This window comes from Aulonocara sp. 'chitande type north' Nkhata Bay, linkage group LG16 (genome assembly GCF_057382095.1).
Source record: "Aulonocara sp. 'chitande type north' Nkhata Bay isolate Kocher_YH1m ecotype deep benthic linkage group LG16, A_spYH_male_GT1.1, whole genome shotgun sequence".
Taxonomy (NCBI): Eukaryota; Metazoa; Chordata; class Actinopteri; order Cichliformes; family Cichlidae; genus Aulonocara; species Aulonocara sp. 'chitande type north' Nkhata Bay.
In genome coordinates, this window is record NC_141359.1 from 21126177 (window position 1) to 21358612 (window position 232436).

At 39.8% G+C, this 232436-nt stretch overlaps 14 protein-coding genes across 22 annotated transcripts; 5 read left to right on the plus strand and 9 right to left on the minus strand.

Annotated features, from left to right (window-relative positions):
• Window positions 1–30724: 30724 nt before the first annotated feature.
• Window positions 30725–55036, minus strand: cckbrb (cholecystokinin B receptor b). Its single transcript, XM_086266762.1, has 5 exons — window positions 54539–55036; window positions 43386–43637; window positions 39597–39858; window positions 34819–34946; window positions 30725–31655 (listed from the first exon to the last, which is right to left on the minus strand). Exons 1-5 carry the CDS (start codon window positions 54699–54701, stop codon window positions 31117–31119), a joined length of 1344 nt encoding a protein of 447 aa, XP_086122888.1. The 5' UTR covers window positions 54702–55036; the 3' UTR covers window positions 30725–31116.
• Window positions 55037–62914: 7878 nt separating this feature from the next.
• Window positions 62915–67830, plus strand: pdzk1 (PDZ domain containing 1). Its single transcript, XM_086266050.1, has 8 exons — window positions 62915–63041; window positions 63934–64143; window positions 64240–64453; window positions 65226–65558; window positions 65643–65839; window positions 65920–66144; window positions 66227–66553; window positions 67261–67830. The coding sequence occupies exons 2-8, from the start codon at window positions 63937–63939 to the stop codon at window positions 67312–67314; spliced, it is 1557 nt and encodes a 518-aa protein (XP_086122176.1). The 5' UTR covers window positions 62915–63041; window positions 63934–63936; the 3' UTR covers window positions 67315–67830.
• A 1600-nt stretch (window positions 67831–69430) lies between these two features.
• gphra (golgi pH regulator A) lies at window positions 69431–76597 on the minus strand. The gene is made up of 14 exons (XM_086266051.1): window positions 76342–76597; window positions 74993–75052; window positions 74772–74875; window positions 74582–74688; window positions 74396–74497; window positions 74076–74196; window positions 72811–72891; window positions 72608–72717; window positions 72332–72420; window positions 71204–71296; window positions 70961–71056; window positions 70430–70519; window positions 70273–70338; window positions 69431–69879 (listed from the first exon to the last, which is right to left on the minus strand). Exons 1-14 carry the CDS (start codon window positions 76381–76383, stop codon window positions 69673–69675), a joined length of 1368 nt encoding a protein of 455 aa, XP_086122177.1. The 5' UTR covers window positions 76384–76597; the 3' UTR covers window positions 69431–69672.
• Window positions 76598–77012: 415 nt separating this feature from the next.
• Window positions 77013–90202, plus strand: LOC147311418 (OX-2 membrane glycoprotein). Of its 2 annotated transcripts, XM_086267303.1 has the most exons (8): window positions 77013–77069; window positions 77539–77631; window positions 78199–78270; window positions 78366–78689; window positions 79869–80198; window positions 83859–84143; window positions 85995–86096; window positions 88590–90202. In XM_086267303.1, the coding sequence occupies exons 3-8, from the start codon at window positions 78207–78209 to the stop codon at window positions 88595–88597; spliced, it is 1113 nt and encodes a 370-aa protein (XP_086123429.1). In that variant the 5' UTR covers window positions 77013–77069; window positions 77539–77631; window positions 78199–78206; the 3' UTR covers window positions 88598–90202. The 2 variants fall into 2 exon arrangements, with proteins under 2 accessions (XP_086123429.1, XP_086123427.1); XM_086267301.1 differs by lacking the exon at window positions 77013–77069 and having other exon boundaries at window positions 77456–77631.
• A 7458-nt stretch (window positions 90203–97660) lies between these two features.
• LOC147311419 (B- and T-lymphocyte attenuator-like) lies at window positions 97661–100105 on the minus strand. Its single transcript, XM_086267857.1, has 5 exons — window positions 100014–100105; window positions 98655–98984; window positions 98509–98556; window positions 98292–98420; window positions 97661–98194 (listed from the first exon to the last, which is right to left on the minus strand). The coding sequence occupies exons 1-5, from the start codon at window positions 100093–100095 to the stop codon at window positions 97851–97853; spliced, it is 933 nt and encodes a 310-aa protein (XP_086123983.1). The 5' UTR covers window positions 100096–100105; the 3' UTR covers window positions 97661–97850.
• Window positions 100106–102526: 2421 nt separating this feature from the next.
• Window positions 102527–108794, minus strand: LOC147311420 (uncharacterized). Its single transcript, XM_086266469.1, has 6 exons — window positions 108711–108794; window positions 106922–107251; window positions 106776–106823; window positions 106565–106687; window positions 106439–106470; window positions 102527–105934 (listed from the first exon to the last, which is right to left on the minus strand). The coding sequence occupies exons 1-6, from the start codon at window positions 108790–108792 to the stop codon at window positions 105458–105460; spliced, it is 1092 nt and encodes a 363-aa protein (XP_086122595.1). The 5' UTR covers window positions 108793–108794; the 3' UTR covers window positions 102527–105457.
• Window positions 108795–113632: 4838 nt separating this feature from the next.
• On the plus strand, window positions 113633–118167 carry LOC147311421 (uncharacterized). Its single transcript, XM_086266299.1, has 5 exons — window positions 113633–113772; window positions 115303–115411; window positions 116102–116118; window positions 116250–116287; window positions 116574–118167. Exons 2-5 carry the CDS (start codon window positions 115392–115394, stop codon window positions 116775–116777), a joined length of 279 nt encoding a protein of 92 aa, XP_086122425.1. The 5' UTR covers window positions 113633–113772; window positions 115303–115391; the 3' UTR covers window positions 116778–118167.
• On the minus strand, window positions 114499–126981 carry LOC147311422 (cell surface glycoprotein CD200 receptor 1). 4 transcript variants are annotated; one of them, XM_086266298.1, is made up of 9 exons: window positions 126886–126945; window positions 126762–126790; window positions 124541–124594; window positions 122306–122353; window positions 121438–121746; window positions 120322–120588; window positions 120148–120235; window positions 120010–120052; window positions 114499–119887 (listed from the first exon to the last, which is right to left on the minus strand). In XM_086266298.1, the coding sequence occupies exons 5-9, from the start codon at window positions 121685–121687 to the stop codon at window positions 119819–119821; spliced, it is 717 nt and encodes a 238-aa protein (XP_086122424.1). In that variant the 5' UTR covers window positions 121688–121746; window positions 122306–122353; window positions 124541–124594; window positions 126762–126790; window positions 126886–126945; the 3' UTR covers window positions 114499–119818. The 4 variants fall into 4 exon arrangements, with proteins under 4 accessions (XP_086122424.1, XP_086122423.1, XP_086122421.1 ...); XM_086266297.1 differs by having other exon boundaries at window positions 126762–126981; XM_086266295.1 differs by lacking the exons at window positions 124541–124594; window positions 126762–126790; window positions 126886–126945 and adding an exon at window positions 123384–123720.
• On the plus strand, window positions 126966–137355 carry cfap91 (cilia and flagella associated protein 91). The gene is made up of 17 exons (XM_086266294.1): window positions 126966–127170; window positions 127280–127356; window positions 127629–127777; window positions 127946–128026; window positions 128165–128221; window positions 128309–128478; window positions 133998–134175; window positions 134391–134548; window positions 134648–134809; window positions 134923–135056; window positions 135523–135636; window positions 135718–135789; window positions 135881–136027; window positions 136110–136331; window positions 136564–136712; window positions 136796–136887; window positions 137057–137355. Exons 1-17 carry the CDS (start codon window positions 127083–127085, stop codon window positions 137260–137262), a joined length of 2256 nt encoding a protein of 751 aa, XP_086122420.1. The 5' UTR covers window positions 126966–127082; the 3' UTR covers window positions 137263–137355.
• Window positions 137356–138235: 880 nt separating this feature from the next.
• On the plus strand, window positions 138236–150472 carry nr1i2 (nuclear receptor subfamily 1, group I, member 2). Of its 2 annotated transcripts, none has more exons than XM_086267163.1 (9): window positions 138236–138378; window positions 139203–139437; window positions 142352–142482; window positions 142727–142896; window positions 144128–144453; window positions 144531–144676; window positions 147475–147591; window positions 147787–147892; window positions 147982–150472. In XM_086267163.1, exons 2-9 carry the CDS (start codon window positions 139256–139258, stop codon window positions 148136–148138), a joined length of 1335 nt encoding a protein of 444 aa, XP_086123289.1. In that variant the 5' UTR covers window positions 138236–138378; window positions 139203–139255; the 3' UTR covers window positions 148139–150472. The 2 variants fall into 2 exon arrangements, with proteins under 2 accessions (XP_086123289.1, XP_086123288.1); XM_086267162.1 differs by having other exon boundaries at window positions 139208–139437.
• A 1027-nt stretch (window positions 150473–151499) lies between these two features.
• gsk3ba (glycogen synthase kinase 3 beta, genome duplicate a) lies at window positions 151500–186896 on the minus strand. 4 transcript variants are annotated; one of them, XM_086266146.1, is made up of 11 exons: window positions 185987–186896; window positions 178774–178967; window positions 170522–170605; window positions 163197–163307; window positions 161495–161625; window positions 159976–160082; window positions 159667–159764; window positions 159467–159562; window positions 156060–156246; window positions 155557–155655; window positions 151500–154760 (listed from the first exon to the last, which is right to left on the minus strand). In XM_086266146.1, exons 1-11 carry the CDS (start codon window positions 186072–186074, stop codon window positions 154690–154692), a joined length of 1266 nt encoding a protein of 421 aa, XP_086122272.1. In that variant the 5' UTR covers window positions 186075–186896; the 3' UTR covers window positions 151500–154689. The 4 variants fall into 4 exon arrangements, with proteins under 4 accessions (XP_086122272.1, XP_086122271.1, XP_086122273.1 ...); XM_086266145.1 differs by having other exon boundaries at window positions 159455–159562; XM_086266147.1 differs by having other exon boundaries at window positions 151500–154795; window positions 159455–159562.
• A 2348-nt stretch (window positions 186897–189244) lies between these two features.
• gpr156 (G protein-coupled receptor 156) lies at window positions 189245–205226 on the minus strand. Its single transcript, XM_086267238.1, has 10 exons — window positions 205041–205226; window positions 201007–201159; window positions 197541–197668; window positions 197339–197459; window positions 197146–197256; window positions 195620–195745; window positions 195266–195361; window positions 194617–194853; window positions 193785–193943; window positions 189245–192338 (listed from the first exon to the last, which is right to left on the minus strand). The coding sequence occupies exons 2-10, from the start codon at window positions 201145–201147 to the stop codon at window positions 191013–191015; spliced, it is 2445 nt and encodes an 814-aa protein (XP_086123364.1). The 5' UTR covers window positions 201148–201159; window positions 205041–205226; the 3' UTR covers window positions 189245–191012.
• LOC147311427 (E3 ubiquitin-protein ligase TRIM21-like) lies at window positions 197691–200975 on the minus strand. The gene is made up of 2 exons (XM_086267239.1): window positions 199993–200975; window positions 197691–199570 (listed from the first exon to the last, which is right to left on the minus strand). Exon 2 carries the CDS (start codon window positions 199566–199568, stop codon window positions 197889–197891), a length of 1680 nt encoding a protein of 559 aa, XP_086123365.1. The 5' UTR covers window positions 199569–199570; window positions 199993–200975; the 3' UTR covers window positions 197691–197888.
• A 5886-nt stretch (window positions 205227–211112) lies between the features above and the next one.
• On the minus strand, window positions 211113–222118 carry lrrc58b (leucine rich repeat containing 58b). The gene is made up of 4 exons (XM_086266836.1): window positions 221423–222118; window positions 215424–215552; window positions 214943–215220; window positions 211113–213563 (listed from the first exon to the last, which is right to left on the minus strand). Exons 1-4 carry the CDS (start codon window positions 221878–221880, stop codon window positions 213370–213372), a joined length of 1059 nt encoding a protein of 352 aa, XP_086122962.1. The 5' UTR covers window positions 221881–222118; the 3' UTR covers window positions 211113–213369.
• Window positions 222119–232436: the final 10318 nt, after the last annotated feature.

Below are 232436 nucleotides of genomic sequence, written 5' to 3' on the forward strand. Positions count from 1 at the left end.
CTATCAACCCTCTGAAAACTCCACGTAGCCGTGTTTCAGGAATTAGCACTCCAAAGAAGTAGCAGCAAATATTTTTCACCTCTAATTAGTGATTAGTAAGATTTCACGTCCTCTATTCCTGCCAAAGGTACCATAGCCACAGGAGGGCACTGTCACGAAACATAACTACGTACAGTATGGGTCATAATCACTTTTGTGCACAAATGAGAATTAACCAGAGCCGACCAGCTCTAGTTTTGATTTAACATCACTGTATGTATCCTTTATGTAGGTGTGAGAGCCCTCTGATAAATGCAGACCTTGCGTGTGCGTGTTTCACAATATTAAAGCTTATAAAGCGCTTATGTAATCGTCGCTCGTAACAGTTTTAAGCCAAGTCTTGGCACATCCTGCTGTGTTTTTTTTTGTTTTTTTTTACTTATTTTTAGAACACAGTTTGTGTACTGTCTGAATTCAGGTATTAAAAAAGAGGGGATGGGAAGGGAAGCAACATTAGGAATACGAGGATTTAAGAGACATGATCTGCCTGAGAGGAAATTGTAGCAGCTCATTCATATCCGTGCTGACATATGGAAAAGTGAAGCTCTTTATGTTTCTCCACTGATCTGCAACAATTCACTGTTTTGAGGGTTGAGTAAATAGTTAAACTAACTATTAAGTGTCACTTAAGCAGACCAGCCCTGTGTTATAAATACTGCTTATCTGTGAGTAACATTTTGTTAAGTGTCAGTCAAAAAAATCTCCTCTGTTTCTCTTGAGGTGCTTCCAACCTCAAGGCCTGTTTGGCTTTTAGTTCCCCTGGTCAGGGACCCCTGGACAACAACTGGTCACCAGTGAAAATGTGTATTCTGTGACCAGTTGGGGAATGCCTGCAAGTTCCATGCTTGATATTGGTTGCAACAACCTATTGCGTGTTGCAGTGAAACACCTCCTTGCAATTGCTATGGTCTACAGTCACCAGTAGTTAGCATGGAATACACTGACATGTCTGCAAATATCTGCTAAAACTAGCACAGCGGTAGTTACACTGAGAAAATTAGCCTGCAACCGCTTGCTAACTGTGCATGCAGGGTGTATATTTTTTCCCCCGGGCCTGTGTGACTGAGGCATTACTCAGGAAGTCTTGATGTGTGCTCAATCATCCAGGTAAGGAAATCCCAAAAAGTTTATTCTGTTCACCACAAAACTAACAGCTAAGAGTATTAGCATTATAGAGTTAGTCTAATGGATTGCCAGCATCTTTTCTGCTGTTAAAACAGGCCACATGAGCACAGACAGGAGAGCACGGGAAAGACATTCAGCAAATAGCCTGGGGTGGAACCCAGCCCTGCATTAGCCTTATGGTATAGAGGTTAACTATTCAACCCAGTGAGCTGCTGGCACCCTGACTTATTGCAATCTTGAGAAACCAGTCCGCTGATTCTCACAAGGCTCCTCAATAATGTGAAAGGACAGTTACAGTATGGACATTTTGAAGCATAGCCATCATGGGCTCTGTTTTACAGTTTTCTATGGCCCCTGACTTTCAAGAGGTAATATACTGAAGAAGATATAGACATGTCTGTGTGAAGCCACAGCAACATCCCACAGTATTATGCAATCCTAACCCAACATCTTTAATCCCCAGTGGAACGGCTGTGCAGAAATTACAAGCAGCGATTTGGTGTAGTCTCAGGACAACTAAGAAGAGGGGGGGGAAACATATTTATACAATTGGAATTAAAGTCAAATGCACAGTCCAGAGCTTTCAAAATCAGTGGACTTGTGCTTTTTTTTTTTTGCTTTGATTTCATTAAAACGTTTTTTTTTTTTTTTTTAAAAAAAGACAAATTTTCCAGTTTTTATATAACTGAGCAGTGACATATGTTAAAACTCAGTCTTTTCAGTTTTTCTTGTCTGGACTGTGGACATGTTTATTTCTGATATAAGGGTAAGGCAGTTCAAGGGAATTAACCTATTTCACAGCCTGTCTAAAATTTGAAGAACGGCGTGTTTGTGTTCATTTTTCAGCCTTGTTGGCTTCTGGCAAAATAAGATGTAAATTGAATAAAACACAGTTATGTCATCACATAGTTTTATATTTTTGGCAAAGTCACACAAAATGAAGAGGCTAAAACTAGCATTAAGTAAAACTGTATAAAAAATATAGACATAGTCCATATGTCACCTTCTTAGAGGTTTGAAACAGACTGTGAGGATGTTTATATGGTAGCCCCACCTAAAAGTTAACCCTGCTACTGTAATGGGATCATAATTTACAAAATAAAGACAACTTGTGTTCAGTGATGTGTGAAACTAACAATTACGACCATAAACTCACCCAAAAAGTCTTTAGTGAAGCCAAAGATCAAGTGGGCAGAAGGGTCAGATTGTACAGACTTGGATAAAATTAAATGTCTTTTTGTAGCAGTAGTTGTCCCCTGGTGACTGTTTAATAACAGTGTGGGTTTAAGGTATCTGAACATGTCATACACACACACACACACACACACACACACACACACACACACACACACACACACACACACACACACACACACACACACACACACAGCACAGTCTGGAAACAATTTCTCATCCCCATCATCGTCACCATGGTAGCACTTCAAAGAGCTTGTCTAAAGCTCTAATGTGCAATAAGAGGTTCTTAGAGATGCACCTTGAAAATGGGTCAAACAAACACTTCCTTTCCATTTATGATTCTTTCTCATTTTTGCCACTTCTTGTTCATCAAAATCAGATAAGAGACTGTGGACCATACCAACGTCATACTGAAAGGATATCTTTATATGTCAAAGCTACTGTGATATGAAGGAGATGCAAAAGAAAGGAGCCAACAAACAAAGTGCAACACTGGACTAGTAATACTGTATGCATTTCAGCTAAACACAGATACATCCGGAAGTTGAGAACTTCAGTGCATCACACAATTACCACTGTGAATCCTTTCTGCTTTACTCAGTGATGTTGATGTCCTTACAAAAGTTTGTTTGAAAGTCCTCAAATTCTTCTCCCCCAATAAGACTGTGCCTCTGTTGAGAGCTAAAAGTTTTCAAAGCCTGGATACAAAAGTTCTATCCAAAGATGACGCACGCTATGAGACACACTTCCCAATTCAGACTCTAAGAGTGGACACTGGGGTTATGTGGAACAAGCTGTACCCATCTGGCCACCAAGGTGCTTTAGTGAATGAGATACTTTGACAGTGAAGTCTAGCTGCAGTTAATTTTGTGATTAGTGCCACGGCTAAGCAGCAAGATGAGTGACTGGGCACACTACATCCCACTCACTTAAAAGGTCACAGGCCACACAGATGGGATGGACAGAAGATTTACAAGTTAATGGGTAATGGGGTAAAAAGTACTTTCATCTGTTTAGCTATCGGCTTTGGGATGGCTACTTTTAGAACCAGCTAATCCTCAAAACAACACACACACATATACACACAAATATGTATATGCAATGCACATGACTCACATTGCCAGTGTAGTTCTTAGTTGTCTTAATAGAAAACTATCATGCACTGTCTCACTCACGCACGTGTGTGTGGATACAATTACACATGTACACAAGTACACAGGCCACATAGAGCATCAGTGATTAGACCCAAATGGAGCTGAACCCTGACTGATAGCATTTGCTTCTAAAGCCATCTGTGCAGACATCAGCCACTGAGTGATGATGGACGTATAGTGTCTAAACTAAAAAGAGAGCGCGCTCAGATTCAGATTTCCGTCTCATTATTTCTGCAGTGCAGAAAAAATTAAATGCATGTTTGCTTTGCTTTTCTTTAGATGAAGAATAAATTTGATTTATAAATCATGTAAGACTCCAAGATATAAGATGTCAAAATAGAAGTATATCATATAGATCACTATAGTGAGAGCCCTGAATAAGATGGTGGATGTTTGTGCCTGGAAACTGTTGTGTGAGTGAAGTTTGAAGTCAGGCATCTTACTGTGTTACTGTTTGGGCTCGATTCATTTAATAACAAAGAGCACTTTTTTCACTGTTAATTAAACATCCAGAGAAAAGCTTTAAGAGCAGAAGCTAACAGTTTTCTTTGGTTTCTTTCTGTCTTTCTTTTAAAAAATTAAAAATTGTCAAAATGCTGAAGATCTACACATCTTGCACTGCATCTAATAAAGAAGCCTCTGCTCTGAGACACACAACAGCTGTTCTCAACTAGTTTCCTTCTACAATAGCAACATTGTGACTCACACCTTATTTAGAGCTTCTGTGACAAAATCTCTTGCGTAAAGCAACGTAGATAGTGACATGTTTTCCCTTTAGAGCCTCAAACTCAGATAATGACTGAAAAAAAAGGAATGAAAATATGATTTCGTAAAATGTGTTACGTGTGTTATTTCCTAACAGCGGAGGGCGTAATCACATGCCTGATTTTCATTATACAAGCCACAGCTTTCATACACCATAGACTACACTCTGTCTGCCCAGCAACACACCGGAGATATGGCTACCTCCAAATTAATCTGCACCTGTGCCCTCAGAGGGACTGGTTTTAACAAGGAATCACATACTCTAAATAATACCAGACCAAGACCTTCGTAATAGGAAATGAAATAGTCAGTCATGGATCCTATGCTTCCTCATCCATGAACGTTTGTGATTATCTTTCATCTATCACAACCCTAACACTGACACGTTTGTATTTTACAGACCTGTAGACTTTACACAGCTGCTAAACAGGGTGTTAATCTAATTGTAGTGGTGGCATGACTGATCTTGATTGACTCATTGGTAGGGTATGAACCTTCCCCTTAACCTTAATCTTGAACAGTGTACAGAAAATAGACAGGAAGATGGAGAATATAGCACAATGTGGACGGCAAAATGTTCCCCGAAATGCACACTTAAATCTCCACATATTTCCAAAGAGCCGCACAACACTTAGAAAAGCTGTTATCCAATAACATATTACATGTTTAAGCAATATGGCAGGTCTACAGTCTGATGTCTTTTTTATTGTTTGTTACCATTGTTGGCTGTAATGCATTCCAAAATAAGTCATTACTGTTATCACGTTAGGTTTTTCAGTAATGGAACACATTACTGTATTAAACTCAGTAATCACATTAGAGCTGCAATTATGTTGTTACATTGTTACAAAGGTTCATCAGTTATTTGCATGCCAGACAGACAAAAAAAAAAAAATCAAATGTGTCTTTTTCATTCTCTGCACTTGCACTACAATCATCTGGACTTTGCATTTATTTTTATGTTTATATTCTTATTTGTTATTTTTTATTGTTAAAATATCTATTTTTCTAGAATAAGAAAATTATGAAAATGATGGTGAAGTGCAATTATGCCAAGAGCAGGAACAACTGCATTAAAAATACCACCACTGTCTCTTTGTAAACATCTGCACAGACTGCACGCTCACATAAACCCAGCCAAGAGCCCAGAATGATTGCATGCCAACCCCCAACACAGCAGCCAGAGCCTGATCTTCCACAGGTAACAAAAAGCAGTGATGAGCAGTCAGGATTGTATGGCATTGTAGCTTCCATTTCCTCATGTGCACGTTTGTAACTTTTATACAAATTACTTTCTGCAGTGATTAATTAAGTAATGTACTGTAATTACTTTTTTGACTAATGACCTGAACACTGTTTATAACACGATATTGCCATGTGTCTCCAGCCTGCATTACTTCTATATGCTTCAGGTTAAAAAAAAGTAATAATAATTATTATTATTAGTTCTAAGGTTATAATGTTTATAATGTTAATAAGAATTTGAATTAATACAATTTTAATAATAATAATAATATTATCATCAATAACAATAATGAGGAGGGGGAGGAGAAGCAAACCATCAGTTGAGCATGTAATCAACCCATTAATTTAAACAAACAGATAAACCACCCAAACATTCGTCATGAAGAATCCTGAAAAGAACATGAAAGAAATGTTGATTATTCCTGTAACTATATGGACAAGAGTTAGACTACATGGAATATGATGGATGCTAAATGACCAAAATGATTTGATCCCATAAGGAACCACAGCCTAGTGTGCTGACTGGAGATGGCTACCTGGATTTACAGCCACATTAAATATTGTACTAGTTACACTCTAGCCGTTGCTGTCATAGCAATATATTTTAAAGAGCGAGCGTGCTCAGATTCAGACTTCGTGACATTATTTCTGCAGTGCTGAAAAAAATAAATGCATGTTTGCTTTGTTTTTCTTTAGATGATGATGATATAAATTTGGTATATAAATCATGTTAGACACCAAGTTATAAGATGCCAAAAAAGAAGTATATCATATACATCACTAAAGTGAAAGCCCTGAATAAAATGGCGGATGTTTTTGCCTGGAAACTGTTGTATAAGTGAAGTTTGAAGTCATGCATCTTACTGTGTTACTGTTTGGGCTTGATTTAAGCCCACTGTTCCACCTGCTTTTAGATATTAGTCCTGGATTAAGAAAGATGCTGAAGATGCCAGTCCATTGTTATAGCGCTATCATAGCGATACATATTTTTAATTGTGCTGCCATAAATAGCAGCTGATGATCTTAAAGTAGCGTTCATGTCAGCATCCAAATTTTAAATACGACCTGTATCTGAAACATTATAATAAAGGTATCCAAAAACAATTACTCATATTAGACTTCACAAAAGTCTGCTCAAGGTTAGGTTACCAAATGACTTGAATGAATGATCCTGAAATCTGCTTCCAACCATCTTTCATCCCTCCTATGACATAAACAAAGCACAATTTTTATGAACAAATGGATGCGAGAGGAATTTTTTTTGTATAACAAATAAAAGTGACATTTAGAGACTAAATGAAATATGCTGTCTCATTTTTTTCTTATCATAAATTTGAAAGAGCTTCAGGATCTAACAATGTAGGTTAAGTGCTATAAAGTCTGGGTGTGCAAACTGAGTTATATTGCTTGACTTGTGTCCTGAAAGCCAAGTGGAATGGTTTGAAACATTAGTGTTTTCTTAATGCAAACAAAATCTAATATGGAGAAAGCAGAAGATCTTTGAATTCTAGAGCACAAATAAAGTTTGGTTCAATCAGCTTGATTGTGTTTTTTGTTGCCCGTACATCACCTTGGCAGGCAGCGATGGCTGATATTTTTTCTGATCTGTTTTCATGTTATAGGAATCATCTAAGTGCCACCACATTGAAAATCACAGTAATATTATTTGATTTGACCACAAATGGTCTTATCGAGATTAGTTTACCAATATATTTGTTCTAATTTCCAAATTGTGTTCTATCAGTGTATCAGCGTTTGGTCCCGTCTTGGATGATTAGCCATGGCTCTAAAATATTCCCCACAGTGTGTCCATGTATAACTCAGGCAAACAAGGCAAGACTTGTTTTTTCATTTTACTTTCTGTACAAGAAAGCAGCTCTGTCCACAGGTGTGGTATAAAATATTGTAAATGTTAAGTCCCAGTGGAGTCAGCAAGACAAGAATCTATGTGTATGAAGACAGATTCTTGAAATACAGTTCAAAGCACAGCACCGAAGGTTGCATCCTGTTTTCCCTGAATGAATTATCAGTTCTGTGGGGATTGGATAAACATCTCTGTGATCTTCTCATAGGAAAACTGAAATCTGATTTTATGAAATACTCATAGGATGTTTAGTAAATGAAAGTAGCAACTATAGTTGCTACTTTTGTGTTCTATCAGTGTAGAACACAAAAGAGAAGCAGCACGACTCAAAGGAAACATACTATAGTATGTTTCCTTTGAGTCGTGCTGCTTCTCTTTTTGCTGTTCGCAGACAAACATTCCTTTGAACATAGCTTAATGTTCAGATCATTACTACAACGCTACATTTATATTTACCAAATTATTCAAAAGTAGAAGAGTATAATTTGCTTTCTGGCTAAAGTGATGATGGTATTTATTTAAGGAACAGCCCAAAAAGCCTGTGTTTCCTTAGTAACAATGTGATCCAAATAAAAGTGATCCCACTAGAGGTGTTCGGTGATAATTAAGGGTCAGCAACAGGAACAGATCTTCAAGGGAGGAATAATGAGTGAGAAAGTCATTTATACAGGATGACACGTGTTTAAACTGTGCAACTAAGGCAGCATTTCATCTGATTTTGTATTAAATGTCTGTGCAAGGGAAAAGGCATATTGTTTTAATAATGTATCCTAAAAAGTATGGCAGTATCTTGTGTTGGAGTCTTTCTGTAGCTCTTACACTGCGTTTAGGATCCTTATGGAGCAACACCATCACTTAAAATAGGAACCATTAGGTGAAGAGACCATCACGAGTCTACCATTGCTATAGTACGAGATTGCCCTCATCAGTCTCACCAGGCTCCTGATTGATGTCGTTGATAACTGCGGGGGGATTTGATGTGATGGTCCAATGTTGTGACAATCACTCGCAAATAGAAGGATCTGAAATTTTACCTCCATACAGTAAAGATTGAGAGCAGAAATAGCATGCCTTTCAGACAATCAAAGAGGAGAAACTATGCAGGTTTCTTGCTCAAGGAATCTTTGTTACAGGCAGAGGAGTCTCAAAATAGGAGAAGAGATTTATTTATAAACCCTGGCACATAAACCCACAAATCAGCTAATGTTAGACAATTCTGAGAGCAATTTTTTGTAACTCTCAGACATACTTAAGATTGAATGACAAAAAAAAAGGAACAGTATGACTGATGCTTATGTTCAAACTGGGGACTGCATATCAATTCCTGTGAGGTTGTGACATAGGACATTATTAAAATTAATTGTAAAAAAAAATAAATAGCAGGTGCAGATCGGAATTTTGTCAATGTAGCAGTGAAACAAGACCTTTGCGAGCTACTTAATCTTTTGAAGCATAAATCGTCATCCACTCCACCCTAGATTTTGGAGAAAAAGTACTTTATTGGACAGAATCAACATAGATTTTAATGCCTGTCGGTTAGATTTTTTTTCCATGAATGCCAAGATTTGAGAAAACTTTTTTAAAGAACTAAAATAACAAATTAAGATAGCATAGAGTTGGGGTTATAGTTAGGGTCATAACTGATTATAGCTTAGACCTCAGAGGGGTAAAAGCGAGACTATGCTCACTTCATATTCAAAATCTCAAGTCTGTCTGTCCTTTCAAATATAAAAGGCAGAGAACAATAACAGGTTTTTTAAGTCAGATTATCGATCCACAATCAAGAAGTAATATAGGAGGGTAACAAGCATTCTGCTGACCTCAATGTGAGGAACCAGCAGTATCTGTCTCCACAGCAACCTTCTTAAACTATCTTTAGCTCCAATCCAGTAGCAAACATGATTTTCAGCATCACCTCCATGGACACGTGTCTAGTCTTGCTCAAGCAGTCCAAGATAGTAGAGCCATGATCATGCCCAGAATACAGTATGTATGTATCTGCATTTCACTGTACCCAGTCCTGTTCATTGAATAGAAGGGGGAAGCGCCTGCGTGAGGCAAAAACTAACAGAAATAATGATATTCTGTCAATGGATGAATGTAGCTGTTGTCGCATTCATACAGCACAATACTGTTTTGATTTATTATACATGTGTACAAAACTGTTTGCCTGCATGTTATCTGGTGAAACAGATGTGAAGCTCAGTGCAGGACCCACAGCAGTTTCAGATGAAGGTCCACCTTTTTGGAGCTTGATGTGCCAAACCTCTGCAGTCCTATGGTAAAGTACCGTGAGAGCTTGCTTACGAATTGAAGCCTCACGACATCCCCTTCAGTGTTTTAACATAGGAAAGATCCATTTATGCATTGACTCGGGCAGACTCAGTTTTCTTAACTGCTGGAAGGATCAGCGAGAGCCAAAGTGGGATATGTGCTTATTGTTCGTGTTTATAGAACTACACTGCCATATATATTACATTTTGGTGAACCATCAATTTAAAGGGTATGCTATACAAATCTTTTTCAATATTAATAACATGTTGTCTCTCTCTCTCTCCTCTTCTCTTTATCATTGTCTCCTTCTCTATTATTCCTTTTTTTGTAAAACCCCTGTTTCCTGTTTTTCTGTTTCAGACTGATTTTTCTTTTAGTTTGGTGACTTTCCACTTCAGTGTATGTGGGCGTTAGCACTCACACTTGTATATGCACTGTATGATGTGTGTGAGCGTAATGTGGAGGGCATGGTGGGTAAAGCCTGCTGGACATGTTCCTGTTTTTTACTTGCTATATTGAGTCACCAGTTAAGCCTTGCCAGACCAGTGTGTCAACAGGGGATTCCAGACAGTTAAGCTGCTGTGGGTGGATGCCTACCTGCCTAGGCTGAGCTTTGTTGGTAACACGCACCTTTCCATCCAGAATTGAAAACTCAATCTCTTATCCCGTCCTTATCAAAGTCTGCAGTATTACAATCTGTATTTTCCATCAAAAAGGCTGATGAGAGCCCCCAAGGCCAAGCTGTTGTTATGTGTTGGGAAGCAAACAGAAGGCATAGACCATAATGTGCTAAATCTCCATGGCAGGTGTCTGGATTACCTGGGGTGGCACCAACATTTATGCACATTTATATTCTTCTCAAAGTCATACGAAGTAGATTTTGTGGATATTTTAGATTTAAAATTATTCAAAAGTTCTGCAAGTGCTTCAATTTATTAAAGCCTCGTTGGTTTTAATATCAATAGTTTCTAAATTAACTTAGAAGCATTTTTATTTCCTGACTTTTCCGGTTGCCTATCTCACCCCTAGGTATATATATGCCAGCACTCCTGTTTGTACCATATTTCAAGGTCATCTCCTGGCACCATATGTGTTATTTCTCCCACTAGAGCAGGTGATGAATAACCTGCTATGTGCATTAGCAATGTTTAGACAGTATTGCAAACTTTTACATTTGCAAACATTTTCGTTACCGCACCATTGTCCAACTAGTGCAAGCATCTGTCTAACGATCACAGCAATAAATGGTGTGCCTACAAAAAACAAAACAAAACAAACAATAAACCTTGCGCATATTTATCAAAATAATGTGCTGAATTTCAAACTAGCATCAGACTGGGAACGAAAGGGCATGGTTGTTGATGACAGGCAGGCTGGTCCGAATGTTTCAGAAACCGCTGTTCTACCGGGAATTTCCCTCACAGCCATCTCTAGGGTTTACAGAGAATGGCACAAAAATGTAAAAAATATCCAGTGAATGAAAGTTCTCCCAGTGAAAATGCTTTGTTGTAGACAATAAGTTCAGTGCGCTCAAATAGCAGTCAACAAATTTCAATCTAACAGCTTTGGGATATGTTGGAACAGGAGATATGTTTCTGGAGCAACAGTGTGATGTCAATATAGACCAAAATCTGGGAGCAATGTTTCCAACACCAAGAATCCACACCAGTGTCTTTAGGTCTATGGAAGATCTCCACTGCCTTGCAGTCCACACTATTCAATCTTGAGCAGCATGTAAGGATGCTCTTTGAAGATTTCAGTTTTGTTTTTAATACCATCCAGACAGACTGGACACCAAATATAGCGTCTTAGGACTTCACAACCTGTTTGTTACTGGACTTTGTGACTACCTGCACGTTGATTGTTAGATTAGGCCCCAATCTTTCTTTCACCCTAGCAGTGCACAAAGGCCTCTTTAATGTGCTCTCTACACCCACAACTCTGTCCCTTCCATACTACCAAGACTCTCGTTAAGTCATTAAGTACGCGTACGATGGAACTGTGATTGGACTTGTTTCAGGAGACAGCCTATAGGAGTTAAGTCTATGACTTACAGCATGGTACACTTGAAATCATTTTTCCCTGAACTCCACCAAAACAAACAAACAAAAACAAATGCATAATAGAGTTCCAAAAACACAAGAAACTCAATACACACCAATGGAAACTTCACGTTTCAGGGTGTACATGTTACGGAAAATCTCTCCCTGTCTACAAAAATTGCAGTGCCACAGCAGAGACTTCTCTTCGTGAGGGTTCTCCGAAAAAATATAACATGCAGAAGAAGCTGCTGGTGTTATTTTTGTTTTTACCCATGCTCTAGTGTCTAGTGCTGTCATACTACATCTCTACGTGGTATGCCAGCAGCTTAGCTGGCAGACAGGAAAGCCCCTCAGAGGATCATAAACTCTACACAGAGAATCATCGGCTGCACACTCTTTCTAGCTCTTGCTGAGCAGCCGACATCATGAAAGACCCCTCCCACCTTGGACATTACCTGTTTAATTTACTGCCATCTGGCAGATGATTCAAGTCCATCACAAAGAACCAGATTTAACAGCCTCTATCCCAGAAGCACACGAGAGCTGAACTCTGCCAAACACTTACCTCAAATGAGAAAGCACCACAACAATAGTCAGCCTTGCATTACAAAGCACAGGCTCTAATGTCCAATATACCCAAGTGCAATAACTAAGCTGCTCTATTGAATTGTATTTATTGTATTATATTGTATTGTTGTAAATTAATTATGTCTATTATATGTGAAGGCACCTCTGGGATTGCTACAAATTGTGTTGTACTCTGTGCAATGACAATAGAAAGGATTGTAATCTAATCTTTACATCCAACAACTATTTCCTCCACAGACAGACAAAATTCTTCTTCCATTTCAGTCTTTAAAAAATCATTTTTAAGCAATCTTCTGATCAGTAGTAAAAGCTTTACTTCCCACTTATTATTTCTTGAAGAGAGCCAGATTTATCTACATCAGGCTTAAGATTGAATGTGAGATATTACAGACTTTTGAACCGTTTTATTTAAAATAGTTCAATAAGTTAGAGTTGTTGTTTTTTTTTTGTTTTTTTACCCTTTCATTCGAGGGACTGTTTAAAAAGCATGAAGTAGGTTAAGAAAAACAAGTGGAAATCAAACAAAAGCCGGAAATGTGGTCAAACAGGTTAGAAATGGAAAACGATAAAACTGAATGGTACAAAGGAAAGCACAAAGATGACAAACCTCCTTTGATTCATGCTGACATCATCCTTGCTGCTTTTACTCAGCATTGATTCTACCCCTAATGAGAGACACTGAGAGGAAGCCAGGAATCAGTAGTGATATATTTGATTACCTGGGTTGTAAACCTGTAGTGTAACTGCGAAAACAGCCTCCAGTCAGCCATACCTCTAAGCACAAGAGAAATAGGAACAGAAGAGATGAAGAAGTTAATTGAAGGTTCATGAGCTCTTTCATGCCTAATACAGAAAGGGCATTAGTGTTTAATAAAATAAGAAAATTGCCAAAGGAGTCTTTAAGCCTATAACTTTAGTGGCACGTATTTGCTTTACTAGTGACTGAATTCACTTATTAGTCTATGGCTTGTTCATGGGAAATAAAGGTGGTTTTGGACTGAGATACACTACTGGACTTGAAACTACAAAAGGTTTTCTGTTGAGACAGAGTTCGGATACAAGCAAGTCTAAATGTTTTATCAAATGTTCTCTGAGTGTGCCAGTTTGAAAAATAAACCTGAGGATGTTTTGCTCCATCCCAATGTTAACTATGATTTCCGTTTTGTAAAGAAGAAAAATATCACTCTTTGATTGGTGTCTTGGAATTCAGCTCTGTCAGTGCAATTTATTCTATGTTCCACAGGCAGACAGAGAAGATATCTGGCACAGCACTGGACTATTCTTAACCCTTTCTTTGCTTTTCTTCCTGCCTTTAAAACCACATTAGTGATTATTACTGGGGAATGAATCAAAACTGATATCAGTAATTACCCTTAAATGTTCTGATGAGTTTAATTCCATCCTTAAATGTATAATTTCACTGTGTAATTATTTTTGATATGTGTATGTTGGCACGCGTGCATGTGTTTCTGGACAGTAATTAATTAAATGTCTCTTGAGCTGTCTAGTATTCCCTTCATATAATTTAATAATCTAGATGAAGAATCCATTTTTCACTTGTCATTTTTCATTATTAAACTTTAGAGTTTTACTTCATGAGTGTCCAAGAGGCCTCTAATGGAGAATGGGCTCAGCTATTCCAATTAAGGAGATGAGACTGTGCAGCCTCCTTATAAATAAAGGCATGCAATACCAGGTTACAACAGGCTTTGTTGCATCTGGATATATACTTATATGGAACAGCGTTCTTTGGAGAGATAAGACAAGGTATCACACCAAAATCTTATCCCAGCTATGAAGCATGGAGGAGGAAAACTGTGGCAGATTGCCCACCATACAAGCCATGTATTTGCATATCAAGCATAAATGTACTCTTACTAAAAAAGGTCAGAAACAGAAAGCGTGTGGAAATGTTGCCAAAAAATATTTCTCGGTGTATAATGCTACTATAAATAAATGATAATGACATTAAGAAATGCATTCAGCCTACATGCTGAGGCATAAAAACAAGCAAAGTAAATTCTGAGAAGAACTTGCAACACTGAATATCCTGGTAACCTTGTGATGATGTGACATCCGGCATCCCCATCCATTGACTTATTGACATCGAAGTGACCTAAGATTATTGTCCCAATTATCACAACATCACGTCTGAAATAGTGGCAGCTGTGACTCTAAGGCACTTTACTCTTCATTCTCTGAAGATATCCTGTTAACACGATGAAACAACCTAAAGGTCACATGTCTGTCTTATTGGCATATTTGCTTAAAGCCTTGCTATTCCTGAACCTTCGTCCAACCAACCCCTTCTTTAATTAGACAACTGAAAGGCTAAAAATAAGCAATAATGACTCATGGAATATGTTTCACAGTGAGACTAACACTGTTTCATTTTCCATTTGACCAGAAAATATGGCATATAAATGATTCCATAAATATGTGCTTTGGTCTAGTTGTAAGCAACTGTAATAAGATCTACAATGTGGCCCCGAGTCACAGCAAGCAACCAATCTTCTGCTAGTGATTTGTATGTTCAGTACTATATGTTCCCAGCAGTGGCAATTTCTCTCCCGCATCAGTAAAAAATAGTACTTCTGTGTGGTGCTATTACCTTCTTAATAGCTCTGCTAGAATGAGTGTATTGAGAGACAAATTGTTGGAGTATCTGGCATTATATTCAGACTGAAGGCTTGCTACTGAAATTTGGAACACGTCTAGGCCATTGCAGCAAATATATAACAATATTAAACTCAAAACCTACAAGTCCAGTGTGGCTGAGGTGTCAAATTCTATAATATGACAAGGGAGTACAAGCAAATGAATGTGTCCAAACTTTCTAAGCCAGTTAATTGTTTTTTGTTTGTTTTTTGGTGTGTGGGTGTGTGAGAATTGTTTAACTATAGCACCACTAAACAACTTTCTTTTGCTAACATGGAGAAGTAAATACAGTTGAATTTGGTTCTATTATCTAATCTCCCGGGTCTCCGTTTCATTCAGATCCAATAAGTTCTGGTAATCATCTTATCTTGGTAAGCTTTTTTCTTTTTTTCTTCTTCTTCTTCTTTTTTGGGGAGTTTCCAAAAAAGTGATTTAGGAGATTGACACCTAAAAGCTTAATTTAAGAAAAAGTCATTGTGTCACTGGTTTTGTACTATGCTGTTGAGTCACTTTGTATTTGTCCCAGCACTGTTCATTTTGGAAAAGAAGTTGTCAAATTCTTTCATTTCACAAATTAAAGTAGCTGGAACACATCTATAGTCTAGATGCAACATGCAAAGGCTCCTTAATGGATTTTAAAGTAGAGGTTAGGAAAATAAGCCCTTTCTCTCCTGCGGCTCACTTTTAGCTATGTGGTAATACTATCTACACTGAGTTCCATCATGTCGATGGAATTGCTGTACTCTACATTAAACCTCACTCTTGTCTCTATCTCCGTGGCTCTCAGTGCTCTGTCAATTTTTCCATCCTCCCTTTAATGTTGCAGAGATGGGAGTCCCTAGCCAACAGCATGAATCTTTCTTCCTTCTAACAGGGGTCCTCTCTCTTAAATCCTGAAGATTCCAGAGACAGTGATGTAATTTACATGCAATTTTAAGATTGTAATATCCATTACATTTTTTTTTTCCTTATTTTTTTAAGGGACAACTGAGTTTTCTTTAATTCACCAGCAGCATATCAAGTAAATCAGATGGAGATAATATGGAGAAACAAACCTGCTAGAACTAAGGCAACGAAGATTGTAGACAATTTTCAGTAAAACATCCACAGAAACACTGCACAACAGTCTTTCTGTTTATACTGTCTGTTCAGTAGGGTCATCTAATCTTAATGCACTCAAAGTGGTCAGATAAAAGTCTCAAAAACACTTTTTTTGCCTAAAATTATGGATGTAATTTCCACATCCATAAGCACACTAGGGTCTAAGTAGAGGTCTGTTCAGTTGTCCATGTTTCTGTTGGCTTCATATGATGCTAGTCATCTCATCTCCAAAAAATATCCTGAAAAACATTTAGAGAGATCCTGTGTGAAGGAGTCCTTTTCTACCTGCATCTACCATTTGCCTTTCAATAAATATAAGGATCAAAGCAAAACTTCTCTTTCTAGACACAATCTATTACAGCTGATCATCAAGTGGAATCCAAGTGTGCGAGAACAGATAGAATCATGGTGTCATTGCATGTCTGTGGAGGATAGCCAAAACAATATAGATATAAACAAAACAAACGAACTTCAAAATTTTTTTTATATTAATATAGATTATTTTATTGTTATTTTATCTATCTATCTATCTATCTATCTATCTATCTATCTATCTATCTATCTATCTATCTATCTATCTATCTATCTATCTATCTATCTATCTATCTATCTATCTATCTATCTGTCTGTCTGTCTGTCTGTCTGTCTGTCTGTCTGTCTGTCTGTCTAAAGCATAGTGTGTGTGCAATTGTTGGTTAGGGTTATTGGTTGGTTAAAAAGTAATATTGTGCAGTGTACAATCCCTTTGATATGACTGGCAGACATAATACACATTCGCTATTATTTGTCCAAGCTGCCAAATCATTTTCCATGTCTGGCAGGATGCTTGCATCCCACCACAGTGACATAAACAAAGGATGTCATTTCCACTTTTTATCACAGAGTTTGTTGCTATGTTACTGAAATAAACTAATGAAATGTTACATTGAAAGAAAGTCTACTGAAAGAAAGACTCCCGCAAATGCTATGTGTTTCTCTTTCTTTTATGTTTTTCTCTGGGGTGAGGTGTCAGGGTCTTGTTTTTGTGTTTTTTTTGGTGGGGGGGTTGTACATCTGTAAACTGCAGGCTGCACTGCAAGTGATGCAAGTCACATTTCTATATATTTATTGCCTGCCTGTATCCATCAGTCTATGATTTTTAGATTTCTGTCAGTTTGTCAAACCACATGGTAGTTTTTCTGTTTGTACCTCAAACAGTAACAACATATAAACTGCAGTGTATACACTAACCTTTTCAATTTGGATAGACAAAAACACATTCAATGGGGTCAGCATGAGCAGTGTGTGAGAAACATTACTTCATCTGCTCCTTCATAAGAAGCTTTTGTTGTATTTTTTCATAGATACAAATCTAGTTTTTGAGTGGTTAACAAACTGAGACATGCAAAATTTGTAGATAAAGTCTTATTATTATTTTTATTTCTTCTTATTATTTGCAAAATAAATTTGATGATTAACTGTTTGAAAAGTAAGTCTGGTAGTAGACTTAATAACTAATGAGTGGCCCGAAATGGATTTTTGTACTGTCAGCCAACAAAGCAAATACTCTGCCCAGAACAGTTAGTCCCAACAAGTGGTCAAAACACTTTTCAAAGGATCCCAACTGATTTTTTCTGCTAAAATGTCACATCACAGCAAGATAAGCAAACCTGCCACATTTTCATCCTCTGCTTATAAATGTATTTCCTTTTTGAAAGATCATGTTTTATAACTTTCTGAATTGGTTTCACCGGCCAGTTTTGTTCTGCACTTACATGACTGCTAATGAAAATGCCCAAATCATTAGGATTCATTGTAATTGTAAAACACGAGTATCTGTACACAGTTTAGTTGAAATTCATCTAGTATTTGAGCAGATGGGTAGGTGCAGTCGGTCAGTCTTCTTTTTGGTTCGTGAAGACATTCCACCTTTCATCCAAGAGGTTTCTTCAGTTTGATCTCTTCAAATATGCTAAGATCCCCCCCCCCCCCCAATTGCTCAAGACTAATATTTATACGTACTCAGAAGTGATAGACCTGAAGGTACAAGTGGGAATGACAGAAGCTCCACTCTGGTGTGGATGAATAAATAAATAAATAAAATTAAAAGCTTTTCCAGCTTGTTAGCCAGAACCATTACTGTGCTACATGAGTGGTATTTAAATGAATGGGGAGGACTGTATTTTCTCGTCTGTCTGTCTATGATTATGTAAGCATAAAGTCACCTAATGATGTCATTGGTGGTCAGTGGAGGTCTTTAACCACATTTTGGTGATTTTCTTCACATGGAGCTGTGCATGCAAGTGTTTTTGTTGAAACATTGCAAGGTTTTATCCACTGAAATCACCAATATTAAAAGAAAATATCATTTGTAGTACCTAATGCATATTTTGAGTCTTTACACTCTCACTTCTTAAAATCTTTTTTTAAATATCATGTAATCTGGACTTAAATCAAACGAAGCAATGTTCTGTAGCACTACGAAACACTCTAAACATCATCCTGTAGCATTATGAGTCCTCTGGGAAGAGGGAGGGAGTTTCTATATAGTTGATTAGAATTTTTGATTTGAGCAAATAAGCACTAATGTATCATTATGACATTTGGACCAGTGTGGAGAGAACAAACAGGCAGTCCAGTTGTTTGCATGATTAGATTATTCTGTGTCCAAAGCATTAAAAACCGTATCCATTTGATCATACCTTATTTGGCTGCACGTCTTTGAATTCAGTTCTCAACTACACAGAAAGCCGCTAAACACAGCGTCCGCATTATGGATCTGTCCGTGTTTTACTTACAGTAGTAACAGACGGCACTACTGGGAGATCATTTATGCATGAAACACAAAGCTGTGTTATCGCTTTGTTTTGACGTCTTATTTTGGCACTGTGTTGTGTTACAACAGGTCAGACATCATTTATACAATATGTGATGCTGTGATGAAACAATTCAATACTGATAAATGTCCTCATTCTCAAGCAGTCTGCAGGCACAATGACCTTAGAGTGATATTTTTGATATGATTTTTTGGTAATATTGTGAGATATTGATGGGTAGAACTGAGCTAAACCAGTGTTATACAGATGTAGAAAAAAGGTTTTTCTTCAATATGTTGTTGTGTATGTGTGCACATATATGTTTGTATCTAAAAGCACCTGACTGTATATGTATACCATAGGCACATTATATCACAAGGGACAACAAGATAATCTAATATTGTAGAGGAATAAAAAAGTAAGAAAAAAAGTGAATAAAGACAAAACATCACCCAAATGTACAAATGTGCCCGAACACATGGGATTATGCCAGTCTCATGGCTCCAAGTACTCAAGACATATACAGGCCCAGTAGTCACACTACTTGTGGTTAAATTGGGAGGTGTTGTTTCAGCTTTAAAGCTGCCCTAAGGGATGAGGCTGACCTTTTAGAGTAAGCATCTGATGACTCCCTATGGACAAGCCCATACTCGTTTAGATGGAGTCTTTACATTTTATTTAGTTAGTTATTCATGCAAGCCACCTTGGGGGAGTCAGGCAGTCTGTGACAAATGCGACCTTTTATACCTGAACTGCATTAAGGTGATGACTGGAGGAAGAAGAAGGCTGTCTGTTGTTGAAACCATGTCCCTGTAATGTAGTTGCTTAAAGCCACTAAATGATCTTCCATCATTTTGAAAATAGGATTAGTTCATTATCCAAGGACACATTTGTGTATTTATTTGTCTTTTACATAAATAAGCCAACTACTGCTCAGGAACCCTTAAATCCCAATTAAAAAAAAGACATGTCTTTCAGTTTTTGTATCTTTTTCTTATCCCACTAGAATAATATTTGTACAAAAACTCTCACACAGTCTGCAGCACATGAGAAAACACTGGATGGCTGAAATCTCTCCAAATGATTTGTGGCCTAAATGCTTATTCATTTCTAAATTAGCCAGAGGTGCTTATTCTTGTCAGGGCACCAATATCCCTAACAAGCACTTGCTTAATAAATAGGCATCCAGGGCACTAAACTTTAGGATGACACTATTTTGGAGTGAGTACCTCTTCATGTACTCAGTTATTTAAAATGCTGTCAAGAGGCTGCAGATCATCACTGAGAGTGCTGTCTATTAAAGGTGCTAAATGAGGACGTCTCTGCTTGGCTTTCATGTACAGAGTCTATTTTTATACAGATGTGATAGAAGGTTTTTGTAACACCATTTTTTTTTTAAATAGGAGTGGATTTCAACCATTCTGTACCCAAGGCACCTCCAAAAGTCATGCAACAATTTTAAGGCATACCTCCATGCCATCTGACACATCATCAGTTGTTCTTTTCAACCGTATATTGTCACAGAAAGGCAGCATCTGGATGAAGCACTAATGACACATAAGAAAACAACCTTTATTATCATTTTCTCTTAATCAGATGAGTACGTTTAAATGTCATTCTTGAATGCAGTTGCAGTAATAATGTATGGTTGACATCAAATACCCAGCCACACCAGTGTGCCTCACCCGTTGGCCTCACCACACCATTTGGGAACCACTGTTTTTTAGTGCATGAAGATTTATTTATATCCCATGTGCTGGCTGTGTTGTGAGAGAGGCTATACAGGTAGGTAAAAGAGCCACCATTAAGCTTTCCATTAAGACCACTCTGATCAGAACTACCAAGGAGGCAAATAATTGAGGTGGGCAAACGTCTGTGCACTTTACCTTCTCAAATTTCAGTGCGACTTCAGACCTAAAAGTTAAAACCAACCAAACCTGCACAGTGAGGCCTAGAATGACTCAGATGAAGCCTTCCTCTTATGCTCCTTTAAAATGTCTGCTAATGTGTATAAACTATCACTTGCAATTGTCATATAACACCAAATTCATTCAAGAATGAACAAGACGATATTATTTGACATATAACCTTTATTTGGATTAGTAGACATTGCACATAAAAATCTAAAGCAATTTACAACCATTAAACATGACCAAATTGTACATGCATATTTAACACTGTGTGTACATTAGAAATACAGGGAGTGCAGAATTATTAGGCAAATGAGTATTTTGTCCACATCATCCTCTTCATGCATGTTGTCTTACTCCAAGCTGTATAGGCTCGAAAGCCTACTACCAATTAAGCATATTAGGTGATGTGCATCTCTGTAATGAGAAGGGGTGTGGTCTAATGACATCAACACCCTATATCAGGTGTGCATAATTATTAGGCAACGTCCTTTCCTTTGGCAAAATGGGTCAAAAGAAGGACTTGGCAGGCTCAGAAAAGTCAAAAATAGTGAGATATCTTGCAGAGGGATGCAGCAGTCTCAAAATTGCAAAGCTTCTGAAGCGTGATCATCGAACAATCAAGCGTTTCATTCAAAATAGTCAACAGGGTCGCAAGAAGCGTGTGGAAAAATCAAGGTGCAAAATAACTGCCCATGAACTGAGAAAAGTCAAGCGTGCAGCTGCCAAGATGCCACCAGTTTGGCCATATTTCAGAGCTGCAACATCACTGGAGTGCCCAAAAGCACAAGGTGTGCAATACTCAGAGACATGGCCAAGGTAAGAAAGGCTGAAAGACGACCACCACTGAACAAGACACACAAGCTGAAATGTCAAGACTGGGCCAAGAAATATCTCAAGACTGGTTTTTCTAAGGTTTTATGGACCGATGAAATGAGAGGGAGTCTTGATGGGCCAGATGGATGGGCCCGTGGCTGGATTGGTAAAGGGCAGAGAGCTCCAGTCCGACTCAGACGCCAGCAAGGTGGAGGTGGAGTACTGGTTTGGGCTGGTATCATCAAAGATGAGCTTGTGGGGCCTTTTCGGGTTGAGGATGGAGTCAAGCTCAACTCCCAGTCCTACTGCCAGTTTCTGGAAGACACCTTCTTCAAGCAGTGGTACAGGAAGAAGTCTGCATCCTTCAAGAAAAACATGATTTTCATGCAGGACAATGCTCCATCACACGCGTCCAAGTACTCCACAGCGTGGCTGGCAAGAAAGGGTATAAAAGAAGAAAAACTAATGACATGGCCACCTTGTTCACCTGATCTGAACCCCATTGAGAACCTGTGGTCCATCATCAAATGTGAGATTTACAAGGAGGGAAAACAGTACACCTCTCTGAACAGTGTCTGGGAGGCTGTGGTTGCTGCTGCACGCAATGTTGATGGTGAACAGATCAAAACACTGACAGAATCCATGGATGGCAGGCTTTTGAGTGTCCTTGCAAAGAAAGGTGGCTATATTGGTCGCTGATTTGTTTTTGTTTTGTTTTGAATGTCAGAAATGTATATTTGTGAATGTGGAGATGTTATATTGGTTTCACTGGTAAAAATAAATAATTGAAATGGGTATATATTTGTTTTTTGTTAAGTTGCCTAATAATTATGCACAGTAATAGTCACCTGCACACACAGATATCCCCCTAAAATAGCTAAAACTAAAAACAAACTAAAAACTACTTCCAAAAACATTCAGCTTTGATATTAATGAGTTTTTTTGGGTTCATTGAGAACATGGTTGTTGTTCAATAATAAAATTATTCCTCAAAAATACAACTTGCCTAATAATTCTGCACTCCCTGTAGAGACAAACCAGGAGAGATAAAACCCCTTTCAAACATGCACTCCTTTTTACCTGCCAGGATCTAAGTGTGAATGAGAATCCCAACTACTTTTTCCATTAAGTTAGGGCAACAATATCAGAGCTAGGGACAGAGCAAAGTACAATACATCCATCCATTCGCTTCCGCTTATCCTTTTCAGGGTTGCGGGGGACGCTGGAGCCTATCCCAGCTGTCATATGTTATGTTTGAATTGGAGGAATGATGGCATGCCCTCACCTTAGCAGATTAATGAAGGCAGTAATATTACATGTCTGAAAAGGGCTGTAATTTGGATCTGCCAGACATGAGGATCACAAGTTTACTGAGCCGCTGCAGCAGCCTGAAAACATATTCAACATATTTAAAATATACTAATGCCGATCAGATGATCCTCATGCCGAGAGAGAACATCTGTTGTGTCTGACAAGTCAAAAACAATGAACCGCAGCTGCAATGACAATCAGAGACTCTGCACTGTCATAAGGGAGGTACCAAGGGAACCTCCTCCATCTAGAGCAAAAGCACGAACGAAAAAATTACGCATTTGCAAACTGCAGTGTCACAGCAGCACATATTTGTTAAGACAGCATCACAAACAGTAGCCAAGAAACCCAAATTAAATATTCGTCATAACTGTTTCCACAAAGTTGTCACTGATGCAACAAAGAGTCACAAAAAGTTATCTTTCATCACCATTTACCACAAACAGAAAAGGATTTCTAGCCAACACCTACATTTCTCCGTATAAACAACATTCACCATTATCCATATTATTTTCCAACACTGCCAAATGCTTTCATCTTCAGCTCTCATCTTGCCTCAAACAATAGTGACTCACATGTACACACAGCAAATGTATGAATTACTCATTCGCATACACACACACGCACGCACGCGCGCACACACACACCTACTGTATTCTCCAAATGCTCTTAAGGCAATGGTGGCCTGGCAACTGTGACTATTCAAGTAAATCTAAATGCATCTTCGTATGCATCTCTAACCCTTCATCTCTGTTCACCCCATAGACGCCTACAGCCTGAACGAGTTGCTGAGAAGCATGGGACACGACTATTTATCACCAAGAGACACGGTCAGCAGTTTCCCTTACAAAAACATCACAAAACAAAGAACAGTTCATTGTTATATGTAAACACTTGACAACATAGAATAGTGTACAAGCTAACTCTGCTAATTGCGCTTGTATTTGCGTGACGCTAAAAGGGTTTTTTTTATGCCTTCACGTGTTGCCGCTGACATTCACGTCAAAATAGCTGCACTAATTCAAAATCTGCCCCCAAGACAGTAAACATCAACACTAATGAAACTATTCCCAGAATACTTAACTTTCAGACAGCACAACCTTTAATCATATTGTACAGCTTGATTTCTGTGCTCCACATAAATCATACTGATAGCAAAAATCACTAATACATATTTAATACACTGTAACAGTGAAGACTATATTAAAACATAACTCATTTTGCAGCTTGCTGTGCACGTGATGACTGTCTGTTCATGTTGATGTTTTCCACAACAAAGATGCTTGTGACAGCTTTAAAAAGGGCAGCAGTGTGTTTTTCTGTGGTTATTTTTGTTTCACCTTTTTTCCTTTAAAGATCTTAAACTGTTTGTTATGTCATAAATGAGCTCCTTGCTTTATAAGATAATGCAATTAAAATGGCAAATCTGGTTTTGCAGTCTGGCAAAGATGATAATGTTTCCTGGCGCTCCAGACCTTCTGAGGCACCAAACGGCCCCAAATTTACAGTATAAATTCTGTAATTCAACTGATTATGATTTACAATCAAATATAACTAGTCAGGGAATGTCCTTCATAATTAGGGCGACAACATTAGTTTGCTGTTTTTATTTCTTATTTTTCTCGGGCAAAATTGAATGTATAAATAATCTTTACACACAAACACACAAATGAAGTAAATTTCAAACCCTCATTATAATTTCAAAGAAATCCTTTGAAGAATGATTTTCTCTGGCTTGTTGTTAAAACATTTATTTGAATGAATGATTAAAATCTCATTTAACACTAGTAGTTCAATTGTACCTCTATTTCCTCACAATGACTTTAACCTTGCTAAACTTTGTAAAGACAATGCACAAGACACTTAAGAAAGGGTTAGGGGACAGATGCTTGTCTGGTTTCATGATGAAAATATAGTTCATTTATAGTTACTTCAGACAAAACATGCTTAGATACATGTATGCAAAATATCAGTATTTCGCTATCCTTAAATCTCACAGCTCTGCTGTCATTCTACACCTCATCCTGCCAAGATAGAGTTTCTTGTCCAAGTCCCCACCTGCTTCATCTTTGCTACCACCACCAGCGCCAAGACTGAAGGAGTTCTACCTCCTCCCATCATCCATCATCAGACGCAGCTTTGCTATGTAACTTCACCTGAGTCTAATTGCCAAATAATTTATAACTGAAACTTTGTATTTCAATAATTCCAATTTTCAATTCATCCAAATATTCATTTATCACTGACTATGGCTGCTGCTGCTGGTCATTTATATGTATTGAGCTATTTAAAATAGAAACAAAAACTATGTTAAAATGCCTTATTGTGTCATTATTATTATTATTTTTTAAATAATTAGTTATCTTAATGCTGAATGTGATATTAATCATAGGAAAGCCAAGATTTACATATCAGTTGGGAATCTGGACAGACGTTTATTTAACATTCAGATAACCGAGATTGAATTTTGACATTTATTTTCTTATCAGCATTTTACGGCTGGAGAGCAGATTTTCCATGAATGCCCCTGCCTCCGCTGCCCACTCAGGCAAATTTACTTCTCAGGCAGCTTTGCTTGCACTAAACAATTACAGCACTGTTCAAACTGTCAACCACGTGCACCAGAGAGTCCCTGTGCAACACCTGTGGACAGTATTCTTATCATTCTTCAGCAGCATTTCCCCTGAGCACAACTGCACCATGCGTCAGCTACACTAGTGTCAATACCCCAACATTTATTGTAACAAATGGCTACACCTTTATATAAGGGAACCACTCTAAAATGCAAGTAGCAGCTAGAGTTCATTGGAGAATTACCCAATGTCATGTATTGCAGAGACATGTAGTGAGTAAGGCTGAAGAAAAAGCTATTGTCATGCATGGAGCAGGGTATGTGCCATCGTCATGCATGTTAATAAGAAGCTGAAGCAAGAGGAGTCGAGGATGGTAGAGAAGTCAATCAATGCAACCACTTACAGGTTTGTATAGCCTTTATGGAGAAGAGGGGGATGTGTAGCTGGCATGATAATTAAAGAATGTGTCACATTATAAAGGCCAACCCATTGACTGAACATGATTGATTACTCAATCTAATACAAGTCTGTGGTAGTGCATAAAACAAGAACAACATTTCTACTGTATGAACAGTGCTGAGGCTGGATGAACAGGCCATAAAAAACACATTGTTCACACTTACTCTTCTTCACACTGACATTTAGACTGTGTGTAAGTGAAATTTACTAATGAGCGGTCCAAGCACAAACTATTCGTTATCACAGTTATTTTTAGAATGAGATTCATTTTCATGGCCAGTTTTAATTGCTGTGAAGGGAGAAAGCAGTATTTATTGGCATCTGTCCGTAATTGGTTGCGAGCAAATTCATAATTGAGCTGGAGTGTGTGTTTGTAGCTGATGGATGAGATGCAGTGGGCTGGGGAGTGAGGCATAACAACCTCTTTGACACTGCAGGGAAATAAGTCTGTTATAATTCTCCAGAACAAAAGTGCTCCTCTAATGTGGGAAACACCACCAGCAGATGCATAAATATCTCCCGTCTGCTGCTCAGTGCAGCGGCAGATCTGTGTTCACAAGGGAGGAATGTCTGCTTTACAAAGATTTAACAATGAGTTTGTCAGATCAGACTGAAAAACATAATTCCTTTTTCCGTGACATCACTTTCATGTGCATACTTTAGATCAGAGATATACATACAAAAGCTAAATGTCCCTGTGGAAATCAGTAAAGCTCAAACACTGTCAGAGGGGTAGATGAATGTCTGCCTCTTGAATTTCAATGATGATGGGGCCTGAGCGTGCACAGTGACACATGGAGGATCTCTGTAATGTTCTGTTTGTCAGTTTGTCCATGTGAGATCAGAGTTGTCTCAGTAAAATTTACTAGGCTAGTCTGGGTGTGTCAACAATATTGTCATTTGCTATATTTTCCATTATACATGCTGAGATTTCAGCTGATAAAATTATGTGCCCTAAAGTAGCTCTCCCACTGTAGGACATACATAAAAGGAAGTGTGCTGTTGCTCTCTCTCTCGCTCTCCTTGTATCTCTCGATAGATAGATAGATAGATAGATAGATAGATAGATAGATAGATAGATAGATAGATAGATAGATAGATAGATAGATAGATAGATAGATAGATAGATAGATAGATAGATAGATAGATAGATAGATAGATAGATAGATAGATAATGAGGGTTCTGGGAAGTGCCTGTACCTTGCACTTAACAGACTGGTTTACAAATGCAGTTCAGCAATAGGAGCAATATCTGGTGCTATAGCTACAATGTCATTTTAAGCATTAGTTGCAATGATATTGATAAACCATATTTACATCAAGCAGCAAACTCCAGGGCTAAAAAATTAAGCCATTGCAGACGTTCCAAAAAGTCCAGTCCCTTCAATAGCCACTGACACCATCTCTAAAAGAAACATCTTTTATGTGCTTGGGCTTACATAATTTTTTTTCGTTTGATTTTTTTTTTTATGTCATGACATGAATATCACATAACAACCCACACATTTATCAGCTGCCATGTAGCAATTTATAACATCTGGTGAATATTTGCAGCTTAAGAGCATTCCAGCACTTTTAAACTACACTTCTAACTTCAATAGTCAGAGGAAAAATAATATTTGGTAAATATAATATTTAGTTTTCAGTGGTGATAGTCTTTGTTGTCTTCATCCCACCTGGTGCTAATGCCATCATTATCAAACAGCAGCGCATCCATTCAGTCACCCGCATGTGGGCAACTTTAACCACTGGTGTCTTAAAACAGTACTCCCCAACTTCTATCAGCATGTGACATTTGCAACATTTGCTGCTAGAAGTAGTCAAAGTCAGGAATGAAGACGATCACAGCCCGAAGAGGCTCAATCACAGCTACAGGACTGCTTTGATCACACAACCTGGGATTTATTCAACCAAGCTGGAGGAATGCTTTTTTATATCACAAACTGTGGATGACAAGCAATGTCCAAACACTCTTCAAAAACCACAACACTTTCTTCAGAACATGTGACAAAGCCTGTTACAGCAGAGCAAGAGCCAATCTAAAAGAGTGGAATAAAGATGATGAAAAGGGCCTTCAAGAGCAGGACTGAGGACCACCTGATACATAACGGCTCCTGGAGGGTTTGGCAAGGGTTACAGCATAAAATCACCGTGAATGTGAATCAATGTGAATCACTGTGGAGGAGCTAAATGGTTTCTTCATCCAGTTTGAGGCCACAACAGACTCACTGCAGGAACAGGATGTGGGATATTTGCTAAGGTCAGACATGTGCTAAGGAGAGTACTCCAAGCATGTGCTAACCAGCTCACTGGGGTATTAGAAAAAGTCAAGTCAGGCACTATAATTCCTTTTCCCAAAAAGCCAGTCTCTGTGGACTTGAATGATTATACAGTGGGGCAAAAAAGTATTTAGTCAGCCACCGATTGTGCAAGTTCCCCCACCTAAAATGATGACAGAGGTCAGTAATTTGCACCAGAGGTACACTTCAACTGTGAGAGACAGAATGTGAAAAAAAAAATCCATGAATCCACATGGTAGGATTTGTAAAGAATTTATTCGTAAATCAGGGTGGAAAATAAGTATTTGGTCACCTCAAACAAGGAAAATCTCTGGCTCTCACAGACCTGTAACGTCTTCTGTAAGAAGCTTTTCTGTCCCCCACTCGTTACCTGTATGAATGGCACCTGTTTGAACTCATCATCTGTATAAAAGACACCTGTCCACAGCCTCAAACAGTCAGACTCCAAACTCCGCCATGGCCAAGACCAAAGAGCTTTCGAAGGACACCAGGAAAAGTATTGTAGACCTGCACCAGACTGGGAAGAGTGAATCTACAATAGGCAAGCAGCTTGGTGTGAAAAAATCAACTGTGGGAGCAATCATCAGAAAATGGAAGACATACAAGACCACTGATAATCTCCCTCGATCTGGGGCTCCACGCAAGATCTCATCCCGTGGGGTCAAAATGATCATGAGAACGGTGAGCAAAGATCCCAGAACCACACGGGGGGACCTGGTGAATGACCTGCAGAGAGCTGGGACCAAAGTAACAAAGGTCACCATCAGTAACACACTACAACGGCAGGGAATCAAATCCTGCAGTGCCAGACGTGTTCCGCTGCTGAAGCCAGTGCATGTCCAGGCCCGTCTGAAGTTTGCCAGAGAGCACATGGATGATACAGCAGAGGATTGGGAGAATGTCATGTGGTCAGATGAAACCAAAGTAGAACTTTTTGGTATAAACTCAACTCGTCGTGTTTGGAGGAAGAAGAATACTGAGTTGCATCCCAAGAACACCATACCTACTGTGAAGCATGGGGGTGGAAACATCATGCTATGGGGCTGTTTTTCTGCCAAGGGGACAGGACGACTGATCCGTGTTAAGGACAGAATGAATGGGGCCATGTATCGTGAGATTTTGAGCCAAAACCTCCTTCCATCAGTGAGAACTTTGAAGATGAAACGAGGCTGGGTCTTCCAACATGACAATGATCCAAAACACACCGCCCGGGCAACAAAGGAGTGGCTCCGTAAGAAGCATTTGAAAGTCCTGGAGTGGCCTAGCCAGTCTCCAGACCTCAACCCCATAGAAAATCTGTGGCGGGAGTTGAAAGTCCGTGTTGCTCGGCGACAGCCCCAAAACATCACTGCTCTCGAGAAGATCTGCATGGAGGAATGGGCCAAAATACCAGCTACTGTGTGTGCAAACCTGGTAAAGACCTATAGTAAACGTTTGACCTCTGTTATTGCCAACAAAGGTTATGTTACAAAGTATTGAGTTGTATTTTTGTTGTTGACCAAATACTTATTTTCCACCCTGATTTACGAATAAATTCTCTACAAATCCTACCATGTGGATTCATGGATTTTTTTTTCACATTCTGTCTCTCACAGTTGAAGTGTACCTCTGGTGCAAATTACTGACCTCTGTCATCATTTTAGGTGGGGTACTTGCACAATCGGTGGCTGACTAAATACTTTTTTGCCCCACTGTAGATCCATTGCACTTACTGTATGGCTGTGATTATGAAATGCTTCAAGAAGCTTGCCAAGCATCACATTAAAAGCCGCCCCTCTCCCACACCTGATCCACATGCTTACAAAGCTAAGAGATCCTCAGAAGAGGCAATTGCCATAGCAATCCACACAGCAATAAACCACCCAGAACACCGAGGGAGCTATGTGACTATAGCTCTGCATTTGATATCATAATTAGAGACATTCTAGTCAGCAAACTATAAAACTCTCTTCATGTGGAAAGGGCACAAACATTCAAGTTTCTGGAGGTCTTCATATCTGAGGACCGTAAAATGTAAGGACAGGATGCTGATGGTGGCCTACTGGGCAACAAATGAGAGGCTGGTAACATACTGCATGTCGGCGTGGTATGCAGGCTGCAGATATGAAAGTACTCCAGAGAAAATCACTGGGTGCCCCCTCTCCCGTCTGGAGGACATTGCCCATTCATGCTACCTGAGCAGAGTTGCCAACATCATCAAGGACTTCACTCACGCAGGCTTTTAGCTCAGTTTCTTCTCTCATGCAATAAAAATCAAATGAGAAAAAATAATAAAAGTGTGCCACCCATCTGGCTCCTCTGCACCCGCACTTCATTTATTAATGTACATACAGATTTGTATATTTTATACAGGTTTTTAGACCTTTATTTATCCTAGATTTTATTGTACGTCTTAGTTATAATCCTGTATTTTAGGGGTTTTTTTTACGTTGCACCACAGAGTAACATCTCAGTTTCCTTGTATATATTTACAATGACAATGAAGGCCATTCAGTTTAGAAGCAGGCACTTTGTCCACAAGGCAAATGTATTATCAGCATTAACACAGACAACCAGCAACTGACTGCAAAACATCAAACACAGTTTTAAAGTTACATAGCAAATCATGGGTTTGTTGTTATAGCTACATAATTACTATTTAGTTATAAAGACTGTCTCACATATCATGTAGCCAACCATGGAGGTATTCACACTTAAGACTGGGTTTCTTAAGATAATCGATATATAATTTTATTCACAGTCATAAATGAAGCTTCTATGCTGCTACATCACATGGCATATTTTTTCACTTCACATGAATGTCCCTATGAGCACATGTTAAAAACAAAAAGCTGGGGGGATGTTGGGTCTCGTGTTGCCTCTGTAGCTGTCTTTTTTGAATTGTTGTGAATCCATTTCCCTCAACAGGTTCCCATAGTGCTGACAGTAGTGTAACTAAACTTGGACATGGACGCACCTGTTGCCATAGCGTCCTCCTCATTGTCCCGAAGCCCACGATGACGACGCCGATGGCAAGGCGCGATGCAACATGAGAACGTGGCGAGCAGAGCTTTGCGGAAGCGTGTGTTCATGAAGCAGTAAATAATCGGGTTGACGCAGGCGGAGGTGTAGCACAACAAATGGATAAAAGCGATGGGGGCCCCTGAGAGCGTCTGTGTGGCAGAGCTTTCATCAAAAGCCCGCCAGGTGTTGACACAGTACAGTGGCATCCAACAGACAAAGAACAGGACAACAATCACCACCAACATGCGAATGACTCGTTTTTTGGCCTCTAGCTTGGCTTCTGATGTGTTGCTGCGTGGCCTCTCTGCCTTGATCGCCCTGCCTGATGCAGCCATTGCAGACATCTCCATCGTGTGCGGCCGCTGGACTGCAGTCACATAGCAACCGTCTCCATCATCGCTGCCAGCAGACACAGTAGAGGTCAGGCCATTTACGTCTGAAATGACAAACAGGGTGAAAGAGAGAGTATTTTGGTGTTAATTAAATGCAATAAAAACAAATTCTCAGCCAAGTTCTTTAAAACCTCATCCTCTAATGTTTGAGCGGTGCTCCTGCTTTGTGATACTTTATGCCTTTTGTGCCCTTTGGGGATGGGTCTGGATTATATCAGAGGCAAATTAAAATTCAAAACACAAAGACATAAAGGACAGACACTACTTGAAGGTTTAAGTGAACTGATGCCAAACCACTGGAACAAAACAAAAATACAGAACATAATTAAAACAATAAAAATACTGGATATAGGTATTATTCCAAATGATTGCACACTCAGTAGCAATGAAAATATAGACATAAAACTGTGTATTACTTTAAGAATCCATCTGTCTGTACTTCATGTCGGGGCCTTCTTCTGGCATGCTTTAAATCATTTAACGACACCTCTGCACCTTATAATGTTTTATCCTATGAAACTAAATTGCCACGTCGTTGGAAGGAAATTACATCAACATAATGAAAAAAGCAATAAAGTCACAAACATCCTATAATGGAGTGCTGTATCCACTTGTGATGCCTTCGGCATTATTAAACTTTCAGACATTTACAGCACTTGATTAATGTTAGGGAAAGATGTTGTTTCCATTTAGAGAAGAACGAGTTTGCAAATACCTGAAATAAAAAGTGCTTGTTTACATTTTTTTTAAAATCATTTAATAACCTCAACCAAACAGTTTTTTTCTGAATACAAACCCATGGCTTTGTGTGTCCAAATGATTCCAATCACCGACTGCATTAAAACTAAAATTTGAAAATCAATTTAATTGTGAAGGAATACATTTTCTACAAGTCAGCGTTGTTAAACATAAAGGGTCTTGATATCAGAGTGATTCTGCCATCGCATTAAGAATAGTTTATTCTGGGAAATCATCTTTTATCCTGCAGCCAGCTGACTGACTCCTGTGTAAGGTTATTTTGGAGTCATTTAAAGAGCAACTTCTTGCCTTCATAGATGGAATATTAGCAAGTAATTCTTACTAGCCTATGGGGGTATTACAATTCAATAAAGCAATTTGAAAACCTTGCTTTTCCTCTATAAAGAAATAATAAAAGAGGATTCAGAATTAAAAGCCTCAAGGTACCACATACAAACAAGATCTGGTATTGTAAAGCACCTGCTGGATTATTAAACACATTTCATAGAGGCAGTTTTGCCGTCTGTGAGGTAAGATGCAATTTTTCAATCTCTTCTCCTCCCCTGTTTGTTTTTAATCCATATTGTTTTCCTCCAAAAACTCTTTTTATATTTGTACAATCTCTTTCTCTCTGAGAGCAAACAGATGGTAATGTCCATGCCTGCAGCTGCCAGCCAATCCATCCTCTAATGGAGCATCAGCAAGGACAGTCGGTGCTGCTATCACCCCAGACACGAGTTTGTATTCCGATAAAAGGTTATGTTTCACTTAGCCTGCGCACACTATATCAATTGTAGCACTAATGAAATTCTTGTAAAAATCCTCATAATTCACACAAACCCTGTAGAAAAAAAATGTAAGGTTCGAACTTGTTTGGTATGAGCTGATAAGAATTGTGGCATTCAGTAACAGAGAGTTTCATTCAACAGTGAAATCAAAACAAGAGTAAAGTCAATTAGAGAGCACTGACTGATCTGACTCATCAAGCCTTCAACTAATCCAAAATGCTGCAGCAAGAGTCCTGACAGGGACTAGAAAGAGAGAGCATATTTCTCCTGTTTTGGCTTCCCTTCACTGGCTTCCTGTTAAATCCAGAATTGAATTCAAAATCCTGCTCCTCACATACAAGGTCTTAAATAATCAGGCCCCATCTTATCTTAATGACCTTGTAGTACCATATCACCCTATTAGAGCACTTCGCTCTCGCTCTGCTGGCCTACTTGTTGTTCCTAGAGTATTTAAAAGTAGAATGGGAGGGAGAGCCTTCAGTTTTCAGGCCCCTCTTCTGTGGAACCAGCTTCCAGTTTGGATTCGGGAGACAGACACTATCTCTACTTTTAAGATTAGGCTTAAAACTTTCCTTTTTGCTAAAGCATATAGTTAGGGCTGGACCAGGTGATCCTGAATCCTCCCTTAGTTATGCTGCAATAGACTTAGGCTGCCGGGGGATTCCCATGATGCATTGAGTTTTTCCTTTCCAGTCACCTTTCTCACTCACTATGTATTAATAGACCTCTCTGCATTGAATCATATCTGTTATTAACCTCTGTCTCTCTTCCACAGCATGTCTTTTATCCTGTCTTCCTTCTCTCACCCCAACCGGTCGCAGCAGATGGCCGCCCCTCCCTGAGCCTGGTTCTGCCGGAGATTTCTTCCTGTTAAAAGGGAGTTTTTCCTTCCCACTGTCGCCAAAGTGCTTGCTCATAGGGGGTCATATGATTGTTGGGTTTTTCTCTGTATCTATGAAGCGCCTTGAGGCGACTTTTGTTGTGATTTGGCGCTATATAAATAAAATTGAATTGAATTTATATCATATAAAAAACTCAATTGAATTACTCATAAAATGTCAATGTACTAAAAAAAACATCTACTTTGTGTTTGTTTTCGGAGTCCATCGTCTATTCGACTATTTTGTGCTTTTAACTGTTTAGTGAAAATACTAAGTATACTCTCTGTATACTGGAGCTACACACACAGATGAACTGAAATACAGGACCAACAAAAGTTCTATATAAACATTTAATATGAAGACGTTTTTTACTTCCTTTAACAAATCATTTCGATGAATATTTTTGCGATTCAGTTTAAAAGTGTAAAAAGTATGAATACAAGTAAAATTATTGTTATGGCACATTGATTCACCTGTCCATGTATTGAATTACTGCTCTTTTTCTCCAAAACATAAGTGTTAATATGCGTGTCCTTTTTATATTTATGTATTTACATTTATACACATTTGCCTCATTTTATATGATAGCTATGCCGTATGTCGTGTGCATGCTGTTATGACAACTGAGATTAATAAACCTTCTCTGTTTCTGATTCCGATTTAAATGTTGTAGTTTTCTCTGTTTTTTATTGTTGTTTTCTTGGAACCACATGGCTTTCTGGAACATTAATTCAAACTTACTATTTTCTTTATGTTTTCTTTTATGTTTTCTATAAGTACTGTAGTGTAAATGGCCTCACCTGAAGAATCTTTTTTATGGCCCATTTCAAACTGGATGCCTCGATAAAGTTCTCTCGAGATCAAACCGTAGGCCACGATCATCATCACGCCTGGAATGGCGAACAGTACAAGCAACAGCAGAATGTACCTAAAAGAGAGACGAGAAGTTTAAAAATCCAACCACAGTGGACAAAAAAAAACAATAACACGTGAACTCCGTGTACTGAGTTGCAGTCTGTATATATCTTATGAGTAACGCATTCATCACGTGCTTTGTATGTTTGCCTGTTGGTTTGTTGGGTCACAGCAAAGCATTGCATTTGAGCATTTTAACATCCAACAAGCTTGTTGCCTGGACCAGAAATAAAAACACAACTTGGATAAAAATGGAAACAAGTAAAGACAGTAGTTCTGGAACAAAATTCATAGCAGTTGTACATATACAGCATTATTACATGAGCGGTGTCTGCTAATGGGTCGCGCCACACTCAGGTTGAAGGCGGCTCTCAATTACACACCTGCAAATGTTACAGTGAGTGAATTTAACAAAACAGGGATGTTTTCCTGTTGGCAAAATCTGAACACTGATGGAAAAAAATCCTTCTTTCCAAGGATTTTTTTAAGTGGTCTCTTGAGGATTAGTTCTCCAGGCTTTCTGAAGGTCTTTCAGAGTTTGTCTTTGGTACTTAATGAATCTCTTTCTTTCTTCTCTTCTTTCTTTTTGTTAAGCCAGCAAATACCTACCTATGAAAAGGAATGTAACTCAAAGAATGAACGAATGTTGTGGCTACACATAACAGACCATGAGCAAAAAAAACCCCATTTTAAATTATATCTTTAGGCCTTTGTTACAAGCAGCCGTGTTGCAAAAGCATATAATTTGTTCCCATTTATTTGGTTGAATGTATGAAAAATGCCAACGTTAGCACAGTTTGACAGGCATAAATTAGAAGTTTGGCACCAACAAGGTGATTGCCAAAGATATTAGTTGAAAACTTGCGCAGTTTTGGAATGTCCCTCACAAAGCCTGGAGACTGAAGACTACTTATAGAAATGAAAAGAAAGTAAAATGTTTGTTTCTAAGCTCATTAGAATTGTGCAAACTCTGTTTTTTCCTTATGTGCTGTATTCCCATGTATGTTTGGTCATGTTTCAATCAATCACTGCAGCTATTTCTCATTTCCCCAGCAAAATATAAAGAAATCAGGCTTGAGACACACAGTATTGTGTGTCTAAATAAAATAATAATAATAATAATAAAAGTCTTGCAGGGAGACTGATGAGATAATGTCTCAAGTGGAGATTAGACCAATGACCTTTCCATTTTTAACAATTCCCAAGGTACTCATCTAATCAGCCATTTCATGAAGAAACACATACCGCCGAGGGACGACTGCACATTAATATACCAGAGGTTTATACAAATACGTTCACCATTGTAGACAACACAGTGAGACAGGATTATAGTTTTCATTGAGACACACAGAAAAGACATAGATACGCTTTAAAATGTATAATCTTTTTATGTGGACTGGATGTTTTGAGGCCATTTGCTACATAAATTGAAAATCAAATGAAATGGGATCTAGCGCTCAGTGAAAGATTCACAAGGTGAAAACAATACCAGCTCTGCTGCTGCAGCTGCTTCGCTCTGTGGGTCAAATGTTATGATAATACATCAGAGACAGTGGGAGCAGAATTTATACCCAGAAGAGAAAATGAAATACAAACGTGACAAATCAGACACAAATACAAAAACAAAAATAATGAGCACACAAAGATAATCACATGGTCGCCTGAAATTACATCCAAAGCCTGTTTTATCATAATTCATAACAAAAACACACTGAAGCACGCTCTGTTGTCTTCACCTGTCCTAATGGTTCCACATAAACATTGAACAGACATAGTTAAAACAGGCTCCAGGTCCAAACATGGAAGTGAATGAGATATTTCAACACAGAGTGGCTTACTGAAAGGACACAGAGACACACACACCACTCATAAACACACACAGTTCATCTAAAGTTTATTACATTAAAAATCACTTTGTGATTGCAAGTGTTGTGAAAGTAAAGAAGGAAGGATGGTCCGACAGCGGGCTTGATGATGAAGTAAAAATATAGCTGGAAATGTGTGTTTATAATACGAGTAAAATGTTCAAACATATTTCCTATGAAGAAATAGGAACTTTTAATCTTCAGTCTTATAGTTGCCAAAAATATTGTTGCATGGAGTTAATTTAATGCCTGACTAAATTAAGGCTATGTAGCATGACTGAAATTTCATGGTATATTAGACCATCCTGAGTTAAAACAACTTCCACTGTGTGACTGCGTACCATATCCACTCATGGTGTCTATGTTCGTTAATCCAGGAGACATCCTTCTCTAAATTTCAGAGCATTAATGACTTTTCAGATATGTTTTGTTGTTGTTTTTCTTATATTTTTTATCAAATATGCATACAATAAATATATTACCTCACCATAATGTTAAAGAAATGAAAAGTATAACAAATAAAATGGTCTACATAAGAGACACTGATTTTGATCTCTTTGTAGTCTCTTCTTATTTTTCTCCCACACTAGCTCATTAGGTAAGAATTAGAATTTGTTATAAATACAACTTAAAACAAATGTCATAGTAGTAAAAGAAGACATCAACTTCTACAATTACCCTAGCCATAGCAAATAAAATCTTGTATTAATCAGTAAATCAGAACTTTTCATAAAACACTGCAATGATGGGTCTTGGTGCTGCAGGTGTACTTGGTGTGGTATGTAATTCACTTATTACAAGGTGTTGCTTCACATAATTGATTTGGCAGAGTTTTATGTCCCTCCTGTCACAATCCCAAAGGGGATTTGTATCTCCAGCTGGAATCAAACTTGGCAAGAGAATGTGTGGATACTACGGGCACTTGATACATAGCTCATATACACACATATATACACATGGATACAAAGGCTTTATTGTTATGAGGAAAAATAAATAAGTCGCCAGCAGAAAAAAAATGTTGCAAACTGACAAAACAGAACATTTGCCAGTTTGCTGTTCTGGAGCATTCAGACGTGTGCTAACACAATGCCACAATGGACTTCCCAGCAAACCACCACCCCTAAGGTTAGACTGTAGAACAGGGGCCCCAACTCCAGGCCTCGAGGGCCGGTGTCCTGCAGGTTTTGGATCTCACCCTGGGTCTATACACCTGAATCAAATGATTAATTCATTACCAGACCTCTGGAGAACTGCAAGACATGTTGAGGAGGTAATTTAGCCATTTGAATGAGCTGTGTTGGATCAAGGACACATCTAAATACTGCAGGACACCGGCCCTCGAGGCCTGGAGTTGGGGACCCGTGCTGTAGAACAATCAAGAATATTGTGGCATGGACTTCCGGAGCAATGCCCTTTGCACAGACAAGACTAACGTGAAGATTTTTGCTACATTTGGCAAAAACCAAACGCAACATATCAGCACAAACATCTCAGTGTCATGCTGCACAGCCACGGGAACTGGGTATCTTGCGGTCATTGAATTGACCATGAACTGCTCTGAATACTAAAGTATTCTAGAATCAAATGTGAGGCCATCTGTCTGACAGCTAAAGCTTGGTTGAAATTGGGTCATGCAACATGACCGTGATCCCAAGCTCACCAGCAAATCTATAACAGCCTGTCTGGGGGGGAGAGAAGCTTTTTACGTCACATTACAGAGTTATCCGAAAGTAATATAAGTGCAGAAACGAAGTTTTTGATATTAAAACTCGTTTTTCAAGGTGTGTGCTAAGTTTTTCATAGAACTGAAGATTTGTGTGAAAAACTTTCTTTACTGAGTTTACCAAGTTGATAAGGGTTGAGGGTAAGGGGTAAGCTGCATCCACAGTGGAAGCGATTCATTCGTCATGTTTCACTTTGAAGCTTAAAGGTGGTTGCTTCCAGGTTCCTGTTGCCTAGGTAACCCCTCTAATGTATTTACGATCAGGTCATATGTCAATCAGATCTTATTCTCTCATTTGCTTACCTGGAAGTTCAGAGCACTTTATCTCAGATCTCATTCACTTTGCACTGGCATTGCATGTTACAGATTACGGGCCATTAAAGGAAATTTCTGCCAATTTTTTTTCTCATAATTTTAGAATAAGAAAACAAATTATTCCGAGAACTGTTTATTTTTTGTAATGTATCTAATAATCTGTTTTTAATTCATTGTAACTTCATTTAGTTTGAAAATGTTTAGTTGTAGTTTAGTTTTTAATAGTGCCAGTGCTAGTTTTAGTCTTTTTAATTATATTTTAGCTATTTTGTATTGCATAGTGTACATGCCTCTGTGTTAAGATTTGCAAAAATTAGTACAGGTATTTTAATAAATACAGACTCACAGTGTTGTAACACATCAATCAATGCCTAACCAGGCAAGTTGCAACGCAAACTATAATAACCCTGGTCATCGGCGTAACTTTGTGCTGAACATTGGGGGGGGGGGGGGTGTCATGATCTCTGTCTAAATAAATAAATAAATCTGGGTAAATTCCCAGATGAGTAAACATGCAACTATTTTGCTGGTGATACCTGAAACGAGTAAAGAAAATCAACAGCCTATTTATGCAAGATTATTCATAATTTTATTGAGGGGGTTATATTGGTTGGGTCTGACTATTGGGGGGGGGGGGGGGGGGGTCATAAGCCCCTAATGCCCCTGGAAATTACACCCTTGACCCTGGTGATGGGTGAAGAGTATTATTTTGAACATAGCACTCATGATTTATGTTACCAAAGTGAACCAAGACACGCACCAGGTCTGCTCCGCAGTTGCGACAGGCCACTTGTGGCGACACCGGTGTGCTGTAGTGTTGTCACGGCGCGGAAACGACTCCAGGTGACTGATGATCGGATAGGGGATCATAATGATCAAGGCCAGCACCCACGTGGCAGCAATCACCCGATAGGCGTGCGAACGGGTCTGCCATACCCGTGACTTCAGGGGGTTACAGATGGCGCTATAGCGCTCAATTGCTATGGCAACCAGGCTAAAAGTGGAGATGCTCACGGATATGCCTGTTGGAAAACAAACAAAAAAGTAAGCAGGTAAAATACTGTGTTCTTGCTATCTTGTATCTAATGACATCTTTTATTGTACTGTATAAACCTTTATTACTGCTCAGTGCCAAAAAAGAGTTTGGACCCATAATAAAAAATAACACAAAGCAAGTAGGCTATTATCTGCAATCATAACAAAAAGCTGCAGTCGGTGGAGACGTGTTTGCAAATGAATATAGTGTGAGGTGGAGACAGTTATCTGAATCATGTGGTGGAGGAAATCATGCTGGCCTGAGCCACAGATTTGATCTGCCATCCCTGTAGTGACAGGGCAAGACGGGAAATTACTCTTCACCTCTCTTATCCAGGTCTTCAGCAAGAATACACAATACAGACTGAGTGTGTGTGTGTGTGTGTGTGTGTGTGTGTGTGTGTGTGTGTGTGTGTGTGTGTGTGTGTGTGTGTGTGTGTGTGTGTGTGTGTGTGTGTGTCAGAGAGAGGGAGCAAGAGACCCTTAGGTGCACTATGGTTATATACGAAGGAAGCTTTAGAGCATCCCCCAAGGAAGCAGGAGACAATCCACCAATAGTCTCCCCTTAGGGTCCTTTTCTTCAGTGCACCTTAATGATGGCTGCCTTCATAAGCTTTACATGAGCCTTCTTTTCTCTTCAGTTCTCAAATAATTCTGGGCACAAAAGCCCTCCTGTTCTTGTTTGCTTTATTTTTTTTGACATATTTGAATATCAATAATTGCATTGGAATTTCTTATGTTGTTAACATAAAAATGTTATGTCCTCTCCTTTTCCAGGTATCTGCGTTACAGTACATTAATTAACTACTTAAATGAAATAAGCAACCATATTACACACTGAATTAAAGACTAAAGCTTACCTCCATCTCATTCCCCCTTCAAATTATTTTAAGAGGCCATTCTGTAGAAAATATATACTTAAACATTATGCTTAACTCTTTCCACTCCGTGGACAAATATGTTTCTGCTATTTGTGCAAACGCAATTTTTCAATGGTTGCCAAGGGCGGCACATTCACTCATTAAATTGTGCTTCATTTACTCTATGTAGCAACCAATTTGGTGGAGACACAGTTGAGAATTCAGGGTCAGTAGCCCCAGTCTAATCTTGATATTTCATCATCACATTTTATCTTTAAAGATGTAAAATTGCGCGTTTGTGCTCCAGGTTTTTGTTTTTTTTTCAGTCTGGGTTTATGAAGACTTGTTTTTTGAATTTTTAAAGAAGCTCTCAAGTGTCTCTTGTCTGTAGAAAGCTCTAGCCTCACAGCTGTTGAGCTGTTTATGAAGTGAGGGATGGTGCATAGGTGGGAATGTCAAAAAAAGGCTTCAGACTGAGCGGGTTAGGGGCACGTCATCCTTGTTACAAACAAGTGAGAATACGTGCCACTTGTATAAGCTGAAGGTCAAAAGGTGAGAGATCCTAACCCTCTGTCTGCTATTGCTCCCCATTGTTTTCACAGATTTTATTAAGGTTAAGTGAAGTACAGGATTAGAAAGCAACAGGAACACTATAGTCAGTGCATCTGAATGGTGTCTTCATTTAGTATGAAACCACCAGCTGCCACTGATGATTGTTTCATTTTCTAATATCCATCCATCCATTCGCTTCCGCTTATCCTTTTCAGGGTCGCGGGGGGCGCTGGAGCCTATCCCAGCTGTCATAGGGCGAGAGGCGGGGTACACCCTGGACAGGTCGCCAGTCTGTCGCAGGGCCAACACACAGGGACAGACAACCATTCGCACTCACATTCACACCATTCACACAATGGCAATTTGGATTTTCCAATTAACCTATCCCCTCAAGCTGCATGTCTTTGGACGGTGGGAGGAAGCCGGAGTACCCGGAGGGAACCCATGCAAACACGGGGAGAACATGCAAACTCCACACAGAAAGACCCCGGCCTGATGTTGGAATTGAACTCAGGACCTTCTTGCTGTGCGGCAACAGTGCTAACCACCGTGCCACCATTTTCTAATAAGCCAAGTTAATTGTTTTCCAGGTAAAATTGACTTAGCTTTGCAGTCAAACTCGAAATGTAATTGCTTAGATTTAAAATAGCAAATGATGCCAAATCAGCTTGCATCAGACAAAAAGATTTTTGCTTTTGAAAAATGATACATAATCAATGATTACATGATACATGATTATAGATTTTCTTTTGTTTAAGCCATTATTTTTGCCTTTGCGTTAAACTTTTTAAATACAGTTAATTTGTTTGTTTTTGTTTTTTCTATTTCTGGTTGCAAAGTATTCCAAATCTGTGGGCCCTTAACTGTAAATGATGACTGACCCAATATCCTTTACAGATAACTCGATCACCATTAACAACTCCCCTCAGAGCCCAACTAATTTACCAAAAGCCAGAAAAGTAATTCCGTAGTGAACTGAAAAATGTATCTCTTTATAATCTGCAGACAAATGTCTGATGAGGAAAGAATTAAGAAAAGTGTCCAGGCAAGCATGAATGTTGCCTATAGTAAATGCCATAATTGGAGAAAATGATGTTCTTTTATTCATCCTCATCCTTTAGCCGCCCCTCCTTGAGCCTGGTTCTGCTCCAGTATTCTTCCTGTTAAAAGGGAGTTTTTCCTTCCCACTGTCATCATTCTTGGGGGTTTTCCTTTTCATTTTTCATTATTATAAGGTCTTTACCTTACATTATTAAATGCCTTGAGGTGACTGTATTGTGATTTGGTGCCATAAACATAGATTTGAATTGAACTAAAATGTAATATTTACACACTGCTTGCTAACAAATGACAGCATCTTTAGCTTTGTAATTATCTGTAACCTACTGTCGCTGATTTAGATTTCATACATTATTAATATATATATTGTGTATTCATTTATATAATTCATATATCATTAATACTGATTTTAAATGTTGTTCTTGTAAATATGAGATGGAAAGTGACTCCCATTAGTCTGGAGTGAACTCTAAATTTGCAGATATTTGCAGAAATTTGGAGCAAAGTTACTGAAAGTTGCTTCACATTCTTTAGTTTCATGGCATTAAAATGGCTTTTGATAATTTGCTATCCTCACCACAAGCTTGAACTTTAACACTGTTCACAGAAAAGCCCATACAGGCGCCCTGAAGAAATTCCCATTGGTAGAGATACTTTTAACCTCCATCAGAAGGTGTCTGACCTCTCATCTTATTGCAAACCACCGATGTGCGACTGTGCTGCTTAAAATTCAACTGAATCAGATTTATACAGCACTTCATAGCAGTTCTTCTGTATCAGCTAAAAAGATTATCACCAACATTGTACCAAGGACATTTGTACGTACATTATCGTTCTGTAAAACACAGCTATATTTACAATGTATGTCTATATATGTCTTTACCATAGGGAAACCTAAAATTTATGGTACAGATAGATTAAAATGAAATAAATTGTATCTCTCCAATAAGCTTAGCTAAGAAAATTTAAGAAACTAAAATGTTCCTAAAATGTAAAAAGGTAGCTTCCAAATATCTGAAATCACTACACCCCCTTTCTCTCACCCATGAGGTAGGTGACTATCTTGCACATGGCAGCTCCAAAGATAAAGTCCTTAAGGATGCTGGGGATGAGGTTGAAGGGCATGCAGAAGATGGCCATCATCAGGTCACTGACGGCAAGAGACAGCAAGAAGGTGTTGGTCACGGTGCGCATGCGCTTGTTGACCGTTAGAACAACAATGATCAGCAGGTTTCCGAATACACTCAGGAAGAAGATCAGCGAATAGAGCAGGATCCGAAGTGTGTGGTCTTCATCTGGTAACAAAAAGAAGAAGAACACAGGGAATATTAGCGTGCTAAAGTGTTAGTCTGTTTTCATTCAGTGGTGTACTCTTCACTTTTTAGCTTCATAAAGCTGTCTAATTCTCGCTGTGTTTATTAAGTTGTAAAAGTCAATGAGTGAGCAGGGTCTTATCTGCTAGGATTTGTCTCTTAAAGGTGGAACGTCTGATTGTGCAGCCAACAGCAGTACAATTGGGAGTTGTTACTGTTAAAATATTATTATTATATTGTAATGCTTTGCACAGTTTTTATTACCTTTAAACTGCGCTGGTTTGTTTGTAAAATGTTAGATGCTATTAAGTGACAATATGCCATGGCCACAATGAAGGACATTACAGTGTCGGTGACTGTGTCCAAACTGTTATGGTGTGAAAAGTGTCCTGACAGTTCAATTTATCCCCAGCTGAAAATTTGCAGAGTGGCACTGCTCTGTTTCCTGTCTATAAACACTGTGTTGGCCAAAAATTGTTGTGGTCCAAGAGCATCAGCAACAACAGAGGGGACCTTGTTTTTACATCCAGTAGTGGTCTCTTAAAAATCGTAAAATATTGATCATATCATTGATCACAAAATATAAGAGACACTATTCGTCAGCATCTCTTGTATTTTGTTTTGAGATTTACTTTGTGTCTGTTTATTGCCTTGGTTATGTTCTTCTGTTTTCTGTTCCCCTCTTGTTCACATTTTCCCAATTTGCCCTCAGCGTATAGCTCCTGTTCTACCTTTGTCAGTGTGCCTGATTGGCCTCATTTGTGTGCTTCCTGTTGTTCCTAGAGTTTGTGAATTTTGCTCATTTTGTTTTGTGGACTGTGGACTCTGACCTAATCAAAGGTTAGGTTTTGTTTAGCTTGTCTTCCCTAGTTTCTTTTGGCCCACTTTTGGCATAACCGTAAAAATTATTGCAATGAAACAAAAAGTTACATGGATTTAACCTTAAGTTTTAATCAATAGAAGACAATTGTGTATCTACAGAGTGATGGTGATGATAATACAGAAGAGGATTAGGGCCACTGGGGGAAAAAAAAGTGGGTACGTCTTTTTTTTTTTTCTTTTTCTGAATTCTGAGAAAAAGTCAGAATGGTGCAACTGCATAAAAATTATAGAAAGTTATGCTAGGAAAAAGGACTAGAGTTGGATGCACCTTCTTATTAGTTTAAATATTTAAACTTTGCTGTAAAAATTCACTTCATGCTGCCTCATGAAAAATCCTGTGAGCTGGATCCTCCCATAAGGTAGTGGACTCTCTCCTGATACCACTGGCAAGATAAATGACCCTTTTTAAGTCGAGAGGAGCTGACTGTGTTAACCTTGGCTTTTAGAGAGACAGAGAAAAAGGGAAGAGCTTAGAAAAGAGAAAGTGAAATCATAAGCTCTGAAGATGCTATTGTAATTTGATTACAGCTGCCGGTTGTCCTGACGGCTGTATGGGGCAAATATCTGTGGAGTCAGAGGTGTAACACAACTTTTATATTGGAACCTCTTTTTTTTTAATCCACGATTTTGATGATGATATTGTGGCGGGGTGTGGTTAGCGGTGCCACTGCAGAAGAGGAGTGGCGCAGTGGGTTCAAGGCGTGGTGGTAGGGGAGGCTGGAATCCTAACAAGGAACTTAAACCATGTTTTAAATCTCGATTGTGTTTATTTGAATGGGACTTGATTTGTATTCCCAAAAGAGGGATTTAGATCCCACGAAATGACAGGTCCCTACAAAATAAATAATGCAAATACAAAAAACTACAAAGAGTCATAACAGATAACACACACTAGGTTTTTCCAGGTCTCTCACCTACTATAGGCAGGTTTAAACATTCCCAAAGTGGATTTTTAAAATACGTTCACTGATTCATTACTTCCTGTAACAGCTGCATCCCAAATAGCCAACAAATCTCTTCCCCTCTTTATCTGGAGAACATCTGGATAGCACTAAAACCCATGTTATAAAACCCATGATACGAGGCAAGTTCATACACCTTAAAATGATGTCATCCTTTTAAATGATAAACCCTGACAGGCAGATAGTTACATTTTTTTTTCAAGTTAGCAGGTAAAAGTCAGTATGAAATAATACTTACAGGATTACAACGACACTAAAACTATCGAGCGCATCCTTTCAAATGATTTTTGTAAATTGAATAGCAGTCTCCAGGCTGCAGGAGCTCAGCAACAACCTCTGAAAAATATTCAATTTATGTGTGAAACAGTTAATATCATTTGCTTTTCATTCCTTCAGTGCCATTTCAACCAAGTTCCTCTAACAAATTTAGAAGGTTTTTTTATTTTCCTATCCTAAAGTTACAGTCTCAATCTTGCATAAAAATACTGTTAAATGTAAAAGATTACCTAAAGCCTCTCTGTGCCCTCAGCCATTGGCAGCTTCACTGGATCATATCCTGTAAAGTCCATGTTAACGGCATTCTCTCTTATCTTCACCTCGCCTCCCTTCTTAGACACAACACTCTTTTAAACAGGTTAGCTACTGTGTCTGTATCCTGGGGATTGGAGGTACCCATGTGTGCTGAATCTTGAGGACACAAATCACATCGCACACATAAGCCCGGACTTCACTGACACAGTTGTGGAGGCATGTGCAGTCAAACACACTCAAGCCTTTAATCCCCTGAAAATATACCACCGCAGTTCCTCAAAGGCACCGGTAAATTAGATTAACTAAAGTCTGCAAATATATATCAAGAGTGTCTGTGTCCTTGAAATCACCAAATTTATTGATATCCCTTTCTGTCTTCTTCTTTTTTTGTGTTTTAATTTGTTTTTAATTATTCTTTTTTTCACTCATTGCAGTGCCCTTTTTTAGTGAGGCTATGGTCATTGTGTTTTTAATTTAAATCTACTTGACTTTTAAATGTTTCAGTTTCAGAAGTCTTTTGCTGCTTTAATACTCCATTGATTCTTTCCCCCTCTGCTCTCAGTTAAAGTAGAAAGCTTTTACTGTTTAAAAAAATGTAAAAAATTAAAAAATCAGCATCCAGACACACGACAATGTGGCTCCCACCTAATTTGCCAAAGTGCATGAGAAAAAAAAGGTAGCCTAGTGCTTGTGTTTTGAGCACTGAGTGTTTTATTTAAGAATCAGGAGCTAATGCCAGCATCGATTAACATTTCCGTTGCTTTAAGGACATTCCTTAAGGATCACATCAGTGACTTCCAATATAAAAAGTAGGATTAACAACACAACATAAAAAAAACACCCAGAACCACATTTATTTGAAGTAATCCCAAACCTAACTCTTATTGACTTTTAGTAATCCACCTGGGATGTAAACATGTGTATTGTGCACAGCTGGCTGGGATAATCCGAGCTCCACTTATCTGCCTGCTTAACAGAAGGCGACGTAATGTTCAGGTTGTGCTGCAAAATCTGAACATGGATACCCAAGAGCGGACATGAAGTTAAAGAGGTACATTATTGGAATTGCTTCGGTGCTCCTAATGCATATGAGCATATTTATAGTTCATGGATAAAAATAGAATCATGTTTTACCAAATTGATTTGGTGCTCTTGAAACCACCCATTCACTCAAATGTTCTTGTATCACTTAGCTTGGTCAGCAAAAAGACAGTATGCCAGTGAGTCATATGGTCTCTCTCTCTCTGTCTCTCCCTTTCACACACACACACACACACACACACACACACACACACACACACACACACACACACACGCACACACACACACACACACATCTAATGACATGTGCCTCCACCATCTGTCTCACAAACTCCTCCTATGCAAATAAAAAGCATTAAGCTCTAATATGGTTGGTGTGCTAATAACAGACATGCAAACTGCAGCCACTGAAATTGTTACATTTGCATTGAGGGCGCAAAAGCAGAATGGAAATACGGAGACACATGATTGGCAAGAAAGAGGAAGCAACACTCTTCTTCATTACTGTCTATCTCTCTTTCACCCTCTCTTGCTTAATGAAATATGTTACACTGGCTTCTGCCTAATCAAAGCCAATTAGCTTTCCTGTGAGCTCGCTGATAACTCCCTGAGCACATTTACCAGTTCCTTCAGGACAGTCTTCGCAATAGCTGCTACTTGGCTCATCAGTGTAGAATGGAGGCATTCTTAATATTTTACCTTTCTCTCACACGGGCCGAAACATGTCTGCAAAGGGAGCACCCTAATACTGCAGTCTTCTGTTTCACAGCGTCGCTGGGCTGATTAGTGCCGCAAAATGAAAATGCGGTACTCAATGAGTCTGTTTAAATGCTAAAATTAATATTATTGTTACTTGAACTTCTGATAATAACTTATTTTTAAGGTTGTGAACATATTGCAAAACAGACTCATATATAGCCCAAAGGGTTGACTCTGTTCATCTGGTCGTAGCGTTTTCAGTGGGAGAAACGTTTCGTCACTCATCCAAGTGACTTCTTCAGTCTCAGCTGACTGCAGGTTTCCTCAATTTTATAAACAGTGCATTTGCACAATGACTGAAACTAGCACCACTGAAGGAACGATGGGCTGGGAGGTCAGTTCCTGATCTCACATCAACTGATGATGATCAATTCTGTGACCATCATCATTAATGATCAGGGAACTGACCTCCCAGCCCATCGTTCCTTCAGTGGTGCTATGTTATGCTGAACCAAAGCTACTTATTTGCCATTTATTTATTTGGCAATGATTACTATGTAAGGGAAAGTAAATGACAAAAAAATATAAGCATTGTTGAGCTTTTGTAAAACAAAAGAAAAATCACATAATGAACTCCTCAAGTCAGTAAACCTTCCCTGTAGAGGTGCTATAGGTATATTATACTTGGCCAGATGTGATTTATGACTGTAAAAAAAAGGGGGGGGGGGGGGGGGGTGGAACGATGATTCAGAATTTGATGACTAGTGCTTACTTCAACAACAGGCTGTACGGTCTGTGCATTTTTCATACAGTGAAATCTTCGCTTGTGAAAATGGGCCCACATCTTGATTTAACACATCTACTCTATAGGGTTATTGATGTTGGTAAAATATCTTAAATAAGGGTAAGAAACAAAATAGTAGTTGATAAGATAAGGTGAAACTGTTTTTGCACAGACTTTTGAAAAACAATTTTTTAACCTACTGTATTGTAGTTGAGAGGGAGCAGGGTAACCCCCAAAGCACATTTTATTCATTCTTTTCCTTCTGGTTACTTTTGCCTTCTTTCTCATCGCTGTTTCTTTCAGAAAACAGATCCAAAATGAAACTAACATCTTAATGTAATTTTATACTAGAATTAGTAATTACTACAAATTAGTAATTTCTAAAGAATTGGTGCTTAAGAAAGATTAAAGCACTAAAGCTTTAATGTTGCAATTTACATCTACACTTATGTGTCCACTGTCTTTTCGGATACACAGTGCTTCCTCATTCATTACTTTATTGCACTTATCACTTATTTGTCAATCAAATTTTGACTTTAGACAAGAATTTAAAAGTGCATTGTTTAAATGATGATTTACCCAGAACTGTTTGGCCCTGTGTGAAAAAGTAATTGCCTTCTAAACTTGATAACTTGTGCCACTCTTGGGAGAAAGTGCAATAACTGGCACTGAGTCTTTCACGACAATGTGGAGGAATTTTTGCTCATTTTATTTCCCCCGAATTGTTTTAATTCAGTCACACGAGATTTTCTGGTAGAGAGTAAAATTCCTGGTTACATCAATCATGGCAAGCTTTCCTGTTGTTCTGGGTTCTTTTGTGATCTCCTGGATGAGTCATCAATATAGTTTTGGAGTAGTTTGTTAGAAAACTCCTGGGAAGGTTCACTACTGTTCCATGTTTTCTCCATTTGTGGACAATGTCTCTCACTGTGTTTGACTGGAGTTTCAAAGCCTTAGAAATGGCCCTGTAATCCTTTCCACACAGATAGATGTCAACAGTTTTTTTTCTTAGCTGTTCTTGAGTTTCTCGTGATCATGGAATAATATGCTGCTTTTTATTGGTCGCTTTTTTTTTTTTAGTTTAGATACACTAGCTGCTCCATAACATTAAGTTAGCAATCATGACCAAGACATCTGCTATACCCTTAAAAATAAAGCAGGAATTTCTAGTTTACTTCATACCCGCCAGGTAAGTATGAACAGCTTTTTCCCGTAATACATGAAATCATGCATTAAAAACTGCATTTGTTTGACCATCTAAATCTAAGTGTGAAAAATATGCAAACAAAAAAGAGAAAGAAATCAGGAAGGGGCAAATACTTCTTCACACTATAAAATGTCATCACTTCACCACTGTATACTGAGCTTTGAGCCAAGCTAACATTACCATGCCATTACGCTATATTGTAGAGAAAGGCAAAATATAGGGTGATTGGGGGTGGAATTTTTTTTTCTTAGAATGATTGTTTTCTTTTTTCCCTTGGGAGATTTGAGAAAACAATTTTATAAAATGAGAAATGACAACTTAGACCTCAGGAAGTTACATATTAGTCTGAATGTTTGTAATTATCAGCATATTTGAATTCTGGCCTGAAAATCTGGCCTGAAAATTTGCGTCTGGTTTTCTTGTTATACAGCAGAATGGGCCAGATAGGGGACAAAAAAATCAAATCAGACACATACGGACAGACACAAACATAACACAGAGGCCAGAGCTGCCAGTGAGGCAGAGAAATATCATGTAATGGTTAATGTTGCAGGAAATTACTCTATAGATAGGACGTTATTACTGAAACCAACACTGACCATTTGGCAAGGCTTTGTTTGTACCCAGCTAAACCAAAAGTCTTTTCAGTTTAAAGAGCCAAATGACAGAAGGGAAGCCTGTAGCACATCCACGTCTGGCCACTGACGCTGACACACAGTCTGCTCTCTGTTTACAGACTGCAGGAAAAATCACTTTGTTTTAACTGCTGGGGGTTTTCTACTTGCAATTATCCGAAAGAGGCCAGATATGGTGCTTTAGATCATGTGTCATTTATTTCTTGTTCGGCTCCATTGCCAGCACATGTTGTTTCACTATGTAATAGAGAGATACGTCTCTGAATTTGGGCAGATCACACAGAGATGCAAGATGTGGGTCGTATTGGACACCATTGATTGTTACGCTTTTTTTTCATGCAGAACAAATTTGCAAATAATGTGCGACAGCATATCTAACATGTCATTAATAACAACTTACCAGCCATTAAAGTGCTGTTTAAACACTGCAGAGCAGATGCTAACAAATCATCTGTAACAATTCAACTGACAAGTAAAGTAAGCCTGTTATTTAATATGTTCAATTATGAACAAAAGTATAAGAGTTTGTATTTCATTAATGAATATTAAAGGTTTCGTATGTTTCTTGCAACCAGTAGCTACACAGGATATTATAGATAATTTACTAACCCTGCATTTCACCAGTCTCTTAAACATATGCAACACCCATCGTTTTAAATCCCAGTATACCCTCGTGTCGCTGCGCCTGTGAGAGGAAAGCTGGCTCGTCTCCTGTTAGACCTAGGTATTGGTAAATGTCACAGCTAGTGGCTAATCCAGCAGGGTAAATGCCACCTAAGCCTTGTCACTAAGTCAACACCCCCCCAACCCACCCCCACCCCCCAACCGAACAGTTGATCGCGGCAACGAGCAAACCCATTTACTGCTGACTGACAGACTACAGCATGCAATCCACAGAGTCTCCCATCACAGCGGTCAGCATGCAGAACATTAGGTTTGCTGCTTGTCGCACAGCGCAGGCATGTATTAAACACCTCAGCTCTCACAGGCAGAGTGAGAAGCGAGGGTGTGAGCGACAGTAGATGGAGCGCTGAGAGAAGTGGTGGGAGAAAAAGAAGAAATGAAAGGGAAAATGGTTACATTTTTGTACATTTTACTTTGGGGTTTTTTTGTTTACTAGACACCTTTTGTTTTGCATAAACTGCTTTCTGAAAACAGATTTGAAATGGTGGTTTGCTCCTGGCACTGACAACAGACCCCTCTTTCATTATTTTTCATCATCCCCTCCAGAAATTGCCTCCTGCTGCTCGAGTGACAAATTATGCGCCAGATTTCCAGTATCCTAGATAAAGTATAAGGATTTTTATTGATTCTATTAATGAAAACCAAGCAACGTGTGACAAGCTTCCTGTGAAGCCACAGTAACTGAAGTCTACAGCGATGATGTAAATCCATGTGCCTTGAAGCCCTTAGAGAATACGTAGGTGTCTTTTTTTTTTTTTACCTTTTTTTTCTCGCTTTTTGTTTTGTTCTTTTTCTTTTTCAAACCTGAAACAACACCTGCACTGTGTTGAGTGTGAAACCATTTTGAAAGGTGTCTGCAGTCGAGCAACATGTTTCCACCTGGAGCTTGCAGAGGTTTGGCCTTACTTTGACATGCACTCGCTCCCACTTTGTGCCTCGCTCAGGGGTGAATGCCAGTATCCATGGTGAAATGCTCACAAAGCAGCGGATGTACATAGACATTTTGCAGAGCAACCCTTTTTTTGTTACCAGGTTATTCCAACAATTTTGTGTCATATTTCTGTCTTCAGAAAATGTGCATTAAATTCTCAAATTTAATACTTACAGCACTTTCCCTTTGTGTTTTCCATTTTTATGGCAACTTTCATTCACAACTTACTGTAAATCATGCAGTATCATAGCTTGGCTTTTAGTGTACCCTCTCCTCTTATACACATATCAAATGATTTATACAAAAAAACACTCTTTGGCAAACAGGCGGAGCCTGGACTGGAGATATCTCACTGATCAAAATAAATGTCATCCATTGAGGAAGGATAAATTTACTAAATCCCTGCAGACTACATGTGGTCCACGGCACGCTCCTTGAGGTCACCAATCTGCATAAAACATACGTAACTCTTTCAAAGTCTGACAGTGATGCAACTCAATCTGCCTGATAAACACAGAAGGGCAGAAAGAGGAGATGAGAAGAATGATTGACAGAGGTGGAGAAGCAATCAATTTGGGAGTGATGGAGTGAGAAATGACGGTGACAGCAGCTGCACTGGGTCCGACACTTTAATTTGATCTATTTATATGATCATCTGAGATCAGTATGAAGTGCAGTTATGAGATACAGTGAGAATATTAACCAGAGAGAAAGAACGGCCTGATTTGAAGGAGTGATTGACATGTTGTGGGGGAAAGAAAATATCTTAGTTTGCTGCATATAATATATGAAACACATCTGCTGCCAGGCTCGGGAGACACAAGCCACCTTACATTGATCTGTACTTGTTAGATGTGCCCTCAGTGGGCTTGTAATTTGAAGTGTTCTAATTCAGCCTCAGTTTGAAATTACTTACCACTGGGAGGTGTAAAAGATCGTGTGTAATTATGGGAATGATTGAGGGAGAGGCAAATCAATCATCATCGCCTACAATGCACTACAGTTTTAAGTCTTATAAAAGGGGTACAGGTATCTGTCATTTATATAAAGGTATACTGACACTATGCTGCTCACAAACACACACACAAACACACACACACACAAGCGTAGGCACATGTGGCAAAACCACCTCATCCAAACACAGAAACACTGACAAATTCTGAGGAGTGAAGATTGATAATGTCTGTGAAGGTTCTCAGTCATCCAGGTCATCGTAGTCTAAGGAGCTTGGAAAGAAAAGCGTCTGGACTTCTTTGAGTTGCTTGAAGACGTTTCACCTCTCATCCGAGAAGCTTCTTCAGTTCTAAGGTCAAATGGCGGAGAGTCCCAGATTTAAACCAAGTGGGAGTTTCCCCCCAAAGAGGGACAAAGGATGATCCTCTACCTAATCACATGAGCCAAAGTGTGAAAGCGGGTGTGGGTCCCAATCAGCCAGAGTTTCGGGTGAGCTCATTGTGAAACCTGGCTCCACCCTATCATGTGATTTCCTGAGGTCAAATGGCCCAGGATGTGAGTGATTAACAAATTATCACAGACAGAAGCAGAGCAAATCAGGATGAAAGTGTCAGCCACCCTCTCCAGTTCCAAAGTCCCTCCATCTAATCTCACATTACAAGAAAAGAAGGCCGTCGCTTCCCTGAGCAAAGACCACAACATCACTATATTACCAGCTGATAAGGGAAGGTGCACTGTCCTAAACACAACGGATTACCACACAAAGATCACTACTCTCCTCAGTGACAACAATACCTACGAAGACCCCACAATGTAATGTAGCAGCTGGAAACAGGACACAGGAAATTGCAAGTGTACAGTGATGATGCACTCAAATGTCCTTTTTTTCCCTCCAAAATTTATAGATTTACATGGGGGGTGGGGGAAGTCTATGCATAACAGGTGCTCTGTTCTCATCACAATTTGGATAAAGTGCATTAAAATGCTTTAGGACTGGGATGACCGTGAGGAACAGCCCTGATGTGACTTTTTTTTTTTTATGAATAGATCCCCTGTGTGGCCAGGGTTAGATGTGCCTCTCTGTCTGTGTGCATCCTCTTTGATCTGTAATTCACTGCTACTCTGTACACTTTTTTGCTTAAAATAAATAGAACCTAAAAAACCAGCCTTACTGTAAAAAAAAGAGCATTAACGCACCTCCATATACTTCCAATAAACTGCTAAGTCCTAAAGACTGAAATGGTATCAGACAGAAAGTTTGTCACCTCCAGGTAAAATGTTAAGCACAGAATGCTTTTACCTTAAGTTGTTAAAAGCACAGATTGTATCTGTTGTAGTTTTAAGGACTTGAAAAACAAAAACAATCCGTTTTAGTTTCTCTGAAATCAGAGCTCATCAGTCCCATCACATCCCAATGAAGTCAATACTACAAATTAAACTTAAGTTGGACATTGCATACAGTCTGCGGACGTATGCAATGCTTCAGTGCAGATAATAGCGCGTTAAAATTAAATAAAGAGACATTATGGTGGCACATTTCATTAAAAGATGAGCTATGTGTGTGCGCGCTCACCTCTCTGCCTCGCACGCTCAGGTATGAGGAGTGTGGACGCGTTGCCGCAGGCGATGTTTGTTGCCTCCAAGCTCCCGTTACCCGCTCCGTTCTTCAGCGCGTCGACCTGCGCTAAAACGCACTCTGGGTTGATGGATGTCTCATTTCTCACGTAGTCAGCCATGATTCTGATTTAATTTTCGCAGCGTAAGTTGATGCCGTATAATATTAGGAAAAAATTCAAAGGAATTCGAACCTTTAAAGTGTCAGATAACACTACTCTGCATCCACTGTCCATCACACTGACTGAATGAGGTATAAGTTGTCTTTTTCCCAATTTGCAAAAGAAAATAAAAACGTAAAAACAAAAAAACTAGATTAATGTCCTTTCTTTTATTTATTTTTTACTCCTTCTCGGTTACTGTAGATGTGTCTCAGTGAGCGTCGCGCGTTAATCGAGGGCTGGTGCGCACCAGGAGAGGTGAGCGCGGTGCGCTCCTGCGCTTTTGCCAAATGAACTGCCAGAGTCGCGGACTGCTGTCATAAAGGGCGTGTGGTTTGTGTGCGTCTGTGTGTGAGCAGTGGGAATAAGAAACGCCTGGTTCGTTTTTTACGTGTGTAACTCATACACGAACATATTTATAATAGCTTCACAGCTTCTCAAGAGGCAGCATTGTTTGTCTCGATTAAAAGAAAAAAAAAAAGTCGGGGTGAGCCATAAAATGAAAACCATTCATCATTTTTTGCAGCACCACGAGCCTGAAGCAATGAGTACTGAAACATTGTGTTGGGGAAAAGCACTCAGTTCTCTTTCAATATCTAAATAGTGACAGTCCTAAAACGCTTAAGACCTCTTGAACTTTGCAAAATAGTCAAGGATTTAATATGGAAGCAGCAGGGGAGATTCAAATGAATGAGACCTTGGTGATTACAGAGAAGAGAAGAAAGAAACACATTGTGTTCAGGTTTTTGATTATTATTACTTTACTGCCGTCACTTCCACTTATATTTGGCTATTTGTTCCATAGTGTGAAGGTGCTTGCTGGTAATTCAATTAAGAGCGAGGACGTTTTCACCTTATTTAAGTGTTGACGGACTGTAGGCGGTTTTGTGGTTTTTACATGCACGCCACCGCCCCCATGTGGCAGGTCTGAGCGGATTTTCGGTCATCTTGTTGCAAATCTCTCTTGACTAACAAAGGTTTGAGCTGCAGAATATATCAGTGCAGTTTCTAAACGCTTGTGTGATAGACTTCCTCCGTATAATATCTGGTGCATGATTATCAAAATCCTCATCATTACATCTTTAACCTCTTCACTTGAACTGACTAATCTTACGTTATTAAGAAATGCTTAATAGGTTTTCTGCATACTTATTTTGCACTTTTTGCCATGCCGCCTGCCCTCTGGCTGTGTGTGTTGTAATATTTTCATCTGCACTCATTTGATTACTCACTTAATTGCTCCTCATCAGCATTTATGGTTGATGTAGAACTCTCTCTGTGTGTGACTTGATTTATTTGCTACCAGCAGTTTCTTTTAACCATTTCAGCTTCAAGCCTTCCCCCAGCAGAAGCAGTTTTATTCGTCTGACTTGAACATTTGAGAAACACTCGAGATCTATTCTGTTAACAGTCATCTGTGGAAAGAAGTGACAAAACACCCACACTGGTTATTCTGGCAGAACTGATAGTACAGTTGAAATCTCAGCAAAGGCTTTTGTTTGGTCCTGATCCTGGTTATTCTGTTGAATTTGCTGTGCCATTATTTTTTTTAACCATTTTCCCCACCATCTCTGTCACTGTCGGTTTCTTGTTTCAGTATTGGGTGATCGTGTTCTGGTTCCTGCTTGTGTTATTCCACCCATATTTGTTTCATTGTCTGTTGATGCTTCCTGTGCTCTCTTAAGAACTCCTTTTTGTTATGAATGTGCATTTCTTTTGGAAGTTTTTTGCCACCAAGAATCGCCATCACTTAGATTCTTTCTCTGGCTGAGTTTAATCCTCTGAAAGTAAAACTGAATGGCACCTGTGAGTGGTTATTTTTCCATGTGTTGAGATGTTATGTAACAAATAACCACTTTTATGAAAGAATGAACATGTGGGAGGAAACTAGATTACCTGGGGAGAACTCATGCAGACACAGGAAGAACATACAGTCTCCACACAGAAAGGCATTGGCCCGGAACCCACAATCTTCTTGCTGTGAGGCAACAGTGCTGACCGCCATAACACTCTGCCGCCGTTAGAGGATTCTGGAAAAACTAAATGCCTTAAATGTCTTGGCCTTTACCTCTTTTATTGCCTGTACACTCATCCTACCCACACTGGAAGCTGCCTAACGCTTCAGGAGAATGGTTTTGGCAGACCGACCTAATGTCACACCTAAAACTGAACTTTGGGCTCATGAATTCACTGTCACATGGCGGTCTTGCCCTCTTTTTTTTTTTTTTTTGATGAGGTACTTGTAGCTCCCGTGGCTTGAAAATGCTTGTGCCCATTACTACTGTATACCTAGCTGTACTTCTGCAGTAACATCGTGTATCGAGTGCTCTTCATCATTTCTGAAAAGAACAAACTGGAGAGTGGGAGAGTGCGTGGTTTTCATTCTTATTTTTACCATCTTTTGATTCTACTTTGGTCTCTTTTTGGCTCTCTTCTTTTATTCTTTTGTATGCAGATTCATACCTTTGCTTAAAAAAAAAATCTAAAGCGCATGTGTCTTTAAATAACAATATTGTTAAATGACAGAATGTTTTTGGTGCTAGCAAATCCTTTATAGTCTGCATTAAAGCTCTGATTAAGGGAACTCTTTCTTGTCATTTTATTGGGGTCTCATACATCATAGATGCTATTTTTAAGTCAAGTTCTTCGCTTTCATCATTATATTTTCCTGAACTAAGGATGAAATATGGATATACAGTAGTATCTGCCTTGAATCTGGACACATTACATGTCTACTTTTTTCCCTAAAAGGTAACAGACACTGTGTCTTCAGTGCCACTTGCACATTTGTTAAGTTAAAATGTCACTGTTCTCTGAAGGGTGTTGTTACTGGGAAGCCACTGTTTGCGCCCTGAACACTCAAATGATTTCCAGAAAAAATGGAGGGGGATATTATTACAAGCATCTCATTTCCAATCTTTCTTCTGGTCTAATTAGCTGGCTCGGGCAGGTCATGTGCACAGCCACTTAGCCCAGATAAACAAGCCATGTGAGGATGCCAATCAGAATGAAGACAGAGAATAGTGCTCCCCGTTGGGCATCGTAATCGCATGACATGTTGATTACCGACGCGTCCCTGCTGATTAGGACAGGTTGGAGACAACCACTTCTTGGGTGGCACTTTGAGGCTGATATCTATGACTTTTGTTTAAATAATAAATGCATATTTTGTATATTCTTGTATAGCTATATTTTAAATGCCATTATGTTCCATATTCAATAATAACAGCTTCTTTGGAAAATCCAATCATCACAAAAAGACAAAGTTTGTGTGTTTTTTGTTTTTTTTTTCTGGCAAATTCAAGGTGATGACAAGAGCTAATGGATTATGAACGCATCAGCACTAAGCCAAGCTGAAATGGATTTCAGTCTCTTTCCACTCATCTCCCCTCAGGTTGTGGCTCCTAAACCCTTGAGATCGATTGTTCAAATATGACTCCAAACTGGTAGTGTGTGTGTGTGTGTGTGTGTGTGTGTGTGTGTGTGTGTGTGTGTGTGTGTGTGTGTGTGTGTGTGTGTGTGTGTGTGTGTGTGTGAGTGAGAGAGAGAGAGAGTTATAATCGGTGCCAACCCATCAGCAGTAATAAGTGCCTGGTCAGGAGGTACGTACACCCCTACTGGGTATCTGAGTGTTCAGGTGCACAGGCAGAAAGATTGAAGTCTCCAGCACAAATTCTGCCATTTCCTGTTGTCGGTCGCACCAGGTTGTCACAAACAGACCTCGTCATACTTTTTACATCAGTATAGTATTTACTAAAGTGCTGGCTCTCAAAATTGGTTCCAGGAACCCCCAGGGACAATGACCTCGTGTAACCGAGGCTTCTTCAAAATAACTTGCTTAAATCACAAATATTGTAGACATACAAACGAGAAGCATTAGATCAGTAATGCAAACCTCACTAATATGACACTAATATGATCCTTCATTTGCTTCTCACGGGTGCAGTGAGACATTGATCCCGAGTGATGTTAGGACCAAACCAGCTAAAACAATGTTAGTGCCATGAGGGGAATCTTTGGAATAGTTTATTCCCAGTAAAATGAGCTTTCAACAATAGATGAAAACAAAACAGCAGCAGTGTCTACTTTGTTACCGTTTACTGTACAAGAGGTGGAAGGTATTGAATACACATAATTCAGTTTATTGTTAAAGGTAAGTGCTCTAGCATTGCACCAACAATTATATCCATACAGTAAAAGCGTGGAGTGATGTGATTCACATTTCTGTGGACTGTGAAGGATGGTAATGGATATCCATACATCTTTCCACCAGCAGGTCTGCACATCAGTCAATATACATTACTGTTGTTGGTGGTAATGCGCTATTACAGGTAGCAGTGTGCCAAAAAAAGGAGGAAAATTATATTGGGGGGAGGGAGACTGATGCCAGTACAAAGCATTGCCGAAAAGGGTTTTCGACCAGATGTGCTTGTTAGATGTCGGATACATAGGTTATGTTATAGTAAAGATGTAAGCTGGAAATGAGACCTTGTATTTTCTTTTTTTAAGGGATACACACCTTTATGGATATTACCTGGCGAGATATTTGGATCTTATACATGCGTGGAAGTTTTAATATCACCATCCAAGTGTGACTCAGGATTTCTTTCTGCATTTATGCAAATTAAATAAATATATCTAGAGGTTTTTTTAGAAGATGAACTTGCCAGAGGCAGTTTGGTTCTGTGCATACAAATTAATGTAATTTTGGGATTCTAAAGTAATTATTTCCTTTCAGCATGACATACACAAGGTAACTCTCAGTGTGTATGCACATAGTAATAAAATAGAAACAAAATTATACATAGTTAATAAGTCAAATAAAATAAATATATTGTTAAGTATAACTTAAAATCTGAACATGTCAGGACATCATTTGCATAAAGCGCAGCTATAAAAGTTCCTTTGTTATATTACGCAGGCTCATCATTGGCAGTCCACAGCACTCATATTTATTTTGACCGTCTACTCAGTGCTGAAATAATTTCTGTTCAAAGGCACAGAGAGGAATTCAAATCTACTTTGTGGCCTCCCCAGAGGCCTTGAGAAAGAGAGGACACTACCAGAACCAAATTCTGAGTAGCATACAATAAAACATTTAAAAAGATATTGACAACAACACCAGTTCGGTAATGAATAAAACTTTTCTTTTGCAGATTTTGCCTTGGTTGTCACCTTTGTGCCATCGTATAACTGCTTTTTACATCCAGAGTTACGACCAGGTTAACAACAAACATTAAAACTTAACTGCGACCAACCCTATCTTGAATTTTTTTACACCACAAAGATCTTTACTAAAAAAAATAAATGACCCCCTTTAATCCACCTGTTAGAAGACTAGCCAAGTCAACATTTTATCCTTACCATTTTAAGTATTGACGTGGGAAAGCGGTATAGAGGGGAATTCTTAACCAGTGGTGACACTAAGGTGGAATTTGTGAAGCTGTTTCTTGGAAAACAAGACCAATTAACCTCTGGGTCTTAGACTTTTAAGTAACCAATGAATGCCAGTGGGAGCAAACTTCCTGGACACATTTCTTTATACAAGTATCTAAGTTAGACCAACTGTACCGTTGACAGAATGGATAGCTAGTCCGGTGTTGGTCTGTCTCTTCATTATGGTACTGTGCAACAGTCTTGGCCCACAATTTCTTAATATTTTGCTTCCAGTGAGCCGGATGTATTAAAAAGATTTTAAAGTGTCTTGATCAACAGTTGTCCAAGTTTTTCTTTGGACGAAGGCTGCTTTCCATTTCTTTCGTTGAATCTATGAAAAAGAAAGCTGTTTGATAGGCATAAAATACTATTTTTGCACCAACAAGGTAATTTCCATAGAGCTATTACCTAAAAACTTGGTATATTTCAGCATGGTGTGCAGTGTGTCCTTAAAAAAATTGAGGAAACTGGACACTGGGCTAAAAAACTATCTGCAGCAGATAACAATATTTGAAAGTCATGTGGCTATGAAACAGAAAACCATCAAAGCAAAGACCTAACAAAGGACTTGAGACATGACTCTGGACCTTCAGTTGATCCACATACTGTTCAGTGAAGCTTCACCATAAATTATCTCAGTGGCTGTCAAGAAGGAATTATTGAGGAAAAAGCTCAGGTACGCCAAATTACATAGGAAATGAACTAAAAACAGGTGGAATAAGGTTTAATGGAGTGATGACTCCAAATTTTAAATTCTTGATTTTTCAATCACCATCAGTATTTACAGAAGAGGTCAGGAGAAAGGAACAAAGGCGAGTGACTGCAGCATCTGTAAAACACATTGGAGGCCCATAGTGTTGGGGATGTTGTCAAAATTGATGGAATTACAAACACAGAAAAATACGCTCAGATTTTGATTCACCATGCAATACCATTTGCATAACAAAAGCCACATTTTTCAGTATGACAATGACCCCAAACACACTAACATTGCAGTATAAGCATACCTAGATAGAAAAACCCTGTCTGTTTAGCATTATATACTGCATTTTCTTTTTTATTTCATTAAATTACTAGATATAGTCTACATTTTCCTAGAAAAAAGGAAGTGTTGCTCAAGACATTTGTGTAGTACTGCACGTCTCAAGAGACACCATATCATCACAATAAAACCATTAGAATTAGATTTGAACATTATGACCTTGAGGGTGGAGTTTATGACACATTTGTTGAATGAGACTGGATTGAATGTGCCATAATGCAAACATTGCAGCTTTGAGTTGTGTAAATGTAAGAGAAACACCCACATGGGTAATTATCAGGGACGTGTATTGATAAGAACTTAGCGATTCCGATTTCATTGTCCATATTTATAGATTCGGTTCCTTATCAGGTCTTTTATTGATTCTCATTGGCTTCTTATTGGCTCCACTTTGAGAGTCACTGCCATCCCTAAGCACCATATCAAAGACATTACATTTATGCAAATTAATTGCATACAAGTGTTTGTGCCTGTTGTAGGCATTTCCCCTATTTGTTGTGATCAGTTCTGGGAGCATTACTCATAAAAAGTAATGTATTGCACAAATTACACAGAACACAATAATTAAAAGTAATGCAGTGCGCTACTTAATTACTCACAGGGGAAAGTAATTTGTTACACTATTAAGTAACTTTCATGTTACTCATTAAAATGACCTGAAACTCCTTGTTTCATAAATACTATTTAACAAAATAATCCTATAGGCTGCATTTCCACACACTAACCTATCCTAATGAGGACACACGTGTGATCTTTCTCTTTCTCTTTTATTTAGGTATGAACACAATGCTGACAGCATAAAGCAAAGATCAAAATCCGAACAAAAAGACTTTAAAGCGATCATCATAGTGATTCTATGTTAGAAACATGAACAGCAAGGGAAGCTGCAGCCTGATTGCTCATCACTGGCTTTGTTACCTGTTGAACTTCAAGGTCAAGCTGCTGCAATGGGGCCGGTATTTACTCAACTCAGCTTTAACATCACTCTGGATTCTTGGCTAACTTAGCATTAGCATACTGTTTGTGCAGGTGCTTGTAAAGAGCAGAAGTTGTGTTCTGTCCTGGATGCAGTTTGCACTTAAACACTGGGCTCTCCTCCTTTTGTCCAAACTATAAGCAAAATGTTAATATCCACATTGTAGAAACTGTAAAAATAAATTTCCTCCTCCAGGACACAAACTGAAATTAGCTTATTAGCACAAGTGCAAATGAAACAGATAAGTGGGCTCGATAGGCAGGCGAACTCAAAACTCAAAGTAACTGAACAACTGGGAACAGGTTCTCCAAAAGAACCAGCTCTTGATCCTCATCTCTAGTGATTATATTTACATTACATGAAATGGCTTTTTAAGTACTATTTCATGCAAATTTATTGACCTTTTTGCTATAACACAATTTAGGTAATTCTTTGTCAAGTTTTAATAAGAACCCATCCTTTTTTTTCTTTCAAGTAAAAATTTAATTATGCATTTTTGTAGTCATTTCACAATACGGTGTTAGTGATTATAACTAAAATTTCACAATGCTGTAATAACTGTGTGTGCTGCAATGATTGTACATTGTTTTTTTGCCACCTGCATTTTGTACCTTTGACCACTAAACAGCTGACTGCCCACCTTGTAACGCATCTGCAGATATTTGTGAGCCTAGAAACTGTTAAATAACTCAGCCTTTAGGCTAACCTTTGGCCTGTCAAAGTCCCTGAAGGGGGAAGGAAAAGGGGCAGGAAGGAGGAGGTAGACAGGTTAAAGATACATAGATAACAGCTAAACAGTAACAGGTGAGCTCTCCTTTGAGATTCAGACGCCAGGAGAGACAGGCTGGTGAGTATATTATAAACACTCAACTACGCTGTATGTAATTTTTCAGAGATCGTGTAGTTAGTTAAAATTTTTCAATGTCACATTCAAAACTAGATCTATGCTATCTTATAAATTCATTTTAAGAATAATGGAAAATGTTGTCTGATGAGTGTTTCTTGAGGGTGAGCTGTGTTGCTTGTGTTATAGTAAACTGACACAAGATATTACTGAGATTATAGACATAAATTTGTAATCTCAGGGCTCTTATTAATTAGATACCGGATCTATAAACAATGTGATCTTTAAGATGACACTTTAAGATTGCATTCAGTGCAAACATAAATTCTACACACTTAAATCTAGAACAGGTAAAAACTAAATGTAAAGGTATAAGGAATACAAACAAAAAAATTATTTTAACCTGCCTGCTTAAATAAAGTCGTTGGTTTTTTTTGCCATTATTTGCTACATTATTGGCTGAATAAATAAGCCAGTACATGTGCACACACAGACCTTCCTGTATGGGAATAACAATCCAGCAAGAATTGCAGCAGAAGTTCTTATTGTTCATTCAAAGTCCAAGCTGCTTTTTTATAGAGAGTCATCACCACTGTCAGCTATGTTTGCTATTAACCATTAACTTCTGTTGCAAACCCAGCATGAAAGGTTAACTGTAAGATTATTGATCTGAAGCAACCCTCCTACTGGTCCTTAAGGTCCAGTAATAGTTTCTACTCTACTTATATATTTACCAGATTTAAGACCAGAGGCAGTAACAATACAAAGGGTGGCGGGAGGTGTTAAAAAAATGAAGATATGCCTGTAAGTCAAGCATTAGTAGTGACAGGTGTATTTAATGTCATGACTTTACCACTGTGATTGTCATGTGTGTGCTTTTCACCTTTTTTGTTAGGACATGGCTGGGTACAAGCCACGGGTGTTTACCCTATCCAAGAAACCAAAACAGACATTTGGCTTCTATCTGAGGGTGGAAAATGGCGAGGAGGGTCACCTGATCCGCTGCTTGGAAATGGGAGGTCCAGCTGAGCTGGCTGGCATCAAAGACGGAGACCGCATCCTCCGGGTCAATGGAACATTTGTCGATGAATGTTCGCATTCTGAAGTGAGCAGGATGCAGAAATACTGCAGTGCATTAATCAAATCAATAACAACTCTTAGACCAGTTCTGCTGTGACAAGCATCTTTTTTTCCTGGACAGGTGGTGGACCTGGTGAAAAACAGTGGAACATCTGTCACATTTCACATTCTCGATGAATCCTCCTACAAGCAAGCAAAAGCCCAGGGAGTAAACCTTTCCAACCCTGGAAGCAAGCCAGTTGCCAATGGAGTGGAAAAACATCGTCTAAAACCCAAACTCTGCTACTTGGTTAAGTCCAGCTCAAGCTTTGGGTTTTCTATTCGCTCAGTTGAAGGTAAGGAGAGGATGCAGGGACTCCCAATTCTGAGTAAGTGTTAGAATAAAAAAGGCCATAGGAGGACAATTTATAGTAATAAAAGCCATTTGACGCTGGACAGTGGAAGTTTAGATTTGCTAAACTCAAATGACTTAACTTTGGAAGTACCCATTTATATGACACTTACAGTGGTTCCATCTAAAAGCGTATTTATTTGCTAATAGAGCATTTCCTAATGCCTCATATGTATAGTAGTCAATAAGGCTTGAAAACAGTGGCTAAAACCAGAACTAATCATGATAGTGTTGAAGGGAGCTTAAGTATCATTACAGACTTCTGTCCAGCTATCTATTTTATTCCACTTATCCAGTTCAGGCTGTGCATGACCCTATCCTTGCTGTCCTCAGGCAAGAGGATTCACCCTGGTACGGACAACAGTCTGTTATAGTCCAGTCACAGAAATAGTTAGACAACCATGCTCATTCATTATAGACTTTTATGTGATTTTCTTTGGGAGTCACCTTCCACATGAAGATTTAAAGACCTTTGCAACGATTTCACTTTTCAGACCTGGACTTTATATCTAACTTGTTGCAGTGTTTTCTGTGCACTTATCTTTGAAAGGTATTTCAGTAGTAATAGATACAAAAAAAATACTATCACAAATTAAAATTAGGATTTTGGTTAAACTTCAAAAGGGATGACTTTTTTCTTTTTAGTCTGTAGAGAGCTATCAAGAAAACTGTTCAATTATGTTTAAAAAAATTCCTTTTTTTATCATCATGTCCAGGTGAGCGTGGACTTTTCATGACAGAAGTGACCCCAGGAGGCACAGCTGAAAGGGCAGGGGTCAAACTCAGTGACCGTCTGGTGGAGATCAACGGGGAAAACATAGAAAACATCACACACGAAGGAGCAGTGGACAAAATTAAACGGGCAGGCAGCCATATCATGTTCCTACTGGTCGACGAGGAAACAGACAAGTTCTATCAGAAGACTCATGCAAAGATTGGCTCGTGGTTAGCCACAACAAAGTACCTCCCTCAAGAACCACGCATCATCAACATAACCAAAGGATCTGATGGATACGGCTTCACCCTTAGAGAGGAGCCCAATCAAGCAGGCATGATTATAATGACTATGTTTTGTAGATTATACTGTCCAAAGAAGGCTGCATTTTAATAATGTGCTCCATGACTCCATGCAGGACACTTCATCAGGGACATAGAGAGAGGCAGTTCAGCAGAAAAAGCGCGCCTGAAGGAAATGGACAGGCTGGTGGCTGTGGATGGCAGAGATGTGGAGAGCTGCCGCCATGAGGAGGTGGTAGACAGGATCAAGCAGAGTGGCAACAAATGTTGCCTCCTAGTAGTGGACAAAGACACAGACCGAGTGTATAAGCTGGTGAGCCAGGGCGCCAACATCTTGTCTGTTAAGTAATCCCTGTAGGTGGTCTAAATTATATCATGTTGTATCATTCACAGGGGAAAGTTCCTCCTCTGCTTTTCTTGGAGGAGATGAATGATTCCAACTCACCACCCAGTTACAAAGAAGCTGTTAACTTACCCATTCCTACAAGATCAAGCACGCCTGCTGCAGAGAGGAAAGAGGAACTCAGGCCTAAACTGTGTAAACTGGAGAAGACCTCAGATGGCTTTGGCTTTCATCTAAATAGCATCCAGGGAGTGTGCGGCCATTACCTTCAAAATGTAAGGCTTAAAATAATGTCCACAATTTGACCATTGACACTTTAAGCACAACTGATAAGTGATAAGACACACTGTGTTCCAGGTGGTGAAGGGTGGAGTAGCTGACAAGGTAGGCATGGAGGATGATGACATTGTGGTTGAGGTGAACGGGGTGAATGTAGAGCAGAGCCATCATGATGACGTGGTGAAGATTATCCAAGGCAGTGGGAATTATCTGGAAATGTTGGTGGCTAAAAAGAGCGTCTATGAAAAGCTCAAAGCTCAAGGAGTGCCTATCACACGCCAGCTCCTCGGGGAAACATCTTACGCTCAAGTCCACAGTGCAAAAACTCCAGAAGCCAGCAGGAAGGAGAGACTGGAGGAAGAGGAAGCAAGACCTACAACCCCGACTGAACCAGAAAGACAGAGGGTGAGAAGTAGTTTCTAATTGTTTCGAAAACATTCATAGTCCCCAGAGAATAAATACTGGCTCTGAGTAGCCCCTGGGTTTCCTTTTAGTGCCACGGTGAGGTTTACAAGGTTTGGTGTAAATAATTCGATGACTGGATGAGAGGAAACTTGTTCAGACGTCCATCTTTTCCTCAGAATTCAATTCAGTTTTATTTATATAGCACTAAACAACAGTTGCCTCGAGGCACTGTAAGGTAAAGACTCTACAATGCAGAGAAAAGCCCAACCATCAAACAAACCCCTATGAGCAAGCATTTGGCAAAGATGTGAAGAAAAAAGAACTTCCTTTTAACAGGAAGAAACATCTAGCAGAACCAGGCTCGGAGAATGGCAGCCATCTGCTGTAAGGAAGACAAGACAAAGAATGAACTGTAACATTTATCTGACACTGATGATGACCAAATGCCTTTAAAAAACGTCATTCCCATCATCGTCAGCTGTACTCTGTGGCTGCTGTTTGCATGCTAACACACCAAACTAGGATCAGGAGCATAGTAAACATTAAATCTGCTTGTACTATAACTGCAGAATTTTGGCCTTGGTTATAGTATTTTCATTTGCTTGATAAAATACCTCTCATCACCTTTTCTCAATCATCTCTGAACTAAAAACATACAGGAAAAAAGCTCATTGTCCTTAATAACGTCTGTGTTTTCTCTTATTTAGAACTCATCCGTGTCATCATCTTCGTCTACAGAAAGCATTGATGAGAGATTGTGAGGAGCGACCTGAAGGACCCCTCTCCTGATTTGGCCTAATTTGATGTTGATCTGTTTCTTTTTCTTCTGTTTATTTTAACCAGTCAGCTTGGCTTCTCACAAAGACTTAATATCAAAAGATTTTTTTAAGTTGACAGAAACAATAGGACATGAAGTGAAGACTTCAAACTTACTGTCAAAATCTGAATCATCGCAGAGTAGCTGCTTCAACTGTATGACATGGCTGAGAAAAACATCTTTGTGAATATCGAGAAATTTCAGGAACGTTTGCCCAACGATCCTTTGAACTGCCTTTTGATGAGTGTGTTTGCGGAGATGAGTAATATCCTTCCTACTATGACTAGCACAGCACCGAGAATGAACACAATATTAATACTGCCAGTAAACACTGCGACCTTTAATGTATTCTTTTTTTCTCCTGCTTTTAATAAATGTTCGAAATATTTAAAATTTAATTTGCTGTCTGATTTATAAATAAATGAAAAGTTTTTGAAACACGAATAAACAAAGGTGTGATCTGAAAAAAGATCAACTTCATGAATATCTTTTTGTTGGCAGCTAAAAACAGCATATTTGTCAAAACTTACAGCCACTTCAGGATGTGGATCACAAGCGGCATTTTGATCTTTTCATTGGAAGAAAAAAAGAAAGATCCAAGGACGGAGGCTGCTTGTGTCATCCGAGAAGCTTTTGGCCTCGCATGATTATTAAATGTGGATGTATACCGATAAAAGAAAATGATTTGTGCACACTCTGTTTAGAGGAGTGAGAGACCACAAAGTCTGACCCCACTGGAGCAAGAGGTTCTGGTAGATGAGCATAAAAGCAGCAAAAACAAGTGAGGGATCTAAAATTATATGTCATGAAAAAATCCTTCAAATATGCTTTCATACTAAAACATGAGGAAAAAAGAAACCCAAAAGGTAAAGATATTTAAATGTCAAATATATATGTGTCCATTGTCCGATTAATGAGCTTTTCAAATATTCTGATCAAGCAAGCTGCACACCAAGGAGCTGAAACAAAAAAAGGAAAATACAATAAATTCAAATGGGTAAATGCTAACCTACTTTCAAAGCAAATGTGAAAAGGGGGAAATTAATAAAATATATATATTCAACGAGAGAAGATCAGCTGGGTCTGACTTGAACCCAGCTGGAAAAGTCAGCCTGTCCACCAAAATATTTATCAGCTGATTTTCAAGAGTATAGCAGGTGGCCTTCTCCTTCTTTGAAAAACTGGCACGTTCTATCAGTGTTTTTTATTTTTAAAAGGTAAAGTTAACTCACTGGATATTCTTGTTATTGCATATTCAAAAATATTTTCTTCATAATTATTTAAAAGCAAGGAGAAGAAATCACACCTTGGTTTGCAAATATGTGGTAGTAATACATTATATTTATTATTCCCTCCCAACTAAAGTGGTATCTCCCTAACAGCAACGACTCACAGTACACTCGAGGATCGTGACAATCACGCATCATTCTCCCCACTTTAAATGCTCCTGGTATCATCAGTGTACCATGCAGCCAGGGTTGTGCAGTGATCTGCAGTTTGAAATTTAATCTTTATGTCATTTATAATTAACAGAAAGCATGGTGGTGCGACGGTAAGCACTTTTCCCTTACAGCGAGGTCAAATCCACCAGGTCGCCGAGGCCTTTCTGAGTGGAGTGTGCATGATTTCCCTGGTTGCGTGGGTTTCTCCAGGTACTGACAGCTAACTGATAGTTCTAAATGGCTGTTTGCCACTATGCGTTAGCCCTGTGATAGACTGGCCGCCTGTCCAGCATGTACTCTGCCTCTCACCTAAGACAGCTGGCATAGCCTGCAGCGACCCTGAATATGGTATATGCATAATCGATGGATGGTAATTTACAATAAAGTAAAAGGAGTAGGTGTGGTCTTAGTATGCTGCTGTGGCAAATAATCCAAGATGGTGAAAAATGTGGCCTTAAACCAAACCATTTACAATTTCATCCAGCTAAAACGTTGACTGACATATGGTGAACAGGCCCCAGGTCAGCTCCAATCATGACAATGAAGAAAGAAAAGAATGTAGTAAACAAATGAAACAGTGTTTGTATTTTCAAATAGAAAATCAAAAAAACCTAATAATAATGTTCTGTAAATACTTTAATTTCAAGAGAGTCCAAGTTCAAAGTTGTTCTCTTAGCCCCAAAAGGTCCCCAAAACTTATTCCTCAAAATCCACCATTCCTGATTCAGGAAAAGGCAGTCCAGGTAAATATGTCCAACATATACATATAAAATAATGTAATTTTGGATATCTCTAAATTCCAAATTTAAAAGTTAGCCCATGCATCACGAGTCCAAAGAGAGGTGATGTACTTCAGGAGATCAGAGTGCCATGTGTTTTTCTGGTGCCTGCTTGTGGGCCAGATAAAGGAAGAGGATGCTGGACAAAGCGCTGACCAGGAAGATGACATCAAACCAGCGGTGATAGAAGTTGAACTGCAGCTCTCCCAGAACCTCTGTCACAATGGAGCGATACTCCAATGGCATGCTCATACGCATCAGCAGCACAGATGACACGAAATACATCCCCTATTGGATTGAGATGCACAGAAACGTCTGATTGCCAAATTACAGTTACAGACAATTTGATTCAGTATAACTTGTTATGCAATGTTTACAATCTTACAACTCAGTCTCATGTTTACAACCACAGGTTATTGCTGGTATTTAAATCAACACCGGCAAGTGGAGGCTAGTGCAACATGGAAACAATTGTGTTTGATGTTTATAGACATATTTTTCTATATATTTTTAATTTAATTTTTACATTTTATTGAGGAACTGTGTGGATTTTTTTCTTTTTTGCACAGAGAGAATTGCGCCTCAGTTTCATTGCTACGATGACAACAAAGATTCAGATTCACGGTCATTTGTAGGCTGCAGGTTTTCTTAAAAACATAGGCGTAAGGCAGACACACTCACCATGATCTGAGCGAGGACAAGCACAATGACATTGGAAGACTTGCTGCTTGATATTGCGTAGAAAAACTAAAAATAAGCAGCAGAAAATGTTTCATTAAACTGATCATGAGGATCAAGATGAACTGCCTAAAAAGACCTTATGAAGTGACAGCTTTACCTTGGTGAGGGTGATGAGTAAGCCACGTATCGACGTGACGATGATTATTCCCACCAAGATGAAAGAAATGTGTTGGGACCAAAACTTGACCTGAAAAGTGAGAAAGACAAAAAATCAATAAGAAAAACAGTGGCGTGAGAAATAGTGCAGGCAAAAACCAATAAAAGATTTTATTTTGTAGCCATTTATTCATTTAAATTCAAAAGTGACTCCAAGGATCTTTAATTGTGAACTGTGAGAACTCAAAAAAATAATGAGCATGATCAGAGTTCTTGCAGAAAACAAGTCTACATGACATATGACATTGCTGCAGGTCTTGTGTATTACTCATGTTATGGGGACATATTTACACAGCTAAATTATGGAGACGTGTCTGGAGAACAAAAAAAGGCCCCATAACATGAAATTTCAGTAAAAAAAATTCATTTTTAAACATTAAGGTAAGACAAGTATTGTTTATGTTTGGGTCGAGTCTTATGAACTAATCGAAACACAGCTTTGTGTTTGTGAGTGCATGGGTGTGTGTCTCACATCAAACTGAATGCCCAGGTAGTTCACCGTAATTTCAATGCCCCTCGTCACTGGATCCGTCTTTCCCACTCTATCAAACACTATGTTTATAGTGGCCTATGATTACAAGAAGAATAACATTTTATTACATCTAGTGCAATAAAGATACACAGTGACACTTACTATGTAACCAAAACTATGTATGTCATTATGAATGGAAAAAAACAAAAACAAAGCCAGAGTACATTATGTGAATATTCTCACCATGAAGATTTTCCACACACAGTAGATGGAAAAGAAGTAGCCAAGGAAGTTAAAGTATTTTCCCTGGAATGTCTTTGAGTACTCAATTCGCTCCTGCAGATAAAGAAAGGTGGTGTTAAAAAATTTGCAAATCATTTACCCTACATACAAGAAAAGGGCGTAGTGTGTATAAATAAATGTGTCTATAAAGGCAGGATGTGCTGTTATGGTGTCAGAGTCCTCTTGGATTTAATCAAAACATTCAATTAAACAATGGTTTCTATGGAAAACACAGGCATGCATGTCGCTTTGTGCTTCAGACTAAACCTTACCTGCTTAAATCACAAAAATAACAACCACACTTGCCACGTTATTAACATTTTAGAATCAGCATTTTACAAGGAGTAGTGGTGTAATCCTCTATATGGTGGACAGGCAATGTAAATGGTTCACATCATGCTAGGGACTCATGCTAGTGCATATGTTATAAGGACCCTGATATGTTACAGATCAATAACTAAGCTTAACAGAGTAATGATGATGAAAGCTGAACAGCTATTAAGTCATAACATGACCTGAATTCTTTACTTGATACTTACTGAAGAATAAGCAAGAGTGAAAAGGGACCTGAATACTGGACCTGGTTTCAGCAAGAGTCCAGCTAATATTTCAGACAGATATTTGCTGATGTAAAAAATAAGATATTCCAATACATTGGCAGACTCACTGACTCCATTTGTTATGGGTAGTTATTAATTTACTTGCTCAAGTTTTGCCCAACTCTGCCCAGATCAGTTCCCAATATGCATGCTCCCACCAGAGTGGTTGGAGAGTGCCCTCTGGTGGGCAAACTATGCAGCATCAACAGTTGTAGCAAGATTGAAGGGTGTTTCTCCTCTCTTGTATAGTCAGTCAATCAGCTGTTGCAAGTGCCAATACAGATACACCAGCAAATAGCTAGTATCAGATCATACTAGTGGCCCACTGATAAATCGGTTGGGTTCTAATCAAAAGAACAGAAATCACAACTGAGATGGGATGTTCAACTTGTTATAGATGAGGAATTTTAAAAATATATAAAATAAATTAGAGAAGGTCTCCAAAGTCCACAGCAAAGTGTGCGTGTGATCACACATGCACACTTGTTACCTTAGTGGCTTGGAGGTCTACGGTCTCAAGAAAAAGCTGCCGACTCAACTCCTCAAGAGCGTCAACCTCCTGCTGGACCAGAGAGAGGTCTGGAGAAAGAAGTCAAGGATGACTACAAATATTTAAGCCCACTTAAAATGGAGATATTCAGTAACAGCTGAAAAATCACAGAAATTAGGCTTCAAATAAGTTACAAATCCCATCATGTTGCACCACGTAAAACTGCTGTGGCAACCCCGTGTGTCAAGTTTTATTCATTATAGGCATAAAGGATACTTTCACTGCCCGTTTGTGTCGAGGTGACACTCTTGATCATGCCCCAGAATCCTGTCTGTTTGTTCTGGTCTTCCCCACGCTGGTACATCTGCCTCCGGGTCATAGCAATTCTTTAAAAATAGTTTAAAAAAAAAAAAAAATCTATGAAATGCGACACAAATATGTTTTTGTAGTTTAAGAAAAAACAAAAAGTCTTTTCTTACCGTTTCTTTTTGCTGACAATCATGTCCATAGTCTGAAGCAGCCGTCTCTCCAGAGCAAGGATGTCACTGTCTGTTACATTTCTATGAACGCAACAAAAGCACAAAGCATAAAGGCAGTGTCATCCTTTGTTTGAGTTCTGCCATGAAAAAAAGATAAAAGTCAGTATGATAATCAGTGAGACTCAGATTAATATAATGCATGATTACAGTCATGGTAAAAAGAATGTACAGCCTATTTCAATTATCAGGATATTATAATAATAAAGCCGTCTGGCTAGCAGGCTCTAAAATTATTTAAGAACAAACCATGATGTGACATGTTACACTGTGTCACTATTTCACAAAACTAAGACAAAAACATAGAAGCAGTGTGAAAAACTAAGTATACACCATGATGCAACAGCTTGTGAAACCATTTTAACAGCAATAACCTCAGTTAACCGTTTCCCAGTTTATCAATCCCACACGTTTGTGAGACTGATAGACGGGGAGTGGGTCTCCTATGCTGAGTATGAGTATGAGGCGTTTGTGCTAATATGCTCTGTTTAGTTTCTGCTACACATGACACTGTTCAATATGACCAAACATCTCCACTCCAAAGATGTCTTGTGGTTTCTTCACATACAAACCAAACTCATGCTGCCACGTTCCTTTTAGAGCAAAGTGGCTTTCTGAAAACCCTCCAAACCAACCACAATTCTTCAGTAGAATCTGAGATATAGCTCTTGGTGTTTTTAGTTTCTCTGAGCGTCGCACAGTCTGACCTTGAGGTGACTTTGTTGGGATGTTTACTTCTGGAACGATTGGCAGCTGTCTTAAATGTCTTCTGTTTATGAGTAATGTTTCTTGCTGTAAATGACAGCTATATAAGCCTTCCCAGATTGACAGGCAGTGACCATTGTTACTGTAAGATCACTGCAGATATCTTTCCTCCTTGGCACTGTTTTAATACACACCCGAATGCTCCAGACCGGCAAACTGATCTGCTAATGATCGCTTAATCAAATGCATTTGATTATCAGCACCTGGCTGTTACTTTCCCTCTTAATTCCTATGGAAGAAGTAAGGGTGGGCTTAGTTTTTCAAACGCTGCTTCTGGATTCATCCATCTTTGTTAAATAAATCATGACACTGTGTAATGCATCATATGCTGTTGTTTAACAGAAGTTGTATTTACCTCATTTTAAGCCCTGCTAAAAATATACTTTCTGTTTCACGTAGCATAGCTGAAAGTGTTGTCCGAATACACTCACATTGGAGCTTACCTGAGGAAGTAGGACATGTAGGTGTAGGGACAGTTGACGGCACCAAACCCAGACAGCAGAGCCATGAGAGTGACTCCGATCACACCAACACGACTGATTAGCTGCTCAATGGATAAAATCCCTAACACAACCCCCCCCCACAAAGCATCAGACTGAAGCATCACAACTCTTCGCTTGCCCTTCAACACTCTTTCCAAAGTACAATATTAGAGATGGGACCTCTGTATTTAAAAAAAAAAATTATAATGTTTGAAATACTCTATGCAGTGTGAGAACATAAAAGTGACTGGTGGTTAATAAAGTGAGCTATGTGCACTCACCATGTTTCGGGCTCAAGATGGGGAATGGATCTCCCAACTTCCAGAAGAAATACATGAAGGTAAACCACACCATACAGGCAAAAAGAAGCCGCTGTCTCTGCACTGCTCCGAGAGATGTCAAACAGTTTAAAAAACTTTAAGTGATAAAATCTGATTTTTTTTAGTGGGCAAAAGTGGCGAACTTACATAGGCGGATGTTGCTGACAACAAAATAACCAATGTAGAAAGGCACCACAAAGATTAGAACCAGCAGAATCACGTAGAGATTCAGCTTCCAGTGGAAATACCTGGAACTGTTGCAAACACATAAAGGCTCACGTCTTTCATTGACTGTAAGCAACAAAACACACTAAAATCTCACAGAAAATACACCAACCTGCTGCTTAAGGCACCCAGAATCTCAAAGATAATGAGCTCAAACATCGTGCATGAAAAAGCAAAGGTGACAGAGAAAACCACCTGGACAACATAGTGCCGCACCTGCACACAAACAAAAACACATTTAATTAATTACAACGCAACCTAAACGCTTACATTTTTCTTATTAGATTTATTATTATCCATCCTGGTGATAATTTGTAAGTAAAGACACTGTACCTCATAGTCTTTGAACAGCTGCCGCATAAAGAACAACCAGCCGAAACCAAAGAACAGAACCTGTGTGGAATAAAGTGGGAGGTATGTGCATACCATCAAATTTCAGCTTATCAGAGCTAGAGATAGTTTGATGGATTTGTTCGAATAAATATGTGCTTAAGTTAAATACGAAAGCATGTCTTCAGCTTCAGGTTTCTGGTATAGGTGCCCGTTCACTAGCTAATTCTCACATTATCACAGCTTACTGGCTATGAAAATGTCCAGTAAGCTGTAGGATCACTGGGATCAATGGCAGTTCAAGTTCTCTTTCCCAATTTGCAGCCCTACACCAAAAATGCTTATCACCTATTTGCAATCAGGTGTTGTGCCAAAAAGTGATCGTCTGCCAAAAACTGTTTTTATATGCCAAGTCATCCTGAGCCTCAACATTCCTGTCACAAGCCAAAATCAGGTTTTGGCAGTGACTTTTATAAATCCTTTATTTATCAAGTAAGAAAAAAAAAACACTTAAAAAAAGAGTAATCTGACCAAGAGGACAGCAGAAATTACAACATATATAACAATAGTTCAGGAAACATATTTCAAGTGTCCAAAAGGGACTGGCTTGGTTATAATGTAGGTACAATAACACAGAGTTATGAAGATACTTGAAAAACTGGTAATTTTTAAAGTTTCTATATAAACCCTTTACAAATCCTGTTCACTAAAGTCAATTTACAAATATAAGTAAAGACATTACACTTAAAAAACACATGGAAACATTGGAAATCAGTTTTTGGCACAACATCGGTCATGGATTTCCACCCACCTTACAAAACAAGCATTCATTCTGCAACAAGCAAATCCAACATTCACAAGTGTGAAGCTGACGAAACTCAGCTAAACCTACTTGTAGAGTGTGAAACTACATAATCCACAAGTTCTCCTGCACAGCAAACCTACTGTATTTCTATCCTCGCAATTCACTAGGAAACAGCCTGAATGTTCTTTTGTTAAAATCACCATGTATTAAAGTACACATTAAAGTACTCAAGGGATGTAAACATTCTCTCAAATTGTACTCTCAAAGCTTACATTTTAGTAAAGGCGCTTTTGCTTAGGTAAGACAACAACTTGTAAGTTGTTGTTATTCTTCTGTTAAATGAAGTTATTTACAACCACAACTCGATATTTAGCAAGGTCTGTAACATCTGTAAACTAGCACCAAGCTAACAGTCTTCAAAATGCGTTTTCGGTGTGATATTGGGAGGATACACTTGAGAGTCAAAGCTTAGACCTGTCACTGCATGTCCGGGTGTACGAAGTTAAACACGAGTTACTACCAGTCGACTCTTCCAGCTCAGCATTACCTGTGAGGTGAACATAATGACTGAGTCCACTAGAAACGACATGATGACAGTTTAGTGCGTCGAAAACTAACTGAGCATGTGTAACTGGGTCGAGCACAGCTTCCGTTCACGCTGACATGATAGAAACTCTCCGATCTGAATGCAAATTATTCGTTATGTCGTTAAGAAGCGCATATTTGGAGCAACTGTTATTAAACTGTTATCTTAAAGCAACTGCCCGCGAAGGGACGTCACCGAGATGACTCCTGCAAATACACTTCCGTCTCACAGTTATGACGTCAAAAACAAAAAATAAATTTCGCCAGAAAGTATGGTTTTCATTTTGTAGCAAACCGTGAACGTGGCTATATTATATACATTTATCAGAAATGTAATTTATTTTACAATTGTTGTTTTTTCCATATGTAAAAACGTAGACGTAAAAAAATAAGCGCAACAAAAACGCACTTCTTACTTTTCTTTACTTCAATGCGAATTATTTATAAATATCATTTATTTAATCATTCATTCACTTTTTAATACCTGGGGACAAATTTAGAGAGGCAAGACTGGGATGGTTTTGGGTTGGACGTGTGCAGTGGAGGGATAGTGGAAATACTGGGAAAAGTATGCTAACTGTAGATGGAGTTGACAGGCAGGAGACGAAGAAGAAGATCTCAGCGAAGTCAATAGAAGTTTTGAAGGAGGACATGCAGAGGGATGCGACACAGGAGGATCTTCGGGATAGGGTGAGATGGAGGACACTGGAGGCCCCTAAAGGAAGCAGTTTAATGAATAAGATTTATGTATTTAGTATTTGTATTACATTCACTCGTCTCAGCCTTGGAGTAGTTTGAAAAATTGTTATGTTTTCTGATGTCATCCTATGAGGTTTTACCCAAAGTTCCAATGAAAGCCTTAAATTAATATGTTTTACTCAAACTTCTAATTTATTATAATGTGTACTTGACATCAAAATGAAACACTTGTCAGCTGCGTCCTGCAGTCCATGGTTGATTGCAGGCTTTGTGAAACCAGAAATGCACACAAAGTCCCTCCAGAGGGCGTTGTGAGCGCAAAACATGAGCTATGTGGTTCAGCCTGTTGTGGGCGCCTCACCGCAGTCTGTTGTTGGCCGGCTGGTGTTCACGGCGGAGTTTGATGTGCGCACAGTGGAAAAGAGTTGGATGAGTAAAAACGGTCTCTATCCTTTTCTAGAGTGAAGTTTCCCGAGACTGACAAATCATAAGGATGAGCGAGATGTTGCAGAGGTAGAAGATTTTAAACTGCTTGGCTTTTTGGCATACAAAGGTGAGTGATTTAGTCTCATGGGTCTATAATTTGTATATGATAGGGCTTTTGATTTATTAATCTTTTAAAGGAATTTTGTTTCATTCACTTGGTTAACAACAGGTGATCTGATTTCAGCAAAGTAGTACAACACTTATAATCACTAATTTCTTTGACGTGCAATTATCTACAGTTGTATTTAATTTGGAGTTTGAGCCGTTAGGCTTAAATCCAACCCTGAATCGGTTTAATCATCTCTACTGTGATAACTTTGCGACTTACTCAGGGTATCATCTGAAAGTCTTTGCGCACTTAATTTATAGATGTATAGAAATATTTTGAACTGCACTAAATGCTAAATGCTTTATGGGGTAAAATCTCTGTAAAAAAATGTACATTGTTGAATACAGCAGTTTAACTGGCTTTCTGAGTAAGATAAAGTGAGTTTGCCTTTTCAGCCTTCATTCTGCATCACTGGATCATCTTCTTTTTTTTTTAATTATAAGAGAGGGTATATTCACACAGGAGCAGACTATAATCATTTGTTAAATCTCAGTAACTCTCGTTTTCTCTCTGTTGAATGAGCAGTGAAGAAGATGATGATCCAGGCCTCCTATCTGCAGCTGTGTTCACTCTTGCTTATGGCAGGACGCCTACAAGGTGAGTGTGCCAAACCACGCTTATAGCATAAGGAAAAAGCTAAAGTGAGGATGTTCTGTACATCAGCTTATGATTTTCTCTGGTGGTTGTTCCAGCTAGAGTAACAGCAACCCAGCATCTGGAAGCACCGGTGGAGAAGCCTTTCACTCTGACCTGCAGTCTTTCAAAGGAGCGAGGTGAATCCCTGAGACAGGTGCGTTGGCTAGATGTCCAGAACAAGACCCTGCTGACCTACCAGCCTGGCAACAGGGAGAGTGTGAGCGGACAGCAGCACGTGGAACTCGCCCCGTCGTCTGCGAAGGACACCTCGTCTATCATCATTCGCAGGGTGGGCTTCCGTGATGAAGGCTGCTACACTTGCATATTTGACCTGCACCCTACTGGTTCAAAGCAGGGATCGACGTGTCTCACAGTGACTTGTGAGTAAGCCCATTAATGATAACAGATTAACATTAATGATCTTGGTGCAACAGCAGTATGTTATAGTTTAGGTAAATCCTGTGTGCTTGTACACATTTCTGAAGCTGTACCAATCTGTTACAGGACAGAATGAGTAGCTTGCCTGTATGGATTAAGGTACTGATCCTTTACAGCAGTGTTTCTGGCTCAGTTCAGAGACCTCTGGTGGACTTCAGTGCATTCTTCTCAGATTCCTGTAATCAACGTAATGTCTTCTGCTCCATAAAATGGCTAAAAATAAAAGTTTATATGATGCTGTTATTGCACTGAATGTAAAGTGAGTATCAGTCTGCACAGCCATAACTGAACGAAAAATGAATGAATTGTAATGCAAGCTGACCTACAGGCTTTGCATGGGTGAAAGTTCAAAATGTCTTTTTTTTTTTCAAACAAAAGCACACTAAACATGCAGGTCTCTTGTATTTAAACCACAGTGAAAATCTTCTATGGCATAGTAAGAATGGCTGCGAACTAGTTGGGAAGACCTGCTCTGGAAGCCAGTTTGAGTAATGATCCCCTTGACACAAGGAAGGAGGCAGATGTCATTCACAGGGTCAAACTGAAGAGCTCAATTGTTCTGAAGCGGAAGTAAAATGGCCTGTCAACTGGTTGATACACCATTAGTATCATCAGTGTCGTCTGTTTTTGAATGAGAAAATGTGAGATGTGCTACAATAGCTGCTGGTATATTTGAGAAATAACAAAGATTGAAATTGAGACGCCACACGAGAATCATAAAAGCCAGTCAGCTGAATGGAGTTTCCATCATTTCTGTCCTCAGTGGTGCACCATTTCTTAACTGATTTTGGATGCCTGCCCTTTGCACCCGACCGTTAACACTGAAAATATGTGAATACTGATGTCCCTAACCACTGCTCACCTCTGAACAAGAGTTGATGAGTATGTTGAAACTCAGCCAGTCATGTTAATAAAGAGCCGTGGAGCAGTGGGAGGAGGGCTCTAACCAAAAACAGCTGGTGTGGATTCCAGTGACTGGTTTCTGTTTGGGCGTCTCATATTTCTGAATATTAACATTGTCCTGTTTGCACCCTTTATCTGCCTTTTTCTTTTCTTTATCTTATCTTCTCATCCATCATTCTTTCACTGACTAGTGTTTTTTTCTCTTTTTAAATCTCCAGCTCAAGTCACCGTTGATGGTAACAAAACAGCAGTTAGCGGCAAAAAGGTTTCCCTTTTATGCTCCTATGGTTTGCCAGAAAAAGTTCAACAGATAATGTGGAGGCACATTTCTGCTCAAGGAGAATCCACGGATGTAGCCTCCTTTGCAAAACGGAGCGACCCCATGATCGAGCCACCCTACCAGGGGAGAGTCTGGCTCACTTCCTCCCTGTCTGACAGTCAGCTTACCATCCAGCCTGTTGCCATCCAGGACGAAGGCTGTTACACTTGCATCTATGAAACACGTTCTGATGGGTCGAAGACCTCCACAGTTTGTCTCTCCACCTACGGTAAACACCTGTTTTCACAGTGGGCTATTACTGGTGATGCTGTTGTGGTTCAGTATTGTAAAAGGATAATCCACACAAGAACTCAGTATTTGTACAAACCCTGAGACATCTTATGTACAATAAACTTACCATAAATCAGAAATTAAGCACAGTTTAAAAGTTTCTTAAAATAAAGTTTTGAAAATAAAATAAAATTGCTAATTGCTATAGTCATTAATTGTGTAATCTGCTCACACCAAGTGCCTAGTTAGCACAAATCAGAGGGAGTAAAAGAACAGTCTCTGTACTGTTGAAAACATAATTTTTTAACAATATGCAAAAAATAAGCAAGTCTGTGTAATATTTGCAAAGTTATCTTACAAAATTAGTTAAATGCTAATTTTGTAGCTAGCTCACCAGATAAAATGTAAACAGAAACATCTAGCCTGTTTCTGCACAAAGGTAATAAACACTGCTGGTGAATTTGCATTATTGTTTTGTCATGCAAAAAAGAAAATTTTCACATGATTCTGTGCAAAACTAATTGATAAGAACTCGTAGCGCCATCTTTACGAGCAATAATATGAATTTATCAGATTCTCACATCATTGTCCAGCCTTACCAAGCGTTAGTTTTTAGACAGATGGTCTCACATTTGATTGAAGATTACTTTGGCATACAGAGTAGTTTGTGGTCAACTTAATGACTACAAGGTGCTCAGCCCAAATCATCACCCCTGCACCACCGTGCTCTGCAGTTACATTAGGCATCTGTGCTGTTTTGCTGTGTTTGGTTCTCTCCAGGCACGGCACTGTACATCACAGCTCCGCTAAAGTATCATTTAACCAAGCGTCAGTGTTGTGGCTTGTTTGGATGTAACTCTGCAAACCTAATTTTGTTATAATAAACATTTATAAGTGTCTTTGGGGCTAAACTAATCAGCATTTCTGGAAGCTGTGTCTGGCATTGTCGATGGACAATGCCAGACAGTGCAATGTAAGATATTTGTCTTGAAGTAGTATAGTGTAGTTTATCCCATATCTGGTAAATTGTTTGGGTACTGTTATAAAGTATTCCCATGACATTTTACTGTTCACATTAATTATGTTAGTATAAAAAGCGAAATTCTTGTTTGGCCAAAGTCAAACTGAGGCTTTAACATAGCAATAATAAATTGCTTTGTGGTAATCGTGCAGTTTTACTGCTGGTGTTTTGTCCTGACAAGTCCACTTGTCAGCAGATCCCTCCCCTGCGAACTCAGCAAGGAAACAGACTGTACCAAATCGACTGTGATTGGTAAGATACTCACTTGATTTAGTTAATTCAGACTATTACAGTCTCATATTTGCTTTGTAAAATGCTTAAACCTACCCTTTGGCCCTAGAATTTAACTGGAAGTGATTGAGCTGTTCTGAGATTAAATTAAGCCCTGGACAAGTGGAAGATTTGGCTTGTTGGTGGCACTAGTTGAAATGTCAGGCGACCAATAAAGTCATTAGGAGTCTTAATCGAGGCACGCTGAACCAAATTACGCCCAGAATTTCACGCCAAATTTCCAAAGCAGTACATCAAATTGACATAGTTTGCTCTGGGCCAGCGGACCTAATCAAGGTTCCCTACCTCCCACAGAGCTATGATTTTATTTGTTGTTAGTGCGGCTGATACTTCAAAAGTCTTCAGTTTTTTGAGGCTGTGTTTTTGTAAAATAGTGTCACTTTCGCATGGAACGAAGAAAATAGTTGGAGCTAAAAGCCGAGAGAAAAATAAAGCAGGCAGGCTTTAGTGCAACTAGGAGACGATTTAACTTGGACATTTTTGGCAGGATAGACAGGTACCCCCTGGGATTCAGATAGGAATGTGCATCTTTTCTCCCAGATTTTGCCCTATGCACAATTTTATGATATCACAAGAGTAGACTGTTGTTAACACACAAACTCAGAACAGAACAGGAGTGTGTCCGTGCAAAGAATGGACCATTCGGAAGAACGATGGAGGCAGGGAACGAGGTCCTGATGCATGACTCTGTCAGTGTTTGCGGCAGACAGTGATTCCCTCTGTGCTTTGTTTCTCTCTCTCTCTTTATGCTCATTTGCTTTTCCACTTTTCTCCCATTCCCTTGCTCTCACAATTATCTCAAGAAACACACGTGCTTTTGTCTGAAACTGAACTGTACAGGACAGTAGGCGTTCTGGGTGCTGAAGCATGATTAGCATTAATGTTTTATTCTTAATGCTTATTGTTGCCAACAGGCTTCTAACTTCATTCCACTTTGGGTGTGACATAATATGGCCTTCTTTTCTCCCACTTTCAGAAATACTGTTCAACAGCAATTATAGCCCATGCAGACACATTTACATTATCTTTGCTATTACAAGTATTCTTAATTACATTAATAAAAAACATGGTACTAGGCCAGACTCCCTTTGCCTTTAGATCTGACTTCATGGTAATTCTTCCTGGTATATATTTAACAAGGTGCTGTAATCATTTCTCTAAGATTAAGGTCCATATTGACATGGCGGTATCACACAGTTGCTGCAGATTCGTCATTTGAACATCCATGATGTGAATCTCCTGTTCCACCAAATCTCAGTGCTGCTTTTTTGGATTGAAATCTGGTGACTGTGGAGGCCTTTTTAGTACAGTGAACTCACTGCCATGTTAAAAAAATGATTTAATCTTTGTGCGTTATCCTCCTGAAAGCAGACCAGCAGGGTTAGTTAAACTAGAGTGTGAAAAACATGGAATGGAGAAATGTGTAACGTGATTTAAAAGCTCTAAAGAAGATTTTTCATACTACAAGTGAAGCGGTCACTGAGTTCACATCTTCACGGCTGCATTAAATTTCTGCATGAAATTATACATTTTCAGCTTTTATATGTCACAGTTTGTGGTTTATTTAAGTTGTAACACCAGGCTTGGCACAGTATACATTAGGTAATATATAAATCTCTTAACTTACTACAAATCTCAAAAGTAATCGCCACCATGAGGGAAAAAGCAATTACAATACTTTGATTGTTTTTACGTATATATATTTGTGCCATTGTAATAGGTAACTACATAGTAATGAACGGGGACAAAAATGTACTTCCTCGTAATACATTTGCTGTTTAGGACACACGAGCATTACATTTTAAATAAAAGCCACAGTCATTCCAAGCTATGCAACACGAAGGCATTATTATGGTTTGGATTGTTGTCAGATTGATCTCAGATTTGAACCACCCTCTAAGGCTGTTGATGGGTGAAGTTTATCACGTAGAATTTGCAGAAATTGCTGAAACTGAATGCCAGATATCTGTGGCTAAATGTTTTCTTGCCAACAGAAATGTTCTGAGTTCCAGTGTATCACATTCCTTTCTCAGCCCAGAGAACAGAGAATTGAAAACAGCCAGATATTTACTTATGGATCTAAGGAGTGCAGGAATTCGCATATCTTAGCTGAACGAACCGAAAGGCTTTAAGGGTTTTATTAGATATGATTTTAGAAATTTAAATTAGCACACTTAGATGATGGAAACTAAAACAATGGACCAATTTATAGATTAAAGTAATCTGACACATGATTGATTTACCACAGCATGCTTTTCATATTTCACTGACTGCTTTTATTTTTATTGAAGCAACAGAAAGGTTTATTGCAATAAACTTGGATTTGTGTAAATTTATTATTCGCAGTGCTGCCAAAACCTCAGGTGAGCTACAAAACCACTTCTCCAGGGGTGATCGAGGCAAACTGCACCTCTGTTTCAAGGCCGCCGGCAGAGATTGTGTGGAATGTGGAGAGAGACAACCGCACCATGCACCCACCTGTGACAAAGCAGCTACCGCAAGATGATGGGACCACTCTAGTGATCAGTACGCTGACTGTCCAGTCTGGGTTGCTTAAAGACGTGTCGGTCAAATGCTTGGTGCACCACAAAGGGCTTGAGTCACCAATTGCTGTATCAATGAACACTAAGAGTAAGTTAGTGTTACTAATCCTTCTTCTTTGAAGATCTCAGCGGCTGAGCTTTTTTTGCCCTGAGCTACGTTATGTTACAAACTTAAAATGTCTTTCTGCAGGCAATACTACAACCCAGAATGAAAAAGATAGTAGAAATAGTTTTTAAATGTTCTCTAAAAGACACCCATAAACTGCATTGCACTAGTTCCCATACTTGCAGACCCATCCTCATCTTATGTAGGTCTGTTAGCCTTTTCAATTTTTTGCATAAAGGCAATCTTCACTTCATAACATGGTGAAATGAACATTTCAATACCACTCTTACCTTCATGAAAATGAAACTACAGTCAGCTGGATACCATACTTTAGCACAAAATCCAAGAATTCGATACTGCATTAAAAGATGAAACCTCAAGGGTCAAATCAAAATTGTTTTTTTAAGCTTCCTCATGGATCTTCTGAGCAGTGTTTCAATTTTCAACCCATGGACCCTGTGTATTAATATTATGCTCTGCTGAGCACAGAGGCAGTGTCCTTGGCTGATGCGGTGGAACTTGTTAGTAGATAAAGTCATAAAGACCACTGCCCTTTCTCGCTTGACCACGATTGATAACACAGCTGGCCTGCTTCCTGATCCACTCGCCAGCACCGTCTCCTTCTCATGGCTTCCAGTAACCACAGGAGTCTCTGCACGATGCCTTGCAACTCATTAAAGCAGATCCATGAATATGAGGTGCCCATAAAAATTAAAAATGCATTCAAATATAGCTCATTGTGGAGTGCTGTTAGCCCTCCAGGACTGTGGTTGGATTGTTCACCCTGTTCTGACCATGTGCAAATTTGCAGTGACTACTGAATCTCTTCTGCTGTGTTGGGGGGTTTAAATTTAGGGAAAAGCATAAAATAAGGAGGTAAAGTATGAGATAGATTTTTCTCCAGAGAAGCCTGAATTATGATACTATAAATATTTAAATATACATAACATTAAACAGTAACTTACTTCCTATCTAGGATTCACTAAATGTTCAGAATTATCATAATGGCCTTACTGTCTCTCTATTTTAAAAGTCTCAATCAAAGGAAGAAATTTGGAAGTGAAAGCTCAGATATGATGAGCAGGGGTACTGTAGAACAATGGCTGTATAAGCCCCCAAACCCCCCAAAAACTCCACAATGCATGCCATCTGTTTCAAGTGCTGGATTAAGGTATGATTTTTGCCTTTTTTTAAAGACAATATTGCACAAGCAACCTATAAAATGATAATTTGCTCTACCTACATGTCTGTTTTCATGCAGACTGAAGACAGAGCATCTTAAATAGAAAGTTACAGATGCTCATAGATGATTTGTTGATGACAGCAATGCAACTCTCCCTTATTCAAGTGTTTATGCTAAGCTAACAGGCTGTCAAGGGAGCCTCTTAGTTTACTCAGCACCTCATGTTAACTGATAAGGATGAGAGTGGGAGTGATCACCAGTTTAAGTGAATCAGCAAAGTTGCTGAGTGAATTAGTGTTTTCCCATTCTTCACCAGTATGGTTAAAAAATCTCTGTTGTGTTTTTTAATGGTCTGGAAGCTTTGGCATATGTAAACTGTGTGCTATTGTCAGGTATTTCATTTTCTGATGACCTGTGGTTTATCTTGGTTTAATGGGTCAAGAGTGGAATCAGACAGTAACTAAATTAAATCTGAGATTTAATCAGGGCAGGTCTATAGCTGCAGAGAGGCACTTTTCAGTTTAGCACAGCCCTTCGGTACAAACAGTCACAGAAATACTAACAGCAAAATTAAATTGAAGAATTATATGTTTATCTATTTATAGAGATATTAAAACAGCTGATCAGATTTCTGTATTTTTCCCTTCCAGTCGGGACGGCGCTCACCATCCTGATCTCAGTCACTACAGTAGCAGCTCTGTTAGTTCTGTCTCTCTGCTTCTGCCTTTGGAAGTGTTTTTTGCGTAAAGAAGGTGAGTATGCCCACTGTATAACTCCAATAATGTCTCACTGTCATTATTTGAGGGTTGTATCAGGAATACATATGAAAAATCTCATGTTGATGTCCACACTCCTGTCGTTTTAGCCACCTGTCCACAGGTTTTATGTAACTAGTGGTGTGAGCTGGTCACCTCAAGTTAACTAGATTGCTTTATGTTCATAAATGCTACAAAACATGCAGTATCATTAAGAAATGAAAGCTTCAAAATACTTTTTGTTAAAACATTTGCCCTGATTTCTGATTCTGGGAGGAGACATAAATGCCTTTGTCAGAACTGGGCTCCGTGTCTGCCAAATCAAACATGCAGAGCTACACATGGTTCCCGCCCTTTGTAAACATGTGACTCAAACAGTGAACAAACTAAATTAATATTGGAAGTAAAACAGTATTTTTTATTTCAACGTTAAAGAACTGCTTGTGCACTAATATACTGTGCTCTTGATACTGACAGTCTCTTGGCTTGAATTGCTTTAAAGTTATTACACTTTCTCCACTCACTCCATCGTAATTCTCTTAAAGCCAAGAGATCATTTGAAGGTCAAGGAAATCTAATATTTGGGGCTCCTTCTCTTATTGTGGGTTTAGGCAAACTGCCTGGGTGCTTCAAAAACAATGAAGAAGCAGTTGCCAGGTGTGGTGTTCTTCAATAATAGTGTTATAATATTGAAATAATGGTCAGAAAGTCATTTCCCACAGGTCAGATATTGTGAAATGACTCCCAGTATCCACTCACGTCCATATTGTGGCATACACTGTCAAGTATATTTACTGATTTAGTTCCAAATTTGTGCCCAGAGTTGTGTAATTACCTTAATTGTGAGATTCCAATAAGATTTGTCAGTGTGTTATAATCTGCAAATATGTATTGAGTTTCTGTGTGTATAATTATATTAGTAAATGTTTTGAAAATAAAAAAAAATCATCTCTTTCAGTCTGAATACAGATTTGGAGATATGTGTACACATTTGCAAAATTACTACGCACACAGCTCCACATTACTGCACACATTCACAAGTCAAAGTGACTTTTTACGATATTCTCTTGCACATTTTGCAAATCTTATTATGCACCCATAGGTTGTAATGCGTTGTAAACATGTGCATTTTAATTATAATAACATCCCCATCGATAGGCTCTCAGTTATCACCAACTTACATAATATTTAGAAGCCTGGAGGAGCAGGAATTTATATTATATGTTGTTGTAAACTGGTTTTATTCATATCTATAAAATTACCTGATCTGTCTTGTCAGTTAGTTTTTAATCTGTAAACTCTGAAACTAGCTTTTGCTTCTAAACAGTATCTCACTTGTCTTTAGTCAACTTGTGACATAAATGCTACATTTACAATATTGAATATATGAATGGGAAAATGGGTGCTGAAGCTGCTGCACTCAGTATTTGAGATTCCAGTTGTATTTAATATTATCATTAACCGCATGGCCTAGGGGTAACTGCAGATTCACTTTGTGATGGTGGAGAGGAAAAACTCCCCTGTAGCTGGAAGTGCCTTCTGGCAGGACCAGGCTCAGAGAGAAGAAGGTATCTGCCTCAGTCGATCAGTGGAGAGGCAAAAAGAGTGAAAGGAGCAGCACAAAGCACAAAACCAACAAAAGAGTATGAGAGTGTAGACAAAAATGAATGACATGCACTATAAAGACTGAGAGTGAAAGACTTTTTTAATTTCAAGACTAGAAACTTCTAAAAGTCTCTGGTTCTCTCAGTTTTTTGTATTATTTGACTTTTTATAAGTTTCTATATTGATTCCATCTGGAAATGGGTTTCATAACATCCTCCAAGTTTAGTTAATATTTACAGTTAGGACTGAACATCGATGGTATGATATTCCTGCTTCATTGTCCTGTATCTGCACTCCATCTGCACTTTACTGACAAATTTAAGAGCTGTTTTCCGTCTGTGCAAGAAGGAAGTCCGAGTATAGCAGTTCTGACTGAATAAGGAAATCAGCCAAAGCCAAAGAAGTCAAAGAAAACTTTACAGACAAGACTTTTACAAAGAAAGATCTGATGGAACCAGTTCATACACTGAACAAAGTGAAGAGTTGGACAGAGACTAGGTTCTGCAGTTTTCCCACTTACCTCATCTTATTATGACAGGAATGATTTATGGTAACGAATTTTCCTGGAACTTGATTTTAAAAACTCTGATTGCAATAAAACTATATTGTTTAATTTAATAATTTGTAATCCAGATATTATTACATATACTGTAAAAAATCAGTGTGATAGTCATTTCATGTTTTTTAAAACCTGCATGATCAATCATGTTTTGTCTTTTGACTTCGTGCCTCTGTGTTTTTTAGCATGTAGTACCTTTCCACAGTTAAACTGTTTCAGACTTTTTTCTGAAATGTAAATGTTAAATATTAGAAAAACCTTTATTTTTATACTTTATAATGCATTTTTAGATATTCTTTACTCTCTCCTTGTACTTTTGTTTTCAGCTGATTGATCGTAAACAAATGAGAACAGAGGCTGACAAGAAGATATGCTGGGAGCCAGCCTTGCAGAATTATTTCCCTGCATTATCTTCGTCTTCATCATCATCATCATCATCATCATCATCATCTCGGTACAAAGGGAAGATATTCTGACACACCTCTGTAGGATGTTCAGTACAATCCTATTTATGAGCACCAAATGGACAACACTTAACTCTGCTCTGCTGCTTCTGATATAATCTGCCAGACTGTCCTCACATGGTGTCAGTGAGAAACTCTTAAGCAGATCTCGCTGTCGTTCTCTGTGTGACTCTGTAATTGAATGAATCGATGCCCATGCATTCCTGAACCAACAGCAGCGTCTCTGTGCGGCAAATTAAAGTACTTGTTTGATAGCACATCGCCTGTCCTCAAAACACTTTCCTCTTTTAGACTCTGAGTCTTTTACCTGGTCTTTAAAGAAAGAGTGCACTGCTATTTTATATTTTTCATATTCAGCATTAGCAGAAACCAAATGTGTATTTGTATGTATCCATGCTGAAATTAAAGGCAGTAAACGCTTTATGTTTTGAAAAACGTATATATATAATTTTATTTTAAAACAGTGAAATTATATTAAATATTCCAAGATTTCGCTGCTCAGCCACGCCTGCACTGCAGAGATGTACTAACATTTTGGGTGATTTTTGGACAGTAGGAAAGAAAATGCCATCCCTTAAATAACCAGCTAACTGTCACTATGAGCTGATACTTATTCTTCCTCTGGTACCTCAGCTGAAGACCCTGTCGCTTCAGTGTATTGTGATAGTTGGGTGGGGCCATCGGTAGTATTAGATGAACTAAAAGGGCTGCATACTGATTCCTTGTTTATGTAATATCTATTACAAACTTTTCTACACGTTTCAAAGTCTGTTTGTGTTTGATGTGTGTGTGCATGTGTGTGTGTGTCCATGTGTGTTCGTTAGAAGTTGAATTCCACGGTCAGATGGCTTGAATCAATTGCCTGAGGGAGCAACAGTAAAACCTTTTTTGGTGCCCCAGAAAGGAATGCGTGTCTTGTTCGATGCCTCCATCCTACAGTCATGGTTAGTGGTTTGAAAAATTGCTTGAGAACTTCACGTTAAACACCCAAAGAGAGACTCCACTCCTCTAAATATTTTTGCTCTGGATCAAAGTGGTACCTGCGTGCTTATATGATCAGCAATGAATTACAATGGCGCTTCTGAGTATTACTGTGTTTGTATGTGCAAAGCGGTGCTTTTAAAATGTTATTTCTCTGTTGAAATAATATTTCATTTCAAAGCATATGACTTGCATCTCTCAGTTATTTTCTTTGTAAACAGACGAGCAGCATGAAAGTTATTAGAGTTTAAGATCAGCACTTCATTCAAAAGCTACAAAAGCATTTAAGTAGTACTTACCTGTATGTGGAGTTTGAGCATACACAGTGATCAGAAACACATCATAATTCTGAAAGTGGGTTCAGATTTTTTTAATAGGAACGCAAGGTAGCGTCCAACAGGAAAAAAAAAATCAAAGGATGCACGAATGACTATTTACATATGTAAAGTTAATGTAATAAATGCAACAAACAGAATAATAAAAGTGTTTAAAAATGCATTCAGACTCTCACTGTCATCCTTTCAGCCTTTTATCTCAACTTTGTGCATTTCCGACTATTTTTAGAAAAGCATCACATTCCTTTCAGCTGTGCCAAACCTGGTGGCCAGATGCTTTTTTTTTTAATCCCAAGCCAAGTTGTGGTGGACATTGCCGAGGAAATAATCACACACATATTGTGCACACTTTTACTCAGGGAGTCTGCTAGCCATGTCAACTGAAAGATAACATTTACTATTTATGCTTTCTATTAGATATACGTTTGTGTATTTAACTCAGCACCTGTATAAAGACAGCATAAATTCAGATCCGACTGCATCTGGATTTATGTGAGAAGTGTAACTAAAACAGTGCTTTAATTAAGCAGATATCAAAATAGAACCAAGCTAAAAGATTATGTTATTTCTTTTGCTATAATGAATAAAAATGCTTAACACCAGAGTGAAATCATTCAAATGTAATAGTTTTGCACTCCTAATTGATCCCTGCTCCCGTATAATCCCCTTGGAGACATCTGTATTTTTAGCAAAACCACATGCTTTAGCAATTCTTAGCATTTTTTTTACCCTGTCAAAAGGTTTGTTGCACAGCTGCAGACTTCTGCCAGACAATGATTAAAATCGCACAGTTTCTAAACCTGTAGTTGTCTATTTGCATTTGGTGGGAGAGAATGTGTTTGAATCTGCATGTGAATGTTTATAAGGTGTTTCTCAGGTCATTCGTTTATGTGAAATCTAAGCAGTCTAGGTGCATGTTTGTATGTGTAAAGTATGTGATACGCGTGTTGTGCTGTAGTGAAGTGGTACGGTGGGGTGATGGAGTGGGTTAGGATTATAAATCTGCACATACTGCTGAAAAAAAATTAAACAAATACTTATTGTATCCTCCCCCCCTCTCGGGAAGGCCGTGATATTCCTCTCAAGAATACTTCTTTTTTTTTTTTTAAATTGAAAATCCCCGTCTCACTTGTCATTTTTCCAGATCAGTTTCCAAGTTTAAACATAATGTAAAAGCTTCTTGTGTTTCTTCACTTCACTAATATTCATTATGTATTAGAAAATGTTATGCTCGGACGTCACAGATGTTACTCTCATCACTTTGGAGGAAGATGACACACACTCTGCGTTTCTGCACACATTGTGGGAGGTTTTTTTTAAAAGCTGCTTTGATGCAGAAGCGTCCACAAACTCGCTTTGTGACCTCAGAGGCACCTTCTAATCTGGCCTGTTGCAAGCGCTGCCTTCGCACTGCCTCCGTGTGCGCTGTCATTTTGCAGGGGCTTCGTGAATCAGGGCTTTGTCTAACCGAGGGAAAATACAATTACCAATGTGTGTGTGTGTGTGTGTGTGAGAGAGAGAGAGAGAGAGATACACGGAGAGAGAGAAAGAGCATGCACAGAGCGCCTGTGTGGGCTGTGACAGCCAGACACCGATGGTGAGAAGAGAAAAATTCCATTCACAGACAGAAAGTAGTTTCCTGACTCATCTCACATATTGATTAAGAGTTGCATAGAACATGTAGGCTATATTTCAACTTCTCTGGGTCCTCCCCCAAGTTATTCCACTGAGAATAATGGAAGAAAAATGGGGCACATTTTTCAATAGAGATTTTTTAGTGAACGGTGGATTAGAGCATCAGGATTTACAACAGAAGGAACATAATAATCCATAAATTTGGGAGTTTTTCTCGTGTGACATGTGTGTGTGTTGAGCAAGATCATGAGTGATCAGTAATTTAAGGTTTCACAGTTATCACTTTGCAACAGCAGTGAATTCGCTTTAAAGGGTGGGGAAGCAGTTTCCTGTTTCCAGTCCTTCAACTGAAAAGTGGTGACCTTAGAGAAACTTGCTCTACAAATTGGGATTTTCTTCTTGATTTGTTGGTCAGAACCTGTTTTTCCATGTAAAATGTGACAGCAATGACAGTGTCGTTACACACTTTGATCAGTGTTCCAAAATGTAGGTTTTTGTTTTGAAGAAGTCTCCGCACATGTCACCAATTTTAGCAGACTTGTTTATTAGCACGTTAATAGCCTACGTTTTAATTATAGAAGAAAACAGCTTCATATATCACACTTCTAACCAGGCTTAAGAAAATAAAAATATGAAGGCAAGGCCTCTGTGAAAGAAAAAAAGAAACTATTTTATTGCAGGCTTTTTTTTTTAAAATATTTCTGTAAAAATTGATATATAGTTTTTTGGGTTTATTTAAGAATTTTCCTTTTTTAGTAAAATGCGTCAACCTCACACACCCTCATAAAATGATCCCAAGTGGCAAAACCCCTCTTATGTGGAATTACTCCCGGTTAATGTCTTAAGAAAAGCCAAACCTGTGACAAGAGGAGATGAGTCACAATAGATGAGTCTACTATTACATATAATTGACATTCTTTAAATCTTAAGTTGGTTTCCTCTAATTTTTGAACTCTTTGAGGCTAGCTAACTTTTATTTCACAATTTATAAGGCAAATGCCCAAACTGCTGTATTACGTAAACAATGTAATATTGAGGTGGAGCAACTCTTACCACGAGGTGTCATTGTCAGAAATCTTTCTATCTTTGACTTCCTGCACACTTAAACTAAACCGCACTGATGCGGTTGGCAGACAAAGTGCCCCGTTTCTGACGGTGGCAGTGACAAAAAGAATGAGCCCTGTGTGTGGGACAGATGTGAGATGACCTGGTAAAGGTGCTTGCTCATATCTCTCTTCACACTCACACCATGTCTGTCTGGTAGTTCTGTTTCACAACAAGTAATGAATGGACAGGTAAGTAAGTCAAATGATAAGCTCAAGTAAGAGGAATGCAAAAACGTGCAATAAAATCACTGCATTGATTAATGTTGCAAACAACATAATGGTTCCAAAGTCACAGATGAGCCAGTGATTACAGTGAAAAGCTGATTTCTCTTTTTCACATGATTGCTAGCCTTGACAAATCAACCCAATGACTGAACAACACATTTTCACTGAGTCTGTGCAGAACAAATCTATTTACGCACTGGATTTTCTGCGAAATCATTGTTTTTAGTTTGTTTTCCGTATTGCTCACTGCAAATGAAGAATATAAAGAAAGTAATATTAAAACATAATAAAAAGCAACATTGGAACGAATCTGAGCGTGAGAGTTGCTGCTTCTGGTCTACTCAGAATAACTTCAGATGTCCGAAAGCACACCTACACAACCACAAGCTTCCTCTGTTCACCTCTTCTGCAGCATGGTTGATCGCTTATCATCTGCTCAACAGCACAACACAGCCACACGCCAGTGCACTTTTTTTCATTTAACTTGTGCGTTTTAAATTAAAAACATTTAGGAAATGTTATTTTGACAGCATATGCTGGGTTTTTAACTTGGTTAATGAACCTGCTGTTTTCCAGGAGGTTTACTGCAGTCTTGATGGTTGATGAAGTCATTCACAGCAGTCTTGATTTTTTTTTTGTTTGTTTCTTTCTTTTTCAGTTTGGAGCAGAAGGCTGGTTACCACAGGGCAGGAAAGCTTGTGGCTTTGGTGATTATGCAGTTCCTTCCAATTCTTTTTTCTATACTAAACGATATTTGTTACCCAACTAAAAATAAAGCCAGTATGGAAGTGCAAAATGCTTCCCTTTCTTTAATGGCTGCTACAGGCTCCTGTGTTAAAATACCCAGATTTACAGCATAAATACAACCAGACACAACAAATGGGATTTTGTTCTCTGGCTTCTTCTACCTCTGAGACAAAAGCACGTTCCGGGGTTTTTCTTTTCCACTTAATTATTTTAAAATATTTAATTTAATTTTTTGTGTGTGTCTTTGTGATCTTGGGAAGATACTCTTTGTTTTTGCTAGTAAAACTTGGCAACTCATTTATGATCAGAGTGAATTACAGATTGCCATTGCCAAGCTGGTATCCAGTGCCAATGTTGGCTGAGAGCTCTCTCCTCCAAATATGGTTGCATCAGGTGACAATAGAGGCAATTTTTGCTTTGGAGTTCTTTGATATTTAAGAATCCTTGTTTTGTGCCTGAAATAACCCACAATGCACACCCACATTTTCTGTTTTACTAATCTGTTCACAGTTGTTTGAGTCGAAGATTTTAGACCAGATGGCATCTAGTGATTCTCAATAGTGCCTGGGTGGTTTTCAATGACTTGCCTCTCCAGACCATAATCACATCCTCACATTAGGCATTTTCTAACAGTAGATTCCTTTACTATGTGCTGTGCCCTGATATTTTACAATCTTTCATAACAGATGTACGGTTTTTTAGTAGCCTTTACATCTCATTGTAAGTTTTCCAGGTACAACAACATGTATAATACTGAGAAAAATGCCATTTTTAAACGTATTGTTTTCATTGGGGCGATCGTGGCTCAAGAGTTGGGAGTTATCAATAAGTTTGATGTGTCACATGGCCCTCTTCCTATTGAAAAAACAAAAGTTGTATCCAAGATGACTGACTTCTAAATGGCCACCATGGTCACCACCCATCTTGAGGAGTTTGCCCCCTCACATATACTAATGTGCCACAAACAGGACTTTAATATCACCAACCATTCCCATTTTATTACAGTGTATCCATATAAATGGCCCACCCTGTATTTTAGAAAAGGGAATTAATCATGTTTTTGTGATATACCACTGGCCAACAGGCCAAACAGATTGCAGTTTTGGCTGTGGCTGAAGCTTCAAGGGGATTCTGTTCAGCTTTCATGAGACTCAGTCGAGGATAGCATTTCCCTGCCCACAATATATATGTTGGGGATGGGGCACTGCTGACTTCAAGTGAGGGTATAGACAGGCAGACTTCCTGTCTGCCTTTCTATGCAGGCAGACTTCCTGCCTGTATAGAAAGGTAGGTCTATCACTTCATGACTGAACTGCTGGGGCTTCTAAGCATTTTCACTTTGCATTAATACTGTGGAATATCTGATTGTGGAGAATAGGAGGGAAGAAATTTCACAGACTTCGCTTATAGTGAGCTCTTTAGAGCGCCCCATTCTTTCATAAATGTTTATTTAAAGGCTACATTGTTGGTACTTGATTTTGTAGACCTATAATGGAACTAAAAACACCTGAATTCAAAAATTAAAAGGTGTGGCCCAATACTTTTGTCTATCTCAAACTCTTCTTCAAAGGTGAGGGAAGGTGGAGCAGGAGAGCGGCTGATGGATTAGTGGCGGCATCTGCATCTGTTTGGTAGAGCAGGTGGATATTGGTCAGTCTGTGTTCCTACTCTGAATTATGGCTAATCTGTGGGTGACACTTTCACACAATTGTTTGCAATTGTTTACAGAACTTAAATGTGTTTTTCACTGCTTAAAGTTTCATGTGGCACCATTAAAAAAATTTAACTTGTATCTGTTCTGAAAATTGGGTTAAATAATGTCTTTGTTTTGCTTTGTTTGCTTGTTTGTGAATGCCTCCAGTTTCAGACCCACACATACAATGACTCAGAGAAATCTGAGATGCAAGGGAAAGAAGTCCATGATGTTAAGGACTTCAACCTCCAGCAGTTATAAAACATGGAGTTTACGCTGGCAAATAATGGTATTTGTTTGTATCATAAGCTGGCGTTCTCTAATTCTTCCATTCTCATTTGCTTGTAGTTTCTAGTACCTTTAAATAGCTAATCATTGCTACCCTTACTTGAAAAGTGGCACCAACAGTAAGGTCATCACCCAAACTGCAACACTAAGTATATAAACATGTGGTTGAGGTGGAGCACCACTTGCCACATGATCTCATTGAAACCTTAAATCTGTCCATCTTTAATTTCCTGCACATTTAAGTTAAACCCCACTGCTGTGGTCAACAGACAAGGCGTTGTATTTCTGACACTAGTGGTGACAAAAAAACAGAGGCCTGTTTGTAGGACAGAAAAAGGTATGAGATGAAATCATGGGCTTTTACAAATATTTGTTCATATCTTCAAGCATCTCTGGTGTTGTTACTGTATTTTGCAACATGCCATGAGTGGACATGATCATTTTTTATCTGTTTAATCGCCTTAATATAGGAACAATAACGAGCTCATTTAAGAGAAAAATAAAAATCTGTCACGTTTGGCATCCTGTAACAAATCAGAAGACTGCATTAGAAATATCAGTAAGTCTGTACAGAACAAATCTATTCCATTAATGAATTTTATGGCATTGTCAAAGTTTTGGCCATCAGAGTTGAATATGTTTATTTTTTTTAAAAAATTCCAACTCAATTACATGGATTTGAATGGGGGAACAAAGTCATATCAGAAAATAAAAAGAAATTCAAAATAAAATAAAAGCATTGTCTGGATTAAACCTGAACGTGAAAGAATAAAGTTGCTGCTGCTTTTGGTCTGTTCATGATAGCTTAATAGGACACACAGTGCATCTACACAACCACAAGCTTCCTCCATTCACCTCGTTTGCAGTCTTTCTCATCACATTATGCCACTTCATACAGTCATGTGAAAGATAAAGTTTTCACACACACCCATCAATTCATCAGACTGTGGAATCATATCTAGTAGCAATAATTTTTCAGTCCTTTGAGTTTTGAAGCATTTGTTTTTGTAAACTGTCTTGAGATTCAGCATTTATCAAATCTGGGTTGAAGTCTGTACTTCGACTAGGTTGTGGAAACACCCTGATTCTTTTCTCTTTCAGCCATTCTGTCATACATTTGCTATTGTACCTGTGCTTGGGATCATTGTAGTGTTGCATGCCCCAGTTTTGGCCAAGTTTTAGCTATTGGACAGATGGCCTCACATTTTACCTCGAGAATACTTTGGTATACTGAGGAATTTGTGGTCGACTCAATGATTGTAAGGTCCCCAGCTGCATCACAAACCAAAAAGCATCCCCCTTCCACCACCTTGACTGAAAGTTGGTTTGAGCTGTTTGTGCTGATACACTTTGTTTGGTTTTTGCGAACATTTCAACTTTGATCTCATCTGTCTAAAATATATTATTGCAGAAGTTTTGTTGTTGTTTTTTTTCAGATGCAACTTTGCAAACCTAAACTATGGTAGAACACTTTGTTTGTTGGTTTTTTCTCCTGGAGTCTTTGTCCTGGTAACTCTTCCAAACAAGCCATAATGTCTAATGTTTTTTTAATTGTTCTGTCACAAACTTTAACAGGCCTATATAACCTAATCTAGCCTCTGAGCATTGCACTGTCAGACCTTGGAGTGAATATATGGTGTTTTGTTGCTCTAGATTGTTGCTCTAGATTGAAATTGCAATAACACTAAGTGCAATACTCTCTCTGGCATCATTGTATTATACTCATATTGTATGCATTTGTACTCTATTTTATTCTATTTTATTCAATTGTATATAGTATTTTATTTTATTCTATTCTATTGTGTACTGTATCTTATTGTTATCTTATTCCAGTGTTTTTCTTTAATTTTTCTATGCAACTTTGCACTGTCCACTGCTGTAACAAAACAAATTTCCCACGCGTGGGACTAATAAAGGTTATCTTATCTTATCTTAGATCAGCCAACTTGGTGAAGATCTACTTAGATTTACTTAGTTTTTCACAGAATTATATAGTCAAACTTTTTTCTTTACATGACTGTACTGATTTACACTTTTACACAATTTCATCAACAAGTAGCCATTTCAAATGAAAAAAAGTGAGGGAATGTTGATGACAGCATATTCTGGATTTTTAACTTGATTGTGCCATGGTGTGCTGTTCTACTAAACCTTGTTTAGTAGTATGTCTGTGGTTGATGATACCATATACTGCACATTGTTGATATTTAAGTGCTGGATTTGAAGCTGAAATCTGATGCTCATGGGGCTGACAAGTTGGTGATTCTGGTCTTTCAGCAGTGAAAGAAGACTCTGGGTTTTTAACTTGGTTACTCATGTTGTGATATTTTCCACCCTGTTTGGTAGCGTGTCTATGTTTGATGATAACATATAGTGCACATTGTTGATATTTAAGTGCTGGATTTGAAGCTGAAATCTGGTTTGAACAGGGCTGGGCTGCTGGGGAGGTCAGTGCTCCTGTAGAAAAAGTCAATAATTAAATTACCCATTTTTAGATGGTAAATTCAATAAATTTAGTTTCAACTATCCCCCAAAAAATAAATAATGCTCTTACTTTTCCAGTCATAAAAACTCTGGAAGATGAGGGCAGTCAGTATGAGAATCAGAAGCACTATGCCAAAATAAATGTAGAAGTATGGCCTCCAGTTCTTATCCTCATTGTGATCAGGGCTCGGTGTTGTTCCTACAAAAGCAGAATCACCAGATCAGTCGTGCTAAACTGCATCCACGAAAATGTTGGCAGTGATTTTCTGACAAATAAAGCTTCTCACCTGCATTTTTATCATTATTATCGGGGGTTTCAATCCCCTGGTACATGTCTTCAGGGAATGATACATAGTAGACAGAATTAACACTTCATATTTTATTATTTTATATTTTAATGCTGATGAAGAATAAAATATACCTGAAAGCATACCTGATACTGAGATGATGATATAATGGCTGCTTACGCTGCCATTATATCCTAGTAAACCACATCTGTACATGCCATCGTCATGAATGGAAATCTCCTTGAAATTTAAAAATGAGATCAGCTTATCCTTATCAGGATTCTGTGTTATCTTCACATTTTTTGTTTCATGAATCCGTTCACAGTTGACTGAGTCAAAGAGTTTACACCAGGTGACCTCCAGCGTTTCTCCACAGTGTATAACCGGACAGCTGACTGTCAGACTTTGTCGTGGAGGAGTCTTCCAAGTGCTGTTTCTTCGGACCATAATCGCAACATCACACGATGCATGTAAACCTAAAAATAAGTAAAGAAGAGAGATTTAGAGGTGATAATAGTTTAAAACTGTTTTTCTTTGTTTTTTAAATTGTTTTGAACATTATCTTATTTATATCTGATTGTTGTATAATTAAATTATTGAGTTGATTAAAACAGTCACTGTATGTAGGAACTATTGCATTTTTTGACATTACTCATAGTTCTTAGCTTGACTATGGTGCTTGTTTTACAATCTTAAGCATCAAAGTGTTATTCCTGTCTTACACTACTGTTGTAACTACTAATAGCAAAACATATATTATGGGCATCAAATTGAAAATAAGCTAATACCATTTATAAATTATATTATTAATTTCAAGCATTTTACATGTTTTCTTTGTTCTACTGCGAATAAAATATGATTTTATAATATATGCAGATTTCTTGCATTGTGTTTTCATTTACATTTTACAAAGCATACCAATTACACAAATTGTCATTTTCATACTAAAATTGTCAACTTTTGTATGTTGAAGATTAAATCTTAATTTGTGTGGTTAAAATATCATTTTGTGATTTAATATCAGTATCACACATCAAATTTGTATCAATTCTACATGCTATGTTTAAGTTCAGGATTCAGCAACACACATGAAAAAACAATAGAATAAAAGAAAAAATAAAGATCAAAACAAGATAGGAACCAAAATGGAATGGGAAAGCACTCATTCTATGGCAGTGCTCATTTTGTGCACTCCTTGGAAGGAATACAAAGATTAAACTTAAGAATCAAATTACTTAAGAGCTTTCGCTTTTTAAAATATATTGCAATACTTTTACTATCATGACACGGTGTCATGTTTCAGTGTACCCAATTATTATATCTATGTCTCTTATGTTCTCCATTCCAGTCTTGTGCTCTCAGTCTTTACTTTTCAGTCTCAGCAAACAAATATCTCATTTGTTTAAGTTGTTCTTCCATCCATCCTTCCATTTTTACAATTAGTTTATATTAAATAACTTATCATTAATAGAAGAGCTTCAGAAAAAGCATTAATAAAGGTTTACCTTTACCGTGTCCATCTACAGAGACAAACACAAAGCAGCAAAAAATCATCAGAGAGTTAAATCTGTCCATCAGGCTCATCATACTCACGACCTTAAATTTTCAAATCATCTGTTGAAGGTACTGCAGAGGCTTCTTGTACTTGTGAAAAACTCACCACTTCCTTACTCCCTGCATGTGTGCTGCACACACATGTGCATTTCATGTTGTTACATGTTTTTTAGTTTCAGTATTAAGGAAGAATGAAGTTACTCCATTTCCTCCTCGGTTTGTTTGTTGTTTATATTTGATTTTTATATTCCTTCTTAGCATCAAGGGCCTTTTGCAGCTATTTCCACTTCCTTTTTATTTCCATTAGCAGTCTGGTTAGGGTTTAAAGAGTTTAGTTCCTTGTGTTATTTTCCTTAGCCTTTACCTGTGTGCCTCTGTGTTAGGTTATATAGTGTTAGGGTCTTATCTCTGTTTTTGTGATTTCTTGTTTTACTTTGTTTTACTGTCATGTCTCTCTTGTGTCATGCCTCTGCTTTTATTTCCTGTCTGTCTTCATCTTCATTTTGTTCAGCTGGGTTGATTTTCCTTTCGGTTTTCACTTTACACATTAGTAAAGACAACTTAACATTATTAATAAGGTATTGGAAAATTTACCTTTAAACCATGAATGAACCAGTAGACTTGCTCCAGAGTGAGAGTCCCTGTCCTTCGTGGAGTCCATGCTGGGATGCTAGATAGTGCCCTATTCAGAGACTCCATTCTTCCTGCTGGGCAACATGTGAACAATGACAGTGAACTCTGAAAGGCTTATGTAACGGACACCTAGTTCAAATATAGGGGTGTTCATGAGCGCACTAGGCGCCAGGACTCCTTAAGTGCCAAGTCTAGGATTGATTTTCTAATAAGGCCATCAGACCTATGGCTCTATGTCTTGGACACTCGGGTGAACAGAGATGTTGAACCGTTAATAGATCACCACATGTAGTGAGGTTGGGCTGGAATGTCTGGTGGAGGGCCCTGTCTGGAATATCTTCACTGTGGACACTGAGTCCACGTGGAGCATATTCCACTTTCCTGTCTGTCTTTACTGCTCCACTATCTAATAAAGGTAAAATGCCATAAATCTGTCTTTAAAAACAAATAAATAAAAGAGCAGCATCAGGGAAGAAGTAGGACAATTCATCCACTACTGTAGCTGAGGTCACAGGGTTAAAAAAGTTCCACCCTTGGGAGGTGGATGAAAATTCCCCATGTCTTTATTGTTGTAGGGCTGTCTTCATTAAACTGGGATAGTGTTTTCCCTCTTTAACAAGGGAGCTCTCTGGGAAGGTTAGTGTCATCAGTCCACCCTTTAGTCAAACCTCAGATTGAAGAGGAACAGTGTAGCTTTCATTCTAGTTGTGGTTCAGGTGGATCAACTCTTCATTGCCTCAAGAATAATAAAGATTGCGTGAGTTTTTGTCCAATCTCACACAACCTTCTCTTTTAGAACAGCTTAAATTATGCTCTCCAATGGCCAGGCCACTTGGGCATGGGAATTGCTCCAAGTCTGGATACTTCTGGGTTTTCTTGGTTGACCTGCAATATCATGTGGAAGTGAACAGTAATTTTGAATTGGCAAACTGGGGTGAAAGTCCTCAGTAAGTTTTTGAAAAGGGGACTCTCTGGGAAGCTTTGTCCCAGCTCTATATAGTTTTTGTCCTGTCCTACAAATCAGCATGTTCTGTAGTCACAAAGGAGTCATTCATTGCTTTCCTTGATGTGTCCTTTGGAGGTTTGCCTCAGGAATATGGTGTATCAGGCCAAAGGTTACAGGCCATTTAGTCCCAGTAAAACTATAGAAAGAGATTGGTTCACATTGTAAGTGGACTGGACTCCACCAGTACTGAGCTTCTGTTCAGAACTTTTATGGATGGGTGGGTGGTGTAAGGTCAAAATCAGTTGATTTGTGGGCCTTACCATCTCATTTCTGATTTTTTTTACATAATGTAGTGTAAGTTTAAGGTGATCAGAGTGATAATCTCCAGGTTGTACTGGCCAAGTGTGAAACAACTGTGGACAACAATTAGCACCAAGTCTATGACCATGATTCTCAGTCGCAAAAGTTAAAAGTACCCATTTCAGGTTGGGGATGAGCTGCTGCCCTTTGCTCATGCTTGAGGGACATACTAAGCAAGAAACTGACACATGGAGCTGTGCAGCATCTGCAGAGAATGTCTGAAAGACTGAAATTAGACAAGCAGGTGTTGGAAATGTGCTTGATCCAAAGGTTGTCTGATTTCTCCCTTAGAGATATGGTGAGGAACATGAAATGGGCTCACAGCAGAGTCACTCTTTCAAACTGAAAGGAGCCAGGTGTCAGGTTAAGGCTGTGTGCAGGCAGAAGTGGAAGTAGAAGGACCCAAAGTGCAGACACTCGGAGGTGGAAAATAACTCAAAACTCAGCTTTTATTGCTGGATGGCAAAACGTAACAAAAATCCAAATAAACTTACATGACCAGGCAGACAGAACACACAGCCTAAATGAGCGTAGATCAGAACACAGACACAAAGAAACACAGGGCTTAAATACACAGAGGGAGCAATCAGGGAATGGGTAACAGGAGGGAAACACAGCTGGGGCAAATCAGGCCTAACGAGACAAGGGGAAGCAAACCCAGACACAATAACATCAGACATGGACTTTCAAAGTAAAACATGAAACGTTACACAGACTCACAGGCAGGCACTATAACAAAGGGAACAGAGACGTGGGACCAGGGCAGACACAGACACTGACTGGACGTGGGGATACAGCAGACAGGGGAGACAGCAACATGGAACACAGACAGAAAACCAGAACACTAAAACTTTAACCAAACCCCACCCAGAGAACCTAAACTAAGAATAATCCTAAAACCCATAAAGCAAAGCTAGAATATAATGAAATAACAAAATCAAAGAACCAAAAACACAAAACACTGGGTCAACGACCCAGGGACCCTAGCACCAGGTTGTTTCAGGTCTATTCAAGAGGCCCAAGAAACAGACATAATACACCTCTTCTTACCTCTGAAAACCTCCATAGACACTGTTATGGCCCGTCTAGGCGCGGCCAGACCACAACATAAAGGGTGATCCATCCCCGTCCAACCCCAAGCAGCACGTCACACACTTAATATTTTGTGACAGTGATTTATTTACAATAAGTGCAGTTAAACGAAGGAAGGGAGCATATCATAACTTCAGGGTGAACCCAAGGCCAAAACAACAAACAAAAAGTAACCTATCTCAGGAATAAACACAACTTACCTACTCAAAAGAACTAAACCAAACGGCAATCACTTTCCTCCCTGCCTAACAAAAACAGGAGAAAACTGATCAAACAAAAAGGCGGTCCACCCCTACATGCTCTTACATTAACATAATATAGTGACACAGTGAACGGTCTGCCGGTTGGGTTGGGCCGAGGATGAATGAATTGGCAGTCCCAGGCGGTCTCTTCTTATCCGCTGTCTCGCAGTCCTCAGCCAACTGGTGTGAGCCATCCACCAATCCCGGAGGAGCACCTGGACACTCAAATTCACACATGATTACGATCACAGTCGTAACAGACACAGATAGGCAGCATATAGCTATCTAAAAGACATGTATATCCCATTATATTGATGCTCAAAGTTATGGGAAAAAAGCATATTGTAAATAAAGAAAGAATCTTGGCTGGAGTAGGTGAAAATTAGATTTGATTGGCCGTTTTTATAAGAGCTTAAATGTGTTTTTCTGTGTTTAAGATTTCATGTGGCTATTGTATTTCAGAAGTAATGAAGGTTAAAAAAAAACTTGAAATATTAAATAATAAACATATTAAAAGCACTCATTATTCCATGGTATGAGCCTGGGCACACTGCTCACCAGCTTATAAATCACAGCAAACCTTTCCACAAGCATAATGTAGTAAATGAGTGTTATTTTCTGTCAATTTCTGTTTTTGAAACTTGACAAGAAAATTATGATCATGCATTACTGCTTTATTGACCTGTTAGCTGATATCACACACTGCACATACAGTAAAAGATGGCCACAGCTCGAAATTATTAAAAGCGAAGGCAGTTCACAAGTACCTTAAATCTGAATTCTTTCTAAGAACGAGGGGCAACTTCTGTGATTTCAAAAAGAAAAAATGTTTGGTCGTATAGATATGAAAAAACTTTCCCTGGTAGTCTATTGTAGTCTATTGTCTATGTTTTTATTTTAAAAAACAAAACAAAAAATCAAACATGTATATATACAAATACATATATACTAATGTAGATAAACTGAGTGTAAGTATTAGAGAGCCAGGATTAAATACCCATTTATACTGACATTTTAAATTATACTAAGCAGTTAAATTGCAGCTTTACCATAATTGTTTTAATATTTTTGATAAACGCCTCTTTTTTCCAGGAAAATGCTCTAACTTCAGACTCACTTATAAAATGATTCAGAGAAATTTTAAAGGTGAAAATCCCCCTTAAACAGAATTGCACACAGTGTATGTCCACAAAAAGGCCATAACATTTTACAAGGGGAGATTTCTTTAAGGTTTCCAACCTCAAATGGTTAACAAACATAGAGTCTACTATGACAACTACTGTGTTGTCTTTATTTAATATTTCCTCTAATCCCCCCATTCTCTGTTGCTTGTAGTTTCTGGTACCTTTTAAAAGCTAACCAATACTACTCTTTCTTGTTTTTCTTTTAGTTTAAGTATAGAATATGTGAAAAACAGGACCAATAATAAGGCCATTGCCCAAAGTGCAATATTAACAATGCGTACATGTGGTTGAAGCTGAGCGTCCCCTGTTCACAAAATGTCATTGTCAGAAATGTTTCCATCTTTAACTTCCTGCACATTTGAGCTAAACCACACTTCTGTGGTCAATAGGCAAGGTGTTGTCTCTGACAGTAGTGGTGACAAAAACAACAAGCGCTGTATGAGGCACAGGTATGAGAAACTGTTCATATCTCTTAAATCTCTCTAGTGCTGATTAACATGTCTTTTTTTAATGACTGCCATCTTTCTATAACAAATCAGTCAGAAAACTGCATTTAAGTGTTATTTGTCTGTCAAGAAGAAATCTGTTTATGACCTTTTTATGAAAGTACGACAGTTACTGCAGTCAAGTCAATACAAGGACTGGAATCAGATGACATCAGAAGCACAATACAAAGTACAATAAATTATTAGTTGAAAAAGAAGTGCTGCTGCTGGGAACAAACCTGAGGGCTAGAGAATGAAGTCACTGCTGCTTCCGGTTTAGTCACGATAACTCTAGAAGACATGCAGTTCACTTAGAGAACCACAAGCTTCCTCCATTCATCTGTTCTGCAGTATGGCTGTACAGCTGTACGTTTCATCACATGACTCCACCACATTTTGCAAAACATTTTTCAGTTTTTTCATCTGCAAGTGTCCATTTAAAATCAACAACACTCAGGAAAATTTGATGACAGCATACTCTGGGTTTTTAACTTGGTTAGTCTCGGTGTGCCGTTTTCCAGCAGGTTTGCCGTGGTTGATGACAGCATACGTTGCATAGTCTTCATTTCTGACTGCTGGATTTGAAGCTGAAATCTGGTACTCATGCGGCTCGTGAGCTGGTGATCCTGGTCTTTCAGCAGTGAAAGAAGACTCTGGGTTTTTAACTTGGTTAGTCATGGTGTGATATTTTCCACCCTGTTTGGTAGCGTGTCTATGTTTGATGATACCATATACTTCACAGTCTTGATATTTAAGTGCTGGATTTGAAGCTGAAATCTGGTTCGAACCGGGCTGGGAAGCTGGTGATACTGATCTTTCTGGAGTGTATGATGAATAGATGTCATTTAAAACAGACAAGTTGGTCAGTGGGACAGGAGTGGAAGGAGGGCTCCATTTAGGGAGGTCTGGTATCATAAGAGTCGGCATTTCCTATGGCACAAAACACCAAAATGAGAATATATTAAACATATATTAGAATATATTAGTAAAAAAAAATTCTCGACACTCCCATGACAATAAATCTTAAGCAAGGTGGAAGATAATTAGCTTAGAAAACAAGTCAAATCAGCCTGCCAGGTTGTCAGAGGCTCACAAAATGTTATATACTGTATTACTTGTTTATTTTATGGCCTATAAAAACATTCAAACTGAAACAAAAAGAAAGAAATTGTTCATCAGTGAGTGAAACTACGGGTTCTCCTATTTTCAAGCCTGTTGTTAGACCAAAAGTACCCTGAAAGAAAAGTCAAAAATTATACTACTTCAAGGTGCCATTAGACGCTGGCTCCAAAAGTGAGTAAGTAAAATTTTACTTATATAGCACCTTTCAAGACAAGGATAACAAAGTGCTTCACAACAAAGTAACAGTGCATAAATAATACTTTTTGTCCCCCCAAATATCCCAAAAATATATTTTGATATGACCAACATTACCTCTCCCTTTACGTAGTTTAAGGTCAGCACTCCTGTAGAAAAGCCAATAAATAAATTACCCATTTTTAGATGGTAAATTCAATGAAATCAGTTTCAACCATCCAAAATAAAAATTAGTGCTCTTACGTTTCCAGTCACAAGAACTCAAGAAGATGAGGGCAGTCAGTATGAGAATAAGAAGCACTATGCCAAAACAAATGTAGAAGTATGGTCTCCAGTTTTCATTGTGATCAGGGCTCAGTGTTGTTCCTACAAAAGCAGAATCACCAGATCAGTCGTGCTAAACTGCATCCACGAAAATGTTGGCAGTGATTTTCTGACAAATAAAGCTTCTCACCTGCATTTTTATCATTATTATTGGGGGTTTCAACTCCCTGGTACATGTCTTCAGGGAATGATACATAGTAGACAGAATTAACACTTCATATTTTATTATTTTATATTTTAATGCCGAAGAAGAATAAAATATACCTGAAAGCATACCTGATACTGAGATGATGATGGAATGGCTGATTACGCTGCCATTATATCCTAGTAAACCACATCTGTACATGCCATCGTCATGAATGGAAATCTCCTTGAAATTTAAATATGAGATCAGCTTATCCTTATCAGGATTCTGTGTTATCTTCACATTTTTTGTTTCATGAATCCGTTCACAGTTGACTGAGTCAAAGAGTTTACACCAGGTGACCTGCAGCGTTTCTCCACAGTGTATAACCGGACAGCTGACTGTCAGACTTTGTCGTGGAGGAGTCTTCCAAGTGCTGTTTCTTCGGACCATAATCGCAACATCACACGAAGCATGTAGACCTGCAATTATTTTTTTTTTAATTAATGCGTAATTCTTACCAGAAAAGAATTAACGCCTGTTTACGTAAAGCATATTTTCTTCTTTTGTGATCACAACAATGAAATACATTTTTTATCTTAATACTATATAAATTGTCCCATCCCACACATGTCGTCCATCTTAATTATTTATCTATCTGTCATTTTATTAGTCTAATTATGTCCCAGAGCTCTCTGGAGTGCTAACATTTCAAAGACAGAGAGAATATAGACATAATGGTAATTAGATGCTGTGTATTTAAAAACAACATGTTTCATATTCACATGTATATTTATACATAAGACAATTTATTTTATACAGTTTGTATTTCATTCTATCAGTATTGTTTCCTCAGTAACTGGAGGACTTACTGGCCATTTACTTGCGCAAGATAAGATTAAGATTCATGTTTGTAAAGATTTGTTTTAAGTTTTATCTTATCTGCTACAGATGTAATGTTTACATGATTTAATTAATGTTTAATTAATGTTTTTACAATAAACTTTATGATAATATGCATTGTATAAAGGAACTGTATTGTATTGTGTGGCTTTTGTGTGGCATGGTTGAGATTTAGTGCCGTGAGGCTGCATGCCACAGAGGGAAATCTAGTTGCAGATTTTACCTTTACTCCGGTTTACACTGAGAGAATGCACCTCCTGATCTGAAGCAAAAGCCCTTTAGTCTTACTCACACATAATTCAGTGCACAGTCAAATAATAGACACCTCAGAAACCTAATATTAATGATGAGAGGTGTAACAAATCTACAGATAGACAAGAAGCCAATAATACTTCGAGGTAGTGCCCATATGCCCTGGTAATAAAAGGTAATAAAAATATTCACATATTTTCTACGATTTTCCCTCATCATCTATAATATTGACATGTCATTTCCATCATAGTGGCTGTAACACATAAATATGCCCAAATTTGTCATGCCATGTTCAAATAATTCATATCAGCACATTTTTCCAAGAACAACATCTGATTATTTGGTTAATTAGGTGTGCCTTTATGATTTGACGTTACATAAAATATCATCTCTCTATTTTTTTTAAACTCCATAGCGTGCCCCAGAAGTACGTCACTATTATAAAATGTATGTATTGTTAAATGGCTGTACATACTCTTTTTATTTAGTCCAGCAACAACGCCATGTATACAACAATAACAATAAAGTGTGCTACATTGTTTGTTTTTGGTACAACTTTAAAGAAAGTTGAATTAAGCATTTTAATCTCTGTCGTGTTTTTTTCACACTCATTGTGTTAAATATTAAATAAATAGTTTTAAACTTCTATCTTTGTTCCTCAGTAATGATTACTCTATATCTCTCTAGTCTATGTTCTAGCAGTGTGCTCTAAAGTGTTCCTACCCTCAAACAACCATGGCACATCTATAACAGCTAGTCCATCAATAAAATAATATCTATGTTTACCTTTGCCGCTTCCATGGACAGAGACAAACACACAGCAGCAAAATATTATCAGATAATTCAGTTTATCCTTTAGGCTCAACATGCTCACAGCCTGAAAGTTTTCAAATAGTTGACTGTAGGTACGTCAGGGGCTTTTTTTCACATGTGACAGGCTCACCACTTCCTGACATCCCACACGCATGCCACAACCATTCGGCACATTTTGTGTAATTCAGTATGCTGTTACTTAACAAAGTTTCCAGCAATGTTAAGGAGGAGTGGACTTTATGTAATCAAAGAAGTACTTTTCCAGTATCTCGCTGGTAGTTCGGTACTTCGACTCAAGTAGTTCCATTAACTTTTTGGCTTGGTGAGGTCAGCTGCCGTGCTGGATGCTCTCCTAAGTTATTTTGTAAATTTTTGTAGTAAATTGTAAATATTGTAAAACTTTTCTTCTGTCATTTAATGGTCGGGCATTGTACAGCTACAAGCATTTCACCCCCATGTCATACTGTGTATGGTTGTGTGTGTGTGACAAATAAAATTTGAATTTGAATTTGTTTGGTTTATGACTGGAGATTTATCAGCGGGGCTTTAGGGGACTAGGAAATGTTTTGTCATTGCTTCTCAACTATAATTAAACCCCTATTTTTAAAACCCCCATCGTGATCCTTAGTGCTGGAAGCATTATCCACAGTTGTTTAGTTATTTTACAGAAGTTGTTTCATTCACCTTTATATGGACCCTGAGTTTCTAAAGGTGGCTATTGGACCTGCTTGAAATTGTACACTTAACTAAAGCTAGCTTTCCAGTGCAGAGTAGAGACTGTTAGGGCCCTGTGCAGAAATTCAACGGGGCCCCTCTAACCAGCGTTCTTCACCATTATCTCATAATTAATCTGGAACCAGTCAAACAACTGCTTGTCTGACTGGTATACTTGTATTAGGCGTCTCTCCTCCACAGTTAAGATTATATTAACTGTGAATTATATTTAATGTGAGAATAGCTCCTTTTTATATTCATGAAGTAGCTTTCATTGTTGTCCATAGCTTTGTTTAAACAGGAGTTAGAGGAGGAAGGCTGGGCCCCCTTAGGGAGGTCAGGTGTCTTCTACTATTATGGTAAGCTTTAAGCATTGATTAAGAGTTTCAACGTTTTTCAGCCCACAGGGCACTCGACTTGCCTGCGGCCTGTTACGCCTCGTGGCAAGCAGCACTTCTGTGTAATTCTTTTTTTGTTTGCTAATTAATTTCTTGTTTGGTAGTTTTGTCATTTGTCAGTTTGGAAAATAAGTTATGTTAAAATTTGTTTTCCTTTATGGGTATGTAAAAACAAACCAAAAGATCTAAAAAGTAGTATTAAATTTGTAAGAACATTCCACAATACAGTCCTAGAGCATTGCATTTTTTTTTTTAAATGAAGATGCAGCAGGGTTTTTTTAAACAAAACTTAAACATGCTGTTATTTTGTTTTATTTTGTTTTATTAACTGAGGGTCAAAGTGTTAACATGCACAAATTCACTATCTAAAAAAGAACACTTTAGCTTTGCCCCAGAAAATGAGGAATTTCTGATAGTTTTCTTCAGACTTAAACAGGAAAATTGGATCAATTATTACTCAAAAAAATAATCTTTTCTTCACACTCGGGTTACCAGTATACTTATATGAACAACTTATAATACCGATCATGCTTCAGCCTTCATTATGCTGCAACCTGTGTACATACATGTGCGTTAGAAATCTGAAGTATACAGCAAGAATGACTTTTGTTTTTACTCTTTTTTGCTCTGTCTGTGCAGCCAGCAGGTGGTGTAAGTTCACATTCACCTTTCTATGTAGTTTGTAGACAATGCTTTTCAGGGTCATGTGAATCAGAGCATACTTTTCCAACAGCATCATCTGGTGGAAAATTGTGTGTTACTTCATGTGGATATGCCATTATGTGTGTCTCTGTACAAAATTAATATAATCATTTATTTCTCTTTTAGCTTTTGGTAGTTATCTATAGATAAACATTTTGGACCACAGTGACATGAGAGTATCACACAGCTTCCAGATATGTCAGTTGCACACCCATGATTAGTGATGTGACGTTCTGTATCGAGGCTTCGAGTAATGGAGGGGGCGTTTCCGCGATGCGCGTAACGAGGCGTGCTTCATTTATGGGAGGAGCTGAAAATGATGACATCCGAAGCCTCGCTGACCGGCTGTACCACGTGACTGGTTCAGGAAGTGGTTTGAACTTCGCCGCGAGCTATGACAGCGATATAAACCCCTCAGACTTTATTCAAAATGTGGGTGTTTGATGGAGAGTTGCGGTTAGTGAGAGTTTGGAGACCGTTTGGAGGTTTATGAGAGTGAGGAGAGAAAGTCAGGAGAGAATGGAGCCAGCTAAGAAGAGGAGGATGTCCTCCCCTGTGTGGGAACATTTTGATCTTATTCCAGTTCATTTGCACTATAATGTGTAATGAATGTGTTATGTTGTTTGTGACTGTATTGTTTCAATTGTTAATAATAAAAATTTAAAAAAAAAGCTGCAGCCGGGTCTACCCGCATGTGCAGATGTTTTCTTCTTCTTCTGTTCGTTTAATGGCAGTGTACTCCCCAGTGTACGAGGATACCGCCACCTGCTGACCGAGCGAATAAACCCTATTATAAACTAAAAAAAATAAATAATTTGATCTTATTCCTCCCAACAAGGTATGTTAATTTCTACAGAAGATGTATTTTCATAATACTGATGGTGCAATACAATTTATGTTAAGCTGTCTTTACTTTTGTACAAGGTGAAGTGTTTGCTATGTGCCAGGGAGCTGGGATATAACAACAACACCTCATCTAGGCACTGCTGTAATGTTACTAAATGATATAACAATATTATACAACTGCAATAAGTTACGTGTGTGATATTTATATTTGTGCTTTGTTTTTATTGTCTTTCCTCAGGAGAACAATCTCAAATAGATGAAGACCTGGTTAGCATAGTGATTGACTCCCAGCCATTGTGGAGGATAAAGGATTTAAAAGATTTGTTAAATCATTAAATCCTATGTTCTCCCCACTAAAAAGGCCATAAAAGCAGTGAAAATTTAGTTTTTACTGAATAAAATGTGAATAGGCAGGACTGAGGCCTCAGTCTGTAGCTGTCCATACCTCAACGTTAAAAAAGCACAACCACTGTCCATACCCCAACCACACCTCACCTCACAGTAAATGATCATTTCCATTTTAAGCATTTCCAAATAATCATTTTCCATACTGCCAGTATAAATATACACAGTATACTGCCATCACTACTATATACATGTTTTACACACTCCTTTTGTTGTTGACATTTACAGGCTGTGTGCAAAAGGCCACACTCTTCAAATTCATGCCAACTAATATTTTTACGTCCAGTAGATGTCCTACTAGAGCAAATGAAGCTTCAAGATGCTTTGCACTGGGGTGAACCAATTGGATGAAAAGCTTCAGTGCTTCTTGAAGCTTCATCTGCCCATCACTACCCATGATACAAATCTCATGTTCCACCACATCCTAAAGCTCCTCTACTGGGTTGAGATCTGCTGTGGAGGCCATTTGAGTACAGCAAACTCACTGTCATGGTCAAAAACTGGCTGCAGATCCTTTTTAGATTTGTAACATTTTCTTATCGTGTTCAAAATGGCCTTCAAAATGTCATCATAATGGGATGGACATGGTCAGCAACATAATTCAGGTAGGCTGTGATATTTAAAATATGCTACTAAAGGACCCAAAGTGTGCCATGAAAATATATCCTACACCATTCAACGGACAGAAGTAGTGTGAATCACTGATACAAAGTAGGATGGAGCCTTGCTTTTATTTTGTTTACACTGTATTCTGAATTTGCCATTTGAATCTTGCAGCAGAAGTTGAGACCGGGAAACATTTTCCAGTGTCCTAATGTGAACTGTAGATTCTGTTTTTTGTTCCGAGATGACAGGAGTGGCACCCAGTGTGCTCTTCTGTTGCTGTAGCCCATCTGCTTCAAGGTTCAATGTGTTGTGCATTCAGAGATGCTCTTCAGCATACACTGGTGCAAACAATTGGTTTTTTGAACTATTTGTTTTTTTACTATTATCATAAGAAGACTGAACATTCTCTTCTGACTTCTGGAATTAGCAAGACATTTTCAACCAGAGAACTGCTGCTCACTGGCTGTTTTCCCTTTTTCGGTTCATTCTCAGCAAACCCTGGAGATGAATATGGGGGAGGCAGACAGTTTTTAAAATGCTCAGGCCACGTTCAAAGTTGTTTAAATCACCATCTTCCTCAGTCTGATGTTAGTTTGAAATTCAACAGGGTGTCTTGACCTTGCCTATCTATGTAGTTGGCTAGCTATCAAGCTAGCTATCTCGCTAACAATAGCTAGCTAGCTTGTATTTTGTTAAATACACAAACGTTCATAAGGCTGGCATTGTGAAGTGTACCGTTGTTGCAAACTAAGAAGTTAATGTTCAAACCCATCAGTATGGATTCTGTCCGGCTACTCCTGCTTCATCCCAACGACATGTTAGGTTCACTGTTTCTGCTAAATTGGTTTTAGGTGTGGATGTGAATGGTTGTCTGTCTCTCTCTGTGTCTGTTCAGGGAGAAACCACCTCACACCTGATGGAAACTAGTGTTCAGTGCGACCCATGGATAAGGTATATGACCCCTTTTAAGCAAACAGTATTGTGTAATTCAATAATAATTCTGAATACATTATCATACCATAAAAGATAAAGAATACTCACTATAGGATTTGTTCCTAAAAAGAACATATTGATGCGTCAGTATACCAGAGATTTTCTTAATATAAGCATGGTAAATGGCCTGTATTTGTACAGCGCTTTACTAGTCCCTAAGGACCCCAAAGCGCTTTACACATCCAGTCATCCACCCATTCACACACTGGTGATGGCAAGCTAAATTGTAGCCACAGCCACCCTGGGGCACACTGACACTGGCACCACCAGGCCCTCTGGCCACCACCAGTAGGCAACTGGGTCTTGCTCAAGGACACAACAACCAAGACTGTCCAAGCCAGGACTCGAACCAGAAACCTTCGGATTATAAGGTGAACTCCCAACTCTTGAGCCACGAAGAAGGATTTCTTATCCTTGTTTACAATCTACGGAGGGGGGCTAGAGCCTGTTCCAGCTGTCACAGGGCAAAAGGGTACAGCCTGGACTGGTTGCCAGTGTATTATAAGGCTGACACATAGAGCATTCACACTCAGATTCACAGTTAAAGTCAGTTTAGAATAATCAATTAATCTAAACCATAGGTGTCAAACTCTGGCCCGCGGGCCAGATTTGGCCCGCAGCCTAGTTACATTTGGCCCGCGAAGCCATACCAAATTACTATTAGAGCTGGCCTACTGGTATTATACAGCTAATATATATATTGTTTAGTATTAAGCTTTGTTGTTCCATATTCAGTTTTTTAGCTAAACTTGTTTGAGTCCATAAGAAAAGATTCATTCTTATATCTGGAGGAAGATTTTTTTTTCAATAAATATTAATGTTAGCCTGCGACTTTGTTCCATTTTGAATTTTGGCCCACTGTGTATTTGAGTTTGACACCCCTGATAAACCCATAAATATATTTGAACTGTGGGAAAAAGCTGAAGCAGTGGATCCATGCAGGCACAGACAGAACATGCAAACATCATCCAGGCCCCAGACTGGATTCAAACCCAGGATCTTTTCAGTGTATAACAACAGTTCTAACTATCGTACTGTCACTAAATATATTTCGAGCAAAAGTAAAGTCAATCAAACACAAAATTTGCAATGTTTTTATTATATTTGAAAACATATCAGTAAAGATGATTATCTGGTGTGATTATCTGATCATTTATTTCATCATTAGAGAAAAGAAAATGATGTGATAAGTCTTCAGTTTGTCCACTCTGAGCTCATTCTTTGAGCCTTTCCTGTACAGAGTGTTACTAGGTGGTGCATATCCAGACATTTCTCTGAATGAATATGAAGGTGTGGTTCTTTTTCCTGCTGACAATAAATAGTTTGTGAACCAAACCTGGACTTTCCATGTAGCAAAGATCACTGACTTCCTGTTGTTGCACATCAAAAATATTTACACAGACATGCAAATGACACCATACACTGACAACAAAATACATTACAGTAACTACTCACTTCTGTGTTATCTCACGATGCAGATATTTCATGTTTGCTCAATGGCAAATATTTTAAACTACAGCAAATACAGTAGGTGACGATGATGATGACCTTTTATTTCTGACATAAAAAAAACCCCCAACAAACCAATATATCCACATACATACAAGTACATCCATATAGATATACACAATTTTATATGAATAGAGCGCTCAAAAAATTTAGTATTTTGTGTCAGCAAAGTGTTACAGCATTTCCGTATTAATATCAATGTGTCACATTATATTTTGTATGCTGTTTGTTAGTACTGACCGTTTTCCTCTACATCAGTACTGTTATTTTCCTATTGGTGTGATAGCACATTTGCTTCTCTCTCTCTCACTTGCTCTCTCTCTCTCTCTCTCCCTCATTCTCACTCTGCCTCTCTTTTCTACCACTTCCGCACTACTGTGGCCTATATGCAGTTTGATGCAAGGAAGCGATCAGCTCATATCTACTACAGCGTCAGGCCGAGGGGCCCTTCTCCAGCAACCGGGCACTCTGTGGGATCGTCATGGGAAACTGTGCTTCAGGGTAAGTCATCATACACGCTCATACATTCATTCACACATTCCTATAAGTGGGGACTTTCATATATTACAAAGTTATTCATCAGAATGTGATGTATTCTAAAACACTCCTTTAACTGCTGTAAATGCAGAAAATATATTTAAGGTATTTGTGAATTAACTACAGCGAAAATATTTATAAAAAAAAAAAAAGTTTAAATGAAATGATTGTGCAGTTTTTTACAAGAAGTTTCTACATTTCCTCTAGCAAGGAAACCGTGGTTACGAGATAAAAATAGCCCTGGGTTCTGGTTGTCTTCTTACAAGAACTAAGTCAAATACAAAGAACATATTTTGCTGTTGCGTTACATATTCAATATATTACCGTCTAAAATGGCAAGTCTAGAAATATGCAAAGCGTGATGCCCTCGTTGGTTATTCACTGCCATATTCAGTTGGTTATAAACAGGTGTTGATTGTAGGTCTATGTAAAGTGTTTCCTGTTGCAGCACAAGCGCTTAATTGTTAAAGCTGTCAAGGAAACACTGCTGTTGGCTAAAGCCCACACCTGCTGCCACAGATAATATTTTATATGATTTATTGAGGTGAAAGACATATGACTCAATAAGCAGTATTATCCAAAGGCGTTATTCTTCTGTGTGTGCTAACATTGTGGTCCTTGGTAGCTTATCGTTTCAATTTGCTTTATTTTCAGAAAGAAGAAAGAGAAAGGTAAAAGCTATTTTGTATTACTAATTTCTTATTGCTTTTGTGTTACTTTCCCCAGTATAAATGTGATAAATATCATAAACAAAAGAAAAAACTATTATAATTTTATGATTTTTCCATATTTCCTCTTTCAGGGGATTCTGAACCAGATGATAAGACCGCGAATGACAAGGTAGACATCCCCGCATTAATTTTGGTTCTATTTCTGTTGACCATAAATCTTCACCGTTATCAGCTCATGATTTTCATAAGACATGGGTGTGTTCCACTTTGGATTTACATACTTGGAGAAGATTAACATGAGGCTTCTGCCGTAAAACAAACTACACAGGAACCCGCGGCATGTAGACACATTTCAAAATATGCCAGCTGCAGAAACACAGTGTAAAAAGTAGAATAAATTATTTGATGGGCACAATACGGGTAGATGATCACCCATCTCACTCTCTCTCTTCCAGCAACCCAACGAAGATGTAACGTATGCTTCTATTAACCACGACAAAGCCAAAGGAGCAAGACATAACAGACCACCGACAAACCAGATCACCGACGACGACTGCGACTATGCTACAGTTAATATTCCTGCAGCACTTCAGCCTCAGTCTGAATCTGAGTGCTCATCTAAAGACGAATGTCCAGATGATTATGTACTTATGGGGTAAACAAACAGAAGTGGAAGCATTTGTTCGGTCAAGTGAGTTGCAGAAAATATCTGATGCCAGGTAAAGGCATGCAAGAACTTGTTTGCACTTGAATTGTCACTTTATTTTTTATATTCTTAGCTTAATCAAGAGCAGATCTTGATTATCAAAGAAACTGCCAAAATGAGAAGATTAACAGCCAACAGCAGCTGATTGCGGAAGTATGTACAGTAACCAGAAAGAAGTTTCTCTCCACAATTGAAGAAACGTTTTAACCAGAACATGGTGGTGGTGTTCCTTCCTCAAGAAGACTAACTCGCATTGCAGACGAACCTGCGAGAGATGACACGATTCTCGAGACATCGGGACTTTACTAAAAGATTTGAAAAATCAGAAGAAAGCCAACAAGCTTTCATCAATTCTGGACCTCTCTGAGAAGGGCAATGCATCCAAATCAGGAAATACAGAAGTTTGTGGCATGCAATTACTACTTACAAGTGAATCGATGAAGTCTTAAAGCCACCATGTGTGACATTTTAATGTGAATTTGAAAATGTTCGAAATAGAAGTTATATTTTGTTGTGTTTCTTTAGCTTTAGGTTAGGTTATGTGATTTATGTTTTGGCCCCAAGTTCCTAAAACATCACAGCACAAATTCAAAACTTGCTCCTCTTTAAAGAGAAGTTTCCCTGAAGAAACTCAGACTTTTTGACCTGTTTGACCTTTTTGAGACTGTTGCCACACCACAACTGAAAGTCTGAGAATGTCCACCACATTCTCAGACATACCTAACATTTTGTTTGCATAGGAAAGTCTAGAACTGGTATTTTGTGGTTTCATAGCGTGCATGTGCAACAATAATGGCAGAACTGTTTGGGGGTTTTTGAGAGACAAATTTGTTGATATGAATGCATCTGCTGTAAGGTGCTGCTCAGGAAGGTTTGATCATTATCTAGAGTCTGTTGCTGGTGGTTGGTGCTGAAACAATGCCAACTCTTTGCTCCACCATTAATCAGTTTCACAACGCCCCATACTGAGTTCCCTCAGAAAGCGTTTTCAAACTTAATACTGCCCAAACCTAAAATGCAATCCAAATGTGCAACCAAATACGAAAACAGTTTGTGTAATTTGATCTATTGCCACATTATAAAACGATAGTCCAGACCACACATAGTCAGAAGCATTTCACAGCATGTAAGAAGCACTCCACAGGCCCCAATATACTACAAACACACTGAAAGGTTGAGAAGTTGTTTGTTTGTTTTTTCTTTGAGAGATGGTTTTTTGTGCCTTTTAGTTTGAATCTGTCTAATCAACAGAATTATTTATACATTTAACTTCATGGCAGAGTACTGTTATTTACCCCATCTGTTCTTATTCTGCTGTATGAATAAACTGCATGTCTGAAAAACTGAAAGAAGAAGAAAAAAATCTTTTCAATTTAAAACGAAAACCAGTTTTGCTATTTGCTTCTGCTTTTAAGAGGAAATCATGTTAATGTGCTAAGTCACTGTAAGAGTTCAAATAGTCAGGCTGTGAAAATAGGGATATATTTGTGAGGCAAATTTTTAGTTCTCTCATTATAATGGAAATACAATTATAGTCACTGCAGCTCTTGCCTCTGATCTACCCTCTATCACTTACTAAAGCTACTGAAAAGAACAAGTGTGAAGCCACTGACATACATGTGTGTATATATATATTTATGTATATGGAGAGAGAGAGACTTTGACTTTTGGTTTAGATCATTGTTAATGAGTATAGTGTTGGTGATCATGTCAGAATTGATGAATGAATGCAGAAATGTGCCATCAGCTTTTCAACCGCCATGCAAAAGCATTTGGAATGAAGCTGAAGCTGGAACAGCTTCATTTTTCAGAATGACAATGATCCCAAACACACTGTCAATGGAAAACAGTCGTGGCTTGGCCTCGCCAGAGCCTGGACCTCAACAATATTGATACAGTGTGGGATCATCTTGAAAGAGAACAGGCAGCCAACATCCAAATAAGGGCCTTCAATGTCCTTCAAGAAGTCCGGAGAACTATTCCCAAAGACCAAATAATGGTTTTCAAACTCGGAGGAATAGATTGACTTCTATCAGTGAAATTATTCAGACACCTTGCATCATTTAATCCTGTAGCAACATAAATTCTATTATTCACCAGTAGAGGGCAGAATAGTTCCTTTTTCTAGTTTCTTTTCTCGGAACTGCATTAGTCACTGTTACTGTACTGAGGTGAGTCTTTACACATTCACTATGAAAAAAGTGACAATTAGTATTGATTGTATTTTTAGTGCATGCCCTCAAACAATGAAAAAGTCACCTTGGCAGATATCACTGTTAAAATGTTGAGAACAACTGTTTTGACTCTTTTTGGTGTATCTTGCTGAGTTGCTCTGATGCAGCGTTACTAATGTTGTTCCTAAGTCTGAAGAATGTAGCTAAAATGAAGTCAGCATTTATACATGCACTTTAATACAAAGAATCATATCATCTCACATTCATACATAACATAAATACTTCACATGGCATTGTCCACATTACCTTGAGACAGCTATGTGATTAAAATGCATGTTTTCGTTGCTTGGTGCTTTTACTGTAGCCACTCCAGCATGATTCTATGTAAGAAATGATCATCTATTTAACTGTTAATGTTTAAATAAGTGTATTTGTACATAATTGTAGCTAATATATTTCATCAGCATTATCAAAAGTCTGTAGTTCTGTAGTCTTACATGCTGCATGTGGCTCAAGAGCCTCCTCATTTCAGCAGTTCAGTGCATTTTTTAGTTAATGTTCTCCTTGAGACCCACACAAAGTGGTGGGCAGACATCAGGTACATCCCCCGTTCCATTAGTTAAGTGTTTATTAGGATACATTTAAAGCGAGAAACTTTCCTCTTTCAGAGAAAATCTTTGATCCTTCCCTCTCTTTACTATTTCACCCTTTCTCAGTTTCACAGCCCTCAGTTTCTCACAAAGACTTGTTGCATTTAGGCTGTGATGCATGTGCACGCTCTTTTTTCTTTTTCTTTTGTCATTGTGAACATATCTGCAGATCAGTTATAGATAGAGTTCACACGTTGAACATAGCTAGCATAGGGCTCCACTTCCTCCACATCCTCTATCTACAAAAAAAAGAAAAAAAAAGAGAAGACAAAAGAGATAGAACAGAGGGAGGTGTCTTTAACAAAACATGACAAAGTACAGTCAACAACCAGAACTATAAAATACAGGCAGTTTTACCTACCGGTGGGGATTTGGAGGAGGAGGTATCTGACTGTTGGTGTTGCCTGGCAAAAGTTACACAAACATGTTCAGTAACCTGGACACTCTCAGAACACAAGTTATTATTTTGATTCAATTTCTGTTAAATTAAACCTGTTACCTCAGCTTCATGACCAAAAAAAATAAGAGTCCCGCTAAAAATGCAATTATTATCCCAGCTATGAGTGCATACAGCCAGAGAGAATAAACTGTAGGGAGACAAATGAAATGTTTGTTAATACCTTAAATGCACATGGTTGTGTAACTTTTGTGCCTCCGTTTGTAGAAGCCTGACCTTTAACTTTTTGATATTCCAAAAATACAATCTTGTTCAGGTTCTGGTGACTGATGGTGCAGCTCAGGTTTTCTGGATCTATGCCTTCAGGAAGCTCCAAACGACTTTCTACTGTAAAAAGTCCATTTATCCCAGGCAGTTGTTGCACAGAAGAATTTCGTGCATGATTCCAGCTGATGTTGGCTGCAGGATTTCCATTTTCAGCTCTACATACTGCTACCATTGTGTTGTTTTTGTACTCTATCCAGGCTTTTATTTCAGGAGTCACTAAATCAAAACAGACAAAAAAAAGAAACAACGACAAAAACAAATCATTTAAGCTTGCTATATTAGAAGTTTAACCACACCACAAAATAGGATTTGCATGGCATGGTGTGCTCTATTTTCATTTTTCTTTGTTTTTCATTTTCAGATCAAATATCTAAATGTGCTAAATGAAGAATGTTAACAATGAAGTCAGTGATCCATTGAGAGCAGAGTTGTCAAAAATGAGGCCCGGGAGCCAGAATTGGCCAATCGCTCCCATTGGATAATTGAATGAAAATAAGTGTATATTCATTCAAGGTTTAGATTTTTTCCAAGTGATAAGGGACCTCCCCTATTGTATTTCATACTACACCAACATAATTAAGTAACAGGTAAACAATAACAATTAAATTGGAGGAAAAGCCTGTTTTTCACGATCTATTATATAAATTTCAGATGTCTTTTATCTGCTGCAGCAGCATTTGAATGTTTCATGACATGCTGCTGAAACCGCACTTCTGTTTCTTAGATTAAATGTGCAGTTAAAATTCTTTACGCTCACAGAGAGAGGCATTTTCCTGATTCAGAGGACTTCAGATCAAAGTGCTGCATGTGGCCCGCGATGTTAAATGAGTTCCACATCCCAGCTCTAGAGGACAATGTGTTTGTGTCCAAAAAAGGCAAACTGAAGATCACTTTTTAAAAATGTGCCACCGAAAAGACTTTGCAGAGCAACATAAATGCATATCCATTTTACTCCTTTATGAGGTATAAGCTGAATGGTAGAAGGCTGATATTTCAACTATCTGTATTCTTATATATCAATAGAGGTACCAAGGTGTGTGACTAATGTTATAACAGAAGTCCTACCTGTGATATTCACGTGGATTTCACAATTGGTAGCTCCTCCTCTGTAAGCAAACTCACACGTGTAGATTCCCACATCATCTTCTGAGAACTTTGGGATGTGTAGATATGGCTGAGAATTGGATGTGTTTCGGAGTGACTTTCCATCATTGCAGGTGTCTGAGTTTCGACCATGACTGTCAAAGTTGATCTCACAACGGGTTTTGTTAATCAATTTAATTTTCCAGATAACATAAAATGTCTCATTCCACATCTTATCGGTGCATGTCAGATTAGCATCACTCCCATTACTGAAAAGTTCATTTCTGCGTTCTGGAAAAAAAAAGGAAGTGTGAATAATAGATTTGCTAGTATATACAAAAAAGGCAGACAAGCAAAGAAAAAATAGAAAGTATTTGTTTATGTTATGCATATGTTAAATATATTTACTTAAAGAATAAAGCTGCAGCATCAAACACAGATAGAAAATAAATCATAACATTGTTTATTTTTTTGTAATAATTTTTAAGATTTGTCTAATTAGCACTACAAAAAAATGTTTTATATATTACAAAAAAATTTTTTTTTAAAAAAAGGAAAATAAAAAAGGAAGAGGGGAAAAAGAACGAAAAGCGGTAATGAATCAGACAAAGACTAATAAATAGCACCTTTCTTATTCAACAAGTATTGAAGTGCTTTAAAGCACTTTTTCTTTCGCTTTAATACATTTTAAGTAAAGAAGGTTGTGCAATGGTTGAAACACAATAAGCAGTAGAAAAGGAATTAAACATAATGTACTGACATTTTCACATTTTGCTAGTCACACTTTCTCACTTCATATTTTACTCATAGTGAACAGTAGCAGTATAGAAACACGGGGAAAGACTGTTACCAGTGATAGGAGGAAAAGTGGTGTTCACAGGGGCCCTTTCAGTAGTTCCTGAGAGAGACGAAGGTGAATTAAGGAAAAAGTTAGTAGAATGTTTCAGTAATTAAAGTAGCAACAAAATATTCATTTTGAAGTGCTCAGTCAGCAGAGCAGCAGCGATGGTCGTCTGTTAGTTGAAGTTTAATCGGTTAAGATGTAACATGAATTGAATGGCCATGCAGGAGAGTTAAACAACAAAGAGCTGTGAGACAAACTGCACTTTTTTAAGCTTTTGAAAAAAACAAACAAACATGACAGTCACCGAATGTGGGGCGATAAAATGTCACAGTTAAAGTTCAGCTCCTTATAAAGCCGACAAAGGTTAATCACAATCTTCCACGTTACCCAGAAGCCAGAGACACAGTCGGTATTTCATATAAGTGAAACGGAAAATTCAAGGGGGATGTGTTCAGTGAGTTGTTTACATCTGACAGGTGTAAAACCAAGACCACGCAGAAAGTGAGTGAACAAAACCACAACTCTAAAACAGAGACCCCCTTACAATGCAGAAAGAGCTGCATCATAGTTTTACCCAGATGTGAAATCAAGATTTCCAGTGTAGTACCAGGCAGTTTGATCATTCAGAAAAGACGGGGCTGACTTCTGTTATGGAACACCTTTTCCCCCTGCCAGTTTCTGCTCTGGCCCACTGTCATGCATAGTCTTTCCACACACTGTCTACGCTGTGAATCAGAATACAACCATTTCACTGAAATCTCAGGAGGCCCACAACCACTTACAGTTTACAACTCACCCACTTCATAGAAATGAGCCACAAATCTAACACTAATTACCTCTGTTATTATGCATGCTACACATATTTGACACTAAAATACATTCGCAGAGTATAATGACACAAAAAAGGTAAAAAAAAACAAACATTTTCAAGGTTTAAAAATGTCTCACTTGTGTCGTAAACCACATGAATCCGCATGGAGTTTGTCATTATGTATTACATTTGTGAAGGTTGCTCACTCTTAAGAAAATGTAAGTAGTGAAAGCTGAAAAACAAATGCAAGAAAAATGAGTTAACATGTCAAACCTGATTCCACGCTCTGTGTTTCAGACAAGAACAGGATCACGACATAAATCCACATAGTCTCTCTCATCGTTGCGTGTCTTCGAGTGCTCCTCTGTAAACTTGCTGCTCACACCGTAAAACCTCAAGTATGGCCTGACATAAACCGTCAGTGCTAGACTCTCTAAAGTAACATCAAACCAAGATGCATTTTCTTTCTCCTCCGTTATCTTGCCATTTCATTTCCTTACTATTCCCAACAAGCTCTGGATTTAAGTGAAGCATGTCCTCCAACAAAGACTTCAGACAAACCTGAAGTCTTTTGTGACACAGTAATATATACATCGTGTGACTAACAAATCCCTCCCTTCTTCTTTCTCATCCCCTCTCTCCAAACCGCTTTCCACTGAGACATCTTGCCTTTTTCTCCCACACAGGATGACGTTTGATAAGTCAAGACACTCATTTCCTCTCTTGCCAGACACATAGCTGTGCTCTCTAAAGTAGTATGTAGTAAAGCAGTGTGCGTGAACACACACATAAAAAATAGAGCAACGTTATGAAATTCTTTCAACGTTCGTCTCCACGTTCGTAATCACAGGTGATGATTCATCACGAGCTTACTGGTACTTTGTATGGTACACTCACATTTATCCTTTCTTGTGACATAAATGAAGCATTCTATGTATTTCTGCTTAGTTCAGCTTAGTTTAATCAGTATTTCGAAAGATTTGATGAGAGAAATGATTTCTGCTGAGTAGGACAAATGTTAGTCTTGCTGTGGTCTCATATTTGCTGGTGTAAGAACATTTTGCTGTATAAGACTCGTGCTATGCATGCTTGCCTACATGCAGCATTAATGTGGGTGCAGGTGTTATTACTGACTCCATCTCCAGTTTGCACATTGCACACATTAACTGAAAACAAATGGTGCAATCATTCTGCTTGTATGCGGTTAAGGTCTCCAAGCCGTATGCGGAGTTTGTGGTTCACAAATACATCTTGCAATGAGAAATCTTGATATTAGCTGTCCCATATAAGTTCAGATAGGGCAGATGAGCAACGATAGCTCGGCTTATCCTTCTCTTGTGGGTATTCTAAGTATGACCAACTGTGAAAGCTGAAACGAAAGGCAAAAACGGTGAAAAAAATGTCCTAGTATAAACTCATACATCACATACCTTAACCAGCCAGAGTTTGATTCATCCTTTCCTAATTTCGTCTTGGGCTGGGACCTTGAAAAAAGAGGGGTATTTAAATGAATAACTGCCGTTCTCCTTTTTCTTGGATCTAATATTAGACCATGTTTATTTCATGTATAGACAGAAATTCAGCTGACTATGAGTTGGCACACATGGGACAAGGAACTAGTTCTTCCAAAAAATAGCAATTTCTTCATCTGTGAACTATTGTTGCTTCAGTCAGCAGTATTGCACACATATCCCAAAAAAGGAGCGAAAAAAACAACAAGAGCTTATGTTTTGGGCTTTAACGATAAGAAGCACAGACTGTGCATGTGTCTATGCATGCGTGCATACACTGCTTCCCTTTGATAAGTGACTTCCTGTTGATGTCAAAATCATGCTTTTTGGCTACCCAAAAATATAACTCGGAGGGTAAGAAAAAAAACAGAAGTTGTCAGACAATTTTGGTCTGCTCCACGTAATTCTTTTTGTTTTGTTTTTTTCTTCTTCTTCAGTTATTTTTCTGAGTTTTCAGTTTAAGAAGTTTACGTCAGTATTAGCAAAATTGCCTGGAAAGTTTAGGGGTTCAGAAAAAAATAATTTTATATACAATGCCATGCTGTGTCATCCCTGAGAGCCTGAAGCCTTGTATCTACCCTAATAACGAAACCTTAGTGCAGTAACATGTGCCACTTGCTTGTTGTGAAGTCCCCCTGCCTTTAGTTTGGTCAGCTGAAAAGCTGCTGGTTGCTTTTATTACATTTTTCAGTTCAGTATGACACAAAGTAAAGAGATTTGAAACATTAAATTTAATAGAAGAGTACGGCATGCTGCTGATACCTCTGTGTTCACTGAATGGTCCAGTAAAATCCTGGGTGAAGGTCAGTGTGCCAGTGCCTCGTTCATATTTAAAAAGAAAGGCAACATGCTTCAAATTCCAGCATTTTTTAATTGTTTTTTTCTTCTTTTTACATGAAGTGAATCCTCTTGATCGCTGATACAATACATGTGGTATCATAGAGCTTTTTCGATTTGCTGTGACTGTGTAGTCATACAGAGAATTTTCATCAGCATGGAAATAATTTTCTGGTCATCCGGTATATGTAGATGGGGATCAGATCACTCTTGTTTTTCATTTTCTTGTGTGCTACTACTTCTTGCTACAAACACAGCTATTAAATCAGCTAAGTATTAACTATGTTGTTTATCTGACAGAACATAGAGGGTGTTTTTCTTTGGGTTTATTTTAGCTATATTATTTCCACTTCTTGTAGGGTCACCTTTTTCAGTCTTCACACTGTCAGACAACTCCACCCTAGTCTAAATGGAAACTTTTATCATCTCTGACTCATACGTGAGGTCGTTTGTGCATGTAGATGTTAAAATGTCCTAAGTAACAAGCTGACACGTTACTTTTGAATTCTTGCATTTTTGCCGTTATGGAATAAAACCAGTTACATTTCATGACCAGTTATATTCTATATTCCTTTCACATTGATGTAACTCTGGCGCCATACATATATATTTTTCTCTATATCGTAGATATATTTTGATTAGATTACTAGGCTTTTGTGGTAGTTACATTTTTAGGAACTACGTTTTCACTCCTTCCTTCTACTAATTCTTAAAGACTGCTGTCCTAAATTTTACAGTTGTTGCTGTCTTACTTAGGTTTTTTTTTTTTTTAATAAAAAGAGGTCACATTCGTAACCTTTTATATCCTGCATTGTTTGTATATTGATGTACTGTTTGTGTATATGTATTTTTGCTTTATTGTATATTTTGATTATATTACTGCATTTTGTAGCATTTTTTTTACTTTGTTTCTTTCTTTTTAAAAAAATAAAATACAATTATTAATGTGCACACTTACTTGAATTTGTTGATAAAGTTGATTCTTAAAGTCTTAAAGTCTTTGCTGTCTTATATGAACTGATACTAGGAAAAAAAATCCTGACCTACTTAAGGAGTTTAACTTCTTCGATGTGCCCACGGCCTAAGGCATAATCATTTTAGCAGATACAGCAGATTTTGTATGTAGGTAGTTTATATGTAGGTTGTGACGTTTGTGGTACTGTAGGCTGGTAAAAAGTACAAAAATTCATTGTAGCAATTTTGAAAGTTATTCAACTATCCTGCTAATTAAAATTAATAATATAACCCTTCATTATTTATTATTACTAGGGATGAAAAAGAAGAGACATAAAAAAACGATCACCGGTGGAAAAGTAGACCCTGAATCCTCTCCTAGATGAAATCACGAAGGAAGAAACGTCCTTTAAATCTTAAATGATGACATGTGGAGTTAAATTAATATTACACTAACAAATTTTGATAAAAACCCAAAGTATGCTGTCCAAGAATTACTTCCAACTTTCACCCGGTGAGAGTAAACAGAAAGCTCGAGATTAATCCTCCCACTTCCGGACGGTCAGTTTATTGTCTCCATGACTACAGTGTCAAAACGACGTCGTTGAAGGGGCCGTCCGCATGTAAAATTAGCTGTAAAAATACTCAGTTGTTTTACTAAATACAGAAAATGTGCGCATCTGTGACTAACACGTTTACCAAGCAGAATGATGCTGGTACAGCTGTTTTGCATGAACGGGCTTATGACTACTTGTACGGTGAGTAAGCTTTGAACTAACTAGCACAGCTAACGAACACACCAATGAGCACGGCTAATAGCTGAACTTAGCTGCTTCGGTTGCCATCACCTGAACTGTTCCTCCACAGATCCGGTTCACACAGTGTCATCGGAGGCAGACCACACCAAGGCCAGTTTCAAGGCCTTTGCGTCCAGGTCTCGAATAGTAAGTCGTATCTATACTTTATTTCAAATTTATTACATTTTAAATAAAAGATAAGTTGATTTAAAATGCTGTCATTATTATATTATATTATAGTTTATTTTTATTTTAATTTAAACCTGTAGTATACAGAGCATTTATCTTGTATTGTAATAATGTATATTTTCTTCCACCTTTTGAATATAATATAGAGGGGCTTTTTTTGTCTCTTTTGTTTAACTAAAAATTAAATGTGAAATGCACTCTTTAACATTGTTTCCGTCTTCTTCGGTCAGAGGAGAATACCAGAGTTTGCATCCATGTTTAGTGACAACCCACGCTATACTGTTAAAGTAGACCCTGCAGTCCCGCAGCCGGCCTTTACTGATCTTCAGTGGCGAGGCCACACAGAACAGCGCAAAGAGGCCCTGCAGCAGCTGGCTGGGTAACACAACATGCACATGAAGCACATACTAAGTTGCTTCATTTTAAGATGTAGTCTTTCTCTCATTACAGACAAAATAAATAAAATAAAGTAATTTTTTAATGTCTCTATTATATATTATAAATGATAAAATATGTATATATTACATCTTGATTATCTTCTTGACAGGATTTCTCCAAACACTCAAACATGGCTGAAAACCAAGGAGTGCCGTGTAACCGGAGCAGATTTCTGCAAATACTTTAAACGGTTTGACTAGCCAGTTGAGAATCTGATTGTTTGTTCTGTTTTTCCTAACACAACAAACTAAAGATAACTGCCATACTGCCCCACTTATGTAGATGTCAGTATAGTCTATGACATAGTATTTCACTTTGTTCCCTTTAGCCCTCTCATTCCCTTTGGGCAGCAGATACCTCCTAGTGTGATTTATGCTTTGCCGAGGTGAGGTTCTTTGCATTACTTTGTTGTGCAGCTGTTTCTGCTGTGCTATTTTTTCTGGAAGTATGTCTGTTTTTTGTGTCACCTTAGAGAAGACTTTATAACGTCTGATGCTGAGCAAAAACCCACCCACTTCACTGTTGGGGTCCAGACAGACTACAGGGAAAGTGAAACACAGACAGACCCATACAGCCCCGAGTATGTGATTCAGCCCGGGACTACTCCCTCAGAGCTCCTGCAGATGGCAGCTTTGACTTGGGGTATAGGCATGTTTATTGTGTTCTTTATCTGTTATATGAACCGTGATGGTACACTCATAAGCAACTTTATTAGATCTTGGCAGTATAATTATCTTGCTCTCTTCTCTCCATCCTATTTTTTTTTTTTTTTTTTTTACTTACTAAACATAATTTATAATGCATCTGTGCTGGCTAACCTGTGCATAAGAAACTCACTGAGAAACAAATTGTTGCAAAAACAAATAGTTAACATCAACAGGTTCATCATCCACAAGTCACAGTTAGTACAGGAAGAAAGTACAAGTAAAATACATACAACCCACGCTGATCTTGAGTGGGAGGGATAACTGAAACTCCACTTTCTATTAGTGTAAAGACGTTTAACTGCACATTAGATCACTGAAATATCTTAATATAAGATGAAGAAGTTCAATTTCAACAGCATGTCTCAGTTTTTCTAAATGATAAATGTGGAAATTACAGAAAGAAAAATTCTGGAAGCTCACTTCCCACACTGCCCTGTATTTATAAAACAAGATAAAGATTTTGTTCATTGATTAAAATCTATTTTTAAACTAAAATTTATATAGTGGACAGTAAAAAAAGAAACATTTCTGTCATTTAATTGTTAATTTGATAGATTACTTGGTTACTTGATTACTTAGGTGTACATGAATGAAAATACCCTTAAAAGTCCCAAAATTGATGCACGCCTTCATATTTTCCAAAGCGGGCTGGATTGGATCTTTGCCAGGCCAATATCGGCCCCCGGGCCTTATATTTGACACCCCTATCATAAGGCAAATGCATAAATAAAGTTGAGCTTTGCTTCACAAGATAGAACCATGCCTTAAACATATTCGTGGAACCTTTTGCAGTCTGTCTGCTTTACCATAACACTGCTAACATTTGTCACTGCACAATTGATCAATATGCCTATAAGTGACTATATCATATTTTTAAACTGAGAAATTTTTATTGTCTCAGTTCTCAAGTTTGTGCCTTGGGTCCAGAGTGCCTTATCCCCACAAATTCCCCCGACAAATGTAATTGGTGCAGTTTGTTTGTCTGTCTGCTGTAAATGTTTGTTATCAAGCATCCACAGTTCATCACTGCTAGTGCCCAAGGTCAAAGCTGAGCTTGGAAAAAAATTAAAGAAGCCGTATCTAGTAATATATCATGTAAAAGGGTTTGGAGAGAACTGTACAATGCACTTCTTCATTTTTCAATACGATGGCCTACGACATCACAACTAGTTTCACAAGATCTCACACTGCATGAATATATCTTAAATCTTAAGACATTTCTGCTACAATCATATGGGTAAAGATAATAAAATACACAAGTTTTGCATATAATGCTTCAAGGTCAAAGGTCAGGGTCACATAAATTGGGTCATAAACATGCTCTTTAAAACATTATTTTTTCATTACATTATATGACTTCCCAATGTCACAAAAAGATGAACGTCCTACACTAGATTTCCATATTAACAATATTGACATCAGCATAAAGTATCAGTGTTAGTATAGCCCAGGGGTCGGCAACCTGTGGCTCCGGAGCCGCATGCGGCTCTTTTGTCCTTATACTGCGGCTCCGGGTGGTTTGGGAAAATAAATTAGAAGTATTTAGCTGAAGTGCATTTTATTTGTGTTTAGTTCTTTTTTTAACTTGTAGTTCTAAATTGGAAGATTATTGTGATTTTGAAATATGAAAATAAAATTATATCTTATTATTTTTTCATCGCTCAAAATAAGCGTCACACTCACGGAAGCCGGTATACCCGCCGAAACGCCGTGCATTTATCGAGACTTTCAAACTCAGGTAGGCCAATTATGGATCTTCGGATCCACATTATGTCGGCAGCTGTTCTCCACCGTGAACTATGTTAAAAACAAACACCGCTCACGCCTCACAGATGAAAGCTTACAGTCCTGCGTAAAGATGAAAGCCCCGATTTGCAGACGCTGTGCGCAGAGGTTCGGGACCATAAGTCTTATTGTAAACATATCACGGCAGACCCGACGATGTTTCCATGAACACGCTTTTCAGCATCTCTTTATTGACCACTTTTCACACACGGTTGCTGTACGCATACAGCCGGCTGTAGCTTTTCAGCTCACAGCCCGACAACACAACAGCAGAGAGAGCACAGACTTTAAGGCGGCGAGGCGTGATTGCGGGTGCCGCTCAGGTGTGTCCGACTCCCCTGCAGCGGCGCTGCAGACCACGCCCCGCCACACACATTAACCTGGTAAAATACATATTTAGGCAGAATTTTGCAAATATCTTTTTTTTTTTTTTTTTAGCAGCATAGTGCTTTTTTTCCAATTACTTTTTAAAAGTCAGGCCAAGGCTTCAAAAGCCCAAAGGTGATATAAGGGTGGCGGCTCACAACAGTTTTTGTTTGCTACATGGATCATTTTAGTTCAGTTGGGTGTTTTTCCTTTTGTTATATTTCTTTAAGAGTTCAAAATGTGTTAATTACATAAATAAAATGTAATTTTCTCTGTAGCACTTCATGGATTTCATAAGCAACACACCTTAGTTGCTCTGTGGATTCTTTTAAAAAGCAGTTAAAAACGTTTCTGTTCAAACAAGCCTTTTGTTGATCTACGTATTTTATATTCTTTACATTCTTTACATTTGATCTTTTACATTGTGTATAATGTCTATTGATTGTATTGTTTATTTTAATATTTGTGTACAGCACTTTGTGACTGCCTGTCTGTGAAAAGCGCTTAATAAATAAACTTTACTTACTTACTTTAGTTGTTCACACAAAGCATAAAGGTAAAAAAAACAATATCCATCCATCCATCCATCCATCTTCATCCGCTTTATCCGAGGCCGGGTCGCGGGGGCAGCAGCCTAAGCAAAGAGGCCCAGACCTCCCTCTCCCCAGCCACCTCCTCCAGCTTATCCGGGGGAATACCAAGGCGTTCCCAGGCCGGCCGAGAGATATAATCTCTCCAGCGTGTCCTGGGTCTGCCCCAGGGCCTCCTCCCGGTGGGACATGCCTGGAACACCTCACCCAGGAGGCGCCCAGGGGGCATCCTTGTCAGATGCCCGAACCACCTCAGCTGGCTCCTTTCGATGTGGAGCAGCAGCTGCTCTACTCTGAGCCCCTCCCGGATGGCCGAACTTCTCACCCTATCTCTAAGGGAGAGGCCAGCCACCCTTCGGAGGAAGCTCATTTCTGCCGCTTGTATCCGCGATCTCGTTCTTTCGGTCACTACCCACAGCTCGTGGCCATAGGTGAGGGTAGGGACGTAGATCGACCGGTAAATTGAGAGCTTCGCTTTTACACTCAGCTCCCTCTTCACCACGACGGTGAAGAGGGAGCAATATATACAGTGTTATCTTCATTTTAGATTTCAAAAAGTATTTGCGGCTCCCAGTGTTTTCTTTTGCGTGGAAACCGGGTCCAAGTGGGTCTTTGGGTGTAAAAGGTTGCTGACCCCTGGTATAGCCCTTGCCATGTTGGGGACGTTGCACTCTCTGACTCCTCTTATTCTTAAATTGTTGCTCGGACTGTTTATATAACCTGTCACGTTACTGATTAGCTCAGTTGTGTGATGGTACTAAAGGGATTTTTTAAATAATTTAAATCTTTTTTAAGTGTGTTAGTTGTCCCAGCTATTTTAAAATGTTTTTCTAGTATCAAGTTATAAAGTAAGATACTTTTTTAAGTATGAAGTGTCTCAGTGTCAATGCTTGATATTTTATCTTTTACTACACTTAGCACAAATAGTAGAAGTAGTTTGGTTGATTATTTCTTAGTTGTGGCAGTGCTTCATGGCAATACCTCTTACACAGTTAAAGCCTGTTTATTTCCCTTAAATGTTGCCACGTTTGTAAGGAAAATGGATTTCTAGGTTAAGTAGCAGATTTGACTATGTGGGTTGCTCGCTTGAAAAACTTTCCAAATTGACTCTGCCTATGGCGAGCAGCTTATTCTGCTACTGACTCAGTAGCACATGAGAAAATGTGTCTGTGTGGGCTCTCAGGTCATGGTACTCCAAGGAGCTTGAAAGGAAAGCGACTAGACATCTTTCATGAAGATGTTTCACCTCTCATCCAAGAGGCTTCTTCAGTTCTAAAACTAAAAGGTTTCGTATTGTGTCACTTTGTACGTTCCTCACAATTTCCCATCATTACCCCCTCCCCTTCGCTGCACCCCTGCACTGTTCTGTTTTTAATGGCCCCCGTATGGCCACCCTTATGAAAAAATTCTTGAGGTGCCCCTGGTCACAGGTACTGAAAGCCTAGTGGGGATTGTCCCTTAAGAGCATAATGTGTGTCATCACATGAGCCCGAGGTGTGATAAAAGGCATGTGATGTTACCCCCAGAGGTTTCTGATGAAAACACCGTAAGAACTTGTCTCACCCTATTATGTGACCTATTGAGGTCAGCTGACGCAATATATGAGTGGGGGTTGAGGCGTCTGGGAAGCCACTCCCTCTGTTCAATGATGGTTGTTCACAGTAGATGGCCTCTTTTACTCCTCTTTCAAACAATCTATGTTCTCAGTCCAAAATGTGAATATTGGCATCCTTGAAAGAGTGACCTTTACCTTTTAGGTGCAGATGTACAGCCCAGTGTTGTCCTTTCGAGGTGGCTCTTCTATGTTGTTTCTTGCTTTTATTTATTGAGTAGCTTCCTAAGAACAGCTTTAACTTTTTTTTGTCATTTCCTGCATCTTTGGCACTAGAAGAAGCCGCCCAAACACATGAGATATCATGAGATATCATTGGAAAGACCAGGATGTCCTCTACTGAGCACATGAGGACTTCGTAGGGTAGCTCAAATTAAATGGTAAATGGCCTGTATTTATATAGCGCTTTTCTAGTCCCTAAGGACCCCAAAGCGCTTTACATATCCAGTCATCCACCCATTCACGCACACATTCACACACTGGTGATGGTAAGCTACATTGTAGCCACAGCCACCCTGGGGCGCACTGACAGAGGCGAGGCTGCCGGACACTGGCGCCACCAGGCCCTCTGACCACCACCAGTAGGCAACGGGTGAAGTGTCTTGCCCAAGGACACAACGACCGAGGCTGTCCAAGCTGGGGCTCGAATCGGCAACCTTCCGATTACAAGGCGAACTCCCAACTCTTGAGCCACGATCGCCCCAAATTAGTCAAAAGACACAGACCACAAACAAATGTCGTGACAGAGAACATAAATGAATAGGGTGGGTCTCAGGAGACTAGAGGTCCACCTGTTCCTCACTGCATTGCACAGCATACACTTTATTGCTTAGCTTGTGTTTACGAGTTTTGTCCTTGGGATGAACCAGTTTTTGTCTGAGGGTGTGTCTGGGTTTGCAGTTCACTGGGATGTCATGCTTGGAGAAGATTCTTCTTTGTTACAAAAAATGCAAATTTTCCTTACTTTTGCGTCAAGTTTATTTTTAGGCAAATATGGGCTATGATTGCAATCTGTATATATTTACATTTTAAGCTGTGTTGCTTTTTTGTGACAGGGTTGCATACGGTAATTAGTTTTTTTTCTGAATGAAAATTCCTCAGGTCACGGTCTGCCTGCAGGCCTTGCAGAAGTGGAAATGATACAGCGTGCCCGTGCCAAGCGAGCTTGGGAGGCCAGTCTTCCTCCACTGAGTGACCTGAGCCAGCTCGACAAGAGGAGGCGTTTAATGGAAGAGATGGAGGCCAAAGAGTGGGCTTTCAGAGAAGGCGAAATCGAGAAGTGAGTAATAGTGCACCTGAAATGCTAATCTAACTGGAAAACACACTAATAGGGATGCAACCTACTGCTTAAAGTGATGGTGATGCACTGTTTGGCACAGATTTAAACTTCATCATGTATTGATTGCTTCACACCTTCATTGTTTCAGTTCACTCCTGTCACTCTGATAAGGAGCAGTTGTGTTTTGTGTTTTTATCGTACATTTTCTCTGCTAGGTTGCAAGAGGCTCGTTTAGAGGTGCTAAAGGACCTTCTGAGGCAGAGAGATGAGGCTCAGAAAGATGTCACAAATGACAGACTGAACCAGATATATTCTAAGCACCAGGAAGACAGGGAGACCAAGCTAAACAAAATACACGCTGACTACAACAGGTGTAAGACGTCCAGCCCTCTAATGTTAAGTATATTATTTAATATCTAGTCTCACTCCTTGGCAACTGCCTCTGTTTTTCTTTTCTTATTTTTGTCTGCAGCACTGAGAAAATTAGAAGCTAAGAGGAAAAATGTGGAGGGGAAGCTAGAACGGTGCGTCATAGCCTCTCAGACGTATGTCCCCAGGATCCGCATTGGCATTTTTCCCAACAGGAACATCAACAGCATGCTGTCAACAAGACGCTACTTAGACACATATGAAGGTTTGAATCTGAATGCTGTTGCAGAAGTAAAAATTTTGTATGTAATTTCCAGTATAACACACACAGATAATTTCATAAATTCATTGTTAAGATCATTTTTAATTCTTTGTTAGGTTTAGAAGAACTAGAGGCGCAACTCAGTGCTTCAGTACTGAAGTCAAAGAGAGAAAGAACAAAACCCAAAGTCTCCGAGGATGTGATGAAGCCTCCTGAGAGCAGAGCTGTGCAGTTGCTGAAGAAATACAAGGTAAGGCAGAACAGAAAATATAGATGTTCATTAAAGTGGATCTACGTTGCTCAGGTCCAATGCAATATTTATTACTACTGGAGTAGTTTTGAATAATTGACAGTTTAAAATAACTCTTACTTATCATAAGCTGGGCTCTGGCGATTCACCCACTGAAACAAGCTGAAGTCAACACTTCTGATTGGCTATCTCATGGAGACACAAGGTTTGAACTGCAGGTCAATGGTGCTTCTGTGCACCTGTTATGACCACAGTAAAGATCTCTGCTCTCATTAACATCAGGCAGAGCCAAGAGCAGAAGAAATTGTGAGAGACCAGGCAGGAATCTGAAGCCTGAGCTTTTGGCTCATGTATATACAGCAACGTCATTATTTGACATTTTAGCCATTTTGTTTGATGCAAGATCCACTTGAAGTATATCTTTGAAGTTTTAGATACATACATACTGGCACTTCTGGCTCCACAGAATCTGAAGCAGAAGCAGGATGACCACGCATCTTTGAGGACTTTACGTTTTCTTCTCAGAAAGGAGACGCCTGTTCCTCATCCTGTCACTCCCACAGTGGAAACACCACCTGAGGTCAGTTAATTATTCTGACTGTTACTGAGACTTCCTTTGTAAATATTACATTTATTGTATTAATATTTCTCTATTTTTTAGGGGGAAGAAGAGAAAGAACTTGCTGTAATCTTCTTGCAGAAACTATTGCGAGGACGAAGGATCCAGTATGAGGTCCACCTGTGTTTCATTCCTACATAAATGTTTCAGTCTTGCTCAGTTTTTGAGCACTCATCTTTTTACTTTTATCTCTGCTGTTCTAAAGATGTTTAAGGGCAAGGAGAAACATCAGGATCTCATCCAGGAACTGAGGACTGTCCATGCCCTGAAGAGGGAAGAGCAGGAGCTACAGAAGGCAGACAAAGAGCACGTCATGATGCTGAATAAACAAAGAGACAAACGCAGACTTGAGGTGAAACACACGGACCTGACCACGTGGACAAAAATGTACTAAATCCAAACAACCTTTATACCCGTTCTCTCCATCTTTTCAGATTTTTCAACAGGAAGCGCATCAAGCCGGAGTAGTAGGAGCGGAACTAGAACAAGTGTTTGACACATTGTCCAAGGAGCTGATTCGTCTCCAGGATGAGCGAAGGATCCACGCCTTTACACTGCTGGCTGAGAGAGACCGTCGGATGCAAGAGGCCGAGGAGAGCGGAAGGAGGCAGGTAGAGGAGCGAAGACGCAAAGAGGAAGACGAGATCTTCAGAGAAGTATGTGCACATGTCATTGTTCTGTTGTAAAAGGGTAACAGAGATCAGTAACAATGAGGTAACAAAGCATTTGCAGTCAGAGCACCAACTCTTTGGAACAAGCTGAGTCACTGAGCTCTAAATCGCTTATTAAAACGTACTTATTTTTCTATTTTTTTTTGTCAATTATTGTACTTATTATTACCATTTTAAGGTGTGTGAGTTTGTGGGTTCCCTTCACTTCTTGTCACAGGTGGTACAGGTACATCAGGAGACTGTGGACATGTATTTAGAAGACATCATCTTGGGGACCATTGAGCACATAGCCGACCAGCAGGCGCGGGAGGAGATCCACAAGAGAGCAAAGGAGGTCAACGACATCGCATATGCCATTGAGGAAAGGTAACAAGCACCTTCGAATATCTGTCGCTGCTTGGTGTTAAGGAATTGTAACACTAACAAACATCACTTTTGTGTGCGAGTAGCCGGGATAATCTTCAGTCGGAGGAGATTGTGTCTGAGCTGGTGTACAGCTTCCTTATCCCGGAGGTAAAGAAGATCGGTGTCAGGGAAAGAGGTTTGTAGCAAGAATTAGAAACACACGAAAATGCATTAAATGACTTAGTAGTAAAAGATAAATGCCCTTGTTTTTAAAATAGAAATTAAAATGACTTATTGGAGTGTTGATGGAGTGATTAAGTTAAAGGTAAATCCTTTCCTAATTTTTTCTGACCTTGCATTTTCAGTGCACCAGAAGCAGCATAGACACTTACAGGCAGCTCGGAACATCATTCAAGGGACTTCAAATGCTCCTGAGCTCCTGAACAGTACTCTGGAAGCGTCAAAATTTACCTGTCCTGGTATAAAAGCGTCCTGTCAAGTCCTGGAAGAGACAATGAGCCAGCCGCTGCAGGGGAAGGAAGCAGAGCAGCACGATGCTCAAACTGAGTAAAAGAGAGGACTAGAATATTAAAAGTGTTCTGCATTGCAATCTATAATGTCTAAAAGTTGTTGTGATATTATTAAAGTGATGGTTTAATAATCATTCTGGGTTGTTGTTTTTTTTTTTACTCTAAGCAGTAATTAATTTAATTTAATTTGACATGAAATGTTTGAAGAAGTCTTTCTGCTTTTACTCCACCACGTTTTGGGAACAAATGTTGTGTTTTATGCGGTAGATGATGTATTTGAACCCTTTGAAGCATAGGCATGAATTAATTGCCAGAAATTATATATTTTATTTATTTATTTTGAAAAAGGGGATTATTGAACCTTGTGATGAATTTAGAAAAAATCTTTATTATTGTAGGTGTTTTAATTTATGTCATATTTGCTACATCTGTTTTTTTAATTTATTTATATTTAGCTATGTATTTCTTTAAAATGCATTGTGCAATTTATTTCAGTTTTTGAGGGGAAAATCACTCTGATGATGATGAAGCCTCAAAAACTAATTCAAACGTGATAATCCAGTGTTTGTTTTTTGTTTGTTTTTGATTGATTGGATTATTACAGATACCCAGCAACACACAAGCAATTAAAATAATCGCAGCTCAACATTAAATGGTGCCATTTTCCATAATGACTTTTGGTACTTATTATATATTTTGATTTTACAACGTGCAGCATGAAGACTCTTAAACAGGATTATAACTTACATTTAAAGTTCTTTTTTTTCACGTTTCCACAATTATTCAACGAAAAATTATGTTTCATCACTTTTGCAAGAAAATCGTGTCCTTTTTTTCTGTGCTGATTCCATTTCCGATTAAATATTTGGATTCGTCCTGTGTCGCTCCATCCTGGAAACGCCCCTGCGTCCGTGATCCGCGTCTACGAAGTACGACATCAGTAGGCGGTGCTGGATTTTACACAGTTTCTTCGGCTGCAGCCGGTTGTAGTTGTGGCAAACTGCCAGTATTAAACATTAAGCTGGTCGAAAGCTTGCACGACGACCTGTTAACGATTCTCTCCCCTGTTGGTCATGCTCAAAATTCCCCCTGATTAAGCGAAGTGAGGCGGGCACCTGTGGACCACGTACAGCTGTTTTGACATCTGGAATCATCAGGTGAGTGATTTGAATGACCTAAGCCAGACATTTAACCAGGTAAAGGAAGGAAAAGAGTTTACTTTATGACAACCTGTGTGGACCTGTGCACACCTGTTAGACAGGTCAGGCTTCAGTTACAAACCTGCCTGCCTGCAGGGTGGGAGTAAAGTAGGAGCACTCCCAAACAAGCATGTTTTACACGCTGCTTCAGTGGAGTGTGTGGAGTTGTGTATGCTTTAAAGAAACACAACGACTTACGTTAAAGTTGTGATTTCAGTGTGTCAGTAATTCGGAGGGATTTGAGTGTTAAAATTAAAAAGGTTGCATTAAGCATTGTTTACTGGCAGAAAATACCTGAAATGTATGTTGCTAAATCATTAATCAACAGTAGCCTGTGCTTGTTTTTTGTGCAACTTACCGTTTTTCCACTGGAAAGTATTTAAAAAAAAATAAAAAATTGAAGAGTCCACATTGTTCTTTGCACTTGAACATTGTGAGCTGTTCTGTGCACTTCAGAAAATTGCTCTTGCTCTTTGATGAAAATCAAGGTGATCTCCTACTGTGACCATTTAGCCACAATGAATAGGGGGTTGTAATAGACGTAAATGACTCCACAAGGAGCCTTTAGTCATATCCAGGTATGCGTCACTGCTGGAAGCAAATGGTTCAGCCACAGTATTATGGTCATATCCTTTCATTTAAGAGTATCATAGCACAATAACGTAGGATATACAGTGTGTATCCTGTACATTAACTGTGACGTAGTAGTGCTGATAGTAGTTAAACCTAAGCCTGATCTCACAGGGAACCTTTCCATTTCTTACTGAATCAATCTTGCCCAGAACAGATGTGAAGGCAGTGACGCCAGACTAATCTGATTATCTCTCGGGTGAGAATGAGCGAGAAGGCCGCTGGAGTGCAGATCATCAGTGAAGTGCTCGCAAGGCTGAATAAAGAGGATGAGGAGGAGAAGCTGACAGATGATGAGGAGTCCAGAGTGTGTGGTGTCTGTGGAGATCTGGCTAATGGTTACCACTTCAATGCCTTGACCTGTGAAGGCTGCAAGGGCTTCTTCAGGTAAAGCTCTTCAACATTTAATAACATCATGAATCAAGCAATAAATGGCTGTTTAAGGGCTTTTAGAAAACAAATAGTCCAGCTTTTATGTTTGCTGTATCTAGAGTTTCTCTCATGTTTTTAATTATATTTAGAAAATTTTTTGTCATGAAAAGAATCCCTTGTGAATGTGAAATGACAAATTAGTGATCTTCCTAATTTCCTAGCCAGACTTTCTTGTAATCTTTTAAAGTGGTCTTGAGCAATAGTTCTCCAGTCTTCCAGAAGGTCTTCCAAAAATTTTCTGTTGACATTTGCTGCTTTCTCAGTCATTTTCACTCACTCAGTTTTTGTACCTGATGAGCATAAAAGGCTCCTGGTTGAACTCAAACCAGTGTTTTGTCCATACATAACTAATAACTTAGTTCATCTAATAAGAAATATTAGATGAAAATTTGGCATATCTCAGCAGTGTGTCCTTAAGAATTTTCAGTAGAAGTAGAAGACAAAAGAAGAAGTGGCAGGGTTAGAAAAACTCCATCATCTCCAGCAGATGAACAGTTTCTAAAAGTCATGTCCTTGAGAAAGAGGAAAAAATCCAGCAAAGACCTGACACAGAGAGACACAGAGAGATGCATCTGGCCCTTCAGTTCATCCATCTGCTCTTAAGGGAAGAAAACATGCAGAAAAGGTGGAGGTATTCCAAATTACACAAGAACTGGACTAAACATCAGTGGCAACTGGTCTTGAAATTTGTGGCTCAAATCTCTGTTAATAGGTCAGGAGAGAGGTACACAGCAAGTGCAACATATTTAGCTTCATACCACAGTCATTAGTAAAACATCCAGTGGTGTTGGGAATCTTGTCAAAATTAATATAATTATGAACACAGAAAAATACCATCAGATTGCTTTTACCATCTGGAAAGCATCTGATTGGCATCCGCTTCATTTTTCAACACAGTGATGCCAAACACACTGTAATGTAATAAAGAGTACAGGCAGTCATTAATACTTTTTTTTTTTTTGGTGGTGTGGGGGATGTTCATGGCATTTAATTGGCTGCTTATATTGTAAATTTTTAATATCATATAAAGTGAAACCACATTTCGGATCTTTTTTTTTCATGCCCAAAAAGTACTTTTTAAGTAGTATTTATAAGTTAATTTGAATTCAGTTCACCTGAATTCAGCACCTCTGTACTTTTAGCACCCTGTCAACCAAATAAACAGACACGCGATCGTGAGGACCGGATATACACACATACACACAAGCACATTCTCTATACTACATTTATACATATACTTGCATCTTGCATAGTATCTATATACATAGATATATACATAGATACAGTGACTATCTTGCTTTCATAGGCTCAAAATGTGAAATAAGCTCGACACCGTCTGCTCTGCAATCTGAAGGCCACCTCAGTTCACTGTGACCTGAGTAACCATGAAGTTGTAGGAGGTTGTAGGATGTTGAATTGTATTCTTTCTGTGGCACATGCAGGTTTCAGAAGACTAGATTGTGACTTGTTGACCTAGTTAGGACTGGTGTAGTTGTGTTCTGAATAAGTTGAACTCTTTTACTAGGACGGCTCACAAACAGGAAATGACAGTGGTCTAGTCTGCTCGTGATAAATGAAAACATGATTTACTCTGAGTCAGAAGCTTGTCATGTTTGAAATGTGTTGTAACTACGTAACAGATATATTAACTTTAACACTAATCACATTTTCAGTTTTCCTCACATTCAGCTGTAAAACGTTTAAAATTATCTGACCTTTTGTTTAAAGAGTTTATACAACGAGAAGCTCAAGATGTCTGTCAGATAGGAAGCTGTGTGTCATCAATGTGTTATCATCATCATCAATCACTGGGAGCCCAAATACTAGAGTTTTGTAGTATTGAAGTTAACCATTTATTTTAATGGCTTTTATTTTGATTTTTAATTGAACATTATTATACTGTTCACCATATATGCTCTCTGAACTGTCTCATTTAGAAGTGTGCTCAGTTTTGTTTATTATTTGACTTCTTTAGGCCAAAGTATTCTTTATATAAACCTCACTTTGCTGCCACCAAAGCTCTCTCTGTCCCTGTTATTCAGATGGGCTGCTGTCGGTGAGCTGAGTGGTCAGATAACATTCAATTTCTGGCATAAAAGGTGGTGTCAGTGTGATATTCTCATCTACTTTGGTTCTTAATTTGACCTTCTCTAATTTCAACACCTTCACAAATTAAATCCACACAGTGCACACAGTACAGACAGTTCATTAGGTACAGGTTGCTAGTACCAGGGTGGTCTCCTTTTGCCTTCAGAACTGATTTATTTCTTGGTGGTATAGATTTAACAAGGTGCCGGAAACATTCCCCAGAGATTTTGGTCAATTTTGACATGATAGCATCACACAGTTACTGCACATCCATGATCTCCCAGACCACCTCATCCCAAAGGTGCTCTATTTTACTGAGAGCTTTTTATTGAGGGCATTTGATTACAGGGAACTTGTTGTCATGTTTAGGAAACCAGGTTGAGATGATTTGAGTTTTATGATATGGTGCATTGTCCTGTTGGAAGCAGCCATCAGAAGATGGGTGCACTGTGGACATGTCAGGCACATTACTCAGGTAGGCTGCCATGTTTAAATGATGCTCAGTTGGTACTAAGGGCCCCAAAGTGTGCCAAGAATATATCTTCCACCCCATTACACCACCACTACCAGCCTAAATGGAGTGGAGATCCATGCATTCATGTTGTTTACACCAAATTCTGACCCTATCAAACAAATGTTGCGGCAGAACTTGAGACTGCACATTTGTTGTGCAATTTCAGTAAACTTGTGCAAATTGTGACTCATTAGATATTTGCATTAACAAGCAGTTAAACCTAAGGCATGAAGCTGTTATTTTGTGAGTGGATGTTTTTCATTTCAGACGTAACATAAAGAGGTCAAACCAGCTCCGTTGTCCATTCCTGAATAAATGTGTTATAACGAAAAACAGCCGCCGGTCTTGTCAAGCCTGCCGCATGCGCAAATGTCAGGCCATTGGCATGTGCAAAGACAGTAAGTAACATCTAAAGGCTTTTATACTTAATGTTTAAGTCACTGTAGGAAGTGTGTGGTATTATAAAAGGTGCACCCATCAGTTTCTAGAATGCTTGTTATCATTTTGCATGTTTACATCATGTCATACAATAAATTGATACACATAATTTTCATGCCTTGAGAAGAAATTATGAATCAGATCAGGTTGTTTTATGCTGACATGCTTGACATAGTAAATGCTTGTATTTTTGTGCTTGTTCAGTGGTCATGTCTGATGAAAAGGTGCAGGAGAGGAGGGTCCAAATCAAGAAGAATAAGATGCTTAACTCCCCAGTGGAGCTTTCATTCCAACAAGAAAAACGTATTCAGGAACTGCTCTTTGGTCACCGCAGCACATTCGACTCAGCATTTTCCCGCTTCAGCAGCTTCAGGGTGTGTGAGTGAATGCATGCAGTTTCAGCTCTTCATCATTGTTACGACCCGGCTCAAAAGCCGCAACATAAAAAAAGGAGACGAATAACAGAGTGTGGGTGAGAAGAGGTTTCATCCTAAAATGGAAAACCAGGTTGGCTAAAATGGCTGGTGCCACCAAGGCAAAGACTAGTGCACTGCCGGAAAGCTTGCCTCAGGTATGCTTTTATCCACACCTGACTAGGTGTGGCCAATTAGCACCAGCTGAAAACACTGAGACGATTAGAAGCTGCAGAGGGACGTAACACCTCCTCCCTTAAAAGGGTTCCTCTAGGACCCTTAAATTTATTAAAAGCCCCTCTGAAGCCTTCAGTTCCTTATAATTAAATAAATAAAAGTTAAAGCTAACAGAAGCACAGTGTTCACGTTATAGTTGGCATCTCTAAGCATGGATGGGCATGAGGATTTGAAGTTGCCACACTGAACAGACAAAAAGTAACATGTGACCAACACAAAGGAGCACAACAGTCACAAACCCAAAATGATTACCTGATCTGCTACAACACAAAAGTAGCAACAAATAATCACAACTAAGTGATCTGTTGTCTCCACCACACAAACAGTCACATACAAGTGGCCCTATACCACAACAAGTTACTTTAATCCAAAAAGTTCAGTAAATCAAGCGTACTAGTGACCAACCACAAACTGGAGAGCTATGGCCACACAATGATCACATCAAGGGTGGCTCAGCACCCCACAGTGTTATTGCCATCACCTGGCCAACAACACTCACAAGTGATCCAACAAAATAGCCATATTCCCCACAACACTAAAAGTCACAGCACAAAACACTCACCTCACAAGGATCTCATTAGCATCCATCCACACTGACATATGCACACACAGGGTGTGCACACAATGCCAACTTAAAAACAGCCTACCTGCCTCAGCTACAGACCATAATCAAGAATGGTCTCAAACCTCCTACCAAGTTTGGTGCCACTGATTTACTATGTGCAACTCCCAGCCTAAAACACTAAAAACAACAAAACCCTTACTTTTCCTACCCTAGTCTTCAGTGGTGTACCAGGCTCGAGGCAACTTTAAACGCGAACTCGAGAGCAGGCAGCAGACCAGAGATATAGTCTCCTACCAAACTCTGAAGCGTACCCCCACCCAGGATGGGTGGGGGTACGCCCAATCATCATCTTTGTTTTAACTTGTGTAATTGATCTTTGATTTTTTTCAGCCTATGGACCGAAACATCCTTCCTGTGAATACGCACAAGCAGACGGCAAGCAAGCTCTTTAACCCTCTGACCGAGTGCCCTAGAAACGGCTGCAGCACTGCGAGTAAATCTACCACCGAGCCCACATCATCGCCATCTGCCACCTCATGCTCTTCATCCTCTTCATCCTCCTCCTGTTTCCACAGTTCCATTAAAAAGCAAGAACACCACATACGGAATGACGTCGAAAACAGATGTGTTTTCACTGCTCTTCCGCATGTGGCCGACCTCACGACTTACATGATCCAGAACGTCATTAGCTTTTCCAAAAGTCTCCAAGACTTCCGGTAAATGTGTACATCAACGGATATTTATATTCAGTCGGCACGTTTTCGACACTTGATGTCAAACTGGTGTCTTACAGGTCTCTTACCATGGGAGACCAAATATCTCTGCTGAAGGGAGCCACGTTTGAAATAATGCAGATCCGCTTCAACATGGTGTTCAACTCAAAAACGAGCACATGGGAATGTGGCCATATTACATACTGCATAGATGACGCTGTACGAGGTAAGACTTCTTACAGTTGGATGGATTAGATTAGATTAGATTAGATTAGATTAGATTAGATTAGGTGAAGTCAGACTGTCACTTAGAGTGGCCACTTTCCTGAACACTTGTGACAAAGCATCATTTAAAGAGAGATTTAAAAAAAAATTCTGAACAAAGTCAGTCAGTGGGACTTGACCTCCAGACCTGAAAAATGAGACCTATGCACAAGTGGCAAAAACTGCAGTTCCTCTAGGTGCCACTTGAGGCTGGCTCAAAAAGCAAGTCAGTTCCCAGACTCCCACGTTAAAACTGCCAACCAGTTTAGCAAGTTTACAACCTGGTACAAAAAAAAAGTTTTGGCTTCTGTGGATAGTTTCCTGCTTCATGTGTTCTGAGGTGAGAGGTTTTAACCACTCACTCACCTTAATAGTTGAGTTTGTTGAGTTGATTGATACCTGTCCTGGCAGTGATAGGTGTCTGGTAGGCTTGATACTACTTGCAGTAGCTAATTGTGATGTTGTATCATCTGGAGCATTTTTAATAGTTTATCTGACAATTATTATGGCTTGCTGTGTGTTTCAAACCATCCCAGAAGAGAAGAGCATGTCCTGGATAATCCTCCTTTCTGACATGTAAATTAGAAAAGTTGAACTTCATGTTTTATACAATATGGCCTAAAATGAGCAACTGACTCTACACACTCAGGAAAATCCAATGTTAGGCTTATTGCTGAATCTAAATAGGTGTGAATGGTTGTTGCTCTCTGTCTGTTAGCCTTGCGATGTTTGGTGTAACCGTCCACTATTTCATTGGCACCTGGAATAGGCTGCAGCCCCGGGGTGAGCCTGAGTTGGATAAGCATGATGAATGAATGAAGCCTCAAGTGGTCATTAGAGGAACTGCAGTTTAGTTTTTGACACTTGTTTTCTTCATTTGTCTCTACATTTGACGCTGCTTACCAGAGGATAGTGGAGGATTAGGCCTAATTAGCTCCCTAATCATCTGCTGTGTTAGCAATCTCGAGGTGCTTTTTGGTGCTGGCAAAGACTGCAGCGGTGTATGAAAGCTTTTGCTGAAAAAAGTGTGACAATGAGTGGCTGTGCAGTTTAAAATGCTGACGTACTCCAAAGAGTGTGAGAAACTGCAAATGTAGGTGTTTCACTGTGTTTCACTGTTCATAAAGATGGACTTAGTGCTTATAACCAAGTCAATATACAAAAATACAAAATGCATTCAGTAATGGAGACAATTATGGTCTGTTGTTGATTGAATTGGAGTAACTCTGAGGTGTGTGTTGTCTGAGGACTCAAAGTAACGTCCCTGATCACAAATTCTGTACACCTGATTAAATAACATGTAACGTGTACTGAATGACCTTTGCCCCCGCAAAATGTTTTTTCACTTGATGAACACGTTGAGTCGTTATTCTCTGATCTCGCTAGTTTTTTGCTTTTAAACTATATGTAACGTTGCAAACTGTTATTAAACAGGAGTAAAATGAACAAAGAGAAATTTGACGCTCCTAACATGCATGCACATGTTGCACTTTTATTTTTGAAGCAGTCAGACAACAGTCAGTCAGTAACATGTCCAGTCTGTTATCACTCTTGTCACATGTTCTCACACGGTGGTGTAATATGACTCCTTAAGAAACACTCACTGCAATGCTGTCAAACTGGTTTTTACTTCTTTCGATCCAAAGTGCTTCACAAACGCGCTGTCTGAAGGTTTCCTTTTACTATTAGACAAACAGCTCTTAGGAATAAGGAATTCACACTGAGCACTAGGTGAAAGTTGAGATTACAGGGAATATAGCTCTGTTTAATTTTCAAGGTGCTGACCTGCAGTTTTCACACTGGATAAGGTGTGCAGCTACAAATATCCATCACAAAGGTGTTTGCTCTTCATGCTACTTTACTTGCGAGTTAACTGCTCAGACTGACCTATAAGTAGGTCACACAGAGAACAAACACTAAAAATAGCACTTCCTTGTTTTGTTTTTTTTAAAGGAATGAAAATACACATAAACCATAAATGACATTTGAACTACAGGGGTCTTTGGTATAAATGCTTTTATAAATACTTTGTATTTTGTTTATAATCTGTTAGATATTATTTTTTTGGGACTGGTGCAATCTGTCTGGCAAAGCCAAGTGGAATAACTGTACCTTTATTTCATCCACAACAACAGAAATCAGTATAAAATGATGTCTGACTGATTCCAGTCAACACACCAAGGATATCCCGACTATTCCGCTGGCTTTTAGTTGTCTTTATTGGTGCAAATTCCTTTCACCGTTTCAGTGCTCCTAGGCTAACAGCATGTCAGTTACATTTATAAGCCTTGTGTGTTGGAAAAACTGTAGGGAAGTTGTGGCAAATCACCACCCCTGCTTTTTTTAGAACTTGTGCAAAAATAGTTTTGCAAGAATGTCTGGAAAATCCTGCAGCATGTTCTTGGAGCGCATATCTGACTGGCATACGTGTTTTGTGTATTTGGTGAATATTTACTGTGTAGCTGGTAGTTTTGAGCTCATCGTTCTCCCTGATTTTTTTTTCCTTCCTAATTGTGGATAATTCTGCATGAATGAGCTTTTAGATTGTGGTTTGCCTGTACATGTGTTGCACATTTTCACACATAAATCCCTGCCAGAATCACCTTGATGGTAGCTCACTCGAAAGTGGGAACTAAACATATCCATTTGAATCCGTTTCTTGGAGTGTGGAGAAAAGTGGGAACAGATCAGACCTCAGTGGCCCTCAGACTGTCCTTCCGTATCTGTCCTGCTCCTGACCCGTTTTCCTGTGTTTTCCAGCGGGATTTCAGCCATGTCTGCTGGAGCCTCTGTTCAGATTTCACCACACCCTGCGCACACTGGGCCTACAGGAGGAAGAATACGTTCTCATGCAAGCCATGTCTCTGTTTTCTCCAGGTGATGGTCGTTCTTCAGCAGTTCATCCCAGTCCTTGCTAGGACCAAATCAATAATTAACCAACCCTGTAAATATTTAAACCCTACAAACAGTGTGCATTTGTACCCAGCCCAAAATAAAAATGCATTCTCAGATTTTCCTCAGGGCGAAGTGGCTTCAAATTAAAAGAAATTTGTTTTTTACTTGATTTGCCAGACCGTCCAGGCGTGCAGCAGCACAGCTTGATTGACAAAGTTCATGAAAACTTGGCGCTGACGCTAAAAACCTGGATTGACTGCAGGAGAACAGGTCCAGAGAAACAGTGAGTGAAATGTCAAATTCTCGCCCCTTTCCAGTCAGTGTGAAATGTTTTTACATACTGCAGTTATTGACTTTTCTATTGTATTTCAGCCTGCTGTATCCCAAAGTGATAGCCTGCTTTACAGAGATGAGAACAATGACTGAGGAATACAGCAAACAGATTCTACAGATCCAGGACATCCAGCCTGACACCATCAGTCCTCTCATAATGGAGATGGTCAGTAAAGGCTCCTGTAATGACTTATGAAGAGTGTGCTGTACATGAGCAGCACAAGCACTGTTAATGGGGACGCTTAAATGAAAGTATCCTATTGTTATTTTACATGTGTCGAAAGAGTGAAGACTGGACTCGAGAGACAGACACTATCTCTACTTTTAAGATTAGGCTTAAAACTTTCCTTTTTGCTAAAGCATATAGTTAGGGCTGGACCAGGTGACCCTGAATCCTCCCTTAATTATGCTGCAATAGACGTAGGCTGCCGGGGATTCCCATGATGCATTGAGTTTTTCCTTTCCAGTCACCTTTCTCACTCACTATGTGTTAACAGCAGTGTTGGTCAAGTTACTTGAAAAAAGTAATCAGTAACTAATTACTGATTACTTCCCCAAAAAAGTAATCCCGTTACTTTACTGATTACTTATTTTCAAAAGTAATTAATTACTTAGTTACTTTTTAAAAACACGATTTACAACCTGAATAGGTGATAAAGCGATAGATCTTTCAGCCCAATTCTACTTTTTCTACATAATCCATCATACAAAATGTAATCAAATGGAAAAGTCTCTTTTTTTAAACTTGTTTTATCAGTTTTAATCTTTTAACTTTATGCATCAAGCAAAGATTTAATTATATGCAACATTCTCTGATTTGAATAAATTAGTTTAACATTTAAACCTATTATCTGCACATTCCAGCACATAAAATAAAATATTTTTTGTGTTTACACTCACTCTTTCAAATAGATGCAAGTAAAACACAGCAGAAAATAAATAAAGTCAAAGACTCAGCGGTCCTGTTGCTCTATTTTCACCTGTAAAGCAGGACTGGGGGTAGGCGGAGGTTTACCCTGGTGCAGGTGTGCCGCGGTCAGTTGAAGAATCCGCGAGTTTCTCTATGAGTTTCCCATTACGTCGTTGCGCACTTGGTGCTTGCTTGGAAGTTTAGGGGTTTTTTTTCGCTGTAAAAAGTTTTCTTCCCACGCACGATGGACGCTAATATTTTTGTCACTTTTTATGGAATCAAACTCAAAGTAAGGTCAGTACTTCCACGCTTTAAACGCTGCACGCTCATACTCTCTCCCACAATCGATATGTGATCCATTGTTGATCTGCACACAGCTGTTGTCACTAACGGCGCACTCGCTTACGTCACTGTCGTGAGACATTCTCGCAAAAAATCACGGTTTTAGTAACGCAGTAACGCAGCGTTCCTACGGGAAAGTAACGGTAATCTAATTACCGATTTTGCAATAGTAATCCCTTACTTTACTCGTTACTTGAAAAAAGTAATCAGATTATAGTAACTGCCCATCTCTGGTTAACAGACCTCTCTGCATCGAATCATATTTTATCCTGTCTTCCTTCTCTCACCCCAACCGGTCGCAGCAGATGGCCGCCCCTCCCTGAGCCTGGTTCTGCCGGAGGTTTCTTCCTGTTGAAAGGGAGTTTTTCCTTCCCACTGTCGCCAAAGTGCTTGCTCATAGGGGGTCATATGATTGTTGGGTTTTTCTCCGTATCTATTATTGTGCGATCTACTGTACAATATAAAGTGCCTCGAGGCGATTTTTGTTGTGATTATATAAATAAAATTGAATGGAATTGAATTGTCTTAAATATTGACAGGACAAAAATATATAGGTGAGAGGGAGTGAACGAGTGTTGTCAGTGTTGTGACTCCGAAAAAGCTGCTTTTTAAATGTAGAATTTTGTTGTTGGTCTAGTTTTGTGCTTTTGGTGCCTTAATGTTCATTTATTGTAAACCGTGATGAATGAAAAATGCTTGACATGAGCGTTTCTGATGGCATATAAAGACAAACACTGCCCCCCTCTGGCCACACACAGAAAAACAGATTCTCTGTGAGGCTGATCTGCACTGCAAACATCTGGACTGTCCTGAAGTTTTGTTGATCACTTTTGATCTAATGGATTAAATAAACACGCCCCAAGGGAGGAACTTTTTATTTTGTCAGTTCTTTGTCCACCTTAATTTGTGATGGCAGACTCGAGTCTTCTCTTTGCACTAAGGAGAACTTTTTTCATTATGTGACTTTGAGAGTTGAGAGTTTTGTTCTTCAAGATTTCTGTGTACAGTACCCGGCAGTTGTTCCATTTGATTCAGATTAAGCAAAAGGACACAGTTTTTTACTATTTTTCTTTCAAGAACTAAGAACATCCAAAGCGATTTTCAGCTATTGCCTTCAGATCATCATTAATAAAGGGCAACTTTTAATGGGTTTGGGTTGAACTTGAAACTGGCGCTCTAACTGAAATCCTTGGATTTACCTGGCACAGAATACCTCCACATTTGTTTACTTTTATTTACTATAGACTTTGTGATTCACTGTTGATGCTTCTGTTATCTCTGTGCATCATGTTGTAATAAAGATATTCTTTTTTCAAACACATTTATTTTAAGCCAGTGCATCATTGAACCATTAGCAAGGTTTCAGACTCTTAATATGTAAACATAAATCTGTGTGAATCTATATGATCATATGAGTTTTGCCATGCTGGTTTTGTAATATACACAAAAAGACACTCACTAAACACTTTAACAGATATGTTGTGAAAGTATCAGGCTGGTCATGGTTTGTTCTTCAGAGTTGACCTAATTCTTTGTGGCACAGGCTGAAGTGCTGGAGACTTGATTGACATGACAGCAGTACACATCTGGTGACTGCGGAGGCCAATTAGCTACAGTGACTTCATTGTCATGTTCAAAAAACCAGTTCGCAAAGAAAATATCCCTGAAAACTTTACACCACCAACAACCTGAACTGTTGATACAACGCAGGAGGGATCCACGCTTTTAAGTTGTTCACAAAATTTTTTAACCCTACAGTCCGAACACAGCAGCAGAACTTGAGACGTCAGGGCAGATGTGTTTTTCCAGTCCATTTTTGATAAGCCTGTGTAAACTGTAGCCTCAGTTTTCTGTTCTTAGCTGAAAGGAGTGACATCCAGTGTGGTCTTCTGTTGCAAGGTTCGATGCGCGTGCATTCAGAGATGGTCTTATGTATCCTGGTTATATCCACTGGATGTTTTCTCTCTCTCTTAATAATTCTAAGATAAATCTCTGTGAACTCTAAAGATGGTTGGGTGGTAGAAATCAGTTTCTGTAATAGTCAGATAATCCAGTCTGGCACCAACAACCACACCACATTCAGAGTCCCCATTTTGCCCCATTCTGATGCTCTGTTTGAAGTTCATCAGGTCTCTCGACCATGTCTACACACCTAAATGCACTGAGCTAGAGCCATGTGATCAGCCGAATACATATTTGCATTAATGATTAGTACTACTTTGGTTTGAATTTTCTTTAACAAAATCGATCCGATGTCTACAAAGTGACGGGAACAAACACAGTAAAAGAATCTCAAACAGACAAATTTCATGATCATTTCCAGGCTATCCTACTCTTTATTTAATGCAAATTACAGTACCAGGGAACTATTCCTCGGAGCACGCAGAGGGAATATTTACAGAGGCGCACATTTAGCATACCTTCACAGAACAAAAGGAAAAAACAAACAAACAAACAAAAAAAGAAATCGAAATTTCAGTCACAAACAGAGGCATTCAAGTAGTAGTACTGTTATACAGGATGTTTTTGTAGTATTTTCTTAAGATTCTTCTTTTCTATTACCCCAGTTTAACCCAGTCAGCATGACACTAGTGTATATGTCAGTATAAGATATTATACTAGCTTATACACTTTTATTCTTTTTTTGGTAGCCATTGTGGTGCTTTAATTGAACTGGAGTAAGAGGGCAGGGGTGAAGTGGTCCAACCTTCTGGTGGAGGGTAGCAACACGTTCATGAATGCAAAATTACAGCAAGCGGGAGAGACAGGAGAAAGGCTACATGACTTGACCCCTTAGGTGCTACTGAATTTCACCCCCCTGAATACTCAAGAGCAGGAGGAGAAACAACGAAACATCCAAAGAGAAGAGAAGAAGAAGAGTTATTGCCTCTGAGGATGGCTCATCACAACATGATGGTTTGGCTTTGGTAACAGAACCAACACTGCGAGTAATACAGAAACTGCACTGTATCGAATATAATATATGAGGCCTTTTTTTTTTTGTTTGATTTTTTTTTTTTGTTTAAAACCCTGCTGCCGTCCACAGCACACCACCCACCCACTTCATACCCCAAATCTGTGCCAGGACTGCAGTACACGTGTATGTATGCGTGTGTGTGTGTGTGCCCCCCAAGATAAAACATCTATTAAAATAAACACCTGTCTACTATATCTTCAGTTAAAGAAAAAAATATCCTTACAATTAACAATGTCTGTATATTACATTTAGTGTGCAATGAAAAGAGCAGGAGGGAGAGGATGTGCATCGGGTGGAAGAGGGGGCAGCAGGACATTCAACAGCACCAAAAGGGAGAGTCACAATATCAGAGGGGGGCGGTGACAGTGGGGGTGGGGGGGTTGATGGCGTGGGCTGGGTGAGGGTGGAAACAAGGCGAAGGTGTATGAAAGCAAAGGCACTCCAAACTATAGTTACACTATACATGACTAGTTCTTGTTACAATAATACAGCTGTAATCTACTGTACTGTACAGGTAAGATTGAACATATGGCTGGATAAAGCTGATCATCGTCGTCGTCATCTACAATATCCATACACAACATCAGTTTTGCCCTGATTCTGTTTTTTTTTGTTTTTTGTTTCATTTTTTTGTTTGTTTTTGAATCTTTTTCATCCGTTCCCTCACCCTTTGTCATCTTTGTTTTTGCTCATAAACAGTACATGGGTCTGCATATATACATACCTTGAACACAACATGGAAGAAAAAAAAAAATCAACATAACAACATAAAAAAAAAAAACAACATACAAGTCATACAAGTCAGAATTTTGGTGAGGAGCATTTATACTGTATGTACAAATTCAGTTTTTCTTTCTTGTGTGTGTGTGTGATTTTTTTTTGTTTTCTGAATTTTTTTTTTTGTTGGTTTTATCTTTTTAATTTTTTTGTTTAAATGTAGTGAGTATTCTCCGTAAATAAGACGATTCGTCAGACTGTACCGAGTGGCTCTATGTGCTGCGGGGGTGGAGGGGGACAAAAAGAAAGGGGCGCTCCGGTCGGTGGTCGCAGCGCACGAGGCAGCCGGTGGTGCGCCGAAGACCGCGGGCCGAGAGTCGAGCGTGAAAACCAACCTCGAATTCTTCACAGAAACGGCGAGAGAAAGAGAGAGGGAGAGAGGGAAAAGGGTGGGGGACACGTTTGTCTAGACGCTGCACTGTCACAGAAACACTGTTACAGACAGAGCCAGTACAAAGACGGGGAATAGAGCGATGCCCTAAATCCATCTACAGCCTTAATACAGACGACACAGGGAAGTGGCTGCTGGAATCTAACCACACTCCAGCAAAGAAGAGAACAACAACAAAAACAGAAATAAAATAATAACAAAACACCACCTTATCTAAATCTATTGTCTTTAGGCAGCGGCAAATATTGCCACTGCTCTGCCAGATATGAGCTCACCATAAATGATTTCTGAACCATTGTAGTTAATATACATATATCTATATATACTTTTTATACATAAGGAAAAGTAATATATAAACTGTGTGTGTATGCATGTCTGTTTTGTATTGTATGTATATATTATACAAGCACACAGGACCAGATACATGTCACATCCATCACACGTGGCAATCCAAAAGACGTCTGCCCAGGAGTACAAAAAAAAAAACAACAAAAAAGAAAATAATTAAAAACAAAGTTGAATAAAACAGATCGCCAACCATTTTTAAAAATAACCCCGGGCAAAGAAAAAAAACAAAAAAACAACACTGTCCAAACATGTCCTCCCAAAGAGGGCTGTTTCTTCCCACATACACCAGGATCATCATGCATCCATGTGTGTGAGGATGTGTGTGTTTGAGGGTGTAGGTGTGTGTCTGTGTGTGTGTATACGCGTGCGTGAGCCTCATGCCTTGTCTGCGGAAGTGGATGTGAGAGGGCTTGGTGGCCCCCAGGTGATCCTACCATACTCAGGCCATGCACTACAGAAAGAACCAAAAGGGGGGCGGGGCTCGTTTTTGTTTTTTTCGAGGAGGAGGGGTTGGCCAGGGGACGGAGGGGTCAGAGGTCAAAGGATGCAGAAAAATGGAACAATGGAGAGGGAGGCCAGATAGAGAAAGGGCAAAAAAGGGGGAGAGCTCAGGACTTTTCTACAGATTGTCCTCTTAGCAGGCTAGCATTGTGTATACGTGTACAGTGTACTTTTTAAATCAACAGTACAGTCGATAACATCTTCGGCCCTGCGCTTCACTTCCCTGTCGAGAGGGCACGGAGAGGCATCTTTGACGGAGGATGGAGAAGAGTTCAAACAGCTTTATGTTGAGGCCGGGTTTGGGGATAAGAGAGGCAGACTGGGGATGCTAGGTTTGTGGTCAGTTAGCTGTCGAACCCGGCCTGCTTCAGCATCGCTCCGCTGCTGCCGGGGAAGAGGAGCAGGGCAGAGCTGAGCTGAGCAGAGCTCACCCCCTGGCCAGGGCAATGGAGAGGCTGAGGGCTGGGGCTGAGACCGGGGCGGGACAGGTGCTCTGTGGGCTCAGGAGGTGGAGTTGGAAGCTGAGGCAGAGGCGGTGGTGGTGGTGGGACCTCGCTCTGTGCTGCTGCCATCTATGAACAGGAAGAGGAAGTGCTCAGTTGAACAGCTGGTTTAGAGATAAAGGTAGAAAAAGAGTTACAGAGACACAATGAGAGCGAAGGATACAAATCTGTGTATACAAACCACACTGAACAATATAAGCAGCAAATGTGAATCGATAATGCTACGCAGGTTAAACATAAGCATACATGAGAAGAAAGGAATTTTAAATTCTGGAAAAACACACAATTTAAAAACAATTAGAAACCCCATAGATTGATGGGAAAAAACACTAAACTTTTTTTAGCAGTTCTTTGAAGTGGAAACGCAATAATTAATGAATGTGAAGTAAGCTAAGCATGTCACATGACTGGGAGTGAGTTTGGGCCTATGGTGTCGGGCAAAAGCCGCTGCTGTAATAGAGCACAGTGCGAAGAATTTATAGCAAAAAACAAAGCAAGGGTGTCACAATTTAAAAAAAAACAAAACTCAATTATCTTGTTTTATTAATAATTAAAAGCCAAACTCACAGCTGAAAACACCTAAGATACTGCCAAACTGAGGTGGCATGTTAAGTAAAGTCAACCCTTCGACGAAAACAGCATGTGTTGTTGTTTGCAGCGTTTAGTGCTCGGAGACATGAGTGCAAAACAACTTCTGGCTTAAGTTAAATTGAACTTAAATTGAACTAAAGAGGTTGACCTTTAGGGGATGAAATTGCTTACTGCTAATTTGAAAAACAAAGCCACAACCAGTACTTCAAAGTAATAAATATAGAGCAGCTAACCACATAAAACAAGGGTCTGACGGAGGTAGCGTGGCTCTAACCTGTGGTGGCAGATGCATTGGTTGGGGTAGAGGCGGCAGCCTGGCTGCGGGCGTGGGCAGGGATGAGTATGGAGGCCAAAGAAGGATTACTAGATAGTTCTAAAAGAAGAAGAACACACAATGCATTACCACATTATGCTGTTACAAAGTTACCTGCAGACCAGCGATAACATAAAAGTGGCGTTTTAAGATGTGCTTAGATTTCCTTACGGATAAATGCTACTGTGAATACGAGATAACCGATATGTCCCAGAAAAAAAAAATATTTAAATGTACTTTATATTCTTCTAAAAAATCTGTTAGATTGGAGTATCTAAATAAAGTAAAGTGAATTATTCAAAACAGAAAAACTTTAAACCCTCAGGGCTTTGGATCCCCCTGAATTTGTTATTTTAATATTCGTGTTTAAACCGTATTTACAATGCAAATGGGACTTTGGGAGAGGTGTTATTTTTTTAAATGAATGGTTTCTCTTCCGAGGAATGCTTTGTGAGTGCGCCTACCCTGGGTAGTGAAGTTGAAGAGCGAGGGCTTCTCTCGCCCGTTGGGCAGTTTGATGCTGGGGTCGCGCAGCTCGTCAAAGAATGAGTGTGCGCATGCCTCTAGGGGTGTTAGGCGGGCCGTGGGCGTGTACTCCAGCAGGCGGGAGCACAAGGCGATGGCCTCCGGAGGCGTACGTGGTCGGAACACCTGAACGTCAATTCGAATCAACAATGAGAACATCACGAGTTTCCAAAGAAAAGAGACATTTCAGTATTTTTAGCACAAACGCATATACAACACACACACACACACACACACACACACACACAGAGCATATGACTGGATGAAAAATGAATCTTTACTAATATCCTATGAAAGCTAATGCACTTTGACCAATGCATTTTTTATGGCGTGCTATGAATGAATCAGTGGAAGCATATGACTGCTGTAGCAGTGAGTAGCAAATGAAATGCAGCTGCAGAGAGCGACCACAGCGAGGCACGTCGGAGGTGAACAGGAGGGCCTGATAGCCCTGCTCCCTCCTGATTGGCTAATTGCTTTTTCAAATAGAAGAGCTGTGCTTAGCTAAGAAAGAGAGACTGTCCTTTAGATTTTAAAACCTGTTTAGTTCTCAAGATGAGTTAAAACAAGCAACGAGGCAACATCGTGATGTTGGGAGGTAGGGTGGCAGTTGATGAAGTAACTGACTGAAGCAGGATAGCACAGGTTTAACATCAGTCCACTCTAAAACATCAGGCAGATCTTATATTTGCTTTGAGCCTGTGCCAAAGCTCTGATGCTGCTGATAATAGGCCCAGACATTGTGCTACAGGTGGTCAAGAACAAAGAAAGTGGTTGTTTTCAGCTCGATGAACCAGTGCGTCATTATCAAACTCCTCCCTGAAGCAAGTCTTGCAACTCGGAAGTCGTGGTTAAATGCTTCAGTTGTTTTGAAGCATCGGGTAAGTCAACTTTCATTTCAGGGTTAACTGCTACTTTAAAACGGCATGTTCTGAATCACCAGTCAGATCCGGTAACAAGTGTTTAAAATGTAGAGTTCTACCAGCGATGGTGTTGCATCCTTCTCCCTTCTTGCTCTTATAAAGTCTGATATTTTTTTCTTTGTTCAAATAATTATTGGGACTGAAAAAACTTAAAAACCAATAAAATATAGAAACTGATGGGTGCACCTACAGTGACTTACAGTGGGGCAAAAAAGTATTTAGTCAGCCACCGATTGTGCAAGTTCCCCCACCTAAAATGATGACAGAGGTCAGTAATTTGCACCAGAGGTACACTTCAACTGTGAGAGACAGAATGTGAAAAAAAAATCCATGAATCCACATGGTAGGATTTGTAAAGAATTTATTTGTAAATCAGGGTGGAAAATAAGTATTTGGTCACCTCAAACAAGGAAAATCTCTGGCTCTCACAGACCTGTAACGTCTTCTGTAAGAAGCTTTTCTGTCCCCCACTCGTTACCTGTATGAATGGCACCTGTTTGAACTCATCATCTGTATAAAAGACACCTGTCCACAGCCTCAAACAGTCAGACTCCAAACTCCGCCATGGCCAAGACCAAAGAGCTTTCGAAGGACACCAGGAAAAGTATTGTAGACCTGCACCAGACTGGGAAGAGTGAATCTACAATAGGCAAGCAGCTTGGTGTGAAAAAATCAACTGTGGGAGCAATCATCAGAAAATGGAAGACATACAAGACCACTGATAATCTCCCTCGATCTGGGGCTCCACGCAAGATCTCATCCCGTGGGGTCAAAATGATCATGAGAACGGTGAGCAAAGATCCCAGAACCACACGGGGGGACCTGGTGAATGACCTGCAGAGAGCTGGGACCAAAGTAACAAAGGTCACCATCAGTAACACACTACAACGGCAGGGAATCAAATCCCGCAGTGCCAGACGTGTTCCGCTGCTGAAGCCAGTGCATGTCCAGGCCCGTCCGAAGTTTGCCAGAGAGCACATGGATGATACAGCAGAGGATTGGGAGAATGTCATGTGGTCAGATGAAACCAAAGTAGAACTTTTTGGTATAAACTCAACTCGTCGTGTTTGGAGGAAGAAGAATACTGAGTTGCATCCCAAGAACACCATACCTACTGTGAAGCATGGGGGTGGAAACATCATGCTATGGGGCTGTTTTTCTGCCAAGGGGACAGGACGACTGATCCGTGTTAAGGACAGAATGAATGGGGCCATGTATCGTGAGATTTTGAGCCAAAACCTCCTTCCATTAGTGAGAACTTTGAAGATGAAACGAGGCTGGGTCTTCCAACATGACAATGATCCAAAACACACCGCCCGGGCAACAAAGGAGTGGCTCCGTAAGAAGCATTTGAAAGTCCTGGAGTGGCCTAGCCAGTCTCCAGACCTCAACCCCATAGAAAATCTGTGGCGGGAGTTGAAAGTCCGTGTTGCTCGGCGACAGCCCCAAAACATCACTGCTCTCGAGAAGATCTGCATGGAGGAATGGGCCAAAATACCAGCTACTGTGTGTGCAAACCTGGTAAAGACCTATAGTAAACGTTTGACCTCTGTTATTGCCAACAAAGGTTATGTTACAAAGTATTGAGTTGTATTTTTGTTATTGACCAAATACTTATTTTCCACCCTGATTTACGAATAAATTCTTTACAAATCCTACCATGTGGATTCATGGATTTTTTTTTCACATTCTTTCTCTCACAGTTGAAGTGTACCTCTGGTGCAAATTACTGACCTCTGTCATCATTTTAGGTGGGGGAACTTGCACAATCGGTGGCTGACTAAATACTTTTTTGCCCCACTATATAAATTTAATATAAAATTCAGGACTGACTTATTCAAAATTGGAGAAATAAAAAAAACCCTTACTCTCAGTTAAGGATGCCAGTTGTCTGGCTGATGTGATTTGGTCAAGACTCTCACTAAACATTTAAACAAAAGCATCTTTGGCAGCATCAACACCAAGAAATCACACAACTGCATGGCACGTTCGGGAACACTGAGAAGGATTTCAAGGCCTTCATCCATCGCCCCCCCGAGTTTGAAACAGTTGATGCAAAAAAGTACACGGCGCCTCAGATTCGTTGCCTGGTGCTCAATATTTGATTTGCACATCCGCACATTGCTGCTAGCTACCAGTCAGCACATCTGCTCTGAGCACGAGTGCTGCTGATTCCATAATCTCGATCTGAGGGAGATAAGTGTGAGCTGAGTTCAGTAAATTTTCAGTAAATGCAAATTCTTTGCATCTTTTATTTTTTAGAACTCTGTGCATTTATGGCATTAACTATTTCACATGCAGGTCTGTTAGATGAAGATGATGATGTTGGATGGTTGCGAAGCATGCAGGCAAAACAGGAATGGCAGAATGCTTTTGCGGTGGATCTTAAAGAAGTAAAAGGGCTCCTGTACCTGTTGACTCACCTTAGTCCATGGATGTGCCTTGATCTGGGGGAATTTGAATTCAGTGTAGTTGGGGTTCATCTCACGGATCTGCTCTCGGGTCGGGGTGCCGAGAACCTGAAACACACGGGTGGAACCATTAGCCCGAGTAATATTACATCCAACTTGAAGCTGTATTTGTTTGGGAATATTGGAATACTCTCGGTTAGTACGGTCATTACCTTGATGATTTCCACCAACTGGTCCACTCCGCTGTCACCAGGGAAGATCGGCTGTCCCAGGAGCAGCTCTGCCAGTACACAGCCGGCTGACCACACATCTAAAGGACAAGGCAGGAGTCCGATTGTAAAAGCAGAAGAGGAGCAATGACGACTTGCTGTAAAGCTTATAAACTCCTTTGAGTGCTGAACCAGAGTAGAAAAGCACTATATAAGAACCAGTCCATTTATCATAAGTAACACACGATCTCATAATTTCCTGATGAATGTGCATGTGTCAGGCAGCGAGAGTTGTTGCTCGAGTTAGCCTACCTATGCTGGAAGTGTAGTCAGTGGCACCAAAGATCAGCTCAGGGGCTCGATAGTAGCGAGAGCAGATGTAGGACACGTTAGGCTCTCCACGGACCAGCTGCTTAGCGCTGCACACAAAATCATAGCAAATAATCATCATCACCACCATCTGCATACTTCAAAAAAAAAGGGAAAAAATGAACCTGAAGAAACACCCAGTACTGAGGATTTACACGTGTGATAAAACCTCAGTGGACTTCATATCCAATCAAACACACAGCTAAAAGGAAGATTTCTACATTTCTGCTACAAATATAATCAGCATTTATGCTAACGAATGAAAAGTAAATAAATCATCTGTTTTCGACAACGCACGCTGATCTCAGTTTGACTTTTGCACACTTTCTAGAGCCTGTATAATGCGCCTGAAAACAGCTCCCACATTATTATGTTGCTGGATTTAGGCGTTGCATTCTCCATGGCATTGTTTTGATACGTTTAAGCAACATTTATTACGACATTTTCACTCCAGAGGTGGTTCACGTTTTTCCACTAACAAACTGAACAAATTGGACAGTTGGTTGAAAGTCTTCTACAGCACATCCCAAAGCTTCTCAGTGGAGATACAGTCTGGACTCTGTGTGAAAATGATGTCTCGTGCTCTCTCAACTACTCTTTTCACAATTTAAACCCAGTGAATCCTGACATTGTCATCTTGGAATGTGCCCGTTCCATTGAACAAGGAAAAAACCTGATTATTCGGCACGTTCAGGTAGCCGCTGTCCTCATGTTTGGGCAGATAATGTTGCTGAACCTAGACCTGAGACACTGAAGCAACCCCAGATCATAACACTGCTTCCACAGGCTTGTAGGGCAGGTACAGGTATGATGACAATGATGGTGGCTGCATCACTTTTATCTACCTCTCTTCAGGGTACAGTGTGCTCATCTCCCAGGAACAGAGTAAACCTAGACTCATGGCACCACATGACTTTAACTATGGCCTCACCTATTTTCTCAGTTCAACCAGGCAGCCACACAGTGTGCATCAGCTTAAGGGTGAAACTCTTCAAAAGGAAGAGAGTAACATTTGGGGAAACAGACTGACTAGGTATGTTTAGAGCTGGAGACTGATTTCATTCTCATGCTCATAAATATAAAGTCATATGAGAAGAGATGTAAACAGGGGTCAGTCTCGTTTGCTTAATTCCAACATGATCTGGTGTAAGAATGATGTACAGCAGTGTTACAGGGCCTTTTTCTTGGTTGTGCATAGTTACAGTGTGTGATTTGCTGTCTTCAGGACACTGCTAAATACTGAGGATGAGCAGCAATGTTACTTAGAAGCCTTCTGAAACCTTCACACAGATCCAGAAGACCCATTCCTTTATTTCCACTGTCCATGCTAAGCCAAGCTAACTGGTTGCTGGCGCTCACTTTTTATGTTATCGGACATCACAGCGGTACCAATGTGAACATCTTTTGTAAATGCCAAGAAAAGAAAAAACTCAGATCAGTGTAAAACATGACTGTCCCTCACCTGCCAAAGTCACAGAGCTTGAGAACAGCCGTCTCTGGATCCAGCAGCAGATTCTGGGGTTTGATGTCCCGATGGCAGATACCAAACGAGTGAATGTAGGCCAGGCTCCTGAAGAGCTGGTACATATACAACTACACAGGAAAACACAAACACACACACAGAGGTTAGAGAAACAGCAAACTTCCATTACAGCACTAAAATATAGAAACTCTGGGCTGTATTTCAGCTCCAGAGAATGAGTTTTACAGCAAATGTTTAGACTCCAGTTTCACACACTGTTTCTTTTAACTCCTAAACATTGTCACTCAGCTTTTGTAGAGATAAAATTAAGTATATGAAGTGTTTTTATAGACACACACGTTTTAAAATGAAAGCAAATTTTTAAATCCAAACTCATTTCTTGTTTCAAATTTGCCGCCTCAGGTCAATCTATTCTTACAAATAAGATCAAAAAATGTTTTACTTGTTAACACAGTGAACTAGTTGTTTAATCCTAATTAATATTACAATGGTGGATTTACTTTCAAAGAGAACTGAGCAGAGAATTTGCTCAGTGGAACAGCAGGTGTAGTAAACAGTAGGTGTGCTTTATTTTTAATTGCTTCATTGATACAGAAAAGTCCTTCAGATGGAGGTTTTTTTGTGCCTCTGCTAATTATTCCCAATTTGTTTCGCACATCTGTCATCTAAGTCCTAAAAAGTAGCATCTCATGTGTGCACATACACGATGCAAACCAACAAAGCAGTAAAGTTTCACATTGTGTAAAAGAAATCTGAAGACAGAGATTGTTTCTGAGATTTTTTATGATTTTTAGCTAAATCTAAGATCTGTACAAAACACAACGTTAAAAAGTTAGTAAAAGTCGTCTACGGGCAAAAATAGATGGGATATGCAAGGACAAAAATTTTCATTTGTTGAGCTGTTTATATTTAGTGTTTAGCAGTGAAGCTCTCAAAATATGATAAATTAGCTTTTATCAAAAACAAGCTGATAACACAGCTCAGTGAAATCTGGATCTTATGATGCTGGATGAAAACTGAGCCCCATAATCAACTAGAAGAGTTAAGCCACATTTTATACCAACACAGCTGTTTAATAAAAAAATGTTTTGATTTGATAATATTCTTTCTGTAGAAAAAAGAAAAATACGTACTTTAAGAAATGTGAAGATAAAGGACACATAGTGGGGTAGTGTGGTTAAAGTGGACCTACAAGCAGCTTGTCTCATATTAAAAGTATAACAATTCTCCAAGCCCAAATTTATCACGACTGATTCACACACAAAAAGCCCGCACCCCATTTTACTGATATATCTACAGTCTTTATACTTGCAGCTTTCACCAGACTAACTCAGATTTAACTAAGTTGCTGTAACTACCGGTAAGAATTACCAGAGATATTCGATTAACTATTATGTATTTCAGAATTGTTACATGGTCATCTCATAGTACATCCGCCCATGCTCCGTTTTAACCTTCTGTTTACAAAGAGATACCAATCAGAAGTAAGCAGGATTAAAGGAAGGCTTGCTAAAGCGAACTGTTTCAGTCAGTGGATAAACCAAGGAGCTCCACCAATGAGGATTGTTTTGAAAGTTACTATAGTAGACTCCAAGAATAAAAAATATGAGATTGGAAACATGTCCGTCAAGTTCACTTTAAACTGTGTTTTTCAGCCTTGTTAAACAGACAGAGCTTTTACCTTCACATAAACCATAGGCAGAGTCTGTTTGGCTCGGCTGTAGTGTCTGGCCACTCTGTAGACGGTCTCAGGCACGTAATCCAGAACCAAATTCAGATACACTTCATCTTTCTGTCGGTGAGAAGCAACAATAGAAAAGAAAAAAACATGGTTACACTGACAGAAATCATGTAAACTGTATAGAAAAGACACTTGTAATCTAAACATGTTAAGAAAAACAACACAATCTTGGAAAATGCATGAATTTAACTCAAAACTTGTGATCTAAATATGTATCCCCATCCTATTACCCTGTCTCTCTCCTCTTAGCTGTGATGCATCTTTTCCTAAGAAAGAAGCCGTATTCATGCTGATGTAATTGATGCTTTCTTGCAGCCTAACTGGGAATCCATTGTATCTCTCCCTGTGGGCAGGAAGCACACAACCGTGCGTCATAACGGCCGTTGCCCCGACAGTGGCCGCAGACAGTGATATCATTTCCTTGTTTCCTGGTTGGACGAGACCAGTGCTGGAGGGCGGGGTTGTGTACATTGAACTCTGGAGCGCACTGACCATGAAAGGATGCTGTATCTGGGGGGTTCTCCACCCAATTATTCTTAGACTTCCCATTTCCTTTAAATATGGCCAGAATGAGCCCAAAGTAAGCCATTAGAGTGTCTTGAGGAACTCAAGCTTGGGAGGCTGTAAATCGTATAAGGCTAAAATGCAAGAGTTAAGAAATACTAAATTCAGGAGGAAGGTTACTCACAAACGCATACGTGACGCATTGACAACTAGCCTGCTCAGGCTCTGATTGCATGCTAGGAGGAACAGCAGAGGCCTCTGCATAAAACACTATGCCCATGTTGAGGGTGATGTGAATAAATCAGCACTGAGTGATCAGTGGTGTTTTTTGGAAAATGTCCATCATCAGAAGAAGTGTCTTCTTCTAAGCATTTAATGCTAACAATAAAACCAGTAACAGAATACCAGTAGTAGTAACAATGTAACAAACTGAGCACTTTTCTAGAAGACAAACCTGGAATTTATATATTTTTCATGCATTCTCTACAAAATATTAGCACAACCACAGTCCTGCTGTCTCTCTTAATACTTTGACTTCCCTCCCATCTGCATAAATCATTCAACAGCCACTTAATCACAAATTGTGGTCTTATGAAAAATGCCCAAACCACTGGACAGAGCAAATTTGATCTAATATTGCTCAAACTAGAGCAAGCTGAGCTTTAGTGGAGGGGACTTTTCTCACCAGGGTATTGGTACACATTTGATGCTCTAGTAAGTATTCATAGCATCAAAATGGTGAGGCGGGACTAACCCAAAATAAACTACACAGGCCATGTTGTAGTGAAGAAACATGGCAGCCATGCAACACTGCGGGCCACTGATGTGTTTTAAATACAGCTGAGGTATATGAAGGAGAGCGAGAAGCTAAACCTGGCCATCGCTTTATTGATGGTGTTGCTTTTCTTTCAAGGGATTTGCTGATGCAGTATTTAATCTTTGCAACACAACTGACTCGCCTTCAAAATATAAGTTGTGTGCGTTCACCGTTTATCACTGGCAGAAGGCTCCTCCACTCGTTTCAAACATAAATGTAAGATAAAGTGTAAATGGACTTCACATGGGTGTGTCTTCTGTGTAGGCGCATGTAATACTGTGATAAACTGCATTTTTGATAACAGCGGCCCATCGCCCACACTGTAACTGCATCTGCAAAGCTATATACCTCATGTTTTCCCTCATCATGACATCTTTGAGAGGATCAGTGGGCGGTGAGCGCATACTGCTACATGTAATCATGTAGCACTGACTGGTATTGAACAGTATCTGCACAGACACCCATGAGACATCCCTCTTTGAGTAAAAAAAATAAATAAATCTGAGCTTTTAAATTACACTTTAATTAAATTATTCCTTGCTTTCTTCTCTCCCTCCTATCTAGTCTGGGACTGAGTGTCTGGATTCCTTTTGCCTCCTTTTCCCCATCTGTTAGCAACGCTGCCCAACATGCAGCTTAGGCGCTGGCTCCCTGCAGGTCTGCAAAGCAAAATGAGTGAGCTGGGCCTGTGAAGAGCCTCCAGACAGACTGTGCGGTACACTTCTGTCAGCTCAGTGTCCTGCTTTGTCCTGACAGCTCTCTCCTGTTCACACTCAGATGACTGGACACATACACAGACAGCGAGCGAAGTACAGGGCCTTGACTCCTGGAAGACAGATGGACAGGCACGCACAGGGTTTCCGATACTGGTGAGTATAGCTTCATTTACAAACTGATCCATCACTGGCATCGCGTTCACTCCTTAGCACGCGATCTCTGCGTGCCTTTCTCTTCTACCAATCATAGCACACAGCCATCCCTCGTTCACCAGCAAAACTCCCATTGATAAGAATTGTGACGTCTGGAGAGCCCATTACACCTCCTTCTGGTGCCACTAAAGCTATATTTAGCCTAGCAACAGCGATGACTCACTTCCTGCCTCACTACAAAGCCACTTCCTTGGCTTGTTCCCGGAGGTTAGCCAGGCAGGATCCGATTGGCTCCTTGTTCACTCCCAGCTAAGCAACCCAGCCTCTAATTTGGTGAGAAAACCTGGCTATGCTATCTGTCAGTAAGCTTAGCAGTCTTCAGTATGTAACGCACAGTTTGCATGTCAGTCTTCACAAGCAAAGCTTTTATTAGCATGTGTGTTTGCGCTTCTGTGTTGACATTATGAAGCATATTTAAATGCATATTATGGGAGGAAATTACACAACTGTGAGCGCAAATGAGTCTGTGAAATCAAGGAAGGCAGACAGCGGCACAGACGGAGCTCGAGCAAGATGTGAGGGACGTTAACTGAGTCCTTATTTTGGCCCACGCTAATGAAGGCTGCAACATGGCACTACGAATCTAAGAATAAGTCTTTAATATGTGCAGGAGCAATGCCAGATATGTCAGCCACAGCCATAAACTCTCACCTGTCTCTCACTGGCTCCTGGGAAATCCAGTGGCAGCTCTACCAGATTCATTATCTAGATGCAAGGCTATTCAACCACAGTGTCTCTATTAAAATCTGGAATCACTGATTTAATAGCTCAAAAGAAAGCCAGAAAGAAACAGAAAGCTACACTGGTATGTTATCCACAGCCGGATCAACCAGTCAGGAGGACCGGAGGCAGAAGAGGTGCCCCTGGGCCTATTCGTTTTGTATGTTTACACAACCATCCTTCAGCTGAACTCATAAATAGCCACACAGGCTCATTGTCAACCCATCAGTTCATAAGTTCACTGCACTTCATTTAAAAATATGCACCATCCAAGTGCAACATAATCTAACATAATAAATAACTGAAAACTTGATGTAGATTTATTTCTCATACAGAAAATACACATTTTTTTATTTTGTCTTTTAAAAATCAGTTGTTAAAAGTCCTTTAAAGGCACCAGCAACAAATACCACAAAAAACCAGAGCAGTTCCCTTTTCCTTTCCAGCTAATTCACCAAGCACGCAAGGTTGTTGAGTCATTCACGTCACTTAAATCTGTTTGTGACGTGCACGTCTTTCTGCTTATCAGACAGCATCTGAAAGCGTCTGCTTCATATCTGAAGTAACTCGTTGCAGTATTAATGGAGAGGCACGCACTAGACTGTGGTTTCTCTTGTCGCCAGTTTCTGAGCCCACAAAAAAAAGAAAAAGGAAAGACTGATGTGAGGAATGCCCTCAACAAGAATCACAATAACAAGAAGAAGAAGAAGAAGAATGTATGCCTCCAACAACTAGTCAGGGTTACATTCTTAATCACCCACACTGATTATAAATGTGGAGAAGAAATAGTGGACACCAAAGATTAGGGCCTCCAATTCAGTATCATTCAGTATAACAGATTAACAAAACTCAGTGGGAGCAATAAATATGATTTGGGTTTTTGACAAAACAATAACAGGGGGTGAAATTTAGTTTTAAGCTTTGTGTGTGCTGGAGTCGTTCCTCTGAGTTTATTATATATCTGCAACATCACAGAGCAGCAGGATTCATCCATCAGCGTCACTTATGCACGTGGCACAACAATAGCTTTATTAATTACGTACAATATATTTTCCCCAACATGGAAACGTTTTTCCGACAGGAATCAAAATCTAATAGGATGTGACACAGCGTACTTTGATTTGCTCACTTTGTAAGCTGCAGTATAAAAAAAGATGTATTAACTAAAGTCTAAAGAGAGTTCCATGTTAACAAAACTCATCATCGTTACACATCCCTCCTGAATCCTGTCTGAATCACATAATGATGTCAGTTTTAAGACACTGTTGAAGTCAGGAAAGTTACAATGCCCACGTTAGAAAAGTGCATCTGTTGCACATCGTTAAACTAACTGGACATGATCAAAGTGATTTCCAACACTAATGTATGACATTAACCAAAGTCACAGCTCTATCATTAAGTTACCATTTCTTTACACCATTGTAATGTACAAGTCTATTCTTATGTTTAATTGGGGGCGTAATTGGGGGCTCGTCCGGGATTTGAACCCAGGACCTCTCGCACCCCAAGCGAGAATCATACGCCTAGACCAAATTGTATGCATTTCATAGTCCTCAATAAACTCCTACACTTTTTAGAGTTACACCTTTTCAACTGCTTATTAATGCAAATATCTAATCAGTCAATGATATGGCACCAACTTAAACTGAGTATCAGAATGGGGAGAACACTGATTAAAGTGTCTTTCAATGTGGCGTTGTTGTTGGTGCCAGACAGGCTGAGTTTTTCAGAAACTGCTGATCTCCTGGGATATTCCCGCACAGCCATCTCTAGGGTTTATAGAAAATGGTCTGAAGAAAAAAAAAAAAAAAGAGAATATTCTGTGAGCGGCAGTTCTCTGGGCGAAAATATCCTGATCCTCGCCAGAGGAGAATGGCCAGATTTCTTCGAGTTCATAGGAAGGCAACAGTAACTCAAATAACAAAAGCAGAAGAGCATCTCTGAATGCACAACACATTAAATCTGGAAGGAAATGGGCTACAGCAGCAAAAGAGCACGCTGGGAGCTGCTCGTGTCAGCTGAGAACAGAAAACTAAAGCTACAGCTGACAAAGGCTCAACAAAACTGGACAACAGAAGATTGGGGGGGAAAAATACCGGATGGTCTAAGATTCCTCACTTTCTGTTGAGAGGTCTCAGTGGATTCTTCTGTGGATCCATCCTGCTTGCTATCAGTGGTTTTGGCTTGATGATGGTGTAAAGATGAGGGGGGTGTTTTCTTGGCACACTTTGGGTCCCTTAGTACCAGCTGAGCATTGTTAAAACACCACAGCATGTCAACATGGACCAAAGTCAATGAGGAATGTTTCAAGTGGCTTATTTATTCTAAGACACAGAGAATTAGGGTAGTTCTGAAGACCAAAGGTGGTCCTAGTGCTAGATGTGCCAGTGGAAGTTGCAAGTGAGAGTGCAAGTTAATTTTAATGCAGATTCGTCACCTATGAACAATTAATTAGCTGGTTTTTGAACTCTGCCTCTCATATTTCTAATCACCGTTCAGTCAGTAACCTGAAAATGAACTGAACTTTGTCTTCAAGTCTGTTACAACAGAAAAAAAAAAACTGTAGTGTCAATCTGCTGCCAAGAATGTTATCTTAATTTTTTTCATGTTACTGAAAGCAATCAGTGTGTAAATATATGTGATTTTAAGAAGAAATGCAGCACAGGGCAGCTACATGTCAGCAGAGTACGTTCCAAGCACCCTCTGAGCGATTTCATAGTTAAAAGTCAAGCGACTATGCTTCCCTGCCTACGCTGTTTGGACCGGTGGCCTTCTGTTTAAACACAGCATTATACAAGTGGTTAAAGGGTAAAAGCAAAAGCACACTGTGTGCATCAGGCACGCCACATGCCAGCACTTATATAAGACTACCTGTGCACACACTGACAGCTACTGTAGCAACAGTCCCTGCCTGTCTCACAGCTGCACCCAACATGAACCCTCATTTCAGGACACCAGTGGCACCTACACACCTGACCTCTTCTCATGTCATCTCTTTGTCTATGTCTTTTTTCTTCCCGTACTTATTTTAAACCCATCTGCCATCAATCCATCAACATGCCTGAAACTCTCCATCCCTTTCACATTGCCTTTTGGCTACTTCACTACCTCTCAGCAGCTCTATGGGTGGTAAAATCCCATACCAAAAACATGGTGCCGGTCTCCATAATTAGACATGGTGAGGAGAGGGCGAAGAGAAGGGGTGGTGGGGGGGACTTATACAAGAAAGTGATGTAAAGGTGGATGCAATGGTACAGTCACATGAAACTTGTGCAATATAAAAAAAAGTTGGCAGCGTGTTAGGTGATTTGTGTAACATGTCGCCTCGGGCGTTGTGTCAGTATACCAAGAATTAGAGGTGATTCCCAGAGGTCAGTGGGTGTGTGACGAGAGCCTGGGACAGGCTTGGAGCTTGCACGGCGCGGAAGGGAGAGCTCGAGTGGATCTATAATTAGCCGATGCCCTCTGACCATCTCACCGTCCACTCCCCTCCCTTCAAACCTTAACAGCTTTCCTTGGTGTCGCTAGGTGAGCAACAGGAAAGCATTCCTAACTGCCGTGTCATGGGTATAGTCCCGACAGCATGTGAGCCAAGTCCACGTGGTTCTATATTTGACACACAGACCTTTGCCCGTTGTAAGCTAGCTGAATGACATAGCACAGCCGTGTAGTCTCCAGGGGACCTCTGATGTTCGGCGAAGACCGACAGCAGGGCACAGAGAGGGACTTTCCAGGCAAGATATGTACTATTGTATTTATTACAGCTAAGCTGGCCAGGAGAAAACATTAAAAAATAAAAATAAAAAAAACAGGAAAACAACAGATTCCAAAATACAACAAAATGACCTGTGAATGGGACTCAGTGAAATAAGCTATGAGTCCAGTCCCTTTAAACACAGAACAAGTTGATTGAGCTAGAAAATGCTCAACTGCTTCTGAAAGTACAGCGTCCACAGAGCACATTTAGTGTATACTCTGTAGAAGAGGCTGGTGTTATGCTACTGCAATCAGAGTCAATAAATTGAATTTTAGATCTTCTTTTATTTTGTTTAGAAGACCCCAAGATACCTTAAAAAGGCCCATAAAAGAGGAATCTAAGCAAGGCTCGTCCTTGAATACGCTTCCTCAGCCACAAGGTGCGATACTTTTCCAAGGATGGAAAAAATAGATTATGCTGAACAGTCAATTTAAACAGATGGCTGTTAATATTTTTTCCTGTATATTTGTGCAGAATTAAATATGCATCCTCCCACGGTCAGATGAAGAATTAGAAGAAGCACACCGAGCCGACTCACCTTGTCTCCACTGGAATAGAAGAAGTAGCGCAGGCGGACTATGTTGCAGTGGTCCAGTTTCCTCATGATCTGCAGCTCACGATTCTGAACAAAAGAAGAAAACAAAACAGAAAAAGCGTGAGAGATACTTCATGTTTATGCTTCAGACAGCTTTCATAACACAGTTGGTCTAAAGAGGGTCAGGAGATCATGAAAGCTTTCCACTGAACCTTTAGCACACTGTGGAGAGTTCCTTTTGAGCTTTTTTTAAACAACTAGATGTCAGAAGCGTTACGTGTCAGCCTCAGTGGGTTCAACAGCAACGAGTGCAGTTTGGACAAGCCAAACGTTTAACATAAACCATCAACCTTATATTGCTTATGACTGTCTTATGACAGAAAACGCATTCCGTTAGTCAACTGGTTTCACAATAGCATCACTGTGGCAGGTCAGTGTGTTACCAAGACAAACACTTCCACAGGGAGGGGAAGAGAGCAAACAAAAAAAAGGTTGCATGCCATCGATTCCCATTTAAAGCACCAGCACCTACAGAAAATGGCCCCAGAAAAAGAGTTGTCCAAAAAAAAAAAAAAAAGATGTTCAGAAAGGTTCGAGTAAAGCTCTGGGCCCTGTAGTCAGACAATCCAGAGGCCGAGAAAAAAAATGTCAGACCACTCCATCTGTATTCATATACAGTGTTTCCATACATAAAAAGGTTGGGCGTATGGATTTTCTCAAAGGTTGGGCAGGAATTCAAGCATTACAAAAAGCTTTAACAGCTCCATTATAGTCCACATTTGCTCCCATTCTCCATTTTCCTTCCTCCTCTTTTCCACAGTGCTCAGTGTTGACTAAAGTGCTTGTGTAACATTGTGTGGCCCCGGTGTCGAGAAAGAAATGGAGGGTAACAAGCATATGGAGAACTAACACAGAGATCAGAGAAGAAAGCTCAGTACAGGGACAAAGTGGAAAAGAAACGCACCATCAGTGTGTAGCAGTGAAGCGGACTCCTTACGTAATATTCTGACTTTTGGTTAGAAGTCCTGCAATTTGAATGAGTACATTTTAATATTTTCAATTAGAAACGTATTAGAGCAGCATATTCTATAGCTGTGATGTGGGTTTTCAGTGAAGCTGTCCACTTGTAGATGTACAAAAGAACTGCCGCCCACATTTACTTTCTTTTTGTATTTGATGAAGGCTAGCAGCTTCTGGGAAAAATATGATTACATTCAGAAACCAAGCGCTGTGACTTTGGTGACATAAAGATGGCAAATATAGCCACAATGATCAGTATGCAGCATGCTTTTAATGGAAAAAAAAAAAATCAGATGTACATTTCCACTCAAAGAAACTCAGCAGCTTCCTGTCTAATTCCCCTGTAACCAGACTGGTTACAGAGTTAATTCACAGACAAAGTTATTAAGGAAGCACAGAATTGCATGACTGTCCAGCTGACTAACAAGCTACCAGAGCAAGTGTCAACCACTCAACATCATGTCTGAACTTGTCTAAAGACAGGTTTCACGATTGGCTTAGAAGCACCGCATGCAAATCATCTTTGTGTTGTTTAAATTGGATGCACATGTGATGGCAAAAGAAACTACTTTGTGAGCTTTGGACTTTAAACAGAGAGTGATCAGTTGAAACTACGAAGTTAAGAGACTGTTGTGCTTTTAAGCAACTTATCCATCCACAAATTGTCTAGTATCATTGTGAGTAAAAACACATTATGTAGGAATACACAACTACTTATTGAAGGTTCTTCTCTTTGCTCTTCTGTAATAAGGAGGCTTAACATAAGTGCTACTATTTAGTATATAACACAGCAGCTAGAGATTTAATCTTCCTCTTTGACTAATCTAATGATCTAATGATTAACTAAAATTTATAGTATTATTTAACAGTGGCTTTGATAACTGTTTAACTTCTTAAGTCCAAGTCAAGACGATCATTACAAAAGCCTCTAAAAGCCTCCAGACTGGCATCAACTGGTTTTGCAGCTCAGTGTAAGATAGCAGAATGGGTAAGTTTGTTCATTATATGCAACAACACACAAAAAAATGCCAATTCCTCAAACCAAAAGATTTTAAGCTCATAGTTTTGCCTGTAAATCAGTGGTTTTCGTAAAAAGAAATATGGATAAACGTGGTTGACAAAACACTGCGTGGTTTGAACTGTCTGTCTGAAGCTGTGACTCATGAAAAGTCCCTTACGTGGGTCGGGATGATGCTTGCAGCTGTCCTTGTCTTTAAAAGGCTTTAAACCCATGTTAGCAGGGTTAGGTCCTCTCCACCTAAACAACAGCAGCACAACAGAGCATCTGGTAGCTCAATAGCCTCCTGCAGACAACCCCCCAGTCTAATTCACTTAAGCTGATGCAAATCATCCCCACAGTCTTCCCCCTGCTTTTTTACCCTTTACGCAGCCACGACAACCAAACACACACACACACACACACACACACACACACACACACACAACCCCCCACATCACCGAGTGACATCACTGCACACGGGGTCAAAGACCGGCCGCAGGCAACGCCCTCGTCTTTTTTGTGCTGGAGTGTCCGAGGGTGTGTCTCTGTGTGAGAGACAGAGAGAGAGACAGTAGCATATGGAGGAGGAGTGGGAAGGCTGTCGAGTAAAGCCCAACCCAGCTCCAGTTATACTGCAGTCCATCCTGCTGACCTATCATCCCCCAGAGTGTGAGCGGCACAGACAGCAGAGACCGAGAGGAAAGAGAAAAATGACTTGATTTGCGGCGGCTGCAAGGACTACACCTGAGAGCCTCGCGCAGCTGATGCTGCCAAAACCAAACCGCATCCCAAAAAGATTAAGAACGCCAAAGCCACAGAACAATACAACCTTCGCAAACACGAGCCCTGTCCTACTATAGTTATTCCCATCTCATACTTCCAGATGAGTCAACCAGTTCTTGGTTTTGTCGTTTTAAATGGCTTCCTACAGCACCAATGTAGATTTTGGATTGTGTTTGGGAATTATACGGAGCTGTCATTGTGGGAGAACATAAGTTGATTATAAATACTGTAATGCACTTGTACAATCAAACAAATGAAAAAATGATCAATCTGATGTGGTTTAAATATAAATAATGAGAAGAAATGTTGTTTATGTATAAGTTAAATGCAATTAAAATAGACCTGCGGTCCCTCTCAAGCCCACTCAAACTGTAAATCATCCAAAATAAAAGAACAAAGGGGTTTCTCTAAGTGTATTACTCAAAACTGTCAAACACACACTTATGAATTTAAAAAAAACCTACGGGGTTAAATTGATCAGGTTTCAGCTACAGAGTATTTACAGGATTTGTTATTTTTCTTTATTCGTTAATAATATTTACAAGTATCTGCCATCAGGCGTGCTCTCGGTCTGTGTGACAGCGAGGTCTAATGCGAGCATCCATTTTCCGATAGACTGATATGTGATCCCTCAGTTGGGATGGGAGAAGGACCCATCCCATAATGGACAACAAGAACACTGTGAGCCCACCAAAGCAGCCTCACAGTTAAACCAGAAGCCTATTCACATGATTACCCTGTTTGACTTGAATTGGTTGTGTGTGTGTGTGTGTGTGTGTGTGTGTGTGTGCGCGCCAGTGAGAGAAAATAAAACATTCACACATGTTGACTGGCATGGTTTACTCAACCCACGCTCACTTCACAGATGAGCACTAAATCAGACAGGAAAAAAGCAGAAGTGTGGACAAAAGGCTTTTGAAGTGGGGGAGAAGAAAATAGAACGCAGGTGTTTGTGTGTGTGTGTGTGTGTGTGTGTGTGTGTGTGTGTGCGCGCTGCATGCTTGACAGTCATGTGAAGAGTCTTAGCCCTCATTTGCTTCATTTTTCCTAACAAGCTGTTCATGAGGAGGACGTGCAGATAAAGCAGCGAGAAAGACGAGGCGGAAAGAGCGACAGCCAGCTGAGGCAGAGGGTCTTCTCTAAAGAGGAAACTGAACAATCAAACCAGCGTGAGCTTCACTGAGCTGTTTAAAAGAGGAGGCGGCCTGCTAGCACGTCATGCTAACCACAGGCTAACAGGAAGAGCAGGATGTGACTTCACCGGGGCCGGCACGCAGAGCCACAAAAAGACAGTGTGAGCGTCCGCAACGAGCACCGCGAATTTGGTGGCAGATGTCCGACCCCCTACACCATTAAGTGACATCATTCATCTTGTCTGGCTTCACAGAGCAAAGGACTAGCACATCCCGAGGAAAAGAAAAACTGTGCTGAATCTCCAACAGGTTAAACCCAGGGTTTTGAGTAGCTCAAGCATTTAGCTGAACCAGTTGGGTGAAAACGCTACAGGCAAATAGATTTGACTGAACTTTGTGAGCAGTTCTCACAGTTATGGGTAAAAAGAAAAAGAGCAGCGGGATGGGAGTCTACAAGACAACAGTGAGCGTTCTCCTCCTGGGAATAACGGACATAAAATGATGAGCGAGAAGGGAATAGCTCTGCCTTCCAAGCTTAAATCAAATATTAACAGACTTAATTCCCATTAGACATACTACTCATTTATTTATTTATAACAGGGGCATGTATGTAGTATGACACATAACCTACCCATTTATCATTGTCAATACAGTTTTAGTTCGTTTTTTTCCTCTTTTCTTCATGCCAGATTTCATTTTGTATTTTCAGTTTTACTTTAAATGCATGTAAATGTGAACTGCTTCTCCTGGTTTGCAGCCATTGTTTACTGGAACCATAGTCTGACGACATAGCCCCTGCTATTTTTAGTAACGTCTGTGCTTTTTTCCCCCCTTTCCTCTAGTCAAATGTCTACAATTAAAGCATCTCTTGTCACACAGTGAAATAAAAGCTTATGGGTAGAACGTACACAAACTTTACAGCATCACAAGGTCAGAGATGTAAGGTATAAATTGTTTTTTGCAGTAATTTTACAGTTGAAATGTATCTCCTTTAATCATTGCAAAAACTTCTTATTTTTGCCTGTGAGGTTAGAAATTAAGTGTGAGTCCATTCAGAGCTGCAAAGTAATTGCTGTGCTTAGGCTGGAAGAGCCCAGTCAAACCAACCCCAACTCAGCTGGTAGTTGTTACTGTATTGAGTGTCTGTGTGTATGACAATCTCACACGACAATAGTGCACTCGTTTTTTTTAAGGTGTGACTTTCAGTTGTGGTTGGAATGGCAGCAACTCTAGAGGTCGGCTGGTGAGCCCCTGGTAACCTTCAGTTGCCGGGAAAAATGTGTATTCCCTACCTGGCTGACAAGTTGTTGGAGGTTGCTGGCTGTCGCTAGGGGTTGTCGATTGCGAAGACAGCGCTGCACCAAAAAACAAAACAAAAAAAATCCTCCTTGCGTGGCTAGCAGGCAGCCATGGTCACCCTTAGTTTGCATTGACACAAACACAAAGTTCAAGTTTAAGCCTAACATGTAAATTATACTCCTGCGTCAGATCTACATTGTAACGTACGCAATAACCGGAATCCTATTTCAACTCTACGCCAGACAGGCACCTCCTGAGAAACGTAACTACACGTTGGGTCGACGACCACAACCACTCGAGTGGTGTGAAAGGTTGCAGTGTGGAGATAAAAGGAGTTACTATGTAAGTTAAGACGTAAATTTCCTGCAGAAGCCTAAATTAAGCTTTACTGCTGACATGTTTCATAAAGGTGTAGCTTCTACTTTCAAGGCTAAGCGTCTTTGTTTCCATTTGTATTGTACTTTTCACTGTTTCACCACCAGTCTGTGCACAGCGGCACTGTTTGTGGACACGTTTGCGTCTCCCTTGCAAACTACAAGCTGTCTTATTGTAACCAAGACAATTCCAAGGAGGTAGCAACCACTCACCAGCATTTCCCGTAGCTTACAGTGGTTTCAGTTAATCAAAAAAAGGCTAGAAAGAGAGAGCATATTTCTCCCATATTGGCTTCCCTTCACTGGCTCCCTGCTAAATCCAGAATTGAATTCAAAACCCTGCTCCTCACATACAAGGTCTTAAATAATTAGGCCCCATCTTATTTTAATGACCTTATAGTACCATATCACCCTATTAGAGCACTTTGCTCTCGCACTGTATTTAAAAGTAGAATGGGAGGGAGAGCCTTCAGTTTTCAGGCCCCTCTTCTGTGGAACCAGCTTGCAGTTTGGATTCGGGAGACAGACACTATCTCTACTTTTAAGATTAGGCTTAAAACTTTCCTTTTTGCTAAAGCATATAGTTAGGGCTGGACCAGGTGACCTTGATTCTTCCTTTAGTTATGCTGCAATAGGTGTAGACTGCTGGGGGATTCCCATGATGCATTGAGTAGTTCTTCTTCAGTCACCTTTCTCACTCACTATGTGTTAATAGACCTCTCTGCACTGAATCATACTTGTTATTAATCTCTGGCTTTCTTCCACAGTATGTCTTTTATCCTGTTTTCCTTCTCTTACCCCAACCGATCACGGTAGATGGCCGCCCCTCCCTGAGCCTGGTTCTGCTGGCTGTTTCTTCCTGTTAAAAGAGTTTTTCCTTCCCACTGCCACTGTCAAAGTGCTTGCTCATAGGGGGTCATATAATTGTTGCGTTTTTCTCTGTATGTATTATTGTAGGGTCTACCTTACAAAATAAAGTGCCTTGAGGCCACTGTTGTTGTGATTTGGCACGATATAAATAAAATGAAATTGAATTGAAGTTTGCATTTGGTTGCCGACCGATTTCTATTCTGTGTGACTGGAGCCTAAAGAAACTGAAACATGTGACTACTATAGATTTACATTTCAAGAACCAAGTTCCAGTTAAGAACCACTACTAAACTGTCCAGTACACCATAATCACACACCTGCAAGCTTAATAACTTCCTTTAGCATGTTGAGTACCTGAGTCTAACATAAGCTATTTTTATATTTTGTTGCTATACTGGCCGCTGAAAACAAGAATGGGCCTCCATTTTTCAGAAAATTGATTAACAATCAATAAGAGAATCGATAAAGAATAAGCCCTTTAAGCAGACTCAATAATAGTATTGGTATCACTAAATCCAATAACATCCCTAATTAGACTGCACTGGCTTCAGCGGTGAGGAAGAGAACCAGTGTAGGTGACCTGGGTAAAAATGTGGAGTCCAGCTAAGTTAACAGATATCATTTTTCTGGTGAAAGTGAAACAAACACGAGTTGACTGATGGTATCCTGGTATTTTAATAAATAAAACTTTGATCCCAGTGTTAGAGTTTATGGCTGCTTTTTAAGTGAAGCATCCCAGAAATAGGTTAAGAAGCGCTGGTTTGAATTTAAACCATTTAACAAACATTATACATATGTATAAAATAACCAACTGCAAGATTAACACTTTGAGCTGTTACCCAGTTTACCCCCAGCCTGATCACACACTTAAAATACTGTGGAAGCTCATTTTTTAAAGCCTTTAAACTTGATGAAACTCTAAACAGCTCTTCTGCAAGCGTTGCTTTCTGAGGTCTAGTGGCAGGGACAATGAGTTTGTTTATATGAACATGAGTTTTTGAAGCATCCCATTTTGTCTTTGCCACATAAACATCATATCCTGATTTCTGAAACAAGGACAAACCCTTAACCAGTCAGAGAGACCCAAATATGCTATCCTAAGCACTCAAAAATAATCCCAGCTAATGTTGCTTATATACATCTTATTATCAAGTTTGTGTGTTTCATGTAAACATCCTATCCGCATGATCCTCGGGACACTTATTTCCACCCATATACACTCAGCGGAGGCCATGAACCAGTGGAGCAAAGACAATGTTGCCCAAATGAAGGAACAACGAGCCATCAGCCAAATCTATTCAAAGCACAGGAGGAGATTTCCAGCAGAGCTCTACTTGGAAAGAAACATGACATTTGCAAGCTGACGGATGACGGAGTATTTATGTGTTTGAGTTTGTCGGTGTGAGAAAAGACCTCCGCTCCACTACTACACAAACACGCACATTCTCTGCAAGAAGAAGAAAAGACACGCTTTAAAGTAGGAATGTGTTGAATGACAAACTTTCCCGCTCTTCTTTTGTTTTCTTTTGTTTCACAGCTTCTCTGATCTCCCCGTTCGTGTGAAAGATCTCTCCATTCATGTCTCTTTCACGGTTACCCCGGAACATTCATTAATGCCACACATCTCGACTCTGATAGCATGGATTTTTTGTTTTAAAAAAAAAAAAAGAAAGAAAAGAAAAAAAAGGGTGATTTGGAGGGTAAACATTGAGTTTGTGTTTATATGCACACTCGTCAATTACGCCTGCAGCTGTTCTCAGTCATAACAAGTTTTACCTTAAACCTCTTGTCTTGCAGGACCTTCTTGATGGCCACCAGCTCTCCAGAGTCGCAGAGTTTAGCTTGGTAGACGACGCCAAAAGAGCCATTGCCGATGACCTTGGTGTCCGTGTAGCTGACTTCCTGTGGCCGGTCGGGGCCTTGGCCTGGGGTGGCCACAACTGTCGTTACCTTGCTGCCATCTTTGTCCCCTGCAGATACAGACAAAGACACAAGCAACACACAAGTGTTCAGATCCGTGTAGATTAGATCAAAACATTGATTTTCCCATTTATTATATTCTTTCCTAATCATTTTGTCTGAAATACATGAAAGAAGAGTAAAAATGCTCATGATCCTGAGAGTTTCAGGTGAGTCTCAGAGCTCCCTGTCTGAAAATCCAAAGATATTTCACAGAAAACCAGACCACTGTGTGACCACTGCAGCAGTGCTTCCAAGCATTTAAAAAATAAAAGAATTTTTAAAAAAAATCTTCAAACTGAACTTTATTCAGAACGACAGTTGACTGGTGTATTGATTCATGTGTGATGGACTGGCTTTTAAATGTGGGTCACACTGTGAGAACTCGTTCTCTGACACCGTTTCTGAATTCTGCTGCAGGCTGTCTTTGGTCATCAAAGCGTCAAATTGGTCCTCGATTCACAAGTCATACAACGCAGGCAAGGACCGTGTATTACTGATGAACATTTGAACCGTGTTACTGTCATGCCTATCAGCTTTAGCCTCAGACAGACAAAAAAAAAAAAGCACAAGTGGAAAGAGCTGTAAAATTGAGGAAACTCTACATTAGCTGGCAGTAAAAAGGATGACTGGGCAGGTCTGAACTTAACCCAGACTTCAGAGGAGGAGCCTAAACAAGTCAAAAATATCAAATGCATTCTTCTTTGAATTTCTCACAGCGGTAGGCAGCAAACACAACTGGTTGGATGGACTCTGGAAGGCCGCTGCGTCCACCCATATTGAGTGGGTGTGCATGTCATGCTGATTTCTAGTAAAGTACCAGGTCATGGGTTGTTTGCATGTGTGTTTTGAATCAACAATTTCCTCGGACTGATTAACCCCGCACTGCTAATCCACAAATCAACATTTGACCTCAAACTATAACCGAGGGTGTGGAGGTTAACCAGTCCTATTTCTTACTTTCACTGGTTTGCTGATTTTATTTTCCAACACCACCATTGATTTCGATGCAAATAGTCCCCCCACGGACGCCGGCGCACACACGGGCTCAATCCAGACATAAAATTATTAATGTGCGTTTGCAAGCCTTATTCTGCTGCTGTGTGGCCAGCGAGAGGCTCCATTACCAAAGATGCAATTACAATCAAAGAATAGGGAAGGAATGGGAGAAAACAGTGGAGGGGTCTGAGAAACCAAAAAAAAGGAAAAAGAGACAGCTTCTCTCTCCAGGACCAAGTCTAGAAAGGGAAACTAAAGATGGATTCTGTACCAACAGAAATAGACTTTCCAGGACTGTGGACAGAGAGAGGAATATGACTCTGCCTACATATATTCCAACAGGGCCATTTCTATGACGCCTCTGCACTTCCTCAAACCGTGAGAAAAGTCTGTGCCTGCTCTCAAACACATACTGGGAACCCACACTGCCGTAAGGAAGGAATGACCAAGCGATCAAATGTCATTTGAGTGACTAACTGGACACGCATGAAGCAGGACTTTTCACACAGACTAGAGAAACGATTACAATTGCACACAATTAGGAATTACCTTCAGTTCACATGTGAGAAGAAATGTAACTTCCTATAAAGCAAAGGGCACCTATTTATTCTAATAAGTAAACAATAAACCAGGAAAACAAGCAAATCTTTACTACAATAAATTAAAAAAAATCCTAAAAGCTTTAACTGCAGTTTAGTTCTTAATCACTTTGTCATTTAATTTTTAGAAAACTAAAAAAACATTGGGGAGACAAAAAAATGGATCCAGGCATTGATAAACAATCATTTCTACCAATATTTCTACAGTAAAAAAGGCCAATATTGGTTTAACCAATAATCTGTCCATCCCTATAATAAACTATCCCCAACAAACAAAAGCATCTGGTAAAAACTTCTATTACATGTAAAGAGTTCTTTAAATATAACCAAACATGAATTTTGCACCAATAACAGAGAAATCAGTGCAACAACAAACATCTTCAAGCATGCGCGGGAATTGTTAACTTATCAGTCAGCCTGCGACAAGTACACTAGTTAATACATAAATCGCAGTGCATCACTCCATGTACGTATGCTGTATTACATATCTACAAAGTGACAGAGCAGAGATGGTTGTTGCAATGCGACGTTTAACCAGCGGCATCAATATTCGATTCAGGTCAGCAGACTAGTTCAGGCCACGGCTGAATATGGCTAACGCGTGCGCACAACAACACTGCTGCTGAGCAGTCACAGGACACGTGTGCGGCTGCTGCTGTTAAAAACGTGTAACCCTGTATTTCTATCAAAGCTGCTGAAAAACTACCTGAGCAAATGTCATAAATTCATCTGTGTTCATCTAAATCAAATCAAGTCAAGGGGAAAAAACAACTTTTTAACTTACAGACTTGTGGATCATCTTAATTTTCCTGACATGAATATTAAATAAGGACTTGCAGTTATTTGAAGCTTATTATGGGATAAGTAACGTGATTAAGTTTGTAAAGTGTTGCCTAAAAGCAAAACTTTTATTCTGTCTTTTTGTCATTTATTTTTCTCTGGTGGAGGGCAATGAAGTACTTTTAAGGGGCATCCACAAAGGAAGCAACCAGCAGCATCTTGGCAACAAGAGACCATAAATAGTCAACAATATTCAGCAACTTCAGGTGATGTGGAGCAAAATAACTGCTAGCAATGCAAGGTGGGCGGATCCTGAGTTAAACTTTCATCAACCCCAGATGAGAAAATGAAGCAGCTACCAATGAGAGGGAAGGACGTGTCCCTTTCAGGTTAGGTTGCATCCGCACAGGGAAGCGATCACTGGTCTGATGCTGACAGTTGGTCGACAGAAGATATTCTAGGTTCCAGTTGCCGAGGTTACCCTTTAAGGCATTTCCCACCAGGTCATGTCAACCACCTGTATCCTGTCCTCTCACTGGCAGTCGCTTCAACGCGTCACCAGTGGGATCTTTTTTGCCCGTAGTCACGTTGAGTGTCACTGACTTTCTACGGCCTCTAAACGCCTCGTGACAACAAATTGCTCCCTGTGTGGACGTCTCCCCACAGTCACAGTCAGTAAAGGAACTTTGAGTTCTGACTCTCAAGTCTTCCTGTGGCTGGCAAATATTAATCACATCTTTATTGTTTCGTTAAACTCTCTTTTAATCACAGCCCAACAGAATTTTACCCCTAAAAAAAGAAGATTATATTGCCACTGAAATTATCTGTCAGTCCCTCCTCAAAACAGAAGATTAGCCACAAAATAGCCACAAAATGACCACACTCACATTGTGGCATGTACACGATAATTCAATAAGTTATTAGCTATTAATATACAGCAGTGCCTTGGCACTGATGATGAACAGAATAACATGGCATAATTCTAAAGACAAATCCTCCACGCTCACTATTCCATGGTCCAAGTTCTGGACAAGATGCTTCTTTTTATTAATGCAATAGCAGTTTTACCCCTTCTAAAGTTAATGCATTAGTATTTTGTCTGACACGGAAGTCTAAACAAAGAAATTTTCTTTGTAGTTTTACACTCGACTCCCACAGCATGATCAGCCACACTCTTTCCAAGTACTACAGGGGTATAAATATGCAGCAGTAATCAAGCTGCAGTCATAAAATTAGTCATGTATTTACTGCAGTGCGAATAATAATTTTCACACCATTCATGTTGCATCACTACAAGTGAATGTCAAAGAATGCAAAGCCTGCCAAACAGCCCATGTGCCCATCGCTTTCTGAATTTTGGCAAAGAATTGCACACAATAACTTGCTCACACACCAATCAGCTACGCAAGGGAACTACTGACAGGGGATTTGTGGACGACTCGTTACAAGGCAGTGTTCTGCTGGGAAACCTTAGGTCCAAGCATCAACACCCAACTAAACATAGGTGCAAGCCCTGAAGAGTGCACGCAGAGATATTTTTATAACCTTTAGGGTAACTAAAACCTGACGGGCTTATCACTAAGCTTAGATTTTAAACCTAGCTCAAGATATGTGTGCCATATTTTACGCTGCCGAGTCAGGAGAACATTTAGGCCTCGTCATGCCTGAACCTGGCAAGCAGAAGCATCCACGCATTGGATCAAACAGTTCTAAGGAGTCGCTACTACTTTTCAATACCTTTTTTGTTTGCATTCACACAGGTAACAGGAAGTGGCAGTGACAGCTCTTGCATTTTCTTCTACACCTCTCCAGCCTCCTCTTTTTCAGTCTACATTGCTTTAAAGTGTAGTGGCTGCCTAGAAGCAAGTTGAAAGCAATTAAGATACAAAATTTTGGCATTCTGGCTCAGTTCCGGTATATACCGTATATATTTCACTGTCATTTTTCCCTTGCTATGCTTCATTTTTTTATTAATATTAATAGATTTCTCTTTATTTTTTTCCCCACTGATGCTGCATTCACGTGTCTTTCATGACAGACGCGCATCTGCTGCTTCGCAGTCCTCAGCTCCTGTAATGCAGACACAGGTACAAACAATTTTGCAGAATCCCCCCCGTTGTAAAGCTGACACGATAATTTACTGCATTACTGGAACGAGTGTTACAGCTAATGCAAAGCAAACTTGGCCAAGAATCACTGAGATGGAGACATAATATTGGTGCATGGATTGTAGATGTCAGGGTAGCGTGCAGCCTGCAGAGCCATTGCTGCACTACTACACTCATCTTATTTAGCTTTCTCGCTCTCTCTTTCTCTCACTCACAAAAAAAAAAAAAAAAATAGATCTCATCTTTCTTCTAAACCCTGAGCGATTCCGGTGGTCCTCGTCTCGTCTGTAAGCCCTGCTGTTTCGTTTGGAATCAAAGAGTATAATTAGTTCATTTTGTTCTCGTCATCACTTGTAAAACGTGAGAGGGGGACAGACAGGAAAAAGGAGAAAAGAGGAAGAGAGAGCTGCTGCTTTGAGATGCTAAACAAGCTGCTCATTGTTCCTGGCCAGCTGCCTCACCCCCCAAAAAACAAAACCTGAGGGTGCTCGAGTGGGTGTGTGAATGTACTGTATGTATGTATATGCATGTGTGTTTCCGTCTGCCTGTGTAGGAGGGGTAAGAGCATTCTCTCCAGGATCATACGCAGTGGCTACAGCTGTTTAGGACCATCAGCCAAGTTATTACACACACATTTGAGTGCATATATCTATCCAAGTGTGTGTGTGTTATAGGATGGTGGAGGAAAGGATAATAGTGGATGACATCCTGGACCGGATGAAAAAACAAGTCTAGGTAGATTCCAGCTAAGTGACACAGTCCAAAGTACAGTTTTTATACAGCTGAAACTGCGTACCACATACCTCTGTGTGACAGAGCCTACCTTAGATTAAAACTATAACTAAAAAGAAAGTTAAATTATATGTAGCTGCTTGTTACAAGAAAAAATAAAACTCAGTGATTTAGATTTGCTGTCATCCTTGATCGTTAAAGATTGGGAACTAGAGCAGGGCGATATGACCAAAACTATTTATCACGTCATACATTTGAAAATTTGCGATAACGATATAACTGACACTAGACAAAATACTGAAAAATTTTACAACAGGGGACATCTGAGCAATCAGCCACTCTACTTTCCTCCATGGAGATGAACACCACCTGCTGTTAGACATCAGATTATCAAACACCTATTTAATTGAGCAACTAGAGGTTCAGCTTATTATTTTAGTTGATAAAAAAGTACTGAGTCACCAGATGAGTCTCCAAAACTTTTGTCTGAAAAAATTAATTCTCACATTTAGCAGACCTGACCCATACATGCACCTGGGGCGAGACAAGAATTAGGCTTGGGTTTGGAGAGTGTGTGTGTGTGTGTGTGTGTGTGTGTGTGTGTGTCACAGTGCACTAATCGGTTTCCAGCACCAAGGCCCAGACATGAGCCTGAGCTCAGGCCTCACCCGCCTGACATACATCATGCTCACATCACAGCCTTAAGGCTCCATCAGCATTCCTTAACAGGTACGTGCCCTCACACCCCACTCCACTCCACTCCACCCCACCCATCTGTGTGTCAGATAAGACAGGGGTGTAACTAGGAACTGTGCAAGTGTCCATCTATGACAGTCGATACTCATTAATAATAAAGATGCTATACTTATAAATTAATTTCAATGAAAAGACTTTTAGATATGTAAAGTGTTAATTTGATGTTATTTAAACTGACTGAGCTCTAACTGGGCCATTAAATATAACCAACACAGCAGTAGTATCTTCAGCATGGGAGCGAGTGCGCCTTGCCTTGAGATCGCCGTGGTGATGGATAGACTAGACGAAAGAGAGGCGTCTAGCACCCACATTGCCAGCCCCCCACCCCGCCACTTGCTCAGCTGACAGGCCTAGTCAGTCGCATGGCTTCCTCTCTGCAGCCAGTCTATAAGCGGTCTCCGGCACCGTGCCACCGTGGCTTCATGAACAGGATACTTGATGTCACACTCCCTCCGGTCGTCGCGACACGGCCCGTGGAAGTAGTGGAAACAGGGCTAATAAACCACCCCCCGTAGGATCGCGTCAGTTTTGCCCGACTCAACTACGGGCGCACCTTCCGTTCTGACAGTTGCGTAATAGACCGGACCTATCGCTTTAACTCCATTACGCATGTGATTGGTGCTGTGTGGCAATATCTCTACGCGATCTAATCTACATTCAAATGGACAATAATCAGGCCGGATCTGCGGTGGAAGAAGGAGGCTTGGTTTTGACCTGGGCCTGTGCCAACACTACCTTCCTATGGCCCGGCCCTTCCCGGCGCGGCCTGCTAACCCCGCTCCGGCTGACCGGCCCCGGGGCGGCGCGACAGAGCGCGTAACGCTGTGTGCCAACATCGGGGCGAGCAGCAGTGTGTGCCGCTCAGCACCATCCACTGTCTCGCTCTGTGACACACATATATGACAGAGATAAGCTTCCCGGAGCTAACCGTATGCTAACTTGACACATTTCCAGTCTAGTTAGTGAGAGGACACTTAAGCGAGCATATGCAGCCCACGGTGGGCCTGGTGCGTGCAGGAAAAGTCTGCCACTCTAGAATTACACGGGTGTACTTACTGCTGACTTTCATGCTGCCGAAAGCTGAAGGCTGCGGCACTGGCTTGCAGCTCTCGGCGAAAGATGTGGTCCTGGGCCGACCCGACATGATCCGACGATCCCCTTGATTCTCTCGACTGTGACTTGCTTAAACGGCGGAGCTGATCGATTCGCCGAACCTTCTCATCAAAAATAAAAAATAATAAAAAAAATCCAAAAAGGAGGGGGGGGGATGACAGTAAATTAATATCACTGTAATTCACGGGGAGGTCAGCCAGAAAGAGATCCCCTTATCCCAGGAATCCTTCACACTACTTCGTATCGCCACTAAATGACCCTTTTCTTTTCCACCGACGGTCTATCAGAGCATCGTTTCCTCCTTGTGCTCCAGGATTTCTTTCAGCGGGCCTTTGAAGACACGTATCCGACTAAAATAGTCATGAATCTGGCCTCTCCCTGTGGCCCCACGGTTAAAAACCAGCGGTAATTTCTTTCGGGGTGCGGAATCGATTTCACGGAGATGAAGAAGGGTTAGTTCAGATGCTGATCCGGTGCGGATCGGTGACAAATGCGGCGTTTTCTTAACGATTCGGGACACATGCAGTTCCACTTCATATCCCGATGTGGAGGCTCAATGATCCGACTGCCATGGCGGCTCCCTCGCTACCCTAGCCTACAGACGGTCCAACGGAAAATCTGCCAGCTGCTACAGTCTTCTTCAGCGAATTCACTAGCCGTACGCCGACTCTAAATCCAGCCTTGCCTCGGTTAAATTTCGGTGTCTTTACCGAGACCCCAGGCCGGCGAGCTCCTCAGAAAATACTGGTCTTTAAGCACAGAGTGCGACGATACGAAATTTCTTTTTTTTTATTCCTTCCCCATAGGTTTCAGGCTCGCAGTCTTTGTCGCTGCGCATGGTAGGTACGCCGTTTCCGCAAATTGTTCGAGGGATTGCTCCGGCGTCACGGAAAGACGTTCACGCTGCTGACGTAACTCGCGAGGGAGAATAGGAAAACTGTGAACGCGCGCACGGCGAATCTGGGGTGGCCGATTGAGCCAATCAGAGAGGGTATCCTTCAAAAATGGGCGGCGACCATTTCACCGCCGTCCAATGAAAACCCCGCTCTCGAGCACCACATGGCATAATTTGCTCGGCACCGCCCTCGCGACTTCAAAGGCTTTTTTCACGTGCCGCGTCGGGGACAAGGGGCGGGCCCGTTCCCGGGATGGATGACTTCTTCCACCAATGGAGAGCCGAAGCCGGGCTGTCAGTTCAATGGACCCAGCTGTCACGGACACGGAGCACCGGTGGTCATGCAGCACTGTTGCTATGTTAGTTACAAAAGCCTCTCCTTTATCGCTCCCCAACACTTTTTACCACACGCGGCCCTCGGGCACATCCTTTTAATTAGTGTCATCCTGCTTAGTAATGTAATAATGTGCGCGTGCACGCGTCTCACCCTTCTATTATAACCTTATCTTACATGTTTAGCATCGTACGTCCTGATTTCACATTTAAACTGCTGTCTCTTTGTGTGTTTTAAAGATGCAAGATAAACAAAGCTTTTGCTATTATTTATTTAATAAAGGTACCTAATGGATGAGTTGGTTCTGAAGATTCCTTTGACTGATGTTTTTTTTTTTCGCTTAATTTTTGGTGATATTTTGATGTATATAGTTTCTAAAAGGAGAATAACAGGCAAAACCTTCAGCTAGCAATCTCCCCTGTGGACTCAGCTCCCAGTTTGAGGAGACAGATACCCTCTTTACTCTTGGCTTAAAACTCTCCTTTTTTCTTTTAAGCTTATAGGTAGGGCTAGATCAGGTGACCCCGAACCATGTCTTGATTATGATGCAATATTGCTGGGGGACTTGCTAAGATGCAATGAGCATTTCTTCTCCTCTTATGGCTTTATGCTACAGCTGCATTTACATACCACTCCAGCATGGCATTAACTTTTTTCTTCTCTCTGCCATTGTGTTTTGTCCTTGTCTCTCCATGATCTTCTTTGTCTGTTCTCTTTCCTCTTACCCTTGAGAGGGCTGTTGATTTCCACTGACATAATATTTATGAACGATTTTAATTAATAATAGTGAAGCTGCAAGGAGCAGAGGTAATGAAGGTGGATGAGTTTAACTACACTGAGTCGAAAATCCAAAGCAACGGACAGTGAAGAAGAGAGTGCAGGCAGGGTGGACTGGGTGGAGACGAGTGTCAGGGGTGATTTGTGACAAAAGCAGCATGAGTGAAAGGGAAGGTTTACAAGATGATAGCTGATGGTAGGTTTGGAGACAAAGTCAGAGAGACAAGGATGAGAGGACTTGCAGAGGAGGGATAATAGATATATTTTAAAAATGGAGCTGCGAGGCTGGAGGAAAAAGAGGAAGATCACAGAGAAGGTTCATGGCTGTGGTGACAGAGGACATGCAGATGGCTGATGTGACAGAGGAGGATTTAGGGATAGTGTGAGAATGAGGCAGATGATCCATCGCGGTGACCCCTAAAGGGAGCATGCAAAAGAAGAAGAAGAAACCATTAATATAAATTTTAAATGAGGTGTTAATAATTGAATGTTGTATCACTGAGTCAAAAATATTCTAAATAATCTAGAACTGTGATTTATTACTGATCTATAAAGCAGTTATTGTTAACAAACCACCAAAAAGGTTGGAATTTGTGCAGTTTATGTTTGTCTGGTGATCTAAAATCGCTGAAGGTGTATCTTGTTCTTTTCTGCAAATGCATGTGAGTGTCACTAACTGTACTGAACTCTAATTATATGTGTGCTGCATTTCATGAAATGGCAATAAAGTCTATCGTATGCAGAATCCAGAAAGGGCAGGAAAGTCTTTCCCTGTTCACAGTGATACAGTTGCTAGTGTATCTTTTATGCAGGTGTGTATGCGTGTGGGTTTTATTCTCCGTATCAAAGGGAGTTTCTCCCAGGCTGGCCTTCAATGGTTCATATGCTGAACAGAGAGCAGCAGCATCTTAAAAGCAGGCAGCTGAGCAGAACTAACGCAAGACACTGTTTTGCCTTCACAGCAACACCTCCCCCGGCAAACATACATTTTCCCATTAGTGGAGGGATAAAATACGAGAAAGACAGAGAGTAGATAGCAGAAGGGAGTGGAAGTGAAGGGCAAGCTATAAAAGAGACATGAAAGATACGAGGGAGAAAAGGCTTTTGTCTGTGTTTCAGGAAAACCCATGAAAATGTGGTGAAATCATGGTGGAGATTTAAGTGATGGGAAGCCTGGCAAATATTTTAACTCAGGGAAAATGTTGCATTTAACATGGAAATCATATAAAGGTGAGGTTTAGTATTTAACATCAAGTCAGCACTCACATTCACAGAATGCACATTGTAAATTCAAACTCAGAGTCAGCAAATGAACATAACAACATTTTAAGGAATGTTTATAATAAAAGAAACATAAAGTAATTCTGGGCACCAAAACATCAACAAATAAATACAGAAATAAATACAGAATTGCACAATTGATAATAGAGCGCACATTTGTTCTGTGAAAACCTTTTATGTTGCATCTGTTTATGTCATTTTTCATTATTGTGTCTCTTCTGTCAGTATATTTTGAGAACTTACATGAGTTAACTAACAAAGCACCTGTCTACAGTGCTGTGCAAAAGTCCTGATTTCCTCAGTTCACAATATTTTGCCAGGAAAATATGAAATAGATGCATAAATAGAAATAGAAATACAGTATATAAGGAAAGAAACAGAGTTTGCACAAGTATGACCACCTTTATTCTTTAACACATGCTGAACTCTCTTAGGCAAGCTTTCTTGTAATTTCTTTAAGTAGTCTTCAGTAATAGTTTGGGCTTCTTGAAGGACAAAAAAACTCTTCTTTGGATGTTTTTTAAAAATAATAATAGAGTGCATTTATATAGCGCTTTTTGGGGCCCTCAAAGCGCTTTACAATTCCACTATTCATTCACTCTCACACACTGGTGGAGGCAGCTACAGTTGTAGCCACAGCTGCCCTGGGAAAGACTGACAGAAGCGAGGCTGCCATATTGCGCCATCAGCCCCTCTGGCCATCACCAGTAGGCGGTAGGTGAAGTGTCTTGCCCAAGGACACAACAAGGACACAACAACCAAGACTGTCCGAGCCGGGGCTCTGCATTTATAATTCCATCAATTTTGACAAGATCTCCAAAACCACTACTTGAAAGGAAATCCCAAACCATGACAGAGCCTCCGCGGTGTTTTACAGATGGCTGTAGGCACTCATTGTTGCACCTCTCTCCTGGTCTCCCACATATATGTTGAGGAAAACTGAAACTATAATTCATAAGAAATATCGTGGGCTGATAGCACCTTGAGAATCAATTCGTGGTGCAAAAACTGTGTTTTATATCTGTGAAAATGTGTTATCTTCGGCATTTATTTTTATGGATTAAAGAAATGGAAACAAATTATGCATTTTGGAACGGCTGCTAGTAACAAAGTGCCTAAACATACAATTTAAAAAATTTTTTGATAAGTTGTCTGTTATCATTGTCATCAAACACTTTTTATGTTTGAATTATTCAAAGGTAAGTGTTAAAAAGATTAACAAAAAACAAACACAGAAAAAAACATGCGTCTCATGTGAAAAAGAAAGAAAAAGCAGCCAATGTCCAAAGACAAATGTCCTTCAGAACCACTCAAAGAATTAAAAGAAACTAAATATAAATAAATGAGTAACTCAAGGCTTTTGCACAGTACTGTAAGTGTCAAAGGTTTTCATCAGACAGTAGAAATAGTAATCCAAATAATCCAAATAATGCCACAAGTAACTATAAAAAGTAAACAGCATTATGTGTTTTTAAGCTACAAAAGTTTTAGTCTCATAAATCAGTCACTGTGACCTATGGTGCAACACAGAAAAACAACAATCTCTGGGATGTAAAGTTCCTATACTGTAAGCTACTGTCGAATGTCCCCCATCACAGAAGTACATCCGTTTTAGCAACCTTTCTGAGAATATTCATTCAAGTTTTGGAACTGGATAAATGTGTAAAGTGCAGTAAACGTGTTCATACGAAGGTGGGTTTGAGGTCTTCTTTGAATACCACAGGGCGTGGTGAGCGGTAGAGGCTCAAGTAGTCATCATACTCGCTGTCAGAGGAGTCTGAGGAGCTGTCTGAGTACAGGAGGGAGCCTCGCTGCAGGCAGGAGTCACAGTAAGGACGGTGGTAGTAGCAGTAATCGGTTGAGCTGCTGGAGTCTGAGTCCGAGTACCCACATGAGTCTCGAATGTGTCTGCGGTGCTGCTCGTTATCACCGCCTGCTCCCACATCCTCTGGAGCTTTACGGTTTTGTTCTTCACAATGCACGACCGAACATCTCGGGAGCCTTGAAACACACCTCTGACATGTTCTCACTACTTCACGCACTTTCGTGTCTTCCTCCTTTCCCTCTTCAAGGTCACTGTTGTGATGTGAGATACAGTTATCATCCACAGTAATATCTTCTGGACTTGGGAGCGCACATGTGTCTCTTGCTCTTGCACAGCCAGGAACCTCAGAGCCTGTGTAGAAGCAGGGAGGAGCTAAACCTCCTCTGGAGGAGTGAAAGGGCCGCCGCCTTTTTCTCATGGTATAAGGCGAGATGCTAGGGTAGCGAAAGAGTGCAGGAGAGGGAAGGGAGCAGGGTGTCCGTGGGGAGAGAGGGGAGAGTGTAGAGTCTCTGGTCAGTTTTTGCTGAGAAGGTATCCTGGGCGCCTGATCGGGAGATCGAAGCGTGGTTCCCGTGATTGCATCCACGCTGAGTTCCTGTAGGATCTCCTGCAACTGTTCGCTACTAACAAAACCAGCTGGTTTAGTATTTGGTCCCACCTGAAGATTTAGGCCACTATAACTACCAAAGGTTTCAGCCATAGAGGGGTTCAACCCTCGTCGGTACTGCAGAGAGGTCACAAACTGAACTGTCTCCTCTGGTGTCCTGAGTAAACCCATAAACGGGAGGGATGCGTCCCGTTTGAGAGCAGATGCATTGTTTTGAGTTTCACAAGCAGGGATTTTGGTGGGAAGAGGGGAGGAAACAGAAATGGGAGCGGAGTAGTTTGAAATAGAGGAAGGAGCAGAGGACGGTGTAACAGCAGATAATGAACCATGAGCAGCAGTGAGGTGAGGCGAGAGAGCAGAGGGCGAGAGTGTTGATTTAGTGTCTTTCTGAGATTGAGAACAAGTAGAGGGGCCTTCCGACTGGAGCTCGGTCGTCTGAGTGGAGGACGAGTTGAGGTTAGTGGCAGAGGAGTCCATGTCTTGGTCCTCAGGGTGCTGGCTCGCTGACATGAGTCTCAGGAGTTTATCCTTGGCGTTGTTCACCTGCTCCTGGAGACTGTCGATCACGGCGTTCTTCTGAAAATTGTGGTGATACAGAGAAGTGAAAACATTTTGACACATACTGAGAAAATGTTGCTAGAAAAATCTGCCACTATGAAAACTTGGCACGCATCAGTTTCCTGCCTTTTGAATCAATATAAACAGAACAGTCAAGCAGTGACAGAAAGTCGTAAACATATGGTTAAGCAGCTGGTGCCACTTTGATTCAGCACTGACTCAGCCCTGTTTCATCTACACCACTAATGAAGTAATATGAAGGTGTCAGTTTTATATGTTGTACTGAATGTGTTTGTCACCTAATTTTGACAGTAAACTAGTCTGTTAAGAGGACTACCTGCAGCTTCAGGATGTAAACTCTTGAAATTTGTTTTTGTGTTTAATATAGAGACCAGTACTTGGACAGTGCATCACACACATTATTATAGATGAGGAACAAAGATGTGTCCAACACAGAAGCTGGTGGGACATTATAAGTGCCTTGTACGCTATCAGAACTGTGCTCTGCTGCTCCATTTCCATGTAGGTTTATTAGGTATAAAATAGAAACTAAAATAAAATAAAAAAGACTAGACACACTTAGTTTGAAATAACACAACCCATTACCTACTTTATTTACAAAAACCTTTGTCTCAGATAACAAGAGCCTTTATTAAAATCTGACTCTCTCTCCCACACTTTGCCTTTTTCCCTGTCCTCCTGCGTTTGCTCATAGGGGATCATATGATTGTTAGGGTTTCTTTCTAATACCCGAGTCTTTACCTTACTGTATAAAGCACACTGAGTGGACTATTGATGCTGTATAAATAAAATTGGCCGAAATTGAAATTTTTGTTACGTGTTAAACAGCCTGGAACCCTGATATGTCATGTTTTTTCACATCCATACCCACAATATAGAGAGATGTGAAGCATATAGTCGAGGACAATTTGAGTACAGCAAAGTGTCTGCATCAGTTTGCAACGCTTTAAAAAAGGCCACTAAATTGCAATATGTGCTACCGCAATACTCAAAAAATGACAAATTGTTTAAAATCCTAATTGAGTTTAGCGACGTGATATATTTGCAGCCACGCCCCGAAGCATACTCTACTTTGGTGTTGATTTTACTCTAAATGTTACAATTCTTTACTACACAAACCTTATGCTCTATTTAAAAAAAGACAGTGATTGTTACCATAAACGAATCAAGGAAGTTTCTACTGAGATCATAAATAAGAGAAGTGGTGTCAGTTCTCCATATTCTTGCAACCAGAGGAGTCACCCCCTACTGGCCTTTATAAAGAAAGCACATTTCGTCTACAGGAGAGGAGTGGAAAACTTAAATCATCTGCAAAAAAATAAAGATTACGTGTCTTATAATTAAATGAGAAAGTTCTACTGCAGCTTTATATGAAATTCTAACATGAAACAAAGATGATTTCTTACCGAGTGGCTAATTCTGAGAAGAAAACAGTAACGTTACCTCATTAAGGAGTTTCTTCATTGAGCTGTTTTCCCCCAGCAGGTAGAAGATTTCATCCTGACTGTACACAGATGGCTGACTCTTACTGGGGCTGCTGAAATACTTGGCCATCTGACTCGGGTTGTTCTGATCTTCTTCAAACTGTCGCCACTGGGTCAGCTGGATGGGGCAAGTGAGATATTTTAGAGATATGAAAAAAATGTAGTTTTTTTTAACAAAAAAAGAAGATATATTATCAGGGTCATTTGATCTGGAATATTCACCAGGTGTATTTGCACAAACTGCTCACTGTTCAGCTATTTCCTTCCGTTCCAGAGGAGATGCATTCCTTTACCATAACAAAAGTCCTCTGCTAGACTCTTAGAGAGTCATAAACCTGTTTGCGACAGCCTACGTAGTTTTGACTCATAAACACCTTGTGTGTGAGTCACCCTCCACTGACAGACATGGAAATCTGGCACACATAAAACTGCATGTGTGAGCACCGCAATCACTCACAGATTTACTACTTTATTCAAATGAAAAAGAAAAAGTCATAACCAAAGCTACCATTCGCGTGTCTATTTGTCATCTGTCTGTATTTAGTTTCTGTCTGTCTGATTGAGTCGGTTTATTTACTGCTGGTTTCTAAACATAGTATTCTATTATTTGCCATATTCGTTTGCCATATTTGAAAAAAAAAGTCCCTCTGTACACTGAAGCATCATTGTGTTCGCAAAAGTGAAATGGACAATCAGTAAACATAATACTTCTAGACACGATAAAGTTTATTTTCCAAGTAGTTTTCTGTTACGCAGATGCTAAAAAATGGAAAATGACATCAGTGTCTGACCTGAGGCACAAACAGCATGCAGTTTGTAGCCAGCGTGCAGATGAAGATGGCTCCAGCCACAGTACTGTAGACCACGTTGGGCCAAGTCTGCAGGAAGATGGACACGGGGGTGGCAACGGCGGAGGAGCAGGTGACCAAAGTGACGCATGTAATGATTGTAGGAGACTGGTTGACTGGGGGATGGCTGACATTACTTGTCAGTCCAGCTAGATAAGTGCCATAGAGGAGAAGACAACCCTAAAGAGAAACAAAGTAAAGACAAAGGGCATTAAAAGAAAAAAAAAAAGGAAAAAAAAAGAAACATGGTGGATAAATAACCATTATTATTGTTTAAAAATTATTCATATTATACAAAAATGAATGACCAAAGTCTTTCAGATGTTAGGTTATTTAATACTTGACGTCTGAAACTATCATTTTGATTTGATTTCTCAAATTCAGCAGTTTTATTCACATGTATTCACTTAAGTAAAGCACTTGCAATGGTGTGTTTACATAAGGCAAACTGGAGAAAACAGTACAGCATACAGAATACACAGAAAACACCACGTGAAAGATAAATGATGCCATCAAAATAATGCAAAACTTTAAAATGTGCATTTAAACACTGATACAAATGTATAATAAAGTTTGAATAGAGACTAGTTACCTTTTGGACAGCAACAATAATGATCCACAGATTTGAGTACAAAGAAGAACAAGAAACCAGCTGCGACAACGAGTAGGAAACATCTCTTTCCATCACCTACATCATCAAAGAAAACAATACACCATCAGAGAGTTGATTTATTTAGCTGTCATCATTATGTATGAGTTTGTGATTTTCCAGTCACAAATTCAATTTTTCCTGCAATCTCATTCAATTTCACTTTCCATAATTTGACAGCAAAAAGCATTCAGGTGAACATTTAAGTCCCATGCATTTCGGTTTTCATCATTCTTAATGAAACCAAGTCATTTTACAACTTTTTGCTCAGCTTCAGGAAATCACCAATAATCCTACCTTGACAACAGCTCCCACAGATCGTGAACACCTGATGGGGTCGGTGAGGTTCCAAGCGGTGAGAATCAGCATGTCCACCAGGATCAACAGAGCCACCATACCCATCAACTGGATGTCCCTGATTATCTGACACATAGAGCATAGTCCCCAGTTATTATTTCACCAGTAGAGCATTTTCATTCATGTAGCGACACCTTGATTAAGTGGCACAGTTATCAGATACCAGATTGGATATGCACAGTAAAGAAATTTATATTAAGCAAAACAAGCTTTGTCTTTTATCCATGACCTAACCTGCTAGTTATTGCTTCAGAAACATCTCTGAATATCTCCTAAGCAATATAAATACCTGGGGCAGAACATGCTTGATGAATCTGGTAAATAGAGGAGGAAGAAAGAAAAATACATAATACATACTGACTATGTAAAAAGCAGCAAAGCGCAAAAATAAAATCACTTATATTGTTGCTTTCTGCAACAAATGTAATTGGACATGAAATTTTTATTAAAGAAATTTTTATCAACAAGGTTCGAAAGTGAGATGAAGCCAAGAGGTGGCCATGGCGACTAAAGATGAAAGGCGATAATCCCACAAACCGGTGGTAAAGACCACTGAGGGTGTTACATGCTTCTCTGTGCACCAGCACATGTGCCAGGCCGTTATTGTTTTTTCTGTCATCCTTTATTAACCTGTTCCCCCCTTTCTTGATCTATTCTTTATCCCTAGTGCTGCACACCTATTAAAGATGTTCTCTCTGCTCTTCCTCACCAGCACCAGTATTATTGCTCAGTTGTTCTTTTTTGCTGTTTTTGTTTGTTTGTTTGTTTTTAATTTATTCCTAGTTCAATTCAATTCAATAGTTGAGTTGGGAGTTATTGACAATCATGTTTTCAGTCTTGGTTTTATTAGTTTAGTTTACGACTATTAGCTTAAGCTGGAATCTGATTGCTCATTGTGTAGTTGTTCATGTTCTTTCAAAGTATCAGCAGAAACTAATGCATCAATAAAAAAACCCTGAATGAATTAAGCCTCTGCAGAAAGAAAGAAAAGAAGGAAACAGCAGCTTAAAAACAGCACAGTGCTGCACGATTCGCCAAAGATCATGAAAAGAAGCATTGTGACCATTAGTGAAAGCACTTTTAGTTAGAGTTACAACCAAATAAAAGCAAGAATAATACTTCAAGTAAGAGGAGGTCAACAGTGCTGGCTGTGAAACACGAGTGCAAACAATGTTGGGGAGATAGCAAGTTTGTGCCCAGAAACTGAAGGAAGGTTGCCCTGAGGTCTTAACAAAGTGGACACAGGAGGAAAGAGTGAAAACTATGTCCCCTAATTCAAAGAGACTACATCTGGAGTGTTTTAAAGTAGAAGGTCAAGCAACAAAATTCCTCCAGCAAGGAGCAGCTCTGAAAAGAATCATCTGTGAAAAGCACTTCCTCCAAGTCCAGGAGGATCAAATTTATATAGACTGTAGACTATGTAGGTTTCCTAGGAAACCACCAGGAAAACTGAAGAGCATGCCTACCACTCTCTTGTCCGGCACGCGCTGCGTGAACACCCTGTACAGTCTCCATGTCTTCCCCAAAATTGGGCCAAACACCAGGGTACTGCCTACACAAAGCATCCACATGCGAGTCTACGGTAGAGAGCATGGTATGATTACTTCAATCTAACAATGTCAACGCTAATACAGAGCGGTGAAGGGAAGTTGGACTCACTTGTAGAACAGCTATAGATGCTCCACTTTCCTCGACGGCAAACAGGAAACCGCTGCTATAGGTGAGGACACTTCCACAGAGAGTCAGGGCATTGAGGTTGGGGCTGGACATCTTTACTATCCTAATGACATGACACACATTATGTTAAATGACTTCTGTAAGCCTCTCTTTGTGTTTATATACTGCGTATGTTTCACTGTACCTGTTGTTTTTGAAGCGCAGGGTGAAAAGGAGGAAGCAAAATGCCAACAGGATTCCACAGGAGAGGAGCGTCCACACCACAGCAATTAGCACCGATGAGAGAGAGCGCCTCGGGAGCTCTGCTGCCATCTGCAAACGCATACATGCAACATGCAAACATGCATCCAAATTATTTCAGATGCTGCTCTTGTGCATCTGAAACTCTCATTTTTTGAAATCACGGACACAAAACAATAATAATAAAAAAAGAAACACAATTCATTTGGACAAACACGATTTTATTAAACAGCAAGAATTACCCTACAGACTTGGAACTTTTTTTGGCACAGTTGAAACGTTAAATTGAAAACTAAACGAAGCATTCAAGTAGAGATCGCACGTTAACAGGCACGATGATGAGAGGTGCTGAGTTAACCCCGCTGTGATTCCTCCGTGGGTTAAAGTAGGGGAGAAGTCTGCCACTGAAGGTGCACCCAGTGAAGGAGTAGATGTGAGAATGAGAGTCCACGTTGTAAAATGAAACCTGTCCCCAGCCCATATCCACATACACCCCAATTCTCTGGGGCTTCTCAATCAGCGGGACACACACAGGGCTGTTGCTGAGAGCCCAGTAGCTCTCATCCTTTCGCATCCCCAGCGACCAGTAGCCCCTGTCGGGGTTTAGCACATTCCCTCCTTTTCTGGTCACCGTTTCAAGCGCAACTCCAATATCCCATTCTGTCTTTTCTTTCACCTCGACTTCATAGTAGAACCTTCCAGCAGAGAAGCCCTCCTTTCCCAAAACGCTCACACAAGGGTAAAATCGCTCTGGGTTGTCAGGAAGGCCGAGGGATACGTCACCGTGATAGACCTGCTTCTTGTTTTCAGACAGCACCAGCTTGGGATGAGCGGTATCAGGATCCAAATGCACATCCACAGCATATTGCTGAGCTTTCTGAAATTCGGATTCGCAGAGCCTCTTCACCTCAGCTTTTACCGTCTCCTCCAGCTGACACATTACTCTCCTCACCGCTCTCCTCACTATGCCCACATATTCAGTACTCTCTAAGCAGGTGTCGGACCAGTCTTTGGTGGCTGGCACTGTGGCAAAAGCTGGAAAGTATTGGAGAAGATAGAGATCATCGTCGGTGAACGAGAGCTGCTCCAGTTCATCTCTCCTGCAGCTCAGCTGATCAATCTCCTGCTCCAGCTCCAAGATAAGCCTGCTGGCCATGCTTTCTACTTGCTTCTGCTTTGCGCCAATCACCTCGGCCACTTCAGCCTGGCCTCTCTGGACAAGCTGGAACAGCTTGCTGAAGACGCGCAGACTCTCTTCAGTCTCCCTTTCTGTGTTTCTCCTGCTGATTTGAATGATTTTATTGATATCACAGACTTTCTGCAGTCGGCGATGGATCATTTCTCCCACCTCTTTTTTTGTGCTCCCGATCTGAGCCCTTCTGTTCCGGCTCTCATCCTCTATACGAACAGTCTGATGAGCTGTGTGGTCTTTCGTAATGCAGATCTGGCACACGTACACCTGGTCAGTGTTACAGAACAGGTCGAGCAGCTTTTCGTGCTGCTTACAAACCCTGTCTTGCATGTTTATCATGGGCTTAATCAAGCGGTGTTTCTTGAAGGTGCCTAGAACGTGATGGGGCTCTAGATGAGTCTCACAAAATGAGGCCAAACAGTCCAGACAGGATTTAAAAGCCTTGACTGTTTTTCCAATGCATACATCACATGAAACCTCTCCTTTGTGGCCCTCTGACTGATCCATAGCACTGCTCTCATTTTCATTTTTCTTTTCCACCAACTCCTTGAAATGAGAAGCCACCTCCGATATGAAGGTGTTAACTTTGAGGTCAGGCCGCATGTACAGCTTGTGCTTGCACATGGGACACTGAGGCATGTTAGAGGTCTGCCAATATCTTTGTAAACACTCCCTGCAGAAGTTGTGCCCACAAGGAGTGGACACTGGCTGGTTGAACAAATCCAGACAAATGGGGCAAAGGAGCTGCTCCTTGGACAGCACACTGCCAACTGTGGCCATATCTAGAAGCACAGAGAGAGAAAAAACAGGTGGTGTTTTATGCAATAAGTTGGCTCAGCTTCTTGTATTTTTGTCTTTCCACTATAGCGTTAGGGATAGGAACACTTGGTGCCTGGTGGGCTGTCCACATCCACAAATAGCAACAAATGCATGGTGTTAGATTTCATCAAAGAGTATTTCACTTTAGCTGAGCAGTTTTTATGTCAGTTGAGGTCATTAGAAAATAATAAAGAGAGCCCATAAAGACACTGAACTAAAGGATAAATATGTTTCAATACTATTTTGTCATGTTAAAAATTACCATAACAAAGAAAACCGCAGTATGCTGTTCTTCCCTCCCCTGGGTGAGGATGCTATACACTCTGAGACACACCCATGCATAAATTAACATCAGAAAGTGAAAGAAATCAAAGCGATAACTCACCTCAACTCGTTGTGGCACGGCACGAAGAGAAAAGCTTGTTTGTGTTCCTTTGACACAGCGTCTCGGCTACTTTAGCGTCTATTTGGAAAGTCTTATTAGACTTTCTTTGCCTGCCTCACGGTGCTGATCTCCGCTGACTCGTCTCTTAAGGGCACCAGTGACTGAGACGATACTAAACATAGCTTCGGTAGTCCACCCCTATTACCTTTCGGGATATGTACCATTCAAATTGCTTCTCGAGTAGGATAGTAGCACACTCCTAGCTTGCTTGGTGTGTTTATTTACACGGCTCACTTGTTCCACTGACCAACCGACCAACATTTAAAATCTGCATTTAAAAGTAATTTGAAAAAACAGGGGTTTTTTTAAGGCTTTGAGTGAACGTCTCTCGATTAAAAGTAATTTGCTAATCGAATTAATCAGAAGTAGTTTCACCCTTTTCACCCTTTCACAAGGTCAACTGCACAAGACACGCCAGTGTGCCAGCACTTTGTGATGTAAAAAGAATCTGTTTACTGTGTAAATGCAGGAACATGTGCATGTGACATCTGGATAGTCTAGATACACAAATGTGTGACAAATTAAAGGAAAAACTAACTTGGCCAGCTGAGCTGACCATAAGAAAAATCCTGTTGATTTATTATGCTGTAAGAGAAATGTACTGGCATTGTAAGAGTAATTGTAAATCTGGACAAAGTTGTTCACCCTCACCTTTATACTCTGGTGAAACATTGAGGGTTTGCTGAGTGGCTGCATGTATATTAAAACAACATGAATCATATTCTATGGCCTTCCTGTCAAGAGCTCTCAACCAGCTGAACACCTATGGGAGATTTTAGACTCAATCATCTATCATCAAAACCAAGAATGAAGGGATATCTTTTGGAAGTATAGGGTTCTGAGTTTCTTTTCCTTTAATTTCTCACCCATGAGTATACAGTATGTGCTTGGCATTGTTATATTTTTCATTATAAGTATATATATTAACATGAGAGAGTGACAGAGAGAGGTTACCGTGCTGAGACTGCATAGCCTCTGCAGAACGTCGAGGCTGTCCTGCCTGCTGACTCCAGATTGGATGAAGCAAAATGGGGACTCACACTGGGAGCTGCAGTTCAGCTCAGGCTCCATGATTGGCACCAGTCCGTCCACCATCACAAAAACATCCTGTTAAGCAATCAATAGATTTCACAGATGTGATGAAATGGACAGAAGAAACACACTGCTCTTTGTGAAAAAAACAACAACGAAAACACTAAAATCACTTATTCCTGTTTTGCGATAACATTTTTACTGTATAATTATTTATCTTACTAATGGACCAATGTACTAAATTCCACAAGATACTAGAGACCAAGAAAACACATGTAGTGGCATTTTGTTTCTGTTTCCAGGTTTATGATTCACCTGACAGTTGTAGGACCTGAAGCCACCACAGTGTGGTGCTCTGACAGAAACCTCTGAGACGAGGAGTGACAGGGACAGAGACAGTGATTGTGCATTGCATAGATAGCAGCCCAAACAGAAACAGGCATTTTAAACAGACAAGAATATTAGAATTACTAGAATATAAATAAGAGAAGTTATTAGGCATTAGTGGTATTTCCAACTTTAAAACAATAAACATGTACAACAGGAACTCTGTTTCTGCTTATCCTCAATTTTTACCATCACCTTGTGATCCCAGAGGTAAACTAGCAAACAGTGGACCACAGCCTGTGACAACACACATTTTCACATTGACCAGGCAAAAGAAAAAGGAACAGCAGAGCTAATTTAGCATATCAAAGTTAACATTTCAGGGTTAAGATTTCCCCGACAGCCAAACAATCCACAATTATACCTTTAATTTAAAGCATCTGCAACTGAAGAGGTAAACTTTAATGCCAAACAACAGTTTGTCACTCTTGCCGCAGGAATTTTTATGAGGCTGCTCTGGGCTGCACTGACATGTTGCACGTTTAATTATGCGGCATGGTCTCACATGATACTGTGAGCTGTAACTAGGACAGACGAGAGTCTGATCGTTGTAATCGCTGCTGTGACTCAGCCACATGTTGCTAAGACGATGTAAGACTACTTGTATCGATACAAATTGGCAGACCGGTGGGTGTTTATGTGAGTAGAGTGCTATTAGGCATCACACGTCTCGCCTTTGTAGAATGACTAAGGTAACCTGAAAGGCTCTGGGGCTGTTCAGTTATGGGATCAATCAAAATGAAAGGGGGAATTGTGCAGAAATAGTGCAGTGTAGCAGTGTGGCATAAAAACATCCCATTTGCAAGCTCCTGAGTGAAAATGATTAAGCAGGGCTGACAGTAATGTAAAGTATAAGGCATTTCCAAATATTAAGGCTGTTTTCAGAACAAAGAAGCCATCTTTTCAATATATCTAGGAAATGTCTGGAGTTCCTGTTCATATCCTTTTGTCACTTTCCAAGTTTAGATCACAGTTCTTCTGCTTCCTGCAGGAAAAGCCGTCAGAGAGAGGCATTTCCGCAAGTTTTTTCTCAGAATCCTGCCTCTGTAGCTTTCAGCTTAGGCCAAAACCCACCCCCCTGCAGAGGTCAACATCCAACTGTGAGGGGGTCACCGTGTAAGCAGGGAGAGCAGTGCTAGACTCCAAGCTGAGCTTGGTTTTATGGACATGTTTTGACAGTTCAGAATAATCATGAGGAGTGTCTTTTGAAGTCCTGAAGGCTAAACCGCAAGTAATACCTGAGCTACCTGTAGCCTTGATTGTCTTACTTTAAACATGGGATGGGCCTAATGGGCTTAATGTGCCTGCAGCGGGGCTTTCACTTTTGTACTTATAAGTTTGTCTTAAAAAAAATTAAATAAAATAAAAAACTGTATGCAGTGATTTGCAAATCATTTGAACCCTGCGTTTGACTCACTTCATAGACAACGTATCAGATATTGAGAAACATTGCTTTGTGGAAAATAACAGCACATTTTGGGACGTGACAGTTTGAAACGGATGCCAAAAACACATTTCAAAGACGTTGGAACAGGGATATGTTTCCCACTGTGTTGTGTCAGCTCTTCTTTTCATAACATTCTCACCTTTGGGAACTACAGAGACAAATTGCTCTTGTGAATGGCATTCCCCCCCCAGGTGTGCTTGATATGCCAGCAGATTGAAATTTCAGAGCCAATTTCATGACAAAAATGTTTTCAGAGATTGACAGCACTGGACTCCAGGCAGGCCAGTTCAGCACCCAGATTCTTACAGGGTCTGTGGTTGAAAGGGTTTAGCTGGAAAATATTGCTCAGAACCTAAAAGCTGTATATGCTGTTTAGTATTAATGGTTCCTTCATGGCAAGTTTCACAGACTGTGGCTTGTATCTGTGCAATGATAGTCTCTGCACCTGCCTGTTTTAGCTGACTCAGACCCAGAGAGGCATATAGTGTTTATGGTATTGTCTTTGCATAATAAAACTTTCACTTGTATTTCTGAATGCAGCAAAAACTGTGCTCACTCTCAGTGGTTGTTAGCAGTGTTTCTGAGCTGTGAAGTGATTTCCACCATATTTCGTTTTCTTGTTTAATGCAAATGTCCAAAAGCCCAATCATCACTTTTGGCTTTTTCCTTTATGTGAAAAGATTTCTCTCTATTCTCTGAATTTTTTCATAGTTTTATGCACCACAGAAAATGAAATTCAAAAATTATTCCTCACTTTATGTTGAGGACTATTTCTAAGTTTTTTGTTGTTACAGGATAATCCTTTTTAAATGTATTTTATGACATCTCCATTTAAAAAAAGCAACAAGTTTGAAAATTATATTTATTACAATTATATTTATTCTTCTTGCATTTTAAACTAAATAGAAAACCACAGCCAGTAGTTCCACATGTTTAATTTGGCAGATTTCTTTTTACACCAGATTCCCTTCCTGATACAACCCCAAAGGGATTTATATCTCCTTCCTGGATCGACTCGGGAATGTTTAATTTGTAAGCTTAATCTGTAAATGACACTATAGAGCCGTAGGTTAAATAATTTAAGAATCATCGCAGTTTCGCTGCCTTAAAATAAATAAACAAATAAAATAAAGTGAGTGTCTTTAAATGTTGGTAACAGGGGTGTACCACTGTGCCTCCCTTTGGGACACATTTTCTTACATTCTTAATTCTTATTAAAAATTGGAGTAAAGCCCATTCATTGTTCTGTCAATCACTCTGTTCATCTTTTAAGATTAGAGTGTTGTAACCATCAGATGTAAAGCCTGGTTCAGGGGCCATTATTGAAACATTCCTTCATAGCCAGTAATCCGTTTATACGTTTATTCCCTAAGCTGATTTAGAACGCAATTACTGGCACTAAAATCCCACCTCAGGCCATTTCTGGGCACATCATCCATTTTTTTTGTAGGTTCTGGATTATATATTTTATAGAGACATCAATTCATCAAAATGTATATTTTCTCTGAGAACGGAAGCAATTTGACTATACAAGCAGAAAATCTGATGAGTTCTCAGCGTATCAGTTTAAAGTTTACCAAGAAAAAACTATAGAGAAACCTTATGTTATTAGCCTAATTATTTAATCATTATCATGAGAGTAGATACTGTAGATATAACATACAGGGATTGCATGTGGATCCATGCAAGCATCATATTAAAATATTATGTCATTAGTATGGGTCCAGATAAATTTCATCTGATTTTAGCCATACCGTCCAGACTTTGCAAAGAGCATAAACTGAATGAAACGTGCGTGTCATCACTGCTTTGTAATGAAGCACCAATAAAAAGAGAAACAGATAACATTAAAATAAAGTGAAGAAGAAAGCAATGATTTATGAGCTATAAAAATTTGAATATTGGATAAAACACCTGTACGAGATCGCTTAAAGAAAATAAGCCTTCCTCCGGGTTCGGTAGCATAATCAGCTGTGAAGTGCGATCCTATCCGGTAAAAGAGGCGACCGCTCATGGCTGTAATTAGTAGGCTGTACAGTAAAGCAGCCAATTTGTCAGCTAAACCCGCTGAGAAGAAGAAGAAGAAGAAGAAGAAGAAAATAATGACTTCAAAAGAACAAACCTCGATCTTCAAACCGCACGCAGGATCCCATTGCTTCGTCCCGTCTCGGACTCCATGTCGCCAGACTCAGAAACCTTATGATAATAAAAACTGAAAATAAATTAAAATATAGTTCCTTATCTAACATTGCTACATGGCTTTCGCGGCCGCACACTTGGAACGATTCCCGCCCGTCACTCCGGAAAGAGCCCGTCACTCTGGAGAAGTTCAGCAGAACTCTGGAGTCCTCCTTTGCGCACGGAGGAAGGGGAGGGCGCGAGTGTGAGCGAGTGTGTGTGGGAGATACTGTCTCTCTCTCTCTCTCTCTCTCTGTTTCTCTCTCCAAAAAAGAGAATTCAAAGCGTGATGCGGTGCACGATTGTGACAATGTGGGTCCAGTACGGTACAGGGGGCCCCTCGGGGACCTGCGTGTGGCAGATGGGACAGGGCGGCGCTCTAACTATCACCAGTACAAATAAATAGAGTGAAAACAGCGCTCGTTTTAATGGAAAGAGAAACACACATCATCACTGTTTATATTATCGTTATTTTTCTTCCAAAGCAGACGTTTATGACGGATGGACATGAGGTCGCCGTGCAGCCTGATGAGGACAGATTGAGTTTCTCAGATTGCTCAGCGAGCCTCTGCAGAGGTATGTCAGCATTTATTCAGCCGGCTATATGAGACATAAAGGTGTTATTAAGACGTCACTGTAGGCTTACAGTGTGAGCCTACACGGCGGGTCATTCCTGATAAGGGAGTGCCACCACTGAGAGCTGTAAGTGGGGAAACAGAGACAAACACAGATTATCAGAAAAGAAGAATATGCGGATATCCACTCGTGCGTCCATCTGCCCCCATTAGTCCCATTCACACGATATAAAATTTTCTCCCATGGCTGTATTAATCTATAGGTTCACTGCTTTTAAATTTTAAAGTCACTTAATCTATATTAAAACTCTGAACAGACGCATATAGCTCCCTGTTATTTCAAATAGGCCACAGTACGTGTTTACAGTGCACCATTGTTTCATGTTTGAAAAAGCTTTGTGCTCCTGTGGCCTTTCCCCGGAATTAAACATATAAATTATTCTGGCATCGAAACTATGACAAACCAGATTTTCCAAAACCGGAAAGCTTACAACAGGGGCCCTGCAGCAGTTATCCCAAAAGTTGGGTTTCATTTTTCAGACTTCTCAGGTGGGAACCAGGTGAAACGCAGACGCAAACATATTTACGTAAACAGGATGGAATGACTGCGTTGTGGTTAATGAACGCCCAAACAGCTTCCGGCACATTGAGTGTATTCTTCAGTAACAGCATTGTTTGTTACTTTCAACAAGTAAATATTTCAAAGCAGAATTAAATTCAGTGCAGGCTTGTAGTCACGAGAAGAAGAAAAAGATAGTAGTTGTTTTTATTTGTTATTTTTAAAATTGCACTTAAAAAAATACAAGAAATTCTCTAATTTGTTGAGTAAAAAGACATAAAACACGATGTAGGCACTTGACATCCAGCTGCGTCAATGCAAAAGACCCATTGTTTATTTGTGTCTTTTTTGGACCTATATTACATTGCAATATGCATTATTTGGAAGATGGTTTTCATGTCAGTGGCTGTGGCCAAACTGTTGGTTTTAAATATGATAAAGTGCCGGGAGAACAGATTATTATGAAGCATGTTAAAATATGTAATTCAACATCATGTATTTCATTAAGGACAATTAGGTCTTCATTGGAGGCTGGCAATAGGACCTTATGAAAAATGCACTGACTACAGTACTAATCACTCATCAGTGTAAGAAAGTTTTAAAAGAATGCACAAAGAGCTGGAGTGGAATATGGGACGAGTGTTTTTAAGCTCATAATTTTTCTTGTGAGCTAAGCTCAAATGACATGATGTCAGTACTCCACTGAAAGGCTGAAATGCTGTCACCAGCTCAGTTACACCCAAAGTGTGTCGATCACTCTCGGGTTTCCTTCAAGATCAGGTTCAAAATAACTGCAGCAGCAGGTGGACTGCAATGATGCTCAGGTTACTAGGAGCTTGAATAATTGATGTGAGGACAGGGAGGGGGCTGTCACCCATAAAGCAGGAGTCAAACAGACGAGGCTGAATGGGAAGGCGAACTGGATGAAACAGGACACATGTTGTTCCACTGAGCTTAACATTGAGATGTTATAATTACCAAATTAAGGTATCAGTGAGAGCCTCTATCTTTCTCTGCCGTGTTGTGCACATGGAGCAGCTGGAAGTCCACCAAACCAAACAAAAAACAAGCAAAGCTTATAAGCTCCTGACACACCATTTCCTGTTGAACCACTCCTGAATGCACCGCTGTTTCCTGACATGGAAGCATCTGCATTTGTGGTCCAACATGTGACCGCAGCACCAACAGTGTACTGTGTGGGTGGAAGCACATTGTTCTACGTTTGAAGCATCACAATCTTTTTTTTTTTTTTCCAGTTCCAAGCTGTCCTTGCCTGAGCCCGGACGCTCCTCCGTGACATGCCCAGGTTTGCCCACTGACATACCGGGAGACAAAGCCCTCTCTGGAACACCGCAGATCCTCCTGCAGTGTTGCTATGGACCTGGATTAGAAACTTTGAATCAAAGCTCCCAAGCAGGTTCCAATCATGGTGTTTCTAAAGCAGCGGATTATGATAATGATTAATGTGGTAGCTGTAAAGCATCAGCCTACACACTTGTTAAAAAAAATAAACAGGTAACAAGTGATTATGCAATAACTGACAGCTAAAGTTAAACAGTTTTAAAGAGTCCTGACGCATTAGGGGTTTGTTTACTCAAATAACTGTTATTTAATCAAATTCTCATTTTAGCTCCATTTATGGTCTCAATCGAATCATTCTCATTTTCATCGTTAGCTATATTTAATTGGATTTATTGCTTTCTATTATATAATGTGATTGATTACATTGTTTACATTGATGTAAAAATTTGTCAACATTGTGAAACTGTAGATCCAAAAAAGGAGTTTGCCGTGTCACAGTCTTAAGCTATTTGATCTGTCGTATACACTTCTGACACTCAAGCAAAGACATGCAACAGTTTTAGCAAATGCTGAAGCAGACTGCTGTTAAATGCTTTGGAAAGACTGAAAAAGTGATGCTTTTTTTGCAGCCATTCTTTTCTACTACACATCATCAATGAAAGGCAAATATATCCAAAAGCTGCAGTCACATGTTCCTTATTGTGTGTGATTAGCTGCTGCACATGGTTTCTTTCAAAGTTCCCGAGCATTTATGTGACAGTGTTGGCTGCTGCAAACATTTGCCTGAGATGAATGAATAAGAGATAAGTGATAAAAGAAGACTGAATGGCTTAAGGAAAACAAAGGAAGGGAAGAAGCTATAAACCAAAAAAACAAAAACACAGTTGCTCAGCTCTGGATGGTTATTTACCTGCCACTTCTTCTTACGCCCTTCTTGCTTCTCCAAACTCCAGCCTGATTTTCACTGTCGGCGGGATTAGCGGTATGACTTTGAAGACAAGGCTTCCTTATTGACAGGGTGTCTGCAGTGTGCGGCTGTCATAAGTAATAAGTGTAAATTTGAAAGCGATCGTGTGAGGTCTGGCACGCATGTGTAAAACATACTGGCTTTACTACGAGCTGATATGGGCTGGTATGCCTCAGACTGTGGGGCATTAAGAGGATTAAAGTATATTTAAAAAAAACACGTAGAAGTGCTTTGATTTTTGGATCACCTGCAATGCTGTAGTGTAACCACCAAAGAGAGCTGTGCTGCATGGAATTCAGCAAACAAACAAAAATTATATATGTTTGCATTAATCCTCAGATGTGACAAGGACTACACAGACGCTACCTTTCGAGAAGTCTAAAACATCCTCCTTGCTGCAGGCCCATTCTGCTTCAGGAGTGATCCGAGGTTTCAAAGTCTATGTTCAAGCAGTATTTTACTTTCTGTGACTCTGCAGGACTGATTTGACTCTTTGGTTTTGGTGACAGCTACCAGTCACAGCTAACTGTGCTTCATCACTGCTTGCGTCTCAGGTTGCATTTGACAGCATCCCCTTATTTAACAGACAAGGTATACCACTGTGTGCGTGCAAACCATAGATGTAACTCAGCACAGTGATGCCAGAGTGTTTCCTTGGTGTTTGCTGTTGGTAGAAGGGTTCATGTGCAAGTGCTGAGAGCAGAAATGAGGAACAAGAGACACGCTGCAAAAACAGGGGAACCCAGCTGTGACTTGCTCAAAGACCATTGAAAATAAACAAAATATGTGCTACCCTCTTTGCCAACCAGGCTTAATGAAACAGTGAGGTGAAAAGAAGTGGAATTAGATGCCGAGGTAAGAACAGAAACTGTGAAAAGAGGCGAGAGAAAGGAAAACAAACTAGTAGTTTAGCTGCCTTTGGCTGCTGATGTTAAAGGATTTGCAGATTGTGAGAGGCGGAATTCACTAGCTGTATCAGAAAAGGGCTCTTGGTATTCAAATGCAAGAATGAATTCACCTTCATATGCAAATGAAACCTGGACATATTCAAGCTACAAAATGGAACGGTTCGTGCAAACAACAAACACAAAGTCTTTAGGAGCCAGTGTTGCGCATGAATACATTTTAAAAAGAGTATTTCTGTGAACGCTGACCCAAACAAGTTCAGTTTGCAACTAAAAAACAGCATGAGCATGAACAGGTGCTGTGAGGTGCCTGTACAGCATTTGGTGCAACATAAAAAACAATGCAGCTTCTTGGTTTCACTACTACTAGTCAGATAATAGCAGCAACCAGTGATTCTACAAAAGCCAATCCAACCCTGTTCTTATTTAATTTAGGCATGTGGCCAGTATTAGGAAATATCTGCAAGTAACTGATCAGAAGAACTGAGTGTTACTTTTCATCTGTGATCACTTTAATAAGTACACATGCTCATTGCAAGTGTAGGCATGTAGACAATTCAAGATGACCAGTCAAACTGAGCTTCAGCATGAGGGAAGAAAGGAGATTTAAGGGACTTTGCCTTTGCCATGGTTATTGGTGCCAGAAACTGCATAGAAACTGTTGGTGTCCTGGGATTTTCCTCCACAGACATCTCTACAGAGAATGGTCCAAAAAAAGAGAAATACCCAGTAAGCAGCAGTTCTCTGGGGAAAAATACCTTGTTTATGACAGAGCTCGACTGCTTCAAGCTCTTTGGAAGGCAACAGACTTATTGCAACTAATGCAATGAGTGGTTGAATATCAAACATTAAAGCAGATGGAGTACGGCCGCAGACCACAACAGGTTGGCTAAGATCAGCAAACAGAGGCTACAACTTGCACAGGCTTACTAAAACTTGACAATACAAGATTAGAAAAATATTATATTTAATGAATCTTGATTTCGTTTGCAATATTCTCATGCTTGTTCAGAACTTGGTGTAAATAACATGAAGGCATTGATCCATCCCAAATTAATTTCTTTATGACCGCAGTGTACTTATCTTCTGATGGCCACTCCCAGCAGGATAGAGCACCATATCACAAAGCTAAAATCAGATTGGTTTTGGAGGAAATTTCAGTCAATAAATCTGCAGAAACAGTTTCCAGTGCCTTGTTGAGAATAGGCCACGAAGAATGAGGCAGTTCTGAAAACAAAAGGTAATCCAATATTGATAAGGTGTACCTAATAGTGTGTGAGTGTGAGTGTGTGTGTGTGTGTGTGTGTGTGTGTATATATATATTTATTTTTTTTACCAGCATTAAAAAGTACTCTGATTCTATTAGGGTTAAACAGCAATCAATGTAGTTGTAATCACAGGCTGTGTGGATCTGAGGAGATTCTGCTGCTCAGACCAACACATACAAAAAAATATATGTAAAAGGAATGCAATTCAGTCCTTTTCAGGACTAAAACGGTGAACATGTAACTTTTTAAATTGACATTAGTTATAGTTTCAGCTAATAGTTGTGCGAATCATTTGCACACATGCATATTACAGATACCAGATATTTAAAAAGCAGCCTCTGTATTCAAATCGTATAACAACATAAATGCAACTGAAGAATTCCAAGTTGTTGCTCCCATTTGCTTTAATTCAATCAGAAAAGATCACAATACAAACACAATTTAAAGATATAACAATCAGTCTTTATTAATGTCATTATTTACTGTACATCTACTTACAATATCTGAGGTTAAAGCATTGTCTATTCCAAAGCTTGTTACAAATGTAGCACTTTAACATTTTTTTAAAAATGGATTTATACATTTATATAAATCCATTTTGTTTTAAAGGGCTATTTTGTATATTTGCTGTTAAACAGATGAGTATGGAAATCAGATAAGTGACTTTTATAAAGCTAAATTATTCACATTTCAGGGTGCATATATCAGTTTCTTCATACTTGCTTTGCTGTTAGAAGTCTTGATTAGTAAGGCACTTAGGAATTGTAACTACTGTAACTTCTGTAACATAGAAGAACGTTCTTCTGTTTTCTTAACATTAAGGTCTAATGTGAAGCCAAATTGGATTTCTTCTCCTGACTAATGGACACAAACTGTCTGGGACATTATAAAATGACCCAGCTTTCCACACAAGCAGAAAGTTGCAGCAGATATGTAACCATACATATATCACTGACTGTGGGTTTTATTCAGATACATCTTCATATGTTTATGCCCACAGAAAACTAACAGCCCTGAACATAAACACAAAGGCTGGTACTGGGTTGCGCTCAATAGCTATTGTTTTTGTGCGAACACAGTGAATGGTTTTCCCTGGCCCAACCCACATCCACTTCCTGTGAGTCAGCCTGGATAAGCATTCTTCCACATAACCACTATGAGTTAATTTAAAACTACTAAGCCATCGCAGCCTTCCCCCCCCCCCCCCAAAGGTGGCATGCAGTTGAGACAAAAGCACTGATAAAAGATCGCCACCTTGCTATTCGGAAGGCAGTATGCAGGATTAAGTGGGATCTAGCAACATGACAACCAAGTCAACACCTCTGAGGAACCTGGAGCGTCTGCTAATGAAAGGTCCTCTGTAGAGACAATGTTTGGCTCATCTCTTCTGGGCTAAAGTAGAAACACTGGAGCTTGGTGGATGAGGACCCGCTCCTGTGTTGAAAGCCAAAACCAGGTTTTGTTCATCTGGTTTGTGTTTAGCCAAAATGCTGCACAGCCATTACAACCCATAATCAGACACTCAACTGTTTCACAACTGCTAACAAAGCGCAGAGTGCAGGACTCCATGTGAACCATTGTCTATGACACACCCCAGTCTTTCAAAAGCAAAGACATATTCTATTGGCATAGTTAACAGTTACTTTCCATCTGTGAGGACTCGGTCCTCAGTCATCTCCTTCACAGATACCCAGGTTGTCAGTGATGATTTATTTGAAATGACACACAATGGTTTAAACTTGACCACAGTTTAGTTCTCCCTTGTCATTGAGTATGCTGACTAGACAGCCACATATCTAACTTATGGTTCACAAATCTTTGCTTTTCATATTTGGGTGATCTAAACATGTGGTTTGAAATAGCTGGAAAATTGACAGGTGTGCACTTTTCCTCAGTTATGTGGCATATCTAGCTTTGGCCAGCAATGTTTAATTTTCTTTTGGTCCTCCAGGGTTGATCACATGGACTGAAAGTGAACCCTCCCCATCAAAATCCTACATACTGGTCCTTTAGTATTTTGGGGGACTGGCCACAGCAAAGTGCGCATAAGCCCATCTCAAACCACAAAAAATATTTATAGTACCGCGGTTTGAAACAGTGTTCAAAGTTCCTGCTCACATACTATAAAAAACACTGACTTTTTCTTGGTTGGCACATCAGGCTTGATGGTCAAATAAAGTCAGATGAAGGCTGACAAAGAGCTCATACTCAAAGTGAAAATGCAGACTAATACACTGTAGCATCTGCACAGAATGAAATGTTGTAATTACAACTAAACATGTTGCCCTGAAAACAAAAAAGAATCCTTTCACTCCTTCAGTCAAACAAGAGTTTTACTGCCCTCCTGTGCTCAACCATGAGGCAAGCAGGTGTGGAAGGACCTTCCTTCATGTGCTCTAGATAGACTGATGTATGGTGAGACAACACGCTTCATGAAACAAAAGAAAAAAAAGATTAAAAAAAGAAAAAAAAACCAACCGAAAACATTCATAGAATAGATTTCACATTAGTAAGTTGTCTCACTTTTTTTGTGCGTTTCAGTGGCTGAAACGGGGGGGGGGGGGGGGAATAAAAATGTGTATGAGCACTAATATGTCCAATAAAGTCTTAATCAGGGTCCTTGTTAGTGTTATAAAAACAATGGCAAACTGTCAAGGATTTGTCTGGACAGAGGATCAGATGTTCCTCTTGGTCGTACTATCCCAGAAGCACTCTCTGAAGGCGGTCAGCAGGCACACTGTTCTCTTCCTCAGACTCTGCGTCGCTCTGCGGGTTGGAGCTACAGGGAGAGGTGCACTCAGGGGAGCACAGGTAGTGCATGAGGGGTAGCCGGTACTTTCCACAGAAGTCTACAAATTTGATCTGGCGCACGCACGAATCAAAGTACACACCTGGAACAAGAAGAGTGACAGGAAATGCACAGTCAGGCTTAAGTAACAGTAACTTGTGCTGTTCTTCACACACACACACACACACACACAATTCAATATTCTGGTGGGTGATGGGCTCCGCCAGGGCTGCCCTTTGTCATAGGTTCTGTTCAGAATTTCTAGGCGTAGCCAAGTGGTGGAAGGCTTTCACTTCGGTGGTCTCAGGATCTCATCTCTGCTTTTTGCAGATGATGTGGTCCTGTCGGCTTCATCAGGCGATGGCCTCCAGCTCGCCTTGGAACGGTTCGCAGCCGAGTGTGAAGCGGTGGGAATGAGAATCAGCACCTCCAAATCTGAGGCCATAGTCCACAGCCGGAAAAGGGTGGAGTGCCTACTCCGGGTCAGGGACAAGTTCCTGCCCCAAGTGGAGGAGTTTAAGCATCTCGGGATCTTGTTCACGAGTGATGGGAGAAGGGAGCAAAAGATCGACAGACAGATTGGTGATGCGGAGAGAAGAGAGAGCTGAGTGTAAAAGCGAAGCTCTCAATTTACCGGTCGATTTACGTCCCTACCCTCACCCTATGGTCACGAGCTGTGGGTAGTGACCAAAAGAACGAGATCGCAAATACAAGCGGCGGAAATGGGTTTCCTCCGAAGGGTGGCTGGCCTCTCCCTTAGAGATAGGGTGAGAAGTTCGGCCATTCGGAAAGGGCTCAGAGTAGAGCCGCTGCTCCTCCACATCGAAAGGAGCCAGTTGAAGTGGTTCGGGCATCTGACAAGGATGCCCCCTGGGCGCAGTTTTACGGGCATGTCCCACTGGGAGGAGGCCCCGGGGCAGACCCAGGGCACGCTGGAGAGATTCTCTCTCTCAGCTGGCCTGGGAACGCCTTGGTGTTCCCCCGGATAAGCTGGAGGTGGTGGCTGGGGAGAGGGAGGTCTGGGCTTCTCTGCCTGGGCTGCTGCCCCCGTGACCCAGCCCCAGATAAGCAGAAGAAAATGGATGGATAATATACAATATGAGGAACAACAGTTGTAGTGAGCAGCTCACAAGTGTGGTGAGCATGGTGACATAACTGTGGTTCCCAACCTGGGATATGGAATTTCCATAGGAAGGTCACAAGATAAAATTAAAGGAGCTATGACGCTTATCCTTATCCTGTCATATATACTGATACAATGGATAGATGCTCATAAAATAAGTTTCAAATAAGGAGGTCACCATATGTACAATTAATCCATGTGAGATTTCTTTTGCTACATTTAAATCTGTATATCAAAGAGAGGATATCCTCAATCTGATTATCTGAGGCACACAGCTCCGGCTTGGAGCACAGCAGCCTCACCCACCTATTGTTCACTGAAACTGGTGACATGGCATGTAATCATTAGGCACAACTCACCGGCACACTTGGGGTTGGGACACTTGCTGGCCAAGTCCAGATAACGCACCAGGTTTGCAGGCAGGTCAAAAGGGGAGTACAGAAGATTTCGACTCTTAACGGTGCGCCCTGCCAGCTCTAGCAATGAGGGTGGATCGTAGGTCATCTCCTTGACAAAGCGCACAACCAGCGGGTTGCCTCTAAGACTGAGCTCCTGCAGGTGCACCAGGCTCAGGATCTCTCTCGGCAGGTAAGTGAGCAAGTTGTTGTGTAGGCTTAAAGATCGCAGAGAGTGGAGCCTAGAATCGGATGCATAAGCACTCTGTCAGTTTTGTTTGCACTTTGATAAAAATCATGACTACTTGAAAGTTCAGCTACCAGATCAATGCAGGATAAATTACAGTTCTAACTCAGATAGCATCTCTGAGGAGACCATATAGTCAAGCTGTAGGTAGACTGGTGTGTGGCGATTGCTAGGATAGTTGGAGAGTGCTGATATTACCTGGTGAGCTGCGGTGGGACACTTTGGATGCGGTTGTCACACAGGACCAAGTAGGTGAGGTAGGGCAGATTCGCTACTTCAGGAGGAATGGCTGAAATAAGGTTTCCGCCCAGGTACAACATCTCCAAACTGACAGATGACAAAAGAAAACAGGTATTGATTTGCAATCTCAAGATTTTTTTCCTCCGTGCATCACACAGAGCACCATCTTTCATATGGTGCTCTGTTGTAGAGCATCCATTTCTCTCCTTTGTGATTTTTACCATGACAAATTTAAATAAATAAGTCTAAATGCAATAAAATTACACTTTCCATCACAATTGCTGCTGTGCAGGTATTTTTTTTCTTCCCCCAATTAAACTCCTATTGTCTATTGTTCCTATAGACAATAGGAGTTTATAGCCATAGCTTCAGACTCCTGTCAACCCTGCTGATGGCTGAGGGCCACAGATACCACAAAGAGCACTGTATTAGCCACCAATGATGATTTCATCTCATTAAATAAACAAATAAAGTGTTACATTAAAGTATGCCACAAGGGGGCGCTGAAGCTTCACCTTTTCATGGTCAGAGTTCAGGTTTGTCACCAAATATGAAACTTTGCTTACAAAATATGTTGATTTAAATAAAAAACAAAACAAGGACATGAAATAAATTCTGAGATGATGATGATATTTACATTGAGGAAAACAGACATACATGCTTGTTGCTAGGCAAAAAAAATTAAATACCCCCCCCCCCAAAAAAAACAAAAAAAACCCCCACCATGCTGAGTTATTATAGGTATCAAGAACACGAGTGGGTGGGGGTGAGGGGATGGCATCAAAGAGAGACATGAGAGCGCTATGGGTGGCTGGTCAGCGAAAGTAAGCTGTCAGGCCATCTGCCTGCAGGAACTGATGACACAGCGACTGCGAGACATGAAGCCATTATCCTGTCCTTGGTGGCTGAGCCTCTCTTTGAAAAGAACGGAGACATTCAGGGTCTGCTCACTGCCCACACCAACACCGTGAAACAAAACTACTGACAATTTCAAAGACATATCATGAACTGACTCACGGTACATCATCATCCATGCATAGTTTTGTTATAGCCCGCTGCTGTATTTTATAAACTGTCATTTGATCACAGCAGTGTTAGTGATAACTTGCACAATGACCAGCCATCCTACACGATCGCTTGCTGAGACTAATGTTTGGGTCATGGGAAGGATAAACCTAAAGAAACTTGTTAGTATAGCACCTCTCTCCGTCTTACAGGTATCTAGCTGATATGCAAGGTTTATCAGCTAATCAAGTTCAGCGCGTCCTTAAAGGTTATAAAGCTGGTTCATGTGGTTACATGTACTTTGTCTTCTTCTTCTGTTTGCACCCCTGAAACACCACAGCACGACACATTCATTCACTGCTTGCCTAGATAATTCACCAGTTTTTTTTTTGTATTAGTTTATTGGCAATATGACTAAATGTCTATTTTGTAGACTCTACAATTAATCCCCCCCCCCAATGTCTGTCACAAATCTTATGGAGTTGTATCAGGTCAATTGTCTTTGTAGGTTCTCAGTCATCCACATCGCAGTAATCTAAGGAGCTTGGAATGAAAAGTGACTCAAGTCCCCCCCTTTAGATTAACCATTTTTGGGAAATATAGTCAAAGAATACTAGCTTGACTTTTTTTCCCCTTTATATAGTCTATAATATATATTAGAGATATTATATAAAGCCTGACTGATTTATTGGTTAGCCAATATTAACCATTAGTATTGCCTTAAAAATCCCATATCAGGCAGGCTCTAATCTTGTACACACATTTTAATGGAAGTCACTTCTTGCATTTCAATTCAAAAACAATGTCCAGAGGATCAAACAGTCTTAATTCACAGTAGATGCTTTGACTTTAAAAGACAGAAATGCAGCATAAGTTTAGATTTAAAATTTTTAAAAAAACATATTAATGTAGTTGAAACCTTTATTAGGATAACAGATTTGGCTGCAGTGACAGTTTTCGCATACAAGCACCATCCAGTGTGCTTCAGGATTTTTTCAGATGCATTCCATCTTTCTCATCCCTGACCAATCAGTGTTGTCTCTGTGATCCAGGACCTCCTGGTTCATATACTGGGCACTGGATTGTCCTTTCATGTTCAATAAAACACAGTGCGAACCAGCTCTGTGTGAATGAGGCTCACAAACTCACAGGGTCAGCGAGGACGGACTACAGGCAACTAGGTCAACAAGGACAAACTGAAAATTACTCAGGCAGAAAAATGTGTAGAGTTACAAGTCATTTTGCTGCATGAGGGATTATTTTTGAAGAACAAGAAAAACTTAACATACAGTGATAGTGAACACAGATGAGTTTGTATGACGTAATCAATTAGATCAGGAGACGGCCTTTAAACCTGTGCTGTAACAAGTCACTGAGCTTTTTGGAAACAAAGATCACCAGTGTGTAATCAAAGTGTGCTTATCAATGATTATGATAGCAAGTGGACAGTAACTTTCCTACATTGCAAAGAGACTTAATGAACCCTTATCAGGTGCTATAGGACACATAACCAAAAGGAATCTCTTTGCGTGCACAACTGTTGCCAGGGTGCTTCAGCTGATGCAGCATTAAAGCTGAGACAAGAACGTAAATGTCCACACACACACACACACACTTTATTAGTCCTGATAATAAAGAAAAAAAAGTATATACTGTCTTTTTGCAGCAATTAGGTGGCTCGTCTATAAAATATCCCTTTTATGATATGTTCACATCAAATGTGAAGCCAAGTTTCCCCTTTGTGCAAACAGAGTCAACTGTTTGGGTTTTTTCAAAGTCCTCAAATATTCACTTATATTTGTTCAATATTCTCCAAGACCCCCCCCCCCCCCCCTTTTTTTTTTCTACATAAAAGAAGTTGAATCATAGGTCTCAGGCTGCCCAGAAACAGTTTAAGTATGTTTGTCCACCATTTCTGGTTGTCATCTGAAGATGAAATATTTTGAACTCTCATTTGGTCTGAACACATCTTCAGACATCTACTACTTTCCATTTAACTGGCATCACCTGAAAAGGGCTTTGTAACATTGTAACGATCCTACTTCCACATCATCGAAGTAATGAGTTTCGAAAGACAGCCGTGCAACAAACTGAGGGAAGCTTAGCAGTGTGGAGTTTCTTTTATTGTGTCATTAAGTTATTTTAAGTGAGTATGCAAGAATATTAACAATTAAGCCCACCATATCCATTCTGCTCAATAAGCACCTCCAGGAACAGCCACAGTCAGAGCCCAGACTTCGATCCATGTGAGAATGTGTAGTTGAATTTGGAAAATGCAATTCAATGTTGAGCAGTTTTCAAGGAAAAATGGTGAATACAATACTGTACTGTCCACATATAAAAGGCTTACTGTAAAAAAAAAAAAAAAAAAAAAGTCTAAATACTTCCTGCCAGTATGTGTCATAATTAAATTTAAATAATTAAATCTGTTGCCTCTGAGCTGCAGTATTTTGTACGCGTTGATAAAACGATTAGGTTTGATCTTTGGCCCAGCATTCGGTCACTGTGACACTTGTACCTGTCAGCAGTTCAAGATAAGAAGTCCTTACCCTGCTATGCCCCATTTAACAGAAAACAGGGCTGAAAAAGTTTTGAACAGACTTGAGCTGTTCGCTTTTATTTTGAAATGAGCTCCTCTGATCTCAGTGAACTTTTGAGCTTGGTTATAAAACCACGTTCTTGCTCGTGAATTTATTCAACTGCTCACTTTCTGCATTTTCTGCCAACAATGTCTTCAACAGTGCCGCAAACCTCCTTTCTGAAATTGAATAATCAAAACTTACAAAATAGAGTTAGTGTCTTATTCAACATGAAACCAAAATGAGCGACTGAGTCAATAAATTCACCAGCAAATTTGTCAGGGTTAAGGGACATTTTCCCATACACTCCAATCGAATACAGCCACAGTCAGACAGCCCTAAACACCATTTGGCAACCAGCAGCTTCAAGTGGTTGCAGGAGGTTGATGGCAGTTGCTGTGAAAATAGGAAAGCAAGCCTGCGACCCCGTGCAATCACCTGTCACTGGGAAAAGTGTATTCCCCCTGTTGGCAAAACCCTCATAGTTTCTTTGGTTGCTACTGCAGTCACAGTTTGAATGGAAGTGAAAGACTTTTCTCCAAAAGCTTTTTCTGAAATTTTTGGCTGCACAGCTGGAGCAAAACTTTTACTGTAAAAGACAAACCTCTTCCATTTCCAGTTTTTGTCATACCTTTTCAAGTTGTTCCGTTGCTCGGCTAGTAATTAACAAATGTTTGCAGACAAACATGAAAATCTACAAGCAACTGTTGCAATATGCAAGCAACCAAAGCAATTAGTAGGATATTTCTAGTGAAGAACCTTCTTACAATCGGATTTCACCCAGCGAGAGCCAGCAACCACAACCAACCAGTAGAGAAATACATTTCCCTAGCAACCAGTCGAAAGATCCCATTCGATATGGCACAAGGAGTACTGCGAGTACTGCTGGGCCCAATACTCACATATCCTAATATATTCCCCAGAAACAGCATCTACTTTTCCTCTTTAAAAATAAAAATAAATAAATAAATAAATAATAATAGGTTCAAAATACTTGCAGAAAAATTAAAAATGATATATTATTTCAACAATTTATATATGAAATTTCACATACATTTTAATTTTAAAGTGTATGTGAAATTCCATAACATAAAGAACAGCAGGAAAAAGTAATTTTTACTAAGATATTTCATTAATCACCAACTTATGGATTTATGCATTTTAACATGTTTAGCGTCCAATAAGTTCAGAAACATCAGGAAACAAATTGCAGATCTTAGCAGTAATATTTTAGTCGCCTGACAGGTGAGATTTAGTTGGCTATATTCAGATATTGTTGCTGACTGGCTGAGCAGAGCCAGGCCAAGTCATAAACAGTCTAAGCCCTGAAAATGTCACATAAGACAGGTTGATGAATGTATATTTTTATTGTGTAATCATACAAGAGAAAGTGAATGTTTGACAACTTAATGCTACTGGGATAATAATTTTCATTGTCAGAGTTAGGACAGTGTTTATCCACACTAAGTAACTGCAAACAGATTGCAATAAGTATATCTGAGATTTAAAAAAACAAACAAACAAAAAAGGATGTATGAACAAAACAGGAAAAAACAAAAACAAACAAAAAACAAGCAAACAAAAAACAAAAAAAAAAGCAAGATAATGGTATGCTTCCTTTATCTTAGTTATTTATCATTATGATTCACTAACAGTGATTCAAACAGATGAAAGCCTAGACTTGACTAGATGCGACTTTGCATTAAAACCATAGGCATTATCACTGGTAACCAACTACTAAGTTAGCAAGTTTCTATTTAAGTTAGTTAATATTGTCTGTTTTAACAATTGCATTGCTATGCAAATAAATTAAAAAAAAAAAATAAGTCTATGCCTAAATAACAGCTAACTAGTTTTAGAAACTTATTGTCTGCTGGTTTCTTTTATTTATTTATTTATTTATTTTTTTACAAGCACAATAGTTACCCATTATAACAGTTGTGCCAGATGTATTATGCCGAGACGAAGCGTGGACAATATATAGTTAGTATTAGCAGCGTTGAAGTGTGTCGTTGGTGGTGGGTTTAGCTCGGGCCGAGGGGCCCAAAGGCTGGCCCGTCTCTGCAGCAGATAACCATAGCAACGACCATAGCTAATTACATTGTTAAATTTAACCAAAAGGGAAGTCGTAAAAAAACCAATGTAGTGACCAATACAGGTAATATTCAGAGGGCTTTACTGGAGAGAAATAAAAGATTGATTCCTCTCCACCCCCTCAATTATCAGTTGGTCAGATTATATCGTATGCAATATAGTCGATTGCCTCAAGCAAAGATATGCAGATTGGACACTATACGTAATCCATTACCTCAGCGCTGGACTGAAACGTCACTCATATATTGACTTTTCGGCCGTTTTGTGTTGTTACCTTACCTGGTTAAGTTTTCTATCTCTGCAGGTATACTTTTCAATCTGTTTCCTCCGAGTGAAAGCGACTGCAAGCGCAGCAGTTTGGTACACTGAAGCGGGATCTCCTCGAATCGGTTCCCGCTAAAGTTCAGCACCTCCAGCTGCAGAGAGCCGAACTCCTTGGGCAGCGAGAACTCGTCCAAGCGGTTGTTCTTGGCTATAAGTGTTTTCAGCTTGGTCAGGCGCATAATGTCCTCACAGATGAACGAAAGTCCGTTGTTGCTAATGTCCAGAAACTCGAGGTTGAAGAACAGGGTGACCGACGACGGCAGCGAGCCTAGTCGGTTGTAGTTCAGGTAGAGTTGTTTGGTGTCTCTTTTCCTCCTGTCGGTGATACTGTCAACGCTCAGAGTGTTCAAACCCAAGCGTGAGAAGTCGAGCACGCCGTCGCCCACTGCCGCTGCCCGTTCGTGACTCTCCATTTTGGCAATTTTGTTTCCTTTTTTTCAACTCTGCAAAAGTTTCGCAGAGAACGTTTAACGTCAACGCGTGACTTAGCTCCACAAGTTGCCTATTTTTAACATAAAGCACGAGCATCTACCAGTAACATTTAACAGCATTTCTAATCACGTCTAAATGACTAATGTATTGCTTACAACAGGCTGAAATAAGCCACAATAGCTACACCGAACGCTGTGAGGCTCTTCTACTCGCAGCTGTTGGGATGGCCTGTGGCTTCCTGGTTCAGATTGGCTGATTCTCCATATAAATCCCGCCCACCCACGCGCCCATTGGGTTCGCTCCCGATCTGTCATATTACATGGCATTGATTAAGGGAGTTGTAACTGATTTTTGGAGTTTATTAACAGTTTCCTGGCACAAGTTGCCATGTACAACCTCTGACTGCATTTTTTTTCTTGTTTTTGTGTTTTTTTTAAGTCTTACGAAAACGGGACAGTGGTGGCCGATGATCGATAAAATCAGCTACCCATTTTCTCTGCCCTTATGCAACACGCGTCCTCTGTTACGTTATGCAGTTCAATGCTGACTTGGATGTGCATGGAATGAGAAATAGGTACAGGATAATTGGGTTCCTCCCACTGAATTCAGGTCTATGCATAAAAATGTCACAGCTTATTCACCGCGGTAAAGTGAGCGGTCATTTGTGAGCCGCGGTCAAGCCAGCTGCTTCTTCTTCGCCGCATAAATTTCCTTGCGCTTTTACACCAGTCTTTACGGTAGCGCCTTTTCGCTTTATATCCTTGCTGAAAGAGCAGAGTGAAGTATTTAGTGAGTTAATAATCTGTTAATTTATGTGACCCCATCTTTATATTTTATTTTCACTATGTATGAAAGTTGCTAATATGTAAGAAATGTTTATTCTCTGAATCTGTAATATATGGTGCATTTTGTTTGTATGTTTATATTACTAATAAAGAAAAAAAAAAAAAAAAGAGCAGAGTGAAGCTGACCCCCCACCCACTTGAAACGTAAAGGCAAATAGGCGGAGCGGTTAGTGCTACGTTTGTGCAGATTTGTGCAGGTAAAATTAGCGTTTGTGCTGCTACGGTTTCCGAGATATTAAACTTTATTTTATAGGTCATTCAAAGGTCACCATCCCCCCAGACTGCTCCAAAACGGGCCAAAATGGTCTTCTTTTTTAGTGCTACGTTTGTGCTGGTTTGTGCAGGTAAAATTAGCGTTTGTGCTGCTTCTGTTTTAAAGATATTAATGAAAATGTAAAGGTCAACCAGCCCCCCCACATTACCCAAATCCAACAAAAGTGGTATCAAACGTTTGTGCTACGTTTGTGCTGGTTTGTGCTGCAAAGATTTTCGTTTGTGCTGCTATCATTTTAAAGATATTAATAACAATTTCTAGAGGTCATCAGAGGTCAACCAGCCCCCCCACATTAATTAAATCAAACAAAATGGGTGTCAATCAACTGTGCTACGTTTGTGCTGGTTTGTGCTGCTAAAATTTTCGTTTGTGCTGCTTCTGTTTTAAAGATATTAATGAAAATGTAAAGGTCAAAAGGTCAACCAGCCCCCCCACATTACCCAAATCCAACAAAAGTGGTATCAAACGTTTGTGCTACGTTTGTGCTGGTTTGTGCTGCAGAAATTTTTGTTTGTGCCGTTATTATTTTAAAGATATTAACAAAAATTTCTAGAGGTCAACCAGCCCCCCCCCCCCCCCCCCCATATTAATGGAATCAAACAAAATGGATGTCAAACGTTTGTGCTGGTTTGTGCTGCAAAAATGTTTGTTTGTGCTGCTAACATTTTAAAATGTTTAATAAAATAACGTCTTGATGCGTGCTTAATCATCCAGGTAAGTAAATCCCAAAAGGTTGATTCTGTTCATCTGGACATTTTCAGTTGGAGAAACGTTTCGTCACTCATCCAAGTGGCTTCTTCAGTCTCAGCTGACTGTAGGTTTCCCCAACCATATAAACAGTACATTTGCATAGTGAAGGAAACTAGCGCCACTGAATGAACAATGTGCCGGGGGGTTAATTCCATGATTGTTAGTATGCAAATTCTTATGACCATTGATCAATGACAACTAATCAAAGCCTATTGATCAATGGCCATGAGTACCATTCACAGAATGTGTTGAATGGCTACAATCACAGCATTGTAGGATGGCGAAAGATGTACCCTTGGGCCCCCCTTCTCGATCCAGAGATGGTCAGCATCCTGACAGCCCGATGGACGAAGCTGTCTCTCAGTCTGCTGGTTCTGCCCCGGAGGCTCTTCAGTATCCTTCCTGATGGCAGCAAACTGAAGACGCTGTTGAAGGGATGAGTGGAGTCACCTGTAATGGAGACGACCTTCCAGATGAGGCAGGTGCAGTAGATCTCCTGGGGAGGGAGGCAAGAGAGGTCCCCACAATGCTCTCGGCTGCTCTCACTACCCGTTGTCATTTTTTCCTGCAGAACCCAATGCAGGAGTCATACCACACAGTGATGCAGCTGGTGAGGATACTCTCAACTGTGCCTCTGTAAAAGGTGCTCATAATGGGGGTTGAATCTCTTGTGCTTCTCAGTTTGCAGAGGAAGTAGAGTCACTGTTGGTCTTCTCCACATTCAGGGACAGGTTGTTGTTGCTGTACCACTCTGGCAGATGGTTAACTTCACCCCTGTAGTAGATCTTGTCGTGGGTCAGCAGAGTGAAGAGAAGGGAGCTCAACACACATCCTTGGGGAGCCCCCGTATTCCGTGTTCTTGGGCTGGAGGTGTTGCTGTTGACCCGTACTGTCTGCTGTCTTCCTGTCAAGAAATCTAGCAGCCCGTTATACAGCAAGGTGCTGATCCCCAGCAGATCCAGTTTGGGAATGAGTTGCTGGGGAATGATGGTGTTGAATGCTGAACTGAAGTCTATGAACAGCACTCTGACATATGAGTCTCTAGTGTTCAGATGTGTGAGGGCTGAGTGAGGGGCAGTTGAAATTCCATCATCGGTTGAGCGTTTTGACTGGTATGCGAACTGAAATGGATCCAGGTTGGGGGAAAGCAATAATTTGATTTGATGCATGACTAACCGTTCAAAGCACTTAACTTAATAATGATGGAGGTGAGTTTGACAGGACGGTAGTCCTTAAAGCAGGAGATAGATGACTTCTTGGGTTCAGTAATGATGGTGGAGGGATCTCCACACACTGTCTGGGGATTGTGTCACCACGGTCTGTAGAGTGGGCTTGTAGTCTGTGATGGTTTGTATTCCTTGCCACTGCCTCCAAGTATCTCTGCTGTCGCTGAAGCTTTGCTGTAGCTGATGCCACGTGACAGGTTTGCCCTTGCTGTTCTTAGACTCACCTAATTCCCGGCTCTGAAGGCTTGCATTTTTCAACTTTAGGAGCATTTAAACCTGACCTGTGAGCCATGGTTTCTGATTGGCCCAGACAGTGATAGTCCTGGTCTCTGTGACATCATCGATGCATTTTGGGATGTAGGCAGTGACAGTTTCTGTATATTCCTGAAAGTCTGTGGTGTTGTCGTGTGTGGCGGCCTGTGGTGGAAAAGCAGTGCCTCTGAGGACCCTTCTGGCCACACCTGTACCTGCTTACGAACTGGTTTGGTGACTTTGACCAGGGGCCTGTGGGAACCCATGGCACACCTAGATTTCTGCCTGTATTGACCCTTATGCAAAATAGGTGGAATTAAGACAGTTCCAAAAGCAAACACAACTGATCAGTGCTGAGAGTGGTCCTGTTGCTGAGGTTGGGATGATCCTGTATTCTCTTATGAACGACCTCCAACGCTTCTATGACTGGGATGCAAGTGAAGACAGATGTAACATCTCTCTCTCACTGTACATGTACTGTTTATAAAATTAGGGAAACATAACCTGCACAAACAAAATAATTTGCAGGACAAATGTTTGACATCAATTTTGTTCGATTTGAAGAAGGTAGGGGGGGCAACTTCACTCACGGGTGTTTATAAGGTTGGGGGGCTGGTTGACCTCTGATGACCTCTAGAAATTTTTGTTAATATCTTTAAAATAATAACAGCACAAACAAAAATTTCTGCAGCACAAACCAGCACAAACGTAGCACAAACGTTTGATACCACTTTTGTTGGATTTGGGTAATGTGGGGGGGCTGGTTGACCTTTTGACCTTTACATTTTCATTAATATCTTTAAAACAGAAGCAGCACAAACGCTAATTTTACCTGCACAAACCAGCACAAACGTAGCACTAAAAAAGCAGACCATTTTGGTTTGTTTTGGAGCAGTCTGGGGGGATGGTGATGTCATCAGCAAAAAATATAACTTTTAATATCTCAGATACTGTAGCAGCACAAACGCTAATTTTACCTGCACAAATCTGCACAAACGTAGCACTAACCGCTCCGCCTATTTGCCTTTACATTTCAAGTGGGTGGGGGGTCAGCTTCACTCTGCTGATTGAAAGCCTAGACCCGTGCACACGTGCGCGCGCGCGACCAGTCACACACGCGCGCACACACACAAATTACAATGGAACAGCCCAATAGAGTCAATACAATTATGGAAAATTCAAAAATTCATTAAAAATCATCCTTAGTAGTTGAGGTCCAACTTTCAACACATTCCTTCTCTGCACCTACTGTACCTGTGCGCCAGGTTTCATCCAGATTTACTGTAAAATTCCTCAAAAATTAAAGGACAGTTATATGCAATTCAATACAGCCAATACACTACAATTATGGAAATTTCAAAAATTCATTAAAAATCATCCTTAGTAGTTGAGGTCCAACTTTCAACACATCCCTCCTCTGGGACACCTACTGTACCTGTGTGCCAAGTTTCATCCAGATTTACTGTAATATCCTTCAGAAATCACAGTAAATTTGTGTTCAGTTCAATACAGTCAATACACTACAAATTTGTCTATTTCATAAATTCATTAAAAATCATCCTGAATAGTTGAGGTCCAACTTTCAACACATTCCTTCTCTGGGACACCTACTGTACCTCTGGGCCAGGTTTCATCTCAATCTGCTGCATCAATAATTGTTTAATATTGATGGATCAAAAGTGCTGCTGAGAGAGTCATGACAGGGACTATAAAGAGACAGCATATTTGCTTGTCTTCACTGACTCGCTCTGAAATCCAGATTTTAATTTTGGAATATTAGGTGTGGTTCCTATAGAATTTTAAGGTTGAACGGTAATCAGAGTCTTCATCTCTTAGACCTCTCTTCTGTGGATGCAGCTCACATCATTCTGTACAATACGATCATTTTTAATTCTACAACTGTTTATAACCTGCATAGTTCACATTTCTGTATAGCTGTATATCTCATATTCTGTATAGTTTTTTAAATTTCATATTCTGTATAGTTTTTCATATTTATATCCTGTTCATAGCCTGTACATAGCTTGTACTCACTACAGCCTGTAACTATACTTATAGTTATAGCATATTCATAACATACCTTCATACCGTGTGCATTGTAACATACCATAATAGACCCATTTCTGTAATATACTTACATACCTATATTATTGCTAATATATATTCTAATATATCTATATCATGGCTAAAGCACTTCTGGATGGATGCAAACTGCATTTTCTTGCCTTGTACCTGTGACATGTGCAATGACAATAAAGTTGAACTCTATTCTATTCTAAATTAATTCAGAAGACAAACACCCGTCTCTGCTTTTGAGATTAGCATTAAAACCCTCAGTTTTGACAAATAATACAGTTATAGTGGATCAGGTGACCCTGGATCTTCCCTTATTTGTGCTGCAATAAGCCTAGGCTCTTGCTGGCTTCCCATCATGTATGAATTCTTTCCTTCTTTGCTCGTTCTGTGTTTATACACCTCTCTGCATTTAATCATTAGTTAGTATGTATCTCTTGCACAGTGTATATGTTGTCCTATGGCTGTCTCTCCTTGAGCCTGCCAGATGTTTCTACCTCTTCAAATGGAGTTTTTCCTTCCCACTCACACTAAATGTTAGCTCATATGGGGTACTTAAATTGTTGGGGTTTTCTTTGTATTATTGTTGCGTTTTTACCCAGCAACATAAAGTGTCTTTAGGTGACTGTTGTTGTGATTTGGCACTGTATAAATAGAATAGAATAGAATAGAATAGAATAGAATAATGTACTTCAGACCGGGAGATTGGCAAAATGTATAAATAGGATGGCGATTAGGGGAATTGGAGACAGCTGTGTAACACAGCAGGGATACATTGGGAATAAGAAGACAGTGGAAGTAAGACTCAACACAAGAAAGAGACAAGAGGCCACCAAACTAAAACACAGACTAAGACACACAAGCTTGACACAGACAAAAGCATAAACAGACATGAAGACAAGACTGGCTTTAACACTAGAGTGTTTTCACAAGTCTTCCATCCACTTGTGGAACGCTGAAGAAGAACTACACTTAAAAGCAATATGGAACTGAAAACAAAAGAACACATAATGTAAACATATAATCAAATAATCCAGGACTCACAAACAATGATATGATGAACAGAACTATAAAGAACAAAACTGAGAAATGCTTGGTAAACTGACCAAGGACTATGTCATCATGTCATTTTTAAATATCATACACTCAACAAAAATATAAACGCAACACCTTTGTTACTGCTCCCATTCCCCATGGGATGGACGTAGAGACCTAAAATTCATTCCAGATACACAATATAACCATCCCTCCCAAACAGTGGTCACAAATCAGTCCAAATGTGTGGTAGTGGGCACATCTGCTATATTGAAATAATCCATCCCACCTCACAGGTGTGCCACGTCAGGATGCTGATCTGACATCATGAGTAGTGCACAGGTGTACCTCAGACTGCCCACAACAAAAGGCCACCCTGGAATGTGCAGTTTTGTCTCACAGCAAAATGCCACAGATGCCACAAGCGATGAGGGAGCATGCAATTGGCATGCTGACAGCAGGAATGCCAACCAGATCTGTCGCCCGTGCATTGAATGTTCATTTCTCAACCATAAGCCGTCTCCACAGGCGTTTCAGAGAATATGGCAGCACATCCAACCGGCCTCACAACCGCAGACCTCGTGTAACCACACCAGCCCAGGACCTCCACATCCAGCAGGTTCACCTCCAAGATCGTCTGAGACCAGCCACCCAGACAGCTGCTGGAACAATTGATTTGCACAACCAAACAATTTCTGCACAAACTGTCAGAAACCGTCTCAGGGACGCTCAACTGCATGCCCGTCGTCCTCATCGGGGTCTTGACCTGACTCCAGCTCGTCGCCGTAACAGACTTGTGTGGGCAAATGCTCACATTCGATGGCGTCTGGCACGTTGGAGAGGTGTGCGCTTCACGGATGAATCATGGTTCACATTGTTCAGGGCAGATGGCAGCTGAGAATGTCCCAGTTCTTGCATGGCCGGCATACTCACCGGACATGTCACGCATTGAGCATGTTCGGGATGTGCTTGACCGGTGTATACGACAGCGTGTACCAGTTCCCACGAATATCCAACAACCTCGCACAGCCATTGAAGTGGAGTGGACCAACATTCCACAGGCCACAATTGACAATCTGATAGACTCCATGCGACGATGTGTTGCACTGCATGAGGCAAATGGTGGTCACACCAGATACTGACCGGTTCTGGGTCCCCAGACCCCCAATAGCGCAAAAAAACTGCACATTCCAGGGTGGCCTTTTGTTGTGGGCAGTCTGAGGTACACCTGTGCACTACTCATGATGTCAGATCAGCATCCTGATGTGGCACACCTGTGAGGTGGGATGGATTATCTCAATATAGCAGATGTGCCCACTATCACACATTTGGACTGATTTGTGACCACTGTTTGGGAGGGATGGTTATATTGTGTATCTGGAATGAATTTTAGGTCTCTACGTCCATCCCATGGGGAATGGGAACAGTAACAAAGGTGTTGCGTTTATATTTTTGTTGAGTGTAGTTAATGTGTCCTGATTTGTAGATAGTGCCATCTTACAAATACCAGGAAATCTAACTGGGTGACAAGCCAGAGTTGTCTGCCCACACACCCACTGACTAGAAAAAGGGTTGAAACCTTAACTACTAAGGATGATTTTTAATGAATTTCTGAAATTGACATAATTCTATTGTATTGGCTGTATTGCGTTGAATATAAGTTTCTTGTAATTTCTGAGTAATATTACAGTAGATCTAGATGAAACTTGGCACACAGTAGGTGTCCCAGAGAAGGAATGTGTTGAAAGCCGGAACTCAACTATTCAGGATGATTTTTAATGAATTTTTGAATTTGACATAATTCTATTGACTGTATTGAATTGAATATAAGTTTCCTTTAATTTTTGAGGAATTTTACAGTAAATCTGGATGAAACCTGGCCCAGAGGTACAGTAGGTATCCCAGAGAAGGAATGGGTTGAAAGTTAGACCCCAACTAGTAAGGATGATTTTTAATGAATTTTTGAAATTTCCATAATTCTATTGTATTGGCTGTATTGCATTGAATATAAGTTTCCTTTAATTTCTGAGGAATTTTACAGTAAATCTGGATGAAACTTGGCACACAGGTACAGTAGGTGTCCCAGAGAAGGAATGGGTTGAAAGTTGGACCTCAACTATTCAGGATGATCTTTAATGAATTTTTGAAATAGACATAATTGTAGAGTATTGACTGTATTGCACTGAATATGAGTTTACTGTGATTTCTGAGTAATATTACAGTAAATCTGGGTAAAACCTGTCCCAGAAGAGGATTGTGTTGAAAGCTTGGCATCAACTTTTAAGAATGATTTTTAATGAATTTTTTAATATGCAACCAGACTGTCACGATGGCTGTATTGGGCTGTTCCGTTGTAATTTGTGTGCGCGCGTGTGCCTGTTCGCGCGCGCGCACGTGTGCGCGGGTAGGCGCTACCGTAAAGACTGGTGTAAAAGCGCAAGGAAATTTATGCGGCGGATAGGAGGCGGCTGGCTTAACCGCGGCTCACAAATGACGGCTCACTTTACCGCGGTCTTTATTCGGGAGAAGCACAGCAGTTGGCCATGGGTATTGTTCCTGCAGAATTATCTGGAAGCGGTTCGGAAGAGTTATTGTGTAGGTTAGACGTAGTTACATGTTTTCATGGTCATTAAAACACCTAAACGAACACTGTAACATTTGTGAGGTGTTGAAATACTGCTGATATGTAACATGTACACACAGTATAGCAGAAACTAATGCATCTATGTCATCTTATCAAAAAGTTAAGTAATTCAAAATAACACTGTAAATAAAGTCCTGTGTAAAACGTCTTGAGCCATCCTTCGTCATTTGGTGGTCTCAAGCAATAGTCCTCCAGGTTCTGGCAGCTTTTTCACTCATTGCCAGTCCAATTCTTGTACTTGACTATTTTTGGAGGAATATGTTTGTGTTTGATGAACCACTTAACACTATGAATCATTCAAACATAGTCTTAAAAGGTTAATGCAGTTCTTTAAGTTTGTGAAGATATTTTTGTCATCTAAGAGGTTTCTGCAGCTCAAAAAACAGAAAGTGGAGAGATATGGGTATTTAAACCATAGTGGAGGTTTTCCTCTTCTGAGGTGGTTGTTGACTGATCATGAATCCAGTGTGTGAAAAAAGTGGGGGCTAAGGATTAAGAAGGCACCTAACTCAAAGGATGAACCTGTGTTGTGTCCTGACATAACACCTAATTTTTCCAAAGGAACTGTTTAAAATTGTATCTTTAGGCACTTTGTTTCTAGCATCATGCCACAAATCACATAAGTTGTTTGCATTTCTTTAGGTGAATAAATAAGTAATTGTCAAAGATTACTGACATATCTCAGCATGGTGTGCAGTGAGCCATTTAAGTGAGAACCTTTCAAGAAAAATAAATGCTTTATGAAAAAAGCTAGAACATCAAAGTAAAAAGAGTCCATAGATCTCAGGCTCAGTGGGAGAGAATTCCAGAGTCTTGGGGAAACTGGGGCAAAAACTCGTGCAGTTTTCAGCAGACTCTGATTTCATGACCTCAGGGACCTGCAGGGGATGTATGAGTTTGTGCTGGTGCTTGTCCATACAGGGCTCTAAAAGTATTAGCAGAATCTTAAAGTGGATCCTGATACTAATGGGGAGCCAGTGCAACTGAATTAATAACTGTAAGATATGTGAGTTCTAACATGACTTAGTCAGAAGCCTTGGAGCAGTGTTCTGAACAATCTGCAGACGGTCCAAGGAAGATTTGTTAAGACAAGCGAACAATGAATTACAATAAACCAGACATGATGAAATAAAGGCATTAATAACAGTTTGCAAGCCAGAGGATGGCACAGTGGAATTCAACTTGGAAAGATTTCCTAAGTGATACAAGTGATAGTGAACCACAGCTTTAACATGATCATCCAAAAGGAAATGTGGGTCAAAACTCACCCCAAGGTTTCTAGAAGATTTAGTAATTGTGGCAAGAAGACCTAGAGTTTCCGTTACCTAAGGTGCAAACCATTCTTAAAGCATATCTGGACAGAAAAACACAATGGGCCAGAGCCCAGACCTCAACATTACTGAAAGAGTTCAGGTTGTGTTGAAGCATAAAGGTGATG

Bases quoted from the DNA above. Each gene is read 5' to 3' on its own strand.
- nr1i2 (XM_086267163.1), top strand. From the start codon at position 139,256: ATGAGCGAGAAGGCCGCTGGAGTGCAGATCATCAGTGAAGTGCTCGCA. The intron at 144,454-144,530 runs GTAAATGTGTAC...GGTGTCTTACAG, and splicing joins AAAAGTCTCCAAGACTTCCG to GTCTCTTACCATGGGAGACC. The intron at 147,893-147,981 runs GTGAGTGAAATG...ATTGTATTTCAG, and splicing joins AGAACAGGTCCAGAGAAACA to CCTGCTGTATCCCAAAGTGA.
- lrrc58b (XM_086266836.1), bottom strand. From the start codon at position 221,880: ATGGAGAGTCACGAACGGGCAGCGGCAGTGGGCGACGGCGTGCTCGAC. The intron at 215,553-221,422 runs GTAAGGTAACAA...GTCATCTGTCAG, and splicing joins GAGATAGAAAACTTAACCAG to TTTGGAGATGTTGTACCTGG. The intron at 215,221-215,423 runs GTAATATCAGCA...ATCCGATTCTAG, and splicing joins GTCCCACCGCAGCTCACCAG to GCTCCACTCTCTGCGATCTT.
- LOC147311419 (XM_086267857.1), bottom strand. From the start codon at position 100,095: ATGATGAGCCTGATGGACAGATTTAACTCTCTGATGATTTTTTGCTGC. The intron at 98,557-98,654 runs GTATGCTTTCAG...CATTCCCTGAAG, and splicing joins TATCATCATCTCAGTATCAG to ACATGTACCAGGGGATTGAA. The intron at 98,421-98,508 runs GTGAGAAGCTTT...CTGCTTTTGTAG, and splicing joins TAATAATGATAAAAATGCAG to GAACAACACCGAGCCCTGAT.
- cfap91 (XM_086266294.1), top strand. From the start codon at position 127,083: ATGTGCGCATCTGTGACTAACACGTTTACCAAGCAGAATGATGCTGGT. The intron at 135,790-135,880 runs GTCCACCTGTGT...GCTGTTCTAAAG, and splicing joins GACGAAGGATCCAGTATGAG to ATGTTTAAGGGCAAGGAGAA. The intron at 136,888-137,056 runs GTTTGTAGCAAG...TTGCATTTTCAG, and splicing joins GATCGGTGTCAGGGAAAGAG to TGCACCAGAAGCAGCATAGA.
- cckbrb (XM_086266762.1), bottom strand. From the start codon at position 54,701: ATGGCTGACTACGTGAGAAATGAGACATCCATCAACCCAGAGTGCGTT. The intron at 39,859-43,385 runs GTGAGAGAAAGG...GTTTTCCAACAG, and splicing joins GATAGTCACCTACCTCATGG to GCATATCCGTGAGCATCTCC. The intron at 31,656-34,818 runs GTGAGGCCATTT...TTGTCATTTCAG, and splicing joins CCATAAAAAAGATTCTTCAG to ACGTAAATGGCCTGACCTCT.
- LOC147311420 (XM_086266469.1), bottom strand. From the start codon at position 108,792: ATGTTGAGCCTAAAGGATAAACTGAATTATCTGATAATATTTTGCTGC. The intron at 106,824-106,921 runs GTATGCTTTCAG...CATTCCCTGAAG, and splicing joins CATCATCATCTCAGTATCAG to ACATGTACCAGGGAGTTGAA. The intron at 106,471-106,564 runs GTAAGAGCACTA...GCTTTTCTACAG, and splicing joins GAGTTCTTGTGACTGGAAAC to GAGTGCTGACCTTAAACTAC.
- LOC147311421 (XM_086266299.1), top strand. From the start codon at position 115,392: ATGGGAAACTGTGCTTCAGG. The intron at 116,288-116,573 runs GTAGACATCCCC...TCTCTCTTCCAG, and splicing joins ATAAGACCGCGAATGACAAG to CAACCCAACGAAGATGTAAC.
- gpr156 (XM_086267238.1), bottom strand. From the start codon at position 201,147: ATGGTGGACGGACTGGTGCCAATCATGGAGCCTGAGCTGAACTGCAGC. The intron at 197,669-201,006 runs GTAACCTCTCTC...ATGCGTTTGCAG, and splicing joins GGCTATGCAGTCTCAGCACG to ATGGCAGCAGAGCTCCCGAG. The intron at 195,746-197,145 runs GTAGGCATGCTC...TCTATGTGTCAG, and splicing joins GCGTGCCGGACAAGAGAGTG to ATAATCAGGGACATCCAGTT.
- pdzk1 (XM_086266050.1), top strand. From the start codon at position 63,937: ATGGCTGGGTACAAGCCACGGGTGTTTACCCTATCCAAGAAACCAAAA. The intron at 64,454-65,225 runs GTAAGGAGAGGA...CATCATGTCCAG, and splicing joins TTCTATTCGCTCAGTTGAAG to GTGAGCGTGGACTTTTCATG. The intron at 66,145-66,226 runs GTAAGGCTTAAA...ACTGTGTTCCAG, and splicing joins GCGGCCATTACCTTCAAAAT to GTGGTGAAGGGTGGAGTAGC.
- gsk3ba (XM_086266145.1), bottom strand. From the start codon at position 186,074: ATGTCGGGTCGGCCCAGGACCACATCTTTCGCCGAGAGCTGCAAGCCA. The intron at 163,308-170,521 runs GTGAGTCGGCTC...TCTCACCGACAG, and splicing joins TCTATTCCAGTGGAGACAAG to AAAGATGAAGTGTATCTGAA. The intron at 159,765-159,975 runs GTAGGCTAACTC...CTTGTCCTTTAG, and splicing joins TGACTACACTTCCAGCATAG to ATGTGTGGTCAGCCGGCTGT.
- LOC147311422 (XM_086266295.1), bottom strand. From the start codon at position 123,450: ATGAGAGAGACTATGTGGATTTATGTCGTGATCCTGTTCTTGTCTGAA. The intron at 120,589-121,437 runs GTAGGACTTCTG...GTTTTGATTTAG, and splicing joins AATCCACGTGAATATCACAG to TGACTCCTGAAATAAAAGCC. The intron at 120,236-120,321 runs GTCAGGCTTCTA...GTCTCCCTACAG, and splicing joins GGAATATCAAAAAGTTAAAG to TTTATTCTCTCTGGCTGTAT.
- LOC147311418 (XM_086267303.1), top strand. From the start codon at position 78,207: ATGATGATCCAGGCCTCCTATCTGCAGCTGTGTTCACTCTTGCTTATG. The intron at 78,271-78,365 runs GTGAGTGTGCCA...TGGTTGTTCCAG, and splicing joins TATGGCAGGACGCCTACAAG to CTAGAGTAACAGCAACCCAG. The intron at 84,144-85,994 runs GTAAGTTAGTGT...TTTCCCTTCCAG, and splicing joins TGTATCAATGAACACTAAGA to TCGGGACGGCGCTCACCATC.
- gphra (XM_086266051.1), bottom strand. From the start codon at position 76,383: ATGTCGTTTCTAGTGGACTCAGTCATTATGTTCACCTCACAG. The intron at 74,689-74,771 runs GTTGGTGTATTT...TGTTTGCAACAG, and splicing joins CTGGGTGCCTTAAGCAGCAG to TTCCAGGTATTTCCACTGGA. The intron at 74,197-74,395 runs GTGAGTGCACAT...GGGTTGTGTTAG, and splicing joins CATCTTGAGCCCGAAACATG to GGATTTTATCCATTGAGCAG.
- LOC147311427 (XM_086267239.1), bottom strand. From the start codon at position 199,568: ATGGCCACAGTTGGCAGTGTGCTGTCCAAGGAGCAGCTCCTTTGCCCC.